General features: G+C 43.0%; 4 protein-coding genes across 19 annotated transcripts; 2 read left to right on the top strand and 2 right to left on the bottom strand.

Annotated features, from left to right (window-relative positions):
- The first annotated feature begins 31,879 nt into the window (after positions 1-31,879).
- ZNF131 (zinc finger protein 131) lies at positions 31,880-62,359 on the top strand. Of its 7 annotated transcripts, none has more exons than XM_032337470.1 (8): positions 31,881-32,201; positions 32,444-32,604; positions 33,125-33,263; positions 34,322-34,423; positions 40,775-40,919; positions 52,811-53,496; positions 59,707-59,837; positions 60,481-62,359. In XM_032337470.1, exons 3-8 carry the CDS (start codon positions 33,140-33,142, stop codon positions 61,165-61,167), a joined length of 1,875 nt encoding a protein of 624 aa, XP_032193361.1. In that variant the 5' UTR covers positions 31,881-32,201; positions 32,444-32,604; positions 33,125-33,139; the 3' UTR covers positions 61,168-62,359. The 7 variants fall into 7 exon arrangements, with proteins under 7 accessions (XP_032193366.1, XP_032193361.1, XP_032193362.1 ...); XM_032337471.1 differs by having other exon boundaries at positions 32,444-32,644; XM_032337474.1 differs by lacking the exon at positions 32,444-32,604 and having other exon boundaries at positions 31,882-32,201; positions 52,811-53,171; positions 53,274-53,496.
- Positions 62,360-72,058: 9,699 nt separating this feature from the next.
- NIM1K (NIM1 serine/threonine protein kinase) lies at positions 72,059-131,035 on the top strand. Of its 8 annotated transcripts, none has more exons than XR_004284205.1 (7): positions 72,059-72,677; positions 86,893-87,046; positions 94,924-95,065; positions 111,861-112,888; positions 126,462-126,730; positions 128,817-129,901; positions 130,562-131,035. XR_004284205.1 is itself a non-coding variant. In XM_032337479.1 (6 exons), the coding sequence occupies exons 4-6, from the start codon at positions 112,597-112,599 to the stop codon at positions 129,564-129,566; spliced, it is 1,311 nt and encodes a 436-aa protein (XP_032193370.1). In that variant the 5' UTR covers positions 72,059-72,677; positions 86,893-87,046; positions 94,924-95,065; positions 111,861-112,596; the 3' UTR covers positions 129,567-131,035. The 8 variants fall into 8 exon arrangements, 6 of the variants coding, with proteins under 6 accessions (XP_032193370.1, XP_032193372.1, XP_032193371.1 ...); XR_004284206.1 differs by having other exon boundaries at positions 128,817-130,724; positions 130,859-131,035; XM_032337479.1 differs by having other exon boundaries at positions 128,817-131,035.
- Positions 131,036-133,717: 2,682 nt separating this feature from the next.
- On the bottom strand, positions 133,718-153,632 carry HMGCS1 (3-hydroxy-3-methylglutaryl-CoA synthase 1). Of its 2 annotated transcripts, XM_032337478.1 has the most exons (11): positions 153,487-153,632; positions 148,012-148,072; positions 142,823-143,280; positions 142,386-142,511; positions 141,685-141,849; positions 139,745-139,910; positions 138,780-138,950; positions 138,000-138,106; positions 136,455-136,580; positions 136,063-136,226; positions 133,718-135,490 (listed from the first exon to the last, which is right to left on the bottom strand). In XM_032337478.1, the coding sequence occupies exons 3-11, from the start codon at positions 143,268-143,270 to the stop codon at positions 135,401-135,403; spliced, it is 1,563 nt and encodes a 520-aa protein (XP_032193369.1). In that variant the 5' UTR covers positions 143,271-143,280; positions 148,012-148,072; positions 153,487-153,632; the 3' UTR covers positions 133,718-135,400. The 2 variants fall into 2 exon arrangements, with proteins under 2 accessions (XP_032193369.1, XP_032193368.1); XM_032337477.1 differs by lacking the exon at positions 148,012-148,072 and having other exon boundaries at positions 153,487-153,601.
- Positions 153,633-179,494: 25,862 nt separating this feature from the next.
- CCL28 (C-C motif chemokine ligand 28) lies at positions 179,495-205,881 on the bottom strand. 2 transcript variants are annotated; one of them, XM_032337486.1, is made up of 4 exons: positions 205,530-205,613; positions 195,601-195,733; positions 183,218-183,344; positions 179,495-180,229 (listed from the first exon to the last, which is right to left on the bottom strand). In XM_032337486.1, exons 2-4 carry the CDS (start codon positions 195,659-195,661, stop codon positions 180,037-180,039), a joined length of 381 nt encoding a protein of 126 aa, XP_032193377.1. In that variant the 5' UTR covers positions 195,662-195,733; positions 205,530-205,613; the 3' UTR covers positions 179,495-180,036. The 2 variants fall into 2 exon arrangements, with proteins under 2 accessions (XP_032193377.1, XP_032193376.1); XM_032337485.1 differs by lacking the exon at positions 195,601-195,733 and having other exon boundaries at positions 205,530-205,881.
- Between the last annotated feature and the right edge of the window lie 15,119 nt (positions 205,882-221,000).

The raw sequence follows: 221,000 nt of genomic DNA, 5'->3' as shown, positions 1-221,000 counted from the left end.
AAATAAAATTATCTAGGTAGTTATTTTCTCAAGACAAGAATGAGGGGATTTCAAGAAGAGAAGGCAGAAGGAATGTTTTATAGACTTCACAAATGATCACTGACATTGATGTGCCATAAATGCTGGTGGGTTTTAGAACAAAATAAGCCCCCTTTCTTGTCCATCTATACCAAAAATAAGTGTTGACCTATTGTTAAGGAAAAAAGGTAGCATGAAAGAATGCAGATTTGTGAGAGTGGTTAATGACAAGAATGTGTATAGGCAGGGACTGGACTTCCTTGGGGAGAGAGAGAGTCTCTCCTGTAGGGCAAGAGGGTTCCTTTTTCTAGGGTTTGGGGTTCTAGTCTTAGAATGAGGTAGCCTTGTGTGTTGATTGTCTCCTTATTCCTAATCTTTTTGCTTTTGAGAAACCAGTCTGATAAAACGCAGGCTCCTTAAGGAGAAAACCACAGTAGTGTCTCTCACACGTGGTGCAGTGTGCAAGTTGATGACAGCGGGGGGCCCACCTTCCTGAAGAAGGGGGAGTGGCGGGGTATCTGCTTAGCACTAGTTATTGCACAGAATCAGTAAATGTTCTGGTTCTAATTTGAACCCTTTTTGTGCCCTATCAGAAGACTACTTCTTTTTTTTTTTTTAAGATTTTATTTATTTATTTGACAGACAGAGATCACAAGTAGGCAGAGAGGCAGGCAGAGAGAGAGAGAGGAGGAATCAGGCTCCCTGCCAAGCAGAGAGCCTGATGAGGGACTCGATCCCAGGACCCTGAGAACATGACCTGAGCCGCAGGCAGAGGCTTAACCCACTGAGCCATCCAGGTGCCTTCAGTAGACTACTTCTAAAGAGGTTCATTTTCTTTAGAGGATCATAGGGTACTTTCAGCAATGATAATTTTTTAAATATTTAGTTTAATTTTCTACCATTTATATTGTTATTTCCTGCAATCCTTTTGTAAAAACCGACACAGCTGTTTGATTTCAATGTCGTGTAATGATGCTCACACTCGGTGGGAATAAAGAAAGGGTAGTCCAGGAAAAGCATCCTGAAGGAGAGGAACCCTTTTGTTGGTATGAGCACACGACAGCAATCTTCTTCTATGAGGGTGATTGTTCGGGGATACAGAGGGTGAGCTAATGGGTGCCCATGCAGTCTATTTAATTAACTTTTTTTTTTTTTCAAGAAAGGAAGATTAAAATGATGGACATTTCTTATAACAGGAAAATAATGTGGCTTCCAAGGAGTCCTCATCCAGTGACAAATGCAGAGAGATGAGCCTGCACTCTTTACTGCAATGTCAAATCTAGAGAAACATGAGATAAAATATATACATAATTTTGGGGGGCCAAAAAGGTGGTTTTATTAAAGCACGGGGACAAGACCAGGTAGAGTGTTATTTAGAAAACAGGATGGGAATTCTCGCAAACAGAAACATAAAGCATCTCTGCAAATGGACTACAGGTCCCTAGGTAGTGGGTGCTGAGAGCAGGAGCTGCCTCGACTGGCAAGTGATTATGGAGGCTACTTCAGCAGTGACCCCCAAAAGCTGGCTTCAGCTTTTAATTTAAAATATTCAAAATATTCAAATATTTAAAATATTTTACATATTTTAAAATAAAATAATTTATTTATTTAAATTCCACAGCTTTGCTGTGCCAGATAGCAGGGACAAACCCATCCGGGCGTAAACAGTGAGAGGATACTTGTAGAGAGAGGAATTGCCTGGGGGCCTAGAATTTACAAGAGTGGAGGTTCCCAGCGGGAAGCCTACTACTCAGGCAAAGACCCACTGAGCAGCACTCAAGATCACCTGCCTGTCCCTCCAAACTGCACAAAACATGGTGCCAGTTCCTTTTAACTCCCCTAGATAGAAACTGCTGACAAAGAAGGTGATTTCTTTGGGGATCTTCAATTTATGCAGTCTAAAATCACAATGTTACTTGCAATCAACATTCTACTGGTCTCTAGTGTCTGGAAAGTCACTGCCTCAGTGCTTCCCTCCCCACCTTGGTTGGACCTACACCCTCTCAGCCCCATTGCTATGGTCACTGCCTTCCCAGTGTTCAAGAGTTCCCATATAGCATAATCAGCCTCCAGGACAGCTTTTCAAAATCATGCCTTCCATTTTGTTTTCTAAGGGCCGCATAGTTTGGGATTGTACAGATATACCATGATTCTTTTCCCCAATCTTTTTTTTACTGAAAAGCACACTTGTTTTTGAGTGAGAATTTCTTGCTTGTAAGGAAAAGAATTTCTGGGCCAAAAGAATGCTCGCACTGCACGTCTCCTATAATATTGCCAGATTGCCTTTCCAAAGAGTATTTCACATTCATGCCCAAAATGGGTATCTGAGAGTTACTACTTTTTTTTTTTTTTTTTAATTTGACACACAGAGATCACAAGTAGGCAGGGAGGAGGCAGGCAGAGAGAGAAGAGGAAGCAGGCTCCCCACTTGAGCAGGGAGCCAGATGCGGGGCTCCATCCCAGGACCCTGGGATCATGACCTGAGCAGAAGGCAGAAGGGTCCCCATTTCTTTGATTTTAATGAGCTTTGGCCTGGGTCACAGCAAGCCTTTCAGCCCCAAACCCACCAATACCCCTCCCGTCCTGACACCACCCACCCAAAATCAAATCCACAGGCTGAGAATAAGGAAAAAAGGCTTTAATCGTGTCATGTGATATTAGAATGAGAATTGTGCCAATTCCTCATAAAGACCTCAAGGCTCAACTCGGTTGGGGCCAGAGCGGGGTGGGGAGGTAGGGGGGGGGGCGGACGTGGGTGGCGGCCTTAGTCGGAGAAGTCCATACAGACAATGAAAGCCCCCAAAGGGTGTCGCGGGCTCCTTCCAGGGCATTGGCTGAAGGGGTGCTGGGGGTTGGTGTGTCTCTTGGCTCCTTCCAGGGCATCGGCTGAAGGGGTGTTGGTGGCTGGAATTCCTTTCCTCGCCGGGTTCCACGCTGTTTTAAGCTCCGGTTTTCAGCAGCTTCCGAGGGCGGCCCGGGCTCCTGGGGGCGATCTGGTCGCGGGTCGGTGCATCTCCGCAGGCATCTCGGAGCTGGTTCTGGCCCCAGCGGGCAGCGCCGTCTGTCGCATCTGCCTCTTGTTGCGGTGACCGCAGCTCCATCGCGGTTTCAGCCTGGACACCTGCTTCTCGATGGCGTTTCTGGCCCCTCTCGCCTGGGGGACCAGCTCCGTGTTCGGGGCAAGCGTGGCGCAGCGACCCGCACCCCCAGTCGTTCTCGTCCCAGCAGAAGTGGGCGTGATGGCAGGAGCGGCGGCTCAGCGCGGGGAAGTTGTCCAGCGCCCAGGCCCAGGCCTGTTCTCGGTTCAGGCCGGGTGGCATGTGGGGCTCCGGCGGTGCCCACCAGCAAGACAGCTCGGCCGGCGCAGGCAGGGGCGGCTCCATCGCTCTGTCTCCGGAGCAGGCCGGGACGCGCGGCCAGTGCATTAGACGCAAATGATGGAGGGGCGCGGAGCGCGCCTTTTATACTGCTCTGGGGGTCTGGGAGGTGGGGAAAGACGACCTAAGTACGTAGGGTCGAGCCGTATTTGCTTGCAAATTGCTTCAGAGTCTGATACGATTAAGGAGAAAATCTCATCATACGACTAGGGAAAAATCGCACCATTCTGCGAGGAGCTGTTGAAAATTTGAGTTGTTTCGGTGATTGGATTAAGGGAGGGGCAGGGAGAAAAAAGGAAGGTCTTTGGAAAGAGGTCCAGTTCCTGGCTCTTCCCATTCACTGTAGAAAACCCTTAGAAGCTCCTGGGTGGCTCAGTGGGTTAAGCGTCTGCCTTCAGCTGAGGTCGTGCTGGGATCCTGGGTTGGAGCCCCCCATCCCCCGCCCCGTTCCCCAACCCCCTCACTCCTGCCCTGGCCACTCAGGGGTCTGCTTGTCTCTCCTCCTCTGTCCCTCTCCTCACTCATGCTTTCTCACTCTCTCTCCCTCTATCTCTTAAATAAATAAATAAAATCTTTTTTTTTTTTATTTTTAAAAGAAAGAAAGAAAACCCCTCAGCTTGTCAGGCACACGTAGACAAACCACATTTTTAGGGCATCAGAGAGGATTGCCTGATTTTAGACACGTGACGCTGAGCGTTAGATGCTTATGAGATGACAAACATGGCTTATGCTGGAGCTGAATGGAAAGGATAGGTCCTCATGCATGCATATCAGGTGGGTGAGTAAATAAGTAATTAGGTAGAGTGGGAAAAGGAAAGTCCCATGCCTTACTTCAAATTGCATTTTTTCTATTTTTGTCTACATTAGATTACTTGAATCAAAGGAAGACTTCAAATTTGCTATGCTTTTCATACTTATTGGGTAAAAGCATTGAGTCAATGCCACAGTTTCGAGTGATTTTTTTTCAGACCCCCTATCCTGTTTTACGTGATTATGTCCATTCTGTCATTAGTGATTGTCCTTTCTCTGCTCTCCCTACTTCTATTGTAATTCTTCCCATTAGAAACAATTTTTATGTGTGTTTTTGTATCAGTCTTGTCATATGTGGCATTCTTTTCAGTGTATATATCTTGGGGCGCCTGGGTGGCTCAGTGGGTTAAAGCCTCTGCCTTTGGCTCGGGTCATGATCCCAGGGTTCTAAATTCGAGCCCCACATTGGGCTCTCTGCTCAGCAGGGGGCCTGCTTCCTCCTCTCTCTGCCTGCCTCTCTGCCTACTTGTGATCTCTGTCTCTCAAAAAAAAAAAAAAAATAAGTGTATATATCTTCAATTCATGTAAGGTTATCAACTTATATGTATAATTTAGTATTATTCATTTGCAAGTTTCTAAGGTTGTTACATGTACATTTCTTTTTTAAAAACGTTTAAAAAAATTTTTTTAACTAATCTCTACACCTAAGGTGGGGCTTGAACTCAAAATTCCAAGATCAAGAGCCCCATGCGCTTACAACTGACCCAGCCAGGTGCCCTTGCTACACGTTATTTAATCTGTTGTTTCCAATGCTGAAATATTAACATCTGATGAATCCTCCCATATTTTACCTATCTGCTGCCCAAAGTGAATATTCAGAATGTAATTACCTTCACCACATATGATAGTCTCCTTGTGAATTTAAGATACATACTCATGAATAGAACTATGCCATATAAAAGTACAAAAACCCGGGGCACCTGGGTGGCTCAGTGGGTTAAAGCCTCTGTCTTTGGCTCAGGTCATGATCCCAGGGTCCTGGGATTGAGCCCCACATCGGGCTCTCTGCTCAGCAGGGAGCCTGCTTCCTCCTCTCTCTCTGCCTACTTGCGATCTCTGTCAAATAAATAAATAAATAAATAAATAAATAAAATCTTTAAAGAACAAAGTACAAAAACCTAAATTTGTTCAGTAATGCCATATTCTTCTTCAGGATACATGCAACATGTACCCTGCAAAAATAATGCATGAGTATTATGCAATGCACACATTCCTCACAAATATTTATTTATTTATTTAGTTTTATTTATTTGACAGAGAGAGATCACAAGCAGGCAGAGAGCAGGCAGAGATAGAGGAGGAAGCAGGCTCACTGCTGAGCAGAGAGCCCAATGCGGGGCTCAATCCCAGGGACCTGAGATCATGACCTGAGCCAAAGACAGAGGCTTTAACCCACTAAGCCACCCAGGCACCCCTCCTCACAGATATTTAAAATGACTCAATATCTAACATCTGCCAGGGCCTGATGGTTCAGAACAGATCAGTAGTGGTGGTAGCTTCATTTCAGTGCTTTCTGCTTTCTCCTTGGGAGCCACTTTGTTGTGTGGTTCTGAAAGTCATTCCTGATGCTCAGTCAAAAATTTTTTCATGAAAATAAAAGAATTAAAAGAATTATCTCATGCCAAAACTATTTGACCATATTTCATTTCTGTTCCTAAAAAGCATGTCTCTCTGCCTACTTGTGAACTCCCTCTGTCAAATAAATCAATAAAATCTTTAAAAAAAAAGAATGTCTTTTTTATATTAATCATGATTTTTAGTTGAGACCATAAACTTAAAAAAGAAAATTTTCCATGGTAGATTGATTGAATTGGGTTTGAAAATGAAAGGTACTAATGCACCTCAGAAAAGAAAACGGGACAGGGGATTGTAGTGTTGGGATGGAGCAGAAGCCCAGGTCTCCAAGCAGAACAATGAATGGGGGGAGGGACAAAAGATCATTTGTGATGCAAAAGAGGTTACAGGGGTGGTGACCCAGTTCTTAAAATGGACTTTCACTTTCCCAGTGTTGCGGTCTCCTGATGAATGGTTCAACTCAGAAGACTTCAGACTGTGTTTGGACCAGTGTTACCCGCAGAAGCTCCAGAAAGGAACTGCTTGGGTGAAGGGGAAGTTCCAACCCTTTCTGAAGGAGTGACCCTCAGCAGATACTCTCACCTCTCTTGGTCTCCAGGTGTCATCTCTGAAATGCGGACCAAATCACCTCTCATTACAAGATAGCCTTCATGAATTTAATTTCCTCAATTATTATTGTGATTATCATTATTCTCAGCATTATCATAGATAGAATTATAATCTTAATGAGAACAAATATTAAATACTGCCTTTTGGAGGAGTTTTCTTTCTGTAAATGAATTATTTGCTCCCTTCGTATATCATCATCGGTGATGTTTGGCATAGTAATATATCCCTCTTCGCCTATGTCAAACAGCCTACTGACAAAAGCATCATACATTATGGATTTTCTCACCTAGATATTCACATAGTTATCCCCAATATTTAGGAAGCACATTTTGATATCCTCCCCGTGTTCCAGGTGCTGTGATGAGAGCCACACAACACAAAGATGAAGAAACTGCCCGTAGCTCTCAGACCTTACCTCCCAGGGAGAGAGCAGAGACACCGTCAGGAAACCATCAGAACACAGCCAATGTTGTGAGCATTGCCAGAGATGATTTAATGGCCAGAAAGAAATATTCTAAACCTGATACCTTCCTTCAATGCCAGATTTTTATTGTTTGCCTAATTGCGGGGGCCGGGGGGAATGGACTACAGTAGAAGTAATAAATGAGAAGTAACAAAATAGAAAAATCAAACAATAGACAGTAGAGATGGCAGATGATGAAAGCTCTGGCTAGTTAGTTGAAAGGTTAATGAGAGCAATTTAGGATTCTCACAGCTGGGCTGAAGATTGGGAAAAGATACTCAAATAGGAGAGCCCTGTCTCGGTTGTTAGGAGGAGACCACCAGGAGCTGCCAGGGACGCCTGGGTGACTCAGTCCATTAAGAGTCTGTCTTTGGCTCAGGTCATGATCTCAGGGTCCTGGGATTGAGCCCCCCCTCCTTGGGCCCTCTGCTCAGCAGGGAGCGTGCTTCTCCCTCTCCCTCTGCCTGCTGCTCCCTCTGCTTGTGCTTGCTCTTTCTGTCAAATAAATAAAATATTTTTTAAAGATTTTATTTTTATTTATTTGACAGAGAGAGATCACAAGTAGGCAGAGAGGCAGGCAGAGAGAGAGAGAGGGGAAGCAGGCTCCCTGCTGAACAGAGGGCCCGATGAGGGGCTCGATCCCAGGACTCTGAGATCATGACCTGAGCTGAAGGCAGAGGTGTAACCCACTGAGCTACCCAGGCACCCCAAATAAATAAAATCTTAAAAAAAAAAAAAGGTGAGGCCAACACAGAATTTTTTGAACCCAGTCATAGCTGAAATCCAAGGGAGAGGGAGGCACGCTAGCCTGTGTTGTGGGTGGACCAGAAAGAAGTCTTTAGAGAGAGCCCGCAATGGAGTGCATCTGCAGGTGTTCAGCATCCATCACCAACAAGGTACGATGGCAAAATATATTAATATAATTCAGGGCAGGAACGAAGAGGCATCTGGGCTCTCATACTTGATTGTGAACATTGACCAGATCTCTCTTTGGATGAACTAAGGTTCTGAAGTTCAGAGAAAATCCTGATGCATAGTAAATGCGTATGAATGCATAAAGCACATTTCATGTTAGATATTTGCTGAATCTGACATTGGGAGCTCAACTGATTTTTATTTATTTATTTATTTAAAAAGATTTTATTTATTTATTTGACAGACAGATCACAAGCAGGCAGAGAGGCAGGCAGAGAGAGAGGGGGGAAGCAGGCTCCCTGTTGAGCAGAGAGCCGGATGTGGGGCTTGATCCCAGCACCCTGAGATAATGACCCGAGCCAAAGGCAGAGGCTTTAACCCACTGAGCCACCCAGGCGCCCCTCAACTGATTTTTTAAAAAATACTTTATTTATTTATTAGAAGGAGAGAGGTAACGTGAGCCCTCCCATAAGTGGGGGAGGGACACAGGGAGAGGAGAAAGCAGACTACCTGCTGCTGATCAGGACCCTGGGATCATGACCTGAGCCCAGGGTAGGAGCTTAACAGATTGAGCCACCTAGGTTCCCCTCAGCCAAGTTTTAGACATATTTGGAATGTATCTTTCATATACACACAGATAGATAAACTAATCAAGTTTTTTTTTTAAAGATTTTTATTTATTTATTTGACAGAGAGAGAGAGATAGCGAGAGAGGAAACACAAGCAGAAGTGAGAGAGGGAGAAGCAGGCTTCCTGCTGAGCAGAACCCAATGCAGGGCTCGATCCCAGGACCCTGGGATCACGACCTGAGCTGAAAGCAGACGCCCAACGACTGAGCCACCCAGGAACCCCCTAATCAATTTTTTAAAAAAAATATTTATTTATTTGACAGAGATCACAAGTAGGCAGAGCAACAAGCAGGGGGGGGGGGAGTAGACTCCCTGCTGAGCAGAGAGCCCGATGTGGGGCTTGATCCCAGGACCCTGAGATCATGACGTGAGCGGAAGGCAGAGACTTAACCCACTGAGCCACCCAGGTGCCCCAACTGATCAAGTTTTGTCTGACTTACATGTCTTGGACACCTTTTGGTATGGTTCTATTTTTTTTTTTAAAAAAGCCTTCGGCTCGGGTCATGATCTCAGGGTCCTGGGATCGAGTCCCGCATCGGGCTCTCTGCTTGGCGGGGGGCCTGCTTCCCTCTCTCTCTCTCTATGCCTGCCTCTCTGACTACTTGTGATTTCTCTCTGTCAAATAAATAAATAAAAATCTTTAAAAAAAAAAAAAAGATTTTATTTATTCGTTTAAGACAGTACACGCTCAAGAGCAGGGTGGGGGGGGTGCACAAGATGGAGGGAGAGAAGCAGATTCCCCGCTGAACAGGGAGCCCCACGCGGGGCTCAGTCCCAGGACCCCAGGATCTTGACTTGAACAACCCAAGCACCTCTGTTCTATTTTTATTTCAAAATTTTATTATAGGAAAATATAAGATACCAACGGAGTAGAATAGTTTAATGAACCTTAATGTATCCATCCACCGGTTTTTAACTATTTCAACTATTTTTTAAAAAGAAGTTATTTATTTATTTGACAGAGAGAGATCACAAGTAGGCAGAGAGGCAGGCAGAGAGAGAGGGGGAAGCAGGCTCCCTGCTGAGCAGAGAGCCTGATGTGGGGCTCGATCCCAGGACCCTGGGATCATGATCTGAGCCAAAGGCAGAGGCTTAACCCAGTGAGTCACCCAGGCACCCCATATTTCAACTATTTTTTAACATTTGCCAATCTTGTTTCATCTATCCCTTACATTAGCATATTTGCTCTAAAGCAAATAATAGACATTGTATCATTTACTCTCAATACTACAGCATCTGTCTATAATACACGGGACTTTTTTCCATAATCATATTGCCATTATTTATCTTATAGTTTTAACAATAATTTTAGTATTATATAATAATCAGTATGTGTTCAAATTGTCCACAGTCTTAAAAATGCCCCCTTTTCAGTTGATTTATTTAAATCAGGATTCAGAAAGGATTCACACATTGCATGTGGTCGATTTGCCTCCTAAATTTTTTTATCTGTAGCAATTTACCAAGGCCCTTTTTCTCAGCCTTATTGTTGAAAAATGTAGGTAACTTATCCTGTAGAATTTTCTACTTCCTGGACTTGACAGATCACTTCCTGTGTGCTGTTTTATCACTCATAGCTCTGTGAACATATGATCTTGATGTTTGTTAGATTGTTTGAATTTTATAGATAAAAATACTTCATAAGTGAAGCTGTATCTCCCTGTTAATTAAAAAGCATCTTATAATGAGAGTAAGAATTGTAACTGGATTTAAATGATAATAGGTTTGATCTCTCTGTTAGTATACTCCCATTAATGTATTAATTAATGGCATTAACATCTGTTAATGATTATTTCCTAGATCCATGATATCATTGGGGGATTGCAAAATGATTACTTCATCCTACCATTCATCTTCATTTATTACTGGGTGTTTACTATAAATATGTACTTTCAGTAATTGTTTTCTTAGACTACAGTGCAGTTCATATGGCAACGACTGAATAAATGTTTAATTCTTGTGCTTTCTCAGTTTGCAGGGAAAAGGTATGCCCTAACAACATCCAATGCTGATTATTAAAGGTGTCGTTAGTTTTGAATATCAGTATAAACACCTGGTTTTTTAGTATATCGGATTTGTTTGATACTAACTGTTCAGTTCTCCCTTGAATAAAAGGACTTGGTGTCCAGCTATGAGGAACATAGTTATCTGACAAGTTATCTGACAACCTCCGGCTCTTAGCTTCAGCAAAGCCTGACTCAGCTTTTGAGTCCACCCAGCTATATTTGGAAGGAAATCACCAGGTCCAGCCCACATGCAGAAGAAGGAGATTATAGGAGAGACATGAATACTAGGTCATGGAGGGCCATCCTAAAGGCTACCTGCGCCCTGGGCAATGTTCTGAGCCCCCCATGTGGGATGAAAAGAACATGCATTCGGGGACAGCAATAGGGTGTGAGGTCCACTGGGCTGGGAGGGACTGGGAATGCCATAGAAGATTGGGCATTAGAAGGGACTCCACAATTTTTCTTATTTTAACACACTGAGAATCAGGATATGTCTCACAGATAATGGTGTTTATAGTCTCTGAGACACTGCAGCTTCCATGTTGTGCAGCACAGTTTTGGGGCTCAGCATTGTGTTCCATTGGTCTGTTGGTGATCCCTCTCATTTACGTCACTGGGTCTATCCATTTCCTTGCCAGTGGACTCAGATGCATCTGTGAGAGGCCAAGAGGAATGATGAGGAGAACAAGGGAGAATATGGACTCATTTTATTTTATTTTTAAATATATTTTTAACAATTTATTTATTTATTTGACAGAGCAAGAACCCAAGTAGGGGGAGCAGCAGGCAGAGGGAGAGGGAGAAGCAGGCTCCCCGCTGAGCAGAGAGCCTGATGGGGCCGATCCTAGGATCCTGAGACCACAACCCGAGCTGAAGGCAGAGGCTTAACCCACTGAGCCACCCAGGCACCCCGCCTGGGCTCATTTTAAATACACCTGTATTTATATCACAGTCCTTCATGGCTGCATGAGTCTTGGTTCTAGACTTGGAAAAGATGATAGCACAGAGGCTTAGAGCAATCAGAGCAGGTGAATCCAGGGAGAAAAATAAGGTGAAAGAAAGAAACAAAGAAACGAAGAGAGAGAAGGAAACTGTGACCAGGACGAAGGGGTGCAACGCAGGGGTCTTCTGGGGGTCCCAACCAGACCAGGTGTGGCCACTCTCCATGGACAAAATCCAAAGCAGAGAGACCTGCAGTGGTAAAGCAAGAAAGGAATATTATTTCAGTGAGGCCAACACTGGGAAGACAGTGGACATTGGTAACATCACAAAAACTGTGTCCAAAGTGCTGAAAATACTTCTAGGTTTATATAAGGAAAAGGTGAGACAAAGGTTGGCTGGTGGGCAGTAAAGGTCAGGTTGATCATTGTCTTATAGTCAGTTGCCTGGGGTCTTGCTAGCTCGAGGCAGTCCTTTTTGTTTGGGGTTGGGGGGTATAACTTAGGTTCCCTTCACAGGATGCTTTGCCCACAGAGTCTTTTGCCTGAATTAAGAGATAAACTGGAAAGAAGAACTTAATCAATTAGAAGGTAGAGCCTGAGGTCAAAATCGGGGTCAAGGAAATCAGCTTTCAAAACCTTGGGCCCAACCCATTGAGCCACCCAGGTGCCCCAAATTTTTCGTTTCTAACTGGACGTTTGTATGTTTTGACTGACATCTCTGTATTTCTCCCAGGCCCCCCAGCTCCTGGCAAACATCATTCTACTGTTTCTATCTTTTTTAGATTCTACATGCAAGAGCATACAGTATCTTTCTCCACCTGACTTATTTCATCTAATATAATTCCCTCAAGTTCCATCCGTGTTGTTACAAATGGCGGGATTTCCTTCTTTCATGACTGAATAGTACTCATACATAACACCCACACCGTATCTTCTTTATCCACTCATCTGTTGATGGACACTTCGGTTATTTCCACGTGTTGGCTATTGTGAATAATGCTGCAATGAACGTGGGAGTGCGGATATCTCTCTGAGGTCCTGACTTCATTTGCTTTGGATGTATACCCAGGAGTGAGATTGACAAATCGTATGATAGTTCTAGTTTTCATTTTTTGAGGAATCTCCATCCCATTTTCTTTTTTTTTTTTTATAAAGATTTTATTTATTCATTTGACAGAGATCACAAGTAGGCAGAGAGGCAGGCAGAGAGAGAAAGGGGGAAGCAGGCTCCCTGCTGAGGAGAGAGCCCAATGCAGGGCTTGATGCGGGGCTCGATCCTAGGACCCTGAGATCATGACTTGAGCTGAAGGCAAAGGCTTAACCCACTGAGCCACCCAGGTGCCCAACCATGCCATTTTCTTTAGTGGCTGTTCAATTCACATTCCCACGGAGGGTGCACGTCCAAATCCTCACCAATACTTACCTCTTGTTTTTTGGTGATAGCCGTTCTAACAGGTGTGAGGTGCTCATTGTGGTTTTGGTTTGCATTTCCCTGATAATTAGTAATGGAGTATCTTTGTATGTCCTTCTTTAGAAAAATGTCTAGTCAGTTCCTCTGATAATTTTTAAACACTTTTTTTAAAGATTTTATTATTTATTTGACAGAGAGAGATCACAAGTAGGCAGAGAGGCAGGCAGAGAGAGAGAGAGGAGGAAACAGGCTCCCTGCTTAGCAGAGAGCCCGATGCGGGACTCGATCCAAGGACCCTGAGATCATGACCTGAGCCGAAGGCAGCGGCTTAACCCACTGAGCCACCCAGGCGCCCCTTTCTGATAATTTTTAATGGGATTTTTAACATTGTGTTCTATGGGTTCTTTATGTATTTGGATATTATCCTCTTATAAGACATAATTTGTGAATATTTTCTTATATTCTGTAGATTACCTTTTCATTTTGTCATTTCCTTTGCTAGGTAGAAGGAAACTTTATTTTATATAGTCCTACTTGTTAATTTTTGCTTTTGTTACTTGAGCTTTTGGTGTCATATAAAAAAAAATCACTGGCAAGACCAATGCTAAGGAACTTTCCCCCCTAATTTTTACTATTTTCTTCAGGAGTCTTAAGGTTTCCAGGCTTACGTTTAAGTCTTTAATCCACTTCGAGTTAATTTTTGTGAGTGGGGTAAGAGAGAGATACAATTTCATTCTTCTGAATGTGGTTACTCAGTTTTCCCAACAGCATTTATTAAGAAGACTCTCCTTTCCCCACTGAGAATTCTTGGCAGCTTCGTCAAATATTAGTTGGCTATGCTTGAGTTTATTTCTGGGCTCTCCATTCTGTTCCACTGGTCCAATTTTTGTGTCAGTATCATAGTGTTTGGTTAATCTTTGTAGTATAGTTTGAAACCAGAAAGTCCAATACGTCTAACTTTGTTTTTGTTTTTCTTTCTCAGGATTGCTTTGGTTACTTGGGGTCTTCTGTAGTTCCATATCTTTAAAAACAAAATCAGCTCCCAATTTCATCGATCCTTTTTGTTGCTTTCCTGGTCTCTATCTCATTCTTTCTGCTCTTTGTTATTTCCTTCCTGTGCCAGACTGAGCATAGTTTGTTCTTCTTGTTGTTCTTTAAGGTGTGAATGCCTCAATGTAGGCATTTACCACTATAAACTGTTTTTGCTGCATCCTACAAGTTTTGATATATTGTATTTTGTTTTTTGTTTCTTTCAAGAATTTTAAAAAATTTCCCTCTTAATTTCTTCTTTGATCCATTGGTTGTTCAGTTGTGTAATGTTTACTTTCCACACATTTGTTAATTTTCTAGCTTTCATCCTGTTACTGATTTCTAGTTTCATACCATTGTGGTTGGGAAAGATATTTAGTATGATTTCAATCTTCTTAAATTTGCTAAGGCTTGTTTTGTGATGTATTGTGTGATCTGTCCTAAAAAACATGCCACATGTGCTCGAGAAGAATGTGTTGGATGGAATGTTCTATATATATCTGTAAGGTTCATTTGGTCTAAAATATAATTTAAGTCTGTTGTTTCCTTAGTGATTTTCTGTCTCGATGATCTGTCCATTGTTGAAAGTGGAGTATTAAAGTCCCTTACTATTACTGAATTGTTGTCTCTTTCTATCTTCAGATCTGTTAGTATTTGATTAATATATTTAGGTGTTTGATGTTTGATATATATAATTATATATTCACGATGAATTGATTCCTTTATTTTTATATGCTGCCCCTCTTTGTCTCTTGTTACCATTTAGCTCAAAATCTATTTTGTCTGATGTAAGTATAGCTAGGCCTTCTCTCTTTTGATTTCCACTTGCATAGAATATCATTTTCCATCCTTCACTTTGAGCTTATGTGTGTCTTTAAAGCTGAGGTGAGTCTCTGGTAGGCAGCATTTAGTTGGGCCTTGTTTTTTTTAATCGATCCAACAACTCTCTATACCTTTTGATTGGAGAATTTAATCCATTTACATGAGTAATTATTGATAGGTAAAAACTTAATAATGCAATTTTACTGTTTTCTGGCTTTTTCATACTTCCCTTTTCCCCATCTTTCTCTCTGACTGCCCTCCTCTGTGAACTGATGATTTTCTGTAGTGTTATGCTTTGACTCCCTTCTCTTTATTTTTTTGGAATCTACTATAGATTTTTGCTTTCCGGTTAGCATGAAGCCTTTGTAAGGCATCTTTTAGCTGTGACCACATTTTATGCTGATAACAAGTTACCTTTATTCACATACAAAAACTCTACCCATTGACTCCCGATTTTACATTTTGATGTCACAATTTTCCTCTCTTTAGGCTGTGTACTCGCAGATTACAGCCATCTCCCATTGTGTTGCACTCCACTTTACTGTGCTTCACAGATACTGTGTTTTCTACAGACTGAAGGTTTGTGGCAATCCTACCGTGAACAAGTCTATGGGTGCCATTTTTCTTTTCTTTCTTTTATTTTTTTTAAGATTTTATTTATTTATTTTTAAGAGATTATTTATTTATTTGTCTGAGAGAGAGAGAGCACAAGCAAGCAGAGTGGCAGGCAGAGGCAGAGAGAGAAGCAGGCTCCCTGCTGAGCAAGGATCCCAATGCGGAACCCCATCCCAGGACCCCAGGATCATGACCTGAGCCGAAGGCATCCCTTTATTTATTTATTTGACAGAGATCACAAATAGGCAGAGAGTAGGAGAGGGGGAAGCAGGCTCCCCATTGAGCAGGGAGCCCAATGTGGGGCTTGATTCCAGGATCCTGAGATCATGACCAGAGCTGAAGGCAGAGGCCCAACCCACTGAGCCACCCAGGCACTATTGTGCCATTTTTCCAATAGCAATTGCCCACTGTATATCTCTGTGTCATATTTTGGTAATCTGCACAGTATTTCAAGCTTTCTAATTATTAGTATATTTTTATGGTGATCTATGATCTTGCTAAAAGATCAGATAATGGTCAGCACTTTAGCAATATTTTTTAAATATGTGCATTTTTTAGATACAAAGCTTTTGCACACTAAGACACTACAGTATAGTATAAACATAACCTTTATATGCCCTGGGAAATTCAAAAATTCATTTGACGCACTTTCTTGTGATACTTGCTTGATTGCGGTGGTCTGGACCCAAACCTGGAACATTTCTGAGGCATGCCTGTATTGTAGCTATAGTTATTTTTAATATTTTCAACCTTTATACTAGAGTTCCAAGGTTATACACCACCATATTAGTTTTAGAGTATTCTAAATCGGACCGTGTATGTGTGTGTGTTTTCATGCTACTCATTAGCACCTTTTCATCTGAGCTTGAAGAGCTCCTTTCAACATTTCTGGTAAGGCAGGATGAGTGGTGATGCCCTTCCTCGGCTTCTGTTTTTCTGGGAATATCTGTATCTTTCATTTCTGAAGGATAACTTTTACCAGATAGAGTATTCTTTTTTTTTTTTTTTTTAAAGATTTTATTTATTTACTTGACAGAGAGAGATCACAAGCAGGCAGAGAGGCAGGCAGAGAGAGAGGAGGAAGCAGGCTTTCCGCCGAGCAGAGAGTCCAATGCGGGGCTCGATCCCAGGACCCTGAGATCATGACCTGAGCTGAAGGCAGCGGCTTAACCCAGTGAGCCACCCAGGCACCCCCCAGATAGAGTATTCTTGATCGGCAGCTTTTTCTTTCAGAACTTTGGACATATCACCCTGCTCTCTCCTAACCTGTAATGTTTCTGCTCAGAAATCCGCTGATAGCCTACGGGGGTTCTCTTATAAGTGACGTTTCATTTCTCTTACTGCTTTTAAGATTCTGTCTTTGACTTTTGACACCTTCATTCTAACGCATCTTGGAGAACATCTTTTTAGATTGAATTTGTTTGGAGTCCTATGAGCTTCCTCAACTTGGATGGACAAATCTCTCCTCCGGATTTGGGAGTTCTAGCTATTATTTCTTTAAATAAACTTTCTGCCCCCTCCGGTTCTCTAGTACTTCGCAGATTGCTTCCCTTCTACCATGAGAAAGCTTTCTTCACACTTTTATTCTTCTGCTTTTGTCCTCCTCTGAATTTCTCCTATTTTCTACCTCACTGATTCTTTTTTCTGCTTGATTCATTCTGCTCTTGGTGCTTTCTGTTGCCTTTTTCATTTTATTCATTACATTCGTTACTTCAAGAATTTCTGTTTGGGGGGCGCCTGGGTGGCTCAGTGGGTAAAGCCTCTGCCTTCAGCTCAGGCTATGGTCTCGGGGTCCTGAGGTCGAGTCCCGCATCGGGCTCTCTGCTCAGCAGGGAGCCTGCTTCCCCGCCTCTCTCTGCCTGCCTCTCTGCCTACTTGTGATCTCTCTCTCTCTCTCTGTCAAATAAATAAATAAAATTCTTAAAAAAAAAAAAAGAATTTCTGTTTGCTCCTATTTTATGTTTTCTATCTCTTTATTACACTTCTCATTTGGTTATGCATCGTTTTCCTGATTTCCTTGAATTATCTTTCTGTGTTTTCTTTTAGCTCACTGAGCTTCCTTAAAATAGCTGTTTTGAATTCTTAATCAGGTAAAACATAGATCCCCTTTTCTATGGGGTTAGTTACTGAAGATTCTTGTGCACCTTTGGTGGTATGTTTTCTGGATTTTTCATGTTCTTTTACAGTCCTTTACATTTGAAATGACAGTCACCTTCTCCAGTCTTTACTAGCTGCTCTTGGGAGAGAAATGCCCTTGTTAGCTCTGCTAGAGATTCCGAAGTTCTCTCAACCTAAGGGTACACCTGCTTCCTGCTTCTTGCTCCCTCTTGTGGCAGAATTCTTAAGTTTGTGTGGTTTCTCTGCATCCTGCAGTGAACCTAGTGGGCCACTGTCGGCTTCTCCTTTGTTTTCCCAAAGGTGTCGCCAAAGCTCCAGTCTGTGGTTTCCGGCTTGCCCATCGAGCTGGCGTTCCACGGACGCTCGGATGCTCGTTAGCCATCTACGCAAGCTTGTTCTTGCTCCACAGCAGGGAGGCCTCCTCGTTGGCATCCTGCACACCTGGGAAGTGCTCACTCCGTCACTCTCTCTCCCCACTCCGGCTCCAGAGGAATCACATGCCTAGATCTGGGCCCCAAGCTGTGCTCTTCTGGGGGGGGGATGGTGAAGGTTAAGTCGGGCTGTTTTCTCGTTCTCTCTAATGCATCCAAATCCCGCCCCCCCCCCAACCCAAAACATCGTGCTAGGTCTTCCTCAGAAACTTGGACTTCCACAAAGCCTCTTTTTGTCTGTTGGTGATTATCTAAGATAGTGTTTTCCAGGGACTCCAGGACCATAGCCGAGAGGCGTGGAGCTGGCTCATGGACCCTTGCAGAGTCCACAGTCAGGACCAAGGTGGTATCTATGCCTGTTACCTGACACAGAGGTGCGCAGGACTTCTCCTGGGTCCACAGCTCCCACAGGACACTTTTGTCTGTGGATGGATGTTAAATTAATGTTGTCGAGGGGGCAGACACGAATGAGGGAAAATCATGATGCTGATGTCACGTCTCTGAAAACTCATTTTGGACCAATCTGCCTAGCACTGTCTGCTGGAGAAGGTGAAAGGAAAGAGTAGAGGACAAATCTTTGTAATGTTGGGCTGGAGGGGGAGCTCAAGAGCCAGAACAACTTCTTTTTTTTTTTTTTTTTTTTTTTAATATTTTGTTTATTTATTTGACAGAGAGAAATCACAAGTAGATGGAGAGGCAGGCAGAGAGAGAGAGAGGGAAGCAGGCTCCCCTGCTGAGCAGAGAGCCCGATGCGGGACTCGATCCCAGGACCCTGAGATCATGACCTGAGCCGAAGGCAGCGGCTTAACCCACTGAGCCACCCAGGCACCCCAGAACAACTTCTGAAGGCATGGCCACTGCTGACCATTTCAGCCACAGGTGATCTAAAGGAAAGGATGAATAATATATTAAAATTAGATAGAGGGCTGCCTGGGTGGCTCAGCTGGTTAAGTGTCTGCCTTCAGCTCAGGTCATGATCCCAAGGCTCTGGGCCATGAGCAGGGAACCCGCTTTTCTCTCTCGTCCCTGCTCCTGCTCTCTATTGCTTTGTCTCCCTTTCAAATAAATAAAATCTTTTTAAACAAATAAAAAATAGGGGCACCTGGGTGGCTCAGTGGGTTAAAGCTTCTGCCTTTGGCTCGGGTCCTGGGATTGAGCCCCGCATCAAGCCCCTGCATTGGGCTCTCTGCTCAGCAGGGAGCCTGCTTCCCCCCCCACCCCCCACTCCCCGCCTGCCTGTCTCCCTACTTGTGATCTCTGTCAAATAAATAAATAAAATCTTTTTAAAAAATAAAAAATAAGATACAATCCAAGAGAGGAAGAAATGGAATTTTATTTTATTTTTAAAAAGATTTTATTTATGAGCCAAAGTCTCAGGACGCTTAATGACTAAGCCATGCAAGGTGCCCCAAGAAATGGAATTTTAATACATTTAATTCTTTTCAAATGATTCTTTACATGATAAAGATTCATTCATTCAACAATTATTTACTAAGCACCTACTATACATAAGACACTGTTCTGGGGACTTCAAATACCTAAGTGAACAGAAAAAATGTATGTCTCCATAGAACTCACATTTAATGATAACACATGCTTAGTGTAAAACATTTAGAATGTACTGAACCTTGTAAGGAAGAAAAGAAAAATATTCTCTCACTCCACCGTCAAAGACAGCCAGTGCTGATATTTTGTGCATCTTCTTTTTTTTGCTCACTTTTGTTATGCCTGTATCACACATCCATATAACTGAAAAATTGGAGATTTCATTGTATCCCTGACTTACATAATACCAATCAACTTGTGAAAGGATATGAGCTGTCAAACTTCATAAAAATGGCCAAACATCTTTCCAGAAATACTGCTAATCAGTTGTCTGAAAGTTATTAGACTTTTTTTTAAAAGGTTTTATTTATTTATTCATTTGACAGAGAGAGACAGTGAGAGAGGGAACACAAGCAGGGGGAGTGGGACAGGGAAGAGCAGGCTTCTCACTAGGCAGGGAGCCTGATGCAGGGCTCGATCCCAGGACCCGGGGATCATGACCAGGGCTGAAGGCCGACGCTTAATGATTGAGCCACCTAGGTACCCCTGCAAGTTATTGGACTTTAAAATCAACAGGACTTGGGGGGCACTTGGCTGCCTCGGTCAGTACAACGTGTGACTCTTGCTCTTGGGGTTGTAGGTTTGAGCCCCATGTTGGGTGTAGAGATTACTTGAAAATGAAATCTTTAAGAACATCATTAGGACTTTGTAATATATCAGTTAGATTTGTGTGTGTGAGAGAGAAAAAAGTGGGGAAAAAAGTGTTTCAGGTTTATGAGTTGTTCTGCTAATGTAGGTATCAGTAACCAAGATTATAATTTCAGTGAGAGGAATAAATCCAATTTACAGAGGATGTGCCACCATCTTCTGTACAGAGCCCCCAGCCGGAGCTGAACATCAATGCCTAAGCTGGAGAGACAGGGTGGACTGTATATTAAACAAGACCAAGAAGGAGTTCACCTAGCTATAAAGTGTGTGGAATAAGAACAGGATAGAAGCGGAGTTCCAGGGAATTCCTACTGTCACAAAGATGTGGTCTTGGTCTTCCTAATCTAGAGGAGCCTGGGATGGCTGGAATGGATCTAGGACATTCCAGAGTTTTCACCTACTTTAGCATGCACCTAAGATGGCTTTAGAGTTCTCTGTTTGAGTCATCCCTTGGGTTTATCCCTAATAAAATGGGTTCATGGGGTCAAAAGCTGAGGCACAGATTTCCCGTTTATTTGTTCCCCTCTCCCTTCCTCATTATACATATATTCTTGGAATGAAGTTTAGATTTTTCCATATGAGGATTTTGAATCATGCTAGGAAAGCTTGAAGGAGAGTCATACAATGAATGTTTAGTAAAAGCACTGCAGAGTCTCAAAATTATGTGTAGAACGGAACTTGAAGAGTCCTAATAGAAAACTCATATTCTGGTACCTTGACTTTCAGAAGTCAAGTGAATCATTCTAAAAAGAGTTTTGTTTAAAAACAAATGTCAATATGCATTTGTTGAGTATCTGCTCTGAACCAGCCACTGTCTTAGGCTTAAGAATTCCTGCTGGAGGAGGCAGGAGGCCCCTCTGAAGCAAGGCTCCATATACCGGAAAGGCCTCACCCACAGAGCTGCAGTGACAAATGGAAGATGGTAATTCTACAACTTTACATTTTTGTCCCTTATTGCACTATGAATTAATATCTTCTTTTTTTCTTTTTCTTTCTTTTCATTTTTAATTTTTTTTAAAGATGTTGTTTATTGTCAGAGAGAGAGAAAAAGCGCACAAGCAAGGGGAGCGGCAGGCAGAGGAAGAAGCAGTTTCCCTGCTGAGCAAGGATCCCAGTGCGAGATTCGATCCCAGGACCCTGGGATCATGATGTGAGCCAAAGGTTGATGCTTAACCGACTGAGTCTCCCAGGCATCCCTCCCCCCTTTTTTTTTTTTGGAGAGGGAGAGAGGTGGGAAGAAGGGCAGAGGGCGAGAGAATCTTAAGCAGGTTCCATGCCCAGTGTAGAGCCTAATGCGGGGCTTGATCTCACATCCCTGAGATCATGACCTGAGCCAAAATCGAGAGAGAAATGCTTAACCAACAGAACCACCGAGGTGTCCCTTAATGTCTTCTTCTCAAAAGTCCTGTCATTTATTTTCTGAAAAGCGTAACTGTATTACATTGTTTTAATTTGTGAAAAAGCTGAAATTTATTAAATATTTTTAAATTTTAGAATTTTAAATTTTTAAAACTTGTTTTGGGATTTCTTGATTTTTTTAATATATCAGGAACCTCAAAAAATGAAAGTGGCCATGCCCTGTTGATTTCTAAGAGACCAGAGGTAAGACAGATTATCAATTCTCAAGAAAAGTCCAATCTCAGGGAGAGGAAATTATATTAATAGGCCATTTGAGTAGTGTGTGAATGCTATGTACAAATAGTGTTCCTTATTTTTATTTTTAAAAAGATTTTATTTATTTATTTGACAGAGAGAGTGAGAGCACACAAGTGGGGGGAACAGCAGAAGGAGAGGGAGAAGCAGGCTCCCTGCTGAACAGGGACCCCAGTGAGGGGCTCAGTCCAGGGCCCTGGGATCATGACCTGAGCCAAAGGCAGATGCTTAACCAACTGAGCCACCCAGGTGCCCCAACAGGGTTCTTTCTTAAGCCCTATGTACAAATCTTTCAAGAAAAAACCAATGGCAACAACAATAAAAATGATTAGATCAGAAACAGATCTTAAATTACAGTGCTGAGTTCTGGTCACCAACATTTTCTTTTTCTTTCTTTTTTAAGATTCATTTATGAGAGGGGTGCCTGGGTGGCTTAGTGGGTTAAGCCTCTGCCTTCGGCTCAGGTCATGATCTCAGGGTCCTGGGATGGAGCCTCGCATCGGGCTCTCTGCTCAGCAGGGAGCCTGTTTTCCCCTGGTCTCAGCCTACTTGTGATCTCTCTCATTCTGTCAAATAAATAAATAAAATCTTAAAAAAAGAGATTTATTTATGAGAGAGAGAGAAGGAGGGAGGGAAAAAAAGTGCATGAGTGCATGAGTGCATGAGCTGGGGGAAAAGCAGAGGAAGAAGGAGAGCTCCACTGAGCGGAGAGCCCGACATAGGACTGGATCTCATGACCTTGAGATCAGACCTGAGCCAAAAGCAAGAGTCAGACACTGAGCTACCAAGACTACCCAGTCACCAACTTCTATTGATGCTACTGTGCTGTTAATATGTCTAAGATACATTTCAATTCTTTTCCATTTTGTTCTGTGATAGGCAGCTTTTAAGACTGCTCCCAGTGATCATTCCTCCCAGGATGTATCTTCTTAGAGCTGTGGGCTACACCTGGGGCTGGCTTCTAGTAAAGTGAAGATAGCCACAGTTGAGGAATGTCATTTCTGAGATTAGGTTATAAACAGACTTTGGGTTCTGTCTTGCTCACTTTCTCTTGCTCTCTCTGATGGAATCTGTCAGTAGCTTATGGTGAGCCCCACACGGAGGGAGGCCTTGCAAAGAAAACTGAAGTCTTCAGTCTAATAGTTCAGGAGGAACTGAATTCTGTCAACAACCACCTGTCCCAAATGACCTTGGAAGCAGATCTTCCCCCAAGAGACCATAGCAGCCCCAGCTGACTTCTTGGTGGGAACCTTGGGAGATAACCTGAAAACCCAGCTGAGTAACATCCACACTCTTGACTCACAGAAACCGTGAAATAATAGTATTGTTTTAAGTCACTACATTTGGGGGCAATTTGTTACATAGCCTTAAATAATTAATACGTCTTCCATTCCCAAACTTCTCCTTCCCAACACACACACACACACACACTTACTTCTAACCTTGGCTTTTATTTTATTTTTTTAAGATTTTATTTTATTATTTATTTATTTGACAGAGAGAGAGAGAGAGAGAGAGAGATTGCAGGTGGGCTGAGAGGCAGGCAGAGAGAGAGGGGGGGAAACAGGCTCCCCGCTGAGCAGAGAGCCCAGTGCGGGGTTCGATCCCAGGACCCTGAGAACATGACCTGAGCCGAAGGCAGAGACTTAACCCACTGAGCCACCCTGGCATTCCAATCTTGGATTTTAGTAAACTGGCCACCTATTTCATGCAGAAAATAAAGGCTCTCAGTTATATGGGAATCTCAACTTTTGATAGCAAATCTATACTCCTAAGAGCATCTAATTTATTAATCTTTCCAGTGATAATAGATGTCCTTCCTGATATTTCATGCTGACTCATTTACATATCTTCTCAACTTCATTTTTTCTAGTCTCTTCTTTTCTTATACAATTAGCCCCCCCCCTTTTTAAAAAAGATTTAATTTATTTATTTGACATACAGAGATCACAATTAGGCAGAGAGGCAGGCAGAGAGAGAGAGGAGGAAGCAGGCTCCCTACCGGGCAGAGAGCCCGATATGGGGCTCGATCCCAGGACACTGAGATCGTGACCTGAACTGAAGGCAGAGGCTTTAACCCACTGAGCCACCCAGGCTCCCCTATAATTAACCCCTTTTCCTACTGTATTTTTATCACCTTTCTCTACTGGATTCTTCCCCATCAAGTCTCTCCCATCCCAAAACACAAAACTTAAAACAGGCTTGACCTATCACCTTCTATAGGTACTCCTTTCTCTTCTCCCTCATTTTTAAATGCAAGTTCTATCATTATTATCTCATTTTATTTTCCTAATTATTCCTTAACCCACTTGGATATAGGCTTCTTACTACCACTACCACCTTCCACTTAACTAAAAACTGTTCTTGCTAAGGTCTTCTACCAGAGACATCCATGAAGCCAAATCTAATGGACCATCCATTCCTAATCTTTATTTAGTTTGACCACTTGGCAGGATCTGGCACTGCTGATCACAACCTTTTAAAATGTTGATCTCCTTGATGTCATACTCATCTGGTTTTCCTTCTTTGTCCAGCAGCCATGTTATCCTTTCAGGTTCTTTCTTGTACTCAACCCATAAACACTGATACTTCTCAGGGATAAAGTTTTTTTTTTTTTTTTTTTTTTAAAGATTTTACTTATTTATTTGACAGAGAGATCACAAGTAGGCAGAGCAACAGGCAGAGAGAGAGAGGAGGAAGCAGGCTCCCTGCTGAGCAGAGAACCAATGTGGGGCTTGTTCCCAGGACCTTATGACCATGACCTGAGCCGACCATGACCTAAGCCGAAGGCAGAGGCTTAACCCACTGAGCCACCCAGGTGCCCCTTCTCAGGGATAAAGTTCTACACTCTTCCATTCTGATGCTGTGCACCAAGAGTCCAACCTCAAAAGGTTTAGGAACCAAGGCAAGTAAAAATGAATGATGTGATTCAGAAATAAGACATTAGAAAGTGATGAAAACTATGAATCAGATAGCTCAAATTTCATATAGAGAGGGCAGTCTCCCTTTGGCCTAACCCAATTGTTGTTGTATAGGAAAGTAGTCCTATGTACTGGAATTTCCAAAAAGCCTATTTCTGTGTGCACTTTCTTCATCTTACAGTGTGTGGGGGTGCCGGGGTGGCTCAGTAGGTTAAAGCCTCAGCCTTCAGCTCAGGTCATGATCCCAGGGTCCTGGGATCAAGCCCCATATCGGGCTCTCTGCCCTGCTTCCTCCTCTCTCTCTCTGCCTGCCTCTCTGCCTAATTGTGATCTCTGTCTGTCAAATAAATAAATAAAATCTTAAAAAAAAAATAAACAGTGTGTGAGTGATCATGATAATGTTAAAACACCAGTAATCCAATTCAAATATAAGCTGTTGTCTAGCATCCCTGTAGATTCTCCTTAAACAATCTCATCTGGGGACTTCTAAAGAGGATGGCAGAGTAGGAGGACCCTAAATTCATCTTGTCCCATGGATACAACTAGATGACACTTGCACCAGAGCAAAACACACAGGAAAGGACTCAAAGACTGGTCGAACAAACTTCACAACTAAATGTAGAGAAGAAGCAACAATGAAGAGGTTAGGAAGGGCCAGGACTTCGTGGGAACCTAAACCCTGTGGCTCTGACCACTGGAGGAAGGGAACCTCAGGCATTGAGGCAGGTAAGAAACAGACTAGTGTATTGAGAAACCGAGAGAGGGAAGAGAAATCCCCACAGCATTTGGCTTTGAAAATTAAAGGGGCCAAATTTCATGAGTGCTTACAAGTGGGACTTAAAAGCCTGGAACTTTAGAAACTAGTAGGGCTTGGCTCTGAGAGAACTCGGAGGGCAACAGGAAGCTGAGATCCTGCCCTTGAAGAAACAGCACAGCAAACAGCCTGTGGAGAAGCAGCAGTTTGAAAGGCACCTGAGGTTTATGGGAGGGAGAGTTAATTACTAATCTCAGAGTTTGTTTATTTTTCATAATTTTTTAAAAAACAGGCTCCATATCCATCTTGGGGCTTGAACTCATGACCCTGAGATCAAGAATTGTGTGTTCTACTGACTGAGCAGGGACTTCTCTCGGAACAAAGGAACTTCTTCTGTCCCTCACCTCTCCTCAAAAACACAGAGCCACCTGCAGGAACAGTGTGGTGCTGGGGCTCTCGATGTACCTGGTTTACACTGTATCCTGTGCCACCCCCACCCCCCCAGCCAGACCTGCCTCAGTCCTGGTGCTGGGGGTCCCCTCCCCCAGAAGACCCCAGCAAACCTTGTCTCCTGACCACCCAAGGATGATGTGCCCATGAAAGGAAGTGGTAAGTACTGAATGGGAAAAATCTACAGCCAAGAATACTCCATCCAGCAAGGCTGTCATTCAGAATAGGAGAGACAAGGAGTTTCTCAGACAAACAAAAACTAAAGGAATTCATGACCACTAAACCCTACAAGAAATATTAAAGGGAACTCTGTGAGTGGAAAGGAAAGATGAGGAATGAGAGTATGAAAAGAAGGAAACACAAAAGCAATAAAAATAAGTATTTCTGTAAAACATCAGTCAAATGTTCACAAAATAAAAGGTCATAAAATATGACAAATACCTAAAACGCTGGGGGAGAGGAGTAAAGAATGGGTTCAAACTTAAGAAACCATCAGCTTAATATAGACTGCTATATGCAGATGTATAAACAAACCTGATGGTAACCACAAATCAAAAAACCACTAATAGATACACAAAAGATAAAGAGAAAGGAATCAAAGTTTATCACTAAAGAAAACCAGCAAACCATGAAAAAGAAGAAAGGATCAGAGAAAAACTACAAAACCAGTAACAGAATAGCAATAAATATATATCTATCAATAATTACTTTGAACGTAAAGGGACTAAATGTTCCAATCAAAACACACAGGGTAACAAAGTGGATGAAAAAACAAGATGCATCTGTAGAGAGACTCATTTCAGACCTAAAGACACGTGTAGACTGAGGGATGGAGAAACATTTTTCAAACAAATGGTTGTCAAACGAAAGCCAGAGTAGCAATACTTCTAACAGACAAAATAGGCTTTAAAACAAAAACTGTAAAAAGAAACAATGAAGGACACTGCACTGTATAATAATAAAGGTGACAATCCGACAAAAAAATAAAACAACTGTAAATATTTTTTCACCCCAAATGGGAGTACCCAACATGAAACAGTTAATAACAAACATAAAGGAATTAATTGATAGTAATACAATAGTAGTAGTAGATTTTAACACCCTACTTTCATCAGTGGACACATCACCCAAACAGAAAACCAACAAGGAAACAGTGGCTTTGAATGATGGATGCACTGGACCAGATAGATTTAGTAGATATATTCTGAGTATTTTATTCTAAAACAGCAGAATACACATTCTGTTCAAGTGCACATGGAACATTCTCCAGAATAGATCACATATTAGGCCACAAAACAAGTATCTACAGATTGAAAAAGATCAAAGTCATACCATGCATTTTTTCTGATCACAACACTATGAAACTAAGGATCAACCACAAGGAAAAATCAAGAAAAAGGCCACAAATATATGGGGTTAAATAACATGCTACTAAACAATGAATGGGTCAACCAGGAAAGAAAAGAAAATTTAAAAGTACATAGAAACAAATGAAAATGAAGACACAATGGTCCCAAACTTCTGGGATGCAGCAAAAGCAGTTCTAAGAGGGAAGTATATAGCAATACAGGCCTATCTCAAGAAGCAAGAAAAAGCAAGAAAAATCTCAAACAACCTAACCTTACACCTAAAGGACAAAGAAAAAGAACAACAAACAAAACCCCAAACCAGCAGAAGAAAGGAACTAATAAAGATTAGAGCAGAAATAAATGATATAGAAACTAAAAAAAAAAAAAAATAGATCAATAAGGTGGGTGGCTGAGTCATTAAAAGTGTCTGCCTTCAGCTTGGTCCTGGGATCAAGCCCCACATCAGGCTGCTGCTCAGCAGGAAACCTACTTCCCCCCTCTCCCACTCCCGCTGCTTGTGTTCCTTCTCTCTCTCACTGTGTCTCTCTCTGTCAAATGAATAAATAAATCTTAAAAGAAAACAAAAACAAAAAACAGATCAGTCAAACCAGGAGCTAGTTCTTTGAAAAGATCAGCAAACTGATAAACCTCTAGCCAGACTCACTGAGGGTGGGGGCAGGAACACTAAAAAAACAAAACAAAACAAAACAAAACAAAACCCAAATCACAAATAAAAGAGGAGAAATAACAACCAACACTACAGAAATACAAACAAGTGTAAGAGAAGATTATGAAAACCTATATGCTAACAAACTGGATAACTTAGAAGAAATGGATAAATTCGTAGAAACATACAACCTATCAAAACTGAAGCAGGAAGAAAGAAAATTTGAACATACTGATTACTACCAAGGAAGACTGGATGAGTAATCAAAAAACTCCCAAAAAACAAAAGTCCAGCACCACATGGCTTCACAGGCGAAGTCCACCAAACATTAAAAAAAAGAAAAAGTTAATACCTATTCTCAGACTGTTCCAAAAAATAGGAAGAAAACTTTCAAACTCATTTTATGAGGCCAGTATCATCCTGATAACCAAAACCACGTAAACATACCACAAGAAAAGAGAACTACAGGCCAATTTCTCTGATGAAGATAGATGCAAAAATCCTCACCAAAATACTATCAAACTGAATCCAACAATACATTTCAAAACATCATTTACCATGACCAAGTGGGATTTATTTCCAGGTTGCAAGTATGGTTTAATATTTGCAAACTAATCAACATAATACATCACATCAACAGAAAAAGGATAAAAACCATACGATCATTTTAACAGATACAGAAGAAACATTCAGCAAAAAATACCATTCAGATAAAAATGCCTTCAACAAAGTAGGTTTAGAGGGAGAACATACCTCAACATAATAAAGGCCATCTATGGAAAACCCACAGCAAATATCATACTCAAAGAGGGAAAAATTGAGAGTTTTTCCCCTAAGGTAAGGGACAAGACAAAGATGTCCACTTTCACCACTTTTATTCGACATAGTACCAGAAGTCCTAGGCAGAGCAATCAGACAACAAAAAGAAATAAAAGGCACTCAAATCAGAAAGGAAGAAGTAAAACTGTCAGTATTTGCAGATGACACAATACTTTATATAGAAAACCCAAAGTCTCCACCAAAAAAATACTAGAATTGATAAAATTAATTCAGTAAAGTTGCAGGATACAAAATCAATGGGCAGAAATCTGTTCCATTCCCATATACTATTAATGAAGTAGCAGAGATTAAGAAAACAATCCCATTTACAATTATGCCAAAAATAAGATACCTTGGAATAAACCTATTAAGGAGATAAACTGTCTGTATCCTGAAAACTACAAAACACTGATGAAAGAAATAGAACAACACAAAGAAATGGAAAGAAGTACCATGTTCAAGTGTTGGAAGAACAAATATTGTTAAAAAGTCTATACTACCTAAAGCAATCTACAGAGTTAATGCAATCCCTATCAAAATACCAATAGCATTTTTCACAGAACTAGAATAAACAATTCTCAAATTTGTGGAACCACAAAAGACCCTGAAAGGCAAGGAATTTTGAAAAGGAAAGATCGAGGCATCATGATTCCGGACTTCAAGTTATATTACAAAACTGTGGTAATCAGAACAGGATGGTACTGGTACAAAAATAGACATAGTTCAATGGAACAGAACAGAAAACACAATTATATGGTCAATCTTTGACAAAGCAGGGAAGAATATCCAACAGGAAAAAGACAGTCTTTTCAACAAATGTTGTTGGGAAAACTGGTCAGAAACGTGTAAAAGAATAAAACTGGACTACTTTCTCATACCATAGACAAAAATAGACTCAAAATGGTTGAAAGACCTAACTGTGAGATCTGAAACCATAAAAATCCCAGACGCGCACAAAGAAGAGAATTGTAAATAACATCCCCGATAGAGTTAGTATCCATAGAAAGAACTTATACAACTCAAACACCAAAAAATTCAAATAATCCAATTGAAAAATGGGCAGAAGATATGAACAGACATTTCTCCAAAGACCTAGATGGCCGAGAGACACATGAAAAGATGTTCAATATCACCCATTATCAGGGAAGTGCAAATTAAAATCAAACTGAGATATCACCTCACATCTGTCAGAATGGCAAAAACACAAGAAACAACAGGTGCTGGTGAGGGTGTGGAGAAAAAGGAACCCTCTTGCACTGTTGGTAGAAATGCAAACTGGTGCAGGCACTGTGAAAAACATACAGCGTTTTCCTCAAAAAGTTAATAGAACTAACCTACAATCCAGGAATCACACCACTGGGTATTTATCCAAAGAACACAAAAACACTAATTCAAAGGGATACACTCACCCCTATTTTTATAGCAGCATTATTTGCAATAGCCAAATTATGGAAATAACCCAAGTGTCCATCAGTACATACATGGATAAAGAAGTGGTATATGTATATACAATGGGATATTAGTCATTTAAGAAAATGAAATCTTCTCATTTGCAAGGACATAGATAGAGCTAGAGTGTATAATGCTAAGTGAAATAAATCTGTCAGAAAGAAATACCACATGATTTCACTCATGTGGAATTTAATGAGCAAAGGAAAAAAAGACAAACCAAGAAACAGATTCTTAACTCTATAGAAAACAAACTGATGGTTACCAGAGGGAAGGTGGGTGGGGGATGGGTGCAATAGATGAGGAGGATTAAGGAGTGCCCTTGTGATGGGCACCGGGTGATGTATGGAATTACTGAATCACTATATTGTACACCTGAAAATATAACACTGTACGTTAACTATATTGGAGTTAAAATCTTAATTAGTTAATTTTGCAATAGGATGGATGAAAAAAATGTTTTCATTGCTTCAATACCCACTTTAGGCTAAAAATTTCCAAATCCCTAAAACTCTCTCTCTCTCCCCTGAAGTCTACACAGGTCCATATATAAAATGCCTTGTTGCCATCATCTGTGTTTGTTTATTTTTTTAAAAGATTTATTTATTTGACAGAGAGACACAGCAAGAGACAGGACACTAGGGGGAATGGGAGAGGGAGGAGCAGGCTTCCTGCTGACCAGGGAGCCTGATGCCCATGAGATCCCAGAACCCTGGGATCATGACCTGAGCTGAAGGCAGCTTAATGACTGAGCCACCCAGGCACCCTGACATCATCTGTATTTAGCTGTCTCCTTAAAATGATCTCTTCCGTCTTCATCCTTTCTCCCCAATCATTTTCTCCAGTTACAGTCTCCATTTTGGTAAAATGGTTCCAACAATCCACCCACTCAAGCTAGAAATCTAGGAGCCATTCTTGAGTGTTCTTTTCTCTCACCATGAATATAGCCAACATTTATTTAGTACCCACGACATGCTTTCCAGTCAACGTTGATCCTATTTCTGGATTCCACCTAATAGTCTAATCCCATATGCCACCATAATTTCATCTAGATTACTAATAGCCTCCCACTGGTCTCTATTCCTTGCACCTTCTCCCATTTAGTCTATCGTCCATACTGGGGCTAGAATTTCTAAAAAGTAAGTAAATCTTAAAAGGTCACCAGCTTGCTCAAGCTTCAAGGTTTCCCTTCTCGATCCCAGGAAAATCTATCATCTTTAACACTGTTTACAAGGCCCCTGTGGGTCCGTCTCACCAACATTTCTTTAGTTCTCAAAATGCTATCATCTCGTTGCCTCCGAATGTACTGTACACTGGGATAAGAACTCTCAGACTTCCTATTGCTTCCTACAGGTCACTAGCTTTCCTTAACCGCCCCTGTTCTTCACATCTCTTGACACTCGGAACTCTGCACCCAGGCAATTAACTGTACAAAATACCTACCTCCTCTAGCCGACTAAGACTAGGAAGGCAGACACCACACACCCCTTGTTCACCACTTGATTTCGCAGTCCCCAGCACAGCGCTGGCTCTCAATATATGTCTGTTGAAATAATTACACTCCCTCCTGCACAGAGCCAGCCCTTTGAGTCTTCCCCTAATTCCCCACTCTATTTTCCTCTGAGAGAAGAAAGGCACCTCTGGACCCGTGATCCTCCAAGAGCATTTTTTGGCTTTCGGGTGAATGAGTGACTGACCCAGCCTAGCGAGGCTGATCGTTAAGTCACCGGCCTCTTTAAGCGCGGAGGCGCTGGGAGTGGAGAGCTGGAGTACTACCATCGTGCGTAAAAAATCCCAGCAGATCCAGGTCCTGAGCCCAGCGAACACGTGCTGCCGGCGGAGCGCGGAGAGGGCGGGCACCCGGGAGGAAGGTCCCAGGCGGCCTGAACGTGCTCGCGCCCGTGGCCGCCGCGGCGCGGCCGTCCGGGTCTCGGAGCGAGCGCACGTGCGCCGGCCAGACCCAGCGGAGGCAGCGTCCGGGCACTGGCGAGGAAATGGAGGGCGAGGCGCTGTTCAGAGCTAGGGAACAGTGTGGGCTGAGTTTCGCCCCGAGAGGGGAGAGCGAGGAAGGAGAAGCTCTGACGGCCGGAGAGGAGAAAGGGAGGATCGCGAGCTAGGTAAGGCGGGCCAACCTAAAGCTCGGGAGGAAAGGGGGGCGGGGCTGGAGGAGTCGCGGAATAAAAGCGCACCAGGACCGAGTAGCGAGCTTATTCCGAAGTCGGGGTCGGAAGCGCTCACACCCGGGGGCCCGCGGCGGGGGGGTGGAAAGGTGGTGGTTTAGGAACCCCGCCCCGGGTACTGCCGGGCTCAGAGCTGACCCAGCGCCCCCCCCGTCCTTGACCGGACTTCCTCCTTGCAGCGTTTGCGGCCGCGGCCTCACCCTCGGCCAGCGTCCAACCCCCCGGTTGACTCCGCCCGCTACTAGTCGGGCGGGTGGGGGTGGGGCCCGTTTCCTCAGTGGTGGACGCTGGGTCGGCGTCCGCGTCAGCCGGAGCCCAGCGCGTGACGCAGCACGTCGACGTAAGTGACGCGCAGACCCGGGCCGCTCCTCCCTCTCTGAGTGAGTGCCGGCCCGGTCGGGGCGGGGGAGAAGAGGGAGGGAGGGGGAGGGAGAGGCGACCCGGGAGTCGTTGTGGGCCGCGGGCCGGACCGGGTCTCTGGGCGGCGGGAGCCAGGGCCGGGCAGAAGGGCTTGGCGGGCCGTTAGCGACCGCCACGGCTGTCGGGTCCCTTCCTCTGCCGGACTTGCGCGCCCCGGTGCCCGGAGCCTCCGGCGCTCTGCCCACCCCGCTTCAGCTCGCGTCTCCCGACTCCAATTAGGTCAGGCTCGGAGTCCCGCGGCCGCGGCTCCGGCCCCCAACGCGCGGCGGCCACCCGGCTCGCCTTTCTTTCTTCCCTCGCCTTCCTCTCTTCTTGCCTCCCCCTCCCCCCCCCTTTCTTTTCACGTAGCTGGGGTTTTGTTTTTTGTTGTTTTAGGCTTTAGGGGTTTTGTGCCTCAGCCTGAGCTCATGGGTGTACATTATCATGCTCCTCTTTTGTAGAGCAACCCGACGGCCATGGAGGCCGAAGAGACGATGGAATGCCTTCAGGAGTTCCCGGAACATCATAAAATGATCCTGGACCGATTGAATGAACAGCGAGAGCAGGATCGGTTTACTGACATCACCCTGATTGTCGACGGTGGGTAAAGTGGTGGGGCAGAGCAGCGAATTTGTGGCTTCCGTTCCTATCTCCCCTTCCCCCACCCTGCTTTTATCCCCCCCTTGTGTGGCCTGTGCCTATTGAGTGTGCGCTGGGACCTGGCAGGGACTTGTCAGTGCCCACTCACTGTAGACCATGTTGCAGAAGGCTGGTTGGCTGGTCATGCTTTCAACATAATCTTAGCTTCTTTGCCGCCTTGGTACGTTTTCCCATTGCACCCTTGAGTGCAAGATGATGGTGTTGCAGATAGGGAGAATATCTCTAAATTTTTGGTTTATAGCCTTCCATACATAAGCTGCTTTGAGGAGACTTTCACAGCAATCATCTGGGAAGTGTTGATTCTTTCTAGTTTCCCAGATGGTCTTGGAGGGAGAATGTGAGATTCCTTTGCAGCACTGGTACCCTCTTTGGGAAACCTCAAATCAAGTGGGGTCTTTACCAGTATTAGGAGTTGTCCTTATAATGGAGGCAAACGCAGCTTGGGTATCTTTTCTATTTAGTGAAAATAGGCATCTCAAGGCAGGCTATTTATTATAGATCTGCTGTATTGTAGGTCTACCGCTTCCAAATATTAGGCATTATTAACATGTTTAACAGAGCAAATACATCCAGCTTTATGCTTATTCTATGGCTTTTTCTTCTCTCTTTCCAAATGATGGATGTAACATTTTGGGTTGTGTTTATAATTAGGAGTTTTACATGAATAGGATTTACTTTGGACTCTTTAAGTGGTAAGAAGCTCCGTACCTCTTTTAGTTTTGTAAACTGGCTTTTGTAAAACTGACTTAATAAAGTCTTTGAGGTAAAGATCTGGCTTCGTGTCTAATTAAAATTGAAGTTTGTCGAGATAGCTACTAAGAACATTCTGACTTTAGTTCAGTAATTTATATAGTATTATGATTATATTATGGAGAAAGGTCTGCCTTATATAATTTCCTACTTTGTTTTTTGGTTTTACTTTTGATTTTTGAATATATGTGATTCTCTTTTTTTTTTTCTTTTTTTTTCTTTTCTTTTTTTTTTTCTTTTTGATCTAGGACACCATTTTAAGGCCCACAAGGCTGTTTTGGCTGCTTGCAGTAAGTTCTTCTACAAATTCTTTCAGGAGTTTACTCAGGAACCTTTGGTGGAGATAGAAGGTAAATGCTTATTTTAAATACAATACTTAGCAAACATTATAATTGTTGAAGAAGTGTTAGTTAATTTAGCAAGATACCATGGGAAATAGGCATCAATGGTTCCTATTAGGTCGCTGGATAAATTGTTCTTTTGACACTTGAGAATTCTTAGTTTCAGTAAAGTGCTTGGTAACATGATCCGTCAGGAAAAACTCTTACATTAGATGGTAGATGTTGGTCTCTTAAAGGAGTCTTTTCCACTTCTAAAACCAGTGGTCACTCTCTTTGGAAAATTTGTATTAAAAGTGAATCCCATCTTTGTTCAGTGGGCCAAAGTTTCAGACTGGTGGGGATACTGCAGGTTGCGGTAGAAGGTTCTTTATTAGCAAAGGTATATATGACACGCACAAAATAAAATGGGCTGCCATAATATGGAAGAGGCTAGGAAAGATGAACTGAAGTAGCATTCAGAAGTTTTAGTGTTCAGAGTCTGGGATGGAAGGAATCATTCAGTAGATACTGCTTTAAAGTAGAAAATGGTTTTGGTACTTGCTTGATTTTTTATAATAATAGCTTCCCTAAGTGCCAGCAATAGTGCTTTGCGTTTGTGTGCCTTTTCTGAGATTTGCCACAATCCTTTGAAATAAGTGGTATTATTTCCAATTTACACATCAGGGAACAGGCTATAAATTGTTAGTTGCTCAGTGTTGTCCAGCTAGCAAGGGATTCACTTGACGCTATTAATTACTATGCTTTTGGCTTATACTGCTACATTAGCTATCCCTCCCTATTGTTCAAAACTGTAGGAAATAAATAAGCTTGCCTACATAAATACAGAATTTTAGTTCTTTCAGTGTTCTTGGATTTGTATCTTTTTGACGGCGTATATATTCTTTGTTATGAGTGAGTTGCCTAGAAACGCTATTCCCTTGGGGAAATCTGGTGCCCTGGGGAGTAAAGAAAATGAAAAAGTTAAGCACGTTCCTCGCACGTTTTCTTTTGGGTACATTTCAGTTTATCTAACATTCTGGCTGATACATCCATAGATAATCTTTTCATTATCTGTGATGGACAAAGACACAGGCATAATGGAAATCCACAAAGCTTACTAAAGTGAGAATCTAGCTGCCTGTACAATATTGGTTTCTATTACAGGGCAAGATTTCATCCATTCATTTACCTGAGGTACTGTGTGATGCCATGCAAGTTATTTTACTTCAGTTGCATATTTTGTTCCTCATCTGAAGAGGCCTTATTACTTTATAGGCTTGTAATGACTAATTGAAATAACATGCAGAGTGCTGAGCGTAGTGTTTGATACCTTGTCAAAGCTTTATAAATTGGGTCTGTTTGTCAAATTGAATACCTATTATGTGTTGTGCACTGTAGTAGAATCAGGAAGTGAAGAACTGATGAAGTCCTTGAAGAATTTGCAGATTTAATCACAGGTGACCAACAGGTATAGAAAGGAATACCAAAAGTGGTACAGAGACTTTTATAGTGGAGTGATGTAGCTGAGGAGAGAGAATGAATAGTTTGGTCTACCTTAGAGGAACAATTTTAAAAAGGAGTTGACTTAAGTTTTTTGTTTTTTTGTTCTTTGTTTTTTAAGATTATTTGTTTATTTGACAGAAAGGGAGAGCACAAATAGGGGGAGTGGCAGAGGGAGAAGCAGGAGATTCCATGAAGCAGGGAGCCCGATGTAGGGCTTGATCCCATGACTTGGGATCATGACCAGAGCCTAAGGCAGACGCCCAACCGACTGAGCCATCCAGGTCCCCCTGACTTCTGCTTTTTAGGCAGAATCTTAAACAGTCAAAATATAAGTGGCCCTCGGTGAGGAGGGAGAAGGTGGTGGGATTATGGACATTGGGGAGGTTATGTGCTATGGTGAGTGCTGTGAAGTGTGTAAACCTGGCGATTCACAGACCTGTACCCCTGGGGCTAATAATACATTTTATGTTAAAAAAAAAAAAAATTAAAAGAAAGATTAAAACAACAACAACAACAAGTGGCCCAGGCTAGAATATGCATTGCTTTTGGAGCAAAGAGTATATCTGGAGAAGTAGGATCTTCTCTTCTAGAGACTGATTACCTTGAGATTGTTTCTTGTGCCTTTTAGCGCCTCTGACCTACTATCTTCATTATATTATAGCACTTAGAAGCTTTATGGACAAATGAGAAAACAGAATGTGAGAACATTTCTGTTTTTGTTACTTGCCAGATTCAGGTTTAAAAAAATCGTTTTGGCTCAGTGTTTTCTTCAGCCATTAACTTTGGGATCACTGTACAACCTGTCTAGGTCACCTGGCTATAGAAAAAGCCTGGCCATGTAATTCGAAAACCCAAGTTTTCTTTACTGTTGTCATTTGTATAAGCTTGGACGTGTTGGCTAATGCTGCATATATATATATATATATATATATATATATTTTTTTTTTTTTAATATATAGGATACGTCAAGTAATTTTGCATTATGTCATGGCATTTTGAATTTTATGATACTCTGCTATTAAAATCCTCTGAAGAATACATTTTATTTTGTTTTGATTTGGGTTTGCTTTGTTTCTAGCAGGCAGTCAACCTGATTTAGGTTCAGACTGCCTTATGTGGACTGTGGATGTAATTCCAATTTTGTTTTCAAAACTTTTGTTGTGTTCAGGTCTCAGGTGTGCTCAGCATCTGGGTGGTAGTCAGCATCATAGTGCAGGATTCAACCCCTTTGCTCTGCTGCCTCAGCTCAGTTCTACACGAGTAGCTTGGTGGCTAGAGCAAAACTTATTATTTTTTTTAAGATTTTATTTATTTATTAGTCAGAGATCACAAGTAGGCAGAGAGGCAGAGAGAGAGAGAGGAGGAAGCAGGCTCCCTGCTGAGCAGAGATCCTGATGCGGGACTCGATCCTGGGACTCTGAGATCATGACCTGAGCCGAAGGCAGCGGCTTAACCCACTGAGCCACCCAGGCGCCCCTAGAGCAAAACTTATTCACAGAGGACCTTTCTCTAGTTCCTTCTTCTGATTTCTGCACTTTACCTCCAAGGAGTAACTTTTCCTGATTGTCTGGCTAGAAAACTGGGGTTTTAGCTTCTGTGTGCTGTCATGTGCTTCCCACAGTGGGATCTGTTTCCTAGACAAAGCGGTCAGAGAAAATAAGATTTCTCTCCATGCTCTTCAGATCATAGTATGTTTCCTAGCTCTGTCAGAAAGAAAAACTTTCTCTAAGGATTAGTACCTGCTTGGTGGCCACCAGCCACCAGTGTGCAGCATCAGAACTGCAACTTGCTTTGAGGCAGGGCTGAGAGGAATTAAAACCAAGTATTTCCAGACCTGCATATACTCTTCATTCCCTTTTCTGGTTCTCTAGCCAGAAAGAGTTTCTTCTGCAGCTTTTTTGTCTGTTCCTGCTACCTAGGAGTGGGATTTGGCTGTCTTCAAGTCAAGTTGGGATATGTGGGAGGAAAAATAAAATCCCAGGAAACTCACTGCTGTTCTTTGAGTTTTGATTTCTCTCCCCAGCCTGCTTGTTTCTGTTTGTCTTTCAGAATCCTTATCAAATGTATTTCAGAATACATTTGCTTTTTGTATTCTTCCCAGGACTTAGGATTGTAAGCGGTGAACAGGATGGAGTGTGGGGAGTGGATGAGTGTGCTTTCTTCCTCTTAGCTAGAATTGGAACCCCCATCTCTAAAATATGAATAATGACCTCACTCTATAGATCTAGAATGCTACCCTTTTTTGCTTCTTCCTAAGTGAAAAAAAGAAGATTCAGGTTAAGGTGTTCATATTAACAGTTTCTTTAGATACTCAGAAAAATTGTGTTCTCCTGCACACTTCTGTTATAAAAGGAGCAAAGGATTAGTTAGTAAGTGGGCTGGGGTTTGAAAGTTATCAGACTAGTCCTGATGGGGAATAGTGTCTTCATAATTGCATCTGTTACCATGTCACTTACCTGGGCAGGTGTTACCAGTTTAGTTCATGTTAGCTGATCAGGTCAGTGATTTATTCCTAGAACTAATGCTGGACTGACAACTTAAGAAGCACCTAAGATTCTTATTTAAAAAAAAAAAAAAATGTTGCCTGTCCCACTTTTGATTCTGGAGATCAGGGACCCATCCTTTTATTAAGTCTACAATGATTCTGATGAACCAAAATTGGGAAATAAGTCTACAGTTCCTTATTCAAATCCTTGGAGGCTAGATGTTTCTTGAAATTACAAGTTTTCTAAAGATAATGCAGTCTGTGTAATGTGATATTCCCAGTGGGGTCTAGGGTGACATCCTATAACCAAATAGTATTTTGGAAGAGTAGCATATTAATATTTACTCTTAGTGGGATAAAGACCATAAAAAGCCCCGTGTCAGTTCAAATCAAATTTTGCTTCCGAATTTATGGGAAAACTTGGGTCTTAAGAGATTTGGGGGACTTTGGAATTACAAGTAAGAGATTATGAGCCTGGGGCGCCTGGATGGCTCTGGGTTGAAGCCTCTGCCTTCAGCTCAGGTCATGATCCCAGGGTCCTGGGATCGAGCCCCACATCAGGCTCTCTGCTTCCCTTCCTCTCTCTCTGCCTGGCTCTTTGCCTACTTGTGATCTCTGTCTGTCAAATAAATAAAATCTTAAAAAAATGAGATTATGAGCCTGCAGTGAATGAAGTCATAGGTATTCAAACTCTTCTAAGCCTGAATGTTTCCTGCTGTCATCTTATATAATTTTTTTTTTTTTAAGTGTATAAATCTTTATTTTGGACTTAGGAGTTGAGCCATCTGGGGTTGATTCTAGTTTTCATCACTCAATTAACTTGCCAAAGTCACAGTTATTAATTTCTGTGCCTCAGTTTTTCTATCTGTAAAATGGAGGTTACAATAGAGTTCTCTATAGGATTGTTGTGAGGATTGAGTTAATAATTATGAGGTGTTTGGAGTTGTGCTTGGTATTTGTAGTGTTATGTGTGTGTGTTTCATTAAAAATCAAAACCTCATTCCACTTCAAGAAAAATTTACACGTTTTTAAAATGGACTTTTGTTGTACTTTTAAATATTTGGTTAAAACTCCTTAAAAAAATTTAGTTCCTCTCTTATAATAAAGAATAACATGGTCAAAAGAATAACCAGGAAAAAAAAAAGATGTAGGAGACTCAAAAGTAACCTTCAAAGAATCCAGTTATTTTAGTTTGCTTATTCAGGTATATAAAGTACATAGGAAGAACATAAAAGTATTTTTATATTTGCAGTTGTGTATATTTTATGCAGTTTGGACATGGGCATTTTTTAGTGTGAAAATTCTGTGTTAAAAGTAGTTTTCTTTTGGAACACCTGTCTGGCTCAGATGGTGCAGCATGTGACTCTTCATATCAGGGTTGGAGGTTCAAACCCCAAGTTGGGTGTAGAGATTACTTAAAAGTCAAATAAACTAGTTTTCTCTTTGTTTCAGTAGATTTTTGTAGCCTTGCATTAGCAGATTGAAATAATAATATATAGCATTGAAGAGCACAAAGAAATAGAGTATCTTTTGGGGCAACATTTAAACCTAAAACTTGTAAAGAAAAGTTGGAATTATGGAAGCTTAATTTTGAAAGTGATTTTAGCTCTTATTCATTCCTACTTTGTGTCTCTGCATTTTAGGGAGCATTGTGTTAGATACTGTGAGGTGAGTGTACAGAGACAAAAATCATTTCCCTCTAGCTTAGAGTCAAGAGATGCCCATGAGTTGTAATTGTCAGAACAAGTACAGAGTTCACCTGAGGGGTGGGGAGAAGGGCAGACCATTAAATTTTCATTTAGTATGTGGCATTAGAATTGGGCCTTCAAGGGTGGTAGGATTTGTACAAAGATGAAGTGATTAAGCATTCAGGAAGGAGGGTAAGTGTTCATAAAGACAAGGAAGTTTTAGAAGTGAAGGGTTTGAAGATCAGTATATAGTATGGGATTTATAGAATTTAAAATTTGGAAGGAAAGATAGTGGTAAATAGAAAAATAATGTGAAATACCTTGAAATAAAGGCAGAGTGGTATGGAACTTTATTTGCTGAACTGTGGAAAGCTCTTGAAGATTCGGAGCTGAGTTGATTCAGAGATCCTTGCAGTAAAGTACCATGTCTGACCTGTAATAGCCCATTCATATATTTGAGTAGATAGGTAGGTCATAAGGGACTTAGAAATCTTTGGGAAAGATCTTAAAGCACTTTGGTAGTTATTGCTGGAACTTGGTACGGTCTTACCATCTTGGTACCATTAATGAAAATTCCACCAGGAAATGATGTTCCAAAATTCAGATACTGATCAGGTTTTGAACACTGTGCTTTTTTTTCTTTACTAACGTGAGAGCATTTGAATCAATGTGAGTACATGCTAATGGACATCTCTTTTTCTACAGGTGTTAGTAAAATGGCCTTCCGTCATTTAATTGAGTTCACATATACAGCAAAATTAATGATACAAGGAGAAGAAGAAGCCAATGATGTATGGAAAGCAGCAGAGTTCCTACAAATGCTAGAAGCTATCAAAGCCCTTGAAGTCAGGTAATTACTTTCTTAGTGACACAGTTATACTCAGTCGTGTACACCTTGTTAGTCAAGATTTTATTACATGTTATGTCATAAACAACTGATGTTTTAAAATAAGGACTATTTAAGGGTCTGTAAAATTCTGGATACTGATTGCTCTTTCTCTCACACTTGATTTCTTGTCCTTATGTAAAAACTGCTAAGGTTAACTAAAGTAGCATGTTTTGTGTCTAATGAGGAGGACTAGGCAGCATTTAAGGAGTTATCTGGGTCCCTGTAAACTGTTCCGTTGGATTTGAGTTATTAATTGCATGAAGCCTTACTCTAAAAAGGGTTTGGCTTACCAAGATTAAGTTAATACTGTTTAAAAATAAGTGAGGAAATGGATGAAGATTAATAGACGAGATGGGGGCGATAATCAGTGAAGTTAGAAATATGGTAGCCAGTACACCTGCCGTTTATGTCTGTATACTTGCTAGATGGGCTAAATCTCACTCTGAACTCTAAAGCATCTAGTGCAAAGAGAAAGGAAAGAAAAACCCTAAGTTACATTATGCATGGTTATGAGAGCAAACCGTTGCTTAGAAGCAATTCCTGGTATTCAGACAGAAAATTTCTCATAGAGAGTATGTATTAAGTGATACATTATATGATACAATGAATAAAGACTTCCAACATCTTTCATAATGAATATTGGCACCGTAATATAGTGACTAAGAACAAGAGTTCTCGAGTCTGGTAACCTGGGTGATATCCTAGCTCTACCACTGTGTGACCTTTATGAAGTTACTTGACCTGTCAGCAGCTTGACTTCCTCATCTGTCAAATGGGGATAATAGTCCTTTCTACATAGGATTATTTGTGAGGGTTAAATGAATTAATGCATCTAAAGTACGTAGCATGGTATCTGGCATATAGTATTCCAAATTGAACTGGTCTTACAATTTTATATCTCCTGGCTCTGTTTCTTATGACCTTAGTGTAGTCATTGGCATAACACTAAAGTGCAGTTTGGTGAACTCAATTAGAAACGGGGCAACATGATTTAGTCCAGCTCACTGGTGTGGTTCAGTCAAAAGATGTAATTTAGAATAATTCTAAGAAATAATTGAACTGTAATCATCCATAAGTACCATTTTTCCATTTTAATTAGTTTGGTGACAGAATTCAAGATTAATCCAAGAGCTTGGTGTGTATGTATTCTCTGATGCCTAGAGCCTGGCACATAGTAGGTGTGTGGTACACATTTGTGAATGGACGGATGGGTGCATGCTGATTAAAACCGGATCAGCACTCTCCTGTAGGGAGAGCTGAAACATGCTCAACAAAATTGAGGTGTGTTGAGGATATATATCTGATGATGCCATGCTTTTTCAAAATGCAAGTAAAGGGAATACAGTATGGATGGGGCAACATCAGATTTGTGGTTAAATTCTGGATGAGAACCTTTTGGAAAAATGTTTTATCCGTGTGGTCCCTTTGCTCAAAGTAGTGAGTAGTATCTCATTGTGGGGAAGGTCCTTACAGCAGAGCAGTGGAACATATTCTGACAGTGCCCTAGGTTGGATTTGGGAGGGTTAGAAATTGAGTTCATGTGTATAGTCATTGGGAGATGAAGGTAAGAACAGCTGGGCACAGCTGTTTTCCCAGGCCTGCCTATTTAGAACCTTTTAGAAGATTTATTATCGTAAGAGTGGGATCCTTACAGTAATTAAAACCATAAGTAAATGCTTTCAATATAAATACAGTTACATGTTGAATTGTTTCTTAACCACTTCTGCATGCAGTATACTCAAGAGTTCTTTACAAACAGGAAGACAGCAGCTTTATGTATTGGCAGTTTATAATAATGCAATTTAGAAATAAAAGTTAATTTAGTTGTGGTTAAATTGACTGATTAAGGCAACTGTGTATTGAGATTATTATATAATGTTTTGCAGATTCAAAAGGTGAATTAGGTGCTCTGCTCACATTCGCAGTATGCAAGTATTTTTGGAATATAGTGTCATCTTTTTGAATGACACTGACGAAAGTATGAGGACCTTATTTTGCTTTGCTGGAGTTGCATTATTGTTTGTTTGAAGCTGTGTAGGACAGAGTTCTTGATAATTTGTTAGGAAGCAGCAGTTGCCTTATAGATTTTTCTTCTCCAGCCTGTTGGTGTAATTTACATGTAAAACAGTTCACCAGATTAATACCGCGTTTGAATTTTGGCAGTTGTATACAGTGGTGTAATCCCTACCATAATCAAGACACAGGAACATTTCCATCATCCCAGGTTTTCTCATGACTCTTTAGTCAGCCCTCATCCCCAGCCTCAGTTATCCACTGATTTGGTCTTGATCACTGTAGTTGTATTTTATTTAGAATATCATATAAATGGAGTGTAGTTTTTTGTTGGACTTTTTTCACTTAGCGTTATGTTTTAGAGGTTTGTCAGTGTTGTGGATATTAGTATTTTGTTCTCTTTTATTACCAAGTGGTATTCAATTGTATGGCTGTACCACCTGTTGATGGTGTTTCCACCTATTACAAATAAAGTGGCTATTCTTTTCATTTCTCAGTAAGTATCTAGGAGTGGAATAGCTGGGTTGTATAGTAGGTATATTTAATTTTTTTTAAGCAACTGCTAAACTGTTTTCCAAATTGTTGTGCCATTTTACATTCCAACTTGTAGTGTTTGAGGGTTCCCGTTGCTCCACAGCCTTGCTAATTCTTGGTATGATCAGGCCTTTTCATTTTACTGTGCTAGTAGGTATATAGTGGTTTTAATTTGCATTTCCTTACAACTAATGATGAAAATTATTTCATGTGCTTTTTTGCCGTATGTTTATCTTGTTTGGCAAGGTGTCTGTTTAGATCTTTAGCCCATTTTTAAATTGGGTTATTGTCAAGAACTGTGAAGGGTCTGAGATTTTATCCTATTCGCAAGCTATAAATTGGCCTGCCAGTTTTTTGGGATGCTGGCAGAAGACATGAGACTCCTGAGCCAGAGAGAAGGGCCTTCATTTCTCTTACAGCATAAGGAGCAGCATGAACTCCATGCTTATACCAGTTTTTCTTGCCCTTCTCAGTGCCCCCCCCCCCCAAATCCCTTAGGGGTGACAGCAGTGGCCTAGGTGTGTGCCGTATGTATTCACAGTGGTTTACATCACATTTGAGGAACACCTGGCTTTAGGAAACCAAAGTTTTTTTATAATGAGGTGCAAGCAAACCTGCCTAGAGGGGCCATATCTTCATTATACTGGGCAATAATTGAAACTGTGCTCCACTTGAGCAGATGAGCATTCTCTTCTAAGGCTATTTGCTGTGGAGACAACCTTGAAAAGATCCAGAAGAAAAGGTATCTTTGTTTACAAGACTTGCAGAAACATGAGGGGTCCATGGAGAGTTATCTTCCAACAATATCCTTGTTTCTACATTATTTTAGCTTCTGGTAAATTTTTCCAGGAGTATACTACTCTGTGACCCCTCTGATTAATCTGGTCAGTAGGGACTGGTCCTAATCCATTCAGTTTTTTTTTTCACACTGGATTTAATTAAGGCAGCTGTCAACAGAACTTGAAGCAACAGGATGTGGTCACCCTGCAGCGCTGAGCTTAACCATCCACTCACTCCCCTGAGGTCCTGGACTCAACCAACTTAGAAAGCCAGGTAGCTTTTATCTTTAGTCTTTGTGTTGACTTTTCCACTTAGCGGTAAGCATTAATCCAAGTATAGCAAGATCTTTTTGCACTTGATAGTCTCTGCATTGGCCCGCTGGGAGGAAGTCTAGGGCAATTTTATCATCCATAATAACCCTAACCAGTGATTTGAAGCTTACGTGAATGACTTCCAGGGCCCAAGTGGTGTCATTGATCACATAGGCTTAAGTCACCTTTTTAATTGGATGATTCCCATTGTAGGGAAAACTACCCAAGGAGCACATGTAAATAACAAGTCAGTTATTCTTCGAGGAAACTCCCCAAGTACCCAAAAGTTGCCCTGTTTTTGGAGAGATCATCACTTCTGTCATCTGAGAACTACACTGATCTGTTAGTGGTGTTTCCTTAAAAACTAGATGATCTCTTCTGCCCACCCCTGAAGCACAAGTCATCATACTTTTGGGGAGGGAAGTTAGTACCTGGCTCTAATACAAGAAGTATGTTCCCTAGGGCATATAGGTGAATTGGAAAGAAAGTGTTGTTTACAATGGTTTGTGCCCCAGAATAGGACCATCATCATTCCTGGGGCAGAAGCCTCAAATGTGGCTTCCCCCTTTCCCGGATTGAACCTGGTCATTGTTTTTTTTGGAGGGATTGTCTGAAGGCAGTCAGTTCAAACCATTCTTTGTCTTATGCACCTGAATGCCACTTGAGTGGTAACTATCCACCTCATGAACTGAACCTCAGTTTTGGGAGTAGCAGTGGGGCAATATGGAACATGTAGGAACTTGGCCATTCCCTGCTGTTTCCAAAAGACTTCTGGGTATAGTTAAGGGAAGTGATCATCGAATCATGGTCAGAGTCATTGGGCAAGGGAGAGTAGATCTAGCAGTTGATTTAAAGTTGCTTATAACAGCCGGGGAGAGGTGCATCAGTGCATTTTCCTACAGAGGAAGGCCATAGGGGCAGTTCTAAAGGACAAAGACCATTAATACCTTCCTCCCTCATACCTCTTGAGTCTAAGATTTTTCTCTTGCAGGTTTCAGGGTTGTTGCTCTCCCTTCACCTCCATAGAACCACTGTGTCCCATTCTAGTAGCTGTAACTTCACCCCTTTTCCAGTTATCCCCTCCTCTTACCCAGACGTTTCATCCAGAATGGTCAGGGACACAAAGGCATTTTCATTAAACTTTAAAGACCCATTATCTCTTCCATTTTGACTCAAAGGGGCCAGTCTTTTCTTTCTTTTTTTTTTTTTTTTTTAAGATTTTATTTATTTGAGAGAGAGCAGGCAAGTGAGCATGAGCCAGGGGTGGTGTTGAGCGGGAGGGAGGGGAACAAGCAGACTCTGCACTGGATCCCAGGACCCTGGGATCATGACCTGAGCTGAAGGCAGAGGCTTTAACCCACTGAGCCACCCAGGCGCCCCAAGTTTGAATCTTCTAAGACCAGTTTTTTAAAAAAATTACTTATTTTAAAAATTTTTTTATTAATATGTAATGTATTGTTAGCCTCAGGGGTACAGGTCTGTGAATCACCAGGTTTACACTTCACAGCACATACCTTCCCCAGTGTCCATAACCCAACCCTTTCCCTACCCCCTCCCCCTGGCAACCCTCAGTTTTGTGAGATTGAGAGTCTCATACGGTTTGTCTCCCTCCTGATCCCCTCTTATTTCATTTATTCCTTCCCTACCCTCAAGGCCCCCACATTGCCTCGCAGCTTCCTCATATCAGGGAGATAATATGATAATTGCTAAGACCACTTTTGACTGGACTGTCACCTGGAAGAAACACCAGCCAGGCTTTGCCAGGATTGTCATTGCAAGGGAAAGAAGAGGATTGTGTCTAAGAATGGTTAGGGCAGAATTCAAAATTTCCAATTAAGTTTCTATAACTTCCTACCCATTTTGTCTTGATCATTATCCAGGAAACAGCTGAGAAGAGATGGTCCCTTTTTGGGAATGGCTGAGTTCGATGACCAAACTGCCTTACTCAGATTTTTGGACAAAGAGGAGATAAGGGAAGTAGAGTCAGAAATCTTCCGAAGTCTGTGTTGAAGGAGGCTTTTGTAGTGCTCTATATTATCTATATCTGGATGGTAGGGAGCTTGCAGGGTTCATCACTACTTTGACTGTCAGCCAATTATTGAGTGGCTTTAGGCACAGAATGATCAGACTGCAGATGATCCAGACAGCTGAACACACGACACAGATTAGTTTCAAGGGCACAGTGGTGTGGCCAGAACCAGCAGATCAGTCTGGAAAAGCGGCAGTATAACCTTAAAAAGGTTCAGCAGTGGTGAGACTGTACTGATAGCCCTGGGATGGGGTCAGAGGTCCAGTCTAGTCAGTCTTCAAGAACGGTCAGACAATGCCCCGGGCAATGTAGCCTTCTTTACAAGATATATAGGCCAGCGTTTGGTGGGTGTCACAAGTTCGCATCCAGTGGCAACTTCTCTGTCAGAAGCATGGGTCCTTTACTTTATGCTCTCTGTGATGGTGGCTGTGTCAGCATGTTCAGAATAATACTGGGTCTAGGGGGTAAGTGATGGAAGTCTAGGCAATGCAGTCTTGCTCAGCACCTTCATTCTTGTTAGTATCATTAGAGAACAGGCCCTTACCATGGGCATGTGAATTAGGGATGCAGATAGTTTGCTCAGTAACTGCTGTTGTGGTCCTGAGGATAGATGTCTTAATCTGCCAAGATTTCCAGCTCTTCCAAATAGCTAGTCATTGACAGCAGCCCAGGAGTCAATAAAATACAATATGGTTCATTGTGGAGAATGTTTCCCAGGGCCGTGAAGAAAGCTTTTGAGTTCTGCCTTCTGAGCTCAGTGACCACATCCACTTTTGTGTAGTTGGTGCTAAAGCTGAGCATTTGCAGCAGTCCAGAGAACACCTTCAGTCTTGAGTTTAGCCAAAGCATCAGTGAATCAAAGACCTCGTCAATTTAGTGGCTTCTTTGGGCAACAGAGTTGGGGGAACTTCCATTTTTTTTCATGTAAAGTCAAGAGATCAACTGCTTTCTTGAGTGTCTTTTTTTTTTTTTTTTTAAAGATTGATTTATTTTAGAGCAAGTGAGCAAGTGGTGGGGAGGGGCAGAGGGAGAAGAGAGAATCTTAAGGAGACTTCCCGCTGAGCAGGGAGTCCTACTCCCACCATCCCTCGACCCTGAGATCATGACTTGTGCCAAAACCAAGAGTCAGACCCTCAATCATCTGAGCCACACATGTACTCCTTGAGTGTCTTATTTCTGTTTGAGAAGTGAGACTTGGTGGTTATGTTTCACCTTGCTAGTCATGAAGTCTTAGTTGATGCATTCCCAGTGGCAGGCAGTATCAGGCTGGAAAGCCTGGAAGCCTGAATGGGTTTCAACAAGAGCCCAACAGCAAGCTAATCCTTTTCTTTTCAAAGGGATTGTACCTTGTAGATGTGGCAGGTATAAAACCCGAGGTACAAAACCCAAGGTACACCCTGTGGGTGGAGTCTAGCTCCCTTTGCCAGAAGCTCTAATCTGCGAAAGAATCTATATCAAAGAGTTCTAGTTCAAACGGGCTGTTAAGAGTAGTAGGGCCCCCAAAATGGAGACTGTGCCAGTTTGATGGGTAACTTCCAGAGCAACCTTTTGGTTTGAGCACCACTTAAAAGATCCCGACTTGGGGGCGTCTGGGTGGCTCAGTGGGTTAAAGCCTCTGCCTTCGGCTCAGGTCATGATCCTAGGGTCCTGGGATGGAGCCCCGCGTCGGGTTCTCTGCTCAGCAGGGAGCCTGCTTCCTCCTCTCTCTCTCTCTCTCTGCCTGCCTCTCTGCCTACTTGTGATCTCTGCCTGTCAAATAAATAAATAAAATCTTTAAAAAAAAAAAAAAAGATCCCGACTTGAAGATTAGCTGATATAAAGAAGATAGTAGAATGCCCAGGAGAGGTACCTGCTGTCTCTAATGTCCAAATAACAATCCTTATTTTCAGGAGGGAGAGAGAGGAGGTAAAAAAACATAGTTTTTCTTTTATTGCTGGAGGAATTGAGTATTGTGAATCTACTGGACTTAGTCCCAAGAAACTCGAGTTGATGAGCAAGCCTCTGAATTTTATTGAGGGTTCATCAACACCTGCTCATGGAGGTGTGCTGACATTGTGGTCGGGACCTTTGAGACAGACTTTTAGCTTGCCAGTCAGCAGGACATCAGTATAGTATAAACTTCAGACCTCACAAGATAGAGACACTCATGTTAAACCTGACCAGCTGCTGGTGCCATCTGTCAGGGGGTTTCTTACAGTAGCTCTTCTCTACCTGTGGCTCTTTCCATTTGGGACAATCCAGTTCTGATACCTACAGAATTGGGCAGTGTAAATGCCATAGCAGTTCCTGCTGTACATTCAGATTTAGCAACAACAGTATGTACTGTCAGCTTCCACCTGCAGGGTTAAGACAGGCTCCCTTTCCTGCTGTGAACCTTGCCCAAACTCCATGGGTTGAATGGAAGGTCTTCTTTTCCCCATGGTAGAATGGTGAGTTGTCCTGAATCTAACAGAGCCATGAAAATTTGAGTCTCTCCCATTCCTGGGTTTCCCTCTGCATCCTTGGATTGGGTGTATGGTGTCTTCACTATACCCTTGGGGACAGGGAGACCTTGGCTCTACCCCTAGTTATCTTCCTCCAAGCAGATGAAGTCAAGGTATGGGGGGCGGGAGGAAGAGACAGAGAGAGAAAGTGACTCCATGCCAGTAAGCAAGGCATATTTACTTTTGATTTCAAGCAGATGAGAGCTGCATGTGGCTTGACTAAGCAAATTTCAAGTGTTTTCGGCCCATCAAAAGCCCTCTGTTGGCCAGCAAGCTCATCATTACTGATGCCGTCTATTTCCTTTTGGGGAATCCCTTGATTCAGCTGCCTTGTCCACATTGCTTTTATTTTATTTTAATTTTTATTTATTTTTTTAAAAAGATTTTTATTTATTTATTTATTTGACAGACACAGATCACAAGTAGACAAGAGAGGCAGGCAGAGAGAGGAAGAAGCAGGCTCCCTGCCGAGCAGAGAGCCCGGTGCGGGGCTCGATCCCAGGATCCCAGGATCATGACCTGAGCCTAAGGCAGAGTCTTTAACCCACTGAGCCACCCAGGCGCCCCTCCACATTACTTTTAAGTTGGGGCCATAAGATTTTTTTAAGATGTATTTATTTATTTGAGAGAAGGAACACAAGCACACGAGCAAGGGGAGGGGCAGAGGGAAAGGGAGAGAATGTTGAGCAGAGTCCCGTCTGAGTGTGGAGCCCAGCATGGGGCTCCATCTTAGGACTCTGAGATCATAACCTGAGTGGAAATCAAGAGGTGGTTGCTTAACCCACTATGCCACCCAGGGACCCTGTGGCCATAAGATTTACATGCCTTTTGGCAGACTCAGATGACTTACACACTGGTGGCTTTTTAAAAAAGAGTGTACCTTTGCTGCCCTTTTGTCACGATAACAACTCTTACGTTTTTACCTAGTTTAACATTAAGGTTGGGATTTTCAGGAGGCCTGATCACAAGAATTTATATTGTTTTGGATTCTTTCCTCATTCTCTAGTGACTCATCTTCATCAGCATTATAAACCCAATTGGCAGGAAGATTTACTAGTCAGTGCCTCACCACAGGAGTTTGTCTCAAAGAAATCTCCCCAAGAGCACTGTAGCACCCTTGTGACAGCCAGGACAGTACTGCGGGGAAAAACTCCCGAGACCTTTTACAGTCCTCTCCACGTGGCTATAAGGAGGACAAGACAACACTGCAGGAGAGGCTGAGCCCTGTGATGGCCCAGGTTGCCATTCTTCTTGATCTTTCTTCTTTTTTTTTTAAAGATTTTATTTATTTGACAGAGCACAACCAAGGGGAAGCTGTAGGGGGCCTGTTGTGGGGCTCAATCCCAGAACCCTGGGATCGTGATCTCAGCTGAAGGCAGAGGCTTAACCAACTGAGCCACCCAGGCCCACGCCCCCTCATCTTTCACGTGGACTAGGCGAAGTTCTAATGACTCATTTCTGTTAGTAGCAATTGCAAGTGTCCCTCCTGTAACCCTTAGTTTTGGTAACTTATTTGTAATGGGGCAGGGCCTTCTGTCTCTACCCCTGCCCCCCCCCGTGAATCTCAGTTGTTTTGATGAGTTAGACTTAAGGCTGACCACCAGACTGGCAGGGAAGTCCTCCCCCCAACCTTGGGAGAGTTTGCAACACCAGGGAACTGTTCTAGCAGCTGTCCTTGAACTTACTGCCAGCTACTAATCCTGCAACTTCCAGTTTTTCCTCATTATAGGTGTTTCAGTTTTCTGAGGCTGCCATAACAAAGTACCACAAACTGGGACCCAGAAATGTCTTGTCTCACAGTTCTGGAGGCTAGAAATCCTAAATTACAGTGTTAGCTGGGCATTGCTGCCTCAGAAGCCTCTCGGGGAGGATCCTTCCTTGCCTCTCCCACCTTCTGCCAGCCCCAGGTGTTCCTTGGCTTGTGGCAGCATGACTCCAATTTTGGCCTCCATCGTCATTCACATTGCTGTCTTCTGTGTCTCTCCTGTGTGTGTGCGTGTGTCCAAATGTACCTATTCTTACAAAGACAGAGCTGTATTAGAGTAGGCCTCACTCTCATGACCAACTTTCTTAACTTAGTTACATGTTCAAAGACTGATATCCAAATAAGGTTACATTCACAGGTGTTAGGGGTCAAGACTTCAGCATATCTTTGAAGGACACAGTTTAACTCCTACAGTAGGCAGTTAAGTGGAAGACCATGCATTGCCTAGTTGACCATACAGTTTGGTCAGCATTTTTGCTGCCAGCTCCAGTGGACTTCCTCACATCCTAGTATTTGTTTTGTGGGGCCTCATCCTTTGTCCTCCAGAAAACCTTGTCTTTTTTGGCATCCTGTCCTTGTTGCCAAAACCTGGCAAGGAGTGTGGCAGATCTGAGATGTTTACCCTATTTGAAGGCAACAAGTTATCCTTCATAGTTTCACGGATGCTGATAAAAGATATTTGTTAAGTCAGAAGGATTTTACTTTTTGCACAGTAAGGAGCGCGAGTTTTATATTTGTGCCAGTATTCCCTTCTCCCCCAGAGGGGTGACATAGAGTGGCCCAGGTGAATGCAGTGTGTCTAGTTGGTTTACATCACAGCTGAAGCATCTCCAGAGTAGGAATCCCACATCTTAGATGATGGACTGCAAGCAAAGCTGCCCAACTGTTGCCCAGAGGGAGCCATACTCTCTGTCTTTTTAGATTGCTGGCTGTACTGCAGACAGCCTTGAAGAGAATGCCGAAGAAGAGCTGTCAGTGCAGGAGATGTGCAGGAACATGAGACTCATGGATAATTGTCTCCCAGTAGTTGTCTTCTCTTATTTAGGGTATTGGATTGTGAGAAAACTTTTTATACTGTCTGTACAGACCTTTGACAGATAAATGTGTGCACGTGTTTTGTCCAGGTCTGTGGCTTGATTTTTGTTTTGTTTTGTTTTGTTTTGTTTGCGGCCTACCGTTTTGTTAACTTTTTTTTTTTTTTTTTTGGTCAGAGAGAGTGAGCACAGGCAGACATAGTGGCAGGCAGAGGCAGAGGGAGAAGCAGGCTTCCTGCTGAGCAAGGAGCCCGATGTGGGACTCGATCCCAGGACACTGGGATTATGACCTGAGCCAGAGGCAGCCGCTCAACCAACTGAGCCACTCAGGTGTCCCCGTTTTGTTAACTATTTCAAAGGACAAAAGGACAAAGGACAAAAATCTATCAATTTTTGCCATTAGGTCTTCTGCTTTTTGCGTACTATTTAAGAAATCTTTCAGTAACCCAATTTTACAAAGATTTTCTCCTGTCTTTCTCTTGACGTTTTAGTTCTTACGTTAAAGTTTGTTATCCATTTTGAAATAATTTGAGTGTATGATTGAAGAGTGATAGTTGAGGTTTATTATCTCCATGTAAAGACCAGTTGTTCCAGCACCACTGTTAAAAGTTCTTTCCTCCATTAAGTGACTTTGGAACCTTTATTTTTCAAAAATCAATTGAACAAGTGGGTCTGTTTCTGGGCTTGACTCTGTTCCATTAATCTTCATGTCTGTCACCAGTATTGTGTCTTAACTTATTGTAGCTTTACAGTAAGTCTTGAAATTAGGTTATATAAGTCTTCCAATTTTGTTTTTTGCCTCTCCGTATAAACTTTTCTATGAACTTATCAATTTCTTCCCAGAGCCTGCTAGGATTTCCATTGACCTTACGGATTTTTAAATCTGTACATTATGTGTTTCAGGAACAAAGAAAACTCCGCTCCATTAGAGGAAAATACCACAGGAAAAAGTGAGGCAAAAAAAAGAAAGATTGCAGAAACTTCAAATGTTATCACTGAGTCATTGCCCTCTGCAGAATCAGAACCTGTTGAAATTGAGGTGGAGATTGCCGAAGGCACAATCGAAGTGGAAGATGAAGGCATCGAAACGTTGGAGGAAGTGGCTTCTGCCAAGCAGTCCATAAAGTACATTCAGAGCACAGGGTCCTCTGATGATTCCGCCCTGGCACTGTTGGCAGATATTACCAGCAAGTATCGGCAAGGTGATAGAAAAGGGCAGATAAAAGAAGAAGATGGTTGTGCATCTGACCCCACAAGCAAACAGGTAGAAGGTATTGAAATTGTGGAACTTCAGCTGTCACATGTGAAGGACTTGTTCCATTGTGAGAAATGTAACCGTTCATTTAAATTGTTTTACCATTTTAAGGAACACATGAAATCACACTCCACTGAGAGTTTCAAGTGTGAAATATGCAATAAAAGGTATCTTCGGGAGAGCGCATGGAAACAGCACCTCAACTGTTACCACCTCGAAGAAGGTGGAGTCAGTAAGAAGCAAAGAACTGGGAAAAAAATTCACATATGTCAATACTGTGAGAAACAGTTTGACCACTTTGGACATTTTAAAGAGCATCTTCGAAAACATACAGGTAACTAGCAAATCTTTATGTTAAAAGTGCATATTTCCACATTCACTGCAAGTCTGAGCGTCTAATTCTTTTTTTTATTTTAATAACACAGCAGCCATCTCCTGTATTTTCTAATATGCAGGCTGAGCTCACATTGTTCTTCTGATACTAGTTTATTGAAATAGTCCTACTTTAAAAGCAAAAATCATAACAGTTTTGGAAAGTAGTTGTTACTCTTAACGCCTTGCCAATTTTTGTATTTTTAAAGAAATACACAAAGCAGTTTGTGATTATTTACTAAGGATCATAAATTATGAAGTCCTAATTATATGGAATCTTCACTGTTACTGTTTTTTTACATTTCCCGTCTCTCGTTTATACATTACATAGATCTGTACACTTAGGAACAATCCCTGGCATGTTTATACCTTTGCGTACATTTGGTCACCTGTACCAAGGTGGTAGCTAGGTAGGCAGTATCTGTTCATCTTCCCACACCTCTTCAAGAGCACCCAGTGTCAGGACTGATGGGCAGCCAGGAGATGAGAAAGGTAAAGTCTTTTACTTCCCTCCTCCTGGAAGCCCTCTCAGGCATGCAGAAGCAATCGCAGGGATGCCCACTGTGAGCCTCTGGTCCTTAGAGTTCTGCATCCATCCCCTATGCCTCTTTTCCCCTCCTTCAGAGTTTCTGTCTTCCCACCTCTCAAGCATTCTTTGTTAAGTCTCCTGTGTCACACACAGGAGCTACTAGCTACGACTTGAATCGTGTGTGGGGGGAGAGCAGTGGATATGGTGTGCTAAGTGTCAGACTCTAGATACTTGTCCCCAAGTTCTGTGTGGTGGCTAAAGCTGTTTAGACTGTTTAATACAGTGAATACAACATAGGTATCCCATACCATTCAGAGTCTTTGTCTTTGCTGGAGTTTGGAAAATTTCCAAGAAATTTTGTCCTAGATCCTTTGCTGTCCTTAGTTCCTCTCTGCATACTGCTTGAAATTGAGGAAAGAGGTAGATTCAGATAAATGTGGTATGGTATCCCTCACTTTTAAATGCTTGGTATCAATACTCAGGGACTGAATAAATGTCAGTATCAATATTCAGTGGTTACATGAAACAGAATCTCATACTTAAATCTTCATATGGATTTAAAAAGCTTCCGGATACTAGTTTGGGTAACTAATAGGCATTTATCTTTTGGGAAAATGCTATCTGATTTTCAATCATAAAGGAATATTTATATTAGGAATTATATATTTAGAAACTGCCTGTAGTAATCGTTTTTGGTCCTTAAATACCCATCTGTTTTAATGTAACTTAGTTTTGCAAAACACTTGCTATACCAGCAGCACATTAAATTAGTAAATAAATGTTACTTGGTAACTAGTATCCTTTGATAAGGGCTTTCAGTATCCCAACAGGTATCAGTCACCTTTATCTTCTAGTAATGTAAAAGTAGAAGCAATTTTCTCTTTACCCAAGACATTACCTGGAGACTTACCTATTGAAAAACAGGCAACACAGGGGCGCCTGGGTGGCTCAGTGGTCTGCCTTAGGCTCAGGTCATGATCCCAGGGTCCTGGGATTGAGCCCTGCCTCGGGCTCTCTGCTCAGCAGGGAGCCTGCTTCCCTCTCTCTCTCTCTGCCTGCCTCTCTGTCTACTTGTGATCTCTGTCTGTCAAATCAACAAATAAAATCTTAAAAAAAAAAAAAAAGAAATACAGGCAACACAGATGATTTTAGAAGTTTTAAAATATGCTTTCCACATCCTGTCCTTTGTATTTTGGATTAAACAGCAGAATGTAGAGCTAAAGCGTATTATGTTGTATGTCTTTATCTTTATAATTATGTGAGATAACTAAAGTAGTTGTTACAAAATATAGAACTAGATGTCCATTGGGAAAACAGTTCAACACATAAAGTAAGCTGAACTTTTGTTGGCATTTAACCTCAATTAACTGTACTAGTAATGAGTAACAAGATAGTTGCAGATATGATCAGTGACTTGAATTCAAGAGGAGCATAAGTAAATAGTTGTAAATTGTGCTTATGTTAATAAAGAATGGATCATTTCTTGCTTATAGCAATCCCAGTGTAAAGATAAGGAAACAATCCCATTCCTGTTTCCTATCCTCAAAATATACATAAATCCCCCTCAGTTTCATATTTTGCATACTTTTATTAGTTTAGTGGTTTGGTTTTTTCAGTAGTCTTAAAGCATACAATATGGTCTATAGCTTGATTTGCAAAAAAAAATTTTTTTAAAGATTTTATTTATTTATTTGACCTCAAGAGAGATACAGGGAGAGCAGGAACACAAGCTGGGGGAGTGGGAGGAAAAAAAGCAGGCTTCCTGCTTAATGGAGACGCTTAATGACTGAGTCCTCCAGGTGCCCCTGATTTGCAAACTTTTGGTTGTTACTTGTCTTCTGAATTATTTTGTTTCCATTTGGAAAATAGTAATGCCAACCTACTTGGTCATGGAGATAAATGTTAGAGTCCCTGCCTTCAAAGAGCTTACCCTTATGTTGGGGGAGACAAGCAGACACCGTTACACGTGACAGGCTAAGGGCTGGTAGAAGGCAGCACGCCGTCTTATGGGAATGCCTGCCTGGGCTGTTTGTTTATGATGGAGGAGACAGGGTTGGTTTCCTGGAGCATTCACCCTGTAATGACTCCCAAAGGAAAAGGAGTTAGCCAGGAGATGGGCATTCCAGGCACAAGAAATGAAGCATGCACAGGTACAGAGGAAAGAGAGCCGTGTGTTTGGAGCACTGCTGATAGGTTATTACAGCTGGAGGATTGGGTCCAAGTGAAGGAATGACAGGAGATGTAGCTGGAAGAGTTAGGAAGGCTGACCAGGTGGCACACACTTAGGCATCGTGGACAAAGGCAGGGGAGAGAAAGTGATGGAAGATGAAGCCAAGATCATATATTTTCATAAATGCCGTAAATGAATTTGGATTTTATCTTGAAAGACTGAGTCCTTTAGAGAAGTTTAAACCAGGATTAGATTTTATGTTTGAGAGTGATGACTTGACAGGGTAGATTGGAGTGGGGTTAAACCTTCAAGGTGTAAGCTGTTGGAACGTTTAATCAAAAATGAAGAGTGGAGTAAAGGCAGTGATAGTGGAAGAGGGTTAGAGATGTGAATAACATTAAGTAGGCAGAATCAACAGGATTTGGTGACCAGTGAAATATGAGAATAAATCCCAGCTTTCTGGTTTGGGTGCCTTATAGGATTGGAGGTTAATTAACTTAGAAAAATACAGAAGGGTAATAAGCACTTTAGGGTGGGCGGTACCAGACATTGATGGATTTCCTGTGGAACACCTAGTATGAGAGAGAACCTGAAGAAGAGAACCATGTCTTCAAATGTTACCTGTTTCCCAGAGAGGACGTATGGAATTATAGAAAGAATGTGGGTCTGGAAATCAGAATTAGATTCCAGCTCTAGTTCTGACATTTGCCAGTATGATGAACTTGACTGATCACTTTATCTTTGGGCCTCTTTCCTCATCTGTGTAAATATGGGTAATGATACCTACTTTACAGGGAAATGGCAAGTAAAATAAAACGGTAAAAGCACTTAGAAGACTGTGCTGTCTACACATCTAAAACAGAATTAATCTGTTGATATTTCTAGATTTTATTGGACTTACTAATTTTTAAAATAGCAAAAGCTCAAATGACAAAAGCTGAAATGATGTACAATGATTAGTAGAGAGAGATTTAGTAGATCTCTCCAAAAGCAACTACGGCCATCATTTTCTTATTTATCTTTCCTTGTCTGTTCTTTGCATTTTTGAGTCACCACAGATGAACACACAAGTTTTTTGGGGAAAATAAATAGAGACATGCAGTACAGTGTCATGACATTTCTCTCAAACTCTTTAAATGAAAATGCAGAATCTATACTTGTTTTGTTCTCCCCGCCACGCCACCCCCCCCCCCTGCCCGTGGCTGCCTGGTGTTTCAGTGTATGGGTGTGCTGTGATTTACCTATGTTGATAAACATTTCGATTGTTGCTAGTCTTTTGCTATTATAGACTATGCTGTAATAGGCATACTTGTGCTTATATCTTTCTGTATGTGTCCAATAGCAGAATTGCCAAGTCAAAGAATATATACATTTTAAATTTTGGTATATGTCATGAAATTATCCTTTAAAGAAGCTATACCAACTTATATTTATAGTGAAAAATTATACACTATTAAAATCACAAAACTTAACTTTTTTATTGAGCAGTATCTCCCAATATTTGACAAGTTGAAAAGGAGTTTGTGGAGCAACACTAATTCTAGACTCTAAGGTCTAATTTTTTTTTATCTCATGAACATTATACAAAGAATAAACTGTAATTATTTTTGGTCAGGGAAAAAACACAGGGATGCCTGGGTGGCTCAGTCAGTTGAATGGCTGCCTTCAGCTCAGGTTGTAATCCCAGTGCCCTGGGATCATGTCCCGCATCAGGCTTCTTGCTTGGTGGGGAGCCTGCTTCTCCCTCTTCCTGTCGTTCCCCCTACTTGTGTGTGCACTCTCTCTGACAAATAAAATCTTAAAGAAAAAACACAACTCAAAATTACTTAACTAGTGTGGAGGTCACAACTAGGACCTCATCACTGGGGCCTGTTCTCTGCAAGCATCATGCTCTCCCTTGAAACCTCCTTCTTCACTTACTTGGAGTCTACTTCACTGAGCCTGCTAGTCCTTCCACATCCCTCTCCACCTAGCTTATTGCCCCAATTTCTGCCTATCTTACCTTGTCCTCCTTGTATACAGCTTGAATCACTTTTTCTTGCATGCTAAGCATAATTCCCTTGGTTTTTCAACCCACTTGCTCTAAAAAACCCTTTAAAAAATCCTGGAATTATTGCAGTCATTTGACAATCTCTACTCCTCACTGAGGACTTCTGGAAAAAAATCGTATCAGACCTTAAATTAGGCCTTTTGGTTCCTGATTTGTATTTTTGCCTCAGCAGATGACGTGTATGTGTCATCTGTCAAAACCGTCCATTCTCTTTACTTCCAAGCCTTTTTGGGAAGAACCTCTGTACTATTTCATTGACTTGCTTCTCGTTCCATGGTAATCTGGCTTTAACCCCACCATCGTATCACTCAACACTGTTCTCACTTGAGTTAGTACAGTCCCTTGTTGTTGTCCTATCTGACATCTCTGTTCAGTTTAACACTGTTTACTGGCCTCATCTTCCTGAAGCTTCTTAATTTCCCTCAGTGTTCTTTCTTCTGCTTCTGGCTCTTCTGATTCTGTTACCTGCTGCCTCATTTACCTGTGTTTTAACTTGGTATTTCATTGAGTTCTGTCCTTAATTCTTTTATCACACAACACATCCGAGGTTTTTATTACCACCTAAAGTAACTCCGAATCTGTGTATCAGTCCACCCTCTATTTGGATTCAGATTAGTCCATATATAGCTGTTACCAGACTATTCCACTTTGAGTACCTTCAAATCAACAGATGAAACGATAATCTTTCCTAACACACTGCACTCCAAACCTACTTGGATTTCTGTGTTTTTTATTGTGGTTGGTATTCTAAGCCAGAGATCTGGGAGTCGTTACTGATAACGTTTCCTCCTTACTCTTCACCCACCATCTTATTTTATACTTCGATGCTTCTGCCTAGAATAAACTTCCTTCTTCTCTTCTTCATTTCAGGCACAATACTCCTTCTTTTGTGCTGCTGCAGTACATTTTCCATTGCCCTTTTTTCTGAAACAGGCCTTCTGTGATACATCTCAGGTGCTCATTTCTATGTATTTACCTTCATAAAACACTATGGCCTGTGATGCAGAGTTTTTAAAAAGGAGAGTTTATTTATCTTCATCACCTAGCACATGGTCTGGCACATAGTAAGTGCTCAAAAAACGCTTGTGGGTACATTTCCCAAAAAGAGAGATTGATCTTGGTTTTAACCTAAGGAAAAATATACAGCTTTTTAAAAAGAGCGAAAACATGAAACAACTCAGATCCCAATTTTATTTCTTCCTCAAAGCACAAATACAATTATAACACAAATACAACAGTTATAAGCACAAATACAACTATTTTCACCTCTAGAAGAGTCTTTTGGATGTGGTGGAAACATCTGAATTACAAATTCAGATCTTCTTTCAAGAAGGTTCTATTAGAATTAACCAAAAAGAAAAAAAATTATTTGCTTTTTCTATTTTTCTTCATTTGTCAATATAATTTTTTTCTATTGTAATAGGTGAAAAACCTTTTGAATGTCCAAATTGTCATGAACGATTTGCTAGAAATAGCACCCTCAAATGTCATCTGACTGCATGCCAGACTGGAGTAGGGGCAAAAAAGGGAAGAAAGAAGCTTTATGAATGTCAGGTATGTGTGGGTGTATTTTCTCCTTAGCAAAGGAATGGTCTTTGTTTTAAATCATTAAAAGTAAAGGGTAGCAGAGTATAGAGTAAAAGTACAGGGCTGATAGTTTGGGAAGAATGAGAGTAAAGAACATCACGGTCTTCACTTTAGAATGAAGATTGGGGTGTTGTTTTTTTTTACTCAACCCAAGATGACACCAATGTCAATAAAATTATGTCCTAAATAATAGATAATCTGAAACTGTGGTTATTCTTAACCATTGAGCAATTATTAGAATTTGGGAATGAGGCAGTGGGGGGCTGACAAGCTGTGATCAGCTCTTCCATGATTAGTGTGTATATAACCCAAATAATGTAATTGTTCTTATTGTAATGATATTGTGGGAGAAATTATAGTATTGGTACTTTATAGTCTTTGGATTTATATGACATTTAAGCAATGAAGGCAGTGTTAAAATGTTTCCCAAAATGTATTTCAGTTGTTAGCTACATCAGCTAAAAGATCCAATAAAGAAAACAGATCTTAGACCACATTATATCATATTTTTCAGAAAAATTCAAATTTTTCCTTAAAGAGAATAAATACATTCAGGTTTTCTTCAGCTTGAATATTAGTATTGTTAAAACCATATGTTTGGTTATTTCAGGTCTGTAACAGTGTGTTTAACAGCTGGGACCAGTTCAAAGATCATTTGGTAATACACACTGGAGATAAACCCAACCATTGTACTTTATGTGACTTGTGGTTTATGCAAGGAAATGAATTAAGGAGGCATCTCAGTGATACTCACAATATCTCAGAGCGTCTAGTAACTGAAGAAGTTCTTTCAGTAGAAACACGTGTGCAGACTGAACCTGTGACGTCAATGACTATTATAGAACAAGTTGGGAAGGTGCATGTGTTACCATTGCTTCAGGTTCAGGTGGATTCAGCACAAGTGACTGTGGAACAGGTCCATCCTGATCTGCTCCAGGACAGCCAAGTGCATGATTCACATATGAGCGATCTTCCAGAGCAGGTCCAGGTGAGTTATCTAGAAGTGGGTCGAATTCAGACTGAAGAAGGTACTGAAGTACACGTGGAGGAGCTGCACGTCGAGCGGGTAAATCAGATGCCAGTAGAAGTACAGACTGAACTTCTAGAAGCCGACTTGGATCAAGTGACCCCTGAAATCATGAACCAGGAGGAGAGAGAGCCCACCCAAGCAGATTGTGCTGAGGCTGCCAGGGAAGATCACAAAGATGCTGATGGTTTAGAGACCAAATCAACAGTGGATTCCCAAGCTGAAAGGGCAGGGAATGAGAACAGAACACCTATGCCTGTTTTAGAATGAAATAACAAATGAATATATTTTTAAATTTATGTTTTGGGTTTTTGAACTGATGTTGGGCAGTGTGACTGTCCTTGGGCTAACAGACAAGTGGACCAAAGTTAAAGTCTTTCCTGTTGTGAACTGTTTCTGTTGAAACAGATTTCCCCCCACTTAATGCCACAGAGGAGATATCTTTCCCATAAGTGAATGGGAAGCTTTGAGAAGTGTTATTTCTGGAAACTTAAATGGATTATATTCTTACTATATAGTTGGGTACGAATGTATCTATTTTCATTGTGATGAGGGTTCTCCCTTCTCTCTTTCCCAGGTCACGTCCTTTCTCAGATTTTTTCCATGTTGTAAAATCAAACGTAAAATCATTAGAATACAAATTTATGTATTCTAATGCATGTTAGAAAATTGAATATATAGGAAACACAAGGCTGCATGAAGAAAAGTACATTGTTACTGTGCAGTTAAATTTTTGGCTTCTGGCTTGCTTTAGTTTGAACAACCTTCTTGTCTATACTGATAGTCACGGATGTCATCTCTGCAACAGGAACAGAGTGGTGGTGGCAAAATTTCTAGAATGTAAAAAACAAAAAAACCACACCCATGTGCCTTTTCAAAACCAACAAAACTTCTATAAAGTGTCTCTGGTTCTTTCAAAGTTTGTGTTGTAAGGAGCAATGTAGGTGATGCTGTAGTAGTTTATGTTTTTGCTTATAATGGCAACTACCAATTCTTTTTCTTGGTAACTTAAGTTAGGTTGGAAAGTTTCATTTAATGGCAACTGAAGGGCCATTTCCAATTGGGAAAATTCATTTATATCTGTGGTAAACTTTTTTTTTTTTTTTTTTTTGATGAAAAGTTGCACTAATATTTTACCACCAGATGAAAAAAAGATGAGCATCATTTAAAAATTAATGTATTTAAAATAAAGTACAGAGAAAAACATGTATATAATATATCAGGCTTTGTTTTGAATGAATCTTTTCCCCCTGATCCTTAATGTAAAGATCTTGTGCTATAACTTTTAAAGCCATACAAATAAGAGTGCTAAACTGTGGACTTAAAAGTAGGTGTGTAAATATTTTTAATCAGTATTACTTGGAAAATAAAATATAACAACCACATAAAATAAACCAATATGCTATTTTCTTTACCTGTTAAATATTGGGAGATACTTACATTTTTAAAGTAAAGCTTAAAAGTATGTGTTCATGACTCTTTTTTTTTCCCCCCTTTTGGTTACAAGTGTAGAGGTTGATTTGTGGTCAGAGATCTTACTTGTATTAACATTACTGATACATGAACTAATATAATTCTCAATATGTACCTCTAATCCCTAAAAATCAATTCAAAAGAATGGAAGAAGGCAGAGGTTGGCATTTGCAGTTCTAACATAGAAGGGCACAACAGCCAATGGAATTTTCTAAATATAGCCTATTTTTAATATACTTTTCCCACTTACTACTAGTATGGTAATTTACTACTAGTATGGTAATTTATTTTATTTTATTTTTTAGATTTTTATTTATTTATTTGACAGGCAGAGATCACAGACAGGCAGATAGACAGAGAGAGGAGGAGGAGAAGCAGGCTCCCTGCTGAGCAGAGAGCCAGATGTGGGGCTCGATCCCAGGACCCTGGGATCATGACCCAAGCCAAAGGCAGAGGCTTTAACCCACTGAGCCACCCACGTGCCCCCTAGTATGGTAATTTAAAAGATCAACTCAGCTTATCCTCATTTGGTAATCCTAATATTAAATGGCATCACATTTATGAACTATCTGAAAGAGAATGGCTTCCCACAACTGGAAAGGTCACAGATTTAGAAATAAACAGGAATAGAAAGTTGAGTTTTTAAGATCAAAAAATTATATGCACATTTCTAGGTCTGTTCTGCTTGGCCGTTGAGTGTTTATATATATATTTTTTTCTTTGAAGTCAGAAAATACTGATGGTCGAGTTAAATTATATTACATGGAATTTTCAGTTTGCCATAAATGTCCACATCCCTGAGTTAATTGTAGTTTGAAAAGAAAAAAAATCCCTGACAGATAGTGGCTTTAAGTATGTAAATCGCTAGTTAGTATCTAGTGAATTTTGAATGCTGAAAATAGCTCATGATGTACCCTTTAAGCCAAGGTATGAAGTGAGGTTTATTTTTAAACATCATCTTTCAAGAGATCTGACCACAAGGTAGAGATCAGGGACAGAGGCACAACAAGGTGTTAACACTTGAGTTTTCAGATTTGGCAAGGCCTTTCAAAAGAGGTTTGAGGGACAGGTATGGTTTATTTTACTTTCCCGAAAAGGTACAAAGGCTGTACCTGAATGCCAGTAAATTTAATTGCAAGAGAGGAAAGCTACCTACTGGTGATAAACCTTATGTTGATTAGCACTTTGCAGTTTGCAAAAGACATTTTACATATAATAAAACAACTATGAGAAACCATGATGTATATTTAAGTACTGAACTGAATGTTTTATTCCTCCCATTTTATTCCTAGTGGGGTTTTTAGGTCCACCTACAGTGACAGCTGGGCCTCTTAAGAATGCCAGATACTGGTCATCACAGGAATCCCATGTGCACTGCAGAATGGAGAGCCTCTTTGGTCTACCCTACTCCACTGTTCCTACAAACAGTAGTACTTTTATTCTCTAACACCACCTGGGTGTCCCATCAAGTTTCTTCTGACACCAGCCAGCATTAGCATAGACTCCATAAGTTAAGTGATCGGTACTGCAAGATAAGCCAAAAATGAGGTATCCAGGATGCCTGCACGTCTGCCCTGCCAACTACAGATGAGGGGTTCCCACCCTTGTCAGGTTCATACACTAGAACAACTCCAAGATGAGGAAAGCACTACATTTATGAGTATAGTTTTATTACAAAGGATACAACCAGGGGCTCCTGGCTGGCTTAGTTGGTAGAGCATGCAACTCTTGATTTCTGGGTTTTAAATTCTAGCCCCATGTTGGGTGTAGGGATTACTTAAAAATCTCTTAAAAAAAACCCACCCAGGAAGAGTGAAATAGAAGAGCTGTCTGGGGGGAAAGGGGAGCTGTATGGGGAGGTGGGCAGAGCTTCCATGACCTCCTAATGCTCTACCTTCCTGCACATGGATGTGTTTACCAACCTGGAAGCTCTCTTAACCCCTTAACCTTGTTTACTAAAGTTTCATTACCTAGATGTGCTTGATTACATCATTGGTCATTGATTATCGAACTCCCTCTCCAGTATCTCCACACCGCTGGGGTGTGGCTGATCGTTCTAGCCCTTTGATCATGTGGTTGGTTCTGGTGACCAGTGTCAAGATCACCTCATGAGCAGAAACTCAGGTATGGGCAAAAAGCTTATGACAAGTGTCCTCAGGAAATTCTGAGGATTTTAAGAGCTCTGTGCCAAGAATAAGACTGAATACATATATACATGTACATGTACATGTATTTTTTAAGATTTTTATTTATTTGACAGGCAGAGATCACAAGTAGGCAGAGAGGCAGACAGAGAGGAAGGGAAGTAGGCCTCCAGCTGAGCAGAGAGCCAGATGCGGGGCTCGATCCCAGAACCCTGGGATCATGACCTGAGCTGAAGGCAGAGGCTTTAACCCACTGAGACACCCAGGTGCCCCTATATATGTATTTTTTATTATACCACACCTACAATCAGTTTCAAAGGAGAACTAAACTGAACCCTAATAGGAATACACTTAAAGCCCAGAAATCTTTTGAATATGTACGAAGAGAGTAGGTTCTTACAGTCTGACGAGTTTAAAAAGGCTGCCATCAGGGACTCTGGGTGGGTCAGTATGTTAGGCATCTGCGTTTGGCTCAGGTCATGATCCCAGGGCCCTGGGATTGAGCCCGACATCGGGCTCGCCACATGGAGGAAAGCCTGCTTCTTCCTCTCCCTCTGCTACTCTGCCTGCTTGTGCATGCTCGAGCTTTCTCTGGCAATCAAAGTATTTAAAAAAACACAAAGACTGCTATCCTCATACACTATTAAAATGGGAATATTTTAGTGGAAATAAAATTTTTCTTCTGTTTCTGCTACATTTAGCTTGAAATTAAAGATTTCAATACTGGAAGAGTCTTTGAAGGTCTAGACTATTTACCCACTTTATAACTGGAATAAGCCAACAGTACTGACAGTCCTAAAAGTATATAAAGTCTACCAGGAAATCAAGTCCGTTTTAATGTACATCTTAAATTAACATGGGTTTTTTAAAACCCATAATCAGATGGTCATTAACATGTTCACCTGGAAATAATGTTTTATAACAATGCCATGCAAAATTATAAGGAAATGCCTGATCTTAAAAGTTGAGCTTGATTCTGTTGGACAAAACTTTTAATAGCTTCTCATTCATGAGGTTAGCACTGCTAGTTACATTAGGAGAGGGGGAAACAAGCTCAGTTGTTTTTCAGATACAATGTGCTGAGCTGTGCTATAGCTCTTACACAGTTTGTTATAAAAGAGTTAAATGAGAAGCAGCAGGAATTAAAACTTAAACCCTCACCACCACCTCCAATTAACAGGATCCCTTATAGTTGGAGGCCTAGAAGTGTAGTGCTTCAAAATGGTAAACAGAGGCTGTCATTACAAATGTACCCTGAGCTTATGGGGATATCTTAAAATTACTCTGCGTTGTATAAACGTTACTTCATTAATGCTGTCGACATGGTAAATAGGAAGGCAGGCTGTGAATTCAATATTTTTTTCTTCTTACCTTTCCTAAAACCTAATATCACATAATTATTCACCTGAAGCAATGGCCACCTTGATGGGCATTGTACCAAAATATGGCCTAGGATAGAAAAATGTCATGACATAATAGCATCATTTATGAACAGCTTATCATATGCTGAACATTTAACATCTTAATCATCTCAATGACCTCCTGAGGTAAATATAAATGGGGGGAAGTAAGGGATGGCGGAGATGAGAAACCGCTGGTCAAGAACGGAGCCAGTATTTGAAACCAGCGAACTTGACTCCACAGACGACAATCTTGATCACTGAAATAGTTAACTTTTGTATGAGATCTCTTTGTGGCTGATGACATTGGATTGCACAGAGCAAAAACTGAGACATCCATTTTCTTTTTGGAATCCACAGCAGCCCTTGATGGGGTTGGGGGTGCAGGGAACAGGAGATCAGAAAAGCTGGCAAGATACATGCCGCAAATTGTCTTTTGATGTCTGCTTGCTATCGCCTTGCCCTGAGGCACATGGGCTTGACAAAGGTTCCCCAACTTGGTGTGCATCAGGACTTTGTTAAAACGCACACTGCTAGACCCCCACACTCTGAGTTGCTGATTCAACTGGTCTGGATTAGGGTCCCAAAAATTGCATGTCTAACGGTTCCCAGCTAATACTAACACCCTTAGTCCTGGAACCAGGGTCAATTAGGGAACAACGGGCATGGATCACTTCAGGGAAGCACAGACGAGCTGCCGGTGGAGTGGACCTTTCTGATGGTCTCTTTTTTATAGTGTAGCCAGGTGCTACTCTAAAAATATCTTGTTACTTATTGTTCATGTTTATCATTCAAGTAAAGGACCGGGCTAAGGCAGCTGTCTTAGGTTTTTTAATTTCAAGCAAGAACATTCTGTTTATTCTCAGTAAACAATTGTCCCTGTTTCTAAAATGAAAATGCTACAAAGACAAATGTTAGAGAATAGTAAGAAATTAAACACCAAAAAATCAGGGTTGCCTGGGTGGCTCAGGTTGTGATCCTGGAATCCTGGGAATGAGCCCCACACTGGGCTCCCTGCTCAGCAGGGTGCCTGCTTCTCCCTCTCCCTCTGCTGCTGCTCCTGCTGCTTGTGCTCGCTCTCTCTCTCAAATAAATAAAATCTTTTAAAAAACCCCAAATCAGAATGATTGACTAGGAATAGTTATGCTTCTTCTGAGTAACCCAAATGTTAGTATCTGCTGAAAAGTAAATCCCAATATATGAATTCACTTAAGAGACTAGCTGGTCATTAGCTGTGGTTTTGTGGTCTGGTAGACCGCCTATATTAGGACAGAAACTGTCCTGTGAAACGATAGTTATCTATTAGATACAGCTGTGAATTTCTGTGGAAGGAATATTATGGGTTCAGAACACTAGTCCCATTAAAATGGCACCCATTAAAAACTAAAGATTCAAACAAAGGTAATGTGTCACGTTTTATTTTTATAAATTTTCATTAAGAGATCATTTTTGCTTAAGTATCAGTGGGCCCATGGTTCTTAAGCTGTTCTTCATCGCCCAATTGTAAATAATACCCAAGTGCCAATTATGAGAACATATTACACTAATTGCTATACGTGGCTGGCTACACAGTCAAGAAAAGTTTGGAGTACAGTTAGTATAGTGAGGATCTCAGGGACTCAGATTTTATAATGAAAATTTCTCAAGATCACAATTTGTTTTTTTCTCTCTTCACTGTTGTATTTTATCTTCAGGAAGAAAGTTCAATATTGAACATTAGAGTAAATGATGAGACGGGAGGATCTGAAGTGAATTGAAAGTATGAAGAATATCAATAGAATTTAAGCTGACTGGCAGACAGAGAGCTAGTGGCCCCTTGGCTACTGAAATTTGCAAACTCTTTTTTTTTTTTTTTTAAGATGTTATTTATTTATTTGACACAGAGAGAGAGAGATCACAAGTAGGCAGAGGTAGGCAGAGAGAGGGGGGAAGGAGGTTCCCCGCCGAGCAGAGAGCCCGATGCAGGACTAGATCCCAGGACCCTGGGATCATGAGCTGAGCCGAAGGCAGAGGGTTAACCCACTGAGGCACCCAGGCGCCCCTGCAACCTCTTTCTTCTTCATTTTGGTTATTGATGTTAAATCACACCTACTCAAGTAAAAGATTCACATATTTTAGGAAATAAGAAAGTTAAAAAAAAATCACTCTAAGGTCGATTAACCAGAAATAACTATTGTTAACATTACATAAATATATAAATATCTAGCTACACACACACACACACACACACACACGAAAGAAGGAAGAGAATGGCGAGAAGGCGGCGGCAGAAGAGGAGGAGGGCGAGAGATGTGGGAGGTACTTTTAAAACCAGCATTGCCATGATAGTTTTAATTCTTTCAGTTTAATTTTGCTTGAATTTAACAAATAAGCAGAATAAAATAGTAAGGCACAGACAAATCTCTCTTTACTGCAAGAAATATTAGTTCTCAAAAGCTTCTTATAAAACGAAGGACAAATATGTTAACAAATACTAATTGTGATACAGTTTTAAACTTGTCAGTTGACCCTTTGCTGTGAAAGGATGAACTTGGCATTCTCATATTTCCTCCTCCTGAATTCGTTATATTTGCACTGTCAAGGTTTATAAAGATCAGTGTTCAGTTTAAATAGTTCATTAATTACAGCTCAAGAGAATTAGTTAGATATAAGGTCGATCTGGAGAAATTACCAGAATACAAAAGAAGTTAAACCAAAGGTAAAAATCTGGAAAACATGAGAAAAGACATGAGCTAGAATGAGACATACATAACCCATAAAAAATATCCAATTGGAATTTCTAAAAGAAAGGTAAAACACGAGATAGGGGTCATAGAGAATTTTTCTGAATTGTTGAAAGACATGAGTGATCAGACTTAGGAAGCACAGAGAACCCTAGCAGGATAAAGAAGACAGGTTCTTGGGATGCCTGGGTGGCTCAGTTGGTTAAGCCTCTGCCTTCGGCTCAGGTCATGATTCCGGGGTCCTGGGATCGAGCCCCACATCGGGCTCCTTGCTTGGCAGGTAGCCTGCTTCTCTGCCTGCCTCCCTGCCTGCTTGTGTGTACTCTCTCTCTCTGGCAAATAATAAATTATTTTTAAAAAAAGAAGAAGACAGGGGCGCCTGGGTGGCTCAGTGGGTTAAGCCGCTGCCTTCGGCTCAGGTCATGATCTCAGGGTCCTGGGATCGAGTCCCGCATCGGGCTCTCTGCTCAGCAGGGAGCCTGCTTCCTCCTCTCTCTCTCTCTGCCTGCCTCTCTGCCTACTTGTGATCTCTCTCTGTCAAATAAATAAATAAAATCATTTAAAAAAAAAAAGAAGAAGACAAATTCTTTTGGAAAAAGATATGCCTTTTGAGTTGTAGATCCAACCTTATACCACTATGCAGCTTAGAAAACTTTTGCCCCACCTCCTCTTCCAAGATTTGCCAGATATCCCTATGGTAGGAAAAGAGGAAGGAAAAGTAGGGGTCGGAAAACCCTAGTCCAGGTTCACATCCCATAGGGACACAGTGTACCAGTAACAATGTCCAGAAGAAAAGTAGAATGCCCCTATATGCCCTAGAGTAGAACCTAACGTGGAACAATCTTTCAGAACATGAGATAGTAATAATAACTATTATTATTAAGCACTTACTAGAAGAAGTACTGACCTGTTTGCAGTCCCAACTACTTAGATTGTAATGAAAGTGTTCTTTAACACATTTTCACTCCTACTAACGACCCCAACCCCATGGACTCTAGTTTAAGGCAGCCTAATTTAACCGTTTGCCAGAAACTTTATCTCATTAATTCTCACAATTCCCAGAGCACAAATGAGGAACCCGAGGTTAGACAATGATTGAAACCAAAAGAATACATACAGCTAATCAGTGGCAGAGTTAGGAGACGAGGTGTAACTTTATGTCTCAAGAGTTTAAACTCTCAGCCATTGCCAGTGTTTCTCTAAGCATAGAACCACTACCTCCTGTGTTAGAACCATGCAGGACTGTTCCTAAGACTGTATTTGACTTATTTTCTGCCAACACAATGGAGCAGGGGTTAGAAAACTGAGACGACCTACATTGACTAGGTCGGACTGTTTCCTCAATTCTTCCGAAAAATAGAATTCTGGCACATATGTCCATTGTAGAAAAAAGAAAAAAAGTGCTGGAAACTATTAAGAAGATCATTTAAATTACCTGTGATCCCACCAGATAACAAAAAACATTACTAACATCTAGTCTATTTCCTTCTATTCAAACATATCACGAATTTGTATCATTCTGCTTTGTAAATTTGCTTTCACTTAATATGTTGAAAATACTTTATACTATTCCAAACAAGAATTTTAACTTCTATATACTTCTATCTACTGCTACATTGTAATCAACTTATTGAATGGCCCATTCTAGAAGAAAAATGACACTTTTTTCAAGAGGAAGAAATTGAATGAGAAGTCAGTCCTAAACATATATATATATATTTATATATAATATAATGTTTATATTTATATATAATTATTTGTATATTATATATAAATATATATTCTATAATATATAAATATATATACTTCACTTAACATATTAAGTGAAAGCGTGTGTGTGTGTGTGTGTGTGTGTGTGTGTGTGTATGGATCCGAGGACTTCCAAGGGAAGGGAAAAAGCATGAAGGAAAACTCCTGATTTGCAAGGGAATTGGCCCTAGCAGAATGGCTGCCAGAGAAATAGGGATACAGGAGGCTCCTGGAATGGAATCTGGCCAATGGACTTTGAAAGTGGTCTCTGATGATGAAGTTTTCCTTTTCTGGGATAGCCTGAAGTCTTCAGTCACCTTACAAGCCATTAGAATCTAGCATCTATGGTGCTCTATGGGGGCATGATGAGAGGGTCTACAGGAGAGGGTCTATGTTAGGTTGTGAGTTTGAGGCTCTTGGCTTCTAGGCAGTTTCCTTATGAACTCCTATCCTATGTACAGCCATGTTATAGGGTTCAAGGAGCATTTTATATTTTTTAAACATGTAAAGTCTTACCCTGTATTTTATTGCTTTAGAAGGAAAACAAGGGGCACCTGCCTGGCTCAGTACGCTTGATCTCAGGGTTGTGGGTTCGAGCCCCACTTTGGGTGTAGAGATTACCTAAAAACAAAATCTTAAAAAAACAAAACAAAACAAAACAAAACCAACTGATGGCATGTACTATTTTAAAGATTGCTCTTAAAAGAAAAATAAAAAACAACCTTCTGTCTTTTTTGGAAAGGGCCTCCCTTTAAAGACAAACCTTTCTCTCAGAGAACTTCTATCCTACACAAGGAGATAACCACTCTCATCAACCAAGGAAGCAATCATTCCAAGTTGTTTTGGTTCCTTGGCAATCTCAATAACCAGTCCCTGGAGCTGTCCAAGGTTTTGTTTCTTGCTGTTCCTGTTCCTGGTCCCCTTCATCAAGAGGCAGCAGAGTCAGGAAGAGCAGCATCAGCCCTGGACGGCTGTGTGATCTCCAGCAGTCAAGTAACAATTCTGGGTCTCACTTTCCTCGTGCGTCAAAACAGGGACAGTAACAAGAATACCTAACTTACAAGGTTGTTCTGCGGATTTAATCAGTTACTCTTGTGAAAGTATTTGTAATAGGGCCTGGCAAATAAAAAAAGGAATCTTTGGCTCCCCTAATTTCTACCATACGTAGATTTTTAAACTAAAGTTATTTGTCTCCTTAGCACTTTTGCTTTTGTAAATATTACCCTGGCAATCAGGAATACAGAATATGGGAGCGCAAGGAGGTGGGAAGACTGCTCACTGAGCTGTGACTTCGGGTGCTGCTCTTGGCTTTGCATTAATGGAGCTCTGTGACCCTTGTTAACTGGCTTCTCTGACCTCACTTTCCTCCTCTGTAAAATGAAGTACTTTAACTTCAGTAAATAATCTCTATGCCTTTACTATTCTGTGAATCGCATTCCCTGCTCAACACTCAGTTCAGTGACTTGGCTTCCCTGTTTGTAAACCCTGCCAAAAATATCTGGCACCTATCATGAGCCGGAAGGTTATAGTCGGGGAGTAGGCGGGAGATTAGGGACTCACTGCCTAACTGGTACCAATGGGACCGGACCTAGTGTCTGCGAGGGACCCAGGTATAGGGTGGCATTAGCACTTCTTCCTGCAGAGCCTAAACCCTGCCAGACTCACCCGAAAGAGCTGTCGCGGTGGTTTGCTGAAAACCCCGTTCTGTTGGGGAGATTACTGGGTCGCGGTCTCCCAAGGACGCAGAAACCTTTGATCTAGAGGCTCAAGCGGCTCGGTAGGAAGCGTGAGTTGACGAGGACTGTGTCAACCCGATTTTAGCTGTGTCGCCGCTTCCCATCCGTGCAGTAGGAGGGACTCTCCCTGCGAAAGGGCTAAACCCCTCTCCTCCAGTGTCTGCGGTGGGTGTCCCCGCGCCGCGCACCCCCTCCCTTCAGCCCCTCCTTCCTGGCTGCCATAGAAACCGGCCTACGAGGTCCGGGCCCGCGTCCCGGCGCCTGACCGGCCCCCCGGCCCCCTCCCCCGGGCCAGCCCTCGACTCGCGATTGGTCCTCCGGGAAACGCTGCGGGGCGCCTCTGTCCCCGCCGCAGAGCCCGGGCCGGGGCCCGCGGGCGGGGTTTGCTGGGGCCGCTGTCGGTCAGGGCGGCCGCCCCTGACAGCTCCGGGAGCCTCCCGCGCGGCCGCGGCGCCCGCCACCCACGCACCCACCGCGCGGCGCGCGCTCCAGCGCCAACCGCCCGCAGCTCCTGGCCCCGCGCCGCCGGGCCCGTCAGCCGGGCTCGCCACGAAGGTAAGCGAGGGCCGCGGGGCTCGCAGCCGGCACCCCCGCCCCGCCCGCCTCTCCTCCGCCAGGTTGCCGACCCGGGGCGGGGGGGTGGGGGCTGCGAACGGCGCCCGTGCCCCCCGCGAGCCGAGAGGGGAACGGAGACACGACTGCCGGCGGGGCGGGGGGCGAGCTGGGGTCAGGAGAAGGGTGGGCGCTCCGGGGGACGGCCCCTCTCGGGCAGTCGGCGCGCGCGAGCAGAGGGCGTTGCAGCGGGAGGCGCGGGTGCTCCGGCGCGTGCGGGCGGGTGCCTGCGCCGCGGGGGGCGCCCCGGGTGTGGGCGCGCGCGTGTCCCCCAGTCCCGGCGCCGTGCGGGCCCCCGTCGGTGTGCGCGCCCGCACCTGAGCCCGGGAGAATGGCTTCGCGCCTTGCCCGGCGCACACCTGGCGCGGGAGCCCGAGCCCTAGGGCGCGAGCCCAGGTGTGGACAGCTCGTACCGAGCGCTGGGGGCTCGCAGTGAGGGCAGTGACAGCGAAGGGCTGTGGCCCGCCCCGCACCACGACGCTCCCTAAAGAATCGTGCTTCTTTTGAAGACGGCACAAGTAAGGAAGAACCTCGTCGCCTCTTCCCGGTTGTCCCTTCAGGAGTATTAGGAACTCCGGGGTGACCAGGAACGGATGGCAACGGGGTCTTTAAAATGTCACTTCTGGCCAGCTTTTGTGTGCCGGACACAACATCTGGGCAGATGGAGATAAAGGTGCTCTTAGGGCAGCAAAGATTCAGCGGTCCGCACTTTCTTCTTCCCTTCCCTCCCTCCCTCTTCCTTCCCCTCCTTGCCTCTCCTCCTCCCCCTACCCCACCCTCCCCCCGTTTTCGTCCTCCAGAGTTAGGTAGACAAGAGGACTCTCTGTTAGACCCACCCTCCCCCACCCCATTCCTCATCCCGTTTCAAAATGGGAGCAAATGAGCCACATTCTGAGCTCTTACCCGTGCAATTCAGACAAGTTTGGAAATTAAACAAATTGCGTTTGCACTTGAGACCGCGGGAATCCAAAAGGGAAACAAAAACAGACCGAAAAATCTATTCCAAGTTAAGTCAAGATTTCAAGGGGGAATCTGAAAAGAATATTTGTTTATGCCAATATGGGGTGTGTGTGTGTGTGTGTGTGTGTGCGCGCGCGCGCGCGTGTTAATGTTTGAAAAATATGTATCACTCAAATTTGCATCATCAGTATTCAATGTGATTCACAGAAGCACTTAAAAAGATGGTTTCTGTTAGTGTTGCAAAAGCTCTTCTAATTTTGGTTGCCATGGTAACCGAAGAAGTCGCCCCGCACCGTTGAGACGCTGCCTGGCTGGAACCAGGAACTGTTCTTGAGATCTCCTCACGTACCCCCCACCCCCCATGTCACCATGGTAATAATAATTGAGCTTATAAGATACTTGTTTCTTTTCATTAAAGTACTAAAAGCCTAGGCATGTTGTTTTTAAGTTTTATCTTTTCAGACTTTGCCATTTGAGAGACAGATTTCCCTCTCAAGACAACTAAGTGTAAACACTGCCCTCCAGCCAATCAGGCCTGCTGGGCCAGCTCCCTTGCCACAGCTCGCAGGGCTGAGGGGAGAAGGGTGAAGGAGGAGAGTGTTTGATGTTAAAGGAATCCTGGCCTGGCACCAGATCTCCTTCCCCATTTAGCATTTAAATCTGGAGTCCTAATTAGCTCTCTAATTAGGAGATGGGGGAATGTGGGTGGGGGTCCCAGAAGGAGGTGAATGGAGGAAAAGCTAAGTCCTGTTCTCCATGGACTCCTGTTCTGTGTGCTATTGAATTTGCCTCCTGGGTTTATTTTTGGCTTGACCACTGTTCAGTGGTAAGCCTGGAACACCCTTCAGAGAGGCCTCCTTCTGTGTTAGGAAAAAAATGTGGATTGGATATTTAGTTTAGTGGATTGATATTTGTGTGCTTTTTTCTAGTAACTAAACTGCATTTAAAATAGAGGCAGGTTTGTATGAAATCTAAATTTCCTGGTCATTACTACAATAGGCCATAGAGATCTCTGTGCTCTTGGTTTAAGCCTTAGGTTTAGTTAAGATGGTTCATCTGGGGACAGCAGTGGCATCATTCAGATAGTTTCATTAGCAAATGCTCGTGTCTTTTAAGAACTATAATTCTTTATACATCCACAATTCCTGAGCAATGTATCCTATAAAATCAATTTTGTACATTGATGGAACATGACTGGAAATTTTGAAAGCCTCTAGATTTAGAATTTTAAAAGAAAAAATATTTCTTCTTAGTAGGTTAATGTTTTCAGTCAAATATATAGTTTCATTTTGAGAAATTTAAAAATTAAAATATAATGTGAAATCCAATTTCATTTTTTGAATCTTATTACAGTATTTCACTAAGTACTAAAAAGCCTTAATTCATTGGCTGATTTCTTTCAGTTGTTGAGAGGACCAGTTGTTTATAAAATTAGTCTCATTCTATTGTTGTCATTTCCTATTGTCATTCTAGAAAAAGTTTTCTAGAATTGAAGTTATATGTTTCAAGAGAAGAAAATATTCAAATTACTTATGAAGGTAATAGTCTACAATTTGATTAAATAGATTGCAGCTTCTAAAATTACTTTCTCGGGCGCCTGGGTGGCTCAGTGGATTAAGCCGCTGCCTTCGGCTCAGGTCATGATCTCAGGGTCCTGGGATCGAGTCCCGCATCGGGCTCTCTGCTCAGCAGGGAGTCTGCTTCTCTCTCTCTCTCTCTCTCTGCCTACCTCTCTGTCTACTTGTGATCTCTGTCAAATAAATAAATAAATAAAATCTTAAAAAAAAAAAAATAAAATAAAATTACTTTCTCCCAAGAACTTCAAAGATGAATAACTCAGCCAGAATTATACAGGATACTCAGGAATATTAACCAGTGTTACAGATGAGCAAGTTGCATTCAAAAGATTCAAGTCGTTTTAGCTAACCATATGGAAAACCGAGAGACAAAAATACAAGTCAGAGAAGACAGAGAAAAATTAGGATGGGAAGAGAGACAGAGTAGGAATGGTGAGAAGAATTCAAGAGTAGAGAGAAAAATAAAACTGTAGGGGAAAGGGAGTCCTCAGTGAGCAGAAAACACACAGATTAAGGGAAAGGGAGTCAAAGAGAAAAAGTCAGGTGCAAAGAGATTTGCACAGAAACAAACAGACACAGGAAACCAAGAGAGCAGGAAACTAAAAAGAATTCTTCATCTTCCAAGGAGAACAGAGAGCTTGATGCTTTTCCAGAAAACCCAGGTATCCCAGTTAGCAAACTTCTCTGACTTATGTCAGAGAACCCAAGGCAGGCCTGAGCCGTAGATCTGGCTGAGAACCCAAGGCAGGCCTGAGCCGTAGATCTGGCTGAGAACCCAAGGCAGGCCTGAGCCGTAGATCTGGCTGAGAACCCAAGGCAGGCCTGAGCCGTAGATCTGGCTGCCCGCTGGCCCATGGCCTCCCGTCGCACGCAGGCCAGGAGATGAAGCAGTTTTCCTGTCTCCATACTGTCACCATACTGTCTTCCCAGTCCTTAAGTCACCAAGAAAACCTACATCTCCATTTGTTGGGGCCATTTAGTTGGGTTAGTTTGTAGACACAACTTGATTATGTAATTGTAATTTTTTACTGTAAATTACAAGTTTTGACTTTCAAAAATTGCATTAATATTTATCAAATAATGCATTCATCTAATTTTATGAATTAGAGCATTTTAAGATTCTATTTAAGATTCATTTAAGATTCTAACCAAATCATCGTTCCCCCTCTTTGGATACCGGGGTCATCTGTTTGGCTGCTCTGGCTCTTGGCTGTTTAATCACTTACCTCCCTATTTCTAAATAATTTGCATATGTAGCTGGTCTTGACTGATCAGTTTTAGACAGAATCTACATGCTTTATCTTATTATAGGGGTGGATATAGCTCTCTCACTCCACCCTTTCCAACTTCCCTTTCTGTGTTATTTTTGCAACATAGTTGGTGGAAAGAAATCAACCCGGTCACCATTGGCATCACCTTTTATTTGAAAATGGCAGGAATGAGAAAGCCCTTAGGAGCGTCTGGCTCGGGACAGCAGGGCTAAGTATTTCGTAGGACTTTAGCCAGATCAGCCAAAGTTGAGCTAGTGTCAGAAATAGTTGATCAAGGATGGCTCTTAGAGGAGGGAAGAATTGCTCTCACAGATTAGCATCCACTGGTTGAGGAATTTAGATTTAACACAAGGGACTGGGTAGGAAAAATCAGGGGGTAAGTCTAGTGGGAGGGTAAAAAGCCGAGCTGCCGGGGACAAGGCCTTTTTTGAATGACTTGGTTGCTGCTCTTTGGAATCACGCAAGCTGCCAGGCCATTTTGCATTCCATTTCCTACCATTTCCATTTGTTTTTTTTACCACTTTCTGTCTTTTAAAAATGATCAGTGCTCTCATTCATACAGGGTCATTCCCTTAGCCCTACCAATAGTTTTTATATCCTGCGCATTTGCTTTATGGGACATGCGGGTTTTGAAATGTAAATTAAAACACAAAGACAACAAATTTGCTGTAGACTAATCAATGATGCGATGGCCACGTCTAAAATGATGAGGCATCTTCCTGGACAGTTATTGGTAACGCGCAAGGTAATTATTTCTCTAGAATGTAGTCTTGTTCAGCCCCTTGTTTTGCAGGTGAGGTAACAAATCCAGAGATACTAAGTGTAGGGTCATTTCTCCTGACTCCATGCTGTGCATGGAGCTTAACGTGGGGGCTTGAACTCCCACCAGGAGATCAAGGCCTGAGCTGAGATCGAGTCAGACACTGACCCAACCAGGCCACCCAGGAGCCCCTCTCTTGACTCCCTTTTAAACACTCATTCTTTCACCCTCTCTCTCCTTGACTATCTTGTCTTATATTCCTTTTCTTTTTTAAAACCTTTTTTCTTTATTATAAAGAAAGATTAGGTGCACCTGGGTGGCTCAGTTGGTTGAGCATCTGCCTTCGGCTTGGGTTGAGGTCCTGAGGTCCTGGGGTCCTGGGGTGGAGCCCTGCCTGCATAGAGCGCTGCTCAGCGGGAAGACCGCTTCCCCCTCTCCCTCTGCTGCTCCCCCTAATTGTGCTCTCTCTCTCTGTCAAATAAGTAAAGAAAGTCTTTAAAAAAAGGGAAGATTATACTTCTTTATTATGAGCTATGTATTATAAAACAGTACATATTTTAGAGATAGCAAGAAATAGTGGTTAAGTCTTATTTACTTTTTTTAAAGAATGTTTTTTTTTAAATTGTTTATTTATTTATTTATTTGAGAGAGAGAGAGAGAGACACACACACACACACACACACACAGGAGAGCCCGCCTGAGCTGGGGGAGGGGCGTGTTGGGGGGCAGGGAAGGAGCAGAGGGAGAGGGACAAGGAGACTCCCTTTTAAGCCCCCCCGCCCCAGTCTCACAGGGGGCTGGATCCCATGACCCTGAGATCATGACCTGAGCTAAAACCAAGAGTCAGACACTTTAAATAACTGAGCCACCCAGGGACCCCAAGTCTTATTTACTTTTTAAAAAGTGTTTATAGTTAGCATACAGTGTTATATCGGTTTCAGGTGTACAATATAGTGATTCAACACTTCATACAACACCCGGTGCTCATTACTGTAAATGCCCTCCTTAATCCCCATCACCTGTTTCACCCATCCCCCCCACCCACTCCCTTCTGGTAACCAACCATTTGTTCTCTATAGTTAAGAGTCTGTTTCTTGGTTTGTCTCTCTCTCTCTCTCTTCTTTCCCTTTGCTTGTTTGTTTTGTTTCTTAAATTCCACATATGAGTGAAATCACATGATATTTGTCTTTTTCTTTTCTTTCTTTTTTTTTTTTTTTTAAAGATTTTACTTATTTATTTGACAGACAGAAATCGTAAGTAGGCAGAGAGGCAGGCAGAGAGAGAGAGGAGGAAGCAGGCTCCCTGCTGAGCAGAGAGCCCGATGCGGGGCTTGATCCCAGGACCCTGGGATCACGACCCGAGCCGAAGGCAGCGGCTTAACCACTGAGCCACCCAGGCGCCCCGATATTTGTCTTTTTCTGACTTCTTTCACTTAGCATTATCCTGTCTAGCTCCATCCACGTTGTTGCAAAGGGTAATATTTCAGTCTTTTTTATGGATGAGGAATATTCCATTGTGTATGATATAGTATTTCTTCTCTATTCGTTCATCTACTGAGGGACACTTGGGCTGCTTCTGGAATTTGGCTATTGTACATAATGCTGCCATAAACATAGAGGTGCATGTATCCCTCTGAATTAGTGTTTCTGTGTGTGTGTTTGGGGGGGTTAATATCCAATAGTGTGATTCCTGATCATAGGGTAGCTCTATTTTTAACTTTCTGAGGAACCTCTATACTGTTTTCCAGAGTGGCCGCACCAGTTTGCATTCCCACCAACAGTGCATTTTTCTCCACACCCTCTCCAACACTTGTTGTTTCTTGTGTTGTTGATTTTAGCCATTCTGACAGGTATGAGGTGATACCTCATTGTAGTTTTGACTTGCATTTCCCTGATGATGAGTGATGATGAGCATCTCTTCCTGTGTCTGTTGGCCATTGGATATCTTCTTTGGAGAAATGTCTGTTCATGTCTCCTGCCCATTTATAAATTGGATTATTCGTTACCTGGGTGTTGAGTTGTATAAGTTCTTTATATATTTTGAATACTAACCCTTTCTTGGGCACCTCATTTGTAACTATCTTTTCCCATTCAGTACGTTACCTTTTAGTTTTGTTGTTTGTTTCCTTTGCTCTGCAGAAGCTTTTTATTCTGATGTCCCAATAGTTTATTTTTGCAGGAGGTTAAATCTTCATTCTGGAAATAGCTTGCCGCATTTGAATTCTGGCTTTGTGACTCACTTACTATGTATGTAACCTTGGGCACGTAATTTGATCTCTGTGTCTCACTTTTCTTTGGCATAATAATAGCATCTACTTTCTAGGATTATTGTAAGAATTAAATGAGTTGGTTCAGGTAAAGCTCTTAGAATGGTGTCTGGCACACAGTAAACGTCATTGTTGCTAGTATTATTATAAAAATACAAAAAGAAATGTTAAAATGAAAGAAATAATCATCTATAATTCTATTTCTAATCCTATCTTTAATCCCAGAGAGATTACCATTGTTAACATTTCAGAGTTTGGGTTTTTTGTTTTTTTGTTTTTTTTTGGTAGTTAAAAACAAAGCCAAAAAAAATGAGATATTGTACATACAATTTTATCTGTTGCTCTTTCCAGTTTATGTTTTGAGCTTTTGGATGTTGGGTAGTCAATATTCTTCTGTATGGCATATTTGTTTTCTGTATTGATCCTGAGACAGAGAATTACAAATTATGTTCTCAATAAGTACTAATTGTCTGGGAAGCCAACCTTCTTCTGGACTTTCTGGGCTTGGGACAGATAGATGTAAAGAGAGGTCCTGACATCCTGAATTTGAGAAGCCTCCCTGCAACTAAGATAGATTCCTTTTTAAAGAATTTTATTTATTTATTTGACAGACAGAGATTACAAGTAGGCAGAGAGGCAGGCAGAGGGAGGGGGAAGCAGGATTCCCGATGAGCAGAGAGCCACAGATGCAAGATGCGAGATACTGTGAGATGGGGTGGGGGGATGTCCATCCCAGGACCCTGGGATCATGACCTGAGCCGAAGGCAGAGGCTTAATCCACTGAGCACCCAGGTGCCCAGATATTACCTTTTCCAATGCATAAAAACATTCTGGAAATGTCACCTGAAGTGTGGACACAGCAGAATGAAGGAATACTCATGTGAGATGATGACAGAGGACTGTGGAGGTGACAGGGCCAAGAACCAGAACAGAAGTAGTGAGGGATGACTCAGTGGAGCTCCTAGATGGGAGGTGTGAGTCTCTGTACTGCACAGCAAAGGCCAAAAGAAATGTAGGTCTGATGTTTTGGTCTACCCTTGCCACCTCAGAGATTAGGTGAGGCTGCTACGCCAGTGAGAAAGCTTCTGTGTGTGGACCCCTTCCGAAGGCTGGCCTGCATTGATGTCCTCCTGGGAGACCTGCCAGTTTGGCTCTTCCACAGTCCATGAGAGTCACCTGCCTGCTTTACTCACACAGGACACGTGTGGTCGGAAACAACCACTTAGCAACACTTTCAGGGTTTGGGAATTAAGCCTTGAGCGGTCCCAGTGAAGATTCATGCCTCCTAAGAGCATTCAGTGGCGCACTGCGGCAAATTTGTTTTAAGCTGGTTTGTGTTCCATCAAGTTGCACATGCCAGAGAATTGCTATCTCCCCAGGAAGCAGAGACGACATTCAGAAGAAAGTGGGCTGGGTGGCCAGCTTTGGCTAGAGACATTCGTAGGTAATTAAGAAGGTACAGAGGAGTACTTCTGTCTAGCCTAAACTCAGGCTCCCTTAAGAATCACTCCGTGTAGACTCATTCACATGAAACCACTCTGTGTGGTCTGGTGATCACTATCCACCAAGGACAGTAACAAAGATTTGCCCAAGCTCTAACACGGTTACATTGGTTAATATCTATAGAAAACAGGACATCGCTCTTTCAGAGGTTACCGCATAGCAATGCTAAATAAGGAGACTCTCTGCTCCGCCATTCTTCCTCCTGCTCTCACATTTATCCCTTCACTGTCTTTAGGTGACCTCTACACCTTGACACAATGTCCACACAGGAGGAAAGGGAAAGGAGCTGTGTTAGTTACCTGGTGTAAGCCAAGAGTCTCCTTACTTAGCACTGTTGTATAATAACCTTTAAAAGTGTCATGTCTTGTTTTATCAGGAAGCACCAGTTATCAGAAATCCCTTACTAAAGTCTCATTCTCCAGAGCTGTGGCTCCTGGCCAGCGCTAGCTGTGGGAGAGAAAGAGAAAGTAGGTTTTCCAGCTTCTAGAGCAGAAGGAGGCAAGGAAGGGAAGAAAGACTTAGTAAAGATGTTGAGTGAGTCAGCCTGTAATGTTTGCCACATTGTCACTTACTGGTAGGGTGCCCGTATGTCCCCATATGTGAGGGCCAGCCCTGGTTTACACCTTTTGTCCCAGTGTGATTATTAATAGCAACCCCTTCTATTCTATTCTATTCTTCTACTACATGGAAATAAACAAAGAGAAGAAATTTGGTTCTTGTCTTGTCCCTGGCCACTAACTAGCAAGTCTCCTTCCTCTTTGGATCTGTTTTTCAAATACAAAATGAAAGATGATATAATCCTGTGGCTCCTCTACTCTGTGTCCCTAAGAGTCCATGAGTATGTTTGGGTATCAAGGGAAACCACGAAACAGCCACTCTGCTTGCAGCTTCAGAGCCCCTTGATTTAAGGAGGTGGTGAGAAGTAAGACTGCAGAAGTGCCTGAATGCCCATCTACACTCTGCCATTCACCTCTGGCACCTCTGCCATTCACCTCTGGCACCTCTGCCATTCACCTCTGGCATTTCCTAAGCATCATGGAAGGTCAGTGGCACTTAGTGGTTTGGAGGGAAGAAAGACAAGGAAAGAGAAGACTTGTTTTATTTCAAGTCCTGAACTATCTTACAGCATTCAGTGACCTAACATGGTCCAAAGAGCAGTGAGGTTTAGCTCACCTGTTTCTGGGTTTGTGTCCTGAGAGGTTCTAATGGCGCATCACGAGTCTAATCTAATTCTGTCACGGTCCACTGGTGACGGTCCAACACCAGCCCTCCCACTCCCATTCTGCTGCTACAGGTATCCCCTGCTTTTCAGAGTCCATAGGACACCATCCCGCTTTTACAAAAGATCTACATTGGTATCTGTTTTCGCCAACCAAGTGAACACCCAAGAGGATTTTGGCTTTTATGAAAAGAGGCAAAAAGTGGACATGCATTCAGCATTGGTTTTGCAGTGAGCCATTCTAGAGGCCGTGCCCCCTGAGCAGTGGCAGAGGCCCCTCCTGGCTCTTTCCCTGGGAACTACACTCAGCATCTTATCTTCCCCATTCCTAAAAGGTGGTTTCTTTTTATGAAATTTTCCTTAGGTAGATTTCGATTTTCACAACTTTTCCCTTGTCAGATTTAGAATCAACTGCTGAGCACCTCCTACTTTAGCTAACTGATGGAAATGTTGAAAAGGATTCCTCCCTGTGCCATTGCCTGGACAACTCATTGCCTTGTCCAAGACTGCTCAAGGCACTGGGCTTCTGTGGCTATTCTCAGCCTCTCATAGGTAGCAGTTGTGCTCATACCTCTTTTAGAAGGCACAGAGATGTTTGCTGTACCGGTGTACGTTGTGAAATTGCAGCAGGTCTGCTTGTATGTGGGTGGCATGGAAATACAAGACTAAGTATACCACTTGAAGCATTTCCACACATGGAAACAAAGATCGGTTGAGATTCCAGCTGAAATCCTTAAGTTTAGAGATTCTCTTGGGAGAGAGTTTATGTCTTTATGATAGTGAGTATTCCCTTAGTAAACATGATAAGTTTTTCCATTTATTAGATCTTCTTTTATGTTTTCCAATAAGCTTTCATAACTTTCATAATTTAAGTCTCAACTCCTTTGTTGGATTTATGCTTAGGTATCTCATGAATTTTTTTGCTACTCATATCAATGAAATATTTCTTATTATTTCCTTATTATTACCAGATTATTATTGGTGAATGCAAATGTTATTGAATTGCACTAATCTTGTTTCCAGCACATTGTTAAACCTACTTAGTTCTAACGGTTTATGAGTAGAGGCTCTGGCATTTTCTATGCTTAAAATCTGTGTCCTCAGGGGTGCCTGAGTGGTTCAGTCAGTTAAGTGTCTGCCTTTGGCTCAGGTCACAATCTCAGGGTCTTGGGATTAAGTCCTTTATTGGGCTCCCTGCTCAGTCGGGAGTCTGCTTCTGCCTCTGTCTCTGTTCTCTGCTCATGATCTCTCTTTCTCTCTCTCTCTCACACACACACACACACACACTCTCTATCTCAAATTAAAAAAAAAAAAAAAAAAGGAATATTCCTTTCTGATTCTCCTGCCTGCTTTGGCTACTGTCATGCTCAAGCTTGGACATCGTGGTGGCTGCCAGTGCCTTAGAGATTTTGTTCCACTGCAGAATCCACCAAACGCAGCAGCGAGTGGAATCAGGCAGGCTTGGCAGCCACGCCAGCCTTGCAACTTTGAGTTTGGACAAATTCCTTAACCTCTCTTAAATTTTAATTATTCCATCAGTGCAATGGCAATTTTAGTATCTGTCTTATAGAGTTTGTTATAATGATTAAATCAGTAAGAGAGCACAGTGTCTGGTATATTTCAAATGCTTAATGAAAGTAGCTTTTAGTATTTTTTCCACTGTTCGAATGAATAAAATGCTAACAATAATATCCTAACACCAACTAAAAATATGGCTTCTTTCAAATGTCCTACAAAAGGTGTTATTAGTTTGTAGATTTTAAGTTTATGTTATAGTGACTTTCATATATTCTGTCTTAATTCCTTTTAATGAATATTTATTTATTTATAAGATTTTATTTATTTATTTCTGGGGGGGGGAGAGATCACAAGTAGGCAGAGAGAGAGGGGGAAGCAGGCTCCCCGCTGAGCAGAGAGCCCGATGCGGGGCTTGATCCCAGGACCCTGAGATCATGACCTGAGCTGAAGGCAGAGGCTTAACCCACTGAGCCACCCAGGCACCCCTTAACAAGTATTTGTTTGGTGCCTCCCATATCCTAGGACTAGAGGCTGGGGAGTACTGAAGGTATGTGAGAAATAAATAGTAGAGATCAATCTAGAGAGACCAAACACAATTACAATATGAACTGATAGAACATATGATGTGAAATATCAAGATGGCATATAAGATAAGGTATGAGAATATCTTATCTTTTTTTAAATATTTTATTTATTTATTTGACAGAGAGAGATCACAAGCAGGCAGAGAGGCAAGCAGAGAGAGAGGAGGAAGCAGGCTCCCCACCGAGCAGAGAGCCCGATGCGGGGCTCGATCCCAGGACTCTGAGATCATGACCCGAGCCGAAGGCAGAGGCTTAACCCACTGAACCACTCAGGTGCCCCAGAATATCTTATCTTATATGAGAACTCAAGATATGAGTTCAGGGGGACTACTGAGGAAGAAGCAACTAACTGTCTAGCTAAGTAGAAGAAAATAAGAAGGTAATATTTCGGTAGGGTCTTAAAGGCTGAAAAAGGTAAGGAACAAATGTGTTCCAGGCCAAACAAGCTGTGTATATAAAACTACCCAGGCATGAAAAGATAGGTTATGACAGGAAAGGTAAAATTTTAGGAATAAATTGCATAATTAATTCAGAATTAAGTCAGAACTTCCCTTCAGGGCTGGATATGTAGCTCTGAGTCTTTGAGCTTGGGGAAGGGGACTAGGGATGCATTGGAACCCCCAGTAAGCACTGACTGTCTAGTGTCCTAGAGGAAGGATTTAATTCACTGTTAATTAGTGTTGGTTTTGGCTCCCCTGGAGAAGTGTAAACATAAAGAAGGGAAGGGGTCAGGAGAAAGGCAAAGGCAAGTGCCTGGATGTGTATATTTGCAGAACCGTTTCAGAGGAATTGAGAAGTGCAGGGAAGGTCTTGAAAATAGCGCGGGGATTATTCTGCATGCTTTAAAATAAAGCAAATTCTGCTGGAGGCTGCTAACATCTCACAGCCTAAAAATAAAAACAAAGGGATATGGAGCCTTTTTTAGTCTTACTGTGAACATTTTAACCTCAGTAACCTTCCAAAGGGAAGTCATAATTGAGTTGTTTTTATTGTCTGTGGGCTGGAGCAGATGCTGGTGTGTAAACATTCTGATGCTTCCAATTCAAACAGCCTTCTTAGGAATGTCTACCCACATTTGAGGTGTGCTTCACTGGGAACCAAAGAGTGTTGTAGAAAAGCAACAGGGCATCTCACCAAACCCCACGACGTTTCAAAAATTTTCCAGCCAGAGGTGTTCTGGTTAGGGACGCTTGTAACAAACAAACCAGTCCTTGTTTCAGGAAAGAACACTTGAGTTTTGGGGGTTTGTTTTTAAAATTTGCCTTTATTTTTTTCTTTATCATAGAACAGTTGTTAGTAATGGTGGTGGTGTTTTTCCAGAGGAGGATATGAAAGAAATATCTATTCCTGTATCTCCTGGGATCCATACTACCTTTTAAAATATCTGTACAACTCAGATCAATTTAGGCAGCATTTACGAACTCTTCCTGGATACTTGAGTGCCCAGAATAATGAAGTTAATAAGACTGAGAGGACCTGCCCCATAGAAACCCGCATTCCAGTGGGGAGGATAAATGTGTACACAAGTAACACAAACAGTAGAAGATGTTTAAGGAAAACACAGAGTTCATGCGGGAAACACCAGAGGAGGAGCTGACCTCTGCTTGAAGTACCAGGAAGAGGAGAGAAGAGAAGAGAATTTCAGCTAAATTTGAACAAGTAGAATCTTAACCATTAGATGATTGAAATAAGAAAAACAATGAAATGAATCTTTGTAAAATAAGAATTTAAAGTAACCATTATGCTTAAAAACAAGATAAATCTGTTTTAATTTGTTTATTCATTCGTCTGTGCCATAAACAAGTACTGACTACCTACAATGTGCCAGGCATCATTTAGAGAGAGAGGTGAATAGAACATCCTTCGTTCCTGCCCTCAGGACCCTCACTGTCGACACAGATCGACAGATGTGCACACGAGAGACAGATGTCCACAGAGAGGTGCATGAACTACTCTAGGGTTCCTTGGACTTAAAGGAGGCAAGGAAGACTTCACAGTGGGATAGAGTTTGGGAGGGCCAATGGGGGGATGGGTTGAAGAGAACAGTCCTTGTAGGAGAAGTGCCAAGTACAAAGGCATACAGGCACGAAGCAGCATGGGATGCTCGTGGGACCTGAAGTCGGGTGCTATGGCTCAGATTCAGGGCTCCATGGAGGGGAGGAAAAGTGCCCCTTGACCACCTTAGAGTCCTTGGCTGGGTCTGAAAATTAAACTGACAAAGATTAACAGGAGAAAAACGTATACATGTACTCAATAGTTTTCGTGACGTGGGAGCCTGTATAAGCAATCTTGTAACACACAAACCAGCCCTTGTTTCAGGAGAGAACACTTGAGTTTTGGGGTTTTGTTTTTAAAATTTGCCTTTATTTTTATAAGCAGCCAGACTTGAATACTTTATGCTATTTGATGAGGCATAGATTGTCACAGAGTAATATGATAAACTAAGGAGTACCCTCGCCCCCCCCCCCCCTTATCTCGAGTTTGTTCTCCACGGTTTCAGTTATCTGAGGTCACAGGGGCCCAGAAGTCGAGGATTCTTCTTCTGACTTATTGTCAGAAGGATCAGCAGCCCAGCACCCCACCACCACGCCTGCCTCCTCCACCTCGCCCCATCTCACATCGGCATTTTATCATCTCACAGCGTCACGAGAAGGGTGAGTGCGATCCAATAAGACGTTTTGATAGACCACATTCGCATAACTTTTATTACAGTGTATTATTATAATTGTTCTATTTTGTTGTGAGTTATTGCTAGTAATCTCTTACTGTGCTTAATTTACAAACTAAACTTCGCCATACTTATGCATGTATAGAAGAAAACATAGTACATACAGGGTTCAGCACGATCTGCAGTTTCAGACATTCACTGGGGGTCTTGGGACATATCCCCCAAGGATAAGGGGGGACGACCATAGGAGGTAAATTTGGTAAATTGGGGGAAGCTTAGCAAGGCCCATTTGTTAGGATTCTAATTGGTGCCCCTTGTCTTCAGAAATAAGGATGCCCCTTTCCTCCATGTATAGGGAGGGGACCTCTCTCCTGAGGGTTTTGTAACATGTTTCAGGGAAGAAGGCAAGGGGAGAAGGAAGTCAGACTGACTCTCCTGCTTAAAATATTCAATTTATCAAGGTGTCACGGGGCGGCACGTCCCGAACCCTATCAGGGTACATGGGGGAAGGCAAGTGGGCGCAGGGGAGGATGAGAAATGAGAGGAGGCTTGAAATCAAGAGCCAGAAGTTGGAGAGCTTTCTAGACCACGCAACGGAGACAGAGTTCTGTCCAGTGTCCAATGTAACGAAGTTAGTTTACGCGGAGCAGTAACACCTGCATTTTGGAAAGGTCTTGCCGCCGGTTTCCTGGAGGACAGAGCTGAGCTGGTAAAGACAGGAAGCTAGGCGGCTGTTTAGCCAAGTAGGTCCAGCACGGGATTAAGCCCGCTAGAGGCTCCTGCCCCCGTCGGTCCAAGAGGCAATTTAGAATTTAAGCAAAGATAACCATAAGATAGCTAATAAAACACAGATTCTGATTTCTCCTAGATGCCTTGAAAAACATATATCGAATATCAAAAATATTTTAAGACTTTTATTGCCTCCTCCCTGTTGGTGCTTAAAGCATGTGCATGTCTGCCTATCGTGGGACCCGGCCCCGCTCGGTGGAGGCAGCAGCAGGGTGATGGGTGAAGGGCGAGGTGAAGGCACGAGAGAAACTTGGGATGGCGCTTAGGTTTCGGACGTGGCTGACAGGAGACTGGCCGCGTCCTGCCTTTGGATTGCTAGACGCTTCATTCCTATCATTCCTGACGTCCGGCAGAGGCCTCCTCCGAGGCAGGCACGCCTCCCACATCTCTTCTCCTTGCAGAGCCCCTCCGTGTTTTGCACTTACAATGCCCTCCTCTGGCGGCCCCAAGCAAACCCCTCAGGAACTTTCGAATCCTCAGGACCAGATTCAGCCTCTGCCATAAGCACCATTTCAGTGCAGGTCTGGCATGAGGCTCCGGACACAGCTTGGCTCAGGACACAAGGGCTCCGCAGGGGCTCCCAGTCCCCTCCCCCATCTCTTGGGGTCCCCTGGCTAGTGCTCCTCCGTGCTAAGTCACCTGGTCCCCTTACTCACTGAAACTGCAGCTCAGTGACAAAAAAGAGAAGATACAGCGTCTTTATCCCAGTGTCAAGCATAATTAGCCCACTCCCACCCAGCCCCCAAGTCTGTCTGGAAGAAAGCCCCAGGCAACAGCCAAATGTATCTCTGAGATTGTTCCTGAGAATGCTGAAGTGTCAAGGACTGCAAAGACCATTTTCCTTATGACCCTGGGCCTAGTGTTCACTACACCATTTTCTTCAGGATTCCCGAAGCCCCAGCCCCCAAAGAAAGACAGGAAAGACGAAACAATATTTACAGACACAGTCTCAAACGGAGGTTTAGCTCCTTCTCCGTGTTCTTCCAGGCCCAGGGCAAGAGTCTGGCCCTAGTAGTGCCGTTGATTTTCATGACCAGTGATTGAGCATCTACTTCTGCTTGGCAGTACATTCTGTAGTCAGTTGGTAACTATGTCACCATTTCAGCTTGATTTAATGTGGTGCCAGCTTTCGTTTCTAAGTCATCTTATTTCTGGATTCAAAACTTCAGAAAATCTCAGCTTTGAGGCCCTGGACTAGACCATCTCAGTCAGGGGAGCCACTGTATCATATGGGGACGAGTCACTCTTACATATGTGGTCATCAGAAACCGGCCCTGATCCCCAGGAACTGGTAGCGATAAATGTATATTTCTAGCCATTAAGCCAAGAAAATCTGTTGTAATCATAGTCAAAATAGCCTCAACAACAAAGGCACATACAAGAGGAGAGGAAAACACGATAGAGCTCTCTGAATTGCCCCCTTTCACCCCAGGTTCATTTCCCTCCTGCCTGTCAACATTAGGAACTCATGTGTCCAGAACTTCTCCTGCACTTTGCTGCTGTTTTTCCTTACACACGCACAGATCCCTGCTTAAGTGAATAGGGCCTATTTTCAGGAAGCTCTCGGAAATGTACACATTTTGTGGACCCTGAGGCTGTTCCCCTACAATCCCTTATCCTTACAAAGACAAGCAATTCATAAACTGCAAGCTAAAGTAGTACAGGGTAGGGAGAGGGGAATGCAGCCTAAGAATCACAGTGGAAACCTTGATGCGTCCTTCTGAATCTTTTTGTAAAAAAACATTTTATTTATTTACTTGACAGACAGAGATCACAAGTAGGCAGAGAGGCAGGCAGAGGGAGAAGAGGAAGCAGACTCCCTACAGAGCAGAGAGCCCTTCATGGGACTCGATCCCAGGACCCTGGGATCATGACCTGAGCTGAAGACAGAGGCTTTTAACCACTGAGCCACCCAGGCACCCCCACCCTTCTGAATCTTTTCATGTTTAATCCTCGATCTTTTTGCAATTTTATGCACTGAAACATTATCTAGTCTCCAGAGCTCAAGCTTTGTTTCCGAGCTGCCCAGTGAGATGGGAGGTCCTCGTTATCTACTTTGACTGGCCTCCTTGGGGAAATGGTTTCAGCCAGAAATGCCGGGTCAGTTAGCCAGAGCTGTGGAACAGTATGTAATTCTCAGAACTGGCTCTGAAAGCCTCCAGGCTCCCTGGTGGGCAACACTTAAATTTCCTCCTCAGCACTGTGTAATCACATCTTTCGTCAGGCCCAGGATGGTGCCCGCTCTGGGGAACAAAGTGTCTCTAATTACATGTGCCTTTGTCTTCCTCAGTCACGAAGGTCCTGTGAGTGGACAACTGTGCCAGGCAGCTCTTGGAGCAATAAAGGCACAGCCAGCCATGGGAAGGCCCTGCTTCTCCTTTTAGAGAGCCGTTTCTTTTGCTTTTCCAAGCCAGGTAGGCCTGCGTGAGCTTTGACGTCACCGTTCACATTCGTCAATGGATTTACGTCATTATTTACCAGGCTTTCCTACAGGTGGAAGGCCGGTTTGGTTTTGAGGATTTTTCTTTTCACGTGAAGTCCAGAATGACTGCCTGATTTATGAATTTCCTGCACACCCCCCACCCCCGCCTTGAGGTTTTTCTGTTTCCCATCCAGATGAATATTTTTTTGTTTTTTAAGAAATCAACTTAGGGGTGCCTGGGTGGCTCAGTGGGTTATGCCTCTGCCTTCGGCTCAGGTCATGATCTCGGGGTCCTGGAATCGAGCCCCACATCCGACTCTCTGCTCAGCTGGGAGCCTGCTTCCTCCTCTCTCTCTGCCTGCCTCTCTGCCTACTTGTGATCTCTCTCTGTCTGTTAAATAAATAAATAAAATCTTAAAAAAAAAAAAAAAAAGAAATCAACTTAATCTTTGATCCTAGAATACTTACAGGTATAAACCTCTAAAGACATGTGAATGCCTTCTGTAATCATTTTCTTTCCTGAGAGCATTTAAAAATGTAGAGAGGCTGTATTTTATGTGGACTAAACTGCTCTTTTCTGAAGACCTTAGGAGTGGTTTTCTGTGAGGTGAGGTGAGGGGGTGTCCTTTATGGAAACCAGGCAGGGCGTTTGTTCCTGTATCTGCTCCCCCGCTGGTGCTAAGCCAACCTCCTACGAATTTTGTGTTGTTCTTCAGGACAACAGAGGAGAAGCTGCAGCAGCTGAGATCAGATGTAGTGGCCACGGAGATGAAAGGACTGCTTTTTCCCTCTGGAATGCAAGACTGGAGTTTAAATGTGAGCGATGTCTTGAGATCAATGCGTTTGATATCTTTTAGTAATGCAGTAAAGAAATGTTTCCGAGATTGGGTAGAAAGATAAGGAAACATTTGCTTATGAATGAAGGCTTTTTGGAGGAGGTGAGCAAGGACAAAGTATTTTGGGGAACCATGGACAAGTCATGTAATCTCTCTGCGCCTTTGTCCCCTCATCCCTAAAAACGAGGAGGTGGGTGAAGAGGAGCACCAAGGGATCTTCCATTTCTGACCTTTCAGGATTGCGTAATTCCTTGTTGGAGCCATTTTGGGCGGTCTGGGCAAAGACCATGAGGGAAGGAAGGGGAGAAGGCTGTAGGAATGTAAGCAGGAGCAGAAGTGGCCGTCAGAGATGTGACTAGCTGAAAAGAGAACGTGAATGGTCTAGAAGCTGAAGGTTTTTAATGCAAAAGCATGGTCAAGGTTATTACAGAAAAGATTTGGAAGCAGCTGGCTGGGTAGTTTGCACGAAGTGGGTATTTTCTAGTGTAACATCTTAATTTCTTTATTATAAATGTATTTAAAAGTAGACATTTAAAATATACAATTTAATGGCTTTTCATATATTCACGGAGCTGTGCATACCTCACTGCAATCTTAGAATATTTTCATTGCCCTAAAAAGAAACCCTGCTCAGCTTAGCAGCACTCCCAACCCCTCCCCAAACCTCAGCCAGCCACTAATCAATCCACTTTCTGTTTTTATAGATTTGCGTATTCTGAACGGTAAATCAGATCATACAATTTATGGTCCTTTGTGACAGGTTTCTTTCACTTAGCATATGTTTTCAAGGTTTGTCCTTGTGTGGTATGTATCAGTACTTCATTTCTTTTTATCGATGAATGATACTCTATTGTCTGTGTATACCATGCTTTATTTCTCCCCCATCAGCTGATGGATACTTAGGTTGTTTCTACTTTTTAGCTATTATGAATTATGTTGCTGTGAACACTTGTATAAAAGTTTTTGCATAGACATAGGTTTTCATTCTTGTAGGTATAGATCTAGGAGTGAAATTGCTGAGTTATATGATAACTATATTTAGCCTTTATCTATCTATCTATCTATCTATTATTTTTTAATTTATGGTACCAAAAGCAGATTTTATTAAAGCATGGGGACAGGACCCATAGGCAGAAAGAGCTGCTGCTATTCAGCTGTTCTAAAGACTGACCGATTTTTTTTTCAAAGTGCTGAACCATTTTACACCCATCAGCAGTGTACCAGGGTTCCTGTTACTCTCTGTCTTTTTAATTCTAGTCATCCTACTGGGTGTGAAGTGGTGTCTTGTGGTTTTGTGCTCCCTGATGCCTAATGATGGTGAGTATCTTTTTGCGTGTTTATTGGCCATTTATATATCTTCCTTGGATAAATGTCTATTCAGAGCCTTTGCCCATTTTCAATTGGACTATTTATCTTTTTATCATTGAGCTTTATTTACAGATTCTAGATATAAGTCCTTACCAGATACATGATTTGCAAAACTTTTTCCCATTCTGTATGTTGTCTTTTCACTTTCTTGATGGTGTCCTTTGAAGCATAAAAGTTTGTGATGAATGATGCCAGATTGTCTGTTTTTGTTGTTGCTTATACTTTTGGTATCACTGCTAATGAATCCTTGCTTAACCCAATGTTGTGAAGATTTATTATGGCCATGTTTTCTTCTAAGAGCTTTATAGATTTAGCTCTTACAATTGGGTCTTTGATGCATTTTGAGTCAATTTTTGTTTATGGTGTGAAGTAGGAGGCTAACTTCCTTCTTCTGCATGTAGATAGACTTTTATTTTTAATTATATATTTCTAGTTATTTTCTGAGTGGTTGCTCTAGGACTTAAAATATATTTTTTAACTTATCAGAACCAGTTTAAATTTATACTAACATAATTGCAGTGTGATTTAGAAATTTTACTCCTTTATAGGTCCATTCCCAACTCCCCTTTGTTTTGCTATTATTGTTATATATATTACATCTATATGTGTTAAAAATACAACATATGGTTATAATTATTACTTTTTATAATTTTTAATGTCCTTTAAAGAAACAGAGAAGGACAGACAGCAAGTATAGATAGACCTGGGTATTATTAGGAGACCTTTAGGTACAGAATTGATCTCTGTTTTGCTCATTGTCATATCCCCTACACAAGAATAGTGTTTATCACATAGTAGGTGCTCACTTAATATATAAATCAATAAATAATGCTCTCCATACAGAGAGAGAGCATCCCAAAAAGATGGGGAAGTAAATAATGAAGACATTAAGAGAATAAGATTGCATGATTTTGCTGTAGTGTGGGAGAGGTAATAATCACAGTAAAAAAGTAAGAAGACAATGTCTTTCTCATTCAGTGTCATGTATCTGATGCCTAGCCCAGTGTTGACATTTGGTAGATACTCAGGAAAGGTGGAATGAATAAATGAAGCATCCCATGGATAGTGCAGATCTTGGGGGAGGAGGCAAGAGAGTTTTAGTCTTAGACGTCCCTGTGCTCTCCAAATGGACACATTCTCTGCCTCTTCTCAGTGACCATGGCTCTGCACTGGTGATTCTCCTGGGGTTCTCACCTTGTGTCCCACATCCCCACTAGACTGTCAGTTCCCTTTGTGTGTTCTCATCAGGGTGTCCAGTCACTGAACAAAAAGAAGTACAAGCCCATTGGTTAGCACTTAGCAAAAGGAAGACAGGATCAATTTATCATTTACCAAGTTGGAAGGGTGGAGCGTGGCCCATGAGAAGAGGAAGAAGAAAACTATTGGTGATAGGCTGAGACCACTGAGAGAAGCCCGTGATAGTCTAGACTTATTTCTTTCTTTCATTCCCCCACAACACCTAAAGAAAACCTGCTTTCTACTAGTCTAGAGATATGTATAACAAAGTGTTGGACTTTCCTTATACCAAATATTAAATTGGAGGCATAAAGAAATTTGCTTCATTGTAGTAAGAACGTTTTGGAAATAATTATATAGTCCTTTACAGTGGCTAAGATGTCCGAGATTGGCATGTCCCTGCCTGGGCTTGAATCCCAGCTGGGTGGAGTCACCTGATGACCTCCCTATGCTTTCCTATATAATTGAGGTATTAGTACTTGCCTTCCAGACTGCTGGATTCGATTGTTAGTACACATAAAGCACCTAGGACCATGTCTACCACATAACATATAATATATAAGAGCTAACTACTATTATTGACATAACAATTATTATTAAAGACCACAATAGTTAATTGAGGTCATCTAGTAAACTTCAATACAATTTTAGAGTTCCCATTGTCCATAGTACCTAGCTACCTAGAAATCTTCTTAGTAGCAGCCATTTATGTACATAAGATTTACTTATTTAAAGGCTGGAGCTGTTAAAAAGGAACAACCCTCTTCTTATCTATGTTTGTTTCATTTTGTTAAATGATTACTATAGCAAAGAGCTGTTTTCTACCTTTGAAAGCCAGCTCCATTCCAGAAGTTGCCAGAAGAGAAGGGAGCCTTCTGAATGGATAATTCAGAGGGCTGGGAAGAAGTTGCTCCCCTCTCCCCCAAATTAGGTCAATATGAATGAATTCCCATCTGAGATTTCAAAGTGGTGGCAGATCAATGGGCTCAGGAATCAAAGGCATCCAAAGGTGATGTTTCTACTGTAAATGTGCCGCCATTCAGAATACTAATTAAAGACTGTTCCTAGTTGGTTTTATCAGGTAAAAGAGCAGCATCATGAAAGACTCTTTTTGGTTTAAAAAAAAAAAAAAAACTTCAGAAAGATACAGTAGAAAGGTTGAATGATTATTTCCATCACTGTATGCAGAACCTCCCCCCTCTCCCCATCTAGGCATTCCATAACTCACTATTGCTTGGACCCCCAAAGAACAATTCAGGAGTACAATTAAGATTTGTCTGACTGTAGAAGAGCAGGTTCCCTTCAGTCAACTGCTTTCTTAGTAGAAGCACAGAACTTACTTCAAACATTGAACGTGAGCACCTGATGTTCTTTTCTCAGCAGCAGATTGCCTCTGCTAAGTCATGCATGTGCAGTGATGTTCAGAACTTTGGGTTCCTGAATAACACATCACGTGGAGAAGAAGGTGATGGCACATTATAGGTGCATAATAAGTGTTTGTTAAATGGATGAGTGATGGTGGTGACGGTAAGCTGGAAATAAACTGATCATAATCGGAGTCTCATCTAGATAATTTTATCCTGAACGATCACAGACAAGTCATTTAATTGGATCATTCCATGCCTCGGTTTCCAGGTCTTTGAAAGAGTATTGATTAATATATGTAGTTTAAAATAAAATTGTAGATTAAAATATTAATTAAAAAGTTGGTGCTCTCAGGAGAAAAGAGAACTATGTTAATTCAACTTGTAACATTGAAGATTCCCACTGTCCAGCTCACCTGGATACAGGAGGCAGCAGGGAACCGGTCTGAACACCAGGTTGTGCAGTTGCTCAGCCCAGCCATACACTATTGTCAGGAGAAGGACAACTCACACTTTTTGGCCTGAGATTCCTTCCAGGGAGTGATGCTAACAAGTAAAACAACACGATGGATATGCAACTACACAATTATTTTTATCCTCAGGGACTATGCAGAGAAAGAGGAAGAAAAAATAAAGTTAAAAGGAAAAAATAACATGTAGAAGTAGGGTGATCACATTATATATCATGCAAACAAAAACACTCCGAGAGTGAAAAAACAGCTAATAGTGATTACATTGGGAAATGTTTGGACAATTTTTGGCAAACCAGAATTTCTGGTTGGCCTGGGTCTATGCCATGCCCAGAAGCATACTCCAGCAAGTAGGATCAGTTTAACCCCTTTTACCTAATTTTTTCCCTTCCTGACCCCATCTTTTGTGATAAAACTCCTCCCAGCTCCTCTAGGCAAAATACTGTTTGTTCCACCTTCATTTGCTAGTTTTAGCCTGTATAGTTCTCCTTATAAAATCGTTAGCATCACTCTGAGGCAATGAGGAATGAGGTATATGCCTTCTGTTCCATTTGGTGAAATTACACCTGTACTTTTAGCTAATTTACTTTTGTGAATGTTCTATAATTATCTACTCCCTATCTTGTCTGATTCACTATAAATCCTCATAACCTGTAGATAATCTATTGAGTTTGCTGACTTGACATATTTTATTTCTACTAACAAACCTTGATACTTTTCTTTCCTCCAGTATAATAGAGTTTCCCTCTGGCTAGCAGTGTCCCTTCAACAGCCGCAGGAGGTTGACTTCTCAGCTGGCTGTGCCTGTTGGAATAGCTGTGTGTTGTGATAGGAAGGAGGCAGGTCTTTTATACATTTGTTCAACAAATATTTCATTGAGCATTTTGTGTCAGATACTGTTTAGACCCCTAGATTTGTAGTGTATTCTGGGATTTGTCTATTGGTTTTCTTTCTTTCTTTCTTTCTTTTTTTTTTTTAAAGATTTTATATATTTATTTGGCAGACAGAGGTCACAAGTAGGCAGAGAGGCAGGCAGAGAGAGAGAGGGATGCAGGCTCTCCGCTAAGCAGAGATACCCATGTGGGGCTCGATCCCAGGACCCTGGGATCATGACCTGAGCCGAAGGCAGAGGCTTTAACCCATTGAGCCACCCAGGCGCCCCGTCTATTGGTTTTCTTAATGGTATCTTTCTATACCCAGAAGTTTTTAGTTCTGAAGAAGTCAAATTCAAATTTTTTCTCTTTTATGGTTTGTGCTTTTTGTATCTAGTCCAAAACACTTGCCCTACTTCAGGGTCCTGGATTTATTGTCTTATGTATACTTCCAAAAACTTTATAGTCCTAGTTTTGTTTGTTTGTTTGTTTGTTTGTTTAGTTCAGTGATCCATCTCAAACTCATTTCTGGGGATGGTGTAGGATACAGGTCATGGATGCATTGGCACAGATATCCAGTGGACTCAGCACCTCTTGTTAAAAAGAGAAGTGTTCCCTCCCTCCATTGAATTGACTTGGAGCCTTGGTGGAAAAACAATTTACCATATAGATATATATAGATCAATTTCTAGACTCTATTTTGATGTACTGGTCTATCCTTACTCACCATCTTGATTACTGTAGCTCTCATAAATATAGTCTAAAAAAGTCAAACACAATCACTACCCTTATGGGTTTACAATCTGAGAAGATAAACAGTCTGATGTAGAAGTCATAATTGTACAAAAAGGTGGAGAAAATTACAGTGCTAGCCACAGATGCTGAAGTACAAAAGAGAACTCCCTTGTGTTTACAGTGTGGTGGGTAGGGAAGCTTCCTCAAAGAGATGACGCTTACAGTGGAGGTTAAGGATCCATAGGAGTTTGCAGAAGGTGGGGGGAGGGCGTGCTGGCCTCTAGGAGGAGTGAGGGGGTCGGTGTGGCTGAAGTGCAGTGAGTGGAAGGCAGAGACTGAAGGAGATGATGCCACAGGGGAGACCACCTTGGGCAGAGCCTGCACTGCCATTTTAAGGGTCTCAGCTTTTATTCTGATGAAGAAGAGAAGCCATCAGAAGGTTTTGAGTAGGAGCACCTGCTGGCTCAGTGGGTTAAGCCTCTGCCTTCAGCTTGGGTCATGATCTCAGGGTGCTGGGATCGAGCCCCACATCAGGTGCTCTGCTTGGCAGGGAGCCTGCTTCTCTCTCTCTGCCTGCCTCTCTACTTGTGATCTCTCTCTCTGTGTCAAATAAATAAATAAAATCTTTTTTTAAAAAAAAAGTTTTGAGTGGAATAGTAACATGGTCTGACATCTTTTAGGAGGACCTTCCTAGATGTTCTGTTTGAGACAGACCATATTGGGGGATGGCACGGACAAGTAAAGACAGAAGCTGAGACCAGTTATAAAGACGGTTACCACAATCTCGTTAAACCTGACTGTGGTTTGGACTTAGTGGTAATAATGGGATGGTTGCGATGTGGGTAAAATGGGATAAAATGATTGTGTTGTGGACATATTTTGAAGGTAGAGCCAATAGGATTTACTGACAGATTGAACACGAGATATAAGGTAGTAAGAAGAATCGGGGTTTGGACTTTAAATGGAAGGATGTGTTGTCATCTACCAAGGTGCAAGAGAAGTACATTTAGAGAAGAAAATCAGAAGTTTGTTTTTTCTACTTTAGAGTAAATATGAGAGATTTCTCCTTCAAATACAAGCAATTTCCTCTGCAGAGGAAGTAATTAGAGGGCACGGTAGAGATAGTCCTATTGTGAGTTGTCAAGCCCAATGTGAGCAGAACTGCTCTGGGTGATGGAGAAATGGTAGGAGGAAGACACAGTGCCCTGCACTTGGACTCTGTTCCCAAGGGAAGTTTGTGAGAAATCTTGACTCATATGAAGTGGAAAAATCATGAAGTTGAGGACCAGATAAGGAGATGGAGGTCTTAAGTGCCCCCAGGATAGTAGCAGCGCAGTGAGTATTAGTCAAAGACTACTTCTAGCAGGAAATGGGAAGGGAGACATCCTCACAGGATGGAAAAACTTAGAGGAAAAAGGGCAAAATTATGGGAATAACCGGGACCCACTCAGGACACAGATATTCTTGGCCTGGCTTGAAGAGTGGTTGGAAGAATTTTTTTAATTGGTTAAAAAATTAGTTCTTTGTACATAGTAGACATCTGATAAAGGCCAACCAATAACATTTATCATTTTGGGGGAGGAGACGGAGATACTACTGTATGTAAAACTCCCCTGAGTTCAGTCCTATCCTATGTCAACACCTACTCCCCTGATGCTTTTTGCTCTTTCTCCTTTCCTGGGTGGTCTTGTCATAATTCTACTGGAAAACATTCAAGTTGGCCATTCTAAGTTGTTTGTGAGGGGAAAGGAGTTGAGCTACAGTATTTTAGCATGTCCATGTCGGCTTATGGATTTTTAATAATCTAATTTGTGTGAATATTATAAAAGTCCAGAAGGGGGCAATATGACACTTGGACTTCAAGAGGGGTTTTTTTTCACAGATGCTTTGGAATTCATTCTATATTGTTAAAATCAAGAATCTTTGGTCAGGGCATGATTCCGCAGACCTCATGGGGTCCATCACTTTCACTTGCCAGTAAAGAAACTGAAACCGAGAGGGGAAGGGACTTGCTTAATGTCACACAGACATTTTGTGGGAAGGTCTAGACCCTAAACTTTTTTTTTTTTAAAGATTTTATTTTTGTTGTTTTGTATTTGATGGGGAGGGGGAAGAGAGAGAAAGAGAGCACAAACAAAAGCAGGGGGAACAACAGGACGGAGAGGGAGAAGCAGGTTCCCTGCTGGGCAAGGAACCTGATGTGGGGCTCAATCCCAGGACCCCGAGACAGACATTAAACCGACTGAGCCACCCAGGTGCCCCGACCCTAACCTCTTTTTAACCCTAAGTCTTTTTCCTTATAGCTTGTATACAGCTATAAAGCAAAACAAATTTTATCATGTTAAATACAAACAAAACTTCTACCAATGAAATTTAGATTAACAATATCACTGAAAAGTGTGGATGGTATTGTTCTGTTGAAATTAATTTGTTCCTCATAAGTACTGTAAGTAATTATAGTGCATTTAAAAACGGTGACATAGTCATTCGTATCACACCTTAGTTTCTTTGATACAACCAAGCTTCAACAAATATTTGTGAATTTTCTTTGTAAGAAGGTATAAACATTTTGGAATATCAGAAAACCATTGTCTGCACCACCCACTCCCTGTTTCTACCCCTGCCGGGTTGTCGTCCGCTAGTTCAATCTGTATTCTTCCAGACCTTTTCCAGTGGGTACACAAATGGACACATGTATACATATGCACGTGTCCAAACACCCAAGAGTGACTCTCAAATTTCTATATGTATGGGTCTTGGAATAGTGACCTTAACAGAAAAGGGGTCAGCCTGTGTGTTCTTTTGCATGGAAGCTTATATTAATTTAATCTGGTAGGAGGATTTGGGGTGCTGGGAGAGCAAAAGCCTACGTGAACCACGTGTCGGTTCAGTCTCCACAAGCATCACGTATGGAATCATTTATCTTTCGCCAGTGGTTTGGAATGCTGTGTCTATTACATGGGAAATTTCCATAATCCGTGAGATCTTTTTTTAAAATTCTCCATTCTGTTATTTCAGATTGTTCTTGTACACTGACACAGGCTCACTTTTCCATATTTGATAACTTCTGTTCCCTCGTCACCACCCTTACTTACTTCTACCACTGGGTAAATACTTAAGGATTCTCAGTGTGAAGGGATCACTGAGGTATGGGAGGCTCCTAATAAAGGTTTCAAATCCCCCTGAACTGTCGGAGCTGTTGTTCTGGAACACTGTTCTCCCTCTCCCTGACCCTCACCCTGCAGTGTCCTGTCATGCTAGCTTTCTTGAGCTCTGCTCAGATAGCAAAGGACAAGGTTTCCTCTCTTCTCCTGGGGCCATTGCTCAAACATTATTCCCTGCTTCCTAGTGGATATACTATACCAGAGTTGAAGAAAGTTCTGAGGCAGCAAAAGAGCAGTTTCTGCTTTGACACGCAAATATTTTTAGACCCCTAAAAATAAGCTGTGAGCTGCAAATAGGCATGAATGTTCCCACACTGTGTTTCCTAAATTCATTATTTCTGAGGAGATAAAGACTACATTTTGTTTTCTCAGGGCCACCTGCTTGTGAGTCAATCCAGGATTCTATCCTGTATTTTAATGTTATTCCTTAGCTATCCGGGACCTTATGTCCCTTCTTGTTTGTTTAGAGGCCGGCAAAGTCCCTCAGAGGAGATGGGAAGATTTGTGTTTTGGAAATGAATTATGTGAGAGATCAAAATCTTTACAGGGAAGGACACTTGGGCTGCTTCCATAATTTGGCTGTTATAAATAAGGTTGCAGTAAACAACCCTAGTGGGTTTTTGTTGTTGTTTGTTTGTTTTGTATTTTTGGATAAATACCCACTAGTGCAATTTCTGGATTATGGGGTAGTTCTATTTTTAGCTTTTTTGAGGAACCTCCATACTGTTTCCCACAGTGGCGGCCCCAGTTTGCATTCCCACCAACAGTGCACAAGGGTTCCTTTTCTCCACATCTTCCACTTAACTGTTTCTTGTGCTGTTGATGTGTCGTGTTGTGTTGTGATGTCTCATTGTGGTTTTGATTTGCATTTCCCTGATGAGTGATGTCAAGCATCTTTCCATAGATCTGTTGGCAAAAGCAATTTTCTTAACTTCGTCAGGCTTAGTTTTGTGTTTTGTTTTTATTTTGATCTATGACAAGGGGATGACAGCACCCCCACCACCACCACAGGACTGTCATGTCACATCATTCATCCGTCTCTTTGTCACTGTTGTGAAATACCTAACATTTTAAAATTACAAATGTATTTTTGATCTAGTAATTTTTGACAATCTTTTAAAAAATAGTTCTAGAAAACTTTAAGCAGATATAAAAGTGGTACAAAGAATGTTATGAACTTCCATATTCTCATCACCCAGCTTTGTGTATGATCAATTCATGGCCAATCTTGTTTCATTTAAGTTTCCATTATTTCCCCCACTCCTGGTTATTTTGAAACACACCCCAAATATATCATTTCATCTAACAATCTTTTTTTCTGAAACTTTTTTTTTAATTGACACACAGAGTTACATTAGTTTCAGCTATACAACATATTGATTCAAAAGTCTATACCTTATGTTATGCTCAACATGAGTGTAGCTACCATCTGTCATATCTTTACAATACTATTGACTATATTCCCTATGCTGTACCTTTTGTCCCTGTGACTCAATTATTCTGCAACTGTAAGCCTGTATCTCCTGCTCCCTTTCACCAATTTTAGCCATTCCCCTACCTATCTTCCTTCTGGCAACCATCAATTTGTTCTTCATATTTGTGGGTCTATTTCTGCTTTTTGTTTGTTTATTTGTTTTGAGGTTTTTTTGGATTTCACATATAAGTGAAATTGTAAGTTTTTTGTCTTTCTCTGTCAGACTTATTTCACTTTGCATTATACCCGCTAGGTCCATTGGTGGTGTTGCAAATGGCAAGATCTTATTCTTTTTTATGGTTTAGTGATTTTTATGGCTTAGTAATTATATAAATATACCACCTCCTTATCCATTCACTCATCAACGGTCACTTGGGTTGCTTCCATATCTTGGCTACTGTAAATAACACCACAATAGACATTGGAGATGCATATATCTTTTTGAATTAGTGTTTTTGTTTCCTTTGGGTAAAATCCTAGTAGTAAATTACTGGATCATATGGTATTTCTGTTTTTAGAGGAAACTCCATATTGTTTTCCACACTGGCTGCATCAGTTTACACTCCTACCAACAGTGCATGAGAGTTCCTTTTTCTTTACCTCCTTGCCAATATTTTTGTCCTTTTGATTTTAGCCATTGTGACAGGTGTAAAGTGATATCTCATTGTGGTTTTCATTGGCATTTCCCTTATGATTAATGATGCTGGGCATCTTTTCATTGTGTCTGTCTGCCATCTGTATGTCTTCTTTGGAAAAATGTCTATTCAGGTTTCCTGCCTATTTTTAATCAGATTGTTTGTCTGTTTTTGTGTTCGATTGTATAAGTTCTTTATATATTTTGGATAATAACCCCTTATCATTTATATTATTTGTGAATATCTTCTCCCATTCAGTAGGTTGACTTTCTGTTTTGTTGATGGTTTCTTTCACTATACAAAAACTTTTTGTTTTGGTGTAGTTTCAACAGTTTATTTTTGCTTTTGTTTCCCTTGCCTCAGGAGACATATTTAGAAGAATGTTGCTAAGGCCAATGTCAAAGAAAGTACTTCCTACCTTTTCTTCTAGGAGTTTCATGGTTTCAGGTCTCTCATTTAGGTCTTTAATACATTTTGATTTTATTTTTGTACATGGTGTAGGAAAGTGGTCCAGTTTCTCATCTAAAAATCATTTTTTAAATTTAGTGTTAGATCCCATTTAAAACTTCAAAACTTTTAAAACATTTTATACTGTATAGTTGATTTCATTTCCTTTTAAATATTTTATATGATTAACAAAATGCTTCTAAAATACTAATAATTCTTATAAATATGATTTAAACATATAAACAGGGTGAACCTTATATTTTCTTAAATACATTCCTATGCTATTTATGAACAATAAATTTTCAACTCAAAACCACAAATCTAAATCAATTATTCAATTCTTCATTTAAAATTAGTATCACCGGGATGCCTGGGTGGCTCAGTTGGTTGGAGGACTGTCTTCGGCTCAGGTCATGATCCCAGAGTCTCGGGTTCGAGTCGCACATCGGGCTCCCAGCTCCACGGGGAGTCTGCTTCTCCCTCTGACCTTCTCCTCGCTCATGCTCTCTCTCATGGTCTCTCTCTCAAATAAATAAAATCTTAAAAAAAAAATAAAAATAAAATTAGAATCACCAAACTTTTTGTTATTTATTCTGCTAAATTTTCTTTACATTGTAAGTACCTAAAATACCATTCCATACATCATCAAAACAAAAGTATTAATACTATGGGATTTGAGTCGCTTCAACATTTCTGGTTCGGACGATAAATCTTCCCAAGGTTAAAAGATACTTGATTGCTAAGTACTGTGTCATTCTAGATGTCACAGAAGTAGGCATCTCCCAGCTAGACTGTCACATCTGTGGATTAAACTCAACTAAATCCATTTTCTGTTTTATTCTATACTGAATAGTTTTACTAATTTTTTTTTCTTAGAACCCAAATTCCTACAGATAGTCAATGGAGAGTTGAACATTCCATAGTTTTGTCTAACTTTGTGGGCAGAGTTGTAAGAAAAATGCCAATGACATGGAGAGTGTGAGTGGCTCAGCCTGTTAAGCGTCTGCCTTCGGCTTGGGTCATGATTCCAAGGTCCTAGGATCCAGCCCCACATTGTGGTCTCTGCTCAGCAGGAGCCTGCTTCTCCCTCTCCCTGCCATCCCCTTGCTTGTACACAGTCTCTTCTGCGTCAAATAAATAAATCAAATCTAAAAAGAAAAATGCCAATGACAAAAAGATAGTCTGTAAGGATGAATTAGATGGTTAAATAAGTTTTATGAACACTGAATTAAACAAGCAAATGAGCAAAACACTGTGTGTGTGTGTGTGTGTGTGTGTGTGAGAGAGAGAGAGAGAGAGAGAGAGAAAGAGAGAGAGAGAGAGATCTACCACAATACTGCAAGGTACTAAACGCAGATCCCTGAGTGGTATCACATGTGCCACTCTCAGTTGACCTTGACTGTGGACCTTTGGATGACCCTCCCCTTTTCTTCTGGTGATGTTCCTAGAAAACCTAGAGCAGACTGCAAACTGGCAACCTGAATGCCAAATCTGGCCTTATATTTCAGTTTTCCTTGGCCACAGGATATTTTTTAAAAATATTTAATCCACCATTTAAAAATTGAGAGAGTTCATCAAAACTTTCTTGATTTCCAGCTGCTTTTAAATAAAAGGCAAGGTGAAAATAAGCCTGCATTCTAGCAGCTGGCTGGAACTGAGTGTGGCCTTTTTCATCATGCTTGGGATGGGCATTAAGCAAGGTTCGGGCATTTCTCCAAGCCCCCTAGAATACCTGCATGGCCCTCTAGGTATTTGAATCTGTCACCTTGATGGTTGAGGCTGACCTTGATGGCTGAGGGGACCTCAAGTGTGGTAGAACTCCGTGTGGGATGAGCTGGTGTGTAAGTTCATCAGACTGGGTGGACGGGGCATGGATGGTGGATGTTAAGTGGAATGGGGGACACCTGCGCTGAGTAGCCAGTGAAGGAGCCTGTAAGGTCAGGCAGGGCGAGATGTAGTGTTAAGAACAACACTGCTCTTCTTCACTAGGGCACACCCAGTTTATGCTGATTTTCCGTTTGCTTCAAAATTTCCCAGTGGTCCCCTCCCCATGAAGATCTGGACATGTGTTTTGAGAAATAAAGAGCTAAGGCCAAAAGCTAAGGCAGTGCAAATTATTTTTTTTTAAACAGTTTTTTTTTTTTTTAAGATTTTATTTATTTATTTGACAGACAGAGATCACAAGTAGGCAGAGAGGCAGGCAGAGAGAGAGGAGGAAGCAGGCTTCCAGCTGAGCAGAGAGCCCAATGCGGGGCTCCATCCCAGGACCCTGAGATCACGACCTGAGCTGAAGGCAGAGGCTTTAACCCACTGAGCCACCCAGGCGCCCCCCTTTTTTTTTTTTAAAGATTTTATTTATTTATTTGACAGAGAGAGAACACAAGCAGGCAGAGAGGCAGGCAGAGAGAGAGGAGGAAGCAGGCTCCCTGCTGAGCAGAGAGCCTGATGTGGGGCTCGATCCCAGGACCCTGAGATCATGACCCGAGCCGAAGGCAGTGGCATAACCTACTGAGCCACCCAGGCGCCCCAGTGCAAATTATTTTTAAGTGGTAAAAAATACTTTTAAATGAAGCCTATTTCCTAAAGATCCTCTCTAAGTTTGCACCATGCCTGAGAAAGGATTCAGTGGGATTGTCTATCATTGCGTCCTGTTGCCACACAGAGAAAACCCAGCTTTTCCTCTAAGCAAACCAGTGCCTGCCCTTGCCAACCAATGAAAAGGTTGTCTGAAAGCTTGGCTCAGAAGTTCTGTAATTTAAACTCAGACAAAGAGAACATAAGCCAGTTGGTTTTCTTTGATATACTCTTCCCAGTGGGTTGCAAGTCAAGAGAAGGAATTACTAAGTAAGCTCTGTTTTCTTTAATCTTATTTAATGCATTGCTATTCAGCAACAGTAAGCTAATAATTAAGGACCAATCTGCCTCCTCCAGAAACTTTGATCTATAGTGATGTGACTCCATGTTTTTGGCTGGTTGGGTTTCTAAGCGCTCATTTATGTCTATAAAAATTGGTCAAAATCAAAAGGGTAAAGGTAAAGCCCCCAACGAATGCATCTGAGAAAAGGGTGATGTCATATCCATCATTTGCATATTTTTAGCATGATGTAACTTGATGTTTTGGAACCCTCCTAGAAGGTAATCTAAATATAAGCTATTTATAGCAACCCCACAACACAACCTATAATCAGGATTCCTATTTCCAAACATCTAAGAAAAGTCTTTAGGGGAAAAAATCACATAAAATAAAAACAGTATTCGTTATACACATACCTAAATGGGGTTTATCTTTCCAATAGATTTTTTTTCTTCTCCTTTTTTATTCTACTGGAATATTTGAGAATCTGGAGTTTTCCCTTATTCATTACTGTTTTTGAAATTGCTGAAATTTGTTGGCAATTCAAGTACAAGAGGAACCGTATGTCTTACTGGGGACACAATAATGTAACTCTAGAAATTCTAATAATTAGATGTTAGACTTCCTGAGTTGATTACCTAATTTTCTTCTTTTTTCTCTATTGCTCATGTCTTCTAGTTTTGTTTTTGTTTTTGTTTTTTTTACAAATCTTAAATCGAATTCTTTAATTTCACTTTTGAAAAGAACTCTTTTTGGTTCTCGGAGGGCTTATGTTTGTTTCTTTTAGCATTTTGTCCTGTTTTTTTAAAGATGCAATATCTTTTCTTTGGTCTTCTGCTTCCTGCATCGCTCTCTGTTTCTTTCAAGTTCCTTTGGGTTGTTGTTGTTTTGGTTAAGGATGGTTTCTTTCTTTGATTTTGGAGCCTTTCCTCAGGTGTCTGGTGCATCTCGACTTGACATTCATTCAAAGCAGAAGGCACTAAAATCTGATGGGAAGCCCACTGCAGAGAGAGCCAGACATGGAGGACTGCACAGTAGGTGGTCAGACGGCGTTGGTGTTGAAGAATCTGCAAATACTGGTTTCAGGAGATCTTTCCTCTTGAGGGATCTGGTTTATCCAAAAGAGGAATCCAGGGCACCTGACTGGCTCAGTCAGTAGAACATGTGACTTCTGATTCCAGAGTCATGAGTTTGAGCCCCACGCTAGAGATAGAGTTTACTTAATACAAAGAGAGAGAGAGAGAGAGAATGAGAGAGGAATTCCCTGCCTGGAAGATTATACAGGTGTGTCCCTCCATTCTAGAAACTCAGAGTGCGAGGGTAAGAAGAGAAGGGAATGGGGAATCCCACAACCCAGAGTCTGATCGAACCTTTTGTCCTAGGCCTTGCACTCTGGGCTGGGCTATGGATGGGCGGAGAAAATAACAAGCTGTCTTTGAGAGATGACTGGGGGTCTTACTGCTCCACATTTCAAACAGTTCCTGTTGTGTTTTGGTCTGCTTCATTCCTCCAAACATAGAGGGACTTGGTCTCTCAGAGTCTGAAGTCTTTCGAGCATTCCGAAAGGTGAATCTTGGCAGCATGCCAATGAAGTAGACGTCGTACTTTTTGTGACTGTCTTTGCCAAGTCACTCACTGCTCCTCAGTTTGCTTTTGGACCCCATAGAACCATGTGGACATCTCACGTTGGCTGCTCTCCTGTCTCTTATTTTCTTTGTCCCTGTGAGTTTATGCCCCTTTTCTTCCTATTCCTGCTGTGGGTTTTTGGAAGGAAGTAGAAATAAATGAAAGTACAAAAATATTCCGTATTTAATCAGAATTCCCAATTGTGTTTTGACTTTAAAAACAGTCCATTGGATATTAGAGAATTAGGTTTGTAATTTCTCTGCTTAACCAAAATAAAACAAACTTATTGGGTATGATGGCAACACATTACATATTTTTAATTGTTTTCCTCTTTAAGTCTAGGTACATGCATATGGGGAAAATGTAAATATGATAAAAGAGTAAATAGTGAAAAGTACACCTTTCTCTCACTTCTGCCCCCAGCCCAATCCTTTTCCCCAGGCGCAGTAATTATTGCCAGGTCCTTAGGGGTGCCCTCCTCTCTCTTATGCTCCTGACATCACATTTATATACACTCTTCTGATCTCTTAACAGTTCCTGTTGGATATTGTAACTCATTCTTTTCTTAAGTGCATAGTAATCCGGACTGTCATTTAACCAGTTCCCTACTGATGGCCACAAAAACAGTGTCTAGTTTTTGCTGCAAAAACAATGCAGTCGTGAATCTCAGTCTAGCAATCCTTATACTAGAAATAGGTATATTTCTGTGCAGCGTGCATAAGTTAACTCTAGAAGTAGAATCATTGAGGCAAAGGGCACGTACGCTCGCACTTCCCTAGTTAATGCCAGTTTGCTCTCCAAGCACTTGTACCCGTTTATACTCTCCATAGTAATGAATGAGGATCCCTGTTTCCCAAACCTTCTTTCGCCAAAAAATGTTTCTGTAGGGATACCCTGGGGCTCAGTTGATTAAGTGTCTGCCCTCGGTTCAGGTCACAATCCCGGGATCCTGGAATTGAGCTGGGCTCCCTGCTCAGGGAGAGCATGCTCTTTGTCCATGTTACAGACCCATTTGGATTTTCTGTGAAATGTCTGCTCATGTTCTTTACCAATTTTTTGGAGATATTGGTATTTTCCTAATCAATTTGTAAAAATTATTTATCTGAAAATCAGACCTTTGTCCATCATATATGTTGGCAAGCTTTTCCAGTTTATCGTTTAATTTGTTTTATTTGCAGTGCCTGGGTGGCTTAGTCGGTTAAATGTCCTACTCTTGATCTCAGCCCAGGTCTTGATCTCAGGGCCATGAGTTCAAGTCCCTCACTGGGCTCCACACTGGGTATGGAGCCTACTTAAAAAAGTAATAATAATTTGTTTTATTTCTTTATGACACCTTTCGGCAAAGTTATCAATTTATGTAGTCAAATTTAATGTTTTCTTTTCTGGCCTTCTCTGAGATCATAAAAAAAATTGGGGGGTGGGGCGCCTGAGTGGCTCAGTCAGTTAAGCATCGCCTTCAGCTCAGGTCATGATCCCGGGAGCCTGGGATTGAGCTCCGTCTGCATCAGGGTCCCGGCTCAGTGTGGAGCCTGCGTATCCTCTCCCTCTGCCATTCCCCCTGCTTATGCTCTCTGGCTCTCTCTCTGTCCAATAAATAAAATCTCTAAAAAATTTTTTTTTAATTTTTTCTAGGATTTTCTGGTTTCATTTGTTTTACATTTACGCAGTGACCTATTTGTAATTTATCTGGGAGTAGGATGAGTTAAGGGCCCAACTTTTTTCAAGTTGGCTTGCTGCCTGTTTCAACAAGTTGCCATTCATCAATACAAACCCATCGCTACATTTTCAAAATTGTAAAAACTTCTTTATCTGATCTAAACAGAAGATTAACTATCTCCCTAGCTATTAAGGCAAGACAATTGGTTTCAAGGCCATCATGCAAGAAATTTAAGTTGTAGGTAGAGGGTATGTAGTGCAAGATAAAGCCTGACGCCTGACAATTGTGCTTGACTCTCTATGTCGAATTAGGAGGAGAGAAAAGGAATTCCTGGGGGCGCCTGAAGTTAATCAGGGTATCCAGTCTAAAACCCAACTGTAAATCCCAGGCCTGAACAGAGTTGAAGAAACAGAGCCCAAATCAGGAGCACAGGGCAGGGGGGTGCGGTTGGGGGCAGGTTCCAGGAAAGCAGAGAAGACCTGACCAAGCGTGGGGAGTCAAAGAACAGGTTCCAGGAGGCATGAGTGAGACGTGGGTGACTGGGGAGAGCTGATCCTTTGGAAGGAGCAAGAATGGGGGAGTTTTGCTTTTCTAAGCAGCCCCCTAACAGTTCGCTGTGGGATGATGGAATTCTGACTAAGCTTTCACCTACCCAAGAAGGTGAGGCCAGGAATCCCAACAGCCAGCAGACGGGACCTCTGGCCTCGGAAATATGGACTGAAATAAGATTTCTGAGATACTTAAGTAAGTGTTGGGACAGCAGGATTCGCTTATAACTAAAAATATTTACCTCTACTAAATCATACCCAAACGTAACGGTCAATAAGTTACCAATAAATTGGTAAGTTAATTCATCTTTCTTCGCTGGACATTTATCAGATAAGTGGCAGGGAATGGGCTGAGCTCTGGGAGCTAGAATAAGGCGCAGGTCCTTGCCACGCAGGTACTCATTGGCTGGGGCTCAGGTAGGCGAGCGGCAGAGACAGCATGGCCGTGAGGTGCTCTCAGAGATGCCCAGGAAGGACTCAGACCCAAGAAGTTCTTCACAGAGCCTGCTGGAGCACAAGGATGTTAAAGTACTGGTTCCTGTCTAAAATCCTTGCTCTCTCTATACAGGTAAAGCCGCAGACTTATAATGTCAGAATTATAATGAGTGTCACTCCGCTTCTCATCTGTGTGGAAACTGTCCACCGGGGATCTGAGGAGATCCAGGGCCACTTGATCTTCCTAGAGATTCTTTTTTTTTTTTTTTTTTTTTAAAGATTTTATTTATCAGAGAGAGAGAGCGGGAGAGAGCAAGCACAGGCAGGCAGAATGGCAGGCAGAAGCAGAGGGAGAAGCAGGCTCCCTGCCGAGCAAGGAGCCCGATGTGGGACTCGATCCCAGGACGCTGGGATCATGACCTGAGCCGAAGGCAGCTGCTTAACCAACTGAGCCACCCAGGCGTCCCTTCCTAGAGATTCTTAATCCGAGGATGGGTTTCAGAGGGTCTGGTAACCCCTTAAAATTGGATGCAAATTATATGCTCATGCTTTTAACTTCTAAGGGACAGGGTCATAGATTCTGTGAGAATTTCAAAGGAGCATGTGACCCCAGAAAGCTTAAGAACCAATGCGTAGATTTTCCTCAACTTAATTAAGGATCTTTTATCTTGAGAACCTCTTTAAGACATCCTAATCAAACTCTAACCTAGAGATGTGTGTGTGGTTGCTAATACCTGGTCCCTTTTAAAACTTTCTTCCTTACCCTTCTTCTAGCTTTCCCAAACCCTGTCCCAAAAAAGGAACGGAGCTGGGTGGCAGTTTACTCTTTCCTGTCTTTATCTTTATTTGGCAACCCCCTATTAAACCACAATAATAATATAAGAAACCCTGTACTTAATTGTAATAATGTGATATCATCAAACAGAATTCAAAATTTACATTTCCGTGGCAATCTCGTGTTTTCTTGGGTTTTTAGTTCCATGCTCCAGTCCAAAAATCAAGTCCAAAAATCAAGTTCAACCCACTTTCTTTATGTAGGACATGCTGAGGGACTGAGGGGGGAAGCAAGACATACAGATGAGTTACACCCTGTGCCCACTTCATGGAGATAAGACATTTTGGAAAATGCACAGAGTGTGGTGGGAAAGAGATGATTTCTTCCTGGAGGATGCAGGAGAGTCATGACGATGTTCCTGCTGGACAGGATTTCTTCACCGAGGATGCCATAAGCTTCTATCTTCCAGCAACACTACCCCCCGTTTCTGCACCTTCAGAATGAGTTCTCAGGCCTGGAGGCTAAAACCTGATCAGAAATCCTTAGAAAATAAGGCTGGGAGAAAAATCAGCCTTTGTCATAAAATGGCAAGTAAAGAGAGTGGGAGCAACCAATCTAGGAAAATCTATACAAAAACATACAGGGTAACAGGAAATATAACACACACATTGTTATTTAAATCATTGTAAGAATTTTTGAAAACTGGTATTAATAGGAAATCTTTATCATCATTAGTGCTATATCCTTATTTTAAAAGTCTGGCTTTAAAGCAATTCAAGGCAACATGCATATTTTCCTAAATGTCAAGAAACAGAAAAATAGTTTTGCTAAAAATATTTACAGGCTGTGAAGGCTTTTCTAAAATGTAGCTTGAGGGAGTGTGTGTGTATGTGTGTGTGTGTGTGTGTGTATGTGTACATTTTCTTCTTAGTAAATCATACATAATCAAACATTTACTACCGAGAGTCATAACTGAAATTTGTGTAGTGTTTTTTTTTTTAGATCAATGCTTATAAGGCAGTTTCATGTTCATTATAAATCCTGTACAGTACATTAGCATAGGCAAGTAAATTTTCTTATTCTCTGTTTTCAGGATGAATCAGCACCTGCCAAATTTTTGAGACAGCTCGCAGGGCTTAGAGGAAGGCTCATCTAAATAAAGGCCGGCTAAAGTGACGTTGCAGGGACTTAATCCTTCTCCGGCAGCCCGTGTGACCAGAAGGCAGATTTGCAAGTTTCTTCTTTCCTGGGGTTCAGATCATTGGGTCCCGGGGGGCCCTGCAACTCTCCAGCAGGAGAAGTGCAAAATGAAGGGGGTCGGAGCTGAAGGCCAGCAGCAGGGACCTGGGGGCCTCCGAGGGGCCCTTACACACCAGAGTGGAAGATTCTCGGGCCGTCAAAGGAAATAGCAAACTAGCAAACTGGAGCCTTTGTCTCGGGTGCAGGCACCTACCACAGAGCATCAGACCGCATGGGCCGCTGGAAGGTTCCTGGAGCCCAGACAGGAAAGCGGTTATGGTGACTGGGTGTGTGCCCGCCGGACAGTGAGAGCTGGGCCGTGCACCGTGAAGGAAGGGGTGGGATGTCCGCAGTGAGGGGGGCAGCTCTCGGCTTGGCCGGGCAGGCTCTGCCGGCCTGTCCGCCTCTGCCCTCGTCTCCCTGAAGCCTCCAAGGGGACTGCGTGCTCTGCAGGCCGGCGGTCACCGACGCGAGGCTCTGACCAGCCCCAACTCCCCTCGCCCACCCACTTTTTGGCCCTGGCGCCGCTCCTCACCTGCCTTCCAGCGGAGCCTCTCGGCCGAGACGGAGATGCGAGCCTGTGGTGGACGATGACCGCGGTGTACGCGCATGGCGGCGGCCTGGTGACCCCCCCCTGCGCCCGGTGGGACCGGCGGGAGAGCGTGGAAAGCGGCTGCCAGACGGAGTGCGGCAAGGACGAGCAGGACGCGCAGCCCCGCCGGCTGACGCCCTTTGAGAAGCTGACGCAGGACCTGTCCCACGACGAGAAGGTGCTGAGGGAGGTCACGCTGGGGAAACGCATTGGCTTCTACCGGATCCGAGGGGAGATTGGCAGCGGGAACTTTTCCCAGGTCAAGCTCGGGATTCACTCCCTAACCAAAGGTAGGATCTGCCCTTCCAGGACCCTCTCCCCTGGCACCGGGAGCTCGTCTGGGGCAGGGGCTCGGAGGCCAGGGCCAGGGCAGCGGGTGAAGTGACATCCCCGAGGCCCTGAGCGTCGCAAGCGTTGTCCCCTCACACCTTCCATTATTACCTCAGTTGATTTTCACGGGAACACTGTGAGGTCAGTATTTTTATTTCCATTTACAGATAGGGAAACAGATCAAAAGAAGTTCAATATTGTTTTGGCAGTTCAATCTTGAAAGATTTTGACTCTAAAAACTCTTTCACCGTACCGCATGGATGAACTCATTTCATGTGAGGGGACTCTGTCCTCTCCAGGCAGGCGTTGGCGCACTGGGGTGGGTGTGGCTTGGTGCCCGGAAAGTTCATCTTCCAAGTCCTTATTTATAACCTGAGTGTGTGTGTGTGTGTGTGTGTGTGTGTGTGTGTGACAGGATGACACAGGAGACCTCCCAGGTCACCACTGTCCGTGAGCAGGAGGGTTCAGGCGCCCCTCCTTCCCCAAGGCTGCCGCTTCTATTATATCTGGAGGAAAGGCTCTGGATCTCAGGACCTTCTCTGCTCCCGTCTACTCCGTACCCCTCACTGTTGCTTGGCTCCTTGCTCTCTACCAAAGCCTCCTGATGGCCTGGCTCCGGACACTCTGGACCCCAGACCAGCAGCGCCCGCCACTCTGGCCTCAGGGAGGAACTATGCAGAGAGCCCAGCAGCCCTTTGCTGGCCGAGCCCAGTGCCCAGTGGGCACTTCTCCGTGTCACCTGAAACTTAGCTGAAGCCTGGAGATGCTCATAAGGGAGTTGAAAGGCAGGAAAAGTACACTTGCAACTTGGTATAATTTACCAACTTCCTAAAGCCCACGGACTCCACACTGTCCCCGCGAGTTCTGTACCGACATTTTCTCACCTTGGCCCCAGCCTACTACTGTATCTCCAAGCGCCTCTTTTCTTATATTAGAGTTGTCTTTGGTTTTCTTTTTCTCTGACCCCCAATCCCATCCCTATATTTGGCCCCTACGTAAAAACACTCGCACATACATACACATGCGTGTGCACATGTGTTCCCACGTCACGGGGGCTCCAAGTCTCCTTCCATCTTGCTCGGAGACCAAGTGTCTGGGTCCCCACGTCCTCACGTCTCGGCTACTCTCCCGACTTGCCCTGGTAAATGCCAGTACTTCTGGGAGCCTGTGCTTCCTCACGTACAGAATGCAGCCGGGGACCGTCCTACTTGACCCGCAGAAGCAGATCTAGTGCTGTAACGAGAATCTGGTCTGGAGCAAGAATGAGAGCCGAGGCTAAGGCATGGGGAGAGAGAGGCCAGAAATTGAGGCAGAAGACATGATCAGGAAGGGGAGAGGAGAAGGTGGGTGAAGGCAAACCGGGAGAGGAGCGTGTCCAGTGCAGCAGACAGGCCGTGAGGCAGAAGTCCGAGCGAAGGCCGCCGGCTGTGGCCAGCTTGGAGCCATTTCCCGAGTGTGGGTTCAGGTGTTGGATTCCAGTGGCGAGGAGACATTGTGGGGGCAGTGGAGGGACTAGGCACCTCAGAACAGGGCAAATTTGTTTTAGATCCTGCTTCAGTCCCTTACTAGGCACTTCCTCTTTGGTCCCTAGTTGCCTCAGCCATAAAATAGAGAGAATGATTCTTAGAATTGTTGGAAAAATCAGAAACAACATCTATAAAGTACATGGCACATAGTAGCTATCATGGGTACAACTCAATATTTTTATTCAAATAAACTTATTTCAAAAAGAAATGTAATATTATTTATATAATGAAAAACCAATGTCACTTGTTCTGAGTAGAAGGTAATGGTAAAAATAGGTACTATGCAAATAAATATAAAAGTTCTATTATTTATGTATTTTCCCGGTTTTATTGAGACATAATTGACATATAACACTGGGCAGGCTAAGATATACATCATAGTGATTTTATATCTGTATATGTTGCAGAATGATTCTTGCAATGAAGTTGCTTCAAACATCTGTCACCTCACAGAGTTAGGATTTTTTTGTGTATGGTGAGAACTTTGACCATTGACTCTCACTCATCAGCAACTTTCAAGAAGTTTTCAGGGAAAATCGCCAAGTAGTAGAAAGTAAACCACGCCAATAGCCAATCTGAGATTTTCTATTTGTGTTACTCAGGAGAATTACAGACTAACTCTAACAGGAATGGTGTTTTTAGGCAGTGATTCAGGACTGGCTAAGGCGGGTTCCCTGCACGAAAATCATTCCGCGCCCCACAAGTGTTACAGGCTCCCCTCTGGGAAGAACTGACCTCCTCTGGTCCCCCTGTTTTGCAGAGGTAGCCCGAGTCCGTCTTGCAGCCTCCTTCCTGCCAGTCCGTCTCCCTGCTCAGTGCCTCAGTGACAGCTGCGTCTTTAAGTAGCAGAAGGGCACGCACTGTGGGAAGTGACTAGCTTTGGAATCTGTGAGACTTGGGTGGGATTCCCATTCTTTTTTTTTTTTTAATAAAGATTTTTATTTATTTATTTGACAGACAGAGATCACAAGTAGACAGAGAGGCAGGCAGAGAGAAAGGAAGGGAAGCAGCTTCCCCACTGAGCAGAGAGTCCGATGCGGGGACTCGATCCCAGGACCCTGAGATCATGACCTGAGCTGAAGGCAGCGGCTTATCCCACTGAGCCACCCAGGCGCCCCTCCCATTCTTTTTTATCTCTCACTGCATAACATTGAACAAGTGACTGTATCATTCTGTGCCTCAGTGTCTTCATGAGTAAAACTTAAACATGTGACATATTGAATATCTACCCTGTGCCTTAGACAGAGCACCCGGTAAGTATTCATTAAATGCTAATATTAGTCTGATTTCAGAAAAGTCTAGGTTCTTTGGGCCTGCTGAGTCACACATCCCTGGGTTCATGGAACAGAAGCGCACTCACATTCACGCACGTGGAAAGGGGGGCATCGTGAACCGGGGAGCTCCGTGCACCCACAGCGCAGAAGCAGAGCAAGTTGCAAGCTCTTACTCCCTCTACCCCTTCTTTCTCCGGGGCCTCACGGTTTTTCATTTCTACTTCCCTTGAGGAAAAGGTTCCATCTTCAGACTTCGTTCCGCAGAGCGGCTTTCTCCGCATAGCTCTCAGAAGACTCCTGGCCGGGAATGGCTGTTGCTGACCCCCCGTCTGCACGGTCTCCCGGCGTTACTACCCGTCTCCGTACTGCTTGACTGCTTGCCTCGTCCTGGGCCAGCTCACAGCTGACCGGGAATGCCCTTGCTCCCCAGCCAGCGGACGCCAGGGCATGCCCTCGTCAAGTCAGCTGCAGCCTCTAGGTGGCGAGTCCCATGACCCCATGACCTGTCAGCAGAGTCTGAGGTCCTGACCGGTGTCCTGGGCGGGGGGGTGGTAGCAGAGAGCGCAGCAAATCGAGGGACACATCCACCATGGGGGCAATAACCGGCGGAGGCGAGAAATCAGCACGAGCCAGGAGCCAGAAAGTGTGAGCCTGGAGACAGGCTGCTGGGTGAGGAGGGCCGAAGAGACAAGCAGCAGAAATGGGATTTAGGTAATCATTGCCTGCTCGGATGCCACAGGCTTCCCCGTGGCGGCCTTGCGAAACTGAGTAGTGGCTCCTTGAGTTCCAGAGAACATGGCCTTTTCCTGCTGTGCAAGCTGGGCGCGTCAGTGGCCTCCCCAACATATGCCCCAGCGAGCCCGCGGGTCAGAGGTTCGCCGTCACCCTCCGGCTGTGGGGCATATGTGCAAAAGAGGGGAGGAAGGCCCAAAGCCCAGGCAGTGGGAAAATTGACTTAACGAGACAGTTTAAGCAACAGATAATGTAAAGTCAGGTCACTGAGCAACTGAAAAATGACTCCTGGGCCTCCCCTGTAGGCCCATCTTGTAAAGGCCTGGTCCTAGAGCTGCACCCACCTCTCTTCTGCGGTTCTGCCTTCGGTGAGGCCCCTAGTTAGGAAGCAGCTGGAAGGTGACAATGAAAGCAGCTGAGAAGGGAGTTGGGATGGGGAGCCCATATGCCAAGGGGTGTGAGGGCTCAGGCAAGAGAAAGGGGGCTCAGGTACTGGGAGATGGCCTGAGAGAAGGAGGAGGGACATTTGGCCACCTTGAGCTGACTGGAATGGAAAGACAGATGCCCCATGCCTCCAAAATCTTCATTTCTTTTCTTTTTTTTTTTTTTTAAGATTTTATTTATTTTATTTATTTGTCAGAGAGAGAGAGAATGAGAGTGAGCACAAGAAGACAGGGTGGCAGGCAGGGTCAGAGGGAGAAGCAGGCTCCCTGCCGAGCAAGGAGCCCGATGTGGGACTCCATCCCAGGACGCTGGGATCATGACCTGAGCCGAAGGCAGCTGCTTAACCAACTGAGCCACTGAGGCATCCCCAAAATCTTCATTTCTGAAAGAGGAGAGATGGAAGTGGCTTAGTGAGCAGCTTAGAAAGCCACGCTGGGCATTTCAAACAGCTGTCCCACTGCCCGGCCCCATGAGACCATGTCACATGGACAGTGATTGTTTGAATGTGGTCCTCATACAAAGCCAGCTGGCCCAGAATTGTCATCAGGTTTTCTAGGAAGTGTGGGCAACCTAGATGAGACAGGGGAGGGGGTCTCAGGAAAGCAGAGGGTTTGGGTGCCGGGAGCAGCTCCTAGGACAGAGGTTTTTGTTGTTGTTGTTGTTTTAAAGATTTTATTTATTTATTTGACAGAGAGATTGAGAGAGAGAGAGAGATCACAAGTAGGCAGAGAGGCAGGCAGAGAGAGAGGGGGAAGCAATCTCCCCACCGAACAGAGAGCCCAATGCGGGACTCGCTCTCAGAACCTTGAGATCATGACCTCAGCCGAAGGCAGAGGCTTAACCCACTGAGCCACCCGGGTGCCCCCCTAGGATGGTAGTTTTTAAGGGTCCCAGCTGTTCTGGATGGATCTCTAGGAAGAAGGCTCCAGGAGAGGCCCCTGTTGGCTGGAGTTTATTTTTATAGCTAACAGCTCAGATTTCCCTGGGCCTGGCAAGCCGATAGGGCAGCTAGGAGTCCCCTTTTAAGCTGATTAGAAATTTCTCAAAAGAGATGATGCACTCGGCTTCTGAATATTTTATTTTCCATCTGTTGTCACAAACAAAAGTAAATGAGGCCACAGGTGCCCGTCCCTTTCTCTGTCGCTGCCCTTCCTGACCTCCTCTTCCCTGGTCTTCCTGTTCAGTCTGGTCTCCCATTTCTAGAACCCTTCCTTCCTCTCAATTGACCTATTCATCTGTTCATTCATACCCCCCCAACCCTTCCTTTTTAAAAATATAATAAACTCTCCTGGGCCCATATTTTGTTTTGGGCCTTAGGGAGATGAGTAAGATAGAGTTCTAGCCTGTTGGGAACTCGAGGTAGGTCAGGGAGACGGGCTGTAATTGTAGGAGCTGCCACAGGGTAAAGCCAAAGGGTGTGCTCCGTGCGTCCGAGGGCAGCAGGAGAGGGTCCTGAGCAGGACGGGCTCGCAGTAGGCCTTGAGGTTTATGAAGGGCAAGGACCTATGCACCAGGGAGGGGAGCCATTGGAGGTTTAAAAGGAATAAAGAGAGCAAGACCCAGAGGGTGAGGCCGGCAGGGACTAGACCCTGGAGAGTCTTGCACATTTGGGGTTTGTCATTTAGGTATGGGGAAGCCAGTGAGGAACTGTAAGCAAGAAATTCATACAGGTGGTTAATAGGATTAGTTTTCAGTGAGGAAAGCAAATTGGAGTGTGACAAAAGTCAGAGAAGTCAGAAAAAATATTAGTCTGATGGTTCAGATGAATGACGATGTCCATCTCAACTAAAGAAGTGACAGAGGAGCACCACGGTGACTCAGCTGGTGGAACGTCTGACTCTTGCTTTCAGTTCAGGTTATGATCTTGGGGTCGTGGGATTGAGCTCAACACATGGTCAGCAGGGAGTCTGCCTGAGAGTCTCTCCCCCTCTGGCCCTCCCCCGATCTCTCTCACTCTCTCTCTAAAATAAGTAAATCTTTAAAAAAAAAAAAAAGGATTTGTCCACATCACAAAAAATTTTAAAAACAAAGCAAAGAAGTGACAGAAAGGATGGAGGGAAAAGGAAGCACTTGAGAAATAGTTCAGGATACCGGAACGCCCTGTGGTGAGTCGCATGGGTGAGAGCAGGAAAAGAGAAAAGGTTCTGAAGGTGACCCCCAGGTTTCCAGCTTTAATGACTCAGCAGTGAGGAGTGACTATAGGAGAAGAAACGGGATTTGAGAGTAAAAATTTGGAGGCACTGACATGGAGTCCAACAGCCAGCTTGGAGCTCCAAAGAAAGTATGAATAGGAAATAAAGATTTGGGGCTTAACAAATTCAGGGAATAGTGAAAATCTTGGGTCTTCCAGTTATAGGCTCCTTGGTGTCATTGAAGCATTTTGAGTTTCTCCCCAGTAGTTATAAATAATAACTATTCAACAAGTATTTGGTGGATTAAATTAGTGTAGAACGTCTCATAAAAACCCAGCAGAGAAGAGATTTTCGAGGAAGCAATGCATAGCAGTGTCCTCTGGTAGGTCCTCTCTGTGGTCCCTTCTTGGCAGACAGGACTAGAGATTAACGCAGTCTTGAGTCAAGCTTCATAGAGAAGGCCCACAGCCTTAAAAGATGTAATATCTCCTCTTGAACAACCTTCATTAAAACAGCAAGTAAAGCTTGTTTTCTCATTTTAAAAATGGTTACTTAGTAGCTTTGGTGAACCCATCCTAAAAATAAGTCCAATAATAGAAATACTGGAACCCAAAAATGCTCCTTATAGTGTTATCTCTAGTGCAAAGGACTGGAAATCACCTATGTGATCCAACAATATAAGAATGGTCCGGTAAATGAAGGCATATACGCTGGATGGAAGGTGATATGGCCATTAAAAATCAGGACTATGAAGAGTCCATGAGAACATGGAAGGTGCCTGGAACAAAGAAAATGGTAAATGATAAAGCTCAGTGCCAAACTGCGTTTACTCTGTGATAACATTCCTCACCTGGTTCTTGTGGGGCTGGTGAGAGCATTCATTCGGCAAATAGTTGTTGAGCTCCTACTCTGTAACAGGTCCTCTTCTAGGGACTGGGGGTACAATGATGAACAAATCAGACAACAACCTCTGTCCTCTGGAGCTTATATTCCAATGGGGAGAGACAGACAAAGGTAAGCCAGGAAAGTACTCACTCTGTTCCATAGTGACAAGTGATAAGAGGGAAATCGAGGGGGAGGATAGGGAACAGTGAGGCCACATTTTAGGTAAGTTGGCCAGGACAGCCTTACTGAGGGGGTAATCACTGACCTGAAAGAAATACGGTCTCTGGCCATTGATGTGGGGGAGGGCGTTGTCAGCCGGAGGGGACAGCACGCCTGAGGAGGCAGGACGCCTGTGGTACTCTGGGAATGGCCAGGGGAATGAGGCCAGGCGGCAGCGGTGACCGGGTCGTGTGCGGTCATTATGTCGTAGAAAGGACTCTGGCTTTTCCTCTGAGTGAAACCAGAGCCCTCTGAGGGAGCAGAGACCCGATGCGATCTGGCTTATGCTTTAATAGGATCACCCTGGCTGCTCGGTTGAAAATAGACTGCAAGGGGTCAAAGTAGAAAGAGAGAGATCAGTGAGGAGCATAGTGCCGTCATCCAAGCAAGAGGGAACGGTGGCTCGGAGCAGGAAGGTAGCAGTGGGGTGCGGAGAAGCGGCTGGATTCCGGCTGTGTCTAGAAGGTGGAGACAGACAACAGGATCTGCTGGCGAATTCAAAGCGGAATGTTAAAGAGGACTCAGATACTCAATGACTTGTGGTTTGAGCAAGTGTAAGACTAGAGTGTCCACTTGCTGACACCGGGAGGGCCAGGTTTGGGGCAGGGGGAGATGGGGAGCACAGTACTGAACATGTTCTGTTGTGCATGCTTGTTGCACATCTATTACACACATACGGCAGAGGGTGCCTCCTCCCTCCCCCATGTCTCCTAACACCTTACCACATCAGTGCGTGCAAGCCTGCCCCCGCCCCTCCACGTGCCAATCTCTCCATCTCCTAGCCTCTGGGCTCTCTCCTGCTGGAGCCTGCTCTTCCCACATGCACGGGAGGCCAGAAATAAACAGGAATTTATATTCCCCTGAGCAGCTGACAACCAATCACTAGCAGTAGTTGATTTATAAATACCCCAGCTCTTCTCGTGGTATTTAGGCATGTAGCTCTTAGTAGGGTGACTGCTAACTTGCCTAGTAACACACCATTTACTGGCCATCTTTCCTTTCCATCTCTGTTCCTCGTTCTTCTACCTGTATTTCCCAGGTTACCTCCTTTGTCCACCTGAATCCCCGCCTCAGGCTCTGCTTGAGGCAGAACCCAAACTAAGGTGACTAAGTGGAGAGATCATATAGGCAGATGTGTTTATACATCTGGAATCACTAAGGAGATGATTGCAGGGAAGGAGTCCAAGGACGGCACCTTCAGGTAGCCACATTCAGAGGCTGTGGAGATGAAAGGACACTGCAATGAGACTTGGAAGCAGGAGAAGCAGGAGATACCATGTGATTTCACTGATAGGTGGAATCTAAAAACAAAACAAACAGATTCTTAACTACAGAGAACATGGGATGCCTGGGTAGCTCAGTCGGTTGAGCATCAGACTCTGGATTTGGCTCAGGGTAATGATCTCAGGGCTGTGAGGTCGAGTCCCGCATTGGGGTCCACGGTCAGCAGGGAGTCTATTTGAGATTCTCTCCCTCTCCCTCTCCCCCCTCCCCCACTTGCACACAAGCTCTCTCTCTCTCTCCAAAATAAATAAATCGGTCTTTACAAATTAATTAATTAATGAAATAATACAGAGAACGAACTGGTGGTTGTCAGAGGCAAGGGGGTGGGGGAATGGGCAAAAGAGGCAAAGAGGATTAAGAGGTACAGACTTCCAGTTATACAATAAGCCACGGAGAGGAAAAGCACAGCACGGGCATGGAGTGAGTGATGTTGTAATAACATCGTACGGTGACTCCTTATGGAGGTGAGCGCTAGGTCATGTGTGGGACTCGAACCACTACGGATCCACCTAATTAATATAACATCATACTCATATTTATAACATAAACCAATATAACATCATATTCAACTACACGTCAGTAATAAAAAGACAAAAGAGAGCTAGGAGAAATGTCAGGAGTGTGTGTTGCCCTAGAAACCAAGTGATAAAAAAGTGTTTCAAGGGGGAGGAATAAAGCCTATAAACTGACCATCTGTTTTAGCAACTTGGGGGTCGCTGGTGACCCTGAGTGGTCTCCAGAGTAGGGTCTGCATTCCCCAGGGGATGCCCAACATGAGTCACTGGATGACGAAAGACAATATTAGAATTGCCATTTATGTTTGTTGTTCTATCTTTTTAATATCTGTGCTTATATGTATTTAAAATGTGTGTATTAGTACATGCATATAATTTCTAAATATATACACTAGAGTAGTGCTCAAAAGTGTTTTACTGATAAAGCCAATCAGAAGCTATATAGACCCATACTCTAAGGTATCAGGTCTTCCTGGTTCGAGATCTCTCCTACACGTCCCTACCATTAGAACCTCCTCTTACCACTTCTCCTTTACTTTCCTCTAGCTAACAGATTCCAGAGAAAGGCCTACGAGTCTTCACTGACCCGAGACTAGGCCACAGCCAGCTGCTTTATGCCCACATTACCTCTCACACCAGTCCCCTGTTACCCTGCTGTGCGGGCCACCTTCTACCTCCTCCCCAGATCCACTGTCCACCCTCATTCTGCTCTCTGCCCCAGGCTGCGTCAAGTCTCCTTCGTTCTCTGGGTGCCCGTTGGCTTTGGTCTCTTGCAGGGGACCAAAGGAAGGAGAGGGAAGTTTGATCTCTGTTCACCCAGACTCTCACGGTAAGGTTGGCTCAGCTTGGCTGAGTGTCTGGAAGGAAGTTCTCAGCTCTTCTCATGGCAAACTTTTCTCACAGCACTCTGTGTTCTGATATCTATTTTCTCCCCTTTTCCCTTTGGTCCCACAGACAGATTTTCCTGGTCCACTCTAGGTCTAAAAATGGGAATTTGTTGCTGATACTTAGCAATTGGAACATTTGCATAAAATGATGTCTGGTTTCTCTTGAAAAAATTCAGATTTGACAACACTGAGTCTCCATTCTAAATAGGGACAACTGTCTGGAGTGGCGTTTGCACTGGGGCATGTACTCCTCAGCACTCCACAGTCCCCACTAATCCCTATTGCCTTCCAATAAGTGTGCCACCCTATCCCCACCCTGGCCCCCTCGAGATACTGGAGTTTGCAAGCCCTAGTTTAAGGAATGTGTCACCCACTACATGGGACCTGTGTCAGACTCTCTACTAGATTTGGAAAAAGAGAGGGTTACTTTCTTCTCTCTCTCTCTCTCTTTCTCTCTCTCGCTCTGGTGCCTGCACCAAGAGGGTCCTCTCTGTGGGACTGCTTTAATCACCATCTAAACCACCAGGCTGCTCTTAGGTCTTCTATCCATTTCCCACAGTGCAGCCAGAGTGTTCATTCTGACCTGGAAATCAGATGATCATACTCTCCCTAAAACCCGCAGACTGCCTGCCATTGTCCACCAGATAGTCTGCCTTTCTTGAAAAAGCCTCCAAGGTCCTGGGTTTTCCGCTGCTGCTGACCACACAAGGCTGGTTTGGGCCCACTCCCCTCATTCTCTGTGTCCAGGATAGTGGGCTCCCCTCACGTCCTCGAACACACACGTCATCCCTCGCCCAGGCCTGGCCCACCTCTTGGCCGCAGCTCAAGGGTTCTTTCCCGGAAAGGCGTACTCCTCCCTCACTTGGGCTGCACTTGTCATAGGGGCTTTTTTCAGTCTTTGTCCCTCACTGGACTAGGAACAGTGTCTTCTTCATTGCCTGGTGCACGCGGGTGCTCCGCTGTGCTCACTGACCGCCCGTCGGGGGAGTGGACGTGGAGACCTCACTCTTCCTGGAGGGCAGTTTCTGCCATTTGATGACCATTCCCAGGACCCAGGCCTCTACAGTGGGTTCTACGATCATCCCTTCATGGTATGAAGCACGGCAAGCATCTGATTTAACACGCAGTGGAGGAAGCGGGTGGGGAGGAGCATGAGGCCCCGGGGCGCCCAAGACATGGAGTGTAAAGAAGCTCCACTTTCCACCGCCCGCCCGCTGGCCCCCACAGTCCCTCTCCTGCCTTACTCCAGTCCAGACCCTGGGACGCCAGCCTTGCCAACAGCCACTCAAGCGTTGAACAGAAATAAGACTAGGCTTGTGCTCCAGGGAGGCTTGTGCTCCAGGGAGGTTTGTGACAGCAGCCTGACCGCTCCATGACCTGGTCATTGGGTGCCCGCAGTGTGGGAGGCCGGCTGTGGCCGCCGGCCAAGCTACAGAGGGGACGCGCGCTCGCTCTCGCAGACGTTGGGGTCAGGATCAAGGGAGAGCGGGGCGGGCTCTTCTGCAGGCCGTCTGCCAGATTCAAGGATGGTGCTCTTTATTCCAGCCCCTACAACAGCAGCTCAGCTATCTGCTACCCAAACCTAAAGCTCCTGTTTCTGGGAAGCAGCTCGAGTGAATCTTACTCCTAAAAACTGAAGGGTAGAAAAGCCGCGAGCCGGGCTCCAGTGGCATGCCCCTCCAGGCTCGCTGGTGGGAGTCCGTCCCTGGGACTCGCTGCCTGCGGAGGTTATGCAAACCCCAAGGGTTTCTTCTCACTTACGGCTCATCGCCTTCTTCCCCAGTATCGCCTCCACCAGAGTGAGTGGGGTCACATCAGACGCCAGTGGACCCTGCCCCCTTCCATTCCAGAAGCCCTAGTGAACCTACCTTCAGCACCAGCAGGGCTCCGATTTCAAGCCAGCCGCATCGGTTTTCATGCCCACAACCACTGTGCCAAAGTTCTTCAAAACACTTGTTTTGCAAGTGGGTCAAAGGGAGCCCTGCAATCCTGTTTTCTCTCTTACTTTCCTGGAACCTTCTTTCCTTACCTAATAGAAAGTCCGGTCCAATTTGAACCAAAAAATGAATTGTTTTACTTTGGGGTACATTCATCATTTTCAAACATTGACCACTTCTATTACATGATTTATGTTAATCGTATAAATTAATTGTAGGAAAATTAGAGAATATAGATACATAATTTTTTTTTTTAAAAACCACCCATGATCCCTTATTAATAACTGTTCTAAACATTTTGGTGCATTACTTGCCAGATCTTTTCGTATTTTGAATTTGTATAAGTGTATATGTGTGCAAATGTGTATTTGTATTTTTTCTCACTTGTTCTCTATTGAACATCTCTTCATTTTATAAGGATCCACATCATGTGGCTAGCTGCTCGGTTACTGTTACAGAGACAGATGAACCAGACATCATTTTAACCTTCTCTCTGGCTGGATGCTGTTCCTGACATCACGGAAGTCTCCTTCCAGACTAGTCCTTCCACATCTAGTCTTGTACACGTGTCAGACGATTATGATTCTTTAAGATTAATTGCCAAAGGTCAGGGCACCTGGGTGGCTCAGAGGGTTAAGCCTCTGACTTCAGCTCAGGTCATGATCTCAGGGCCCTGGGATCGAGCCCCACGTTGGGTTCTCTGCTCAGCGGGGAGCCTGCTTCCTCGTCTCTATCTGCCTGCCTCTCTGCCCACTTGTGATCTCTCTGTCAAATAAATAAAATCTTTAAAAAAAAAAAAAAAGATTAATTGCCAAAGGTGAAATGGCTAGGTCAAAACATGCAGCCATTCTGAGGATTGTCAATACGTAATAGCAAATTACAGTCCGGAACGATCCAACTGGCAACCCATCCCACATCCTGGCTCGTGCCCTCCTGGGACTCTGCACATACTGAGCAACGGTGTGGACTGCACAGTGATGTTACGTGCCTGGCATGAACAAAGTCAGATAAAATGTAGCCACGAGAGGAGGAGTAGGAGGGACACACAGAGAAGGAATCAAGATGTAGAGGCTAGTGTGCTGAGATCATCATACAGAGAACACACAGACATCGGAATGTCCTGGAAGAGGCTGGTTCCGAGGCTAGCCCACAAGGCTCATCAGGCCTTACTTGCGTAAAGAACAGGGAAGCAGTGGCGAGCCAGGCAGAGGAAATGTTCCAGATGGGGGACAGGTCCCAGACTGCGATTTGCCGTCCCTTTTCAGAAACAAGCAGAGGTTGTGTAATGGTTGAACTACAGTTCTGTGTGGAGCAGGAGTAACTGTGGACAGGGGTGATGCCTGGCGAGGCAGAGGACATAGATTGGGTCTGATTAGGAGGGCCTGTCTGGGCTAAGCAAAAATCTTTCACTTTATCCAGGAAATTAGATAAATATCATCAAACTGAAACTTCCTTGGAAGACAGAAGTTGGCATCAAAATCTGTGTGTGGAAGTCTCACCCTGACCCAAGGGACGAGGACTGATGTCAACTCGAGAACGGCTGTCATCACCACTGAAGAGCTCTGTGAGCTTGGGAACAGCCGTTCACCCTCTGTGTCTAGTGAAATAAAGTAGCCAATCAAGCTCCCTCCCCATTCAAAAAATCTTTATGCACCTGTGAACACTGGCATATCCTTTGACTTTTTTTTTTTCTCCCAGAAAAGGTGGCCATTAAGATCCTGGACAAGACCAAGCTAGACCAGAAAACCCAAAGGCTACTATCCCGTGAAATTTCCAGCATGGAAAAACTGCACCATCCCAACATCATCCGTCTGTATGAAGTCGTGGAGACCCTATCCAAGCTCCACTTGGTCATGGAGTATGCAGGGGGTGGGGAACTCTTTGGAAAAATTAGCACCGAAGGGAAGCTCTCAGAGCCAGAAAGCAAGCTCATCTTCTCCCAGATTGTGTCTGCTGTGAAGCACATGGTGAGTGGGGGTGAGGAGAGGAGTCTCACTCCCATACTCCCCGCATCAGAGCATGGGCTTTGGTTCACCACCATCCGGGCGTCCCAGGAGGCTTTAGTCCCATGAGGGATGGCAGGCGTCCCATCTGTGAGAGTCCAAAGTCTGGATGAGATCACACTCGCCTCTGAAGCAACACCCAGGGATCTCCAGTTACACGGCAGCCTCCTGGCTTCTGGGGCAGTTGGCAGGAGTCACTCCCAGTAACGAGATGACCCTCATCAGGCCCTGGCCACCGCCATTTCTCCACACCTGTCCTCCACTGCCAGAGAGCCAGCTCCTCTCTGCTGCTTGGCCCTGTCTTCATGTCTGTGTGTGTATAGGACGCTCTGTCCCCTCTAACCATGTCACATTCCAAATCCCATCCACCCTCATGTCTCTGCTCAGCTTTCCCTCTCTCTGGAATATTCTTCAATCTCCCATCAGCTCATGCAGATCATTCCTGCCTTTGGTGAGTTCCTCCAGCTCTGGCTGCCTCCATGCTCTTCTGATTTTTAACATTTGGTGATGCTATTCTTACCTTAGTTCCCTGATTATTTCTTTAGGTAAATCTGGACTCCTAAACCACACCCCCCAGTTCCTCCAAGAGCTGGTTCTCACTTGCCCTCTCTGCCATTGGCCGTATTGTGCGCACACAGAGGAGCTGGAGGCACGGGCCTGACCCCCACCTCCATGGATCCGTTAGTCCACAAGTCTGAGCTGTCCTCTTTACCCAGATGGTAGAAAAGAAACATTTGTCTGGGGACTGTGTGAGCTGAGAACCTGTTTCTAGTTCATTCCTCTGACTGGGCTCTGTGGGGTGAGGCTAGGACCAGAGACTTCCTGAACCAGTCACTAGAGGGAAATTAGTGACCTGGAGCCCCAAGATAGGCATCAGGAGAGAGAAGGGGAGGGGAAAAAACGAGCAAGAGAGAAGAGCCCGACTGTAACGGCAGTGGGTGTTTCAGACTCATGGTGTCACGGGTGGCATTCAAGTGGCCCTGTGCTGCCGTGAACTTTCCCAGGCCAGGGAGTGGGCAGGACACACATCAAACAATAGAACAGATGGGAAGAGTCTTCTTCATCCTCCGTAGAAAGGAAATTGGGTGGGAGAGCTAAAGAGAATCAGGCTGAGTCCCCTGTAGCTCTGTGCCCTGACACTTCTCCCAGCTGCCTGGTCTCTGAAGGGAGGAAGAGAGGATCATGGATGTAGATCCGGGTTCCGCTGAGTGTGTTGACCCCGTGCCAGGACCTTGCTGAGCGCCTCAGATGCAGCACTCGCGCAGGCGGCTGTCGCTGTCTCACTTTACAGAGAAAAAAAACATATTACACAGCCGGTATTGTTGAACCCAGAATTATCCAAGCCACCAGGCTCCAAAGCCTGGATTCTTACCCCAGGAAGCCCAGCAAAGTTAACATTAAACCATCTCCCAAGAGCCCTGGGGACTAAGGACGTCAGGGGTCCCAAGTTGTCTGTCTGGATCCAGAACGTGAGGGTGGGGGTGGGGCATGTGCTTGCCACCCACAGCAGGACCTGCTGCTAGAACCTTGCCAAATATAGCCTTTCTTTCTTTCTACTGAATTCTATAAAAACAAAGGAGCCCCCTTGGTCCCCCACAAAGAAGCAAGGGTTCTGAACCGTCTTGGTGTTGGCCCTCCTCAAGAGACAGCTCAGCCAGGAAAAAAAAAAAAAAAGATTTATGGCCTCAAATAGGAAGGATTAGTTTCACTGTGTTTCAGAACATGCAGTTTTGGAAGATCGGGGCTCATTTCTGGCACTAATTCCCAAGTCCCATGTGTGGGACAGACTCCTGCCATTGTCCCATGGAAGAACAGAAGCTTTGGTCTGTTCGAGGGGGTGTCATGTTTGCTAAGGGTCAGAACTGGGCAGCCGGCCGGGGTCGGGGGGCGGTTCACAGGTCTGAGTTAAGTTGACATCCGTGGAGCTGCTGTTATTACCCCCATCATCACCTCACCAGAGTGAAACATCAGAGCCACTGACGCCTTTATTATTTTCGTGTTGGTATTCTACCTTGAAAACGATGACTTCTCCCCATGTCTCCTTCCACAGCACGAGAACCAAATTATTCATAGAGACCTGAAGGCAGAAAACGTATTTTATGCCAATAATACCTGCGTGAAGGTGGGTGACTTTGGATTCAGCACCGTAAGTAAAAAAGGCGAAATGCTCAACACCTTCTGCGGGTCGCCCCCCTACGCCGCGCCCGAGCTTTTCCGGGACGAGCATTACGTGGGCGTTTACGTGGACATCTGGGCGCTGGGGGTGCTGCTGTACTTCATGGTGACGGGCACCATGCCCTTCCGGGCAGAGACCGTGGCCAAGCTGAAGAAGAGCATCCTGGAGGGCGCGTACAGTGTGCCCCCGCACGTGTCGGCGCCCTGCCTCCGCCTCATCCGCGGGGTCCTCCAGCCCGTGCCCGCCGACAGGCACGGCATCGACTCCATCATGAGCAACGAGTGGATGCAGGGGGTGCCGTACCCCACCCCTCTGGAGCCTTTCCAGCTGGACCCCAAACATCTGTCTGAAACCGGCACCCTCAAAGAAGAAGAAAGTGAGGTCAAAAGCGCTCTAGAACATTTGGGTATTACGGAAGAGCACATCCGCAACAACCAAGGGAGAGACGCCCGGAGCTCCATCACGGGCGTCTACCGGATCGTCCTGCACAGAGTGCAAAGGAAGAAGGCTTTGGAAAGCGTCCCGATAATGCTGCTGCCGGACCCTAAAGAAAGGGACCTAAAGAAAGGGTCCCGTGTCTATAGAGGCATAAGACACACATCTAAATTTTGTTCAATTTTATAAATTGCGTTAAACTGCTGGTCATTATCCAAGAGCATTGTTGCTGCTTTTAAATTTTTTCATGGACAACTTGAGTGGAGACATTTTTGTAATTTTTAAATAAATTTAAATTTAAGATATGCATTTCCCCCCCTTCCAACCAAGTCTAGATTTGCTCTCTTGTTCTTAACCTCCAGCAGTCATTCATTTGTTTAATCAAGAAATATTTACCCAGCGCCTCCTATGGGACAGGCACTCTTCCAGGTGTGGAGGAAAGAGCGAGCAATGGGACAGGCCGAGCCCTTGCTCCCCTGTGCAGGATGTTCCAGGGCTGGACAAAGGCACTGACGAAAAACCATGTAAGTACAGCGCGAGATAGTGAGCTGCTCCTGCCAGCCCCACGTTAGGGGCCTTGTCGTCAGCGTGTTCGGGTGCATCTACACTGTTGTTCCTAACTTAGGCCCCAGTGTCCCAATCTGTCCCTATTCAGGCTCTGACTTTGATCAAGAACTGTCAGGACAGTGTTTCATCCCATCTGCAGCTCAGCCAAACGCCCGATTAGACCCCAGGCCTCTTTCTGGTACTTTTCCCTGGGCTGTGGGAGGTCAGGCTCTCCTCAACCCCGGCCCCAGTGGGCCTCGAGGTGGGAGTTGGCTGACCTAGGCCTGTATTTTTACCCCAGGCTTCCCAAGCAGTTAATAAAAACTAGCCAAGCGCACAGTCTTTCTCACGGGCCCCTACTGGTCAAGCGCCACGGGTGCTGGGAGAGCCCGCCAGCCCTCGTCCGCCTGCACCGAGACAGGAGTCTGGGTGGCCATCATGCTGTTCCCACACGCTGGGGCCAGTCAGCGTCTGCTCAGCAACAGCCCCTTATGTCCCGTTGTTAACAAATTACTATGAGTGTCGCTGCTTAAGCAATGCGAATTACTATCTGACAGTTCTGAGGTAGAAACAAGTCCACATCAGGTCTCCCCCGTGCTAACACCAAGGTGGCATCAGGGCTGGGTTCCTTTTTGCAGGATCTAGAGAAGAATCCATTTCCTCGCTGTGTGTGCTTCTAGAGGCTGCCCACGTTCCTTGGCTCATGATCGCCTTCCTCCTTCTGCAAAGCCAGCAGTGTTGCATCTCTCTGGTCCTCGATCTAGAGTCATATCTCCCTCTGATCACATTTGCTGTTGCCAAGTAAGGTAACATAGTCACAAGTTCCAGAGGTAGTCATCTTCAAGGATGGCGGGGCTAGGGGCAGGGGGGCTGGTGTCGAATGGCTACAACATTTTGCCGACTACAGATGGCAGTGGCGCTGATTGCTTTGACAGGTGAGTAAACCAGCTCCAATCTATCCTGAGGATCTGCACTGTAGAGCTGTTCTGGGTACCGACTGTCTTCGCCTGGATTCTAAAAAAAGCCTGAGACAAAAGCTTACACGCAACTGACGTATTTGGGAAACGATCCCAGGATGCAGAAGGTGTGCAGGAGTTACACAGAAAAGAGGGAAGCCAATGTAGGGACGCACTGCCAAACTGGCCATGGGCAACCGGTAGTCGATCTCCAAGAGGAACCTTCTGGAATGCTGCTCAGAACTGTCTACCCAAGGGATGAAAGGAGGAAACACTTATCCGCCAGCCAAATGTCCACCATTGGTTAAGGGTGGTTCCATGGGAACTGTACCAAGTGAGTTCTGTGGGAATCTCGCAGTGAAGGTACAGTGGAAGGTATATAGCAGGAATCCAAAGGAAGGTGCTGGGTATTCTCTGAGATCCTGGTCGAAGACTGAATGGAAACAGTTGCTAGACCTGTGGCTGGAGCTGAGGGCAGGCCAGAGAGCATCTGATATGGGGCCCAGGGGTTTGGATACCTAAACCAAAGGCTCTAAGGCTGGATGAACGAACTGGGCACATGTGAGGAATGGAGAAGACAGGGTAGATGAAAACACTGTAAACCTTGGTGAGTGTGGTACTGACTTGAGGTAGGCAGAGAACAGATACCCTAGGAGGTTGCAAGCCTATTTGAATAATAAATTTGACACACAAGACAAAATGTGCTCACTGCAGAGTAAGGCGGTCCAGTCAGCCTTCAAGAGGAAGCAGCTCTCGAGATGAGGCCCCAAAGTTCAACAAAGTTTGCTAAGATGGGTTGGAAGTGCTAGTTTAACAGCATCTGGAAGGCAAGGAGGCACGGGGATGCTTTTGCAAAATTAGTCTAACAAAACTGTTATTCTGTTTTTAATTATAGGTGCATATGCAATGATGAAATAGGACAAAGATGAATTCCTTGTTTTTTTACTTCTAAATATTTAAAATGAAAACTTGTTTCTTATTAAAAGCTGAAGCCCTGATGATCTATAAACTTCCTGAGGATTGGTATCCATAATTTTCAGCATCAAATTACTACCTTTATAATAATTTTTTGTGGAGGAGAGGAACCATAGGTCAACTATTCACTCTGAGCACCATTCAGGGAAAAAAAATGAAGAACTCAGGGTTTAACTAAAAGTAGTTGCTAGATTTCTTCCCATTCAGCTGATGATGTACTGTAAGTTGGCTAATTGAACATAGTAATAATAATAAAAAAAAGTAGTGGCTAGAAATTTTGAAGAAAGTGTTCATTTTTATGTCAAGATTACCTAGCTCTAAATTATTTAAAGATCTTGTTACGTTCCGTGCTTTACTGACCCCTTTAGTGTTTCTCTCTACAACATTTCAAGGAGACATGACATGAAGTGTTTCAATTGAGTCACAGGAGTATCAAAAGCAGCTGTTTGCATCTGTTTGAGTTTTATCTCCTGTGAATCTTAAACTTATTCATTAGTATTCATAAAAACAAAAGCCAAAATGTTAAAAAAAAAATTAAGTGCCCAAATAGAGCACAAATTCCAACAAACATTAATTAGGATGGAAGAATTTGCAAAAATGACCTTACAGAAAGAACACTAGCCCGTTTTCTAAATGACCCAGAGGGACAGACTCTCCTAGAAAATAAATTATCACTAAGTATTGAATCTACACATGACATGATGGTATGAGCTGAACTGGGCTAGAAGATAATCAGGGTTAATTCCTAATTCATACAATCCTGAGAGTGGATAGGGCTCTTAGAGGTAATTAGTCCAGTGTTCCCGCCACTGCAAAAACTCTAAAACCCCTGGGAGCACCAGCAACATGGGGCTCTTAGGGGCACCCAGGTGGCTCGGCTGGGTGAGTGTCCAGTGCTTGATTTCGGCTCAGGTCAACATCTCATGCGGTCATAGGATCGAGCCCCAGTCAGGCTCTACGCTCAGTTGGGTTCTGCTTGAGAGTCTCCCTCTCCCCTGCTCATGCTCGCTCTCCCTTTCAAATAAATCAATCTTAAAACATGTGGCTCTTAGGTTGGAGGCTCTTGCTGATAATAGGCCATTCTATATGGACTCTTAAATTTGCTTTTAATCTTTAATTGGTAACTCTTAATCTTAGGTTGCTTTTAGGCAAACATAGTAATTCTCTTCATAAATATTTATGGCAAAGTTTTTTATTTTTTCTTTTTTTAAAGATTTTATTTATTTGACAGAGAGAGATCCCAAATAGGCAGAGAGGCAGGCAGAGAGAGAGGAGGAAGCAGAGAGCCCGATGTGGGACTTGATCCCAGGACCCCGAGATCATGACCTGAGCCGAAGGCAGAGACTTAACCCACTGAGCCACCCAGGTGCCCCTATGGCTAAGTTTATACATGTTTACTACCCGATTTGGGAGCTAATGTCTGTGTCTGAAGTGTAAGAATAATAAATTCTCAGTATAAATTCTTCTATACTAGATGAATAGCTCCTTGAAGGCAAAACCATATGTCTTAAAGCTCATTTAATCCAGAGTGCCTTGCTTATATCAGGTTTTCAAATGTTTGCGGAATGATGAGTGAATACGGGTGCCTGGGTGGCTCAGTCAGTTAAGCGGCTGCCTTCAGCTCAGGTCCTGATCCCAGGGTCCTGGGACAGAGCCCACTCTCAGCGTAGAGCATGCTTCTCCCTCTCCCACTTCCCCTGCTTGTACTCTCTCTGTCAAAGAAATAAAATCTTACCCCAAAAAAGATAAATGAGTGAATGAATGAACAGAAATGAAACAAACACCCATATTTACAAAATAGCCTATTAGCTGATTTCTTGCCTAAACTGTTAGTTTAGGAGGGAAAAAGAATACACAAATATCTGAAATATTTCTCTAAAACTTTATTCAAAGTTATTCACCTCACTGTTAATAAGGTGTACAGTTAACGCTCTGTGCCAATATTACTAGGCTTGCCCATTGCCGGCAATGGACTTTGAGAAAAACCCATTTCCTGACACCCAAAAGTTAAATTATTCTTTTCAAAACATACCAAACTCCCAATACTTGTGAAAGTATTACATGCACCATTTCCCCATTAATCTTTAAATGTGAACTTACATTATTAATCTACATCAGTGGATGTTAAAATGAAGTCATTTTAACAAATCATGACTGTACAAATCAAAATACCACTAGTTAATATTAGACAAGAGTATTTTACAAACACTACATTACGTATTACTTGCAATCTGAAACATTACAGTTCGTATTCGTGTAAGTTTATTTAGATAACTGAAACTTCACAGAATTTAACAGCAAATAAAGTTTAAAAAATTTAGTTCTGTACATTAGTTCCAACTATCTCTATTTTACAATCTATAAGGCTCATGTCATAGTTCAGCACCAAGAAGATCTATAAAACTGTCTAACCAGTCTGCTTATTCATCCCATGTGATAGTTTTTTGTTGTTGTTGTTGTTGTTTTTAAGGTGAAAGTCTCCAAAAATGCTTTATAAATCCTACTTCAGACCTCGAAATGGAATACTTTTTTTGGCTGGTCATACAAAACTTGGGTTGTACTTTTTAATGTTCACTGAAAAGATACTCAAGGAAAGAGAATACTTACACCATGAATTTCGGCTGTCAGTCTGTAAGTTGAATGCGTAACACTGAAGCATCAGAGGTAACCTAATGATGCCCTGCGCCCCATCCTTCCATTTTGTTTTAAAATTTTCAAAAGGCAGCCAGAAAAATGCCTTATTTATTTTTCAAAATAAGGTGCAAAGAAGGATTGCAACAACTTCCTCATACACGGCTCCACTGACATCTCCACCTTGGACCAGGGATTCCGAAGCAGACCAGAGCGACATCCGGAGCTTCCCAACGTGCCCCGTGGTTTGAGCAGACGTCTGCTCGATGCCAGCGTCTCTCTGTTCCCAGAGGTCACTGCGAGAGCTCGTCACCGCTGGCCTGGACTGGTAGCGGCATTTCAGTTTCCAGACCCAGTGTTACCGTCCCACCCCTTCTCCCTCTTCAGGGCTTCTAAGTGACAGAAAAAGAGCATGTGCGTCTTGCCATTTTTAAGCAGGGTTTGTGCATAACACATTCGAAGACTACATTCCCCAAACTAGAAAGTTCTTTTCAAAAACCGCAGGTACTTTCAGTAAGCTTGTTTGTTCAAAGTACAAAATTCTTATGTTTAAAAAAATTAAAATTGGAGACCAGTACCTCTGCTTTCCCTGCCTGAAGCACACGATTCACCATACCACACTGAAAAACTAAGCTTCATGCACACAAATGGCCAGAGAGGTATGTTTCCAGAGCCCTTAACCGTTCCTGGACACCGAGCTCTGGCTAGACCACAAGCGGAAGCATGGCAGCGGAGTGAGCAAAGAGACTCTCCCAAGAACGACAGTTCTCCAGGCTCCGTGTCAGTCACATAAAAAGTTACGCAACATGTAATCCTTTAAAATTGTCCCCAGGCATCCCACGTTCCCAGAACTGTTCCCATTCACCCCCCCCCCGCCCCGCCCCGCCCCGCAGTCTTCGAGCTCAGAGCAGCATCTCAGTGCTCCCCGTTACTAATGACAGCTGCTTCGGCCTCTGCTGCTGCTGCAGGGAGTCTCGGCACTTTCTTGGCAGGACTTGGAATATGCTAAAATCAAAGGGAAAAAAGGCGTTTTTCTTTTGTTTTAAAGAGTCATGGTGCTGAGTTCTAGTAAAAAAAACTGAGAAAGGACAATTGTGGAGAGGTTTATGTTAAATGTACATTCTCTAGAGCTTTCCATGGAAGGAACTAACTAGCTGTTCTTTATAGTGAAGTTACACAAACACACAACACGGGAGAGAAGGTGGCCACCGCGAGCCACCATACACAGTACACACGGCATTCCAACTGGCACTCTGGCTTTCCCCGCTCTGACTCTGGTGGCTGACTAGCCACCTAACTGGTGTAAGAGTGAGAAGTAAGACGATGCACTGATCCACTCTGTGCTGAGCCGATAAACCCCACGTTTTAAAAATGCTAGTAATTTAAGCACCAAGCACTGTATACAATTAGCAAATGGCACAGTGGGAAGCCAGTGCGGAGCCCTTGCTCTGAGGGACTCTGCTTTATCCACATTCCTTTACGTGGCTCAGTCGCAGGTCCCCTGAGCCCTGAGACCTGGGAATGGAAACTTCTCACCCTGTCAGAGGCCGAGAGCAAACACTACAAGCTTTACCCACCTCCGTGGCTGTGCTTGAGTGGACAAGTCCAACTCCCTCGCCCAGGGTGTCCTCACTGGGGGCCGGGCGCCGGGCGTAGGTCCTCCTATACTTCTCGTCCACTCTGACAAGGTACCAGGTTCCTTCGAAGAGGGAATCTACGGAACTCTGGGGAATATAGTTTACTACAGGAAAGGCAAAGGACATGAAACGTTAGTTATGATTTGCAAGTTTGCCGGTAAAACCAGAGATAGTAAGTTGCCCATTTCCCCACAATTCTCACTGACATCAGATTAGTACTGAGTCAAGCCTGGACACCCTTATCTTTAAGTAATGTGTTTCAGGTTATTAGCGCCCCCTGGTAGGCTTCTGGGTGGGTACCAAGATGTTCGAACACAATTTAATATTTTTACCCAAGTGATGAGTGTCCTCTCTGAGCTTCATATTTTCAGCAAAGACATCTGGTGCCACGCAAGTTCTTGAGTCAAGTCTTGATTTAAGATCACACAAACTTGCTGTTATTTTATCGAGAGCAGACCCTAAAACAGTAAATCCCAAAATTAAAAGACGACAGTAGGGGCACCTGGGTGGCCCAGTTAAGTGTCAAGTAACTTAGGTTCAGGTCATGATCTCAGGGTAGTGAGACTGAGTCCCGCATCAGGCTCTGCGCTGGGTGTGGATCCTGCTTCAGATTCTCCCTCCTCTCTCTGTCCCTCCCCACACCCCTTCAGACTCTGTCTAAAAGAAAAATAGACAGGGGCGCCTGGGGGGCTCAGTCGTTAAGCATCTGCCTTCAGCTCAGGTCAAGATCCCAGGGTCCTGGGATTGAGCCCTGCATCAGGCTCCGTATTCAGCAGGAATCCTGCTTCTCCCTCTCCCACTTGCCCTGCCTGTGTTCCCTCTCTCACTGTGTCTCTCTGTCAAATGGATAAATAAAATCTTATTATTTTTTTTAAAGCTTTTTAAAAAACTTATTTGACATAGAGAGAGAACACAAGGCAGGGGGAGTGGAAGAAGCAGGCTTCCTGCTGAGCCGGGAGCCTGATGTGGGGCTTGATTCCAGGACTCTAGGATCATAACCTGAGCTAAAAGCAGACGCTTAACAATTGAAGCACCCAGATGTCTCCGATAAATAAAATCTTGGGGGAAAAAAAAAAAGACAAAAGTAGCATGCCCTGAAAACATGAACAAGATGCTGCCAAAAGGAAAAACAACTCTTCATTTCTTATAGAACTACCGGATACTGTTTATAGTTAAGAGAAAAAAATGGTATCTGTTTGAAGCAGCTTCCTGTGATCTCTGACTAGACATTTGTTCAGTAGCAAATGAGGAAACATGGGATTTGAAACTATAAATAACTTGTCCATGGTCAATCCATGACACAGTATTTGAGTAATGCCAAGTCTTTCATCAGTTTTTCTCCATGTTTCTGCTCCTTCCTGCTCAGGAATATAAGCCAGGACCATAAATGTATAAAAATAAGGTATCTTGTATAAAACCAAACCAACAAGGAAAGCTTTGGTGTTACTCAGTCATGTGACGAGACTCAGCAGCTGCTGCATTAGACGGACACAGTCCCTTTCCCTGCCTGCATCACCTCCCTGGTTATAAATGCTTTATGAATGAGAGAAAATGAGAGAAAAAAAGTTAAAAATTAAAGTAACTTGATGAAGAAGTCAAACATAACGCCATACAAAGATTTTTTAAGCTCCCTATACATCTTTTTTCTGACTTGGAAAAAAAGGAAAGAAGAGATCCTGACGCAGACATTACCCTGCCATTTACTCAGTCACAGCAGATTCTCAGAGAGTAAGAATCTGGCTGTGGTGAAAGTGAAGAAGACACAAAAGGAACACTGTGCGGGACAGATTCCAGCGCCCCCGAGAAGCCCGCTGAATCAGCCTCAGCCCCTAGCACACAGGCTCCCGACAAGCCACGCGGGCAGCGTGGGCGTTTACCTGGTGTGGCATCTTGCGTAACTTTAAGGGAGTACAGGGTGGCGGCCAAACCAGAACCGTAAGAGAACACACCGATCCTCTTTCCCGCCAGCTGCTGAGGCGAGTACCTGTGTAGGGAGAAGAAAAGCTATTGAAAAGTCTCACCAAGGGGGGCCTGGGTCGCTCAGTCGGTAAAGTAGCTGCCTTCAGCCCAGATCAGGGTCCTGGGATGTAGCCCCATGTGGGGCTCCCCGCTCAGTGGGGAGCCTGCCCCTCCCCCAGTTGGAGCCCACTCTCTCTCTCTCAGATAAATAATTAAATTTTACAATAAATAAATAAAAGTAAAAACCAATAAAAAGTCTCACTGATCCAAAGCTAGAATGTGTGGGAAGACCAAAGCTGGGAGTAGAAATTCATCCCATAGCCTGAGGAAGCTGACCTAAAGCTTTGCAATATGCAGACTGAAAACAAGAGCTTCTGTCTCTTTGGGCATGACGGGGCTTATGAGAGTTATTACGACACAGAATAAGTGACTTTGTCAACTAGGGACTGACGCTCAAGTGCAGGTCAAGAATGAGATGACCGCAGAGAGCAGCCAGGAGGGCTGGTATGAACGTTCGAGCTCAGGAGTAACTGTAGCCTCGTCCCACTCATACTTTAAGCCAACGGACGGTAGGCTAGAGAACCTGGAAAGAAAATGTTACCCTGTGACCTGCCACCAACATGCGGGCCACCAGGCTTGGTGTTCCAAATCTAGCAGCCCCAAATGAGAGGAGTTAGGCAGCGGAACTAGGTACTTACTGCGCTAGGACAGAAGCAAGGGAGCCATACACGGACGAGGTGTACATATTTCCATTCTGATTTGACACGAGCAAAGATGCCTTTGTTTTCTGATTAAAGAGTTCAGAACTAGCTTTCATAAATGCTTTTTCCACATCTCTATCAAAGTAGGTATCTTCTAATTTAACATCCCTGAAAGATTTAGAAAAAAGACCATCTTACAATGTTCAAAGACCGTTTTTATTATATTACTTAATGTCACTAATATTCTAATCTGTGCATACGATCTGGTTTCCCTATTTATTAAAAGCCAAGCAGCAATAAGCTAATTGCCATGGAAGATGTAATAGTTGCACACATATGGTCCTTTCTGTCAAAGCTTTTTATCATCAGGTTAAGACAACTTAATTCTCATGGGTCAATAAACTCACGAAAGCTCTGTCATCATCCAACAGAACATACGCTACTACTACAAGTCCATCATCATGTCTATTTAGTTCCAAAAGTCAGGATGTTGCAGGAGCTGAGTCTTAGAAAGTTGAAAAGAATTTTACTAAATGTAGAAGGGACAGAATGAGTTTCACAGGCCTGGTGTGTTAGGGAGCCTTACACGCCGGGAAATGTGGAAGGAGCAGGAAAGAGGACTTGAGCTTGGTGGCTACAGGATGGGCACAGGGGCTCCAGAGGCAGGGAGAGATTTCAGAGGCTGTCATAGTAAACACAGGGACTCATGAGGCTCTGCTATCATGGTGACAACAGGAATAGATCTAACAGGAGGAAATCAGAAAATATGAGTAGAGATGACTAAAGAATTCATGGGGATCCTCTCTGGGACTCAGTTTCTTCACTGATGACATAAAGGGCTTAGACTAGATACTTTTAAGATCCTTTTAACTTTAAAATGTTCACAACTATAAAAAGAGTGGTTTAACAGATAAAATACTCACACACAGAAGAAAAAAACAATCCCAATAAACTTCTCTTACCCAAAGGCTTCCAGGCCACTATAGATACTATTTTTATCTCTGTTCTGGTCATTAAGGAAGTCATTCAGCAACATCCGAGCTAGAGATTTCTGAACCAGCTTACAGTAGGGTGAGTGGAAGATCATGAAACCAAAATCATTCAAGGTAAAATCTTTATCATTTCCCTCTGAAAAAGAAACCCAAAGAAATGATGAAATTCATTTAAAACACTAACTTTTGCAGTCTGATTTTAGAACGAGGCTAGGATGTTCTTCTAGCTTTAAATAGCAACCAAAAATGTACTGTATAATGAAATAACTCTAGGACTTAAAATGCGTTATCAAGAAGACATCCAGGGATAGAACAACATCCCCGCCCCACATCACTGCTTTCAAACTTCAGTCTTTTTTTTTTTTTTTTAAGATTTTATTTATTTATTTGACAGAAAGAGATCACAACTAGACAGAGAAGAAGGCAGAGAGAGAGGGAAGCAGGCTCCCTGCTGAGCAGAGAGCCTGACACGGGACTTGATCCCAGGACCCTGAGATCATGACCTGAGCCGAAGGCAGCAGCTTAACCCACTGAGCCACCCAGGCGCCCTCAAACTTCAGTCTTAAGAGTCTGTAATTAATTTAGTGGGTTGGGGACAGATATGGTTTTTTTTTTAACTTTAGGGTATTTTTAAAATGAAATAGAATAGGATAGAAAATAGCGAACATTGGGGCGCCTGGGTGGCTCAGTGGGTTAAGCCGCTGCCTTCGGCTCAGGTCATGATCTCAGAGTCCTGGGATCGAGTCCCACATCGGGCTCTCTGCTCAGCAGAGAGCCTGCTTCCCTCTCTCTCTCTCTCTGGCTGCCTCTCCGTCTACTTGTGATTTCTCTCTGTCAAATTAATAAATAAAATCTTTAAAAAAAAAAAAAAAAGAAAGAAAATAGTGAACTGCATAACTTGTGGCATTATAAGTAATTTCATGATTTTGGGGGGTGAGTTTAGCACACACAGACAAGGTAGAGTGTACTTCTCAGTGTGGGGCCTAATAACATAAGAAAAATCACTGCCCTGTTCAATACTGACAAACAGTATGACACTTTACACAACAGCAACAATGCTTCTCCAGGGCCACTATGAATCTTATTACATTATTCAATACTTTAACCCTCTCCTACAACCTCTATAAAGCAAAGTTGGTCTATGGAAAAAGCCTAACTGGGGCATCTGGGTGGCTCAGTGAGTTGAGCCTCTGCTTCAGTTCAGGTGATGGACTCAGGGACCTGGGATCAAGCCCTGCATCGGGAATCTCTGCTCAGCAGGGAGCCTGCTACCCACCCCCAACCCTTTGCCTGCCTCTCTGCTTACCTGTGATCTCTTTTTTTGTCAAATAAATAAATAAAATCTTTAACAAACAAACAAACAAACAAACAAAAAATCCTAATTTATATGATTCTGTGTGTTTTAATGGCACTAATTCAAATGCTGTCCTTTTGAGTATCTCAAGAAATTTTCCAGGATTAAAGACAGAGATTAATGGATACACTGGAAAAGTAAGTATGAATTCACAGGTCAATTGCAAAAGCCTGTGGGAGAAAGGGGGTCACTTCAGTAATTTATTTTCACTAGGGTCAACTCTGGATCACAGCTGCAAACTAAAGCCTTGTGAAAGTTTCTCTCTCAAAAGATGAAAAAACTTCAAGTTTCTTACTTTTACCCTAGTTTTGATTTTTTTTTTACCAGGGTAGGTTTAAATAAGCGTTTTTACATAGATAGACCTCATTTCCAAAGCTTCCCTGCATCCCTAAATTACACATGTCCCAAATCTGTGGGGAAATGCAGTCTGGTGGGTGAGGTAGAAATAGTTCGAGGACACTAATGAAGGATGCCCACAAAGCAGCATCTCACTGGAGAGAGCCCACCACACTGCCCTCAACAGATACCCAAACCAAGGCTCATGGATGAAACCCACCCTTCTGCCACTGGGCACGGATCTTTTTGCGGTAGACAGAATAGCAGCGGTCTAGTGCACTGAGGTAGCACTGTATGGAGAGTTTCCCATCCACTATAGGATATTCCGAAAGCATATCAGGTTTGTAAAAATCATAGGCGTGCTGCATATGTGTCCCACGAAGTCCTATTAGAACAAAAAAGGAAGATGATATGTATTTTTTCTGCTCCTTGATGACTGTCTGGTAGTCAGCAGAATGCATTATCTAGGGACCTTCCTAAACTATCTAGTCAACTCTTGCCACCTGCAGCATGGAAATCACAAGGTGAAACTGACATGTAATTGAAATGAAACATAACAGTGTCCACAGACAGGCCTAAGATTCCTTTGATATACAACATCTTATATAAGTCTCCTATCTGCAACTGAGAGATCACAAGGGCTCTACTGAACTGAAAACAAAGTAAACTTGTGACTAATGAATGACTGTGGGCAAGTTACTCTTTATTACTCAAACCCATTTTACTGCTCTGTAAAATGAGAATGACATTACGTACCTCATAAAATTGCTATAAAGACCAATTATGCTAACACATATAAAGCACTGAGCAGGCAGTACCTGCATTTAATGAACACTTAGTAAGTACTAGCTTCTATTTATATTTTCAACCTCCTCAACATACATTGCTAATAAAAAAAGAAATGCTCTCCCACTCACTCACCTCGGTCAAAAATTAAAGGAGCATTTGGCCCAATTAGCAGAGCAACAGCTCCCACTCCACCTGTAGGTCTAGCATTTCCTGTGGCATACACAGCAATATCTCCCGCAACTACCAGGGCATACCGTCCTGAAAAAGATTTTTGTTAATAACACAAGAAGGTGATCACCACTGTAAGTATCATATGTATACACTGAAATCTTCTATTTTCCTAGAATATGTTTTCCCTTCTTTGGCAAAGCGAAAAAAATTGTAAATTTTTATAATTTTGTCCTATGTGATAAAGATAACCAGGTTATAAATCAGTAAGTTGAAAGAGCTATATTTCTGACCATATTCAAACAAGCATAACTGGTAGGTCTGCGTGAGGCATTCACCAAAAGGTCATTTGGGCCTACATATCCTCAAGGAGCGTCTCTTTGGAGTAACATGTAACATACCATCCCAAGAGCTGGATTCAATCCAATTAACAGCATTGAAGACGGCAGCTGTGCCTCCGTAGCATGCATTCGTTGTATCTATTCCTTCAATATCTGTGTTCCCAGACTCCTCAAAGAGCTGCATCAAATTAGTCTTCACGGACTTTGATTTGTCGATGATTGTCTCTGTTCCAACTTCTAAACGCCCAATGCAATCGTACGAAAGGCTATGTCTCTCCATAAGATTCTGAACCACAGTCAGGCAAAGAGAGTTGATATCTTCTCTGTCTGTGCAGAAGCCCATCTTGGCCTGGCCCAAGCCAATAGTATACTTTCCAGCATCTACACCATCGTATTTTTCCAACTCTGCTTGATCAACATATTGAGAAGGAAAATAGATCTCAAGGGCAACAATTCCCACATCTTTTGGCCAGCAGGCTTCTGCATTCAAAGGAAGTGACCCAGGCATGGTGAAAGAGCTTTAGAAAGAAATAAGAAGAAACACTGTTTTAGGTTACAAATTCCAGATTGTCAAACTTAAGAAATCAACACTAGAAGTTCAACTACCACCTGAAATGTTAATTTAGTTTCTAAAGTTTAGCATATTTTATTTAGGGCAATTTTATTTTAACATTTTTCTTAATCGAAGTGTAGTTGACACACAACGTTACATTAGTCTCTGGTGTACGGCCTATTTTATTTGCATTATGCTATGCTCATGGTAGCTACCATCTGTCATCATATGCTATTGCAATACCACTGACTGTATTAGAGGCAATTTTAATATGTGAAAGTAGCGATTACAGTATGAATGGAATACTGCCACTTAAAATTATTGTCTTTTAAAAAGATTTGCACTTTACTTAAAACTAGACCTCTTCAGGGGTGCCTGGCTGGCTCAGCCAGTGGAACATGTGACCCTTTACCTCAGGGTTTTGAGTTCAAGTCCCACACTCGGGGGAGAGAGTACTTTAAAATCTTTAAAACAAACAAACAAACAAACAAACAAACAAAAAACCCACCTAGGTCTCTTTAGATTTAAGACAGGATTATTAAAGGTAAAGAAAACTCAAATAAGATTCTTCTATTGTAAAACACTGTAAGATAAAATACAAGGACAATTTAGTAATATGGTCCACAAATCAGACTTCAGGTACCTGATCTATTTCTGGCCATCCAAGGAAGTTTAAATCAGTCAGTCAGTCAGTCATCATAAATATATGTCACACTCTAATGATCTACACAATCTCAGCAAGTAGAAAATCCACACTATAGAAGTCTACCAAGTAAATCTCCACAAGTCCCCTGTTATTATAAAGAAGACCCCGTCCCCCACCCACAACCCAAATGATGGAAATTTTAAGCAAAAATAAGTTCCAGGACTCATAACAGGGTCATATGCCAATATTCTATACTTTCTACAGCTAGTCTATAGAAAATAAATGACCATAGAACCACAAGGTATCACTTAGCTTCTAAATCAGAGAAAAAGCCAAACTCTGATTCAAATTTGAAAACTGGTAATCCACATATTAATTGTGTGGCATCTAGAAAATATCTCTTAAAGCCACCTGTTTCTTTTTTAAAAGGGCACTAAAAAAAGGACTGCTGCCACGCTGTCAATACTTTTACTAACAGTAAAATAAATGTGCTACCCACTCAAGAACACTGCTATGTGCATATGGGCAAGTCACATAACCTATCAGAGCCGTCTCAATTTCTTTAGAGATAGTATTCATCAGAAAAAGAGAAGTCATTCTAGATACTTCCAACAGTGGAGAATTTAATATAGGGAAATGCTTAGAAGCTTGGTGGGACCAGAGGAGTCAAGGGGGAATGTGGTTATTTGGATCCCACAAGCTCACACTCCTACTGAAGCTGCCGGATCTACCAGTACCAGCACCTCTGCTGCTGAGCTCGAGGTCGGACCTGCCCCTCCAACCCCGTCCCTCACTCCCCCCACCCCCCACCCCAGCCCTTCCTGCTGCCTCCACTGACAAAACAAGCCAGCCTCGTCTTCCCATCTTCTCTCTCCCTTGAGTACTTCCATGGGCAGTCTACTCAGAACCCAGCCGAAATATACAGTTGTCAGGGTGTGAAGAACGACACAGCCTATTCATTTTAGAGAAAGAATTTTTTCCCCATTTAAACTTCAACAACTCAATTTCCTTTTTAGGCATCACATTAATTGGAAAAGGCTCCTTACGTAGCAGAATTTCAGGTCTTCATTTGCCTAATGAATTGGCTCATAAGAGTTACCTGGGTCCTACTGGTTCACCAATGTTCTTTAGCATTTACCAACTACTACTTTGACTCCTAAAAATGAAAAGTCCAATCCTATGTTTATGTCATTTGTCCTCTGCCACTCTGCAAACTCTGGTATAGTATTAGGTATAATGAAATTATAGACTACTGCCTTGGTGAGTTAATTACTGAAATCTTAAGAACATCTAAAGCAGAGAGGTATCCTTAGATCATGTCATCTACGCTTAGCCCACAGGTCATCAGGTGTAAGTGTCCTGGAATGCCTGAGTGGCTCAGTTAGGCATCTGCCTTCCAGCTCAGGTCAAGAGCCCAGGGTCCTGGGATGGAGTCCCACATCAGGCTCCTTGCTCAGCAGGGAGCCTGCTTCTCCCCCTGCCTCCCTCTGCTTGTGCTCTCTCCCTCTCTCTGACAAATATTTTTTTTAAAAGTTGTAAGTATATTGGGGTGCCTGGGTGTCTCACTGGGTTAAAGCCTCTGCCTTCAGCTCAGGTCATGATCCCAGGGTCCTAGGATCAAGACCCGCATCGGGCTCTCTGCTTGGCGGGGAGCCTGCTTCCCCTCTCTCTCTGCCTGCCTCTCTGCCTACTTGTGATCTCTGTCTGTCAAATAAATAAATAAAATCTTAAAAAAAAAAAAGTTGTAAGTATATTAAAACCTAAAAAATAAGCACCTAGAAATATAATCATAAAATCTAAGTTAAAGGTCCCAAGGGATACCACTGAATCTTCCTTCTAAACATAAGAATCTTATTTATATGTTTTTTCATTTATTCAAACAATGACAACATGTTACATGCCAAACATTTGGGATAAGTTTTTTTTCCCTCTTTATTTTTATTCTTTTCAATTTTTTCAGTGTTCCAAGATTCATTGTGGGATAAATTTCATAGAAGATAAGCTTTCCCCTTTCAAATATTCTCCATCTCCATGTGTTATTAGGTGATACAAACACCTAATAATAACCAAGGAAAACAACAGAGACATCACATTATGCTATGAGAACTACCTAACCCAGCCTGGAGGCAAGGGAAGGAGTAGGAAGAGAGGCTTCTCGGTTACTGGAGCTGCCCTGAATCTTCAGAATGAGTAAGGAGTAGTCAGTAAAGCTCTGCAGAAGCAAACAGTGGTAGATTTTCAACAGGGTGGACAACATCGAAAAAGGCAGGGTACAAAGATGTAGGAAAAGCTGGGCTAACTTCCTGAAGTCCTGAAGTGAAACGTGAGGCCTAGTGAGTAGAGCAGGCAAGCAGTAGGTCAGGAGAACTAGACCAGAGATGGGTCATCAAAGCTCTGGTACGCTCCTAAATGTTACCAGGCAGATTCTGAGTTTACAGTAAAACAAGATTAAGTCCTCTGCACAATCCACAAAAAAGAGCTCGACAGGGGGCACCTGGGTGGCTCAGTGGGTTGAGCCTCTGCCTCCGGCTCAGGTCATGATCTCAGGGTCCTGGGACTGAGCCCCGAATTGGGCTCTCTGCTCAGCAGGGAGCCTGCTTTCCCCTCTCTCTGCCTTCCTTTCTGTCTACTTGTGATCTCTCTCAGTCAAATAAATAAATAAAATAAAATAGAAAAAGAAAAAAAAAGGAAAAGAGCTCTACAACTCATGTTAAAAACCAAAGACCAGTCTTTATCCTTATAAGAAGAACCCCTCCCATATGCTACCCTCTAAGTCCCCAAACTAGAGGCAGTAGTATTACCCACTTTCCCAGCCTTTCCCACAAGGTTACCACTTGGGATTCTTCCCACTCTTCAAACTGCTCTAAATACACTGAGGACAGTGTGGTCTTCCGTCCCTCACCCAGAGGCCTGAAATGCTTCTGGAAATAAAATGTACATACAATCTTCTGGACAGTTTATTAAAGGCTACAATGCAAGGCTTTGATTCCAGAATTAATCCATATTTACCATAATCTGACTAGCTCTGATCAGTTCTTATATTATTGTACCTAAGAAACAAGGCATAACTTTTATGCTTAAACTTCTGACAGGTTAAATAAGTGCCCTATTTCATTTGGGGGAAGAAAACGTAGTTTAACCCACACTCAACAGGTTGGAAGTGAATCATGACTCTGAGCTTGGTGTGGAAAAAATTTTTACATTTTCTAATTCAGTCAATATTGCTCATTCTCTGAGGAGTTTTGCAGCCAAGATGTCCTCATTATATTCCTAATAAAAAGCTGTGCAATTTGAAATAGTTGGCTTTTGGTTGAAATTAAGGTGGAGTAAGATTAAGTTGGAAAAGAATGGAAAATTAATACACGGAAGTAATTGTTTCCATGGCATTTTGAACAACAAAAAGTTTTATATAGTTTCTGATCTGTAATTTTTACTTTTAACTACCCTATTAAGTGTATGCTCTTACCCTGTCCTCTCAAATGCTCTCTGAAGTAGGCCAGATACACTTAGAAAAAGAAAAAGGCCAGCTGAAGATCTGAGATGTTCACACTACAGTGTGAATGCCATACACAATGGGGCATTCTAGTCATTCACTAAATAGCAAAAAAAAAAAAAAAATTCTAAATCAAATACAGTTTAAAAACCTGACAGTTTAAAAAGTTACCTGCATATATTTTCAACTTTTTGCTGATAAAAAGGTACTTCACTATTTTTAAGAGGCTTGTATCCACAATTAAAAAAAAAAAACTAGGCAGGATAATGGGGACTCTATATTTATAATAAAATGTGTAAATTTTCTTTTTAAATTTTATCTTTAAAAATGTCAAAAAATTAGTTTCTAGATTTCAAACATCAGTCTAATAATCACAAAACTGGCCAGTCTCCCAAAGCACTATGGCATTAACTAATATTTAAAGATACAAAACTTTGTTAATAGGTTTTAAGAATGTGTGGGGCACACAAGTGGCCATTTGCCCTGGGATAAAAATTAAATTTCCCCCTTCCATGAGAGAGGAAGGCGTTCCTTAGCAGCATGACAGGATGCCGTACCTGTGTGAGGGATAAAGAACTGCAGTCTCCAGGTCTGTCACTGTGTTTCCTCCTTCAGGCACTAGGAATTTCAAATAAGAACTTCTTTTAAAGTCATCAATCACCATAGAAATTCAAATAATGACTCCAATTCAAAGTAAGTTAAAGTAAACAATTCCTTGCCCAATTACACTGCATAGAAGAGAATTTGACTCTGCCTAGAAAAATGATACTTAAAGCTTATAAAACTCCCTACCCCCACCCCCACCCCGCTTATTTCATGAGTTACAGTGGTAGGTTCAGTACTGGTAACGAACTGCCAGACAAAGCTCCTGTCACTGATTCTGGCTTGAAACCAAATGCATGGCCAGGAGAGCTGTTAGTTGTCTTTACTAAATTTGAATTATAATGAATTGAACGAAAGGAATATAAGTAAGTTGGACTGGACGAGCAAGTTCCGGAGTAATGAGACTCCCACATTCCAGAGTTTGCTCTGGGGGCGCCTGAGGGGTCCAGTTGGTGAAGCGTCTGCCTTTGGCTTGGGCATTGATCCTGGGGTCCTCGGACCCTGCTGCTTCTCCCTCTGCTCCCTCCCCACTACTCGTGCTCTCTCAAATAAATAAAATCTTAAAACAAAACAAAACAAAACAAAGAGCTTGCTCTACCCTTAGGAGCTTGTGGCTTTAGCAATGTGTGCCCCTCTGAGCTTCAGTTTTCTCATCTATCACACGCAGCTAATACCTACCCTCCCAGATGGTTGAGAAGATAAAATACGTGAGTAACACTTCGTAATATAAAGCACCAATACACCATTACCCTGGTTCTTAGTATTTTTTAAACAAAATATTAATCTCTGTAACAAGATCTAATTACCTTCGTTTACTTAATCTTCTGTTCCTACTTTTCAAGGCGTCGACCTCCACCCTCCCCAACCTTTTCCAAGTGATTTTTCCCTACAGTGACTGTATTAAAAAGATATGCACATGATATCAAGATAAAAGAGCATTAAGCTTTAGTATCATTTAAATTATGTGGAAATAAAAAGGGAAGGGGACACTGGAGCATTTTTTTTGTGTCCATCTGGTCTGGAGGATTGTTCCTTGAGACAGCAGTTTCTATGTTTAATGAAAACATGATTACCTTTGCTCTCGACTTAATTATTGGCAAATTTAGCATCTGCCTTTGCCGGATTAACCGGAGACTACATGATTCCCCCTCCATGCTGAGACTAAATAACTTAAATAACTTAGTAATATCTCTTCTTGAAACCATGTACGTATATGCATTTGATGCTACTTTCATCAATAAAATTTCTCCTGAACTGCCAATATTCCCTCTTTCAATTTTGATTATTGCAACTGGAGAGAGTTCTAGGCGGGGAGAGCTGGGCAGAGAGAAGAGGAGGGTAAAGACAGGATGGGCAAGAGAGGAGAAGCAAGAGGAGGAGAAAGGGAGAGGAGGGCATCAGAGCAAAGAAAGAAACAGAAGAAAAACCAAGGTTCACAGAGGACAGCTGTGTTAGCAAAGCTCTCCAGAAAAAGACAGGCCTGGAGACCAGGAATGGAAACGGAGGCGGTAAGCGCCACTCTCGGGAACAGTCCATTAGAAAGGGACCGGGCTTTCCCTCCTGGTCTGCAGCTGCTAGGAGGGCTCTCTATCCTGACTGAAACTGCTCTGCCAAAGTCTCCAGCCGGTCATCAGCTTATTTCTAACAGAAGGTCTTTTCAGAGAGTCAGATGGAGGCCGGCCACCGGGTCAGGAAGCAGTTAGGGAACCGCAGCGGCTGGGCAGGTTAGCACAAAGCACGTCTGAGCGCCGGGAGCCGCAGCACAGGGGCCCTGAGCTTGGCAAAGATAAAAACTGAAGACTGCGCAGCCTGCTAAGGCCACCAGATTCATGCAATGATGCTTCCTCCTGGGGTTTGCTCAGAGTTCTGAATTCCTTCTTCTGGATCCTTCCTCAGCCTTGATTCAAACAAGTCATCAGAGAAATGCGCCCAGCAGCCATGTAGGTACATGGACCACCAGAAGCAGCTGCCTGCCCATCTTTTTCACTACACCAGGAGAGAAATCGGGACATCCTTTTTCATAAGAAAGGGCTGGCAACCTTTTCTCCCTAGGCACAAGCAAGCAAAACTGCTAGTAAGGCTTTGCCCATGCCTGTACCGTCCTTGGCTCTAGTTCTCTCTGGAAAAAACGCACATGCCTGCCTCTCCCCAGAGCTCCTGGTCTGCTTACGAATTCTACTCCTATTTCGAGGCCCTGTTCTAAGCTACCTCTTCCAAGGTTTCCTCAAGTTTCCAATGAGGGCCCCGCACTTCTACAGCAGGTCTATGTCATCCACACGAAGTCCTCATAGTCTACTGTCAACGGGAAACTAGTCAGGACGCCTGGATGGCTCAATTGGTTCAGTGTCTGCCTTAAACTCAGGTCATAATCCTAGGGTTCTGGGATTGAGTCCCACAGGGAGCCTGCTTCTCCCTCTCCCTCTGCCTGCCACTCCCCCTACTTGTGCTCTCTCTCTCTCTCTCTCTGACAAATAAATAAATAAATAAAATCTTAACATAAATAAATAAGTAAAAACAGTGCGATTTAGAAAAATGGAAAGCTAGTTAGGGGCAGTATTCCTAGCCACACTTGATTCCTAGACTCTTGCTGGGAGAAGGGCTGTATTTTGATTCTTCTGAAATCCCTTGAGATCTTGAAGAAATGGTCATTCAACTGCCATTTTCTGAGGGGCTGAATTTGGAGTTATCACAAAAGACAAACCTTTTAGATTTGAGTACCTGTCAGCAGCCCTCATTAGTAAGTTCTTTTTGCTATCACTTTTTTAAATGAGCGCTGCACCAAAGAGTGCCCAGAAAGTGTTTAAGAAAATTGGCTTTCTACTGAAAAATGTAAGGGATCCAAACGGAATAAGACAACATTTGGTTGTTTTTATCATCATTCCCATATGCACACATCCCTAATCACAAAACTGGCAAAGATGAAGACTGAAAAATTAGCTCTTCTTCTACTGCTCTAACCACACTCAATTGACAGCAAGTGAGCATTGCCACATATCGAAAGCCTCAGAATGAATAGATTATTAAGAGTTGAGTCCTACTATCCTCTCATTAGATTGGGTAACATGTTTTCAACCTTTTGAATCTGTACCACCATCCTGAGAGACATAAACATATCACACAGGGTGCCTGGGTGGCTCAGTTGGTTAAGCGTCCAACTGGTTTCAGCTCAGGCCATGATCTCAGGGTTGTGAGATCAAGCCCTGCAAGAGGGCTCAGTGGTTGGTGGGGAGTCCGCTTGAGATTCTCTCTCCCTCTCCTTCTGCCCCTCCTCCCACTCTCTCTCTGAAATAAATCTTAAAAAATAAATCTTTAAAAAAAAAAACCACACTCTTCTATGATATTTGGTTTGTTAGTACCCAACATAAAATTTAAGACTGTTCTTTTCCATATGAAACTACAGATTCTGATGCATAGCCCATCAAATTCCTCAAACTAGAGCCTCAACTGTATCTTCCCTCATTCAGTTCCAGTGCTTTACAGTTTTAAATAATTCTGGGTCACTGAGGAAATACACGTTACATCAATATCAGGGTTTTGCACTTCCTTCCAGAAAAGCTATCTAAAATCTCAATCAAAAAATCTTCAAGTCTGAGATGCCTGGATGGCTCAGTAGGTTGTGCATCTGCCTTTGGCTCGGGTCATGATCCCACAGTCCCGGGATCAAGCCCCACATCAGGCTCCCTGCTCAGCAGAGAGCCTGCTTCTTCCTCTGCCCATCACCCTGCTCATACTTTCTCCCTCTCTCTGAAATTAATGAAATCTTAAAAAAATCTTAAGGTCCATCTCACAGTTAAGAAAAACAAGATGTAAAAGCACTCTGGAGGAATATGTAAGAAGAAAACAAAATCAAAGGCTCCGAAATAGCCAGCAGATGACGTGGCCTTCTATGGTCCCAAACAAAATATCCCGTAATTTCTCCCCACTGGAAACACCTTCCTAAGAACTGGGGTTACTGATTAAACTAGAACTGAATAAAGGGCAAACCTACAAATTTAGGAGAAAGAGACCTACAAAGGTTAAACACCAAGAAAATAAAGTCTTTCTTCTTTCGCATAAAATACGCTATCCCTGGCCTCCTTACCCTTACAAAAAATAACTGAAATTTTAAAAAGAAAGTTTTGCTCCAAGAAAGAACACAAACCGCTTAGAGATCTCAAGATACAAAGAACTATTTGAACAGATCCATGTGAAGGACTTTCAATTTGCCCTCTAACAGAATCTGTACAATGGATGTCCAAACGCCATCTCCAAAGGAAAAAAACCTGTTAACTATACAAACACTTCCATTTGTCTTACTTTTGTCATTTATCCTGCCATTGTTGTTCTAATTCATCAATGTGATAGAGCAAATGTTACTCAGCAGAAGCCAGAGTACATCATCCCACCGCAGCAGGCTGACAAGAACATCAGCAGCTGGAAGGAGCTGTGGCAGAGGTGGGCAGTGAAAGAAGCCTGTGATGGCCTAACGCCAAGGCCACGGGGCAAACAACAAGCAGAGACAACCTATTGTCCAAATCCCTCCTCCAGCGTAGGTCAGAGTAATTGTTTTCTCTACCCCTGGTTAAAGAAGAACACACGTTTTTCAAAGACACCCTATACTTGGCTTAACCCAAAACCCACTGTGTGTGAAGGCCCTGTGGGGGCCTGTCCACTACGTCATATCAGGTCAGGCTGACCCTGAAGCTCTTAGCAGGAAGGAGGGGTAAGGGACTTCAGAACACCAAGAAAACCCGTTTTTTCTTTAATATGGGCATAAAAAATATAGAGGCGGGAAGGTGGGAGGCAGGAATCTGTGAGAGGCGAAGCAAGCAGACTGAAGCAGTCAACAGCCCAAGTATTCGGCCAGCTTAAATCACGGGTCTGATGCTTTCTTGCCCCTGAGCTGGGGAAGAAAAGTTATGCTCGCCCACTTCCCTTTCCCCCACCGCGGCCACTCTCTAGATGTGGCAGTAAGAGGACACACCCCCTGCCAACCTACAAGCCTCCACCTAATTAGATGCGATCTTCGCCATCCTTCGGCGCCCACCCTTAACCCAAAGCACTGGGAACGCCTTGGCAGCCTAGCTCCTTCCTCGTCCCCTCCTGATGCGCCTCCCCAGCCCCGGTCGCCTCAAGGGGATCACAGCCACATCCCCGGCACCTCCTGCGCCTGGCTGTGTCTTTAGAACCCTGGCCCTCAACGCCCTTTCGCCTTCTCCCCTCCCCAGCCCCTCGTCAAACCCGCCGTAGTCGGCCCCAGGCCCCTGGCGGGGGAGGCCAGGCACGGCCCTGCTCGCGGGGCCCCCATCCTCCCCGGCCGGGTCCCTGCCTCCCCCCAACCCGGACCGAGCTGGAGCTCCTTTGGGCCTAGTCAAGGACACCGCCTCCGCCTGGTATCCACCCCGCCCGGCACCGCAGCAGCCCAGCTCTCCCCCTGCCCGGGCACTCACCCAAATGTGACCGGGCGGTGGCCGTAGAAAGAAAGAGATGGGGCCACCGAGGGGCAAGACGCGGTGCCTCCCCGCCGTCACCAGCTTTATAGCTGCCGACCCACCCGACTCCGGCACAGCCGGGAGTCGGTGGGAGGCCGGACAGTGGTTCCAGCAGCCAATCGCGGCCCGCAGAGTTACCCGGCAGCGCCCGCCCCCTAGTCCGGCTTCCACCAATCCGAAGAAAACTGGAGGCGGGCTCTTGCTAGGGTTTACCCTCGTGGCTGGAAGGGCGGGGGAAGGGGCGGGGACAAAGTTGGAGGGCCGAGGAAGTGGGGTGAGAGAGTGACGTGCGGTGGCCCGAGAGCCGGCCTGCCAATTACCGAGCGGCGAGAGACGGCGAGAGCCAACGGGAACGGAGTGAGAGTTTCTCCCACCAATTGGAGTTTAGTGAGAGGACACGGGAGCCAATGAGGTCTCCGCGTCCCACCACTGGGGAGAGATGGTCAAGTGTGGGAGGCAAGTTGGTCCCCACTCGCGAGTCTGTCAGGTTGCTTAGTAACAGGACTTCACCTGTGAGATTTCTACATTACTTTATTTGAATTCAATCTCAATGGTTTCTATTTTCCAGAGCGGCCGAAGGCGCCAGCATCACAGTGCCGGATGTCACTCAGTTTGTAAATTGTGTAAATATTCTAAACACCCGATTTGTAAATGCCTAATACCCCCATTCAAAACTACCTTGATTTTTAAAGAGACTGCTATTGGGACAATTTTTCCTAAGTAAACTGGAAACAAGATAGTTTGGGGTTAGAGACACCAGTGAGGACCGTAAGGGCCCTGCCAGAGCAGGGAAATTGATACAGGTTCTAGGAGTTTTACTAGCTCATGCACTCTGAGGGAAGGGGCTCCATCTGGCCCCACTGTATCTTCTGAGCTAGGCATGTGGTAGGTGACAAATAAAAGATTGTTGAAAGAAGGAGGGGGCCCCATGATCGTCGATACAGCAAACCCATAGAATATAAACTGCCCGGCTCCCCCAGAAATTAGGAGGAAGCTGGAGAACATCACTGGAGCACTGTTTGTGAGAATCCAAAGGAGGGCAATTATGGCTTTAAATTAGACTCTACCTCCTCTCCTCCTCAGACTGAGAAACCATAAAACTTAGCTTTGATGGGGACCACGAGAGATTCAGAGTTGTTTGTATCTCTCTCCCTCTGTTTCATTGAGACCCAGGAATGCTGTTGATAAGAGCCCACTGATGACTCTGTGCATCACACAACTACCATTATAGGAAATTTATTATCCACTATAGATACTAACCTAGTAAGAGACATTCTCGGCAATGAAGTGGCAAAATACATTGGCAATGGAACCACTGTGGAGTGGTGGTGTAAGTTAGCCATGGGAACAAACCCCTCCGTGGTTATCACTCTGCAGTACTACTGCCCATTTCATGCTCTCATAAAGTAACTGGGTGATAAAGAGAGAGAAAAATTGCCTGGTTGTGATCGTCAGCAATTGTGTGGGGGAAATTAAACACTCTTGACTTATTAGAATATACTGAAAAGCAGTAAGGACAAACACAAGAAAGAAGATACAGCTTTGTCCTTAGAAAGGGATAGCCAATAGTTCCAGCTGCAGAAGTGCACAGTGGGAAATGACTAACCAGATAGCTGTGAGGGTGGTCACCTTGCATAACAGGAAAGTCCCACAAGGCACAGACTGTCTTTTTGATCAAATTAATCTCAGTTGAGCAAAGTGAGCATGGTTCTGGGAAGCTAAGCAATGAACAATGAAATGGGTTAATAATTAGACGTAGAGTATCTCAACTGAATTTTTAAAAACAAGCCTCTGAGATTCTGTGGAATCTGATAGCAGATAATACAAGGCTGCAAAAATACTAGGTATGGCCCACGCAAATGAAAACAAAATATACATATACTTATTTTCAAAGGGCTTGCAAGTTTTTTGAGCCACAATTTTACACAAGCACAGTGAAGTCCGTGTCCTACTAGAATGTGCATATTAAGATCTATGTTTTATTACAGTTTCTAAATTTAATGCTAAGTCATGTTGGTCATGCAGTATAGATGCTATACATCAAAGGCAAAATACAGTTTATTGTTCTGTCCTACTTTGAAAAGAACAAGTTTATTCAGAGGCAGGAAGACGTAATAATAGCACTTAGTATTATAAATTCATCCATTGAACATTTGCCTTTTATTTACTCTGTGGCAGGAATTGTGCTACACTCCTGCTGTCTAATGACAAGCATTAGCTACATGTGGCTCCTGAGTACTCAAAAGGTGGCTAGTGCAAAGGGAGATAAGACAGAAGGGTAAAATACTCACCACATTTTAAACACTTAGTACAAAAAACAGGAAATATCACCTTCATGATCTTTATATTGATATATGTTATAATGATAATATTTTGATTATAAGGGGTTAAATAAAATATAATACTAAAATTAATTTCATCTGTTTCTTTTTAGTTTTAGTGTAGCTGTTAAGAAATGTAAATTTTTTTTTAAGTTTGTTCATTTCAGAGAGAGAGAGATTAAACACAAGTTGGAGGGAGGAGCAGAGGGAGAGGGAGAAGCAGACTCCTCACTGAGCAGGGAGCCCTATGTGGGGCTCCATCCCAGGACCCCAAGATCATAACCGACTGAGCCACCCAGGTGCCCTGAAATGTAAAATTTTATATGGGCTTCCATCTGTGGCTCCCATTTGTGCTGGACAGTGAGAAGATCCATTGAAAGACTCTTTCCTCAAATAGTTCATAGTGTAAAGAATGGGGAAGAGAAAAGTAAAAATAGCAAAAGGCTGGGTTTCTGGCCTTTATCTCGCTAGGTAAAGGGTGGGGTAGGAGATGAAAGGAGTGCTACTAGAACAGCATATGATGTTTTCCCTTACAATTTGGAGGAGAAGGAGTGAGTTCAATGGAATGTTCTTCCCAGAGTGTGTTCCTGAGGTTAATCTACTTCTTACCTGTCAACATTTATAATAAGAGTTTCCTGAGTATCTACTGTTTTTCAGAGATGATAGTATGTGTCTTTTATACACTATCCCTCCAGTTTTGCTACTGGGGGAACTGAGGTAAAGAGAGGTTAGGGAACTTGTTTCAAGTTACTCAATTACAAAGTAGAAAAGATGAATTCAAATCTGGGTCTTGTGATGTCAAAACCCATGTTCCTTCTACTATTCTCTATACAAAAACACAGTTGTGTTCAAAGAAGGTAGACTGGAGTGGGTGGTAGATGTTGAGTAAAGGAACGTTAAGTAACTTCTCCTGAGAGGCCTCAGAGAACATTTACTATCCTGAGGACTCTTACCACACAACAGTTTGGTGCCTGCTCACCGGCTCCGCAGACTTCTTTCATCAGCTTGCTAAGAACAAGTCCATCTCTGAGGGGTGCGCTACACTCACTGAGTTTAGAATGCATAAAATCAGAATGCCACTTTACTATTCATAGTACAAAAGGGACCACAACCCTTGAAGTCTACATGACTCACCCTCTAGGTTAACCAACATGGGAAGTCATGTCACCCTCAGAGCATTGACCGGACACGTGGAATCAGGAAGAAAATTAGAAATACAGTTCTTTCAAGCTCTTCTTATCATCAGGTTAAGATAACATTATGCATCTGTTTTTCAATAGGATGGTCTTCCCAATAGGAGTGAAGATATGCCAAGGCCATAATACTACCAATGAATGTCACCCATGCCACTTTGAGACAGACCGGCTTTACCATTGACTCAAGAATACTTGAAATCCACTCCTAATCTCTTGTATTCTGTGACCCATCATTAATTGGACACAGCTTGTGTTTGTATCTATCTCCTTTTTTGTGAGTCCATGGCTGACCATCTCTACTTCCCCTGTCTGTTCTCTAAACAAGTCAGTACAATCAATCAGTTTAAAGTCTAGTCTTAACTGCCTCAGTAACATGTGGTTTCTTTAAAGTGACTTTTTCTATCTCTGCTTCAGTGTGTGACAACTTTTTAAAGGGTATTCTTCAGCAGATGACCCTGTTTCCAGGTCCTTTGGGGACACCTCACCAAAGACCCCACATGCTGAAAGCACACTTGACCCTCATACTCCCTCACAGTAGCTTATGGAAGGAATGTATTAAGACAGTGCCCAGCCCACATATAGCCTGAGTAATGCAATGTGGTTACAAGTGCGTTACCCTAGATTTGGAGCATGAACTCAGGCATGAACACTGAGGTCCAAAGCTGAGAAGTAAAGAGGTACTACATACTTCACACTGTAAAAGAACCATACTGAGATCGGTTTCATTCCTACAAAGGGTTGTCAAACTGGTGAAAGAAAACCTTTCCACCATCAACTACCACCTGCTCTACCTCCATAATGGAAAAGAAGATGGGGTGGTGAAGGTAGGAAGAGAGAGAGGTCAAGCGACATCAGTCCAGAGAGGAACTCGGGATTCTAGGGAGAGGACAATTTCTTCTCACCCCCTAGAAGAGGTGGTTCTCTCTCTATTACTCCCAGATTAAATCAACATTTGAGGTTGTTCACAGGAAGAGGAGACTGGCATTGCCTTTCCTCCCCCTACCCCCCACATGATTGCTGAGCTGTAGGGCCTAAAGTCCTGTCCCACTCCCGCCTAAGGAACACTTTGGGGGAAGGAGGAAGAATTCTTGGAAGAATTTATATATATCCCAGGGGAGGGAAGGAACACATTAAATATAAAAATTAGTGTCTGTTATTGGTCCATAGATTTTTGAAAGAAAACATGTTGGAACAGTCGCATGAGGAAGTGCCTGGGAAGAAGACAGGACCACCCCTATCCTGACACCACAACAGGTGTCAGGGTGTATGAAAGAGAGCGTCAGAGGTTCCCACAGCTCCGTGTAAAAACATTTGTAGTATACAAGGAGCAAGAGCTATGTGGCCACCGTCTACCAGTCTTGCCATGGTTTTGCTCCACTAACCCCATGGCTTTGGTTGGCTTTAGTCCCATCATAAGATGGTTGCAACAGGTCTAAGCATGTCCTCACCCAACAATATCCAAAGGCTGGAAGAAGGAAAAAGGGGATCCTTCCCCAAATCCCTTTGGAAGAGCAAAGACAACTTTTCCAGAAGCCTCCCTAGACTTCTTCTCGTATTTCATTAGGCAGAATTGCATCACATGCCCATTCTTAAATCAATCATGATGGGAGGATCCCATTATCATTACTTAGTTTCAGCCTTCCCAAAAAGAATTTCTGGATCCTGGGGCACCTGGAAGGCTCTGTTGATTGAGTGTCCAACTCTTGATTTTGGCTCAGGTCATCTTCTCGGCATCACGACACTGAGCCTTGCATCAGGCATGAAGCCTGCTTGAGATAATCTCTCTCTCCCTCTTTCTCTGCTTCTCCTCCCTGCTCACATGCTCTCCCTTTCTCTCTCTCTAAAACAATTTAAAAAAAAAAATAAAAAAGAATTTCTGGATTCTATTTACAAGGAATATGGAGCAAAGGACTAAAAGATAGGCAGGAACCGAGTCTGCCCTGTGGAAGAGTCCCCAGCCGGGGAGCTGAACTACAGTCACCTTCCTATATGTGGCTTCTGGGGGTCTGGGGGCTGCTTGGTGGCTGAGTAATCACAGAACTCTTCCTACCAGGCGTGGGATTTTATGGCAAGACACTCCCTTTAAACCCTGACTGGTTGCAGGTTGATTTAAATTGGAGATTCCATTTATTGATGTATCAGTCAATACTCTTTTGGTTGCAAAGAACAGAAACTAACATAAACAAGCTTAATCAATTTGTTCACATAATGAAAAATCCAGGAGGTTGATTTTATTTCAAGGATAACTGGATCCAAGAGGTCAGTTGATGTCTTTACTATCATAGTGCTCTCCAACTTTGAAGAGTCATTTCCTCAGTGTTGGCATTTTTCTCAGAAAGGCACCTTTCTTGCTCAAGATTCCCATTCCACAGGGTTAACAGGTGGAAACCGGACAAGCCAAGTCCTCATTCCCATAGAGCTTTCTTTCTAGTGGGGTGGTCTAAGGGAAAACACACTCCTATGTGTTTCCTCTCCTCTTCAGTACTCAAACTCTCCTTCACTTCTGACCCCAGACATGTGGGTTTCCCACACATTAAGTAGTTCTTTGACAGCCACTAGACATCCTGCAATTTAACTCAATTCTGACACTGTCTACCTGGAGATAGCATCTGATCTGACAGGTTCAAAGCTCCGTCTCAGGAGTCTATCCCCCTCTCAAACCATTTGAGATCCCAGTCACAAGTCCTGTTTATTGCCTGTGCTGCTGACCCACCACCGATGCGTCAGAGATGCCTACGGCACCTGCTCAGGTTTCATTAATAGAGCAACTCACAAAACTCAGGAAACCGGTTTACTAACTGATGATTATCGGCTTATTACAAGGGATTTTAAGGATAACAAAAAATGGCCAAATGAAGAGATCCGCAGGGCAAGATCCAGAAGTGTCTCAGGTACAAGAGCTTCTGTCCCCATGGTGTTTGGAGCGCGCCCTCCTCCCAGCACTGGGTGGGTTCTTGTTCTCCAACCAAGAAGCTCTCCAAACCCTGTCCTTTTAGGGGTTGACTGAGGCTTCATTTCTTAGGCATAATTGATTGAATTCAATCTCCACCCCCCTCCCCTGCCCGGGGGTCTGGGAGGCGGGTCGGGTAGGGGAACTGAAAGCTCCAGACCTCTAAACACAAGTTGGTTACCCTGACAGCCAGCCAGCAGCACCCTTAGGGGCTTTCCAAAATTTACCTCATCAACATAAACTCAGGGGTGGTTGAGAGGGGTTTGATAGGAATGATACCTTCACCACTCTCAGCACTTAGGATATTCCAAGGGTTTTAGGCGCTCTGTGCCAGAAATGGGACACAAGCCCAAAACACGTTTTTAATTATAAAGCACAATATTAAAGGTGGGAAGGAGCCAGAGAAATACGTAAGAAAATTTATAAATAAATTGGTAAATAAGCTGAAATGTTTCCAGATAGAATACTATTAAGCAAATAAAGCAGGAGAATAGGATAGAATATTACTGGCTGGGAGGAGGGTCGTGACACAGGAGGTGGTGAGGAAAACAGTCATTTCTTGTGACAGTGGAGCTGCAAAATGATCAGAAGGACCAGCCCGATGCAGCTTTGGGTGTTCCAAGGACAGTAAGTATGAAGGTTCTGAGACACACATAAACTTCTCCAGCTTGAAGAAAAAAACAAAAGACAAGTGTGACTCAACTGAGTTTGAGGAACTAATAGGTGTCAGCCGGACTTGGAGATGGAGAGGGGGAATAATTGTCATTTATTTTAGACAAAGAGAATAGTAGCAAGTAGGGGAACCATACCTTTAACCAGAAGTACACTCAATGTCAACCAAGTTTATGATGCTTACTATGATAGACTCAGAATGCCAGTTCCAACTACAGTGGCCTGAAAAAGTACAGGCAAATAAAACACATCATCAAGAATATAGAATGCCAATTCACAAATGTGTTTAAAGATATATTTTCGAAAATAACTTTGATGCATGCAGACACGTCCTGTCCAGGATTGATGTGTTTATGTGGGGAGAGTGCAGGGAGCTCCAACTCTCAGTGCTTCCAATGGAGCAAACGAAATACTACTATGCAAAAGTTGTTTTAAAATAGTAGCTGTTTGGGGCGCCTGGACGGCTCAGTCAGTTAAGCATCCAGCTTTTGGTTTCTGCTCAGGTCACAGTCTCATGGGTCATAAGATCACGCCTCGAGTCAAGCTGTGCTCCTTGCTCAGTGGGGAGTCTGCATGAAAGGTTCACCTTGCCCTCTGCCCTTTCCCGCCCCTTACTTGTGTGGGCACATGCACATTCTCTCTCTCTCAAATAAATCATTAAAAAATAATAATAATAACTGGTTATATTCCAGAATACCCTTATTCTCAAAACAAGAGTCCTGGGGCGCCTGCGTGGCTCAGTGGGTTAAAGCCTCTGCCTTCGGTTCAGGTCATGATCCCAGGATCTTGGGATCGAGCCCCACATGGGGCTTTCTACTCAGTGAGCCTGCTTCCTCCTCAGTTCTCTCTCTCTGCCTGCCTCTCTGCCTACTTGTGATCTGTCTGTCAAATAAATAAATAATAATTTAAAAATCTTTTAAAAAATATTGGCTTGAGGCTCAGTTTCTGAACAGAGTAAAGGATGTTAAATTACTGTATCCACATACTGAATGCTTCCAGTTTAAAAAATAGAAAAAATATGATGCAATGATCATGAGAATTTCAGTATTTCTTGTTTTCTTACTTGATTTTCCTAGTTGGGACCAAGATTTATTGTTGTAGTAACATTTTGTTTTGTAGACTTTAATTCTTTTTTTTTTAATGTAAAGATTTATTTATTTTAGAGAGAGTGGGTGGACGACCCTGAGATCTGGACCTGAGCTGAAATCAAGAGGCAGATGCTTAACAGACTGCGCCACCCAGGCAGCCCTGGGCTTTAATTCCTGATAGGCTGACCTTTGTGTTTGATGTCTCCAGCTGATAATGAAAGCACTATAGAATATGAAACTGTGGGGTTCGCTATGGCCTATTTTAATACCCGAAAACATTCGGTTATTTGCTCTACTGCTACAAATTGTTGTAGTGCACATTTGTTGCTTTTTCTCTTCCCTTCTTAGCGTGTGGACCTCTTTCCCATATTTAGGGAACTCCCCATGAATTCTTTTCCTCCCACAATCAGATGAGAACAGCAGATAGTTACTTTCCCAGATCACCTAACCAGGAGAAAGCATGGGACCTGGATTAAAACCTGTCAGATGCACCCACCTGGGTCTTTGAACCTGAGGTTAGTGCCAAGAAGCAAGACAAGGAGAGAAGTCTTTCTGACAGTGGCCGCACCATCCATTTTCTGGGGGCCGAAGCCCATAAGTGTGTTCAAGAGCAGTAATGCAAGCCACAGGCCTTGCACGTGTGCAGGGGGCATGTCAGGCCCCTTCTGATCAGCGAGCCTCTTTGGTTTCCATCCATTTTCCAATGCTGCTTTCTTAGCCTTCCCTGAAGGTCTCCAAGTTGCGCCGTATCATTGCAATCAGTCCCTTGTCTGTTTAAACTCTGGCAGAGCTAGTGTCTGTTATGACAGTTGACTTTCTATGGTTGTACTTTGATGAACTGATTGTACTTTGCTGAATTTATGTTTAAAAAAAAAAAACAAACACCTTTGGGGCGCCTGGGTGGCTCAGTGGGTTAAGCCTCTGCCTTCAGCTCAGGTCATGATCCCAGGGTGCTGGGATCGAGCCCCACAGAGGGAGGCTGCTTCCCTCTCTCTCTCTGCCTGTCTCTCTGCCTACTTGTGCTTTCTGTCTGTCAAATAAATAAATAAAATCTTTAAAATAAAAAAAAAAAAACTCTGAAGTTATTTCATTGTCTGTATTGTTATTAGGAGATTATGAATGTGGGAGTTTAACTGATAGGTGTTTTAATCCAACTGTGTCTGTGTCTTTTTTAAACATTGGTCCTTGTGAAACCCAGAAGGATAACACAAAAATGGCGTAGCCCTTGCTGAGGTGGAGGGTATGTCTGTCTCGTGCTCCTGGGCTCTCCATCCTCATCTACTCTCCCCTCCCCGATAGGAAGGAGGGACTTACCTAAATAGAAGCTTTGGAAGATCGCTGCTTGCCAACAAAATTTTGTCCCTGTTGTCTCTTTTTTGGGCTTTCTATTTTTATGGAGGTATGACTTGTGAGAAAACCCATATGTGATCATGTTAGTCAGTTTTCGCTAAGAAGCAAATGTCAACGTATGCTTCATTCATGTCTTTACTTGCAAGTCTCCATCCTGGCTTTGGGGGCTCCTCAGCTAAGGGAGCGAGCTCACCATCTCTCAGCCTCAACCATTGCTATGGGTCCGTGCTACCCCCAACTTCATGGAGCACCTGGAAATCATGGGGGTCCCACCACAGCCCCACCTGAGCTGAAGTAAGGTGGTCAAAGCCCACCTCTGTCCAAAGGAATTCTCCTCGCTAAATTGTCTTTGAGTGCCCCTCTTCCAACTCATTCCATCCATCAGCGTTCAACCCGAGAAACACCCCTTAGGATATATATTAAGAAATGTATTGCAAACACCGACTTACATGATCGTGGAGGCAAATCCAGAGGGCAGGCCATCCAGAAGGGCAGGCTGGAAATCTCTGGCAGCAGCCGATGCTGTATCCCACAAGTGAAACTTCTTTTTCTTCCAGGAAACCTCAGCTCTGCTCTTAAAGCTTTTCATCTTGAGTTGACTCAATCATGCCCGCATGGCTTACCTAGATATTCTCGCTGGAAATCAACTGACTTTGGATTGGATTTTTTTCCCCAGAGACTTCTTTTTTAATATGAGAGAGAGAGAGAGAGAGAGCACATGAGCAGGAAGGGCAGAAGGAGAGGGAGAGAGAATCTCAAGCGGACTCCAAGCCTCTGCGTGGGGTTTGATCTCACCACCCTGGGATCATGGTCTAAGCCAAAACCAAGAGTCAGATGCTTAATCGTCTGCGCCCCGCAGGCGCCCCTGACTTTGGATTTTAATTATACCTACAAAAGACCTTCTCAGCGACACCTAGATTTGTGTTTGATTGCGTGACTGGGGACTGTAGTCTCGTTCTATTGACACACAAAACTGACCATGACACCCTTATTACGAGATGGGTATTTTTAGAATTATGAAACTAGTGTTTGAGCCTTTCCTCTGAAAATCTGCAACTTATTCTAGCTCTCCCTTTGGAATTTTGTATCTGTTATACCAATTTGATTTCCTCAAGGTGTCTCTTGCTGCTCAGCATAGGAGAATATTCCAGACAAATGAGCCTCCTATCTGTAGTTTCCTGACCCTCCCAGCCGCCCCCTCATCTTGTTGCATACCTCGCCCCTCATCATGTCACTGGCTATGGTGTTCTCGTTCCACTGAAGCCCGGTGTCCTCATAGAACACCTGCGTTCCCACGCCGGGAAGAAAGTGTGGCTCTGACCTTACCGCTCTGTAGTGAAAAACACCAAGCCCGGGAAAGCCCCACCTCTTCACTCCCAGTGGTACAAATTGGGCATCCCTTATTCCTTACAATTAAATACTACTGAAAGCCCTCCATCGTACTCTTCTAGTCCATTGAAGAATCTTCTTCCCAAACTCGGTGATTTGTTTTTCCTCAAACGCAGTCTATCCTTTTCCACATTTATGACGTGGCTTGTGCTCTTTGGTCCCAGTGTCTTGCCGGGTCCCCACCTCCACCCCCAACTCCATCTACCAAGATCAGCCATCCTTCCAAGTCTACCGCAAATGAAACCCCCTCCATGAATCCTCCTTGATAGCTTCAGTTGGATGTAATGCCCCCTTCCTCACACCCTTATACTACTTCTGGCACATACATTCTTCTGGCTTATGGTCGATCTATTCCACATATGGGTGTTATTTCCTACCCATCCCTAGACTGGAAGCTCCCTGGGAGCAGATACAGTTTCTGGCTCGTGTTTCTTTTGCCTCCAGCATCTAGCTAAGTGCTTTGCCCAAGATAGATAATTAATAACTATTTTCTGATATGAATGCAGTTGATCTGGGTCATTATTTCTCTAACAAGTTCGTGTAATGAGCTGCACATATCATGTCTGAATGAGGAAACCTGATTTTGAGCTTTACCCTGTTTATTTTTTTCTGGCCCTCATTTTTTTTTTAAGATGTTATTTATTTATTTGACAGACAGAAATCACACAAGTGGGCAGAGAGGCAGGCAGAGAGAGAGGAAGAAGCAGGCTCCCTGCTGAGCAGAGAGCCTGGTGCAAGGTTCGATCCCAAGACCCCAAGATCATGACCTGAGTCGAAGGCAGAGGCTTTAACCCACTGAGCCACCGGGGCGTCCTCTGGCCTTCATCTTTAAAATGAGAGTTGTAGGCCATCAGAGTTCCTGCTATGATGTTCTTAATTTCTAAGATTTTTTTTTTTTAGTGCTTACGATGAGAATGCTGGGTTGTTTTCACAGTTCCTCAAAGAAACAATCTTTGCTGAAAGGAAACAAGATACAGTCTTTAAGGTGACAAAGTTTGAGTGGCTGAGACAGTGGTAGGTTGGCCGCCCTGACCTGGTCTAGCTGGCCCTGCCCAGGGTGGCGCGCTATCCACACCCACAAATCACGGAACAGGAAAACTGATCACGTGTACTAGGATGACAACAGGTGACACGGGAGCAGATGAAGAGCAGGAAGAGAGATCAAATACACTATTTCAAAGAGAGGTGAGTGAACTGGAATGTCCAAGCCTTAAGGAAAGAGGAGGAAGGAAGGAAGGAAGGAAGGAAGGAAGGAAGGAAGGAAGGAAGGAAGGAAGTGAAATCAAAGCAAAAAAATTTTAAAAAGTCTTTGGGGGGAAAGAAAATCTACATTTCTAATTGTAAAAAATATTCTTTAAATTTAGACAAGCTTTAGGTTTCCAGAAAAGTGCAGATATTGTACAGAGTTCTCCTATACCCCACACCCAGATTCCTAGGGGTGGTACTGCTCTGGTTTTATTTTCTCCCATCCTCCAGATTTATCTTTTTTTCTTATAGCCTCCTTGTCACCCTGGCCCCATGACTTTTTTTCTTCTCCTCTCTGTGACAGATGAATCCCTCTCAAAAAGTTTTCCTTTCTCTCTACCTCCCTTCCACCAGAAGTGTGGTATATTAGTCAGCTAGCACTGTGTAACAAAATCACCCCAGACTTCAGTGATTTATGACAGCAGTCCTTTATCTGTTTATGTGTCCACAGGCTAACCAGCAGTTAGCTGATTGAGGAAGGGGTCAGCAGAGAAGCACCAGTCAAGCTGTAGGTCTGGCCAGTTCAGATCTTTTCTCTGTGTGTTTTCATTCTGGGACCCAGACTGGAGGGAGAAGCTACCCAGCGTGGAGGATTCTTCTCCAATAGCAGAGTGTAAAAGGTGCAGCCTTACCATGCAAGCGTTTTTTAGCTCCTATTTGCATTACATCTGCTACTTGGCCAAAGTAAATCATGGGGTCAAGTCCAAAGTCAAAGGGAAGGGCAACACATTCTGCTTTTGTGGCAGGAACTGCAAAGTCACATGTGGCTAAAGGGAAGGACAAAGAATTGGGGCCAATAATTCAATATATCAGGGATGATCATGGTAGATGTCAACTTCAGTGATCGGACACCACTCCTTCCTGATAACAAAGGAAAGCCAATACCAGTTATGACATTGATCTTCAGCTATGGCCTTGGGGAAGCAGGCTTGGTGAAAGTGAAAGCAGAGGGAAAACAAATAAAAAGAAAAGTATTACAGGCTCCCTTATCTTAAAGAGCCATTGCTGTACTCTATCCTTTGCTATCGTGTTCTCTGTCTCTAACTCTTCCCTTCTAGGTCTTCTGGGATGTTCTTGATAAAGAAAGGATAAGGGGAGGATAGAGGGTGATATTTCCTCAAACTTCTTTCCAGCCCAATGCAAATTAAGGAAACAGAAGCTGTTTTCTTGCTGTGGAATAAGTAAAGGTACATACCTAAAAGTTAGGTACATACCTAAAAGGTATGGATACATTATTTCGATGCTCAATGGAGAGATCATGTGATTCTACCAAACTTATGGTCAGGTTTTACTTTTATTCTGTGTGACAACGCCCCCCACCCCCGGCCCCGGCCCCAAGGGTATTATCCCAGTTATGCTCAGGGACAGACGATTTGTGCTCTGGCCTTCTTTCTGCTGCCCTTTGCTGCCTCAGCTACCAATGACCCACATGAAGCTGTTCCTCTGAGGGGCACAGATATGCTCTGCTCTGTTGGTGACTGCCCCCAGAGTCACACCCGGGTCTTGTGAGGACACTGCTCTCCCCTTAACTACTCTTTCTGAAGCACAAGGCAGACCCTTCCCAACTCTGCGCCGTAGAACTGAGGCCAGGTTGTAACTGTCTCACAGGAACTCAAGTGTTAGGAATCAGAGGGCAAGAGTCAAGCTGAAGAGAATACCTTCACCTCAGACATCTTTCTTCCCTTAAACAAGCCAGAATCCAATTTTGCTCAGAACACAACTAATAGTTACTAGGCACCTCTTAGGTGTCAAGCACTGTGTTTTATAGTAAATCCTCAAAACAATCTTTTTTTATTTTTTTAATGACTTAGAACAACGCAAAGTGGTTACCTTAAAGTTCTGGAAATTCAGAGGCCTGAGACGAGTGTCACGGGGTTAACATCAAGGTGTGTCCAAGGCTGTGTTTCTTCTGGAGACTCTGGAAGAGGATCAGTTTCTTTGCCTATTTCCAGCTCCCAGAGGCTTCCACGTGCATGGGCTTCGGTCCTACCCTGCCCCATCCCCACACTCTCAACCAGCAAGAGGGGGTCAGATTTGGTCACTGCAAGTCCCCATTCTTCTCAGAGACAGGCCATTCTTCCTTCGGGAGTCACATCTCCTTCTCTGGCTGCACCATCTTTTTGAGCTAGGTTTTCCTATCTCCCCTTACAGATAAACAATCCAACATTCTGGAGAAGGACTGCAAGCAAGGTCTGATCAAAACAATCCAGCACTTTCTCTACCATATAATGCACCACAAAAAAAAAAAAAAAAAAAAAAAAAAGGAAATCAAAGATCAACATTAGCTCTTAAAAAAAAATACTCCTTTTAAAATTTAATTCAACTTACAGTAATAAATTGAATACTGACATTGTTTTTAAGTATTTTATAGTATTTCAGGAATGTTTAGTTGACAAAAGACAGAATCACATACAGTTTGTAAGTTGCATGTGCATGTTATAAACAGGAATTTTTAACTCCATAAAAACTCATGCAAGACTATTACAACTTGCATTTTATTGGAACAATGTACATAATGGTTATTATGAGTATATTAGTTTCAGACAGTATATTTGCTGTGTCTTCATGGCCTCTGTTTTCTCAGCCTAAAATATGGGAAAATTGGCCTGATTTGGGGATTTGGTTTAGGGAGCTAGAAGTGCTGGGATAAATATTTTTACCTCTATAGAGTAACTTGAGCCCATTTTGGAATGAGGAGTTATTTCTAAGGTAAGGAAATTAGTGTGGCTGTGTGAAGGGCAAACCCAGTTGAAATAAGCCTTGTTCGGGCATGTCCTCTCAGGGAATCAGAAGGTCTGAGAGCCACAGGATTCGAATATCTGAAATGCTACCTTATGCAACCAGTGAGACTGGCTCCACCGGCTTGGAATGTAAATACAGTCAGATTTCTTTTATTTTTCCAATCAATGGATTGCAAGTTAATTTACCTTTATTCATCACAACGAGAGTATTTCCTTCTCAAGACCTCTCTCTGTCTCTCTTCATCTGAACAGTCTGAGAAGTCAGTGCAAAGCAGAGCATTCCTGCTTCCCAAAGACCAGATAGAGAGATTGCAGTCTCCCAGCACAGCTGCTGCACTGGCTCCCACAAGATGTTATTACAGCATCCCAGAGCCTGTAGCCTTTATTAGCAACTTGATGGGTCCAGTATCCACGGAGGACCGTCTGAGTACCAGACGCTGGCTAAGCACCAGCAGTGTAGCTGGGGACACGCTAGACATGGCTTCTGTCCTCACGAGCCTTTCTCAGTACTGCGGAGTCCGAAGGATGACTGGCCCAGACGCAGAGGGCAGCTTCTGGAAATGCTCTGTGCTTTGCTTGGTTCCACAGTGACGGCTCTCCTGGGTCACAACCAGGCTCCGACGCTCCAACTGGAGTGGCGGGGTCTTGAGAGCTGGGGCTCGCAACCACACATGGAGGTAGAAAGAATCCACCTCCCTGCCCAGACACCGAGGCTCTGTTATCAAGCCTGAGTCATCAGTGGGGAAGAATCCTGTCCTTCAGCTGAGGCTTTTTTGTTTTTGTTTTTGTTTTTTTTTTTAGTAACAGTTGGCGCCGTGCCTGCCAGTGGGTTTGGGCAGGTCACTCTGAGAGCTTTGCTGAACTCCCGTTTCGGCAGTTCAGGTGAGAACGTTAATCCTTTTCCTCACATGCTCTGACCTCCTTGGGCCCATCGCATGCTTCTGATGAGGGAGCAGGAGGCTGACTGAGGACAGAGCAAAAGCTGGCACCTTGCACCCCCTCTCCACCCGCTCCCCTCCGTAATATGTGTAGCATTCCTCAGGAACCCCTGACTGCCATAAAACGATAAATAGTTAACTTGCAGAGATCACAATCCTGCAGGACAGGAATCTCCCTTGCTCTACAGATGTCCTAGAGATCTACAAACAGGGAGGTTACCTTATCAATAGCACAAATTTCCAGAGGCAAATAACTCTCAGGTCCTGAAGCCCTAATGTCTCCCTCCCCACCATAAAGTGGAGGAGGCTGAGGTAGAAGGGAATGTAAATGATAGCAGGATCATAACACCCCACCAAGAATCTCCCTTCCCTTCACACCCGCCCAACGGCAAGGTATATAACCTGCCATCCCTCACAACCCGGGGCAGCAGCTCTTCCTGCCCACGGGTCCTGTCCCCGTGCTTTAATAAACCACCATTTTGCACCAAAGATGTCTCAAGAATTCTTTCTCGGTCATCGGCTCCGGACCTCAGCTAGGTTCTAGAACTTCATCACTTCTTCCCCAGAATGTTGCTTCCATCAGTGGAAGAAACCGCTGCTAAGCCATAAAGGGAGAAAGCGAGATCTTACTGTGCCCTTTGCCCTCACCCACTGATCTTATATCTATGTGGCAAATGGAATCCACTTGGGAAACCCTTCACAGAACAAGTGAAACCAGCGAATCACCACTGCATGGTGACTTCCTTTTTCTGCCTAGAAAAAAAAAGGCTGAGATCATTGAAACCGTAATAGCACTGCATTCTCCAGAGAATTCTTACTTATAGCCTGTATTTGCTAATAAACGTTGAGTTTATTTTTAACTGAGATGTAATCAACATATAACGTTGCATGAGTTTCAGGTGTACAAGATAATAATTTGATAGATGTGTATATTGTAAAATGATCACATTACATTTAGTTAATATCCACCACCGCATGTGTTAGGATTTTTTCCCTTGTGACGAGAATCGTTAAGATCTGCTTTCTTTTTTCTTTTTTTTAAGGCTATTTTCTTTTCTTTTTTTTTTAAGATTTTATTTGTGTATTTGTCAGAGAGAGAGAGAGAGCACAAGCAGGCAGAGTGGCAGCAGAGGCAGAGGGAGAAGCAGACTCACCGCTGAGCAAGGAGCCCGATGTGGGACTTGATCCCAGGATTCTGGGATCATGACCTGAGCGGAAGGAAGGCTGCCTCGTAACCGACTGAGCCACCCAGGCATCCCAAGATCTGCTTTCTTAGCAACTTTCAAATGTACAATATGGTATTAACTATAGTAATCATGCTGTATGTCATATCACCATGACTTCTCTATTTCATAACTAGAATTTCATACCTTTGTCTCCCTTCACCCATTTCACTTATCCCTCACCCCCTGCCTCTGGCAACCACCCGTCTGTTCTCTGAATATACAAGTTCAGGGTTTTTTAGATTCCATAAACAAGATCAAGTGTGATTTTTTTTAAAAGATTTTACTTATTTATTTGACAGACAGAGAGAGATCACAAGTAGGCAGAAGCAGGCAGAGAAAAAGGGAAGCAGGCTCCCTGCTGAGCAGAGCCTGTTGTGGGGCTTGATCCCAGGACCCTGGGATCATGACCTGAGCAAAGGCAGAGGCTTAACCCACTGAGCCACCCAGGTGTCACAAGTGTGATTATTTTTTAATTAGAACAAAACAGAACAAAGTGATGCCTTGGGGGTGGGGAGGGAAGGGAAGAAAGAAAGGAAGTAATTTTCCATGGAAGCAAAATTTCTGGGTGTGTGTATGTGTATGATATAGGAAGTTATATATAAATATAAAATATTTTATATATTTATGACATTGCATGTTTTCTTTATGAAATTTTGATTTCCTGTCTATTAACCCATAAAGTCTAGAAATTGGCATTTCTGATGTCTCCCATACAGATCTTCAAATCACTAACCAAAACTGACAATGGAGTGAATTGAAGTTAAGCAAAAAGCTGAACCTGCCAGCCTGCTGCTTGCCAGTGTTTGTGATACTGATTCATTTGGGTTGAGTCCCGTTTCTTCATGAATATGCTTGTGAGAAGCATCCATATTGTTGCATGAATTATAGATTGTCAAAAAAAAAGAAAAAGAAAAAGAAATCTTGCCATGTACAATGATGTGAATGGAACTAGAGGGTATTACACTAAGTGAAATAAGTCAACCAGAGAAAGACAATTATCATATGAGCTCTCTGGTAGGAGGAATTTGAGAGGCAGTGTTGTGGGGAGGGTGGGGTGAGGGTTGTGGGGAGAAGAGAGGGAAAAATGAAACAAGATGCCTCCGGGGAGGGAGACAAACCATTAAGAGACTCTTAATCTCAGGAAACAAACTGAGGGTTGCTGGGGGGCGAGGGGAGAGGGATAGGGTGACTGGGTGTTGGACATTGGAGAGGGTATGTGCTATGGTGAGTGCTGTGAATTGTGTAAGACTGATGTTTCACAGACCTGTACCCCTGAAGCAAATAATACATTATATGTTAATAAAAAATTTTTTAAATTAAAAAAAGTTATAGATTGTCCTTCTCATTGATAGATAGTATTTCATTTTATGAATGTAACGTTCTAAATCTATCCTCCTGTTGCTGATGGACACTTAGGTAGTTTCCCATTTTCTGGTTGCTGTGAACATTCTTTTTTTTTTTTTTTAAGATTTTATTTACTTATTTTTGTGAGTGAGACAGAGAGAGAAAGAGTACACAAGTGGGGGGGAGGGGGAGGGACAAAGGGAGAAGCAGACTCCACGCTGAGCAGGGAGCCTGATGTGGGACTCGACCCCAGGAACCTGTGAACATGACCTGAGCCAAGGGCAGACGGTTAACTGACTGAGCCACCCAGCACTCTGTGAGCATTCTTTTACATGTGTTTTGGTGAATATAGTCACTAAACTGGATATTACTTATATTACTAAAGTGTAGTATTTGGGGACATAGCATAGGTATATAATTTTATTAGACACTTCTAGACAGCTTTCCCAAGTGATTTTATTAATTATACCCCCTTCAGTGCATAGAAGAGTTCTCGTTGCTCCACATCCTTGTCAACACTTGATATTTTCATCTTTTTAATTTAACCCCTTCTGGTAGGTCCAGGAAGAAAGAGAAAGAAAGGAAGGAAGGAAGGAAGGAAGGAAAGGAAACTTGAGAACATTGGAGCCCTGTCCCACTGGGCTTGTTTAATGTACTTTCCCAGGCCAGGTCTTGGTGGAATTTAACTGTTAGTACCCTTCTCACTCTTCAGTACAGGGTGGTTACAGGAGGCATGAATGTTCTATGGTGTCTTGTTTTCATCATAACTGACCACATGAGAGGTCACTTGCCTATGTAAATTTTATCAGTAAATGTTTACTAAGTGCCTACTAAGTGCTAAATCCTGGATGAAGGAAGAAGATATTTACTCATTCTGTGATTTATGCAGAGGTAGAATGGCAACAAGATGGAAAAGCTACAACCTGCCAATTAACCAAATTATCTGCCAGCGATTTATGAGAAAGAGTATAATCACAGCATTTAGGGTAGAATGTGATGAACCCCAGGTTTTAACGTGTTTTTAACACGTTAAAAAACACGTGTTTTTAAAAATGTTATTATCGGGGTACCTGGCTGGCTCAGTCGGTAGAGCAGACAAATCTTGATCTCAGGGTTTTAAGTTGGAGTCCCGTGCTGGGTATAGAGATTACTTAAAATAAAACAAAATCTTTTAAAAAAGTGTTATCGTTGTCAAAAGAGCATCAAAATGGTTATATAAATTGTGGAATATATGCCATAGTAGTATTTGTTCTATGATAATATAAAAATCCAGCTCTCAACCAGTTTTAGGTCATCTTTACCCACTTTCCCACATGTGATGGTCAAGCTTCCTGGTGTGGTGAGTGGAAGCATTCTAGATTGTATTCTAGCCAACCCAGTTTGGATGGGAATACTTCGTGGATGTTCAATGGTGCTACCTAAAATCCATGTTTCTACAAAATGGAAGATCCTTTTCAACTTAGATTAGATTTAAAGCTACAGTAGTCTTCCCATCAAAAGGGGTAAATAAAAAACTTATCCACCACCTCAGGCTGACCAGTACACAGAGGCAGACTTTTATCTCAGAAAGAGAAAAGTAGGGCCTCTGCTGATAGAAAGGCCATTACCAAATTTTAGGTATTTGGAGATAGACCTATTGCAGACATTTTGCATTATTGAAGGGCACTGCTCTCTCCAGCAAAGGAACCAATAGGTATCCTCTTATTTGAAAAACTTAAAACTTTGAACAGTTTCTAATACACAGATGAAGAATTCTCTGCAATTAGGAGGAGGAACCCTGATATCTCCAGTGAGTGAGTGACAAAAACAAGAAGAGCAGATATAAATAATCTGGAAGCCTGGCCATCCCAGGAAAGAAGTAAGATATCTTTTAGATATAATATAGAATAATATAGAAATATTATACAATAAAGAATAATAGAGAAAGTAGTTGTATTTCATCAGACTCCAGTTGCCTGAACAGTGAATTATATACACAACTCATTGTTAGAGAAGGGTATTACACTCTAACGCACCATATGGCCCAGCAGAGAACAAAACTTACTTAGTCAGGATGGTTCGAATGCTATTTAGTGATTACGTTCATTTTCTAATGCTGTGTAACAAAGTATCACATACTTAACTACTTCAAACAACACCTACTCATTTGCTTACAGTCTGTAAGTCAGAAGACCAGACATGGCATGACTGGGTTCTCTGCTTAGGGTCTCACAGGCTGAAACCGAGGTATTGGCTGGGCTGCATTCCCAGTCTCCGTGACAGAATCTGCTTCAAGCACATCCTTGTTCCTGGTTAAACTTGGTTCCTTGTGGGTGTAGGACTGAGGTCTGCGTTTCCTTGGTAACTAACTGTCAGCTGGAGGCTGCTCTCATCTGATTTGGATTGGGGAGCAAGAATTTCTGTCCCCTGGGTGCCTGGGTGGCTCAGTGGGTTGGGCCTCTGCCTTCAGCTCAGGTCATGATCTCAGGGTCCTGGAATCGAGTCCTGCATTGGGCTCTCTGCTCATCGGAGAGCCTGCTTCCCCCTCTCTCTCTGCCTGCCTCTCTGACTACTTGTGGTTTCTCTCTCTGTGTGTCAAATAAATAAATAAAATCTTAAAAAAAAAAAAAAAAAAGAATTCCTGTCCCCTCAAAGGTCATTCTAGCTGGGCTAAGAATCAAATAGACATGAGACAGATTAGCAGGAGAAGATCAAAATTTCGTAAGCGTATGTAAGGGGAATCCACATAGACATGGAAATTCGAAAGACAGGCAAAATGAGGTATATATGTCATTCTGAACTAAGGAGAAGGGGTTAGGTGTCTGGGGTTTCAAAAGAGAGGAATGCATTTCACAGGGTGATAAGAAGAGCAAGGTTTGGGAATTAAGCCATTTGCCCTACCATACAGATGGGTCACTCGGATAAAATCTCTCTCGCTGTTAATAACACTTCTTTTGGGAAAGACACCCCCCCCCCCCAGTTTAGATCCTTTCTATGACGTTAAGGGAGGGGCGAAAATTTCTCTTGAGCCCTCAGGGTTTCAAGTGCTTTCAGGTCAAAAAATCCACATGCCAACATGGCACATTGGGAGTGGGGGCAGCAGGGGATGGGGGGCTCTCATGAACCCCTTCACTTGCCCCCTCCCATCTTCAAAGTCAGCAATGGCATGTAGAATCCTTATGTTTTGAATTTCTCTCCATTGCCCTGTTTCCCACCTCTAGACCCAGACTTAGCAAGCTCCTGTGATTAAGTCACACCCATGCAGATAATCTCCCTCTCTTAAGGTCAACTGATCTGTGATCTTTTTTTTTCTTTTTCTTTTTTTTTTTTTTTAAGATTTTATTTATTTATTTGACAGAGAACACAAGTAGGCAGATCTTAATTACATCTGAAAGATACCTTCCCTGCAACACCTAGATTAGTGTTTGGTAGGTAAAAGGTAGGTAGAAGGCATGTGTCTACCGGGTAGGAAACTGGTGTGCTGTGTGTGTATGTGTGTGTGTGTGTGTGTGTGTGTGTGTGTGTAGGCAGTCAACTTTAGAATTCTTCCAGTTATGTTGGTTTTCAGTTTTTGAATCAATCTGAGATTCTAGACCAGCGATTCTGAACTGGGGTAGAGACTGATTTTTGCTCTCCTCTCCTAGGGAACATTTGGTAACATCTGGAGAACTGCTCATCCACCTACCATTATAGGTGTAAGATGTAAGAGTCCCCCAAATAAGTATCTAGCCCAAGATGTCAGTAGTGCCAGGGTTGAGAAAGCCCATCTTAAAGAAAGCATCAAGGAAAACTCTCCTCCTCCTTCCCCTCCCACTCCCCCTCCCCTTCCCTCTTCCCCTCCTCTACAGAATTATCCTTATCACCCTCAGCCACATAGGCTAATGGATGGTATATGGTGGATGTATTATTCAAAGTTACAAAGATAAAGAAAAAGAATAGTCATAAAACTCAAGATGGGGACGGAAAGAAGGAAAGGGAAATTGGGAGGAGTAAGGAGAGAGTAGACATTGTCTAAAATTGATAAAGAAATAAAAAATACTTTCAGCATTTCGTTTAAAATGGTGGAGATAACCATTGATGGGTTACCCCCTAATACGGCATGTTGAAATATTGACTATTTTAAGCCGAAGGACTTTGAGAAAATGGGACAAGCAAGAAGGTCACTCTGACCTTCTCCCCATCTTCCTCCTTGAAGCAGGTCATAAATCCCTCCGATATGAGATGAAAACTTAGATTAAATAAATGTATATGTTTTTCCTCTGTGCCATTGTCAACTTAAATTTTGAAACCCATTTAGGGACCCTAAGAGGCCTGAGGAACACTTTCCTTCCCCTGTAACACCAGAAATAAAACCTTTAAAGAGATTTAAAAGGGTTGTATCCAAGAAGTAGGTCTGGGAATAGGGAGGATACAGTGAGAGAATGTTTTTAATGATAAATTCTGCTGCACTTTTGATTTTTTTTTTATTTTTTTACTAAGCACTTGTTACTTTATAAAAATACAACCTTAAAAAAACTTAGGGGGTTAACCCAGGTGATCTATTTGTATAGGAAAAGGTAACAGTATTGGTGAAAAAATAATGTTTTAGTAAGAGTGATAGCCTATAAAATAGGATTTTTAGGATATAAAAATTAATATCCCAGCGTCCTGGGATCGACTTCCACATCGGGCTCCTTGCTCGGCAGGGAGCCTGCTTCTCCCTCTGCCTCTGCCTGCCATTCTGTCTGCCTGTGCTCGCTCTCTCTCCCTCCCTCTCTTTGATAAATAAAATCTTTAAAAAAAAAAAAAATAGGCTGCTTGCCCAGGTACATGGTCCTCATACAGAGTTCCACTTACATTGCAGTAAAATTGCATTTTAAAAATATAGTATAGAAACCTACTGTCTTTATGGTTGCCCCCAAAATTCTGTAGGATTATGGGTCTTCCTTGGAAACAGAGACAAAATTTAAAATAATCCAAGTTCTTGGTAGAGAGTCTTAGAGACCGATTTTTAAAAATTTTTTCTTTTTTTTTTAAGGATTTTATTTATTTATTTGACAGAGAGAAATCACAAGTAGATGGAGAGGCAGGCAGAGAGAGAAAGAGGAGGAAGCAGGCTCCCTGCTGAGCAGAGAGCCCGATGCGGGACTCGATCCCAGGACCCCGAGATCATGACCTGAGCCGAAGGCAGCGGCTTAACCCACTGAGCCACCCAGGCGCCCCTAAAAATTTTTTCTTGACTATATTCCCTATGCTGTACTTTCCATCTCCATACCTTTCTTATTTTATAACTAGAGATTTTATCTCTTAACCAATGTTTTTATTTTATCTTCTCAGTCATGTTAATTATTATTATTATATTATTATATTATATTATTATTAACTTATAATTAACATAATTATTATGGTTTATTTAAAAATCTGTGATTTGTTTTCAAGTTACTCTATTTTTTTAAAAATTTAATGCTGCTTTCTCCAGGTTTTGAAACCTATCATTTTGAAACCTTGTCGTTTGTCTTAATTTGCAAGATTAAGAAGGAATACTTAGTATTCTAGTCTGAACACTAAAACCCATGTGTTGAAATCTAACCCCCACCGAGGGGTATGGTATTAGTAAGTGGGGCCTTTGGGAGGTGCTTAGGTCCTGAGGCTGGAACCCTCAGGAATCATGCCTGATTAAAGTCCAGACAGGCACCTCCCCCCACCTCCGCCTCTATCTTTTCCACCTCGTAAGGACACAGGGAGAAGTCAGCAGTCCGCAACCCTGCAACAGGACTTTCCCCAGACATGGAGGAATCAGCTGATGCCATCATCCAGGATTCCCAGCCTCCAGAAACATGAGGAACGAATATTTGTTGTTTATAAGTTCCCCAGACTCTGGCATGTTCTTACAGGGTAAGACATCTAGGAACTATTTTTGTTAGAATCGCCTGAATTATATTAAAATGCATGATAGCTTGAGTGGAAGAATGCTGTTTTTTGTTTTTGTTTTTGTTTTTTTTTAATAAAATATGTCTTTATGTTGAAAAGAAAAACATGGTGAGAGAGATTTTGCAAAACAAAGGTTACAAATAGAGTGTAATTTCCTCCACTGCCTAGGAGTGTGAAACTCTGTCAAGTCAGGTTGGGGCCTGTTTCACTCTCTGTTGTGGTGGCTGTTGTGCCTGAATGCCAGCAGCAACAGGTTTCAGTACTAGCCAGCCTTCCGTAGAACCTAGAACCTTTGGCCGGCATCCCCTAGCCCTTCGTGATGTACCAGGTGCAGAGATCTTGATCTGAACTCCTCTCCCTCTGCCCCAGCTCCACTGGCACACCTTTTAGGCCCAGAGCTAGGGTTGCCAGAACTGGGGAAGGTCTGGGGACCTGGATACAAAGCTTGTCTCTGCTACTTCACGGGCAGGTCATCTTACCTCTATGAGCTTCAGATTTCCTCATCCATAAAGTAGAAATATCAGCACAAAGTTCACAGGACTGTTGATGAGAGTAAAAAATCACATGCTGGGGCACCTGGGTGGCTCAGTGGGTTAAAGCCTCTGCCTTCCGCTCAGGTCATGATCCCAGGGTCCTGGGATGGAGCCCCACGTCGAGCCCTGCATTGGTCTCTCTGCTCAGCGGGGAGCCTGCTTCCCGCCACCCCCCCCATCTGCCTCTCTGCCTACTTGTGATTTCTGTCAAATACATAAATAAAATCTTTTTTAAAAATCACTTTAAAAAAAATCACATGCTAACTTACTGTCCATGAGGGGAACTAAATAAAGGCCCATTCGATGATATTTTAACCTACTGGAGGCTCAGCTCTTCCATGTGACCCTAGGTCTTACTCTGCATCTGGAAGCTTCTGTGGACCACAAGGAGGCCAAAAGACAAGCCACACAACAGGATCCACCCACAAGGTGTGGGAAAGATGGCCAGGAGTTAAGAATGTAAGGTTCTTGTTAGGAGAGTGTAAGCTCATCCCACACGGCATCCAACTCTGGATCCCTCCCTCGTACACTAAGAACTCACTGTGGGAGCCAGAGGGCTCCCTGAGCAAAGCAGACTTTTTTTTTTTTTTTCTAGCATCAGAGTTTCTTGATCCAGCAACGGTAGTTACTCAAACTAGATGTGATATTAAAGTGATATGCACAATGAATTCTGGAACACTGAAAAGAAATAAAAAAGAAAAAAAAATAAAGTGATATACAGCTAAGACTTTTCTATGCAGAAAATAGACACCAGTGTTTACAAACTCTAAGTAATACAGTAAGAAATACACAAATTCACATAGCGTTCTTATCAAAACTGCTCCACCTGAAAGCAGTCATTAGGAAACAGGCAAATCCAGAATGTGGGACAGATTCTGCCCCAGACTCTCTTTTTATAAAAAGTCTGTGCCGTGGGAAGAAAGAAAAGTAAAAAAGCAGGAGATTTTCTTAGAATAAAAGTTGCTAATGTAATGTAACAATTAATTGCAGTATGTGAACCTTGATTGATTAAAAAACTATACAAAAATTATACTCTGGAAATAGTTGGGGAAAAATTAAATGTAAAATATATATATATTTTGTATATATATATATTTAGTTATAAAACTGATAGTGTGATTATATACAAAAGGTCTTTATTCTTGGGGAATGTCGAGTTGTAACATAAAAAAAGTATCACAACATCTGCAACTTATTGTCAAATGGTTTAGCAAAAAAATGTATTTATATATAAAATGTTTTATACACACATGCACTCAAAGAGAGAAAATAAATGTGGCAAAATATTAACAATCATTAATCTACGTGAAAGGTACATAAGTGTTCATTGTGAAAATCTTTCAACTTCTCTGTAGGTTTGCAAACCTTCATTATAAAAAAGTTGGAGAAATTAGATCTGTATGCTGCTCTTAAAATAGGATATAAAGAGAAGTACTATCTTTTCATTTCATTTTCAGATGAGCATATTATTGGCTACGTTTGCATCCTGCATAATTGTTCCTTTAAAACGTATAGTTTGTTTTGCCCTGTTGACTCCCAATAAGGAACTTTCACGAGAGAAATTTACAAGCAACCATGGCCAAGTCCAGTTGAGGAACTGTCTGTGTAGGTTCATCTGCAAACGCCTTAATAAGGAGTTTTATGGCCGTGGATTTCTGGTTTCCCCTGATGGGCTCCTTTACTTTTCCTCTGGCCAGCGTGTTTCTTCTTGTGGCAGATGTTGCCTTTGGCGTTTTTCTTGGCTGCTTGTTCTTTTAACCACTGCTTAATAACAGGACTGTGCGGGCTGACACAGATTCTTCTGCGCCTGACGTGGAGGCTGCCATGGAGGGAAGATAAACAAAGTCACTGAAGGAAAGGCCAAGTAAAAACTTAGTGACTCAGACACAATTCCCAATGAGAGACACGAGACTGGAATTCTTAAGCCGCGGAGCCCACGAGGTTGAATCCTCACTTCCCCGTGGCCGGAGGTTCCTCAGACACAGCATGAGAAGGAGGAGGAAGGGCGCCTGGGTGGCTCAGTCAGTTAAGCATCTGCCTTCAGCTCAGGTCATGATCTCGGGGTCCTGGGCTGAGCCCCCAGTCAGGGTCCCAGCTTGGCGTGGAGCCTGCTTCTCCCTCTCCCTCTGCCTCTGCCTGCCCCCCTGCTTGTGCTCTCTCACTCTCTGTCAAATAAATAAATAAAATCTTAAAAAAAAAAGTGGGAGGGAGGAGGGAAGGAATGAGGGAAAGGAGAGAAACCAAGGGAAAATAATGGTATTTCCTGACCCAGAGCTTCGCCCAGCAAACCCAACTCACACCTCACAGCCCATCTCATACATCTCTCCTCCACGCAGTTTTCCTAGATTGTCTCAGCTAAATGCCCTGTTTTCCCTTTGAGGCTCTCAGCATGACCTCTCCTCTGGGACTTAGCTTATGCTGTCTTTTGTATGACTTTTTGTTTCAAACCTCCTTGTCCTGGGGTGTGATGCTCCTTGAAGGAGGAATAGTCTGGAATTGTCTTGAAAAAAGCCCTTGTTCAGAGTAGGAATTCTGTAATTAGTTATAGACATGAAGTGAAAATTGTTCAAAATAAAAACAGTCTGGTTTTGTTTTTAACAAAACAGTCATCTAAAATATTCTAGGTGTTTGGTAACATTTTAATATACTATGGATTCAAACCCCTTCTCAAATGTTTTCATGTTTTAAATTTTCTTTCACCTTGGGGTGAGAAAACCATAAAGCAGCACCCACAATTTCTAGGAACTGGAAGAATTTCTTGTTACAAAAGATACTGTGACTTTTAATTTGCCCCCAGGTGCCATCCTGCTCTTACTAAATGTCACAATGCTGCTGGCTCTCCACAGACATTCGGTATCCGGATAAGACAAAGCCCCTGCCTGTTACTGGGGGAAAAACCCAGAAGGATACAGAGTAGGTTGCCATTTTTTCCAGATGACCCAAGAGGAATCATGCGCTAATGTGGGGACTCTTGGAATGAGGGGAAAACCTGGGGAAGACCTCAGTGAGCTTAGGCATAATAAAGCCAGCAGGTGGGAATGTTAATTTGAAAGAAGTAAGGCTTCTTGAGAGGAGGACAATGCATTCTCTGAGTGTATTACGCTGAAAGTCTCCCAAAGGGAAGCTGGTTGGTTTGCCAATGGCTGCTAGAGGAGAGCACCCAGCCGTAGTGCTCAGAGGAGGAGGAAACAAAAAGGAGTTGAAGCTCCTATCATTCCCAAAGGCCAGCAAGAACCTGAGCAGACACCCAGTGGAGAATCGCTCCACTGACATCCCAGTTAAGCAGAGTTCACAGCCCCCCGACCTGAAGGAACTCTATCAATGAACATCTTACAAACTCTTCCTCTGAAATTTTAAGAATCTTGTCTTGGAGCCGTGTTTCTCAAAGTTGGGTGATAGCTGGATTCCTCTGAGAGGGAACAAAATATATCTTAGATCTCAGAGAACGGTCTGCAAGACTCAGTGAACACAGTCCTGCAGACTCTAGGAGGGCAGAATCCCTTAGGTTACCGCTTCATCCCCCAGCGCAAGTCGAGGATAGAACGGTGCTTGGTACAGAAACATTAATCAATAACTATTTGTTGAACTCACTGAATAAATAAAGAGGCTTCTCAGTGACTCGGGAACTCAGGCATAAGCACTGGGCTTATCTGTAGCCCCAAGAACGGGATACCCAGGGGCTCATCAGCATCTCCCCAGTGGCATTAAAACCAGCACACCAGGGAGATGCCAGATACACTGTCCTCATGATCTGAAGGTGCCAGATACAATGAAGTTTGGGGAGAGCGTTTTATGGTGGGTCCCATCACCACTTCTGAGAGATCTCTGAAGTATATGGAGCTCTGAACGAGACCTGGTTCACAGCCCATCTCTGCCACTCTCTAGCTGTGCGTCACCGGATTAACTATATACTCACTGGGCACAGCTTTATCTTGTGTGACATGGAGATAATTTATGCCTTTCCTCACAGCATTGTTGTCAGAATCCAGATTTGCTACGTACCAATGAATTTCAGATTTTAAAGTTTCTATGGGGACATGAAGAACACAGAAATCTAAGGTTTTTTTTTCTTTAAAGGTTTTGTTTATTTGAGAGAGAGCATGAGCTGGGGGAGGGGCAGAGGAAGAAGTAGACTCCCTGCTGAGCAGGGATCCCGATGTGGGACTTGGTCCCAGGACCCCCAGGATCACGATCTGAGTCAAAGGCAGATGCTCAAGCCACCCAGGTGCCCCAGAAATCGAAAGTGTTTGATAACCGAGCCAGAGGTAAGCTTGGAAAAGGTTCACCAGAAGACAACAGCCCAGAATCAAGAGTGAAGATGGGCATTTGGGTTTGATTGCATGTGACAGATACAGACATCTATTTCTGTTTGAACCTTGTATATATTCTTGATGAATTACGGAAGTAAAAAATGACAGCAACCCATAAACTTGCCTGGAAAAAGCTACAGGTAAAGCCACAAAATAGAACAGAGACCCCTTCCTTCTGTTTTGCTTTTTCACTCAGAATGTCCCTAGTTTTGTTTTGGAAAGTCACACACACCGTCCAATAACTGAAAGTATTGATCCTGAATTACAGCACAGCAGTGGGGGCCGCGGAGGCGAGGCTGGGGCTCTGGACACATCAGTCCTGGGAGACTGTGCTCACCCTGGGGAGCCTGAGGCAGGAATGGTGGAATATTTACTGTCCTCTCCCTCGTCTAAATGATTCTTTGTATGTTGCATATCAGGCAAAGCCTTGCCAACCTACCGCTCATGGGCCAAGAAACGAACCCCAGGTTTAGCCCTCCTGGCTGAAGAGCACTCACATGACAGCGGCCAAGTCACAGTCCCCATCAGCTCTCTGGATGCGACACAGATTCACCCTCTCCAGAAGCCTTCGCGAGATATGATGTGAAACCTCAGTGCAACAGCTGGAGGCAATGGGAAGTATGGCTAGAAGAAAAGAAGGAAAATGTTACATCTCACAGTTCATAGGACAAGAGCCTAGACACTCCAGAAACAAATAATCTGGGGCTCCTGGGTGGCTCAGTTGGTGAAGCATCTGCTTTTGGCTCAGGTCATGATCTTGGGGTCCTGGGATCGAGCCCCAAGCTGGGCTCCCTGCTCAGCTAGGAGTCTGCTTGTTCCTCTCCCTCTGCTCCTCCCCAGCTTATGTTATCTCTCAAATAAATAAAATCTTTTTAAAAACCCCAATAATCCAATTTTAAAATGGGCAGAAGACAAGAACAGACATTTCTCCGAAGACATCTAGGTGGCCAACAGATATATGCAAAGATGCTCAACATCACTCATCATCAGGGAAATACTAATCAAAACCACAATGAGATATCCCCTCACACCTGTTCAGAATGGCTAAAATCAACAACACAAGAAAAAACAGGTGTTGGTGAGGATGTGGAGAAAAAGGAACTCTTTTGCACTGTTGGTGGGAATGAAAACTGGGGCAGCCACTGTGGAAAACAACTCAAAAAGTAAAAAATAGAACTCCCTTATGATCCAGTAATCACTCTGCAGGGTAACAAAAGCACTTATTCAAAGGGATTCATGCACACCTATGTTTGTAGCAGCATTATTTACAATAGCCAAATGATGGAAGCTGCCCAAGTGTCCATCAATAGACGAATGGATAAAGAAGATGTGTATTCCACACACAGTGGAATATTACTCAGTCATCTAAAAGAATGAAATACCACAGGATTTCACTCATATGTGTAATTTAAGAAACAAAACAAATGGAAAAGAAAGAAAAGGGAAGGAAAGGAAAGAAAAGAAAAAGAAAGGGACAGAAAGGAAGGAAGGAAGGCAAGCCAACAAACAGACTCTTGACTATAGAGAACAAACCGGTGGTTACCAGAGGGGAGGTGGGTGGGAGACAGGTTAACAGGTGATGGGGATGAAGGGGGACACTTGTGATGAGCACTGGGTGTTGTATGGAAGTGCTGAATCACTTATTATAAACAGTGGAACTATACTGGAATTTAAAAACAAAAACAACAATAAAACTAATGGCCTCTCTTCCTTTTTCACTTTACATTTAAATTCAACTAATTAACATACAGTAAGTATATTATTAGTTACAGAGGTAGAGGTCACTGATTCATCAGTTGTATAGAACACCCAGGGCTCATTATATCATGTCTGGCTCTCAGATTCCAGAGAAACAGAATGCCAATTCACTCAAGCAAGGGGAAGACACTTACTGATGGTTTTGTGAATGCAAACCTGGGACAGGACATGTTCGTTCCTTCCAGAACTTACATTGTATTTGGGGAAGATAAAACATTAAGTATAGGCAAAGACACAAAACCAGGGAAGAGATGAAAAATAGCTCCAGACAACAATGCTAGTAGATTGAAGACTGACTTGATTAGAGATGAAAGAAGTGAGTGTCCCGCCCAGTGGAGAAGAGAAGGACCACATGGGCCCCTGGAGCAGGTTTAGGTGTCCTACCAAGGAAGGACTTGGATGAATCTTGAAGGATTTGGACGGGTGGAGAAAAATGAAGACAACTTGTCAAGACTAAAGGAAGTATGTGGTCAAGAATTCTGAGACAGGAATGCCCAAATGCATTGAGGGCATGGAGAAAAATCAACCACTTCATCTGAATTGAGTAGTTAGGAAGGCGAGTGATGGAAGATATGGTTCAAAAGATAGACAGAGATCACACTACTGAGGCCCTGAATGTATGTCTAAGGAGGACACATTTGGAACTAAATGCTTAGGATACAATCCTCCTGGCCCACTCCACTGTACTTCTGGAATTCTGTCCTTCCAAAAGGCTCCCACAAGTCTTAAAGACAGGTACATAGCTGTTCACTAGAGCAAAACATTAGAGCCCACCTAAATGTTTACCAATATAATAGTAGATCCAAATGGGAAAAAGGATGACATATTTATGTATATATACACTAAGGTAAATGAATGTGGAATTTAAGAAACATAATTTATTGTTTAATTATAAGAAACACAATTTACTGTTAAGTGAGAAAAGCAATTTTCAGTCCAAGAAATGTAAATGAACCCACTTGTATAAAAAGAATGTGTCAGATACACAGAGGGAAAAATTACGGAAATATATACACCCAAATTTATAAGCAAGGACTATTTCTAGAGAGGGGGCAAATTTTCAACAAGCATGCAATATTTTTGAGTAGGGAAGACAGGGTTGGCATCAGAGGACATGAAGTTGGACTCAATTTTAAAAGACGAGTAAAAATTCACCTGATTGAGAGGAAGTGGAACATTCCAAAGAGAAGGAACAGCATGTCCAGAACACCAGGGTATAAGAGAAAGAATGCTTTTCTCAGTTGTCTATTTAGTGTCTGAGTCAAACTCCTAGAAGAACCTGGTGTCTTAGAGCAGGCAGGTATTCTCTGGCAAGATTCCTGTCAACAAGGAGGCAAAAACCTCCGTGCTGACTTCGGGTCTTCTCCAGAGCCTTGGAAAAATGCCTTGAGTCTCAGAGAAAATGCCCGAGTCTCAGAGCCTAAAGAAGGATCTGTAAAAAATTAGCTGGAGCTCTTTCCCTCCAAAAAGAAAGACTTTTACCTTCTTCTCCTGTGCCATCATGGGTCCTGAATAGCCCAATGCTGCCATATTTAGAATAGAATCTCAGCTTGAGATATAGATCAGTATCAACTTAGCATCAGCTCAATACATGTATTTTTAATTCTTGGGAAATTAAAATATATATAAAATCCCCATACACACACACACACACACACACAAATAAAATATATATAATCCCCCTATATATTAATTATATTTACATAAATCCATTTACCAAAAAAAAGAGTGTCTTCAATAACTTTTATTTTTTAAATTCCTTTAAAGATTTATTTATTTGAAAGAGAGAGAAAGAGAGCACATACACACAAGCAGACAGAGGGGCAGAGGGAAAAGGAGAGGGGAATCAGATTCTGCACTGAGCTCAGAGTCCGACTCAGCACTTGGCTTGATTCCAGGAGCCTGAGATCATGACCTGAGCCAAAAACCAAGAGACCAGCATTCAACTAGTGAGTCACCCAGGTGCCCCTAGATAATTTTTATTTTTATTTTTTTAAGATTTTATTTCTTTGAGAGAGAGAGCGCGAGCACGCACAAGCCACGGGGAGGAGAAGCAGGGAGAGAAGCAGACCTCTTGCTGAGCAGGGAGCCTCATGGGGGGACTTGATCCCAGGACCCAGGGATCATGACCTAAGCCAAAACAGATGTGTAACCAACTGAGTCACTCAGGTGCCGCTCAATAACCCTTAAACCGCTAATTTAAATTAATATAGTTGAAACATATGCGTGTAAGTGATTAAGAGTGTTAATGGTCCTGCTCAGTCTCACTTCTGTTTTAATTTAGCTGTCATGCAAGTCTGCAGGAGCCCAAACAAGGAAAATGTTTACCCTTCCCACTGCAAGCCGTGTCATGCCTCAAGGATCCACCTTTTTGCTCTCAATCTAGACCCAGTAAGGAGCTTTTCATTTTGTTACTCGTGTGACGAATGTGCAGAGAGGAACACCCAAGCACTGAACAACCAGATTCACTGGACTAGGAAAAGCAAACATGTACTGAGTACCCACGTTGTGCCAAGTCCTGAATCCTGCATTAGAAACGTTGAAATAAACAAGGCATAGTTTCTGTCCTTGTGATAGTTTAGAGTCCAGTGGGAGGCAGGGAGGTAAACAAATAATCACAACACAGCAAAACACGTTAACAGACTGATGGTCAAAGTGGAACGGGCTTACAGGGGGAAAGAAGCCAGATTCAAAAGGCCACATAACTGTATGATTCCACTTATAGGAAATGTCAGGATGGGCAAATCCACACAGAAAGTAGATTAGTTATTGCCAGGGTGGGGGTAGGCGGAATTGGGGAGTGACTGCTAACTGGAGAGTAGTGATGGTCGTACAAATCTCTGAATATACTAAAAACCACTGAATTACACACTTTAAAATGGTGAATTTTGTGGTATGTGAATTGTATTTCCATTTTTTAAGTGCTATCAGAGAACAGAACATTGGTTGTCCTTACATTTATTAATGCATTCATTTCCTAAGACCAATTACTTCTTTAGCAATGCTGTGCTGCCTTTTCTCCAAGTCAAACTATTTTAATATCCCAAGCGAAGTTTTGGGTTTATTCATGTATCCATCCATTCACTCATCATCTTACTATGTAAGGATTACTATGTGAATTTTTACAGAGTGAGCGCTTGCGCGCGCTCTCTCTCTCTATATATATATTCTTATAAATTCGTACATAGTGAATCACTATGCTAGACCCTGGGAGTAGAGAGATGAAGAGTTTCTAGCCTCAGAGAGCTAATATTCAGATCACTGCTATTAGTTTTGACCCAAGCAGCTGTAAAATATGAAATGGACTTTCAGAAGCATTGTGGGAATTAAGAATCAGAGGCAAGCCCGTGTGGTTCGGAATTTGAGTTATCTGAGTGGTGACATCAATTCAAGGAATAGTTTTAAGCCAGAAAAGCACCCAGGACCTTTATGCACTTACTAAGCTGGATTACATTTCTTATTTATCAAGGTAGGACGGTCACACCTGGAGATCACATAAACTACAATGGATTAACTATGGAAAGATAAGAGGCAGGCCAGATTTACTGCGTGTTGGCAGAAGTGACTGGTGCCCTCCAGAGGCGGTCGGAAATGTAAAACACCAAGAGAGATGGAATCCTTTGAAGAGTGTTCAGAAGGCCAGGCAACTAAGACCCTTATCAGGGGAGTTCAGGCCAGGGCAATGTTAAGATTCTTCTGGAGAACACAGCCCCCTACAGGTTTTTGTATTCGGCCTCCTGCCAGAATATTTCCATTTCAAAGAGTGGATAGGAATTTCCTCTATCTCGATGATCTGGAATTTCCAGATAGGAAAGATTTAGAAATGACAGTAAGGTTGAAAAAAGGGATAGGGTGACCTTTCTTCCTCATTTAAATAGCTTTAATTCAATTGATACAGTTACTTGGTTGGGAAAGCAAGCTGAGAAGAGATTAGAAAGCTAAGCCTTCCCAAAACACCACGCTGGTCCACTGCTGCATAAGGCAAGGAATCCCATGGTAAAGAACCTGCTTTTGTTCCCAAACCGGACTTTACACAGACCTGTCTCAGGGAGTAGGGGTTCCCTGAGGGAAACATGGGAAGAAAATTTTTGCAAGAAAGAAGAAAGAAAGAAGTCTTGCCGAGTGGGCTCAATAAAACCACAGGGCCCAGAAGCATGAATGAGCAATGGTCTCGGGTTTACTGTGAGGCTTGTTCCACTCCCCTCCACCCCCTTTCCTGACTGCCCCAGACATGCCCCTTTGCTTTGGAAAGGTCACTCTACAATGTGTTGGCCCCACCTGGGAATCTCTCTGGAAAAGTGACTTACAAGAACAGCAGATACACTTCCCTGCTGGCCTGAGGTCATTCCTCTGGGGAAAGGGGACAACCACCAGGGGGGAGAGCAGTGGGTCAACAGCAGCTGTCCAACAGGGGCACCATAAACCTGCAGGTAGGGGCAACGGTTACTCGAGAACTCAGCCTCCCGAACGTATTGTTACAGGATTTCCTTTTCCTTCACTGCCCACAGTTCTTGGTCACGCTGCTTCGAAGAATGAAGAGGTAGACCAGATGAAGAGCGGTGGGCAGCGAAGCAGTTTATTGAGTGATCATACACTCAATAAAGGAGACCCGAGAGGGTTGCCACCAGAGTTTCTAAGTTTAGGGGTTCTTACGGGCTTGTTGGTGGGCTGTTCTAATCTGATTTACCCTCCACACACGTGCCATCTAATCAGCTCTTTGTCATCTCTCTATCACATGGGAAAGGGGGGAAGGCTCCTTCCAGGGTAGTGTAAAATCCTTTTCAGAGTGGTTTCCTCTTAGGGTGGGGGCCCCTTGTCCCTGCCTGTCCGCCTTCTAACTATCCTTCATCACGATCAGACCACCACCTCAGACTCCTAGAGGGAAAGGACCCTTCTCTATGACCCACAATTTGAGAATTATCAAGAATATCTGTATTGGGGATCCTGGGAAAACACCTATAATGACTGACTAGGGAAGGCCAGGACTCAGAACATCATAATTTCTATTCACTGGCCAGTGAAGCCCGGACCATACAGTCTCCATGGGTAGCATCTGATTGTGTGTATTCAGTGAACTGAAGTCAATGTTTGAATCTTTTTTTTTTCTTTTTTTAAAGAGAGAGAGCATGAGCGAGGTGGGTGGAAGCAGAGGGAGAGGGAGAGAGGACGTCTTAAGCCCATTCCATGCTCAGTGCAGAGCCAGATGCAGGGCTCCATCTCACCACCTTGAGATTATGACCTGAGCCAAAATCAAGAATCAAATGTTTAACTGACTGAGCCACCCATGCACCCCTGTATCATCTTTCAAATATCTTGTAGACTGTCCTGATCTTTGCCCCGTTACTAAAGACAATCTGCAACTGTCACTACATAAGAAGTGAGAAAACAAAGTAGGAGGAAAACACTTCTGACAGAAGGCAGAATGTGGCAAGGGTTCTATGAGAAAGAATGAGTGTCTGGAACATTAAGAGGCAGAAGAGATCAATTATAGCAGGGATCCACGTACGTCTTCATCAAAGAGATGGAATTTGACCTGGGAACCTGGAAGATGGAGAGTTTGAATAGGGCCATAAATGTGGATGAGAATGGATACAAAGGCACAAAAGTGGGAAAAGACAGAATTTATGCACATTTTGTGGGGATTATAGAATATTATGAGTCTGAGTTGTAAGAGGAAGATACAAAAAGTGGGTTGGGACCACAATACCTTATACCTTCTGCCAAAAACACAAGCTCAGTAACATCTATGGAAATATTTCTAACATCATGATTTACTTAAACAATTTTCTGTAGAAATCTAAGTGTGGGGCGCCTGGGTGGCTCAGTGGGTTAAGCCTCTGCCTTCGGCTCAGGTCATGGTCTCAGGGTCCTGGGATCGAGCCCCACATCAGGCTCTCTGCTCAGCGGGGAGCCTGCTTCCCCCTCTCTCTCTCTCTGCCTCTCTGCCTGCTTGTGATCTCCCTCTGTGACAAATAAATAAAATTAAAAAAAAAAAAAGAAATCTACGTGTTCAGGGATAACTAATAACACTTCTGCTATTTTCCTTTGCTTGCAAAATAACACCTAAGAAAGTATAAAGGATGATACAACACCTATATACGCACCATCCAAATTTTACCAATTTTAATCCTTTTCCACATTTGCTTTCAGTCTTACCTTTAAGAAATATGTTTTCAATACTTTCCTGTTACTGTTAACAAGCACGGCTGCAATAAATACCCTTATGATGATACGAGGTTACATTTGTTGAATGCTTACTCTGGACCATCCACTGCCATATGTGAAGTCATTCATGCACAGCAACTCCATGCTGAAAGTACTCTATTTATCCCCACCTCATAGATGTGTTATTAATAAGAAGAAACATTACATACCTTTCTCCAGATTAAAGGGTAGGACAAGAAATGGTGGGGCTGGGATTGGAAGGCCAGAGACCACTTTTTTAAAACTACTAAGCTCGGCTTTGCTTGGTCTTCTATGTCTCCCCCAGAACTGTATGAGAAATTCTCTAAGGCAGTGGTTTTCAAAATTAAATGCACATCAGAATCATTTGGAGGACTTTTTAAACCCAATTGCTATGGGGCATCTGAGTGGCTCAGTCGGTTAAACATCTGCCTCCAGCTCAGGTCTTGATCCCAGGGTCCCTCTCAGTGGGGAGTCTGCTCTCCCCTGCTGGCACTCATGTGCTGTCAAATAAATAAAATCTTTTAAAAAAATAAAATAAAATAAACCCAATTGCCGTCAATCCTTCCCCAACTTTAGGTTTCTGATTCCATCCCCATCTGGGATGAGGCCTGAAAATGTGCACATCTAACAACTCCCCAGGTGATGCTGATTCTGCCAGTTCTGGACCACACTTGGAGAACCACTGCTCTAAAAGAACAGACCTATCCATGGCATGGCTAGGTTGTAGGAAATACTTGCTTTGGCAGCACATATACTAAAATCAGAAGGCTGGAGAGAGGAAATGTGCACCTTCTCCTGTATGTGATATGGGCAAACTGCTCTCAAAGTGATGATACCCATTTACACTCCCACTGGCAGTGGATTCAAGTTCCATTTCTGTACATTCTCCACAACACTTCATAATATCACTTTAAAATTTTGCTGATCTGGGGGGATTGAAATGATATTGCAATGTGGCCTAAATTTACCATTTCTATATGAGTGAATGGCTATTAAATTAACTCTTTAAATTGCTAAATCCTATTCTACCAGCTTTTTTGTTTTTTACAGTTTGTTCCCCCCTCAACTACTTATTTAAAAGAATTCATAAAATATCTTGGATTCCAATCTTTTTCTATTAGAAACTGTTTTTTTCCACTTGGTAGCTCATCTCTTAATTATGTTTAAAGTTTTTCTTTACAGTTCGCTATTGTATCATATTTAGCAAATCCTTGTCTAGCCAGAAGTCATAAAAATAACATTTTGTTTTAAAAGCTTTGCTTTTTAGCAACGGAGTTTGTCCGTTCTCGCCACAGAGCCCAACTCACGAGGCCTCAGGTTCCATGCTGAGGCTTGAGGCTAAAGTTCCACCCAGGATGAATCCTTCCTTAATTAAAGTTGCCTCCTGGACAATCTCCCCCGCAGACGTATCTTAGGGTGGCCAGTTGAGGACCTGGGACCTGGCGTCAGATCCCATCATCAAATCTCAACAGGCTTCCCTCAGGCGCCCTATACTTCCTTTTGGAGTGTTTACCTCCATATAGAGTCTTCATTGTTTTGGTTTATAGATCTATTTCCTTTGCTTGAATCTACATTCCTTGATTGAAAGGACGGTGCTTTATCCATCTTCATATCCTTGGTGTCCAGGACATAACTGGTGTTCAGTTAGTATTTTGAAATTAAAAAAAAAAAAAAAGTTTTATCTTTTATACCCAGAGTTTATGCTGTTTGTGTTGTTAGCCAGAAAAGGAACTGTCTGCATAAGGATAACCAAAATCTCAGAACCATAAAGGCAAATAAAAATTATTTCTCCATTTATGAAGGACAAAGAGACCATTTTCCCCTTCCCTTCTCTCTTAGGAATGTTTCCTTAGAGACATTGTGAACATGAGTCCTTACCCTAACCTTTGCAACAGAGGCAAATTTCCCTAAGGATTAAACCCAGTCTCCAGTTGTTATACTACAGCTATATATCTAAGGTCACTGCCAAAGAACCTCTAGATATGTAAAAACATCCCTCTGGAATTAGCTCAGGGTCTCTCACAGGATGTACGGGGACTGCCAAAGTTGCAAACCTCTGTTTTTCTGAAGAGATGTTATTCTTGCTTCTTGTTTCCTGTATAAAATATGTGTGATTCTGTCCTAACTTCAGAGTCACTTTCAAAGGGCTTGTAAATCTGCTAATGCTCACTCAATAATATAGTGTTCTCTTGTCTATATCAGTAGAGGGATCTTCGGTTGGCTGGATAGCTTCCTTTTCACAGTGGAACTGCCCAGTCTCATGGATACCGTAGACACCTCTTAAGTCTTCATGTTCCCGTATATGCATAGGGCTGTTTCTAGACTTCCTCTGGATTCATTGCTCTATTCACCACTGTCTCAACTGAAATGACTTTTTAATCAATCCTAATACCCAACACAATTAAGTCTCCATACCCAACTTGTTCTTCAAAACTGTCTTGACTGTTCTTGCCCCTTTACTATTCTTACAAATATTAGAATCTGCTTGTTAAGTTCTATAAAAATCTTTGAAATTTTGGTTAGAATGTGCTGAATTTATTAATTATTTTGGAAGACCGAACAACTGAAAAATATTTTCCCCATCCATAAGCGTGGCATTATCTCTCCAGTTACTCAAGGTTTCTTTGATGTCCTTCAGACCTTTATGAAGAAAATAATATTGTCATATATCTTATCTTAGATCTATTCCTAGGTACCTTATAGGTTTTGTGCTATTGCTAATGGTCTTTTGAAAAATTACTTTTTCCAATTAGTTATTTTTGATGTGTAGAAATGCTATGGATTGTTTTATATTGATCTTGTATCCAGCAACTTTGCTGAACTTTTTTTAGGTATAATAGTTCAGAGCTGATATTCTTTGGTTTTTCTGGTAAACAGATGTTTTTATTTCTCCCTTCTCAACTTCTTTATAGCAATGAAAGGATTTTCTCCTTTACTTTTTAAAATTAAAAAAAAAATTTTAAGGTAATCTTTACACCCAATATGGGACTTGAACTCACAACTCCAAGCTCAAGAGTCACATGCTCTACAGACTGAGCCAGCCAGGAAATCTAAGGTTTTCCTCCTTTAATTCATTACTTTGCTAGATACCGAGAACAGTGCTTAGCCCACAGTAAACGCAATACACAAATTTTAAACTACTATGATGGATTAATCTATTTTCTTCCTTGCCTTCCTGGGATAAAACAAAGTTGGTCATAATGTACTAATTTTTATATGATTCTGAGTTTGATCTGCTATTTATTTAAAATTCTGCATTTATTTTCATAAACAAGAGTAGTCCATACTTTTATCCCCTGATGTCAATCTTGAATGTTTTGGTATTAAGGTTATATTTATCTCAACAATGCACTGGGTAGCTTTCTCTGTTATTCTATATTTGAAGAGTCAGTATAAGGTGAGGATTCTGTTCCTCCACTGCTTCCTAAAACCTCTGAAATCATCTAGGCCTGCTGTCTATTTGAGAGAAACATGCTCAACTCTGATTTAATTTCCTTAATAGTTATGTGCTTTTCGGGAGGGTTTCCTGTTTCTTCTCCAGTCAATCTTGGTATCTTAGTTTTCTAAGAAACTGCCCATTTCATCTACAATTTCTAATTTATTTTCACTGAAGGCATTCAGACAACTCCACCTCCCCAGAAATGCCACTCTGGCATATTGATTTTAAGTTTAAAAACTCAACTTAAAAAAACAGCAATGCAAAAAGGGCATTCTAAATTTCCTAAAAGCAGGAGATAAAACTCCCAAGTAAAAGGCGCCCTCCTCCCATTTGGAGGAAGAGACATTTTTATCACCAGAGGGCGGCACTTCACCCCTCTCAGCGTAGTGAGATGGTGTTACCTCACTCCAGAGGGAAGCTGAGGCCCAGGGAAATCTGTACAAACCAACCCTGTTAAACTAACCCTCATCGCCCTGGTCACTTTCATGATTAACGGCCCTAGGCCATGTCCCATCGTCTTGTTACTTTTTCACAATTTATCACTCCGTCTAACTTTGTAATTGTTGACTCAAGCTGCTCCTTTGGATCTTCATTTCCTTATGAAGGCTCCCATGCCACCTAAAACTTTACATAGATTTGTAGGCTTTCCCCCTTTTAATGTCTTGTTTAGGGGCCACAGTCAAGAAGCTAGAAAGGAAGGAAGAAAAGGTTTTTTTCCTCCCCTACATCACAAAGTTGCATAGCATTATCTGCAGTTGGGGCTTGCTTTTTTTTTTTTGTAATTCTTAATAGTGTTTGCAGAGAAGGTTCCTGTGCAAAGTAACCACTTAAAGTCTGGGTCCAGATAATATACAAACTATTTATAAACTTACAAATGTCATTTGTTTTCAAACTAAAAACTTCGATTCATAGGTTAAGGGGAAAAAAATCACCCAATATTTAATTTGAAAAGTGGAAGTACTACTTACTACAAAGGGTGGGATATAAACTTAGCTTAAGTTCCTTTATTTAAAACACAAGCATGAAAAATAAACGTTCTACCCAAGAACCTGCAAAAGAAAAATCAGGAAACTAAACCAAACCAAAGGTGGGGAAAAGACAAAAGCACGACGTCGCGGGGCTTTACTGCTGTCGCGCTCCCGTGTCTGCGGTCATGGCGGCCGTGAAGGAGGAGAGGCTGGGAGCGGGAAACTTGGTGCTGGAACCGGAGCCCAAGCCGGAGCCCAGGAAAGAGAGCCTGCAACGGGACGCGGGCTTCCCTTGATACACTAGGGCCACGTCCCGCCGCTCTTCCGGCCTACGCGCGTGCGCAACGGGCCTGCCCCCGCCTGGCCAAGTCCCGCGGCTTTTCTGTTAGCCCGTGAGTGGCGCGCGGCGCACGGAGAGGACGTTGACTAAGAGACGGCCCAAGCGGACTGAGGAATACGCCCAGGGGAGGGGCCCCGGTCGCCCGCGGCGCTTGCCACTTCCGGGAAGGCCAGGAGGAAGTGCACGCACCTGCTCTGCGTGGCGTGGGGCTTCCCCAGGCCGCTCCCGAGTCCGGCCTCTGCCCGGGCATCCTAGGGACAGCGCGGACCGGTCCCCCAGGGCTGAACACGGCCTGGCTTCCTGCCGCCTGCCCGTCATAGAGCTGCGGGGAGAATTTAGTTTTTTGATTGATCAGTGTGATTATGTCAGATTTTTTGGTTACGATTTTGCAATATATCACTTGGGGTTATATTTTCTGAGGTACACAGCCGGGATCGGAGTGAGGCACTAGCCTCGGGGCATTTTTTTTTTTTTTTTTTTAAGATTTATATAAGAGACAGCACCTGAGAGCATGAGCGGGACACCGGAAAGAGGGAGAAGCCGACTCCCCGCTGAGCAGGAGACCATTGGCGGGACCCCAGGACCCCAGGATCCTGACCTGAACCGAAGGCAGACAACCAACGGAGCCGCCCAGGTGCACCAGGCGCAAACTATAAATGAGTGCCCCCAAAACTCAGTAATTGAGATTAAATAATATTTTTAGACAAATTTTTTAAAAATAAAAGTTTATACAAAAAAAGTATTTGATGAGGGGCGCCTGGGTGGCTCAGTGAGTTAAAGCCTCTGCCTTCCCCTCTGGTCATAATCCCACCGTCCTCAAATCAAGCCTCGCATTGGGCTCTCTGCTCAGCAGGGAGCCTGCTTCCCGCCACCCACCCCTGCCTGCCTCTCTGCCTACTTGTGATCTCTGTCTGTCAAATAAATAAAATCTTAAAAAAAAAAAACTCAAAAAAAATGTCTTTGATGAATAAAATACAGTGGACCCTTGAACAACATGGGTTTAGACTGTGTGGGTCCACTTGTAAGGGATTTCTTTTTGATAAATACAGTGCCCTACATGTATTTTCCTCATTTTAATATTTTCTTTATCTTACTTTAAGAACATAGTATATAATACACATAACATACAAAATATGTATCAGCTGTGTATGTTATTGGTAAAGCTTTCATTCAGTGGTAGACTCCTAGTAAAGTTTGGGGAGTCGAGTGAGGTGGGGATTTTCCACTAGGGTGTGGTGACGTGGGGGCCCCTAACCCTGGGATGTTCAGGGATCAACCTTACTACAATTTTAAATAAAAACGAAACTGTACCCTGCACTTGCATGACAGTCTTATATGTACCTTCTTGGTGAACTGATACTTTTTTATCCTCCTGTAACATTCCTTTAGTCCTGTTGCAAGTTTTTGCCTAAATTATGCTTTTCTGATATTAATGTTGTGACACTAACCTTGTGGTTAAATTTACTTATTCACCTTATTTTGTGTTTTCTTTTTATCATTTTCCCCATTTCCTTCATTGGACTGATAAGTTTTCTACATTTCCTTTATTTTATTTTATTTTTTACTGAAAATTTAGCCTGGATTATGTCAAGGAAGAACTCCCTTGGAAAAATAGCAACACCATCTCACAAACGTTTTTGAGTCTGTATCATTTGAGTAAATTTATCATTTTACTAACAAAAGTGATTGCGGGGTCAATAAAATTCCATAAGCATTTGTGGAGTGCCTACCTTGTGTCTCTCATTGTTCTAGGCACTAAATACACAAAAAGTAGTCAAAGTATCTGCCCTCAGGATGCTTCCAATGGCAGATGTTTGTCTAACATTATCTTTCCGGTCCTCCTGGCTGCGTGTAACACTGGAACCCATTCCTTCCTGGGAATTTTCCATATCCCTGGTTGACACTAATCTCTCCTAATATTCCTAAGACTGAGAAATGACATTCTCTGCTCTTGAACTCCTCCTCCTTTGCCCTCTCCTCAATGGTTAGCACTCCTCAAAGTTCCACCTTGACCTTCCACTCTTCTTTCCACTCACGTCTTCTCATACTTTGAATTACTACCTGTGTCAGTAACTTGAACATATCTTTGTCTACTCTAGCCTCTACCCCAATAATCCTGACATATATTCAACTGCCGTTGAACATACACTTGAAATATTCCACAGGCTCCCCAAACTTAACTGAAGGCATTATTTCTTACCACTGAAAAATCTGTTCCTTTCCTTTTCTCATCTCATTTAATGGTCATTTACAGCTACCCAGAAACCCATGTGTCATTCCATCCTCCTTCTGTACTCCCCACAGCCAGTCACAAACTCCTGTACGTTTTACTCTAACATTTCTCAGATTTGTCTCCCCCCTTTCCATCCCTGTTAACCAATGACCAAGTTCAAGATGTCATTAGTTATCTCCTTTTTCCTAGTCTTGTTGTTTTCTTATGTGAATCTCTGGACCCACAACATCCTGTGCTTTCCTGTCATTGCCATACATAAAATTAAGAGTTTATGACTGTGTCTTTAGACTGTGGGCACCCACAGTATATATTTGTACCACACCACCTAGCACAGTACCTGGTATTCATGCTAAATAAATGTCTCCTAAGTGGAATTAAGCTCTTCTATCTTAATTTCATTGTATCTTTTTTTAAAAGATTTTATTTATTTATTTGACAGGCAGAGATCACAACTAGGCAGAGAGGCAGACAGATAGAGAGAGGTGGAAGCAGGCTCCCCGCTGAGCAGAGAGCCCGATGCGGGGCTTGATCCCAGGACCCCGGGATTATGACTCGAGCCAAAAGCAGAGGCCTTAACCCACTGAGCCACCCAGGTGCCCCAATTTCATTGTATCTTGTTTTAAGACTTTTAATACTATTAAAATAATTTTCCTTTTTTTAAGGAGATAAGATTATCTGTATTTGATCAAGGTCTTATGTCCCAAATGTCCTTAAATTACACATGCTTTTCAGAAACATTATCCCTCTACTGTCACTCAAGGATTAGGGGTCAACTAAATATGATAAATCATTTGTCCATTACATTTGATAATTTAAAGATATTAGTATCTCATTTAAAGTATTACTGTTTGAGAAAGACCATTATTATATGATCTCTCTGATAGAAGGAATTTGAGAGGCAGGGTGAGGGGGTCGTGGGGGAAGCAAGGGAAAACATGAAACAAGATGAGACAGGGGAGGGAGACAAACCACAAGAGACTCTTAGTCTCAGGAAACAAACTGAGGGTTGTTGGGGGTTGAGGGGAGAGGGACAGGTTGTCTGGGGGATGGAAATTGGGGAGGGTATGTGCTATGGTGAATGCTGTGAATTGTGTAAGACTGATGATTCGCAGACCTGTACCCCTGAAGCAAATAATACATTATATGTTAATTTAAAAAGTATGACTGTTTATCTCATTAATTAAAGTGTTATTGAGTCTGTTGGATTTGGGTTTTGTCATTGTAATATTTCCAGTATTGTCAGAGAGTTGGGTGGGCCATTTCCCAAATATGTCTGTCCATGATTTGGTTCTGCCTATGATCCAATTTTGTAAGAAGGCTTTAAAAATTTCCTGCTCAGTATCTGTTAAGATGAACGCTAACATACTACACATCAAATTTGTGATATAAAAATTAGATTCTGGGTTTCAAGGAGAGGATCCTGTTATTATAGAATGAGGAACCAGCTTCCTCTCTTACTTAGATGTATTATATAGTCTCTGGCCTCTCAAAGTGTGATTCCCTGAGAGCTGTAGCAATGACATCACTCTAGGGCTTATTAGAAATGCAGTTTGAAAAACACTGGTATAAAGAACACAGTAAAAGAGAAACAAAGCAAAGGTTTATGCTACTACTGGAGAAAAGATTCCCAGGGTAAAGAACAAAATAATAAGAAAGATTCACTTGCCAGCTGTCAGTATCTCAAATTTGTGAGTGCCATTTAAGAAGGCCAATATGTAAATAAACAAGGTCTTGAATGTGTTTGGTTAAGGATACATTTCCCTATTCTAGTGGACTTCACCCCTTATGGAGCTACATCACACTGTATGTAGATGCCTACAAAGGAAGGTGTCCACTGCTAACATCAAGGAAGCAGGAAGGACTCACCAAGCATTGATGCATGAAATTGCTATGCCTGAATAATATCCTCCCAGATCCTTTTTGGAATGATGGGGTAATGTTTGGGTAGTGGAGAGAGAATGAGGCTTTTTCCTTTACCTAAATATGAAGCCATTTGGTCATTAGTACTTCTCACAGCATGGACACTTGGAGTGGTTGGGGGATAGTCCTGAAGGGGATGGGGATAATTTTGAGCCAGAGCCACATGCTAAAAGTCATTACTGCACAGTAGTTAAGTGTATGGAGACAAACAACCAGATTCACTTACTAGCTCATGTTGGATGAGTTACTTAGTTCTCTGTCAGTTTCTCCATCTGTCCTATGGGGGGGTGATAGCACCGACCTCACAGGAGTGTTAAGAGCGTTGCATGGGTTTATATACTTAAGTGTTTAGAACAAAGTGACACATGTTAAACACTCAATAATTAGAAACAAGGGGCACCTGGGTGGCTCAGTCAGTGAAGCGTCTGCCTTCAGCTTGGGTCATGATCTCAAGGTCCTAGGATCTAACCCGCATTGGGCTCCTTGCTCATCAGGGAGCCTGCTTCTCCCTTTCCCTCTGTCTGCTGCTCCCCCTGCTTGTGCGCTCGCTCTCTCTCTCTCTCTCTCTCTCTGTCAAATAAGCAAATAAAATCTTTAAAATAATAATAATAATAATTAGAAACAAAACTGCATTGCCTGTTCCATAGTGGGTATCCAGTCTCAATATTAAGCGTTTGTGAAATATGCCCATTGTCCATTTCCCCTCAGCTTCAAGTTCATCCTTAATTGCCAGTTCTGTGGAATTAACATGAGCCCTTTAAAATGTTTTTCCTTCACCAGCTGGCCTGACATTAAACTCCGTCATGGAGGACCCCGGAACGGCATTGCTGCAAGCAGGGGTTCTCCTTCCAGGCCGCAGGTGCTCCTCCTGGGTGGGCTCACGCCGGCCCCACCCCCATGGGCTGCGGCTCCTCTGGCGGGGGCGGGGGCGGGCTGGTAGCTTAAGACAGCTAGCCGCACCCGCTCAGGCGGTCTGGTGGCACAATGTCTCCAGTGGGACATTTCCTGGCGAAGAACTATCTCAGCTGGGCGGGGAAGGGGGAGGACCGGATCTCTTCCTCCAAAACTCCACTTCGGCCCTCCCAATATCAGCCCTACCCATCCCCGTACTCTTTAGAGCTCTGTGTGCCTCCTTCTAGCCCATCTCTTGGTATAGTTCATCCTTTGGTACATTAATTTTTCCCTCTTCAAATTTTTGTCAGGTTTCTGTCTCTTAATAAGACTCTCGCTGATAATGAATGAATAAATGGAACTTCAATATTTCAAACTATTCCCAGAACTTTGTATGTTGTTTTTAAGATGAGTGACCCAAATTTTTAAGAAATGGCTATGTGTTAAATAGTTATACTCTTATCTATGATTAATTAAATGAAGGGGTGCCTGGGTGGCTCAGTTATTTAAGCATCTTCCTTCTGCTCAGGTCATGTTCCCAGGACCCTGGGATAGATCCTGGCATTGGGCTCCTTGTTGGGGTGGGGGTGGGGGGTCTTGCTTCTCCCTCTCTGCTGCTCTCCCTGCTTGTACTCTCTCTCTCTCCCTCTCAAATGAATAAATAAAAATCTTTTTAAAAATTAAATGAAAAAAAAATAGTAGGTACTATGTAAATAGTTGTTCCTTTTATGTTTCTAAAAATCTGTATGCATATTTGTAAATGCACAGAGAGAGTTCTGGAAGGATACACAAAACCCAGAGGGGTTATTACCTCTGGATAGAGGAGAGGGATGAAAGGAATGGGGAAGGATACTTTCATATTTTTGTTGCTATATTTTCTATTTTAAAAGTTTATACCGAGTACGTGTTACTTTTATAATTTTAGGAATTAAATTCTTTGATTTGTGTGACTTATCATAATTTTAATTTTAAAAGTTGGTGATAGAATATGGTGAGAGGAAAGGGATGGAAACTATTACTTTTTTTTTAAAGAGATTTCATTTATTCAGTTATTTGACAAAGAGAGCATGCACAGCAGGGGGAGCTGCAGAGGGAGAGGGAGAAGCAAACCCCACCCTGAGCAGGGAGGCCCATGTTGGGCTCCATCCCAGGATCCCAGGACCCGAGGATCATGACCTGAGCCAAAGGCAGAGGCTCAACTAACTGAACACCCTGAAAACTGACTTTTATTCAGCACCTCCTCTATGCCAAATACTTTCCTTATGTAATCTCATTTAATGATGAGAATAACTAGGTAAGAGAGACATTATTATTCCTGTTTTACTACTAAGAAAACGGGCTCAGAGCAATTAAGCAATTTCTTAAGTCCATGTATTTGGAATTTTGACCTGGCCTTTTGGATTCCAAAGTGACTCTTCCAGTCTGGCCAATATTTCTCAAACTGGATTTCATAGGAGGGGGCCTCTGGGTGTGTAACACTTCTCGTTCTGAACGTGGTAATATATGCACATAAAACTCAAAATTTGCATCTTAAGAATCAGTGTTATATTCATGTTTGGAATGATGATGTTAGTTTTGACCAAACATTAACTATTAATTTAAATTATTATTATTATATCAAAATAGTCTTGGCTTTGTAGTTGTGTTTTTATTTAAATTTTAAATTTATTTGGGGGTTTATATCTGGTTTCATGTTTATATATCAAGTAACATGGTAAAATAATTTAAAGTTCATCACTGAGAGTGAAAAAGAATGTTTTCCTTTAAAGGGGCCTGTATACGACTCTGATTGGAGAAGATTTCTATTATGTCATTCATTATGACATAGAAAGGACATTTAAAAACACCCTGGGGGTTTTATTTTTGGGTTCCTGGGTAGCTCAATCAGTTGAGTTGCTGATTCTGGGCTTTGGCTGAGGTCATGATCACTGAGTCCTGGGAGAGAGCCCTAGTTGGGACTCCCTGCTCAGCGGGGAGTCTGCTTCTCCCTCTCCCTCTGCTCCTCCCCACTGCTCAGTCTCTCTCTCTCTCTCTCTGTCTCTCTCTCTCTCTTAAATAAATAAATTAAATCTTAAAAAAAGGATGCCAGCAGCAAGTCCCTAGCAAGTATCCGCATAAGGAAGGGCCATTCTACTCTGAGAAAACAGGCTGTCAGAAAGAAGAGGTCAATTTGGGTTCTGAAGAAAAATCCGCCACCTTGAGTCTGCTGGATACAAGCGGAGCCTTAGTCTCAATGTACATTCAAAACTCCAGACCCACAAAGCCCTAGATTGCGGCTTCAAAGAATCTGTCTCAGGGCCACTGAGGGTGGATGATAGACATTTTTATGGACTCAGTATTGAGTTCTGGGAGCCAGCAACCACGTCAGCAGCTAGAGGGCTTGCCCTCCTACCTTTGGGTGGAATCCAAGCCTTTTAATTTCAAGCAAGTCAACTGCTTCCTGATTTATGCATAACACTCTGGGAATGCCAGTTACTGAGCCATAACATTGAAATGGTCATTTACAGGCAACATTAAGATAATGGAACGGTTGATGCCCTGTAAGAACAAAATGTATTTCTCCAAGTCTCAGACTGGCACAGGTCACTTCCTGATCCCCAGCCACAGCCTGTGACAGTTGCCAAAGCTGTCTGCTCCCCCTTCCCTGCCCTGCTCAGTTCTCCCCCGTCCCCACCTCCCCTTCCTCTCTTGCCTTCCCCCTCCCAGGCCAGAAGCCCTTGGACCCTCCCCCAGGATACGTGGGACATGGAGGTACTCAGTGGATGTCTTTTATGGAAAGCCCTTCATTGGTTGCCACTCTCCGTTCCACAGCTGCTCTCAGGGATGGCTCATTTTTAAATGGCAGAGGGTTGGTGCTTCGCAGACAACGTGATTTTTCTGGTGGCCCAAACTGCCTTTGGAAGAAAGTCCTGGGAATAATCCAGAAGATCACCGGGGTCTCCTCGGGGTCTCCTCCGTTCTCTTTCTTTCTTACCCTCAACAACTCTGCCTTTTTCAAACATCTCTGTGTTTTGTGGTTCCACCCTCTCTGTCAGGACTCCATCCACAAAAAGCTTGGTCCTGTGTCCAACAGGGGGTCCCTTACTACCCCTGCCCCTCTGCCTGTCCTCCTTTCCTGTGGTGGGAGGTGGGGGGGTGCTGCTCTTGCTGAGGGGACAGTTGGAAACAGGAAGCTGACGGAAGAAATATACACTTTTACTTCAAAGTTTTATGTGGGGAAAAATAAAAAAGATTTGCATTGCCAACTAAGAATAAGGCCTTATCAGGTAAGCCTTTGAGAGACAGTGAAAGTGAATCCTAAAATTTCCATGGTGCATTTTTCTGAAAAAAATTTACAGAAACATATAAAATGACACACTGTGTCTTTGTCTTGATATGACAGATTCATAGAAAGGAAGAAGAGGGGTGCCTGGGTGGCTCAGTGGGTTAAGCCTCTGCCTTCTGCTCAAGTCATGATCTCAGGGTCTTGGGATCAAACCCCGCATCCCGCTCTCTGCTCAGCGGGGAGCCCGCTTCCCCCTCTCTCTCTGCCTGCTTGTGATCTCTCTCTCTCATTCTATCAAATAAATAAATAAGATCTTAAAAAAAATAAATGAAGAAGAGATCACACAGATTTTTTTCTGTACTCAGTCATATAACCCAGTACACAGGGGTCCTGTACTGGGGCCTCTGAACAAAGGCCTGTAGGAACCAGGCAGTTAAGAGGATGAGAGCCGACTTCAGAGAAGGACAGAGACTGGTCTGCCCCAGCCAGTTCTTGCCAGGGGACTTGGAACCATTGTTGCCAGCTGTGATTTTTCAAGAGAAGTTTTAAAATCCAATTTGTATGTCTGTATGAGAATGTGTATATGAAATCTCTGTTTTTATTTTTTATTTTTTGAAATCTCTGTAAATGTTGGTTTAATGTTTTCCAAAGCAGACCAAACAAAATTTACACTTCACCTCTGTTCTGGATTTAGAGAATCTATTCAGAATAAAGGGGATAAGAATCAAATCAGTGAAATAATACGTTCTTATGTTTAGGTTTTCCTAAGTACAGTAGAAGACATTGCTTCTGGTCCAAATGCATTTATAATCTCCATATGTAAGTTAGCAATTCACAATTTAAGTTCCCTTTGATATAATTTGTATGGTTCAATCTCCTTTCTCCTTTATCCTTTTTTGTTGTTGTTAAAGACCCACTTTTTTTTTTTTTAAGATTTTATTTATTTATTTATTGGAGAGAGAGAGAGAGAGAGAGAGATAGCATGAGAGAGCAGAAACAGGAAGGAGAGGGAGCAGCAGGCTCCGTGCTGAGCAGAGAGCCCAACGTGGGTCTCGATCCCAGGACCCTGGAATCATGACCTGAGCCGAAGGAAGATGCTTAACCAACTTAACCAACCAGCTTAGCCAACCACCCCAGAAAGAGAGAAACCGGTGGGGGGGTGGGGTGTGTGCAGAGGGAGAAGAAGAGAAGCAAAGTCCCGGCCGAGGACAGAGCCTCAAGCAGGGCTCAATCCCATGACCCCAAGACCCCAAAAGACCGTGACCTGAGCTGAAATCAAGAGTCAGAGGCTTAACCAACTGAGTCACCCAGGTGCCCCTCTTCCAATGTCAGATTGAAGTTTTGGTTTTCAGCATCCACTGGGCTGACTTTGCTGCTCACCAAACCCCTAACTGAGAAAGGTCAAGTCTGTCTTTCCTGTCAGAACATGCACACTTGTATCCAGTGTAGCAGGCTAGCGTGAGGGGGGAGACAGATGAATAATAGGGGCTTTCCTCCAACCTCTACCTGGGGATTTTCTAAGACACTGTTGTCAGAAAAGGAAACACAGCTCAGAGTCGCTGTGAGGAAGAATCTCATCCTTCATGTGGCAAATTACTACCATTCCCGTTCGAATGAGGTTTCTTTCTTCTTGAAGGTCGAGAACTTAAACCTATGCCACTCTCTTGTAGGTAATTGGAAATTCCTGCCGGAGAAGATCGAACTTCGTGCCCCACATTGCCACCAGCCCCTCACTCCTTCCAGCTCCATCTTGGGAAGCAGTACCCCCTCTTTCCCCTGGAGGCTTCGAGAGACAGCACCCCCACTCACCTTCTGAGTTGGGAAGGGCCACACAGGCAGCCAAGACCATGAGAGCGAGTCCTGTCTGCTGCATTCCTGCCTGACTCCCCAGCCCGGGCTGCACTGCGGGTGAGGCTAGAGGATCAGGAAACGGGGCTGGAGGTGGCCTTGGGAGCAGAACGTGTGGAAGAAAAGGAAGCCAGGAAGCCCCGCCTCCGGAGGTGCTGGGGTACCTACTTCTCATGTTTCTTTCCTTGAGACCAGGTTCATTCTTAAGACCCGACCTGTCTGGTCTGGTGAGGTCATCCTGGTCAGACTCCTGGGGGTCCGGCAATGTCAGCGGGGATCTGGCAGTGGGTGAGGCCATTGTGAGTTGGGGGTGTGCATCAGAATCACATGGGAACCATTAAAAAATAGTGATCTACTTGAATTCCTCCCCAAACCTATAAATCAGTATTGGAGGTGGGGGGGGGGGCATCATTTGAGTTCTTTGGAAGCTCCATAGGTGATTCTGATGGACACCTCTATCGAGAACCATGGCCTAAAGGAATCCGAGTGTTTTAAGTAGCTTGGTGAAACTAAGAGTTTCTGGTTTCGGGGACAAGGGTGACAAGTCATAAAAAAACATTATCTGGTGGAAAGATATGGAAAAATTCACCCTCGCTCTGGTCTTGGGTTACAGCCAAATTATTTCCAGTGGAGCTGTTAGTCTATTTAGGAGAAAAGTAAGACAGGTAGAAAGGCTTCTTCCCTCTAGGCTTGCCTGGTAGAAAAGAGAGGTCCAGAGCAGGTGTGAGCAGGAATAAGGTGTGAGTTCTAGTCCAACTTTGTTGCTAATCAGCTTTGAGAATAAGACCATAGGGTGGGGTGAGGATAATTGGATTCTAATCCTGCCTTTTTTACTAACTGGTTGCATAACCTCTGAGTATGTACTTAACTTTTCTGTAAATAAGGAGTCGGCCTGGACAATCTCCAAAATCCTGCTATACTTCCTCTATAATTGCTGTGTTTCGTGCAGTAGCCTTTGTTAACGTGTGGTCCCTGGACATTTGAAATGTGCCAGTCCAAATTCAGATGCACTATGAGCACAAAATACACACCAGATTTCAAAGACTTAGCACAAAAAACATGAAATACTTCATTAATTTTCATATTGATTACATGCTGAAATGTAATTGGGTATAAATGTATTTGGGTGTATTGAGTAGAATAAAATACTACTAAAATTAACTTCACTTGTTTCTTTTTATTTTTGCATGACTACTCAGAAAATTTTAAGTTATATAGGTAACTTACTTTATATTTGCATTGGGCAGTTACTTTGTAAGGTCACAAGCACAAGGTCAGAATTGTTCCCCAGCTGCCAAGACATGGTACTTACACAAGCTCCAGTTTCACCATTAAGAACAGCTGGGCGTAGGGCGCCTGGGTGGCTCAGTGGGTTAAGCCGCTGCCTTTGGCTCAGGTCATGATCTCAGGGTCCTGGGATCGAGTCCCGCATCGGGCTCTCTGCTCAGCAGGGAGCCTGCTTCCCTCTCTCTCTCTCTCTGCCTGCCTCTCCATCTACTTGTGATTTCTCTCTGTCAAATAAATAAATAAAATCTTTAAAAAAAAAAAAAAAAAAAAAAAGAACAGCTGGGCGTAAAGGAGGATAAAATCTTGCCATTTGCATTGACATGGATGGATCCAGAGGGTATGATGCTAAATGAATAAATCAGTCAGAGAAAGACAAATACCATTTGATTTCACTCATGTATAAAATTTAAGAAATCAAACAGACAAATACAATAAGAAAAAAGCAAAAAAACAGATTCCTAAAATACAGAGAACGAAGTGGTGGTTTCCAAAGGGGTGATGGATAAGGAGGTGGAGAAAAAGGTGAAGGGGGTTAAGAGCATACTGACGATGAGCACTGAGCTGTATAGACTTCTTTTTTTTTTTTTTTAAGATTTTATTTATTTATTTGACAGAGATCCCAAGTAGGCAGAGAGGCAGGCAGAGAGAGAGGGGGAAGCAGGCTCCCTGCTGAGCAGAGAACCCTATGCGGGGCCCAATCCCAGGACCCTGGGATCATGACCTGAGCCGAAGGCAGAGGCTTTAACCCACTGAGCCACCCGGGTGCCCCGTTGTATAGAATTCTTGAAACATTCTGTACAATAGTCTCAGGTGAGACTAGTATGACACTGAAGGTCAATTATACTTCAATTTTAAAAACTAAAAAAAAAAAATTTTTTTTAAAGAAAGAGAAGCAAAAAGAAAAAGGACGGGAGCTGTAATAAACTAGCAAATGAGAGCTTTGGAGTACGTGGGTCCAGGCAAAGATGGCAGCCTGAAGACCCAGTCCCGTGGAGCAACAGTTCCAGACTCTGCCACCAAGCAAGGGGTCCCTTCCACACATCTAGGAAACAGCAGAGAGAACCTGTGGAGGTGATCTGCTTCTCCACAGTAGAAAAAAGCCTCTGTTCAGATAGAATGAAGGGTGACTATTGGATAACCCAGAGAGATTTTTAATCCAACAGGAAAGCTGGGCTCCATTTTTTTTTTTTTTTAAGATTTTATCTACTTATTTGACAGAGAGAGATACAGGGAGAGAGGGAACACAAGCAGGGAGAGTGGGGGAGGGAGAAGCAGGCTTCCCGCTGAGCAGGGAGCCCAATGTGGGGCTCAATCCCAGGACCCTGGAATCATGACCTGAGCCAAAGGCTGACACCTAATGGCTGAGCCACCCAGGCGCCCCTGGGCTCCATTTATAATCCAACAAGAAGGCTGGGCTCAGTGTACTTACCCTTGTGTTCTTATTTGCTTCTCTGTTTGATGGGACAGTTTCCATTTCACCCTGTGCTGTTCTTCTCGTAGGGAATGCTACCAAGGGACTTCCAGGAAGAAGGCAGAGGGACAGAATGCAAACACTTGGACAATACTGGGGCTCCTTCTTGAATTGTCTCAGGTGGTTAGCATTTTCCCTCTCCTTTCCGCTTCTTCCCCAGGGAGCCACTGCACTGAGATGGTGGTGTGGCACAGGCAGCACTCCTGAAGTTACCACCATTAGAACAAGCGCCTTGGGGTAAGGCTGTTACGTCAGCCTGCTGTTAACAGGTAAGACTTTTTTCCACTGGACAATAGAAGGAATTTGAGAGGCAGAGTGGAGAGTTTGGGGGGTAAAGAAGGAAAAAATGAAACAAGTTGGGATCTGGAGGGAGACAAACCATAAGAGATTCTTAATCTCACAAAACAAACTGAAGGTTGGGGGGGCGGGGGGGTGAGGAGAGTAGGAAAGGGTGGTTGGGTGATGGACATTGGGGAGGGTAGGTGCTATGGTGAGTGCTGTGAAGTGTGTAAACCTGGTGATTCACAGACCTGTACCCCTGGGGCTAATAATACATTATATGTTAATAAAAAATTTAAAATAAAAAATAAGTAGATAACACTGCTACTTTAAAAAAAAAAAAAAAAAAGGCAAGCCTGACACCCACCAGCAGGAACCAATAAGCCACTGGAAAACCCTCTGCTGTATTGTTATGTAACAAGAATGAGAGGAATGCTGGGCAGATCAGTTCGGTTGGAGTGAGGGCAAATGGAAGGATGGAATTTTTGCCCGAGGAACACGTTGTACAAGCTACAGTTATGGGGTATGTGTGTCTGCGTGTGACAGGATGTTCACTAGGTAGTGAACATGGACCAGAATTTACTTGGAAGGAGTCTCAAAAGCGAGATCAGGAGCGCCTGTGTGGCTCAGTCAGTTAAGCCTGTCTTCAGCTCAGGCCATGATCCCAGGGTGCTGGGATCAAGTCCCGAATCAGGCTCCCTGCTTAGCGGAGTGTCTGCTTCTCTCTCTCCCTCTGCCCGTGCCCCCCTGCTCATGGTCTCCCTTTCTCACACAATCTCTATCTCTTTCTCTCCCAAATAAATGAACAAAATCTCAAAAAAAAAAAAAAAAAAAAGTAAGATCAGATCAACTTTGAGGAGGTATAGCTCAGTGGTAGAGCATTTGATTGCGGAACAACTTTGATTATTTAAGTATTTTTATCTGGGCTTGGAGCTTCTATACAACCAAGTGAGGAGAAGCCTGGGAACTGTGCCTTTAGGATCTAGGGGATAGTTGGAGGGTACGAAACCTTTCAGGATAACCTAAAACTATGTATCATTTTGTGTTTTCTATTGTGAAACGTCCCTGGCTAAGGATGTCAGGATGCAAATTTTTAAAAAACAATTCTTTTTAAAATTTTACCAGGAAAAAACAAATCATTTCACCTTAAAGAAAAGTAAGTATAAACCTCAGACTTTCATAGAAATACTTGATATTATCCACGCTGTAGGTAAAAAATGCAGTGGATTAAGAGGATGAAGATTTCTAAACAGTAGCTTTCACAAAATAAAATTAAGCCAGTGAACTTCTCTTGAAGATATGTTTTGAAAATAAGTAGACAGATGGACTATTTTGAAAATGATATCAGGGGCGCCTGGGTGTCTCAGCCAGTTAAGCATCTGTCTTCGGCTCAGGTCATAATCCCGGGGTCCTGGGATCCAGCCCTGCATGGAGACCCATATCTGGTTCCCTGCTCAGCAGGGAGCCTGCGTCTCCCTCTCCCTCTGCCTGCCACTCCTCCTGCTTATGCTCTCTCTCTTATGCTCTCTCTTTCCATCAAATAAATAAAATCTTAAAAAGAAAAACAAGACAATATCAACATGTCTTGTCTTAGAAGAATTTACAGTTTACTGAACCTCCTTCCATGAATCTTCTGGTATCGAGAAAAATCATCTTTTAATATGTGTGCTATTTGAGTTCTGATTTGTAATGGATTTGATGAAACAGGGCAGAGACAAACAGGGATCTCATATTAAAAACCAGGCTCCAAGTAGTTCATGGCAGACTCTGAGTTACAATGTTAGTAATCGTATGCTATCTTTTCTGACTACAAAATGATGTTAGATCCGTTGTAGAAAATTTGGAGCGTGTGGAAAAATATAAGGAAGAAAAATGTTTAGATATCCAGAAATAAGCTTTCTTAACCTGTTGCTGCATAGCCTTCCAGTCTTCTTTCTAGGAAGGTCTAGTTATTCATACACTGACTAAACTTTTACTGGGACTCTCCTATGTGCAAGATGCTGTAGAGGGACCATGGTCTCTAGCGCAGGGAGGACCCGATTATTAGGCAAGCCATAATGATAGTCTGCTAAGTGCCAATACTGGCAAGTGCTTAGGGCACTCAGAGCAGGGACGTTTCACCCTGTCTGGAAATGAACCAGCTGGAAAAGATGCCCTCCCCCACCCCCTTTCAAGTAGGCTTCATGCCTAGGATGGAACCCAGTGCAGGGTTTGAACTCACGATCCTGAGATCAAGACCTGAGCTGAGATCAAGAGTCTGACACTCAAGCGACTGAGCCACCCAATCTTTTTAACTCTTGTGCAGTTTAGTATTTCATCATACAGAGATATTGTATTTTATTGAACCCACCTCTTAATACTGAACTTCTATTCTAGATTGTGGATTTTTTTCCCCACTATCATCAATAATTCTTCATCAGATCACTTCCATAATTCAAAATTTATGTTGATTCTTCAGAATAAACTTTGAAAAGCAGAATAGCATAGTTAAAGATTATAGTTATTTGAAAGGAGATTTTTAAAAAGTTTTTTTCTTTTTTTTTTTAATTTATTTATTTGGCAGACAGAGATCACAAGTAGGCAGAGAGGCAGGCAGAGGGAGAGGGGGAAGCAGACTCCCCGCTGAGCAGAGAGCCCGATGTGGGGCTCAATCCCAGGACCCTGAGATCATGTCCTGGCTGAAGGCAGAGGCTTAACCCACTGAGCCACCCAGGTATCCCTTGAAAGGCTTTTGATACATACTCAGGCTAAGCTGAAAATTTTACCTACATGTTTTTCTCCAATACTTTGTACAGTTTTTCAGTGTCCTGCAATGATGGCTCTAATGATACAAAGCAAATCATGTGCTTTAAAATGGTTCTGGAGAGCACATGGCAGGGAGCTCTGTCCTCTGATCTCTTTCCCACGTCAGGATTTTAAAACTTTCTTGTGCAAGGCCTATGACACCCTCAGTGTACCTCGTGTAAATAGGAAAAGCTGTCCCTCTCTCAGTGAACCCACAGTGAGACAAGCAGAAGGTACTTGCAGAAACAAGCTCCTTTTCTCCGGGCACCTGGGTGGCTCAGTCAGTTAAGTGTCTGCCTTTGGTTCAGGTCATGATGGGTTCAGGTCATGATCTCAGGGTCCTGGGATTGAGCCCCACTTTAGGCTCCCTACTTAGTGGGGACTCTGCTTCTCCCTCTCTTTCTGCTCCCCTCCACTTGTACTCTCGCTCTCTCTCAAATCAATAAATAAAATCTTAAAAAAAAAAAGAAGCTCCTTTTCTCTATTAAAAAAGGGGGGAAGTGGGGATAGCATACAATTACTAACATTGTAACTCAGAGTCTTCCATTTTCCCTCTGGGAAAATGAAACTAGGGTGTATGACTTGGCCAGCAAAAACAACTATATTTTCAGCCCTCAGTCCTTTTTCAGCAGGTTGCCTTCCACAGTGCACAAACTGTACAACTGTCCACAGCAACCCTGATTTTCCTGTTTCTTCTCTGATCTCGTTCCCCTTGCCTGGAACAAGCATCCTCTCCCATTCTCTCTCAGCCCATCTAGAAAACTTCTACTCATTCTTTAAGACACAGCTCCAAAGTCACCCTGTGCAGCTTCCTGTTTGCTTTCTTAACCCTAGTGGTCCGGGCTGCACCTTGAGAGCAGGAAAGTATCATTATTACTGCTCTCAACACCTTATGTTTTCATAAACTTTTGTTCTGACTTAGAAAGTTTTTTGTAAAATATTCATATCAATAGAAAAATTTTAATTCATATTAATATATAATTATGTATGTAGCAAAATATTATATGAAAACATAAAATCATTCATAATCAAGTAGTCCACCAAATATGAACTCCGCTTTAACATTTGGATGTATATCCTTTTAGATATTTTTGATTTGTCTATAAGTAGTAGTATATTTTATTCTTACAAAAACAGAGTCATAAAACACTTCCTGTTTGTGAGATTCATTTTTAGTTAACAGATCAGAAATAGCCCTCTATAGCCATGTTTATAGATCTGTAATTTTTTTCTCTTGCAGTGGTTTAATAGTATTCAATCATGTGGTTTTGCTGTAATTTATTTCCTTGATTTTCCCCAAATGCTGGCTATTTAGGTAGTTTGGTTATGTTACCTTTCTGGTGTTTATTACTATTATGGGAATGCAATAATAGTAGGTCCTGTGCGCTTTGTTCATTCAATTTAATATATTCTTAAACAAATTCTTAGAAATGGAACTTCTCAAAGGGTATGCTCATTTACTTATTTATTTTTAAGCTGTATTTATTTATTTGAGTGAGAGCAAAAGAGAGAGCACACGCAGGAGGAGCAGCAGAGGGAGAGGGAGAAGCAGACTTCCTGCTGAGCAGGAACTCCCCACTTGAGGCTCAATTCCAGGACCCCGAGATCATGACCTGAGCGGAAGGCAGCCACTCAATCACCTGAGCCACCCCGGCACCCCAGGTATGCCCATTTAAATTGCTTTTTATTTATTTTATTTTTTTAAGATTTTATTTATTGACCAGAGAGAGAGAGAAAGCTTGCGCACACGCACAAGTGGGGGAGGGGCAGAGGCAGAGGGAGAAGCAGGCTCCCCACTGAGCAAGGAGCCCAACTCAGACTCCATCCCAGGACCCTGGGATCATGACCCGAGCTGAAGGCAGACGCTTAACTCACTGAGCCACCAAGGTGTCCCTTAAATCACTTTTTAATATACATTGCCAAGTTATCTCACAGTACTGTGAACACCTACCTAAATGTGCCTCTATCCTCCAGCAGAGTAGGGTTCAGTGAGGGGAGGACTTGTATTTTATTAATCTTTCTATCCCAGTGCCTGGTTCAGTGCTCAACAAGTATTAGAGGCTTAGTGTTTGTTGAATGAATATGGAATTGGATTATTCAAATAAGCAGGCCTTTACTACATGGGCAAAATCTTGCTGGTGTGGCCATAGAAGTCTACAGTTGGTACTCTTGTTCTTTTCTGAGTATCTATAGCCTAATTAGTAGTAATATTCTAAATGTTCATTTCTCAGAAGGAATTGTTTTCTATGCCATTTAGAAAACAAGACAAAAAAATTATAGAGTTTTCCTTAAAGCATGGAGGATGATAAGTGATAAAAATACTTATGTTATCAGGCTTAAAACTAGGTTTAAATTTATGTTTATAGGTTTGAAACTAGGGTCAAGGGCGGTGAGTGAGTGTGTGTGTGTGTGTGTGATATTTCAGAAATCTGTATTCTTTAAAAGCAAGATAGAACATCTTCCAGCCCTGATGATTTCTAGGGGAGCCAAGCCAGGCTATGGTTTCATGCTTTTCACTCTGTAGTTAATTAAACATGTGATAGGGCTGGGCATCAGATATGCCAAAGAAAACAGGGAAGAAAAAATGCAGGGCTAATCAGTGGGAACAGAGTTTGAACCTAGAGCCTAAGTAGGGAATTTCCCTTGCGCTGAATTTCTTATTCCTGGTTAACATTTTAGTTTCCTTTTCAGACATAAATGTATAACTGTTTTCTTTTTTAGTATTCATGCTTTCCAGATATCTACATAATCCAAATTCTTTCCAATATCATTGCTATTAGCTTTATACTGAGTATACTGAGGCACAAAAGTTAGGTGACTTAACTAGATTAGTCAACAAATTGGGAATCATAGAGCAGAATACTATCTCAATCTAATAAAAACAAAAAGAATGCCCCCAGGAATATCTTAAAAAAGAAGAGTGCAATGGTGGGTAACTAGCCTTTCTGGATGTTAAAATATACTGAAATATACTGTTATATATATATATATATATATATATATATATATATATATATAAAATTATATATATAATCTACTGTAACTAAAATTGCAATGCATAAATCCAAAGGATATAATGCTTGTGAGAATTTAATATATAATAAAGTTAGCATTCTACATCAGGGAAGACTATAGACTATTCAATGAATGTTTTGAAACAACTGGTTAACCATGTGGAAAAAAATTAAGTTGAAGCTTTAAATTTCAGATGTATTTAATATCTAGTGTAAAGAATTAAAGAAAAATCCAAAGGAAATATGGCAGATTTTTTTTTCAAGTTTTGGGGCAAGGAAGGACTTTATAAGCATAAAACAAGATTCAGAAACCAAAAATAAAGAATGAAAAATTTGATTGTACAAAAAAGTTAAATTCCGGGGCGCCTGGGTGGTTCAGTGGGTTAAAGCCTCTGCCTTCGGCTCAGGTCATGATCCCAGGGTCCTGGGATCGAGCCCCACATCGGGCTCTCTGCTCAGCGGGGAGCCTACTTCCTCCTCTCTCTGTCTCTCTGCTTACCTGTAATCTCTGTCTGTCAAATAAATAAATAAAATCTTAAAAAAAAAAAAAAGTTAAATTCCATAATGGAAAAATAAAACTCAATAAAAGACAAATGGCAAAACATTGTGTGTGGGAGGGGGCACCTGGCTGGCTTAGTCAGTAGAACATGCAACTCTTGATCCCAGGGTTATGAGGTTGAGCCCCGCACTGGGGGTAGACATTACTTAAACGAATAAATAAATAAAAATCTTGAAAAAAAAAACTTGTGTGTGGGAAAGAGGACATTTGTAAGACAATAGACAACAGACAAAGGGCTGTTATATAAAGAGATCTTGTATATCAATAAGGAAGAGGCAAGTGACCCAATGGGAAAATGGGCTATGATTATGAACATGTAGTTCACAGAAATAAAAAGGCTTATACACATTTTCTTAATGCTTGGCATTATTCAGAATTACTTGGGCGCCTGGGTGGCTCAGTGGGTTAAAGCCTCTGCCTTCGGCTCAGGTCATGATTCCAGGGTTCTGGGATCGAGGCCCACATCGGGCTCTCTGCTCAGCGAGGAGCCTGCTTCCTCCTCTCTGCCTGCTTGTGATCTCTGTCTGTCAAATAAATAAATAAAAATCTTTATTAAAAAAAAAAAGAATTACTTAAACACCAATGAAACAACAAAATGAGACACATTTTTCACCTGCCAAGCCTGACAAAGAGAGAAGTGTTTCATATTATGTGGTGTTAGCAGGTACTGACTCATTTGTAGGTAGTAGGAGTGTAAATTGGTGCAAAATCTTAGGACATTAATTTGGCAACACATGTCAATTTAAAATGAAGATATCCTTTGATGTAAGAGTTTCACTACATACACACAACACACAGATGCACACGCATGCTTATATATATGTAGATTTCTGGAACGATGAAACACAAGTTCTTATTAGTGGTTGCCTCTGTGAAGGGTAAAGGTCCGGGGTGGTAGGCAATCTCCTTTTCATCTTATGTACTTTTTTATTGTTTGAATTTTTATTAAGTACATTAGTTTTCTATTGCTGAATAATAAATTAGCACAAACTTAGTGACTTAAAACAACATGTTTCTTTTTTTTATATGCAGCATTTTTAAAAGTTATTTTTATTAACATAGAATGTATTATTTGCCCCGGGGGTACAGGTCTGGGAATCATCAGGCTCACGTACTTCACAGCACTCACCATAGCACATACCCTCCCCAATGTCCATAACCCAGCTACCCTCTCCCTATCCCCCACCACCCCTAAAATCTCTGTTTGTTTTGTGAAATTAAGAGTCTCTTATGGTTTGTCTCCCTCCCGATCCCATCTTGAACAACTTTTGTTTTTTTATTAGTTCACAGTTTCCATGGGTGGGTCAAGTCTGACCTAACCAGATCATCTGATAAGCATCTCACCAGGCTGCAATCAAAGGGTCAACCAGGGACCCAGTCTCATCTGAGGCTTAGGCTCCTTTCCAGGCCCATGGAGTAGCTGGCATTCATTTCCTTGCAGTTGTTGAACTCACGGTGATTTCTTCTTGGTCAGCAGGGGAATCTCGGATCTCCATATCACCTGATTAGAACAGGCCCACCCAGGATAATCGCATCTTTGATTCACTTAAAGTCAACTTTAAGGACTTTAATTACATCTGCAAAATTCCTTCTTTGTTGCCACATTATATTGGTTAGAATCAAATCACAGGTCCAGCCTGCACTCAAGACAAGGGTATGCAAGGGTATACAATGGCGTGGGTGGATACCGGGAAGCACGAGTCCCCAGGCTCTTCTTAGAATTCTGCTTACCACACCCATATGGCCACGTATAAAACCACTATCACCACCGCAATGGTATCTAATACTTATGTAAAGCTTATTTTGTAGTAGGCACTGTTTCAAACATTTTGTGTATATTAGGTCACTTAATGGTCAGGACAAGCCTATGAAGTAGGAACTCTTCCTCCCTTTTACAGGTAAGGAAACAGAGGCACAAGTTTAAATAGTTTCCCCAGGATCACAGAGCTTTCCCAAGTGATGGAGCCAGCAATGCAAGCCAAGCAGTCTGTGTCCAGAGTTCTGCATTCCATGCCACACTCTGCATACATTTGGCAAATACAGACGGTGGTAAAAAAGAATTTAATGTCCCAATGTCTGAGGCTAAGCAACAAATATACCAACATTTGTAGCTTAAACTACTACAGCATTTGGTTTGCTCATGAGTCTGTTTTTCAGGGAGAGGATGGTTCACATCTGGTCCACTCAGCATCCCCCTGAATGGTTCCAAGCTGGAAGTTAGAATCATCTTGAGGGGCTCACTCACTCTTGTACAGGTAGTTGATGCTGGCTGTTGGCCAGGAACCTTAGTTGTTCCTTACATGCACCCCTCCATGGAATGAGTTTGCCTTCCTCGCAGCATGGTGGTGGGTTTCCAAGGGCAAACGCCCCCTGAGGGAGAGAACGAGCCAGGTAGAAGCTGCATTGCCCTTCATGACCTATCTTGGAATTTATACCGGTTCACTTCTGTGTTGGATTAATCTGGACAGTCAAAAAGTCCTACCGAGGTTGAAAGGCAGGGAAAATAGACTTCACCTCTCAGTGGTGAGTGGTAAGATTCTAGAAGAACATGAGGACCTAAAATACTGCTGTCAATCTTCCGCAAATTGTCGATCAATTGACTCTACTATCTCAGAGCTAGTCTGTTCTCAGACCATCCCAATAATTTAGCTATTCTTTTCTTCAAAAGCATCAAGAAAAAGGTCCACAATCTTAAATAATAAAACAGTAACGTCTATCTTTCTTTTTCCTGTTTTTATACTCCTAGCTCACCTTTCCCCCTTACATTTCCCTTAAGGTGGAGAAAAAATGAAATTTTATGCTCCTATCAGGTCTTTGCTGCTGGCTTTGAACCTGAATAATTTTGTTTTCTTTCTTTTGGCTGACATTTCAGGGAAGATTCCTGAGGTAGAACTATCTAGGACATGTCAGCTCTTATCTTCTAAAAAAATAGGGAAGGATGAAGTAAATATAACCATCCAGTCATTCATTTATTCAACAGAATGTTTGAGTTTCCGCCTTGCACTGAGCACAGCCCTGCGGAAGAGATGTAGACAATGACCCTGCCCTCAGGAAACCCATGCTGGTGGAGGAATAAAGAAAGAGAAACAACCATTTCAATATTACTTCCTGTGGTAGGGTCGGTCCATCTTTCTCTGTCCCTTAGGATGAGTCCTTTGTTATTCGCTCAAGTGGGGCAAAGTCAAGACAACCCCTTACAGGTCTCCAGCTGGGTCTTGGTCTTGTCAGGGAAGGATGCTTCCCAGCACCACAGCCCTCAGAAAGAAGGCTGCCATTGCATTTAAATTACTAAGAAATCCTAAACTGTGTACCCAGGCACCCCAGGGTGCTAAGGTGAACTCTTAGGGGTGTTGTGGGATATTCTAAATTATTGAGGGAAACTACAGGTGTCTGTTGGACACCACTCAACTATTCTTAAGTCATTTGGATCAAACTAAACAACAGGAGCTGTTTGATATTTCTTTTGGCCTAGTGGTACGGGGAAAAAATCCCGGACATTAAGAACACCAACTGTAAGCCAAGAAAGTCTAGTAACCTCTGGAGTCACTTGATCTATCAATCTCCCTGGTACTTCCTCACATTCTTCTTCAAAGTGAACACACACCGTGTGAGCCATTCTTTCTCAGGACAAGGCCTTGTTCCCCAAGCCTCCTGTAGGGCCTTCTGCCTGGGTCTTCAGAGGGATCCTCGGGCAGGCGTCATTTGCCATCTTTTCCTGCTTCCGCCTCCCTTTTGGTAACCTTCTCCCCAAAGCATGCCTTCACCCCATGCTCTGCTCTGGCACCTTCCTACAGAAATAATCATGTCTCGAGCCTCACAGGTGCCTTGTGGTGATGAGCAGATTTGCGTCCCTGTCCTTGCCTCCCCTGCCCAGGTATTGCTACTCAGCAACCAGTAAGGTTGGGGAAGAATGGTTCAGCACCCGAAGATTAATTCCCATTGGAACTGCTGGGGTGATGAGAAAGTCCCATCCCTTCCACTAACATATCTCTGCACTGGTTGCTCCATAACCAATATCCTGGGGCTACTATCCCAAGCTATCATTTGCCTCAGCTGAGCATTTTACTTTAACTGATTGTAAGTGGTAAGTGCCCAAATATGTCCTATTTCATTTTACTCTTTAAGATTCACTTATTTATTTGAGAGACAGAGAACATGCAAGGCAAGGAGCAGAGGGGGAGGGAGAGAGAGAATCTCGAGCAGACTCCCCGCTGAGCAAGGATTCTGATGTGGGACTCGATTCCAGGACGCTGGATCATGACCAGAGATGAAAGCAGACGCTTAACCCACTGAGCCACCCAGGCAACCAGAACATTACTTTTTAATAAAAGGCATGCTATCGAGTAGAAACATTAAACACTTGTTCAGGGACCAACTGAACCAGTGTTGTATGAGGGCAAGTACTGTATCCATTTTTCCCAAATGAACTATGGATGCTTAATTGGCCAAGGCTTTTACAAATTTAAATCTTTTTTTTTTTTTTCATGGAGAATAGAGAAAGAGTTTGTACAAAGATTCAACAGTTCTACATGGAGAAAATGGATGACAAATAGAACCGTAGTGTCAATAGCAAAGGAAAAGGGGCCCTTAGTTTCCCAAGAACAAACATAACTCTGGTGAGACAAGTTGGCGGCTATCTCCCCAGAACAGAGGAGCAATTTTTGGGACAAGAAGCTGGGATTATAGAAGGTTAGAGCAGGAAGAGAGTCTTGGAAGGCATTTGGCCCGTTTCTCATTGGCTCAAAAAGGACATGGGACTTGTCCAAAGACATCAAGGCTAGATTCTGGTCCAGTGCACGGGATTCAGGAGAGCAGTCTTAAGTATGTGAGAGGTGTTCCGCCAGCTCATGTTAAACAAAAGCACCAGCAACAAAACAATAGTTAAAAATCTCTAGGGATAAGCAGAAGAATGGCCCCCAAAGATCTCCACATATAATCCCTGGGACCTGTGACTAGATTACCCTACATGGCAGCAGAGACTTTGCAAATGTGATAAAGAACTGTGAGATGGGGTGCATCGCCTGGATTAACCAGCTGGGACCAAGCTAATCACATGTGTCCCTAAACCAGAGAATCATCCCAGCTGTGGCCTGAGAGAGAGGTGACAATGGAAAGATGATCAGAAAGACACACGTGAAGAAGAAAACTGACCTAACATTGCTGACTTTAAAGTCGGAATAAGGGGGCCACTAGCCAAGGGCTGTAGGCAGCCATCTAGATGCTGAAGGATCCAAGGTATGGATTCTTCCCTAGGAACTCAGATGGACCTCATCCCTGCTGATGCCTTGATTTTAACCCACGGAGGCCTGTTTTGGATTTCTGACGTGCAGAACTGTAGATAATACACTTAGTCACTAAATAAATGGTAATTTGTTACAGCAGCAAAAGAAGAGTAATTCGGGACACACACAGGCACGCACCCTATAAACCCTGAGCAGGCCGAGTGGACAGGCTTTCCATCTCTCTTCTTTTCACTCTTTTGTAGTATTTTTACCTTTTCGAAGGTTCCCCTGAGGTTTACTTTAATCCCATCTCCCTCGGATCGATAGGTGAAGATGGAAGCAGAGGGCTTGCAAAGGGATTAGCTCTGGGTCTCACACCTGAGAAATGGCAGAGCCCCTTCCAGAAGGATTAGTCTGGGCTTCATGCCACCCTTCACGAAGCCAGACTGACAAAGAGCCGTCCTGTGCCAATCTGCTTAGCATCTAGAGAAACCCTAGAGTCGCTGCTGGCGAGGAGACCGGGCTCAGCACTGAGGGACAATTGTTGCAGACTCTGGGCAAACAGCCGCGGCAGTCCAGGAAGCTAGAAGGGTGGTATTTACACGCAGGTCTCCAAGAAGAGCAGAGCCTCTAGAGCACACAAGGAGGCCCTTATAGCAGGGTCTGTCATGAGGACTCTAAGAAGCTCCAAGCATTTCCTGTGACAGCGGGCAAAAGCCGAGGGTAGTAAGGTATGCCCTGTGTCATTTAGGCATGTTATACCTGCGTGCGGTCAGTCTCATAACCACTAGCCCACATATTATACTTGATTTAGCA

This window comes from Mustela erminea, chromosome 3 (assembly GCF_009829155.1).
Source record: "Mustela erminea isolate mMusErm1 chromosome 3, mMusErm1.Pri, whole genome shotgun sequence".
Lineage (NCBI taxonomy): Eukaryota > Metazoa > Chordata > Mammalia > Carnivora > Mustelidae > Mustela > Mustela erminea.
This window is presented reverse-complemented; position numbering and strand designations above follow the sequence as displayed.

Excerpts from the sequence above, each read along its gene's own strand:
- ZNF131 (XM_032337469.1), top strand. The coding sequence starts at position 33,140 with ATGGAGGCCGAAGAGACGATGGAATGCCTTCAGGAGTTCCCGGAACAT. Across the intron at positions 33,264-34,321 it reads CATCACCCTGATTGTCGACG|GACACCATTTTAAGGCCCAC; the intron begins GTGGGTAAAGTG and ends TTTTTGATCTAG. Across the intron at positions 59,838-60,480 it reads AGAAGCTTTATGAATGTCAG|GTCTGTAACAGTGTGTTTAA; the intron begins GTATGTGTGGGT and ends TGGTTATTTCAG.
- NIM1K (XM_032337480.1), top strand. The coding sequence starts at position 112,597 with ATGACCGCGGTGTACGCGCATGGCGGCGGCCTGGTGACCCCCCCCTGC. Across the intron at positions 112,889-126,461 it reads GATTCACTCCCTAACCAAAG|AAAAGGTGGCCATTAAGATC; the intron begins GTAGGATCTGCC and ends TTTTTCTCCCAG. Across the intron at positions 126,731-128,816 it reads TGTCTGCTGTGAAGCACATG|CACGAGAACCAAATTATTCA; the intron begins GTGAGTGGGGGT and ends CTCCTTCCACAG.
- HMGCS1 (XM_032337478.1), bottom strand. The coding sequence starts at position 143,270 with ATGCCTGGGTCACTTCCTTTGAATGCAGAAGCCTGCTGGCCAAAAGAT. Across the intron at positions 136,227-136,454 it reads AGAGGACACTCATCACTTGG|TAAACTATATTCCCCAGAGT; the intron begins GTAAAAATATTA and ends CCTTTCCTGTAG. Across the intron at positions 135,491-136,062 it reads ACTCAAGCACAGCCACGGAG|CATATTCCAAGTCCTGCCAA; the intron begins GTGGGTAAAGCT and ends CTTTGATTTTAG.
- CCL28 (XM_032337485.1), bottom strand. The coding sequence starts at position 205,866 with ATGGCCTCACCCACTGCCAGATCCCCGCTGACATTGCCGGACCCCCAG. Across the intron at positions 183,345-205,529 it reads GGCCCTTCCCAACTCAGAAG|CCATACTTCCCATTGCCTCC; the intron begins GTGAGTGGGGGT and ends CTTTTCTTCTAG. Across the intron at positions 180,230-183,217 it reads TGTGACTTGGCCGCTGTCAT|CCTCCACGTCAGGCGCAGAA; the intron begins GTGAGTGCTCTT and ends CCTCCATGGCAG.